The 288,358-nt window shown below is 37.9% G+C and overlaps 1 protein-coding gene and 1 pseudogene across 1 annotated transcript; one reads left to right on the forward strand and one right to left on the reverse strand.

Annotated features, from left to right (window-relative positions):
• The first annotated feature begins 31,144 nt into the window (after positions 1-31,144).
• Positions 31,145-174,618, forward strand: LOC150089677 (transcription factor LBX1-like). The gene is made up of 2 exons (XM_090390071.1): positions 31,145-31,637; positions 174,043-174,618. The coding sequence occupies exons 1-2, from the start codon at positions 31,145-31,147 to the stop codon at positions 174,402-174,404; spliced, it is 855 nt and encodes a 284-aa protein (XP_090246197.1). The 3' UTR covers positions 174,405-174,618.
• Positions 95,116-96,005, reverse strand: LOC150089678 (polyadenylate-binding protein 1 pseudogene; annotated as a pseudogene).
• Positions 174,619-288,358: the final 113,740 nt, after the last annotated feature.

Genomic DNA, 288,358 nt, shown 5'->3' on the forward strand with positions numbered 1-288,358 from the left:
TTTTACGCCGATTTCTGGCGCCTCCGTAGCCAGGTGGGAAGGAGCAGCAGTGCGTAGCACACGCTTCTTGATTAGACCGGGGTTCGAGCCCGTGACCACCAAATACGGAGGATGCGGAAAGGTCAGGGAATGATCACTGCATATTCCCGGAGCAATATGGCCTTAGTTGCTAAAGCTCCTAAAAACCAAACAACTCCGATTTCCCTTGGGTGGCTTCCAGCTCTATCCCCAGATGGCACACCAGACATTTTCAACATAACATGTGGCACTTTTAATCTCCTCCGTACCACGAGTGGTCAGGAGCGGGAGCGCAATAGCACACGCTCTTCGAGTAGACCGTGGTTCAAGTTCCTGACTGCTAAATACGATCTGCCAACTCGCACTGGACCAGCGTGGTAGATCACGGACCATTTCCCGCAACATAACTTGCTGAGGAGGCCTCCATCCTGCAGTGGATTGATAATGGTTGCAGATTTATTTTATTTATCTATGTGGAACTTGGTCACGTCTACCCTAGACTATCCAAAAGAGGGTTTACTTTATGACCCATAAATTCGTTTATTAAAAACTTCCCTCTTTATCATACAGATTTTCAATTTTCACTATAGATGGTTCCATGGGCCGCCGGTCTTTTGAAGTTGCAAATGTGATGCCACTGCTCTCTTCCAAAAAAATTCGAACATGCACCTCAACTAAAGGATAACAATAATAGTCAACATCTGTTGTCAATAATTGCAATGTATAAACCACCCTATTTCCCTCCTCTTTTCCAAAATATTGTTGGTCATTGCACTGGCTTTGGTCAAAGACTTATTCTTCTAGAATCAATCTCAGGTCGGATCATAATAAAATTACGATTGGTGGCATAACTAGTGTGAAGAGCCTAGTATGATATCATATCACTACGAACCATCTGTCTACATCGAAACATTGCTTGAACTTGTAATGGTCTTTCTGTGAATCTGGCACAGTATTATGGAGAATACTAAACCATCATCAGGTAAGACTGTGTTAACTCCATTGTACAACGCACTCAGAGCGTCAGACAGACACTTTCCCCCACCTCTGCTCTCTCAGGATCAATATCAAATAGCGTCTATGGAAAATCACTCTACAGGTGTAAGAAACTTGCCACATCAATGACTTTACCCTCAAACGTTGAGAGTGGTAACGTTTATAATCCTTGAAAAAGCGGTCCGACAAAGTTGGTACTCAGTTTTATTCTTGAATCCTGTTAATCATAGTTTATATTCTACAGTTAGATTAAGCTCAAAAGATTAATTATTCTGTTTGTACGTATGTCTGTGAATTCAGTATACTTGACTTTTAAGTATTTTTTTATGATAAGTAGTTAACGTTTCAGTTTTCCAATGAATGAACTCTTATGAATAAACTGATATTTACTTCAATTAATTCACTTTGAAGAACCTCTGAAATACGTAATAAAGTAGAATAAGTAGATCGGAATAGAAGTCAAACACGTTCCTGTTGCTGTACCGAATCTCTATTTGTGCACTGATTCTTGCAATAGTGAACATTGAACTAAAATCTTTGAATTAAGATTCTACCTCGGATGCTTTTCGAACAAAAAGGATAATTTCTTAACTTCGCTTCTAGGTGTGGAGTCTTCTTAGCAAAGTCTCCCCTCCCTTTTCCACCCAATTTATCCAAACGGAAAAAGCATTAACTGCCTTTAATCAGTCCTCATTGGAGAAGAACTCGGAATAACGCTATCGTTGTGAGGATTCTAGTTCCGCCAATAAAACCCTAGAAAGGGGACATTATCCAGGTACTCGGTGGCATCCGAAGGAGACGTTGCGTGTGGCAGTTTCACACGTTACGTGTGAGAAAAAAAATATGCGCTCTCCAACATTCGTCACACTATTTTGCGCTCCTTTCATACACCCAGGCATGAAACCATAAAAGCGGGCCTCTCTTATGAATTTATGCCTTTGTTCGTGCCTCTCCACAAAAACACAAAACTGGAGAATCTAAAAAAAGAAATCTCGCGCACAACCGAACGATTCAAGACGTTCTTGGGTATGAATGACAGTCCTTCTGCCGCCACTGAGGGGTCTTCTGTCTCAGTCCAACTCATATGGTCACCGGATGGAACGAACGACGGTGGGCGGAGGAATGCTGGAGACGTCGACGCAAATTTGTTTCTCGTTTCTGACCTCTGACACGGGGTTAATACAACGAAGAAGTGCCGACAAAGGACAGTTCCACCGAAGTGTGGCTGTGTTAATGTCCCCGTCCAACTACGAGCAAACAACTGAAAGGGTAATTCAAGGATATCGGCCTAGTTTATGTCACTTTGTTTAACGCCAGCTGGATGCCATTAATTTTCGATGATCAATTCTTGAGTTCCAGATATTCTTGGCGATGTCATTCTTTATTTTGTTTTCTGGGATTCCTCAGAGTTTTTAAATGGTAGTTTGATTATTTACACTTTCTCCGAGTCTATCTTTAAAAATTTTCCCTCGAGTTTTAGCTCATAATGCTTTTAACTAATGCTTGTTTATGCGATTAAAAATTTGATTTTTTCTTTTAATTTCTACACATTTTGATTAAGTGGCTCTTTGAATGATGAAGAATTAGCATTGCCAAAAAATATTTAATAGGGAAGACATTCATTACGAATTCATCATGGAATGTCTTCGGAGTGAAAAGTCCTATTGAAGTGTCAAGCAGAAAATAATTATTTTAACTGTAAAACATTACTTAACACCCTTTTAAGAGCGACTCTTCAAATGTCTCATTTATTTTTGAAGAGTTCTTTTCGTCAACCTAGGGTGGGGGGGTGGGGGAAGCTACTTCCTTGTGGCGGTGAAGAGGTTACTCCGCTCGTTATTTGTTCGTTAAATCTACGTTAAGCTTGAAGAATTTGTAAAGTCCTTTTCACTCAAAAAAGACCTTTAAGAAAACCCAAATTATAAAAACTGCAAAATTCCACGCCTCTGCCTGAGGAGTTGGATTTTACACTTTTTAATGCTGTGCAATATTCCAGGTTTTTCATCACAAAAAAACAATAATCACAACACTAGGCAATCGCAGGATTGTTTCAATATTATGGTTTAATTAAAATTCTAAATTATAGGATTTTAATTCAACTTTAGGATTTTAATTTTAGGATTTTAGAACGGGCTTTCGCCTCGTGTTTTGTTTTCTGGGATTCCTCAGAGTTTTTAGATGGTAGTTTGATTATTTACACTTTCTCCGAGTCTATCTTTAAAAATTAAAACGGAACTGTAAACTGCACGGGATCATTAGCAAATGTGTCTCCTTCGATATGAAAACCGCACGGATAGTCACCAGCTGGTATGATCTTCTTAGAATTCAAGATCAGGGGGATAAGCTGGAGGAGCAGCCGTTCGGGAGCGCAAAATGACCTTTTCGCATTAACTCGGCTAAACGAGAGGGGAAATCATGTAGAAATCAGCACTGTAATGTCGCTAATTCCAATTTCGCGTTATATTAATAGTTAACCAACAGAAACTGTATAAAGAACCAATCCCTTAGATTTAAATTTTTTTCTGAGAACCACCACTCGGACCACATATTTAATATTTACGAGGGTAGGCAGCAGCAGCACACGCGTTTGAGTTAACTTCTAACATAAATAGGTAAATGTTTAGTTCATATTCCCAGGCGGCCATGGTTTGAAAAAAATAGAGAGAATACAGGAACAGCGCCGTATCTAAATTAAACTGCTTAATAAGTATAATTTATGCATCCGGTCAGCGTTCGGCCTGCAGGTAGAGCATTCCACGCTTCACCAGTTCGAACTTGCACGAAGGCAAGAAATATGCGATCCAGTCATAACAATGAATAGCCGTGTAAATCAATGTACAATTTTATATTGCAGGTCTTATAAGAATTGCAGATTTTTGGTATTCTTTATCTGTATAATTTAAGACGAGATCAATATCAAGACTTTTTATTAAGTTAAGGGACGAAAAAGGTACCCTACCCTCAAGAACGGAACTTTTTCAACAGTTTGCAAACCACTAATCTAGAGTTTTCCCTAATTTTCCACTTTAAAGAATAGTTTTTGGAATGCAATGTGCCTAATAACGGTTAAGCGTAGATGGGTGATATCCCCAAGAGAGATGGTAAACAAATTGGAGGTTTGCTAAAGTTTAGAGAACAGATAACTTTAAATCGACTTCAGTTTTTGTTTTCTGCCATCAACTGTTTGCGGTAGTTTTTAATGTTTGCATTGGCAAGAGGAATGATTATTAATGTAGAAGCAAACATTTCAATTTTACATCGAGACCAAGGATGCAAAGCAGTCTGGCTTTCAGATAATGACGTTAAATCGCTTTCTTTTCTGATGCTCACAAACCTTCTTTGTTTGCGACCTCTCGTGGAGGCAATTCTATTATAATTATACAGCTCCAGTTCAAACAATAAGTGCAGGTGATTTTCGCAATAGTTAATTCCCGACAGTAAATTAAAAGTCATTCGCTGGTTGAAATTACTTTCAACTGCTTGTCCCAAACAACTTCATCATCGCGTGCGCAGCTGAAAATAATTACTACACCACACTAAACATTTTTTGCAACGCCACTTTTGTTTAACTGTAAGATGGGATCCGCTGAATATTACATTCGCTCACGCAGTAATAATGAAAAGAAAACAACTTTGCTTCGCGCTTTGAAACACAAAATTGAAACATAAAATTTGATTTCGGGTAGTTTTATATCCTACTCCACAGATTAACCGTTGCTATTGCGCAGTTAATATTCGGTAATGGTACACACGCTCTTCAAGAACGTATCGATAATGTTTAGCAGAAGGCCGAAACTAATTACAAGAAACTGTTCGAAAGGTAAAAATATTGACTTCTAGCTTCCTGTGTTTACATTTGAAAGAAATTATAATCAATTCGCTGCGCAACAAATATTTAAACTGGAATCCACTGTAAGAAAGTGTCTCCTGTCCTTTGCATCTACACTGCCGTACCATTAACATCCGGACACCCCTCCATGGATGGGGAAACAGGTCCTAGGATGCAACACGTCACAGAACCTGCATATAAATATGCACACTGGGCTTCGAATAGACAATTGAAAAAGTGGGCATGCAAGATAACACGTTCAACAGAATTGATCACCTGAACAAATGCTAGACATCGATTAACATGGTGTAAGGAGCGCGAATCCTGAACTGTAGAAAGCAATGGAAAACAGTCATATGGACCGACGATCCAGGTTCGCCCTCTACCAGTCTGTTGGCCGTTCCTGGGCGTGGCGAATGCCAGGGGAACAGTTCCTTCCTGATTGTATCCTCCCAACAATGAAGTTTGGTGGAGGCAGTGTCATGGTATGAGGTTCCTTTCATGGTTTGGCTTGGGCACATTAGTCGTTATCGACAACATCATCATCATGAATGCTGTGCAATTCCAGGACAGCCTGGACAATTATGCACTTCCAACATTATGGCAATATTTCGGGGTAGGCCCATGCCTGTATCAGCAAGACAACGCGCCATGCCATACTGCTCGGGTCGTAACAGAGTGGTTTGAGGACATGGGTGTGGAAAAGTTGGATTAGCCAGCCCAGAGTCCTGATCTGGGCTGGCCAATACAATCCAAAGATGTTCAAACCCTATCGAGCATCTTTGGAATGTATTGGATCGTCGGGTACGTGTACGTAGAGATCGCCCAAAGAACAAGGCTGAACTGGTAGCTGTGCGTTAAAGGCCGAGTGGAGGAACAGATCATCTGACATTTATAAAAAGCTGGTTGAGAGTATGCCGCGAAGATTGAAGGCCGTCATAAAAGAAAAAGGTTTCAGCACAAAATATTAAATGACACAATAAAAGCTCTTTTTTTTTTTTTTTTTTTTTTTGTCTAAAGGCAGGTGTTCGGATATTAATGGTGGGGCAGTGTACTGTATATCCTAAAATCGCTGCTTAGTAAAATGTATGCATCAGGTCCGAGTATTCGGCATGCAGGTAGAGCATTTCACAATTCACCATTTCGAACCAGCACAACGCCAAGAAATATGCAATACATTATTAATAATGAGTTGCCGTCTAAATCGGCGTGTCCATGTAATTGTCAAGGAATATAAACAGAAATTGTAAATACTTTAAAATTGTAGTAGTAGGGTTTTTTAGGAGCATCATCGACTAAGGCCATATTGCGTAACCGAGTAGTCAAGCTTGCTATGGTTCGATCCCACGTTCTGAATAAGGCACTGTCCTTGTAGTCTAAAATAAATTCCTCTGAATCAGCAACTAAGGCCATATTGCTATATGTACTGGTTGCAAATTTCCTGTGTTCTGGGGTCGATTTTCTGTTTGCTGGATGAAAAATTCAAGTTACCGGGAGGAAAAACCTTGCTACCCTCGTCTGAGAGCGATTAACTCAGCCACGTTGTCCAGTAGTTGGAGTACATTACAAGTGTTAGAACTGCTCGATCAGTTATTAATTAAGACTGAACTATTTCTTTTTGTTTTAAAGAGTTCGGGGTATACGCTCATATACCGCGAAGTTTAGCTAGCCCTCTTCCAATTTTTAAAGTTTTTTTTTTTTTTTTTCTGTGTTTATATATTGTGTCAAAAAAACTGCTCACAATTTATCCCACCTAATTAGCCTAACAAACTATATTCGCCTCCATTTAGGTAATTAACACGAGGATACGGCGATGCATAAGAATTTCATTCTTTGTGTCCCAGGAGGTTTCACACTTTATTCATTAATATTCATGCATTAGTATCATTCTTTACACTAATTATGGGCTATTTTTTTTCACCCAAATTCCACACTGTCACGGTTTTATTAAGAAACACAAGCTCGAATAATAAAGTGGCAGAGTTTTTATACCGTTGGATGTTCACGAGGTAATTTCATATTTTACTCGGTTAATCAGGCCAACAATGCACACGCGAGGGAAGAAAAAATATTTAAAAAAAATAAAATAAAAATAATAATAATAAAAAAAACTGCTACAAACCAAACAAACAGCAAATATTTGCACCTCTTATTTTTCTAAGCGAACACCACGCTTCTTTTAATGATATAAACCCTCTTGTTTTTATGCTTTAAAAAAAATCATATTTTTTATGTTTGCCTTTGAAAATGGCAGCTAAAGCAGGAAAAGAATGATGAAATAGCAAAGGAGTAAAAAGAAAAAAAGAGGAGGATGAGCCGAAGTATTGTATTCGGTAGCCACACGCAGGAAACTTCACCGAATCCATACAACTGCAGTGGGATATTATCGTGGTTCAACGAACTGCTCCCGTGCGTGAACTATAGTCGTCTTCATGATGAAAATGGATAAAGAGAATGCAAAGGGAGGCATAATGATGTTACGCCCCTCCGCCATTATTACGCTTGGTTTTTAGAGAAATGTTTAAGATGAAGGAAATAATCCTTGCAACCACGTTAATAACATTTCTTAGTAGCGCATAAAATTGTTGATGAACTTTTACTTTTTGTCGTTTCTTAGCCCATTTCTACTTGGATAAGTAGAGATCTGTTCACCCAATAAAAGACTTCTCGGTAAAAATTCTTCTTCTGTATGTACTCTAAATAGCTGAGCCTTTCCAGTAAGAGTGGTCCTCAGTTCAGGAGCAAGTCTGGGAGAAGATGGAGGTGTAGTAAGAGTTGCGGTGCGTCTTCCTACAGCATCCCAGACATACTCGTCTTCCACTTTTAGACATTATATGCCATCTACTGTATATGGGATCGACCTGCTATGACTGTGACGGACATTTAACTCCCTTCCATCCAAAATGACCACATGGGTGGGGATTATACGATGGAGCCACCAGAATATCATGTATGAGATGCAAAATTAGGGCTTCGAAACATGATCTTTGCCAAATGAATGAGTAATTTGCATCTAAATTCACACATGAGGAGTTATAAGGAAGGAAAATGCCAGACGTTTATCAACTTGTAAAAGGGTGCTTAATGATTTTGTAATTACTGAGAACAAAGTGGAGGAGAAATTGTTGAAGTTAAACATAAGAAAAGCACCTGGGGTGGATGGGATTCTATCCAGTTATATTAAAAGAGGCGGCAAAGGAAGTAAGCAAACCCTTAGCCATAATTATGAGAGCATCCTTGGACTCAGGGGAGGTCCCCACTTACTGGAGATGTGCAAATGTATCCCCAATTCACAAAGGGGGGATCGAAGGGTGACACGAGTAATTACAGACCAGTTAGTTTAACTTCTGTTCCGGGTAAAATAATGAAGTCACTGGTTAAAGATGCATTGCAGGATCATCTAGACAAGACTCTGCAGCAATAATTCAAACGCAGCATGGGTTTGTTAAGGAGAAGTCTTGTTTGACAAATTTGATTGGATACTATGATGTTATCACAAAGGAACTGGATGCAAAAAATAATTTTGATATCATATACTTGGATTTCAGGAAAGCTTTTGACACTGTTACGCATGGAAGACAAATTGGAGCAGAATGGTATTAAGTTGCTACAATGGATAAAAGGATGGTTAAGTGGGAGAAGACAGATGGTGGTAATCAATGGGTGCTGCTCTTCGTGGACTAATGTTATTAGTGGAGTCCCACAGGGTTCGGTGTTAGGTCCACTGTTGTTTTGTGTATTTATCAATGATATTGATGAAGGTATATCAGGCTTAATGTCGAAGTTTGCAGATGACACAAAGGTTGGCAGGGTTGTTAATAACAGTAATGGCAGTGTGCTACTGCAACAGTATCTAGAAATTTTGGGCAGATGGACTGAGAAGCGGTAACTGAAGTTTACATTGACAAATGCAAAGTACTGCATATGGGTAGAAGTAATCCCAGAGAAACGTACCAACTGTGTGGTACTACACTTAAGGTGTAGAAAATGAAAAAGACCTGGAAGTAATTGTGCAGTCAGATATGAAGTTTTCTGAGCAATGCAGACAGGCTGCAAGAGCAGGCCATGGGGTTCTGTCAATAATATACAGCAATTTTGTTAGCAGGGGTTCTGCCATGGGGTTCTGTCAATAATGTAGAGCAATTTTGTTAGCAGGAAAAAGGAAGTGATTATCCCTTTGTATAAGGCAATGGTGAGGCCACGCCTTGAGTACTACGTACAGGTCTGGAGGCCTCATTTTAAGAAGGATGTAGAGTTGCTTGAGCGTGTACAGAGAAGGGCAACAAGATTGATGAGGGGAATGAAGGGATCCTCTTACCAAGAGGTAAGAGGATCCTCTTACATTTTGCAAATCGCAGCGTCTGTGGAGACTAAGCAACCTGCGAAGTGATCTGATTGAGGTGTATAAAGGCTTTGAATGGGTTGAGCACGATGAATTCTAATGGGATTCTTCCACTTTCGCAGATTACGAACCTAAGGGGGGCATAAATTCAAATTGGAGAAAGACAGTTGTAGAATAGATGTGCGGAAATTTGCCTTTATCCAGCGGGAGGTTAATTGCTGGAATAAACTTCCATCTGTCGTGGAAGTTGATATTTAAATAAATTCAAGGAGGTACTGGACAAACGTTTAGAGGGAATGGTTGTGTAAATTTTTTTTTTTTTTTTTTTTGGATGCTACTACATAAGCTCATACGCTTGCTTTCTTGCATCACATGTCTCCATTACTATTTCTGCAATCTTTTAACGATCCCGGCACGCTTAATTCATTAATCTGCAGTCAAAAGTACATACTATACATAGGATCAGAGGAGTTTACAGATATCGATTACAAGGACAGCGCCGTATTTCGTAGTCACGTTAGATCGAACCACAGTCAACTTGACCATTTGGTTACGTTAGACTTTAATTTACTTCTATTTCGATATTCAACCACTGATCTCTTCGAAACAGGATTGATATAATCTGCGATATCTAATAATTGTGGGAAATCACCTCAATTAAAATTTTATGAAGAAGATATAACTCGACTGCTTCTGGTTATCCAAAGTTCAGCCCTGGAAATTTGGTTCCCTAGTTAAATGCTAAAAAGTAACCTTGGAAACTGAAAGCTATTTTCCGTAGATCGCTAGAGAAGGAATTGGCCAAGAGGAATCACGGTTCGGGTTCGAATCTTGTCAGAATGAGGCGAGGTTCATCACAAGCCATTTTGAAGCAGAACTGAGACAGCCAGTCTTAGGTTGAGGTGGGGATTTTCTCCCTTTCAAACACAAATATGCTTTAGAACGTACTAATTTACAGACAGGACACAGTGACACCTCATGTACAGAGTTCCTTTGCCGTTAATAAAAAAGCAATCTCGACGTAAACAGAACAAAGCGTCTATATTCTCCCAACACTCTCCAATTGCAATTTCTCATTTATCACGAGTCAGTTGAAAAGTTGTAGAATAGCCTTTGACAGATATCGAATTGAGAAATGAAACATGCTCCATTTTGCAAGTAAGAACGATCCCAATGAGGTTGCTGTATATAGCGGCAGATGACGGAAAGATAACACGATTAACCTGTTCTGGGGGAGGTAGACAGACAAGAACTGAATATTCAGGCTTAGCTGGCTAAACTACTGCTAATGTTATAATTTGGATGCTGAGTTATCGTTTTAATAACCCGGTTTCTATTAAATTCAGTGAATGGATTTCATTGAAACCCTTAATTCGGCGTTTATTATTTCTCAGACTCGCCCAATCATATACATAAAAAATAAATATGCGAAAAGGAAATCGCTGAAGCAGGAAAATGCTTAACGCAAATCACAAAATAATTTCAGGCTAATTTCAGGCTTTCATTAGAATCTTCTTCAAATTCATTTCCTCCTCACGGAAACCGATCTTTAGCATCCCTCTTCCGGAAACAGCAGATGTACAGCATTTGTCATAAAGGGCGTGCATTATCATAAAGATAATGGCTGCAGAGGGAGATGTCACGGAAAGTTTGGCATGTATTCCTTTTAATTGTGCGCTTGCGCGCGCACACAATTTTTAAAAGATTCGTTTTGGTGTTTTTTTTTTTTTTTTTTTTTGTTTTTTCCCGAACGCGCAACTTTACTCTTAAAATAAAATAAAACAGAAGAATAAACGAGTTTACTTATTTTAGTTTAAATTATGCGAATTACCTGGGAATTAACTTCATTTGGCCGGAAGAAGGAATTTCAAAGTTGAATCCAGAAACGTTTCCAGTTCCTAGTTTGGTAATTACAATTCTGTTGAGGAGTGGAGGGTGGGGAGTCGTACTTCAGACAGTTTTCCAATGAAATACGCTAAAATTGAGTCACGTGGTGCCTTGTTAATTAATTTATTCATATATAAGAATCGCCCCTATAATATTCTCTTTTAATTAACGCATCGTCATCAATTACAAACTAAAACTTTACGCAGTTTCCATATTTTTACACGGATGCGATAAGTTACTGATAAAGCGATGAAAAGTAAAGATGCTGAGGAGGAGCCCTGAGGGACTTGAACTTTTATTGTTACGTTTGCTCTTTCTCATAAACGTTACATACTGCAGACGTCAATGAGTTAAATAAATATAATGAATAAAATAAAAGGAATTAAGGGAAGAGAAGAACATCGTTAACTTCGAGGGATAAGCTGAAGAAGTGTTACATTTTGACAGCTTCCCGTAGCGAACTGTGAGGGAGAGTCAACAAAGCGGCCAATTACGTACGATTGCAAACTCAAATTACAAATTTTCAGTACGCTATACACAATACAATGAAACACACAGTTTCAGTGAGCAAACATTATTATTTCGATGTCAGTTATCCCACCAAATCTTCTTCAATGGTTTTTCAAAGATCGAATATTTCAACCGGACTTAAAAAGGATGACTTCGTCCAGCAGCTGTGAACCAACAGGAAGTGACACAAGAGTGAGAAGCAGTCTCGCCTTGGGCACAAATGAGCCTCTATGGCGAAATACAAATCCTTGTTAGTGCTCGCGAATTCCAGGCTAACTATTCACCGGACCTTTTCAATCTTATGTGGCACGTCTTGTATAAATCGGAGATTAATGGTGCGACAAGTGTTACAACCTCGATTATTGAACTGCCTCTTAAGGGGGCACAGCGAAGGAATCTATAGAGACGTCTTATTTCAGCGCCGCCCATCTTATGAATAGCGAAGACTGGGTCACCTACCACGTCGTACATTCAGGCCGGGTGTTAGGTGACATCGTCATAAGGTCTTTTAGAGACAGATGAACTGTTGATGAATTGTTCTCCATCTGGAGAAGGCCGTTTGTGCCAGCGAGGGTTGCATTGTGCGGGAACAAGGGGTCTTTATTATGAAGAAGCCGTCTATAGACTTTCGAGCGATTCACGGAGTTTATCTACTTTACCTGCGATTGTCGTTGTTTGTAAGCCTTGACAAGGTGTCGTCGTGGGGACCGCGGCAATCCCTTCGCACAAACCACCCGCTGACCTTTCGCCGTTTCCCGGCGGGGTCACAGCAAACGCCACGAAGCCGACACTGACTCCTAACAAACGCAGTCAATCGAGCTGGCGTTATTAGATGCTCAATGAGCCGTGGCGTGTTCATCCGACAATACAGCTGACGAAACCTGCTCCACACGATCCCTCTTCATCAATCAACCCGGCGGATCCGACCGAAAAGACTCCCTAAGGCTCTTCCGCCGCTTGCTGCATTTCGTCGGCAACCCAGCGGAGCGTCTGTGAAGTAAATGGCCGTGCAGTGTGTATTGGCTTCTCGGCTGGCACCGCTGGATGTCGCACGAGCAGGATTGATTTTTTTTTTTTTTTCTTTTTAACGCAAAATGCGGTAAGGCCCATTTTTGCTGCACGTGCAGCATGCCGTTCTTATTAGCCCCGGTAGGAGTAATAAGCTTTTGACAAACAGGTGTCTATTAGGCCTAATTCTGTGTTCTGTTGGATTCTGCTTTGACGGCAACAAAAAAAATAAATAAAATAAAATATAAATAATAATAATAAAACCTAATTAATGGTTTTATTCCAGCCTAACTAAGGCTGGAAGAGCATAAACGCACAGTTAACAAGATGAAAATGGAATTCTCCTTCCCCAAATTTGTTGGTGCCTGATTAGGATATTAACTAAATACGATGATGTCCTTGTGTTCTCAATGTTTATATCTCTGACCCTAATGGCCGTTCCGGAGTATAAACAGAAAATTTGTTTTATTTTTCGTAGCGTGTCTTCTCGGAATAGTTAATTAGTGCTATTTTTTTTAACTTATTTATTTTTTTTTATTATTATTTTTTTTATTTTATTACTTATTTATTATTTTTTGTTGTTGAAGGTATTTTAGCACGCATATTGCCTGGTTTATTCCAGCTCTTATTTAACGTATTGGAGAAAAATTCATCACGAAACTTAAAAACTGAGAATTTGCATTAAGATGGTTTTCAGATAAATATCCGAAAACCATCTTAATTCACTTGGGCTGCAGTCATATTGAAACAGATAGGTTATTTTATTTTTCATTGATGTAAAAAGTTGTGAGCGTGCTTAGAAATGACTTTTATTCCATCAAAATTTTATTTTTATTTTATTTTATTTTATTAATAGCAAGATACACAACAGGTAACCATTAACAGTGTATCTGAGATCATATCAATAAACATAATAACAATAATATGAAATCCAACAGGACGATAAACATTGATATAGATTCAAACAATAAAAGCATATGTACAAAAGAGGATTGTATTAAGTTAAGTTACCGGTAAAACAAGTAATAATTAATCCGTTAGAGAATAGAAAAATAATATAACAAATAATAATAAAATACAATAATTAGATGTGAGCTAGTCACTTTGCAGCTTAAGAGAAGAGGCAAACTTGTGGATGGAGTTCATCAGTGATTGGGAGTTGTCAAAGAAGTCAATGAGAGAGTCATTTGTTGATTTGCTGATTCTGTTCAGTGGACTGAACTTCATAAAGTCCGTGTTGGCAGAGTCAAGGCGAAACGGTGTAAGGTTCCTGACTTGTCTACAAGGAGCATTGAAGTTTATTTTACTCAGGATATCAGATGCTTCATAAATTCCAGTGATTACTTTGGCTAGGAGGGCGATGTCGGCAGTAGATGTAGGCCTGAGATAAAAGTAATCACACAGCGATTCATAATACACTGAGTGATAGAACAGAGGATTGCGGTACGTAAGGTAACGGACAAAATTTTTTTGCACTGCTGCAATTTTGTTAGTTAAAGTCTTTGTGTGAGGATTCCAGATGGGTGAACTGAATTCAAGGATTGGCAGAACAATAGTTTTATAAAGGATAACCGCATATCTGTAGTTTTTGAACTTGTATGTGTTCCGTTTGATGAATTCCAGTGTTTTGAATGCTTTGCTGGTGATTTTAAGGACATGGGCATCGAATTTAGCACTGTTGGAAAAGAGAATCCCCAAGTCGTTAACTTGGTCACACCTTTCGATGATCACAGAGTTAACAGTGTACTCCGTATTCATTAGTTGTGGAGATCTGCAAGATGAAAAAGAGATTACTTTGCACTTCGAGGGGTTAGCAGACAAGCCATTCAGAGATAGCCACACAGAGAATTTATTGAGAGCATATTGAAGCTGTTGAGCATCGGTACTCTCCTTCACTGCTGAGTAGATCTTAAGATCATCTGCATAGAGAGCAACTTGAACATTGGAGGTGTAGATGAAAGAAGGAAGATCATTTACGAAAACAATGAAGAGAAGAGGACCTAAGAAGAGTACTCCGCTTAGTGGTATAAAACAGTCTGAGTTCGCTTGATCGATGATAACTCTCAAGGAACGATGCGTAACATAGCTGAGTAGCCATGAGAGCAAAGGGTGACGGATACCATATAGCTTAAGTTTTTCCAGAAGTTGTTCGTGCGGGACTTTATCAAATGCCTTAGATATGTCTGTGTAGACTGCATCAACTTGTAGGTGGTTATCAAGAGCTTCCGAGGTGTATTGCCAGAAAGGAAGTAAATTTGTGACTACTGACTTGCCACTGCAGAAACCATGTTGATTCTGATCGATGAAAGGCCTGAAGAATTCGAAGAGATGTTTGTGTACTGCTGTGTCGAAGAGTTTAGCCAGGCTGTTTTGCAAGGTTATGGGTCTGTAATCAGATACGTCATTTTTATCACCTTTTTTGAAAATAGGAACTATATTGACCTGCTTAAAGTGCTTAGGATACTTCCCCAGCCTGAGAGACAAGTTGAAGATCCGCAGTATGAGGGGTTTTAATGTAGTGACAGTCATTTTCCAAAATAAGCCTGGAATGTCATCTGGGCCTCTGGTATAGTCATTTCTCATGCTTTTTAATGCCGAATTTAAATCTTCATCAGTGATAAAGAGATTAATGAGGATATCATCTTTAACAGGTGTTAAATCAGGAAATGAAGCAGGTCTCAATGTATCATTTGTTTGAATTCTGGAAAAATGTTTGGCAAACTCTTGAGCAATACTGAATTCGTCCGATAAGAGAATTCCATCTGCGTTATGGAGTTGTAACTTTCTACTGGTTATATTCTTATGCTTCATGAAATTCCAGAATGGTTTGATATCTCTGTGAGTAAGCAGACTATCCTGAACTGACTCTGTATACCTATTGTAAGAGTTTACAATAAAATAAAAAGAAAAAAGAAGAACCACCTAGTTTACTCAATTAAAAATCCAATTGCGTAATTGAGAGATTTTCAATTAAGTAAATTAGATGGGTCGTCTTTTTTTTTTTTTTTTTTTGTTGCAAAGTGTATACAGTAATAAATACGAGTATATTGCTTTACTGTACACGCACGAGGATGCTTACCTAGTTGACCACCCTACTTATATATCTCCTCGTGCAGAAATTCAGACCAAAAAACTATCGAAATTCTTCCAAATAATATAAATAATTTGAACTGAATTTTCCGGTTTGGTATTAATGACCAGAAGCTGCAAGTTTCAAGGATTATTTGAGGAGGTTCGCATCCAGTGCAACTTAGTCCACAGACTAAATGAAGTTTTGGATTTTAAAGGTGCAGGGCAGCTTTGTAAATTTATGAAATGTATCGCTGAACTAAAGCTATCATAGATCCTGTGGCAGAGAAACACACGGCGCAATCATACACAAGGAACGTTTAATGTAATTCAAGTCAAGGGTCACTGGCTAGGTAGCTCAAGCAAAGTTCTCTCTATCTACGGACACACTAGTTCGATCGCAAGAGGTTGCATTCTACTGAAGAACGAGGCCTGGATGTGATAGAGCTGGTTGTGGACTTTGATAAAACATCGTGTTATTGTTTAGGCTTAGCGATATCCAATGCACTCTTGCATTATGTTGCAGACGATTAATGCTGTTACTCGCTGGTCTTGAATAAACCAAGGCTAAATCTACTTACCATTCGTTGGGGTATTTATGGGTTCAGGATGGTGAAAAGTTACGGGGTTTGTACAGTGAGACACCACTGCGTCTGCCTTAATGTAAAGAAGCATGGGATGAGGTGGGCAAAGGACTAGGAGGGCATTTTTACGAAAATGGGAAAAACAAAATGTGGGATGAGTTTGAAAATATGGCAAATACGTTCTACATATTCCACATTATTTTTTATTATTTTTTTATTTTATTATAAAATAAAATTTCTCGTGCTGTTAATTACTAATCATTACAAAACGTGAAGTGAGTGTTGGGTTAAAACAATTACTGTATATATTTCGTAATTATTTTTACTAATAATATATTTTATATAGTATTAGTTAATCAGTTAGTAATTAACTGGTATTAAGATAATTATTTATTTAAACGCTTTTCATTTGTATTAATGACAAAAAGAGACAAAAAACAAGTTTAGGGTTTTTCATAAAAAATAAAGAAGAATAAGCGGACACGTATATCTAGAATGATTAAACGTTTTACGTGACCGATAAATCTTTACTTTTTATTATTTTAATTATTTTTTATTATTCGAAACTTAAAATTCAAAGCTACGGTTATGAGGCATCAGTGTATTCTGTCTGTAAATTGTGACTTCCATGGTCTGTTTGATTTCCAAGATTGAAAATCTTGAATTCTCTGGAGGAAGACCTCGCTCGGTGGTAATTATTATGAAGTACCTCTTAGAGAGGAGGATCGCAGACCGCGCTAGTGTGTGTGCACATCGCACAGCGACATGCCAAAGTTCCAGAATACTGGAAACCAAAGTTGTCATTAGGAATAAATTGATAACTGTCGGGAGAATCCTGCACTCTGATCTTCGGTTATTTCTGTATAAACTCTACCTTGTTTAGACATGAAAGTTATTATTAATAATATCGATTTCTTTCTCCCTTGACGAAACGCCCCTGGAGCAGCCATTGGCTACTAAGGTATAGATTATACGGAGGTGTGAAGTAGATTACCATGAGGTTAAATAGGCCATGAGACGTTCGCCTGAAAGGTTATATACAAAAGTATTAAAATTACTTTCGAAATTATTTAGCAGCAGGGCACGTTGCATATCAGTATATCCTGCTATTACCCATCTGGCTGTTGTGATAAAATATTCCCTCATTATAATAAAAGAAGAGCTCATTTCTTGAATCTGTAGAGTGCTCAGGAGGCTGGTATATAAGACATTTGTATTTTAATTTTTCCATAAATATAAGCATCAGAGCAGATGGTGTCAAAATTTCCTGAGTTGGAGAAGTATTCTTTTGTAGACATCTTCTACATGATTATCATCATGGTTCGTCTACCCCTACTTTCAGCTTCTCTAAGGTCTATCCAAAAGGGTCAGCTAGAATGTTTAATTTTCTGTTATTACCTAACCGTGTTTCAATGAGACCAATGTAATTTCAGTCAGTCGTCATCAAGCAAGTTTGCAGTGCGGGAAGTTTGTTAGAAAAACTTTGAACGTTCTGAAAAACATAGGTAGGATGCATAAGGAATGTCTCGCTTTTTAATTGTTAAACTTGTACTGCAATCATCATCATCAGCCATTTTTCAATCCACTGCAGGATGAAGGCCTCTCCAGCAACTTTCCAGTTCCTTCTGTTTTGTGCATTGGCCATCCATTTACTGCCCACGAACTCTTGAATTTCATCTGTCCATGAAATAGCAAGTTGGACTTTACACGTGCTTTTGATGGCACTGTGTTCTGTTGCCGAGCTTAATCTGCAGATAAAAGCTCTTCTTCCATGTAGGAAGATCTGACATGTTGTACTTGAACAATCTATTAAAATCTCGGTAGAGTGAGCCAGGAACCTCAGTATACCAGAGTTGTTGTTGTTAGAGAAGCCAGGTGGTTTACACCGCAAGAGTGCTCATAAGCAGCGCGGGTCCCATTCCAAAAGTTACTACTTGTGTCAAGCAAAGGTGGATTCGAAATACCACGGGTGCTGTAGTCCTGAAGTTTGTAAATTAAGTGCCAATATCTGAGAATATAGTTGTGGGAGATGAGCTATACTGTTTCTCCCTCTCTTAAGTTGTTGTTGATGATTATCGCTGCAGTGATTTCAATAATCGCTGACTGAGGGAGATTGTGATGATGGGATATAGAGAATCTGTGGACCTGAGAAGCAAGGAACGTTAAATGCAGAACCGTTCTCCAAGTTGTCAATTGCATCCAACTGTGGTAAGACAGGCTCTTCCTGGCTGTCATCGGCATTCCTTTCGCTTGTGGGTGTGTACACCCTCAGGATGCAATCAGAAAAATCTACTTTACCAATTTTAACAACCTCTTAATCGGTGGATGACCGAAGAAGGGGGGGGGGAGGAAGTCTATTGCCCTTGTTTATCCCATAAATCAGACGTGTCAGCTTTCAATCTTCTCTCCCAGTGAATAGGACTTTTAGATTTTATACTGTAGGATTTTGATAAAACAACCTCTACGTAGGTTGTTTTTTCCCTGCAGGGCGTAAATGAATTTATGTAAGAAAAATTTACGGAAAATAATGCATTTTAAATGTAAGAATATCCTTTTTCAGACATGCGCCACATATTTTTTTCATCCATTATCAATGTCAGGAAGAAGATATAAAATTACTCTCCCTTAATTAGCTCTGTCGGGGGTGGGATTGCTGACAGCTACCAGTGTCCTATTATTGTTTTATTTATAGAAATTGTGGGTTACACTGACTTAGACATAAAAAAACGAGGATACCCAACACGAGCGCATCAAATGGATAGCCTACTTCATTCCGCCACCTAGCGGAATCCCCTTGTATCAACACTTCCATCTATCCCGTAGTCTTTTGTGCTGCAGAAATGTTAACATCGACAGTCAAGACTGGCGTGAAACGGATTCATGCAAGAGAATATCGACTCCTACTAGGGGACACGTGGAAATTCAAGATTCCAACAGCAGAAACGTGTCTGCAGAGCATCATGCGGTTCGGTTTTCCAGGATGTGACAAGCAAGTACGCATGCGCTTCTGAACAAAATTTAGCCGAGCGAGTAAGAGTATTTATCTCGTATTTATTTAGAATATGGAAACACATTTCGCGCACATCAAAATCACGCTAAATATTTTTGAAGATAATATCTCTCTCTCGCAGAGAAAGAGGGTGTACTAGGAGTATACTTCTACCCCTCTCTCAGACGCTTTCAAACAAATGCTTATATTCAAACAAAAACTGAATAAAAAGCCGAATTAAAAGGGAAAAAAAAATTCACCTATTTATCATGTTCGAAAGTGCTTTTATGTAAATTGAATAGGTCAATTATATTCAGCTTGTTAAAGTAATGATTAATTATAATCTTATTTTTTTCGTGCATCTCTCCTTCAAGACTGAGATCGAATGTCTTTTTTTTTGTGCCATTATTTTTAATTTATATATATTTTAACTCGTTATGACGTAATCTATAATTTCTCTATTTTTTTGCGCTTCATATTTAACCTCCAGCTTATCTTGCAAGGCAGCAGGGCACGTTGCATATCAGTATATCCTGCTATTACCCATCTGGCTGTTGTGATAAAATATTCCCTCATTATAATAATTAAAATGTCATCTTTCTTAGTGAGGTGTGTGACATCTCACTGCTAATAAGTATTCTGAGTTGAAGCACAGCTCAAAGCATCCCGACTGACGTCAGCTAATAAGCTATTTAATCACAGCATTCTATAGTACCTGTGACGTAATTAGATATTCATTGAATCCTTCTATGGGAATTGCAAGATACCAGGCGTAGTTTTTAATCAAAGATAATCGGGATGAAATACGTTTATAATTAGATATAAAAGTGTTTATATTAAAAGCTTAGAGAAAAGTGAAGAAAAAAGTATTAATGACAACATAACTTCATTAACTTACGTACATACCTTTTATTTATTTATTTTATTATTATTTTTTTTTTTACTTTTAGATTCCTCTTAACATGGTAATATTAAGAAGCGGACTGCATCAAAAGAGATCGTAATCGATTTTTTGTTTTTGATCGATTTTGTTTTGGATGAGCAAAATTATTTGGCTCAGCAATATCATTTTGAAGGGAGATAAAATACGATAATATCTTTGGATATTATCCAAAGATATTATCCCTGTTTTTCCCCGGATTTATCTCCTGTTTGTCCTCTTATAATCCCAAATTATCCAAAGATATTATCCCCGTTTGCCTCCGGATTTATCCTCTATTTGTCCTCTTATTATCCCAAAGCATATTATGCAAAGATATTATCCCTGTTTGTCCTCTTATAATCCCAAATTATCCAAAGATATTATCCCTGTTTGTCCCCTGATTTATCTCCTGTTTGTCCTCTTATTATCCCAAAGGATATTATCCCTTTCTCTTCAATACTTTCCGACTGACTCACACTAGGACTGAAACGAGCGTTTTAATATATAAGTTTAAGCATACTCATTTAAAATACAAGCTTCGACTGCCCTAGAATTAACCGTAGGAAACGTTCGTGAGTATTATGCGAAGTTAATTTTTCCTTCTTGACTGCAGTAATAACGTGTCCCAGTCCTTTTTAGTAAAAATGCAGCAGATGCCATTAGAGATTCTTCCGCACCCTAAAAGAGTCTCCAGAAAGTACTCAGAGGTGTAACTTCCTCAAGCTTCCACAGCCATTAGAAGGAACATGTGTAAACGTTGGCTCATCTAAGCACTCCAACAATCGTAGCCGCTCATATGAGTATACTTCTTTTTTTTCCCCCCTTTGACATCGCTCAATGACCTCCGCTGTTAAAAGCAAAAATGAATAAGAAGGAATAAAGAATCACAAAACATTTGCGGTCTACGCAACCTGAATCGCACATGTCTGGATGAAGAATAGTGTACGTTAAGTAAGTTACCATATTTTCCGTTCAAATCTGGGGATAAACTTGTTTCAACATAAAGAATATGGAATATCTATCATTCTTAATTGCTAGGAACAGAATTAAATAACAGTGATAATTATCTAAAAAATGAAATTATGAATTTGACTGAATGAAATCAAGTTATTCATCATCACTAGTGGAATCCCTGGGACAATCCATCTGCGAGAAGCGTATTATGTACATAAAATTTACTTTTAACTTGAACATTTAGTAACAACAATTTTTTTAGGTGTTACAGGTATATTTAATAGCATATCAGTTATTTACAGTTAATGGTGATCGTAGCAAGTAGGTAAAATAAATACATTTTCCTGTAATACATCCTTATTGTTTGTATTTATATCTTACCAAACTGCTGACGATGAAGATATATGTCTGATATTACGTCATTTATTTTATTGATATAACAGTTTCCTGAATTCACAGTTGCATAAACTAATGAGGGTTTTCGGACATTATTTCTTGTATGCCTCGTGGGTACAGAACTTATCGAAATCAACGTTCAGGAAGTTGAACGAATCGATCATATTTGTAGGGAAGAATTTCTTCAAGTTGTTAATGTTGAGTTTGTGTGGCAGAAGAAGGCACGCATCACTGCATGATCTTCTCCTGACTCATGTACCACACAGCTGACGCCATCTAGGTGATTTGGGTGCCAGTGACCAGGAGACTGATGGGTACAAAGGGACTGACATTAAAGTTTGTAGAGAATGGCTAGTCTTGGTATTTTCACATAAACATCGACTTCCATAAAGATCTTGGGTGATCAAAACGCTTTTGAGAAGGCATTCTCGTCCCATGCCTATCCAAGGTCGTCATAGAAGTCGACGTTTATGATTACATCTCTGAACAAAGGCATATTTCATTTGTCTATTGGTAAATCTGATTTGACCCGTTTTTCTGGATTTTTCATTATGTCGATTGATTGGGTAGTTTCTTCTCATTTGTGTGACAAGCTCTTGGTTAATGGTTATGGCATCATAGATTTCTTTAGATTTTATAAAATATTTCAAATCATCGGCATAAGACATGCTTTCTGCGTTTGATACTAAATATGGTTCGAGAGCCAATGCAAAGGTGTAACTGATAAGAAGCATTCCTTTGGGACACCCCTGGCTAGGTCTGACGTAGCCGAGTGGTCAGGAGCGAGAGTGCAATAGCACGCCACTCTTTGAATTGGATCGAGGTTCAATTCCGTGACTGCTAAATACGATTAACGTTTGTATTGATGATTTATTGTAAACTCCACTGATCTGGTGGTCCTGCCGGAGTATAAACCTGAAACAAGTACTATATAGTTGTATCCACAAAGTATGATGACTGATTTTTAGTAATCTGGGTTTCAGAAAGGAATTGAGAACGTTGATCAGAGACATTATTTTTAAGTAATTGTTTAGGATGTGGATCAGGGAATATCATTCAGGGACTACTATCACATGCTTTTTCAAGTAAAGTTGAATATGATATCCAGCTGGGACTGAATTTTAATTCTGAATAATATCTCCAGAAAGTTAATAGATGTTGATCTTTTTCAAATTGTTGTATCAACTGGTTGTTCTGGATTCTTTGTTTAATTTATTTCATTACTAATTAAAAAGTAAATCGTAATTATATCATAACATTAATTAATAATTTGAATTAGTTGAGTATTAATTTTTATAATTTAATATTAATTAAATTATAAAAATACAATTAATTAACTAAACAGATTTTAAAAATCAAATGAAATAATTAGTAAATTCTATAGAGTTTGGAGGATTTTTTTTTTTTTTGGACAATAGGATTTAATAAATTACTTTACTTAATTAATTAGATCCTCAGTGTTCGTTTTTCTTGTACAGATACAAACCTCGACGATAAACCAGATTTTTGAACTTGCTGCTGTTTAAGCCAGAACCTGTTATTTTGTGCTACTGATCGTAGGGAGAAAATTGTGACGAATTGGATGGAATGGACTGAAGTTCTTCAGCTTGAAGATTCACACCCCCCTTCCATTAATATGGTTCGTATTTACAATTGACCTATTTTGAATTGTTTCCTTGATCTATTTTAGCGTGTGTTAATCTTTAGAAGTTGTCAATGGCGCTTTGCACGTTTAAGCACAGAAGGTTATGCTTCTGTAATAAAAAATAAAGCACCCTTTCGGCAAATTTGAGCAGTTTTCGTTGCATCTTTTCTAATAACAGCACAAATACCATTAGCTTCTTTCTTCATGCCACAAATTGTCGTTAGGATTTCTGGGTCAGCATTAATACATTTCCATAAGCGGAGTCCATAGCTAGAGCAGGTAAGCCATCAGACCATTATTTATGTACTTTTACAAGGGTAAGGTTTTGATTTTCAATGCAACACCGTGGGGCTATTTGGGAAGGTGTCTGAGATTAACAAAACGAAATGGAGTAAGAAATGAGGACTGGCTTGTTCCTGAGATAACGACTGGTCACCTGTATCCATGAAAAATAAGTAAATTAAAAATAGTTTTATTCTCTAACCTCTTTTTGTAGGTGCTTCTGATTTTTTTAGATCTTAAGTCCATCGTGTACTGATGGATTTCTGTGGAATCGTTCAGAGCATTCTTTATTTGTCTTCTAATTCTTTTGTAATTAGAAGAACGCGATAATCATTGCTTCCCCTCTCGTTGTTGTTGTATTTGAGGTTTTTGGCACGAGGGCCTCTTCGGCCATATTGTGCCTGTTCATGGTTTAGGTAACACTGATTTTCCCCTCTCGTAGACCATGGGCTAATGTGGGTAGTGTAGAGGGACGGAAGGGATTTGTTTACTCGCTAACCAAGTGATTCCCAAACTTCGTGCTGCTCAAGTAAAACACTTGGAGTTGCAAGGCGCTGTATTCGCGGTACCTAAAGGGCGGTTTTCACTAAACTTAATGGAGTTTGTCAGGATCTCGTGCCACACTTCAAGAAGGTCGCGACAGCCCAAGATGCCGGTACTCGCAGTTTGCGAAACACTGGGGTCTATTCTCTGGCACACTCGACAGTACCATGTATACAGTGTTGTCCGTTCTTTATGGAATCAAAGAAAACACAAACAGAATATTGATCTTTGTCATGACCTAACAGGAATCTCTCGACGTTCACAAAGGAAGCTATCTGACAAACCCACGAACCCAAAAAGGACTTTTCTACAATAGCCACAAGAACTCCAAGCAATCCTTGAGTTTCATGAATCCATGTGCCTCCTCTCATCCCCTAAGAGAAGATTATCCAAGTCCCAGTGTGGGACACTGCTCATTGCCTACAAGTCACCCTTGGATGAAGAAGATTAAATTGTTGACCCTGGGCCCCTTGCCCATTGTGGGACCCACTCACTTGCTGGCACCTCTTCTCTTCAAGGTGTATGACAATATCTGATTTTCCTACTTGTGCAGGAACTCATATAAATACTCCTCTGGGAGTGGGGCTGGCATTTGACTTTCAAATGCAGGATCATGCTATTAGGCAATCTGACTTTGTGGGTCACTTGACCTCACAACCTTTTCTCTTCTTCCTGAGGTAGGGTGGGCTCCCCCAGGGGGGAGCCCACCCTACCTCACCCTCTCTCTTCTGCTTACCTTCTTTCTTCTCCTCAATCTCTCACCCCTTCTCCTATTTCAAAAAAAAAAAAAAAAAAAAAAATTTTTTATTTATTTTTTTATTTTTATTTATTTTATTTATTTATTTTTTTATTTATTTTTTATTATTATTATTTTTTTATTATTTTTTTTTATTATTATTATTTTTTTTTTTTATTTATTTATTTTTTTTTTATATTATTTATTATTTTTATTTTTATTTTATTTTATTATTATTCTTTTTTATTTTATTTTATTATTTTTTTTTTTTATTTTTTTTTTTCTCGGCCCTCCCTGGGAAGCTCAGGCTAACCCCAGGGTCGGCCAGCCAGAGTTCTCTTTCCACATACCTGGTCCGGCTCCCAGTGCCAGTGACGGTAACTAGCAGTCTGTGGTGTTCCACAGACCCTAGGCTAAGCGGCCAGATGAACAACATAACCCGCACTAAGCAAACATGAACATACACTAACATATGCTATCTGGCCTTGACAGTACTGTACTGTCTTACTTCACAAGAGATTCAAATGCGGAGTTGTGCGAAAGCACCGGTGCCGCTTGTCAAAAAACACTATGTCACTATGTCCGTTCTTTATACTCCAGCAAGACCACCCGGTCAGAGGAGCTTACAATAAATCTAACATATTCGTTAATCATATTTGGCAGTTACACGGCTTGACCCACGGCCCATTTAAAGAGCGTGTGCTGGTGCGCCTCGCTCCTAACCACTCGGTTTGTCACTGCCCCTGTAGATTTTTGATTTTAAGACTAGTATTTACATTTCGTGCGAGTATTAAAATCAAAAATCTACAGGGGCAGTGACAAACCGAGTGGTCAGGAGCGAGGCGCACTGAAGGGTTTCACCGCATTAAATGAAGGTGCGACCTAGGAGGGCAGTCGAAATTTAGTGGGTATATCTTCTTTCATCACCAACATCATTTTTAATTATTTTTCTTACTGTATTGTGAGCAGTTTAAAAGATAGAGAGAATACAAGAACATCAACGAATTCAGCAATTATGTGAGCTAGAACAACGGCGAACTCAAAAACATGTTTTTTTTTTAATACATTTTATTGGCATATTTATTGTTTTTCGCCTAACCTCCTCCTATTTTCTATGGAACCTTAGTTTTGCCAAAACGCGGTATTACCATAATGAAAACCGTGTTTTTTTAACTGTGCTTGCAAAAATTAATATATATTTTGTATAATTTTCTTAATAGAAAGTTTATTATTATTGGAAAAAGGTGCGGTTAGAGAACTGCAGACAAAGTTTTGTTCAGCACTCAAACGGTTAGTTTGATTTAGTCAATTCACATTGATAAATAGGTATGAATACACTAGTGTTCGGTTGAACAATCACAAAAACATAAATGGGTTAAGCAAACTAAATGCTGATGGCCACGCGTATGACGGACATAAATTTTAATTGGTAAAAGGACGAATGCGGGATAGACGAGTGAAAAAAAATTTCTTTCAGCCAGAGAGTAATTTAATAATACACAAAAACCGGACAAATGGTAATCTGAAGGTGCAGAAATAATAAAGAAAGAGGGGAGGGGGTATTCTCAACTCTGTTTATTGTAGCAATGCAGACTGATGGTGATACATCAACCAATATAATAAGGAATCATAGAAACACATACTGTGATCCCTTTTTTTTTTATAATTCCATTCCCTTCCACATGATCCTGCGCCCTCGTGCGTAGCACAGTTGGTAGGATCACCGTCCTCCCCACGCCAGGTGGAAAAGACTTGAGTTGGAGTTTGAATCCTGTAGATGACGGGAGGAATTTTTATGGGTCTTTTTTTACAACGTGGCTGAGTTAGTCGGTCTCAGGTGAGGGTAGCATGGTTTTTTCTCCTTGAAACTCAGGTTTCTCGAACTAAAAACCCACCATTTACAGACAGTACACGTGGGGCAATATGGCCTTAGTCGCTGATGCTCCTAAAACCCTACAACAACATGATCCTGCCTTGCACCCTTAACTAAGGGCCCCATAATCCTCTCTATCACAGAAGACAAACTTACAAGTCTGCAGGAAATGATTTCACTCTCTGACCCACCCTTATGACTGAAGAAACGCTTGCACATCACCAGTCTGTAGGGAATTCGCTTATCCAATGGTGTTCTCATTATAACAACTAAGGATCTGATGGCCGTTTTCCACTGCTTTCTTCAATACCGTTGAATTAGGCATCAGATGTGATAGAATTCTATCAACTGTGGTGCCTGGTTCACTTTTACTTAATAAGTAATTTTGCTTCTAATCTCTTTTCAATTTTCGAAAATTACGGTTAGTATTATTGGACCGATGGTAGCTTCGAGTTTAAAAACTTCCTCACGTTTCTGTTCCTAGTATTCCCGCTTGGTGATCTTGACTAGCATCTCGAATTCCTCAAGCACGTGAAAATCTGCCTTTTTATGTTCATTGTGAATACTGTACTACACGTCATAAGGGCCTGTACTTTCCCCGTAGTGATTTTGAAATCAGTATATGCCCCAGTAGGACCGTTTCAAGCACTGCAACAATAAACTTTACAAAATGGGGTTGTACACGACTTCTTGAAATTTAATATTTAAAACTGAAAATTACTTCCGCTTCTCTTACTATTTTGCAGTTTTTATTACTCTTTGTACAATCGTATTTTTGGCATAAATGCTGCGGTCTGTGCATTCGTACCACATTTCTTCCAAACAAGACAGTTGGACAAAACATTGTAAACTCCTTGATTTGCAATCTGGCCATTGCCTTAGGAGAAAAGGAAGGGGAGAGACGCTGGGCAACATTAAGAACAATGACTGCCAGCACAGGCATAAACATGTCAATAATAAATAATAGTTGAAGGACAAAATGCCGATCTTAAAGGATTTGAGGAGAGGCCATAATTTAAAAGAATAAATGGGGAAGTGTTAACTTAGCAACTGTCCAGATGGCATTGCCATGAGCTGCTGAGCAGCAAAAAGGAAATGTAAAATGGTTGCTTTCAAGGTGTTAACCCCACCAATGTGGTTAAAGAAGAAAGAAGGGAAGGAAAGCAAGGAGACAAATGGATTCCTGTCTGAAATACACGAATATGAGCTGATGATCGAAGTATCATACAGTTTGATTTTCGTCGTTAGTTTGCTGATGGCTTAAAATTAATTTGTTTCAGTTTCTGACAAAATATTTGTGAAGAATTTCCATCTTGTATAAATTCTGGGTTTCCATCTGGGTTCGATTCTCGTCAACGAGTGAAAGAATTACCATTCAACAGCTGTGTAAAGTTTATATAGATAATTTTTTGAAATCTGTAAAAATCGAATAATTAATTTGCCCTTTTAATGTATACCCTCCATCCGTTTTGAGGTGAAACCATTATTGGCTTAATTGATATAAATAAATTAATAAATCTTTCGTGTTGCTGAACTTGAGATACTTCAGATCCGCTGTAAAAATTGAGAGAATAAATTAATCTTTTTGAATAAGACTGCAATATTTATGTCTTTAGATGTTTTCTATAACTCGTCGTATAGGATTCGCTATATTCGATTCTGATTTCTTATACCAATAATGGCATCTCTTTCTTGAAATCAGACGTCTTGAACCTGCCAAACTCTGATCTTATTGTATAATCAATAAGAAGAAATCCGTATCTCTCGACTAGAACATACGCACCACATTCGGACAAAAGTTTCTGCTCCAGTTGTGCACAAGTTTGAAGTGCCAAATGAGGCTTAAGGGGAAACACTTTGGGGTGCTGGGAACAAGGTCCGCACTGTAGGTAAAAACAGTTACAAAGCCAATTTTTCTGAATAGCGGTGCACATGGGAGAACGCTGTTACTCGGGAGCAGCCCACCATGACGCCCCTTTGGCTTCCCACAGCTGGAAAAACCAAATCACCACAACGTTGCTATTGACAGTAAGTTTTTACCACAAGTAATCGATCAAGATCAGTCCACTGAGGGCACGATTTCGACCTGGGCTAAAACTTACGAATATTTTGAGCGAAGGAGAACATCTTGACGTTTCCTGTTTGAGTTTGACAAAGCCCCAATGGAGGTAGAAAAGAAAAGGGGGTGAGAGAAAGGTCCTCTGAAGAGTTTGTTGAACTTTTGAGTTCCTGAACGTGTTGATGCTGACTTTCTTAATCGTGCCACGTTTCATGAAGAACGCTTCTAATATTTTATCGCTTGTTTCTGCGAGAAATCTCTGTCCCTGACGGTTATGATGAAAACTGTTTTTAACGTTCTTGAGTCAGTTACAAGTTATCAGGAGTCTATAACATTCCAACCCTCCTAACTTCATTCACCGACATCTCTCTCACACTTTGAACAGCTGCATAACACACAGAAGACAGGCTCCTGCATGCGCTGTTGGGATAGCGTGCATTTATAAATCAATATCTGACGTAAACGAAACATTAAAAAGCTTACATTCCAATTATCAATGGACATTTTCTTTGATTCGAATTAAAAGAAGAAAGAACATTCAAAATTAAAACTCACTTCTCAAAGATTTCCACACCAAATGTTATTCAGAGTATTATTATTCTTTGAATGTTAAATACTCTTTTCAATACCATCATTCCTTGAAAACGGAATGCTGTGTTGCCAATTCAATTAATTAATTACGTTACGTTTAGCAGATCAAAAATATATATATATATAGATCGACATTTCCTGCGTGTAAATAATAAACAAAAGTAGATTATTTTCATGTTGCTAAGTAAGGTAGGAACAATAATACTCATCACAGCGACTTTAATTTTAATACTTTTCTAAAAAATGTGTAAGACTATATGGGAAAGTGTGTCTGGCAACAATGGAAGAATAATTGGTAACAATGGAAATAATAATTGCAACAATGGAAGAATAAAGGAAATAAATACCTCTGCAACAACGCGCATTGTTTCACAGGAACTGTGAAACAATGCGCGTTGTTGCAGAGGTATTGTTATAAATAATAGTCTGCCACCAACAATGGTCAGAGATTATGGCAGCAAACGATATCTGACGCAACATTTTATGTACCATTGTCAAAGTATAGAAAGGATAATTTCTTCCTCCAGTATCATAAAAAAAATTGGGTATTTTCTTGTGTTGCGAGATAGATTACTAGAAAAATAATAAATTACAATTTCACAGAGATGAAGACCAAATACAGAACTTATCTCACATTTCATTCTTTAATAATTCGCGTCCTTCTGATCGAAACGGAGAAATAAATGCGCACGCTGAAATACACGGAACGCTACATAAATTTCGGCTTAAAGTGTGTTCTATTTGTAATATAAATCTACCATAATGTTTGACCTCTTTTATCGAGAGCGTCATTAGCGAGTCATAGGAAACTAGGCACTCTGTCAAGAAAACCAGTCCCGGCTACGTTATTTGGAAGCAGACAGGTCTGGAGAAGGGGTTTCCTCCCTGTCTCCAGCTAATTAGAAACTCCTCAGAATTCTGCTTCCACCGATAACATTTGCCATACACAATTACTTCTTCCCCAACCAACTGCGCAATGATTGGTTGCTAATCTCTGCAATTGTTGCTTGCAGAACTGAAGTCTAATCCAATAGCCGCTCGCTTCGGCCACGGGGATGTCCGTCTCCTCCGTTGCGGGAGGAGGAGTGACGTCTGTGTGTGAGCGTGCCTTGGGGTGAAGAAGGGGGGAATATTACGCTACGAACAGCCGAGCGAATAAAGGTCAGGTGATTATCCAGATCACCGGCATGATCGGTTCGCGGGTCTCGTTGTACCCCAGACCTACCTCCACTTCCGCTGTGCGCGCACTCTCAGTCCGTGCCCTCACCTTCTGTCCATCAGCTGCTTACGACCAACGCCATAAACGAAGACTTCAACCGAACTCCGCCTACGATCGTCAGCTCGTCCGTTTTCGCTGCCACTCTTGGAGGCCGGCGACGAGATTGGTGGACGCAGCTGTCTGCTAACTCGCCAGACTCGAGGTGATGAGACAGTGTTTAAGAGGTGTGCCGACGCTACGTGCAGCACGAGCGAGTATCGAAGTCACTGTCAGAGTTTCGACGTGAGCCATCTGCGGGATCGCTGCGGAACCTTTTGAGGGACACGTGGGATTATTTTTTATTGTCTCACCAGTGTCAGTCGGGGTTTTAATGTAAAAAAATAATAACACCTCGTGGGAGACTCCGTCTGTAGCCGCAGACGGGGAAACAGAGACTCGGTGCACTTTCTCGCTACAATCGGATTCTCTGTGAACTACGCCGGTGCTGCTGTGACCTCTCTCTCTTGTATTTACGGCAGGGTTTTTAGCGTCAACAGACAGCTAGAATGGAACCCTCGCCGAAAGTCGACGCCTAGAGAGAGTTTGTCCCCCAAACTACTGTCCCCGTAGTTATCTTTAAGCCGTGAGCGCCCCCCCCCCCCTCCCAAGGAGCGACACAACAGACTGCGTTCACCCGAATTAAAGTCCGTGCAATGTCGGCGACTCCTGACTCTGAATCGCAGTGCACAGACAAAGCGTTGTCACCTCCGCCGCCGTCTCTGACACCGGACAAGGACATCGATGTGACGAGCATCGCCTCGGCGGAAGCTGCCGACGAGCATTCTGAAGACGAATATTTCAATCCGATCAAAAAACTGTGCATGATGGAACTGCGGCCGGCCCCCAACCCCAGCAAACCCCTCAGTTCCTTTTTCATTAAGGACATTCTCAATCACAAACCCAGCACGCGCCGGACGCCGACCAGCGTCGCCGACAGAGGGATTGTTCGACCCTGGGACCTCGACAGCTCGGCGGCGGCGCGTCGGCGACCGAGGTCGGCAGACGACGATTCCCGTTCCGAGAGATCGGAAAGCGACTCTCCGGAGAGTCCAGCAGTAGCGAACGCCGCTACTTCGCCACTCGACGCGCTGTTCGAAATGACCAGCAAAGCCTTCGAAGGTTTGGAAGCGAATGAAAAGACTTCAGGTAAGCACGATTCGCTAGCTTCCCTAACGTAAATAGAAATAGTTTTGTAATCTCTTCTTGGTTGAGTGCGAGCACCATTTTTCACCAAAAAGCTAAATGTCATTCAACAGGACCAAAACAGGCGTTAGTTAAGCCTAAACTGTGAGGGTAAGTCGAAGATACAACCCACGTATTCTTTATATAAATTGGGTCGTCATTTTAATTTATACGCAAACTTTTAACAAGGTCCTCCCCTTCACCAAGGTCCCTTTGTTCCATTGACAAAGGGACCTCGTTAATTTATTGAATACTTACAGAAAACAAGCACTGTGGAGGCGGGGGGGGGAGTATAGCCTTCCCCATCCAAAACACAATGAGACGAAATATTAAAATTATCTCTTTGACGAAAACCTTGTCTTAGGAGAGAGAAGACAGGAGGGGGTTTCTCTAAAAATGCATCCAGACGATTAAGTATTTTAAAAGATGTCTATGTAAAAGAGAAATCAGGATTTTGCTTTGCTGCTTCAAACTTAGATCAAGCTTTGATCTTGAAAAATATCAAAACGTTAGGCCTAACGTGCGTGTGGAATTTTGATCAGTAATCTTTAGGGAACATCGAGAAGTACTTTCTCCGTTCCAATATGCTAACTGCCTGAAATCCATTTCGATATTTCTTTGTTTTGTGTATTTCGTATATTAAGAACGTAATTCCATGCAGCACACGTGGCCAGAATCCAACTTTGGTTGATTCTAGAAACATCCTAGATCGCCAAGAAAGTTAATCAGCTGTCCTGAAGACAAAGGAAGGAAAAATCTGAAGATGGAAGTAACGGTGATTCTCTCAATTTATCTTCAACATGTTCATTGTATTACAAACGAGGGGAAACAACCCGCCGTTACATGTCTTTTATTATTTTCTTCATAACAGTGCCTATCAAGAACATCGAGCCTCTTGAAAAACAGAAATAAGGTATAGTTTGTACATTTAGACGAATCTTTCATTTTAGTTATTTATACGAACAGTCTTGGATTATTAATAGAACATTTATTTATTTAAATAATCTTTCGGATGGTTTGTTTGTGGGATATTTGGTTTCGATTGTGAGATCACTAGTTTCTTTTCTTGTCTGTATCGGTTTTTGGCCAGCGCACTATATTTGAACATCATTCACTGGATCACATTTTTTCAATATTACTTCAATTTGAATATATACTCTACGCAGACACGCGTCACGACAGAAAATTGCTAGAAATGGCAGAAATGTTACAAATTTTCCAATTATCTCTACAGTATAAGCCAATCACATTCAATCCAGGATCTCGATATCCTAAAGGAGAGCCTGGAATCATTCCTCAGGTTTCAAGTTAAAGCTGAATAAATGCGAATTCTTCTTCCAAGAAATGTGCCCTATGTCACTGCAGAAATCGGTGGGATCAAAGATAAATTATTTAAGTAGAGATGAAGCCTTCCTTTTTGGCACAGACTTTGATATTCGTTGAGATAAAGGTGGAACTTCCACAATTTTAGCTATAATGTAATGTTGTTTAAAGGACAGATCTGGAAATAGCAAAGGTGGGGTTATTCGTCTTTGGTTACTCCAATCAAAGGCCAATATTCGCAATCGAAGATGCATTTCTGGCACGAGGGTGGGGATGAAATACATTAGTACATTTCTTTCAGGATCTTCTTATTATAGCGACTGTCCACACATAACTGGTTAAGATTTATTTTGAAGTGATTGACCAAGTGTATTATATTTTTATGAAACATACGGTCTACAGATTGCTTGGATCGGATTGGTGAGCAATTCTTTCTTTCCATCATACAATGGACGATTTTTCATTCATTGTACCATTGTATTCATCGGAAGAACATAAATTATTGTTTATAAAAAGAAATTAACGCTTGAACTATATTTAGCAGCGCTGTGATTTTCATGTCATAACTGTTCAATGTGTCCTCCATGTTTATCAATAACTGGTCACAGTCGAAGTGAAAAATTACGAAAAACATGCTGCAAACATAGAAAAAATTTCATCTTCAGCCCTGGAACGGTTTGGGATTCTCTTGACACTCTCTGTCTTTGAGATCTTTTATTTTTGAGTTTTATCTTTTACCCCAAAGATAAAACTCACATGGGTTTAAATCAAGTGACGATGGACGCCAACCCTAGTCCTTTACCATACTCCTCAGCTTATTGGTTAGAAACTACCCTGTTGTCAAAACTTTCATCCAGGAACTGCAAAGCAACTGTGAAGGCTCTTCACTGTAGCCAACCAAATCTCCACACCTTTCTCTAGAGAGTAATAATGTTGTTGGTATGAAAAATTTAGAGCTGGCTAAACTGCAAAGAATAGAAATGGTATTTTGAATTACAATATTACTCTGCAAATTAATAATAACATAGAAGGAGAATGGGGCTCTGGCACTGGTTTTTATACAAAAACATTTATATTATGTTTGCATTTCTGTATGTATGTACTTTTACTTGCTGAGGAAGGGGTTCGTCACCCTGAAAGCTTCTTGTATTAATCATAACTTATCAAATTTATCTTAGTTACCGCCTCCACTGGCCCTGCTGTATTATTCTTCACTTAATAACATAGAAGTCGTTAATTCTTATTCTGTACAATCCCAAGAGGTGCCCTGGCGGTCGCTAACCGAACGCTGTTATATCGGCTGCCACGATATAAAGAGGTTGGAAACTTTACGCTTCTGGGTACATTTAAATCTGTTAGACTCTGAAAGAGGGATTACAGTATATTTAAAAGTTTATCTTCTCATTAGGCTTAATGACTCCATTTGTGCAATAGTAAAGATGCTGTGGATTATAAGGGATAAAATCCCCCACATCACCACCATTTGAACCATTAGCACAGTCTTAAAATTCTAAACCTCCACTCTATGTAGACGTCCAGGAGTATAAACAGAAAAATTATTTTTTTAAAAGACACTTTAGCTGATTAGGCTTAAGTACTGTAGTGTATTACTTATAACAACTATGTATGAGGTGTATAACAACTATGTATGAGGTGTAATATTATATATTACACCTCATACATTTTTGGTAGATGCGCCCTTAGCTATTGTTTATTTTCTTGAAAAATGTACAAAAATAATTTATTTTACTCTAAAGAAAGATATGGCAAGACAAGTTCCATCCTTAGCCACCTACCTAGAACCTTTTAATATTATAAATAGTGAGTTGTCGCGGCTACATTTTGAAATTTCTCCCAGGACGAAGGTCCAAATATTTCTACGACTCATCATTTTGGTATACTTTCTTCACTGAGGGCCTTATTCTCTTAGGCCAAAAATTTTAGTTTGTTTTGATCTAGATGAAGATCCAAGAGACAAGTGATGAGAGAGAGCGAGACCAAAAGAATCGTAGCATTTTTTTTTTTTTTTGGAACAAGGCCCTCAACGTTTGAGATCGAACCAAGGTGGAACAAAAGTCTCTATTTGAGGGTGCACAAAGCCTAATCAATCCCTTTTTTAAAACGTGTCACGTGATAGACATTTCGACATCTTTCGGTGAAATTACTGAAGTTGGTTTAGAAATAATCGAAATGACGTTTAAAATATAATGCGCAGTGAGACGACAACAGGCAGGGAAAGGGGTGAGGGGGAACGGATGGTCTCAAGTAAGCTTTGTTTGGCATAGTTGATACATGCCACACAGTAACAATGTAACACAGAAAGTGGGTTGTGTGGAGTTTCGTTTGCGACAGTTGGGTATTTAGGAATGACTGCCAACGGAGCTGCTCCCTTTTGGTAACCGAGGAAAGCAACCCACGGACCATTTAACCTAACCACACGTCTTCCAGAGATGTTTTCGATTTCAGTAGCATTCACCAGGCATGTTTGTATGATACATTATAGCATTATCACATGATAGATTGCACGTGATTTTGTTTATTTTTAGCCTTAAATATTTGAACTCAAGTTCACCCCAAAAAGGAGCTGCTAATTATAAGAGAGATTCTGAAATCGTAAGCAATACTCTTATCTCGAGCGTATATTCCGCTTCTCGAGTCATTTATGAACTAGAAGAAGAGAAAGAAATATTCGTCCGGCCTCTCTAGTGGTTTTGCTTTGGGTTACTCCTCAGTTTTACTGTTTTTGTTGTTCCTGTTGTCAGCGCTGATACAATCTCCTCTTCTAATAGTTTGCAATCTTTATACTTCATCATTCTTTATTAATTTCTGTCTTATTCAAATCAATACAGCAATTCCTTTCAGTATGGGTGTTCCCAGCGCAGTACTATCAATACATATACATTGAACAACGTAGAACTTAATTGTTGTGCAAGCTCCAGATGAGAGCATTGTAAAGACGTCATTAGATAATGCCCTCTTCATAATTAGCAGTTTTTTCTTGGATGAGGTTTAGTTCAAATCTTTAACGTCTTTCTAAAATAAGAAGTATCTTAAGGCATTGACACCTTTACTTTTATTATAGCTCTTGATTGTTTATTTGCTCATAGTGGAGAGGGTTACGGTTTGGTTTGCTCTTATTTTGGTTGCGCCGTATTGAATAAAAGTTCAGACAACTAAGATCCTGAGCGTAATGTGTCTATAAATCTCGTGAACTCTATGGTCGCTTTGTCCGTTATGCACAGTGAAGAAAATGAGTCTGAGAGAGAGCTATCTAGAAGTAGTCCTCTCACAAGACTCGGTCTTTGTTTGAAGAAAACCTCAAAAAAGTTTTCTTTTTTTCTAGCAAGACTGGATTTAAATCATGTAACGCAGTTCTTCCACATCCTTTTCCATAGGATGTGGAAGAACTGCGATCGTAGCCACTTGCTACTAGGATATTTAGGACTAAGAACAGACAAACAGACAAGTGGATGAATGCTAATGGAATTGGCAATTGTGTGGACCGATATAAATCCTCAAAAGAAAGCCTTGGGATGTTGAATTTAAATAGAACTCATCTGGCTATCGACTGCTGAAAGAAAGTACTTGAGCTGATAATAGCAAATACCACGTTTACAATAATATTCGCAGATGATTCCAACAGCTGGGGTGCAATAGTGTAGATAAGTATTGCGGGCCCTCAAAGTGGCTAAACCCAAGTTTTCGTGTCACTGAGAGTTCCAACTGTCATATAAAAAGATATCTGTGTAATATTTGTCTAATTTATTTATTTATTTTTTGTAAATTCGTCAAAAACAATATCCAGCTGTTGGACTTAGGTAGTGCTGGATTTAGGCATAAGCCAAATAAGCCTGGCCTCGCTATCCGTGGTTGGGAGGAGGTGGGGGAACGGGAGGAATTGCCATTACATGCTTTGGCTTTAGGTCTCATCACGCTTAAACGGCCCTGGCATTGGGCTATCAAAAAGACAAAGTCAAAACAATATAAATAAGTGAAATCTATACAGTTAGAAATATTAACAATACATCTTCCAAAAAGACAAATCAAATTTGTCTTTTTGGCATAATCAGTTTCGATTTGTCTGAAAGCAGCGTGTCTTGGGGAAATCCTTAGGGCATCTTTTATTAACACTATTATACAATTTTAAAGAGAAATACTTTATAAACCTTCTTTAAATTCTTAAGTATAATACCGTGACTTCATTTATTTACCTCAAATACGATTACTACAGTTATTTCATTATATTTCTCAATAGAACTGAACTAAACTTCATAGAATATAAACAAAAAAATAGAACAGAAAACGAAATTACCAAGTTACAGAAAACCAACAAACTAAACAGTGTTGGGCTTAAAATATGCGCAAAAGTTCATGAATATAATCACACCTACATAATTATTTGCTGGAAAGAGTTTTGGAATCAAATATACAATTTACTGAAAGCATGCGTGTAATAGGATAGAGTGATAGTAAAATATTGATATGCCTGAAACAGACGGAGGTGTTTGAACCTGAAAACTTATGCATAAGAAGTTCTGTAAAACACTGGTTCGTTTTTGACTTGTGATGGTATTTCACAACTACACACCTAGTGAGGTGTAAGATCTCTTGATGTAATCTTTTTTTAAGAAAAGAACAAGAAAATGTTGATAACCCACTCTACCGAATCTCATTTGATGTAGATAATTGTTTAAGAATAGAGGTAGATGCAGACCATCGGGGTTTTTATTTATTTTCCAAGAGATGATATTTTTCCAAGTAGTCTGCCAATTACTGGAAAAGAAATATCCAGTTATCCAAAAATCTGTAAACAGATATTGGACAACTATTTCAATAAGCTGAAGTGTCCGAATTTTTCTAAATACTCGCATTTCGCAAACATTATTTTAAATATTGATTGAAAAATATAATAAATAAATAATTTTTATAGGGTTGAAACGATTTCTAAATACATAGGGGGGGGGGGGAAATGTGTTGACCGAGTTTAATTTAAATGACCGTAGGCCACTGTTCTGCATGGTAACCTAAGGATTTCTGTGACTTGCATCTTGTTTATATGGATTTGCTTCGCTGTACGGGAGAACGTTGCCTCTCTGAATCTTAAATTACTAGAGTGTGTCTCTGGACGAAAACACTGAAAAGTTTAAAATTTTCACAAGGCATCTTTATCGACGAAACCTACCAAACTTGAGCTCCTCTAACTGCAATCCAATATAGCCTAGTAAACTACATAACTTCACCAAAATGCAGTTCTGTTATCTCTGACATCACAGATTCGTTAATGTGTAATTCGGCATTCTTCTAGCATATAAAATAATGCCTTCCAGCTTTTCTCAAGTTAACACTGCTCAGTGATAGAGTTGGAGACAGATTCTAACTTTATGGTGGAATAAATCCGAATAAGATTCCTCGACTAGCACATCATGTTGGATATTTTGATTAGTATAAGGTTTTTTTTAAGAATAAATGTGATTAAACAAGTGATATTAGCCGTATTAGAAACAAAATACTCTGCACAAGCTTTCTACAGGAGGATTCATATACACAAGTTCATTTTATATTTCGCTGGTTCTACATAGTCCCAATCACATAAACTATTCTCACAATTGATTTAAGAAACTTCTGTCTGGCCAGTTTCCAACGTAACTGGTTTTGAATGAAAAGAACTTGGAAATTATTGGATTTGTCGATTAAGTAAACAGAATTGGTAGAATTACATTTCTCAAGAAAAACTAGCCTGGTTACCGGTTTGATAGAAAATAGTATCTTAAGAGTAAATAGATGTCAGGGTGCGACTCGTTTTATAACGTCTTGGCTATTAAAGACATCGTTCGTGTGTGTTCTTCACTAGTAGCAGATATTATCAGAGCATGTTTGATAGAATTGCAAGTATTGTTCCTCCAATACTAACCTATATTGGTTGGATAGGAACTGATATTTAATTTTCGCCTTTGAATTGTACGTGAAGGTACAGTCATAGTACATAAAGCTCGATATACCAAGCTTTGTGTACCATCTGGGTAGTAGATCAGGTTGGAGTTGTAGCCCCACAAATGCCCAAGATACTTATAATCTCTTTGTAGTGAAGTCCCAGATTTGCTGACTTATCAGAATAGGATATTTGAAATTGCAGTATTTATTTTTTTACTGAAATATCTTTCTTGGAAAAATGATTATAGTTATTATCGAGTTTCTGAAAACAAACTATCCGAATTGTGCTTTTGGTCCGACCAATAGCAGTGCAGGACATGTGGCCTACATGATGGTAGCCTTCTCTGGCTGACTCCTTTAGGCCTAATCTTTTATCGTGTGTTTGAAGTAAAAATCGACTGTAATTATTTGTTTCAGATGCTAAACTATTCATAACAAGAATTTTTAAAATGAAAGAAGCCCTTATTTTCCAAAGTTGGAGGTGAATACCTCCTTCAAGGGGAAAATCCTGGCCTGTAAATTCGACTATTCATCACATTAAGTACTCTCAGAAGTTCAGAGAGTGCCGAGCTACTTTTAGATTTTCAGGCCCTTAACCATTATAAAAAATAAACATATTAGATACACGAAAACAAAATTCGACACAAAAAAGTGAAATATAATTTTAAATGTTTTCATAGTTTATATACAAATGTGTTATGTTTTTGTTTAGAAAAATCTATCTAAAAAATAATCTATGCTCCATTTGAGCTTGAGATCCACGCGGAAACCCTCATATCTCTCCCCTACTCTGAAAGGCTTGGAATCTATTTCGTTTTATGGGAAATATTTGCCGGTGGACAGATGCGAATTATGACTCTTTTACTTTTGCAATATGATGTATAGATGTGTACATGAATGTTTCAATAAGTTTTTATCAGCTGGTGTTGTGAAAGTCGACAAATAAAAACCATTGTTACTGAATTAAACTTGAAGAATTCTATAAGAACTCACGGTATAGGTTTCAGCCAAAATTATTACTACCAACTTGACCTTCTAGCAGAGCCTGGATCTCCTCTTACATACAGCTCTAATGATTTAATGATTTCTTTCTGCTGATTTATCAACTGCCAGCTCACACAACCATTTGCCTTTGATTAAACTCCTAGGAGTTTGTTTGCGTCCATATTTTCCTCCGCACTAAAATATTTCTCAGATCAATGTTCCGTAGCAATCCCACCCAACCTCTTGTTAAACAACTCTGAAGATTCTGCCTGCATCACTCATTCTATACTTCAACATGAGGCACCTTTTCGGTATTTTGTATTTCTTCCTTTCTTCGTCAACTGTAATTTGCGATCGCTTGTCCTCTCATTACCTAATGCCTAAAAAAGAGCTATTCACATCACACAGTCTCAGTTGCATCTCTCAGGGATGAATGTGATTGATGGTTGATCTTTGTTCGGCAGTACAATTATCTAGTCAACCACCTCAGGACCCTCCCACCAATATTAGGTGCATGCAAAATCGGGTAGATCAGACCGGCTAGAAGTCCTAGGTACTGTATATTAGTGGTTCAGAGTAGTTGCACCAGCTTTTTGTAAAAAGGAACAGTCACCTTTCCACTCTTGTTGACAATTCTCTTATACAGTATTAGCTGGACAATTTAAGGAGAGGATGCCTCTTTGACACTAACCACTTCTTGATTTTTATGCACACTGCACAATTTTAATTCCAAATGATAATCATTGGAATTGCAACTTTCTAATTATTTTATTTCTCCAAAATAGGCTTGAGTGGTTTCAATCCAGTGACGAAATTGACGTACCTGGTTAACCACTAATGAGCCAGAGGGAGGTAGTATGACTTTTAAAAAGCAGGAGGTGTTCGAATATCTAGTGGAGGAAAGAATTTGAAGTTTCACCTCTGTACCAATCTACCAACGTCTGTATAAAAATACCTTTTTATCCGGACAGATATTTTTATGGTAACGAAAACTAATGATGTGGATATTTCTAAAGATATTTTCGTTTAACTTTGAGAAGTGTGCAGATGCGTTCTCAGCAGAATTTAATTCTCTAGTATTACCATTTTAAACATTGTTCAGATGCCAGCATTCAAAATATATTAACACATTTTGAATACTGTCTTTGTGATTCTGTTTACTGTCCTATGCTAAGGCAATTTCAATAACACAAACAGAAAGGACTCTGCCCACATATTTTGCATACTGTTTATCAAATCCCACTGTCTCAAATTCTACTCTTGCGTCATGAAATTAAACTTACACCGTCCCAAACAGAAAGTGCTTATAGTGATTTACAAGAAAGGGTTCTTGTAAACTAGTTTTATAATTTATATACAGCTGTTTCGACACACTTGTAACCTAGTCACAGAACGAATAGCCTTCTCCTTTGCTTATTGGAAGTCTGAACTGGCTTAAAGAGACTAAGCTTACATAGACTCTGGAGAGTATGAGGAGTTGTTTCGTTTATGCAGACTAGTTTACCCCATCTTATTATAGACAACCTTATTTCGCATTTGGCAACAGTATCAATAAAATTTCAACAAGATAACTGACCATAAAGCATCATTATATTTTGTCTATAAATTACGGAATTTTATTTGTCTGTTTAGCCGGATTAAAAACACAGGGAAGAAAGAACATATGAAGTCTCACTCCCAAGATCGATTATTTTGGCCGCGGTGAAACCAATAAAAGTTACTTTCGTCAAGATGGGAATCAAACTCAAGCCATTCCCACACAGTGTGGAAAGAAAGAGGTTTACTGTTTTGGAATGTAGACAGTTATTCTCTCAGTTGGTAGTACCCTGTGGCAATATAGTTGTTTTGCCACTTGTCACTGTTTGAAAAACATCTAGGTTCGAATCTCGTGAGAGACTGAAGGAATTCTTAAAGCCTTATCAACCGGGGCTGCAGTTACTCAATCTCAGGCGAAGGGAAAAGGGGTCTCCTCGTGAGTTATTCTAGGTTTTTCAGCCCTCAAAAGTAATTTACAATACTGTAACCTGCATTATTTATGTTACCAATCAAATTAATATATTTATTTATTTCCAGATCGGCCCGTGACTTGCACAGATATAATACACTGGCGCAATGAGGTTTAAGAAGTTGATGCACCATAAAAATACCACCACCGATTTGTCTCAGTTGATATAAGATCTGTTACTGAGGCTAATCTATGTTAATGATGCACAATTGCATGTTTCTTGGGATTAGGGAAACTCTCTGTATTGCAACTACTACACTTTTATGAAGGATTTCATTGGCCTATTTCGAATAACATCTGTCGAAAGTTCTGATGAAATATGTCACAGCTGGAGAGATTCAAAATAGGTACTTTAAAAGCAGAAAATGAAGTATCGCTATAAATCTAAGTCTAAACACGTTGCCGGTGACCTGTTCTTCCATATTAAATTGCAGTTATGAAAGTGGTTGATACTGTACATCCACATGAGCCTTCTGGTGCTGAAGCTGTATAAAACAAACATACAGTGCTGTACATCCGTCTAGAGTTTCCTCTTTTTATGATAGCCTCCTAATTAATTCGAATAAGGAAAAATGCCAAGTTTTAGTTGCGATAGTGTTTTTTATTTAAACAAGATTACAAGTAGGCTTCAATTTACGTTTTGTTTCCAGAACAGTGCTTTAAATATCAAAACAATGCTTCTAAACAATTTTCGATATTTATTTCTTCTTTCGAACTGGAATAAACTTTAAATGAACAATCTTCATCTATTCCTTATTTATTTACATCCCATATTGTCGATGTCACTCCCACTTCCTGGTAAAAATTGACGTTACTAGTGACATGCAACACTTTGCAATGATACTTTTAAAATTTATCTTATATATTTAATATCTGGCATTGTAATTTTCAGCTATTCGTGGCCAAGTTAAAGAATGTAAGCTAGTTTTTTTATAGGGTAATCACAGCAACGCAATGCAACAGAATTATATAGTCAAATACACGCGAAACCCTTTTCTGCTATTAATTAGAGCAATGCTGGAATCTCATTCACGATTCACATCACGTTTCAAATCTCTTTCTCTCTCTCATGCACACGCGCACACAGACTTGCCACATATCTCTTACAAAAATCCACAGGCTTTTTAATCCCTACTTCCCCCTTCATTAATGTGACTTCTCTTTATTTTCGTTTCCCATTTCATTATTTGAATTCAATCACAGACTCTCCTCCGCCATTTGAGTGCAGTCCGCATAAGAGTAGTTAATTTATCGGTCTCTGTAAGCACGCAACCTTTGAGTCAATAAATTTCGCTTTTGCTGACAGGACAGAGTTTGTCAGTTAATGGGATATTTGTTAATCTGTCCTATTCCAAACAGTTCGTAACACATTTATGTGTGTCTTCGGTACCAGTCTTCCAACTCCGTTGAAACCGTACACCTCTCCTTACTAATCGCTATCGGATGCGTGTTGAAACTAGGAAAGAAATTAAAAACCCAACTGGCATCGCCTACATTTATAAAGTAGTTTTGAGTATTCGGCGAACTGGTAGGTTAAATTTGGTACTCGCAGCAAATCACAGTTGCAAAAATAACTGTCATAACCTGCTAGAATTTAGACTCGAGGCTTTCAGCAAGCTAGACGAGCTATTCCTTGGAAGCCTGAGCCAAGGAACATTAATTACGAGAATTTTTTCAGTGTCACATTACTGAGGCAAGGACTGAGATGATTAGTGGTTCCCATCCACTCAGATAGCATCATTTGGACACTTTATACTTGGCGTGCACTCCATTAAAGAAAGGTTCATCTAGCTGACAAGGAGAAGACTTTCGCCGAGACCTATTATTTATATATCCTTTGATACGCTTATTAGGTGTTTACAAGTGACTGTCTGCCAACTTGTACCACTAGCTGTTCTAATTTTTACCCTTTTTTTTTTTTATTTTTATTTATCATACCTTTCGTTTTGTGTCTTTTCTTTTTTTTCTTTTTTGTGTACGTTATTTTATTTAAGGCTTAATTCCCATCATCAACAACTAATAATATTTTGATTATAATGGTTTTTTTTTTGACTTCGATATATCGAATATACGAATGTCAGAAATTATTTCTTTGTTTTTTACCCGAGCGGTATAATGAAACTGCTTTATTACAGACAGATACTTCTGTCTACGTTTATTTGTTTATTTATTTGATGTGCTAATTTCCAAAGCAACTAAGGCTGTGAGGCATTAGTATATTGTTTTCAGTATATTGCGTGTATTCTGTGATTCATTTGCCTACTTGCTGGATGAAAAACCCGAGTTTCCGGTGGGGGGGACCATGTAACCGTTGTCTGAGTGTACATAAGTACACGTTATTTGCACGTGTATACCGTGGTTCAAGCTCGCGTGACTGTTAAATATCGTGTTCTTTCTTGTATTCTCTATCTTGAGTATAAGCAGAAAATTCATCAACTCAGCAATGTTCTGAAAATCAAGCCCATAAAAATTTGCTCGATTTATCGACTGACTTCGAACCGAAGCCTCTTCCACGCGGTGTAGGGAGGTTGGTCATTGTGTCCACTGGCTGGCTGCCAACGAAATGTTCTCAAGGGATTGACATACAAATCAGCACATGTCGATGGCAGTTACAGAAACATGGATCATATTGGGATTCTGAGAACAGAATTTTATGCATTATTTACTTCTTGAGCTGCTACAAATACATTTAGTCATGTGGATGCAAGGTCGGATTATCCATTGTGCCCAAGAAGCTTCAAAAGGGCCTGCGAAAAAGTTTCAAGCCCAAAATATTCCCGATGACTTAATATGAAACTAGTAATACATCTATAAATGTTGAAGACCTATGATTATATAATTAGACCTAGACATTTTTAGCAATTCAAATATTTATAAAAGAACTATCTTGTGAGAGTGCACCGGCCCTACAAAGATATCTGGGCTCCGTATAAATAAGTGGAGCCACATAGCCTACCACTTTATTATTATACAGATTTCATTTACACTGTAAATGAAGTAATTCAGTTTAAAAGTTGTTACCTTGGGTTGTTTCTCCACGCTCGATTAAACAATTTGCTAGTGATCTGTTGCCCACATTAGAAGGCTTCTTTAGACTTTCTTGACCCAGCCACTCACAGTTTTATTGGTATCGTTAAAATCGTACCTCGCTTCGACCCCGTTTGCACATTACAAGACCGTAATTGAACACAGTTTATACTTACGTGGGGTAAAACCACGAATTTCAACTCAGCCCTTTCAGTCCTCCCCTTTATCCTAATTCTTTGTATCTAAAGATGCCGGTGTACCACAATTTTGCTTATTGGAGATTTAAAGTGGTACATTAGTACCACTTTAAATCTCGCATGTTTAGTTTCTAGAGCAGAGTTTCCGGCATCCCTCCCCCATACTTCTCCTTCAACACATGCACGGTAATAAGTACTACAGGTTTTGATACCTTTTGTGTTCGGGGGTTTCATATAAAAAAAATAAATAAATAAAATAAAAAATTAGACCACACTAATCATCATTCCGAAACTAGCAACCACTCTTGTTTTCCCTTTGTCTAATGGATCGCTACCATTTGACCTTCCGTATAAAATATTTCAGATTCATATAAACTTTGAACAGGCTAACAGGAAAGGAAAATTGGCTGACCATTTTGATTTGATTTAAAAAATATATATTTTGATTCTGTTCAAAAAATAAGTTCATTAAACATTCCAACTATTTCGCATTTTTGGTTCTCTGTCTGCAGCACATTTATGGGAGTAGTGGTTAACCTTCTAACGTTACACTACTGTCAAATTCATCCCAGTTACGTCCCATTCTACGTACTTAATACACGACCACGAAGGTCGTTTGCTTCAGTCTAAACATTTCCTTTATCTGATTTGAATTAACGTTAAATATCTATCAGAATAATAAACGATACGTATTCAGTCATCGAGCAAACATTGTCTATCGTATCAGATAACCGCGAGTAACAAATTGGAATGAAGATGTCACCTTTGTCAGCCAAAGTAGCAGATTAGTACTTGCTGTGTATTGTGTGTAGTGTACATGACCGTCTGCAACTTATTTCTTCATCCTATTGATAACGTTATCTGAAATAATTTATAGCGTTCGTATTCGATATGGAGTGTCGACATTTCTTGAAGAGCAATCTAATTTTACACAGATGTTAATCACGTGTTTTTGTAGGAAGGTTAAAGTAACAGATAATCTTAATATACGAATCTTTTCATCGACGGATTTATTTGTTTGAGATAGAGAGAAAGGGTCGTCAATAAAGTTTTCAAACAGGCCTAAATACCATTGAAATTTTAATAATTACAGACTAAAATGCACTCTGTGACTCGTAGTCATGAATTTAACTCTAAAGGACTTTCAGATGATAACCAGAGCTTCTCTAACTATTGTGCTATTTATAGTACAGGAGTCATAGGTTGATTGGGGCACCTAACTCCAATTATGATGCTGTCTCTTTCCATTTTTATTTACTTATATCCCATATTTCTTCTTCAACCCCTACCCCTCCACCTTTAATTATTAGAACACGATCCCTCTATGCTCTCAAGTTTTCACTGTTGATAACCCATTACTTGGGTCATTTAAGTACAATAACAGTAGCTGGTTGGTTAATAATTCTTGATTGGAAGTAACTAAAATGTATTTTGTTACCGGTGTGTTGTAGTAAAAGACAGAGAGAGAAACCTTGAAACTGCTATTTATCAAAACACACCGGAAATAATACTGACAGAAACACAGGTGAAAATAACTGCTTAGATACAATTATCTTTGCTCATACATAATATCCAGTAATTACGTTTTCTGTTTATGAAGGAAAAGTATAATCAACAGATGTCACTCGGCATTCGTTTGAACCACTTCTGCGATTTAGAAACATCATTAAATATTCACAAAAAAGGATTACAAGATAGAAGTTGGAAATAAAAAGAAGGGGGAGAAAAAGTAAATTGGAACCAGAAGCCAGAGAACTTCGTGAGTTCAGTTGGGATAAAAAATTAAAAAGCACCATATAATAAAAGACGACAGTAAAGAACGAGACCTCCAAATACGTCTGTCACTTTTTTTTTGCGTATTCTACAACTCAGCAACATTCATTTCATGCATGGCGGCTTATCTTTATATTTTCCGAAACCAACTGGCAGACAAGACGAGCCTTAACCTTACGAAGCTGATGTCAAGGCCGCTAATTCCCCGCCAATATACCGTATTTCCACCTGGACCAAAAAGCACACGACCTACAAAAGACGAACGTGAAATTATCTCCACAACTGTATTAACCAGGAATTACTGCCTAAGGTTCATGGAACGTTAAGATGGCGCCCTAAAGGCATGGAACACCGATTTCGAGGAAATATAAGCATTTTGAGCAATATGATTAGCGATGTCTTGTTACAGCAAGGCTTACTGTTTGAAAACGGACAAACAAAATATTTCCCAAGTACATCTATTGAGTTTATAACGGATCAGACCAGTAAGAAGACTTTTGCTTGTATTGACCGTTGCGTGTATTGACTTTTACATAACCGTTCAGTGTTCCATGATTCTATCTGATAACGTGACACGCAAATAGAAAACAGAATTTTCTTTATTTAATATATACTCCCATCATTGTAATTTTATATTTAGTTTCTAGTCTTTTTGGCAAAGAATCAATATGAAAACGCCTTCGGAACATTATTGGAAAAACAGTTAATAAAGTGTTATTCAGAAAATGATTTCAAACCGTGAATTTAAATCAGCTGCCTATTAACAATAATATTGTAATTTTTGAATCGTTGTAATTATAGTAACCATCATGAAAAAAAAATGCACGTTTAAATAATTAGAATTTTCACGAAATCCCGGATCGCGTGTATAAACAGATAGCCGGATTCATAAAACTCGACAGCGATTCCACACCGCTTTTTTATGGAAGGAACTACATGTGATCGTACAAAATGACTGGCACCTTCCGTGTCTAATGTTAATATAATTAAACAATCATTATTTTGATTAATAGATCTTGGATCAAAGACACGCTAACTAAATATAAAACCAGTTATGTGTTGTATATATATTTGGAGCTCTAAACAGGCTAGGTTTCCAGAACTACTTCTAACATGCAGTGCATGACATTTATTTGCATGAAATCATAAGGGTTTATTTTTATTATGGAATGAGTCATGAATTTTCCAAGATTCAAACGAACGTTTTTAAATATTCAGCATACCTCAAAGGGTAAGTCGAGGCTGCATGTCAGTGGATAGATTTAATCAGCCGTAGTAATCTAGCAAATCATTTTATGGGCTTTCGGAAAGAGGAAGTAGCTTGTCTGATCTTTGAGGTGCTAATAAGTCTTCAGGGGTTTTAATAGTGGCTACTGTAATTCCTCATTTAACGCGTTTTCGTTATTACGCTGTTTTTCTAATGGGAACCATCTTAACTGAAAACAGATTAGGTTGTTGATTATTTAGTGTTTAAATAATGGAGCACGACAGCTTAAAACAGAAACGCACAGTAGTATGGTGTTCAGCGCGGTCGCGTTAAACCCTACAACTTATTTTATGATTTGTATTATTAGTAATAATTTACTATTTATAATTTTTATTAATTGGTTTATTTAAGTATATAAATACCTATGTATATAAATAAAGAAATCTTTATTTCCCGAGATATATATATATATACAAATAAAAAGTTCCCTTTGTGGTCGGAAGTATGGCCAGGGGAATTGGCATTACAGATGTATTCACCAGCAAGAAGGAAACTAACATTGAGATATCCAGCATCCTTCACGTCAGAGGTTAATAGGGTTAGTATATAGTTAGTACAGAGTGAGGTTAAGAAAATTAGAAATAATAATGATAGACTGACGGCAACTGCAATTAAGAACTTAGTCAATGAATCATTGAGATTTAGTATCATTCAAATTAAATACTGTGGACATAAAATACTCTATACTTTTTTAAAATTTTTATTTTAAGCGGCTTTTCAATATACTCTTAAATAGAGAATACTACATTAATGGACTTAACAAGTTTGCAGGGAACATTTAAAATTTGACTGAATGTCTATTAGAGTATAAGAACAGCGCTGTGTTCTAAGATTTTCCGGAGATTCTGCTTATTGGTAACGAATTTATAAAGGTCCACATCAAGTGACTACAGCTTTCAGCATTTGCTCGGGGAAAAATCTATCAGCCTGTTTGTAGCTAGGGAAGGGAGTGGCCCAAGGGTACAAAGGAGTCTCCAGTGTGCCCTTTCCCACAGATCAGGTGCTGAAATACATCCGATGAGAATATTTAGTCAGTCTTCTCTCAAATATTGAGCTATGGCGCCAGGGCTTTGGTGCTACTGATAGGTGGTACACCACGTTTATGAGCTTCCCATTTGAGCAGTAGTGTATTCTGAAAGCCCATGTTTCTGCTTTATACAGGACTGTCGACTAGGCAGCTGTTGTGATCCACTTCCTTGTAATGTTAATATCCCTGACATTGATGTGGTGCTGCTTAACTTGCAGTACCTCCTCTATGTCCATTATAAGTTCATCCATTATCAGGTGAAGAGCATCTAAAGTTCGCTTATGCTGAGATTTTCAAGATCAGCATAAGCGAACATATTACGAATCGGAATGTCATTGTGCAGCAATGGAATCATGGATGGTGCTTGCTTAAGGGAAACGTTCATTTGGGTTGATTTTGTTGGGTGGAAACATAGCCCAAATTGGCATAAATATGTTGAAACATCATTTAGCTTGTCCGGCTGATAAGATTTATATATGATAAGATATACGATATCAGAAGAGCTCATACGCGTAATTAGCTTGATGTCATCTGCATAGCAAATTGTATGTTGTCTCCCATGTAATGTTGTCTCCCATGTATCATGAGAACAAGCAGAGCAGTAAATAATAGGCCCGACAATACTCCGCCTTGTGGAACACTTGTGCTTACACCGGCAGAAAGATAATAAATAAGTAATTTAAGTATTTAGGTGCTGTGCAGAAACTTATTCTTTTATTTTAATTTATTCTGGGAATAAGAATATCATAACTATATTTCTCTGCCTTTTCAACAAAATGGCCGGCCTGAACTGAAATAATGGAACTTAAAAAAATTGTTTAGCAGTGCTAGTTTCTACACTGTTTAAATGATATTTTAAGTTGATGTACCTATTTTTGACAAACAAATTATTTAATCTGTTAAAAACTTTTTTTTTTTTACTTTTAGAACTTGAAATGATTTGAAAAATATTGCTACAAATCGGAAAAAAAAAAAAAAAAAAAAAAGCCGTATGTAAAATACCTAAGAATAGGTATTTTACATACGGGTTCAAGAATAGGGTTCAAGCAACCTAAGTTTTGTCACTTTCAGTGAGAACTAGAAAAATATATTCTTTTAAGAATTCGTCACGTTTCATCTTTGGTTTCTAAGTCAAACACCTGCTCAGGACTGCGTTAGAACTGGTTATTTCAATGCAACAAATAACTGTGTTGCTTCAGATGAGGTCATGCTTTTTTCTATCCATGAAACAATGCAAATCAGTGAATGTGTATATACCGGGTATTTCTGTCATAAATACCTGTTTATCTTTTTAGAAACGTATCCGAAAAGGTGGCAATGAATGCCTTTTTTTATTTCCCCTATTTAATATCTTATTTGTACAAAATCGTGCGCACACCTAACATTACACAGAGATTAGTATTGTTCGATTGCTTGAATTTGCACACGCAATGGGAGCGCTGAAGATCGATTTTTTGGGGGGAAGGGGAGGATGGAGGCAAACTATAAGTAGTTGAATTTAAGAGCTACTTCAGTTTATATTTCGGTTAATGGCTTGAATAAAGAATGAAGCGATTTTTTATTTTATTTTTCCTCCCTCGGCCACAAATAATGTGAGGAAGTCAGGTATGGTGGAAACCAAGAACTCCAATAGAGAACCACTTGTCAACTACAAACCTGTTATTATGTTCGGCTTCTGTGCTGCTTAATGATCTCCTTCCTAAGATATGTGTACCAAATCGGAAACGGGGTGATTGAGATAATGGGGTTATTATTCGTACGCATATTCTACCGGCAGGGTTTGATGGTATTTTGTCACGCCGGTGTGTAAGGTTTGTCACCAAAAGAAAGGCAGTCACTTACGAAGCTCGTGCACTGTAAAAAAAAACAATAAAGGAAATAAAAAACCTCTATTATCCCTTCTAAAGCTTCGTATGGTAATTCGGTCGGTTGTTGTATGTTTAGTAATTCTATTATAATTGCCGCAAAGGAAACGACTGTGTTCAGGTATTTTGATTTTTTTTCTCTCCTCCTCCCAGCGGGGCAGAAATTGTCCATTAAGATCACAAGGCACGTTTGTTATTTCCTTCGGCAAAAATAGTTGAATTAGGGCTGTCACCTATTGTCTGGAGGACTAAGATTATTATTACGTTACCTTCATAAAAAAAGGTTTATTGAATAGATATTTATACTCGTAGTATCGCGAAGGTCATTATGACAAGGCTTTATCACCTGATCGATTGATTAGAAAAGTGTAGATCGATTGAGAAGTTACTTGTTTAGACTGAAAAAGTTGATTGAAAATGAAGTCACTAACACACATTGAGAGAGAGTTTGTTTAAATCGATATAATCTTTTTTTTCCCCCTTCTACTTTTTGTTTAATGATAACCTCAACACGAATATTTATTGGAACGTGGGCTAATTTAGTAAGTATATTGGATGAAGACTGGGAAGGTCGAGGATATTTGTTCACAGTGAATTTCTGTACGTTTTCATTTTCTGGAAATACATGTGAATGAAGATTTCTCCAAAGAACAAAAGTATGAGGAAGAGAAAAGGTAGTTCTGTGAGTTTTTGGAGATGGACGGTGAATGGATAGATGTTGACTATTTAATTACACGTGTTCAGACCGGTTTGGAAGAAAGAGATGGAATTACAAATGGCAGTTCAACAAAACAGAAATATCTGTCTGTGTTGTAAAGAGTGGAGAGAATTTGAAAGAGATGAGTTATTAATTTAGCTGACTTCCTTCCTTTGGATAGAGTCTAGTAGATGGAGAGAGAGAGAGTTTTGAATGCATCACCTCGGATGTGGAACAGTATTCCATGTAAGGTGGATTTGTGATTTATAGATTTTTAACTGTTTAGAAGAAAAGGAATGCCGCGAGAGAAAGAGAAATTCTGATAATTTCCAAATGTTTTCGATGTAAGAAGCAATATTTATGATATTTCAAGATAAGTCAGACGTCGGGATTATCCCCAGTTCGGAGTGATTTGTCGAATTCGGAGAATGACATAGGTAACAAACACCAAAGAACAACAAGGCAGAGTGAGTAATTAATTCAAAGAGATTTAAAACCAAAAATAAAAAGCTGTGAGATAAAAAAAAAAAATTAAGGAGTTTCATAGTACTACAGAAAAGTTTGTAGAGGATTTCAAGACTGGGTTACATTACAACAGATCTAAATGAGCTTTTAATTATCAACAGTTTACGTACTGTCTGAAGTCTCAATGAAAGCGACTTGGTGGAAGTTGAGCTAAGGTTTTAATTTCAAATTGTTCCAGCAGATAGTTGCCAAAGACAATGAATTAAGAATTACTTTCTTGAACAGCATGTTTATTGATAATCTAATCTACCTTCTTAATATTTTTAAGTCCTAATCTATTTTCCATCTTTTTAATAACATTTATTAAAGGTTTATTCTTAATTTATCACGCTATATCCAGTTGTGATGAAACCGGATAATAGAATATATTAATGCCATTCCTCAAAAGAAATTGAATCCCAAATGGCACTCAGATTTTTGCGTAATCCTCGACACATCTATAAATCAGTCTAAAATCAAAAAATAAGATTATTCGATTAATCCATTTTGATTGATGAGGGCAGAGGGCGTCAAATTTCAGTAACTCTGTGCTCTGTTATCTACGGTTCATTACTGCCTCAAAGGCATGAACAGCCAAGCAAGACATTGAGGTAATCTGGGCTCTAGCAGCTCTGTACATCAACATCTCTACTATTTTGTAACTATGGCCATCCCATTCTGATTTCATGGGATTATCCTGGCCATTTCCTTCAAATGAATTCCTGTGACGGTATAATTTTAGTTCTGGAAATAGGCGGTCTAAAATCGCACAGAGAATGGTTCCTTGTTAAGCAATAACACTGAATTCATCTCTGGAGACAGTATGATTAACAATGAAATAATATCTTGAGAACCAATTACTGTATCCTGCATAGAGAACATTAATGGGAGATATAAAAAACGAGGGTAAGGGGATCAAAAAAATCAGATAAACAATAAGCGTACTTTGATAATTTTCTTAGTAATTATGTTACGCTTTAAGTTAAAATTCAAAGCAATGATTGAGAAGCCTTTCCTTACCAATCAAAGGGTATTACCCTCTTTCAACGCCGTACTTATCTGTAAAATAATAACAAGCTATTTCTTTAGAGGTAGTCAAAGATTTACGATTAACTGGAAAGGGGCGAGTGGTTTTAGTAAACAGAACCATAAAAATAGAGAGAGAAAGACGGCATGTTGACAAACTTCTTATACACACTGTCGATGCATTGCTGTGTGACGGGGAAACCATCTGGGACCTAGGATTTCTCAGGAAGGCTGTTGCACTCCTCGGTGCACCAACCGACAGAAACACCCGAGCCTATCAACGGCACAGACAAGTAATTTTTTGTGTCCAAGGAGGAGGAAGAGAACATCTGGAAAGGAGTTGTTTGTCGACGTGCAAAGAGTAATGGGTGAAAAATTCGACAAAAGTATTTGTTGCGAATGTTTGTTCAAGATGGTCGAGCAGACACGCACATACATACACACGCTCAGATATGCGCACGTGAAGAAGAAATATGACAGAAATTAGTAATACTTCGTGCGCATCTATACACTCGTACGCGTGCCAAACCATTAAAAAAACAGCGAAAAAAGAACCGAAGAATGCCCGAGAAAAATATGTGGTATTGTGTTTGGGCGGATTAAATATGCGAGGGTGTGTTTAAAGGGATAACACGAAATGAAACAATTGAAAAATGCGCACGTGCGACGACACTGGCGAGTATTCGGGAGGGAAGTATCTTGCAGAACTGAAACCAGGCTGGAGGAGATGGGAGTAGATCTCATAGAAAGAAGTTACACCTGTTGACAATGAAAATACATATTCGTACAGAGGTTAATAAAGAGCTGGAGAATTATATATAAAATTACCCTTTTACTCTTATTAGTTGGTAGGTTTGCCAAGTAAATATACATTCGGGCCTCGTATTATGTCTGCTCATGCACGAAAACAGATGCCATTCAGCTAGGTCTGTAGAAAATTAAGTAACGCTCAGAAACTTTTGTTATTTTTGATCCGGATATGAATTTTTAATTTTAAAAGAATTAAATTTAAAATTATACAAGAAATTGCACTGGCAGTAGGTTTTGCTTAATAAAATCGATATTAAAAAGTTGCTTTTCTTTGAACCTCACCTATCCATTAGTGGATTCATCTCTTTTCACTTATTTGGCGAGTTCAAATCCTCTTGGAGACTGGAGGAATTCTTAGAGGTCTACTCAACAGGGACTGCAGCTAGTCGATCTCAGGCAGAGATTTTCCACGTGAGATATTCCAGGTTTTTCATCCAACAATACAGACAATATACAACAAATCATATGGACTAGTGCACCATAACCAAAGTGGTCAATATGTCAACCCCCCCCCCCCAAATAAAAAAAAAATCTATCCATTTGGAGTTACAGCAAATTGTATTCATTGTGGGTTTCTCAAGTTATGACCGCCAATCGGTGATGGTATAGAACAGAACTTCCTTTTACCACGGTCACGAACAAATAAAATAGAAAGGGGCTTAAAAGCACAGCGAGATCTCTCAACCACAAAAGAGAAATTAATTGAATATGTGTGGATTTTCTTGTAAATGCAATAATAAAGACTATTTTAAGAGCCACCCAAAATAGCGTGAAGTGAGTGGAGTCAAGTTAAACGGACATATTCATACATTTCCAGCTACTGCAGGAAAAGGATATAAGGCTTTGCGGCCAGTTAAACAGTCTTGTTCTACAAGGGAGGGGTTCATTATTTCCGCGTCACTTCAAGGTCGGTCTTGTCATCTTATATTCCTCTATGCCCTCCCGTCCGTACCATGATTATGATTGATCGGCTAAAATTTACTATTAGCCATTTCTCCTTGTTATAACCAACGCTTGGATTTCAAATCAAAATGTTACCTCTGTGATATGTCGCGTGCGAATTTCTTTGGCGGCTAAAAGTTTGCTATTTTGGGTTAGCAAGAGAGTTTTTATAAAGCAGAAACCTCTGGGAGGGATTTCAATATTTATTACTTGATGTATTTAAATCGTATTGAGATCCGGGTTTAAACTGTAATCAACTGCACCCCCAAGTGCAGTCCAGTACTTATTACTGTGTTCTGTTCAATCATAGCGTAAAACATTGAGTAGAAGCAAAATGGGTTGCTATTTGTTTGTGTTGTGTCGAATCTTAAAATCTCATCGAATCTTAAATGCAGCTGGAAGATAAACCATCGACTACTGATTTGTAATATTTCAGATCGAAGACACTGCACTTTGTCAAATCCAAATTGAGAATTTTCGCGAAAGACAAGTTAAAATTCGTGCAGAAATAGTTATATGAAAAAAAAGGAAAGAAAAAAGAAACAATGTGACACTGGGTAGACGCGCTATCGTTTCTTTAGTGGTATCCGATCCGCCCACCTCGACTCCCATTTACCTTTTCGAACTTCACGAGATCGTTAATCCCACTTATGGGCATTTGACGTGTGTAATGTTTCGTCTCTGTCAAGGTGGAACGTATTCATCATTTCCTTGATTGATGGAAGTGGTGTGGTGTCGGTGGCCATCAACAGCGTGGTTTAAGCGTCGACCTAGATTGTGTCCGTACGTCGAGAAAAGTGAGAACTGCTCACATTGGGAAGTTCATCAAGAATATGGTCAGAGCTTGTTAATAATTTAACAAAGCGTATGAAATAGCAACTAGTTCTCCCCAACCCGTGATAGTACAGTAGGTATGCACTAATCTCGAATTACACTACGTAGACAAAGGAGAGGATACGAATTTTATTTCTTAAGAAAGAATTTTATTTCTCATCAAATACTAATTACAATTAACATATTAATTAAATCGTCAGATAAGTACTTACAATTTTAAAGCCACACACTTGTGATGGCTTTTTTCATCTCTAAGAAATGTACGTATTTATTACTCCAAGGTTCCAAATGTCACAACTGTCAACATGACATCTCATATTCTTTTTAACCCTAAAACAGCGGTTTCCAACTTTTTTTGAATCGCGAACGCCTAAGCCTACATTCTCTGAAATCTTGAAAAAGTACTGAATTTTTATTATAAAATATTTCCAGTTTTTATAAGCGACATTGCGTAATAAAAATTATTATTAAGTATTATTTATACTTTGTAAAGCAGTTATTAATTAGTCCAAACTAGATTTCGAACAGGCTAAGAGTAGAAAACTTGCTTCTTGTCCAAATGGTAGCAGAACATTCAGATCTTTCTAAAGCTATTGGCCGCAATTTTTGCCCATCTCTGTACCGGCCTCTGTCAAAACCAGATGGTTCTGTTGCCACATCAGCCAAAGGTAAAGCTGACCTGCTAGCAACCTATTTTCCTTCCAACTCATGTACTGATGATCTTGGTAAATCACCTAAAACCGTTCCCAGTACACTCCATTCAATGAATTCTGTAGTTTTCCGTCAAAAGGATTTTGATGAATCTGATTCTATGAAAGCTCCAGGTCCTGATGGTATTTCTCCACTTGTTCTCAAAACCTGTACCAGTGAACCTACTGTTATTGTGTCGCTTTGCTTCACTTTCTTATTCCAAAGGTGTTTTTCCTTCTGCTTGGAAATTTGCTCATATCCAGACAGTTCCTAAAAAGAGTGACAGATCCCTTCCATTCAATTATCGTTCCATTGCGATTACATCTACTCTTTCCAAAGTAAGGGAGAAATCAATTAACTTCCAACTCAAACTGTCTGGAAATCTTTCATCTGCTCAACGATCGCCAGTATGGATTCCGTCAGTGTTGTTCCACTGGTGATATTCTGGATTATATACATTTATGGGCAAATTCAATGGAACAGTTTTTGGTGAAACTCAAGCCATTGCTTTGGACATTTCAAAGGCTTTTCCAAACAAGCTTCCATTCTATGGTTTGCCAGGTGTTCTTTGTAATTGGGTATCCAGTTTTCTCTCTGACCACTCACTGCAGGTGATGGTAGACGGCTCTCTGTCTTCTAACTAATGCGAGTGTTCTCCAAGGTTCAGTTCTTTCTCCCACTCTTTTCCTCTTGTATATTAATGGCCTTCTTCCTTTGATCGGAAGTCCTATCCATAGTTTTGCTGGTGATAGCAAATTACTTTCCACCTTCCAGTTTGAGAAACCCTGCCCTGCTCAAACAGCTTCAACTTCACGAGTATCCACTGCCAAATCCTTAAATGCTGCTCTCCAGGCAATTCTCCTGTGGGGCAAAGAAAACTTAACTTCAATCTTTCTAAAACTCAGGCCTGTCTTATATCTCGCAAAAAGGATTCTTCTGCTCCTATGCTTATCTTCGATGATACTCCGATTTCTATACAATTACCTTAACTTCTTAATCCCTCTTGGTATAAGCATCATTACAAATATTGCTTCCTCTGCATCTAAAAAACTGAGTTTTCTTTTTCGCCCTCGGCGTTACTTTTCTTCCAAACAGCTGTTCACTCTTTACAAATCACAAATCCGCCCTACCGTGGAATATTGTTCCCACATCTGGGGTGGTGCCCCAAAACCTCTCTCAGGCTTCTTGATTCCATTCAGAAGAGGGCAGTTAGGTTAATTAATGATTCATCTCTAACAGAGTCTCTCCACTCGCTTTCTCATAGACGTACTGTTTCTGCTGCATGCCTCTTCTACAGATACTTCCATGGACACTGTTCTTCTGAATTGGCTTCTATAATTTCCGCTCTCTCTTTTCTTCCCGCTCTTTCTTTCCGAACACTGCCGCCACCAGCCAACATCCATTTACTGTCCAACTTCAAACCCACAGAACCAACTTTTCATCTTCCTCGTTTATTCATTCAACTGCCGTTTTCTGGAACAACCTTCCTTCATACGTATTTCCTGAAAATTACAGTCTACAGAAGTTCAATTCTAATGTCAACAAGTATCTTCTTTCACCTTTTCAACCTTCAACCCATACACGGTACTAAGTACTATAGGTTCTAAAAAAAAGTACCTATACATAACAATGATTCTTGAGAATGAAAAAAAAAAATAGTATGAAAAACGTATTTATTTAAAAAAGGTTATTTAAGCATGGGTAAATACAATTCCATCATTTCTACTACCGAGGTAGTATGAATGCATCGTTTATTCATATCTCATATTGTGAATCAACCTTCACAACGAGTGGCCGAGTTATTGCATTGCTTTGAAGAAGTAACTTCACCAGTGGAGACGACTAATGTCATTTATTGTAGGCGGATACCACCACCCAGATGGCACCGTTTCGAAGCTTGTTGGCTTACTCACCAGTGGTGGGTACTCACCAACAGGTGCCCTGTTGTTGCAGTAGTGACAACCCGGTTATGAAGTATAACTCTACAATATGAGAGATGCCAGATGGTGTGCATGGTTTAATCTAAAAGAATTTCATGACTAAATGTCCAAGAGTATGAGAAAGGTTGTTTATGAATGGGTAAATGCACTTCCATCATTTCTACCACCCAGGTAGTCTGCTCGCATCATTTGATTATATCTCGCATTACCCATGCATAAACAACCTTTTTCATACTCTTAGACAAGAGATAATTTTAGATATTTATTTAACATGATATACTGTAAGATAGTAAAGTAATTATAAGGAATTGTGGGAGATGTGGTTTATTTCTTTGGCAATTCTTTACTTTTTTATTTAATTTTGTTGTTTATTATTAGTTATATTTTGTAGTTTACAATAATATATCTATGTAAATGTAATCAGACGCCATTACAGAATTTTCAGTACGAACCCCCTGGAACACTTTCGCGAACCACTGGTTGGGAATCACTGCAGAAGAACTCTAGTAAGTCATTAATGACTTACCACCAATATTATCGTTTCTGGACAATCGAACACAAAGTTCTAAATTTCCAACATGGTATCTCTTAATACGGTGGATATTTTTAGTATTGGATTGCCTATATTCGTCAAGGCATATCAGTTAACAGCAAATTTTTGTGACTCCGTCAATACCTTTTATACAATGCTTTACTTACAACAACCTAGTTAAAAAGAGGCGATTGCTTTTGTCTGGACTGCATCAATTGTCAATGAGGCTTTCATGTAGTCATCGCGTCCGAACGCAATACATAGAAATACAGAGCTTATGGTCAAACCGTGTCACTCTCACAGTTGGATGACGACCCAGATTGACCTCTTAGAGGGCTCAATTCAATACTTCTTAATACCTACATTAATGACATTATCCAACTCACCTATCTTTCTTAACAGAATCCTTTCAGGAGTGCGTAATGAGTTGAATCTTTAGTGTCGGGGGGAATTTTTAAACCAGGGAGACTGTTGCGTTAGGGGTGTCTACTGTTAATTTTAAAAACGGGTGTACATAAGGAATGCGATTGGAAGTTTGGAAATGCACTTAGGAGGCTTCTTGAAGTTCCTGCACGTTGGACCAAGTGCTTGTCCAGTATACACTCTTGTTTGTGGCACTTTCATCACAGTGATTTGATAATATTGATTTCAGTCTATATAAAATCGTCTTGTGGCGCTATTCGCAAGAATCTTGAGTACGGATTTTGCTAGTAGCTAGATCAGTTGCCGACCCCTGATCTATCCGTTTGCAACAAAATCATATTAAAATTGATTGGTTCTTTACAAGTTTTCTTGAAATAAATATGAATAAATGCTTTCATCTAGGAAGAAACAACTTCTATTACACAATAGCCGGTTCGCCACTTTTTTCTCGTTTGAAGAGTTCTGGATTCAAAGAATTTTTAGATCTATGCTGTAATGCAAACGATACGATGTACTAGATTATTTCAATAGGGGAGATAGGTCATTTAGATGGAATTTTTAGAAGTCTGGAATGGGCTTACCTATTCAAAAGACAGCTAGAATTATATCAAGTCACTTTAAAATGGCAATATCTGCTGGAGGACATTGGCACGTCTAGTCCTCTGCGAATTATAGTGGTTTCGCCACTTGTCACTAGTTTGGCGTCGTTTTCAGCTCGCACAACGTGGAAATCTGCCCTTGAACACACTACTGTACAGACATAATGCTCAACAAGTCGCTGATGCTTCTAAAAACCAACAACATCGAAACGGCTAGATTTTATGAGATTCAAAATGAGGCTCAGCGTGGAGAGCTTCTCTAAGGAAATATCCGCAAATATCTTCCTCGATAAATTCAGCTAATGCTGATCAAAAGAAATAGAACTATAATTCGTTTGAAACGCTATTGGATGTAATTTGTTAATGCAAATTTTTTTATAGTTTATAACTATTGCTTTTACATCGGTTTTTAATGATCCTCTCGTAATATTCAGGAGCGCTAAAAATAAGATAAAATCTGTCTGTCTTGCCTCCAAGCAACTAAGGCCACGAATCATCAGCATATCGTATTGTTTTTTGTATTATTGTGTGTATTCTATGGCCAGTTTGCTGTTTTGCAAGTTGAAAACCAAATATGAGACCATCGTCTCATGTACCTACGGTCTACAGTAAACAGATGCAAAACAGTGAGGCTATTATCATGGAATGCAAGTTCAACAGGGAACTCCAGAGAAAGATATCGCTTACAGACAAAAAATGATACCACAGTAGGCAGCATGTTAACAGCAAACTTCATTCATTTTCATATGACCCTTAGACGAAAATGCCGTGGTATTGTGCTGTAGAGGGAAGGGATATACAATCTCTTAACACTTTTTACCGTTTGCCTGTTAGGATGGAAATTACTAAACTTATTCTGAACAGCCATTAATTAATGAGATGTGTAAATTTTGTTAGTGGGACACGTTGATAATTGTTTCAGTGGTTGGATGAAATAAAAATGACCATTTTTGTATTTTATTTGCTTTCTTTAGATTATATATATATATATATTATTATTATTAGGAAACACGTTCTCATTTAAACGGAAAAAAATATTTTACTGGTGGGTTGAAAGCCAAACTTTTCAGGAATCTATAAACACTTTTGTTTCTATAATAAAATGTATTACAGTATACTATACACCATTATCCAATGAAAAGGAAACCTAGTTTAAAACACATGTTCGAAATGATTTGGATGCAAGGTAATGTTCCAAAAATAAACAGGTTATTCTAGGGGAAAATTCATTTCGTTTCTTTGATCTTCTTCATTCCATCCTGAAGAGCACGGAAATTCCTCCCATCGTGTTATTAAATAATCTACACCTATATTCTTACCATGATTTTTTCTTGATACAGAACTTCGTATTGAACTGACAGCCTAATAGTTTTTTGGCAATTAGAAAGTTTAACTTGCTAATATGCATTGACCTCTCAAGCTGGTATTCATCGATAGCTGCTGAATTTGTTACTGTTCATTTAGATCGTTCTTCTTTTCAGTTCTTTAAAGTTTCGCTGTTTTGGTCGTCGGATGTGAGAATTCCAGATTTCCGTATCCGACCCTCAATATTTAAGATTCGTGGTAATGGCTGCAATTAGCAGATGATAACTTTCCATCCGGTGTTATAAATTACCATCTCCACGATTTAACTAAGGCAATGATAACTACTCCAAGTTAATTCGCGAATTGATATTTTGAGCGATTGGATCGGATTGCTGAGATTTTCTCAGCAGTCCGATCCAAATTAACTAGCATCACGATTTGCTAATACAGTTTACAAGCGGAACTTACCTGTATCCATGAAATGTGTTTTTAGAAGACAATATTATCTTTTGTTCCGAAATGAGAAACTTTCCTTCTCTAATTCGTGCTTTTTATGGAGCTATTTAAAGCGATTTCGCTTTGTTAATATGCCATTCAGAGAAATGCTGAATTCCTCAAGTGTTCATGATGTTGTTACTAGCGACCAACTACAGCTCCATTGTCGAATTCGGAATTGTTTTCGGGCAGCCAAAGACCATTCCGAAATTAGTTTTACGTGCAAACTTTAATAAATTTGCGAATTCATTAGCTTCGATGAGTGGCTAGAAGTGGCTGTTGGAAAGCCAGAATGTCTACGCTTTGTACCTTTTACTACTGCCTGCTGTAGTTAATTCTGTTTTGTTCCCCCAATTCTTCATCACATTTGGTACTTTATTGTTGGAAGGCTGGATCATTCAACATCATAATCGAAACGTTTAACTTCTGTACGTGGTGCTGTGGTATCTTAACTGGTGCGTTTATCTACATTCTGCTGAAGTTTGTTTACTTAAGTGACAATATTACATCTCTAATTTAAAAGAAAGTGTTTTTTTTTTCTCAGAATTTAATTTCTTCCTAACGTAAATACTGAAAGGCAATGCCTAATACTGGTGCCAAGTTTCCTATTTCTGTTAATTACCGTACTAATGTTCTTTTTAAATGCTCGACTCCATCAAAGCATTTAAAATGTTAATTGTTAAGAGATTGTAATTATTATAAACACAAAGGGATACTTATTTTTATAATTATTATTATGTAGGCAGAACGCCAATGACACAATAATTGTTCAATTTTATAAACTGAAGAAATGAGAGAAGATTTTGAATAACTTTGACCTAATTCCTAAACTTATTACAAAGATGACGTTTCAGGATCCTTGTGGGTCCCGTCATCAGGCCATACAGGACTGTTAACGACTCCTCACTCTGGCTTGTCTGAGTAAGGCAGCTCTCTCTCAGAGTAAGGAGCTGTTAATAGTCCTATGTCTGATGATGGGGTACGGCAAGGATCCCGAAATATCACCTTTGTAATAAGTTCAGAAATTAGGTCAAAGCACTTAAAAAAATAAATTTGCGTTATCCACGTGGTAAAAGAGTGGTTAATTTTCGAAATGAACATAATCAAGAAATGAAACTATTATATTAAAAAACGCAAGGAAAATTCAAACAAACTCGATTTATTTACAAAATTCAAGCTTTTATTACAGTTTGAAAAGAAAACATGGTTTTGAAAAACATTAGCTGTAGATTATCCGCTTAATTCTGAAAATTATTTATTTTTTGGGGGGTTTGCTCCCATACATTAAATCTCTAACCTTTTAAAGTGCCTACCCGCTGCTAGATCACATACACAGTTACTGGTTTGTTAGCTAAGCATGCTGTTGGTGATTTATGTCCTCTCCCTTTCCCTGTGAAGTGGTATGCTTTTACCACCAGCGTCCTTCCCTCCATGATGTCAAAACTAACAGCTACCTCATTCTAATGTCGCTTGCCTTTTTAGACCGTAACTTACAGAAAACAGTTGGGTTTTGGAAAGAGCTTCGATTACGTTAGAATACTAGGCTGTTTAAGTCAAACGGAAATTTTTAAAAATTTTCGAAATTATTTGGCTCTTCATGTCCATGGCTGACGGCGTTACTTTCAGCATTCTAAAAGGTTATCTTACAAAGTGTCTGTTTGGGTTTTTGCGTTCGCAACAAGAATCAATGAAAACTTTTGGGACTGGACAAACCGGATACAGAATTTTTGAACGGCGTTTGTGTCAAAATGATTTATCGAATTCAGTTTAAAATGTCAAAGGTCAAAAAGAATTTAGGGTGAAGTTTAATGCTTTTGTCTTACAAGTAACCTTGGGATCTTTAAAAGTACGTTCTCCCCACTACTAAAACATACAAATCACAAATATTTAGGCGAGTGTAATTTAAAAGAAAAGAATATTTGAAAATAGATTATCATCATTTAAAATGTTTATTAAGTTATTAACATTTAGAAAATTTAGATGAACAGCCCCTTCCCCTAGGGGCTAAGAGGGTTTAAATTCTATTAACTACTTCACTGATAATTCAGAGTTTTCATGGGTTCTCAGTTTATGGAAATCATTCCGAGTTAAATTAGTTGGTTTAACTAATTTAACTCAGGATGGATTTAATTACATACGCAGTTATTGGTTTGTTAAACTAATTTTGTTAGAACCAAGTGGGTTGGTTCCTTTGGTTCAAAGGAATGTCCTAGCTGTACACTCCAACGCAGTTAAACAAACCGACTTATAGAACCAGTAATTAAACGCAGTACAGCTTGAGTTGCTTTTGTGCTAATCAAAACAGATCAAGCCAGTTTTCGTCCGGCTCAAAACACTTATCGTCATATAAAGAGAGATCACCAACCTAAGCAGAAAACCGATGAAATTAAACTAGTAATCAAGCAATTGACGACCGATCTTAAGGTGGGAAAAAGAGTGCAAACAATTATTTTTCTCTTACAATTGGGCAGCATAATTACGTTGCCTACTGGAACTAACCCATGACTACCTTGGCAGGCTACAAACACGGAGGATGCAGCTGCTGTTTGAAGATCCTCCTCTATTAACATTACCCTTGCATGCAGTGCATGCGTCAGCGATCAGCACCAATTCTCTTTGCACGTATGCATGCATGCATGTACCAATTCATCAAAGTGAGAGCTCGTGGCACTGGAGATGACATTTGGAGTTCAGTAATCAGTTATGGCTTGAATATAATTGGTTTTGTATCATCGAATGAGCTGGTTGCATGTTTCGACTTTCATTTGCATGTGTCGTTTGGTAGCGCCGCTTATAACGACGGCCTGGATCGTATTTTGGTGTCTGCCGGTCACAGCTTGTTCGTTGTCATTCGCTGGTGTGTGATTCTCAATTTCATGGAATGCAGTTTTCGTAACTGATGGTCAAGATGGATTGACTCGTGCGCGTATCAGCTGCCCTAACAAGAATGACTTGGTGGGCGGGGGAGTTATTCTAAATCATAGCACCTGACGAGTTGTCTCTTTGAAAATGCCGACTGGAACAAAGAAGTCTTTTGATTTACAAGTTAGAAAATTAAGAAAAAAAAAGTTGTTTTTAAGTAAGCTTTTTTTCGCGTTTTGGAAACTAAACAACGAAGCAAAAAAAAAGCTTAATGATGTTATTAATATTTCCTTTTATAATTATTTATTGAAGGTAGTCCCCCTTTTTAAGGAAAAAAAATCATAATTGTGAAAGACAAAAAGAAATAGCGAAGAAAGTACCGCGTGTTCTTTACGCTTACAACAACAACAAAAAAAAAAGACTCAAATTAACTCAAAACATAACACGAGCAAATTGAGACATTTCTCGGCGCATGCTTGTTTTCACCATGGTCAGTTGTAGTAGAGGCGGATTTATAATCCGTGACTACACTAACATGAAACCAAGCATGCAAGGACAAACGGCCCACTTGCTGTTATGTCTGAATCATAGAGGGCTTTGTACCTTCCTTTTTGTCTTCTTCTTCTTCTGTAATTAGGTTTCTCTGAAAGGAACAGAGAATTTTTTTTCTTTAGTTATGTAAATGTCTTGAAATACGGTTTTCTTAAAGTCTGCTTTAAATATTTTCGCAAGTAACTGTAAATCAGCGAAAGTTTCAGATCCTAAATGATGACCAATTTTGACTATAGCTTTTTGTTTATTACCGTGAAAATTAACTGGCTCAAATATGACGATAATATATACGTTGGTAATTTAGAAGTTCCCGGAACAAAACCCTCCAAAGAAAATTGTTTTAGCGATTTCCCTGCAGAAGCTCTATTAACTTAAATGTTCTGCTCGCTTCGGATACTACAAAGTGATTATTTATTCATCGGACCATTTCAATTGTCACGGAACTGAAATGGTCCGGTGAATAAAATCCCTTCTGTATAAAGAGTAGCACACAAATAAGGCGATTGTAAAAACTACCATTGTGTGTACCTGACCTCAACGTAATCGTAATTGTTAATCTTCACCCCGTGAGCCTCTTTTCAGAGGAGTATACAAGCTACCGTAAACAACGAACAGAATGATAATGATATTCTCAAGCTGAAATTACAACAAAAATAATTGCACGTAATATTACTTTGTCCTATTGTTGAACCCAAAAAATAATAAGTTGAATTATACAAACCGTATAGATGTTATATCCTAACGTTAAGCAAAAAATAAAGTTTTACGCCACTTAGCCAACATAAATAAATAAAAACGCAACGTCCAAGCCGAAAAGAACACCACATCTCAATCTCTGTGTGTGGCAAACAATATATAGAAGCGAAGCAGAGGATATATCCCAAAGAAATATTCAAGGCTATCCTAAGGTCACTTCACCACAGGTTGCTGATGTTTTGCTATCAATGCGAGACGTAATAAAAGTTGTGCAACACAATGAAATTCTTTATGTAAGGGAATCCAATAAGCCTTAGCCCAAAGAGGAATCTGCTTGAACTGGCGCTAACAGCAGCTGACTTCAGATGAAAACAGAGTCATGCACTTTTTATAGAACTTCAACTCGCAAACCACCACGCCAAGAAAAATGCACAGCCCATTATTAACAGCTGCGCAGGTTTATCCTCCTACAAAAAAAATTTACGATGAAGTTGTGAACTCATGGTCTTAGCAAAGAATACAGAGCATAAACGGAAAATGATTATTTCAACATTATTCGACTACTCCTTCTAAATAAAAAGATGATATGGTGGGAATGTCTATTTGTTACTCATCTTAGCAAAATTATTGTATGTATGAAGAAGGGGTATAGCCTATTGTACCCTGAAGTAAGTGCTTTTATTTCGATAAGCCATTTCAAACAAGATGGCCACTGGGCGAAAGCCTGATATATGTATTTGTAGTCAAATTTATGGTATGTGGGAGGATGAGGAAGGTTAGGTTATAGTGATAGGGCTTATTTATTTCTGTATTTCATATATATTTAATTTTACATTTTCGTCTAGATGGTAGGATTAAATGAAGAGAAAAAAAAATGGGAGGCATCCATGGTATAAAGATACTCAAAATGTTAACGAAATTTTAATGCCACTGACTACCCAGCTCTTTCCTGTTTTTCTCTATGAATGAGACAGGTGTGGAGCTTCAAAAATAAATTCTGGTCTTTTACCCATCTTCATGTAACAGTCGCATTGCTGGAAAGCTTTCTCAGAAGTTTTGGAAAAATCGCAACTTTTTTTTTCGAATTATCGAGCGTTACATTGTTTAACACTGGAAATTGGCCATAATGCTTCTTAACTTTGACACTGCTGTCTCACGGAAATAATCAATAAGACCGAGTACGGTTTATTCGGAACAGGAGAATTAACCTTACATATATCCCGATTGTGTACAGGGTGCTTTACCACAAGTTGCAATTTATAAATACATTCAGTGCTAAATTGGAAAATCCTTGGTCAATTTTATAAGTTCGATCTTTCACTGCGTACATACTTCAATGTACATCCACACACAGTCTTTCACGACTGTACAGTGGTTTCGCTATTTTGCCACTCGTTTGGAGAGGTCTGGGTTCAGAATCACGGCTCTAGTTAGCCGATCTAAGAAGGAGGAAGTAGAACCTCCCTGTGAGTTATTTAGGTTTTACATCCCTCACAACCTGCAGATCGATCCGTGAACCTTTGTACAGACGTAATACACCCAGCACAGCATAATTTTAATGCTAATATATAAATAATAATAATAATATACACACACATGTATCTATATTTTTAGTTGATTGTTAGGCTTAGGTGATGGTTAGGCTTAGCTTTTCAATCCGGAAATTTCAATTCTTGAGAATTGAATCTGAAAATCACACGGAAGTGCTTTTAATGAATATGTAAGTAATCGAAATTTCTCGCGTTCGTTTCGGGCTAACAAAAATTCGTGTGCAATCCCGTTCCTCGAAGGTCGGTTACAATTTCACCTTTTCCCCAGCCAGAACCACCATTCACGTGTATATTTATCTCTCACTTAATGCGGGGTAAAATAATCCGACTTTAGACCGACCAGTTTCAAAGCGCTTCCGCTCCTCGTGCCCAGCAGCGACACGAAGAAGACAGGTGCGTCTATGTATTACAGATGGAGTGCTTTGTGCTTGCGGGAGCAGTTGGCGGCGACACCCAGACAGTTAGCTTATCACTTTATCGGATGTAATTAGCAAAGTGCAAGAAAAGTTAGAGGGAAACGCTCACGAAAGCGGTCTGAGAAGAAACAAAAGCTTATTAGAGGGGCGTGGAGGGGGCTGCGGCGAACAACACGGGGGGGAATCCTGAGGTCCTTCCAACTCGAGTTTCACTGAGTTCTGCATCTTTCACCCACAACTGGGACAGGTGATGGTCTTAAGCGATCAACGGTTGGGATAATAGAAAAATGATGCCAACAAAAATAGACTACCACAGTTGAGTACTGTGTTGTGGGGCTATTTTAGACCATGGCACTCGCAACTAATGTACTCAAATCTCCTCCCTCCCCCAGCTTGCCGATTATCAGATTCATGAATCCATGTTAAAGCTAATATATTTGTAAAAGAGAAAATAAGAATATTAAAAATACTGTAATTAATTCGCATGAGCATTCTCACCTGAACATATTTCTCTATAAATTCCTTAATAATAATAATAATAATAAAAAAAATTGAGGACGCACAGACTTAACTCAAAATCTTTATAAAAATATGATGCTGATATGCTCATGTATGTAATGGTTGTAATTTATCCGCAGTTCATTATTGAACTTCATTCGATGTTCCTCCATTGTTTAAACTTCATTTGAAGTTCCTTCATTATTGCAATGTTTTTGTCTTCTCATTGTTGTCACATTTGTTGCAACTGTTGGGATTCATTTTTGTAATTTTTGTTCCAGAAGTTAAATTGCATGGTATACACGTGATTTAATACGCGATGTGAGCTTTATACACTTCATGCTTTAGAAGTAATTTATTTTGATTTAATTCTAGAAAGTTTAATTATTTTTCACTTTAAGCCAGACGAGAACGAGCCATTGGAGACTACACGTGACATACGCACGAAATGTTGTAAACATACTGTTGTCACTGGGATTATTTAGCTGTTGCTTAATAGAAAAGCGAATGGCATTTTCATTTGGAGAAACATTTGCAGTAAATTAATGTTATAATGTTATTCTTGAACGAACTGCACATGTCCTAATAGATTTGCATTGAAGTTTGTTTTGAAGAATTTTAGTAGCAAGTCCCTGAATTATTAAAAAAAAAAAAGGAGGGGGGGGCACAGCTGCATCCGGCTGTCAGCTCTTGCACGTAACTTGACGGTAGAAAGCTCTCGTGCACACACGCGACATGACGGGTTTTGGCGCTGTCTTGTTACTAGCCGTAGTTAGGCTTGAAAAATGGGGTTTAGACGTAGCTTTCTTTCTTCTTTTTTTTTTTTTTTCTTTATTGGAAAAGTAGTAGTTTTGTCCTTTGAGACAGTTTAATATAACAAGAAAAATTACCCACCCTTTAAATGCGTAGTCGAAGTATAATAAAGTAGACAAACGTGATTTGACAGTCCAAATTAGATCATGCAGCAGTAACAGATATTCGGTAAACAAAATTACCTTCATTTGAAAAATGGCTTGGGTGTCAGAGGTGGACAATGAATGGGTTAAGCTTATGGGACGCGTCGTGGGAAGAAGGAAGAGGTGCTACACTTAGTAGTAATTAACTACCCTCTAGCTCTGACAGACAACGGAGCGAAGGGGGGGGGGAGGGGTTCACTGGTCTTAATAAATCCAAGATGACAACGCATTTTAAGTTAGTTCCGTAGTTTTCACTAATTGGAGGCTGCGATTTATGAAATAAGCTAAAAGTAACCTCGCTTTTCCAGGAAGGTAACAATCACAAGACAGAGGACTCTATCATTGACAATAGGGTACTTGGCTGCCATCCCATTTGGTGAAATTTCTTTAGGTATAATTTATTCTTATTATTTATTCATATTGGAAGCTTCAACAATAATGTTCCTGTTGATGCAGTGCACTTGAACTCAGCTGAAAAATCATTTGACATATTTACCGTGAATAATCTAGGCCACAAACTCATCGATTTGGGGCTGAATAAGCAGGTCATGTCCTTCCAAAGGAGTTTGGAATGCCTACTTTGAATAGATGGCATCATCCACTGGCTTCCTGTAGAGTTCCAGGACACCTTCTCGCCCTTCCGCAATTCATCAGTGATATTAACAATGACCTATATATTATCTGTAATATCATGAAAATCAAGTTTGAACCAGATGACACTGAAATCCTTCAAATATGCGAAAAATGTTGCGGACATATGTTGTATATTTGTTAGCGAGAGTACAGTATTTAACTACTGTTATTAGCGCAGAGGGACGCGGGGAGGCGACTTTCTAAAAATCACAGATTGGTTTAAACTATCTTGAACTCAATCTCCAAAAGTAATGTTCTGCACTCTGGAAACAACCAGCAAACGTACTACCAGAAATTCATGACCGACCCTGAAATCTTTCTAGTCTGTTTAAGGGATTATTATCCGCTAATTTCTTGCCACTTCTAGCTGTTCTAATTAAGCGCCAAAAAAGCAAAAACGCCAATTTTTGAAAACTACAATTTTCAAATTGTAGTTCTGTAACAGAACTACAATTTGAAAATCCAGATTTTGGCCAAGCACTTCATCCTCCCGCACATGGCATAATGCTCCATATCATACCATGCCCAGAAATACGAGTTTCTTCGGTCTGTCCTGAAGGGGCTCAGTGTTCATCAACCCATGTTTAGTCTCTATAGCTAAGTTCCGGTCAACCCTTCTCCATCTCTTCCATCATGCAGTATGATTAATGACTTTTGAGGTTATGATGAACATCGTGGCGAGATCCAATCTTCCTTACATTTCGAGGGTACAGCTCTAAAACAGTGTTCACAGGCCGGCCGCTAGTTAGTACAACGGACCGAACCTATTGGTAACTCTCTAGGAGGCTTCCGGATCAGCTAGTGTATAATCTTGCTACCTCTACGCTGCCAGATAGTGACTGGAGGGAGTCCGAATAGTGAGGTGCGGGGGGGGGCATTGTCGGAGCCACGTTATGTCAAGGATCTTGGGTATATTCTTACCATGTGTACACCATATCCAACAATTTCATTACTTCATACAGCATGTCCCACCCACTTTTTCTTACTATTGACTACACCATGAATTGTCAAACTAATAGAGCAAGCTTATCTACGAAAAGATCTAAACCTCCCAAACACTTCCTAATTCATTTCACAAATATACGTGGTCTCAATTCTAATCTCAACGATGTCCATTTCCACTTGCAGTCTGCCAAACCCCATGTACTTTTTCTGACAGAATCGCAGTTATCGGTTGATTCAACTACTGCTCATCTCAGATGCCCAAATTATTCGCTGTACGATTCCTTTCGCCTCAAAGGTGGTATTCATCTTTTGTCTCTACCGTTCTCCCAACTCCACTAATCACTTGGAGCTCTTTGACTTCATCTCTTTGCAACTTGACTCTCTCCAGTCCAACTTTCCCAACAGTGAGGTAATTTTCCTTGGTGATTTTAATGTTCACAACTCCAGCTGGCTTCCGCTTTCTAGTCACACCGACCCAACTGGTCGAGATGCTGAGGGTTTTGCAATTACTAATGACCGTGCACAGATTGTTCATTTACCTACAAGAATACCGGACAATCCTAATCATACAGCCAACACGCTTGGTCTTTTTCTCGCAAACAACCCTTGCCGACCGGGCTAGCCGAGTGGGTAAAGTACCTGCCCGGCAACCCAAAGGTCGCGGGTTCGATTCTCGCCTCGGGCTTGGATCAAAGTACTGCAAAAACCTTGGGAGGTGCAATATGGCCACAGAAGCCGATGCGCCAACAACTACCAAATCAAAAAAAAAAAAAAAAAAACAACCCGTCTAAGTACGCGGTCGAAGTGAGAGTTCCTTTAGGCACTTCAGATCACAACTTGGTGATTGTCTCTTCTCCAATGGAGCCTTTATCTCATGGCTATTCCCATCCTCGTGTTGTTTGGCATTACAAGAATGCAAAATGGGATGACCTGCGAGACTTCTTTTCTTCTTTTCCTTGGTCGGATTACTGTTTCAAAACTTCTGATGTCAACGTTTACTCAGATCGCGTCAGTGAAATTATTCTTGCAGGAATGGAATCCTTTATCCCACACTCCTCTTTAAAATCTCGTCCTTTATCTAAACCTTGGTTTTCCAATAAATGTGCTAAGGCTGTTCAGTTCAAGAGAAGAATGTTGCATATCGTTATTGGCTTGTTTCTAATTCTTCAGCTTCATTTTCTGCCTACACCAAAGCTCGCAACAATTGTAAAGCAGTTATTAATCAATCCAAACTAGAGTTTGAACAGGCTAAGAGTAGAAAACTTACTTCTTGCCCTAATGGTAGCCGAGCATTCTGGTCTCTTGCCAAAGCTATTGGCCGCAACTTTCGCCCATCTCTGCTCCCACCTCTCTCCAAACCAGATGGTTCTGTTGTCACTTCAGCCAAGGATAAAGCTGACATGCTAGCATCCCATTTTTCTTCCAACTCATGTATTAATGATCTTGGTAAAACACCTCCCACCATGCTCCATTCAATGCCTCCTGTTGTCTTCCGTCAAAAGGTTGTCAGAAGGATTTTGACGAATCTTGATGGTAAGAAAGCTCCAGGTCCCGATGGTATTTCTCCACTTGTTCTCAAAACTTGTGCTCCTGAACTTACTCCTATTCTTTGCCGCCTTTTTCACTTTCTTATTCCAAGTGTTTTTCCTTCTGCTCATATCCAGCCAGTTCCTAAGAAGGGTGACAAATCCCTCCCATCCAATTATCGTCCCATTGCAATTACTTCTACTCTTTCTAAAGTAATGGAGAAATCAATTAACCGCCAACTCTTAAACTACCTAGAAACCTTCCGTTCTGATCAACGATCGCCAGTATGAATTCCGTCAGTGTCGATCCACTGGAGATATTCTGGCTTATGTTACCCATTTATGGACTAATTCAATGGAAAGGTTCGGCGAAACAACTTGTTGCTCTTTATATCTCAAAGGCTTTCGATCGTGTTTGGCATAAAGGTCTTCTAAATAAACTTTCATCATATGGTTTGCCAACTGTTTTTTGTAATTGGTTATCTAGTTTTCTCTCTGATCGCTCACTGAGGGTGATGGTAGATGGCTCTCTGTCTTCTAACTTCTCCACTAATGCCGGTGTCCCCCAAGGTTCAGTTCTTTCCCCCTACTCTTTTCTACTTATAGTAATGACCTTCTTCCATTGACTGGAAATCCTATCCATAGTTTTGCCGATGATAGCACATTGCATTCCACTTTCCATTTCGAGAAACCTTGCCCTGCTCAATCAGCTTCTCGAAAATCTGCTACCAATTCCTTAAATGCCAATCTTCAGGTAATTCTCCAGTGGGGCAGAGACAACTTAGTTGATTTCAATCCTTCTAAAACTCAGTCTTGTCTTATATCTCGCAAAAAAGGATTCTTCTGCTCCTATGCTTATCACACCATCCAATAACCATTTACTATCCAACTTCAAACTCATAGAGCCAACTTTTCATCTTCCTGGTTTATTCATTCAACTGCCGTTTTCTGGAACAACCTTCCTTCATACGTATTTCCTGAAAATTAGAGTCTACAGAAGTTCAAGTCCAATGTCAACAAGTATCTTCTTTCAACTTTTCAACCTTCAACTCATGCACGGTACTAAGTACTATAGGTTCTAATACCTCTCGCGTTTGGGGTTTACATAAAAAAAAAAAAAAAACAGACGACAACGTACACTAAAAGACCTAAGATCCTCCACATACCATTCAGGAATCGGAACTAGTTCTGTGGCATCCGATTCATAAAGACTGGTCCATCCTGACGGCAAAGCTGATGGAAAACAGACGCCTACTAGGCGGCACCCGCTTCCTCTAATTCGTCAGTGAATTCGTAGAATTGACCTAGACCCGAAGACCTCCTCTGAGACAAAAAATATTGACATTCTCTTCCGCATCACGTGGGTAGCTCAGTCAAACATCAGCAGTTAACGAGTTAGATTTTAATTACTTCAGTCAGTGCGCCCCATTTACTAACGTGACGTATATCCTAGTTTAATTAAATGAAATGAAATGTGTAGAGTACACATTAAGCCCGATCCGGTCCGTCCACAGGTGCAATGTGTTGTTCAGTGCTGGTTATGTGCATCTCGTGTGAGAGAAGCTCTCTATTATCGGAAGTAAAGTCTCATAGAAAAAAAAAAGAAAAGAAACGTATATTGCGTAGCGAAAGAAAAGAAAAATCATTTTCCGGGTAACTTCTGTTACTTGGAAGTGAAGTCACTCAAGTAAAAGAACAACAGTACTTGAAACTGTCAAATTACTAAGATGGCAGAACATAGTAGCTAACAAAGATCGCAATCCTAAATAAAAATTTAATAAATGAAAATGCCAAGCTTTTTCTTTAAGTATTCTTGCGAGCTTGTTGTAAATGCTGGTTTTATAAAGGCGCTATGTGGTTAGATACGGATGTTGCTGACGTGGTGGTGCAGCTAAGAGGCGTTTTACATCGTATACAGAATATGAAATAGAAAAGAATGCATGATATTGTATTAAACAAAATGGTTACGGAACTGGCAGACTGCGTACTTATGCAGTTTTCTACATTTAAGATATTTACAGAAAACCAAAATGAATTTATATATAGACATACATTTCACAGGCATTCGAGTCAACAAGAAAGAGTTATTTTAAATTATGCAGCTATTCGATTCACGCAGACTTTCTCGAAACTCATGAAGAATTCGCTGTTTTTGATCTTTTCATCAGAAAGTACTACGCTAGTCTTCAGTTGTATTTTTAAGAGAGGGAGAAAAATCAAAAATGGGAGATGCAGTCACAATTCTGCGTTGTGTATTGCTACTGTGACTCATTTTAAAAATTACTAAAACAAACGCTGTTACCTTCATCTATTTCTTGTCCATGATTTCGGTTATTTCCGCTAAAGCAACCCAAACATGCTCAACCGGATTCAAGTTCGATTTGGCTGGCCACTCTATCCGAAGAATATCCTAACTTTGAAGGAATTCATGGACCATATGTGGAAGAATATTATCGTGCATAAAAATGAATTCAGTGCCAGTAGCACCATTGAATAGCTTCGCAAGGATTCAAGGATCTCGTTACTTTGTAAGATTTCCCTCCTCAAAGATGTGCAAATCAATGAGATCGCTCATCATGATTCTCCTCTCAGATCATCAGACTACATCCACTACGGTAACCCTTTTCCCAGATGGAAACAGTCGAGGGTCAATTTATGCTCATCAGTAAATGGAACAGTGGTTCGTTGGTCTTACGGTTTACATTGAAACTACTGTTCCTGGAATTACTGAGAGCTCGAGAAGAGCGGCTCTGGCTGTCATCCACCTATAGTGTCTTGCTGTTAGGGCTAGACAGCAGTCGTCCTGGGATGACATTACTCTTAGTAGACTTTGGAATTGCCTTCGAGCATCTCTTCTGATGTTGTGGCAACTATGAAATTGCTATTCCGAAAAGTTTCAAGACTACAGCCACCTCAGCTAGCGATTGCCGTGCCATCATCCTGCCGACAGCCATCAGCCGCTTCGAATCTTCTAGATGCATTCTACAGAAAGAAGAAAGCTAATCATGTGCTTTCTCCACAGTGTTAAATTAGAAATCAATGATGCCACTGGAGAGCACACTTTTCTAGCTCGCTCCCTGATTTGCCTGTTTCGCACCTTGAAATTGTATTCAAACGTCATATTCAACTTGTATTCAATAAAATAATTTAACAAGATTAATCACATTAAATTAAAGGGACATAAAATATGTATTCGTAGTTTCTGTAAAATAACTTTTTAATTGCTTTTTTTTAATGCACAGAAATGTCAACCTAGTTTGAGATTTTTGAGATACGTAAATTTTGAGAGATCATATCACAGTCAATAAAAAATAAAAATAAACAAGAAAATAGCAATCTGTATAAAATAACTTATTGTACATAAACCTGTAAAAGTGTATCCTAAATCGTTACAAAAACAATATACAGGAGATTATTTTACAGTGCAGTTAAAAATATAATTATCTACCATTACAAAATACACCGTGCAAAATTTGTGTGCTGAATCCAATGGTTTATCATTGATTTTCTCTGGTGTGGCGGCAATTGAAGGTTTTAGCGACATTTTTGTATGCATGGGTTACATAAGTGCGTACCAACACTGTGATATAAAAGAGTCTGTGATATTCGATTTTTCTTTTATCACAACTTGTATTGGTCTCTCAAACGAAGGCGAAAGTTATCGGAAGACTCGTTCTGCTGTTTGTGGACTTTACGTAGCTCCAGTAGATGAAGCATAACATCGATGGTGACACCAAGGTTTACAGTACACAGAAACGCATTTTAGAATGTCTATGGATGATCAAGTAAAGTTGTAAGGGCCTCATTTCTGTTATGGTAGTTGCGAGTCAATTAAAGGGTTTCGTGGTATTCTAAAAATGTACGCCTTTTTCTAAACTCGAGAGAGAGAGAGCCCAAAAACGGACATTAGCTGTTACTTTTGTGTGATAGGCATATTCAAAGTTCAAAAAAGACTGTGGATCGAAAAGCTGTTGTATCCCATTATATATTCCTGTATTGCTCTGGTGTCTCACAATGAAGACCAGCCAATTCCCAATCTACCTTCTAGAGAAAATTCTTCAAAATTGAATGATGAATCTGGTGGGTAGAATAATCGGGATGCGCGAGACTCGGGCTTAACCAAATCCACCACAACGTTCCTGGCATCTCGTTTAAAAATAGCAGAACCTACTCGATCCCAGCTCCAACGCTTCTACATACAGAAAAAGAGCCGACCGGGCAAAGTGTCTGCCTGGCAACCCAAAGGTCGCGAGTTCGAATCCCGCCTCGGGCTTGGATCAAAGTACTGCAAAAACCTTGGGAGGTGCATTATGGCCACAGAAGCCGATGCGCCAACAACTACCAAAAAAAAAACAGAAAAAGACATGCCCATTATGTAGGTTTTTGCATTGTTGGAGAATCCCTGTGCTATTTTTCTAATTTGATATATCTTTATAAAGAAATTGATATTGGTCAGAATCCAGAAGGGTGACGTCATTTCAATGCAGTTCAAGTAAACTTGTGAAAGCTGTGTTGCTTCACAATTAGAATATACAGTTATCGATTCCAGTTGCAGCAAGCTCCCTCGCTTTCTCTACCTCTGGAACATCAGAGCAGTAGATCACCATTACAGGAGAAGATAATGGTCTAGCAGAATTGAGTTGCAGCCGCGCCTACACAACTTGGTAAACAATCCCAAGACGGTTTCTTAGTTCGAAGAAACAAAATTTTTCTTTCATCACTCCGTATCAAGTTAGGATTGATCAAACAATTTGTTCAAGTATTGGATCCTCAATGTATCATCAAGCGTATACGATCCGTTTCCAAAATTGTGTGATATAAAAGTCAAACGTGATATATTTATTAGTCAACCAGAAAAGAAGATGTTGGCTTCGTTTCGTCTTGCAGTGAATAACTTTCTTGTAATCATAACGAATAGACTGAAAATTGAGAAAAAAATTGATCTTTCGAGAAGTTCACACGTTTACAACTACATTCGAATATACATTTTTTTTTTTTTTTTTTTTTGATTAACCAGAGGAAGAGGAGGACTCATACTTTTTAATTTGTGAATTTTTAAAATTCTTTCTGGCTTATAGCGAGGAAGAATAATGCTTCCCCCTCCCCCTGCGGAAATGAATCACTGTTAATAAATCTGATAAAGTATTAATTTCATAGTTACTTTTCTTTAATTTCTGGACAAACAATTGAGATATGCAAAACCTAAGCTCATAATCAAAATCACACTTAATAATTTGATTTAATTGAATCACAAAGCCTTTTTTATTAAAATATTAATCAATCTAAAAATATTGAACACAGTATAAAAATATACTAGGTCCACGTTGTTTACAAATCCAATCTAAAAATTCAACGTTCATTGAATGAGTTAAATCCGTATAATGCTTCACATATGAATCGAGGATAACTTTAAGCTAATTAATACGTTATTAATTCTCGACGAGTCGCTAATCTTGTTCGTGAATGGTAACGTACAACCCCATGACCTTTTATCGAATTTTCCCATATGGCAAGTCACGTTAAGAACTTGAGGCGAAGTCTGCATTCTACACAATCAATTCTAATGCTTTGCTTGGGCGTAAACGAAACTAGGAGTTTGAATTCAATGATTGGAATTCAAAAAGATTTAAATTCGCTTACTGAGTTCTCTGTTCGGTAGCTCTTATACTGCTAAGAGGAGAGAGCACTTGAATATCCTGATCGACACCCCAAACCACTCGTTTACTCTGTATCTTCTAACCTATAAATAAACTGTGATCTGAACTTCACTCTTCTTTTTCTCTCTCAAGGACCTAATTGAAATCGAGAAATAGCCTGCAGTACGATCGCTCGGTGTCTGGAATTCAAACTCAAGCATCTTCTCTCGTACAAGAACAGTTGTCACAGGAAGCAAATATACGTTTTAAATTACAGGGGAAGATTGGAATGGTTAGGGTTAAGGCTGCCGGCATACCGTAAAGCTGTCTTCTGACTGCACGCATCTCTTTCGCCCCCTCTTCCCCTTGTGATGATTGATGTTATGAAATGACACACAGCGCGTGTAATTTAAAAAGATCCCCCACCTTACGCTGACCTCGGAGGCCATGTTGGGCGAAGATAATATATCCCATTCGCCTAAACACGAATAACCCTAATAGTTAGTGTCCGACTCAATTGATGCCCAAATACTGACTCTCTCTACCAAGTTTTCGTTCGCTTTATAATCATAGTTTGCAAACACGGAATGTCACTCACTTCTGTCTGAAGTCTAATTGGCTATGAGTATACACCACCCGTTTCTTAAACAAGGGAACGCCCATTATGCTAATTTTCAAATGGTGACAGAGGAAGTGGCAAACTGTCTTCCTCTCCAATGATTGGTGAGAGTAAATTTTCCAATGCGATTTGATCGGTGTGTAGGACTTCTGCAACAGGACACAGATCAACCAGAATGGATTTAAGATAACATCTTAATTTCGTTAACAGGTAAAATGTATTTATTTTCTTATTTGCTTATTTTCTTCGGGTATTTGACGTTTTAGAGCTATGTTTTCTCATTTAATGCTTAAGGTTTTGGAATTAATCATTTGCTTCTCTTTCTAAGATGATTAATCACTTGAATTGTTAAGCAAACTCTACCGTTCTGTTGGCTGCTAGTTGTGCTTAAGATTAGTTATATAATTAGCGATACTTATAAAATGGTTGAAAAATTTTCCGAGTTTACCGTGGCATCTCTGCCTTTAAATGACTTACCTTATTAATTATCAATCGATGTAGGCTGTTGTGTTGGTTAAAGGAATACAACGGTCTACTCATGGTATTGATGTAAGCAGTAAGAATACCTTATAATACTCTCTGAAGCATCGGTACAGTCCTCGCAATCTTCTTTTTCGTTTTTTTCCAATTGTCTCATAGCCAAATTACTTTTTCGTAAATGTTGGCTTTTGCATTTCTTTGAAACTGCTCTCTCAGCTATCAAAGTGGTTATGATCAGTGTCCTCCACACTGCGGAGGGCACCGATCATAGCCACTTTTCCATCTGTGTGGAAAAGACCAGAGTTCGAAATCGAAAAGACTCCTAAAAATCCGTCAGTCTTCAGCGGAGTTGATTGGTTCTTCCTTCCCGAAATTCGGATTTTTCATCAAAGAAAAAAACAATCAAACCGACCATAAATTATGTGCAATTCGAAGATACAATATACCGACGCCTCATTTCTTTAGCTGCCTTGGCGTGATATCTAAAACCATCCTTACCTCAATGTGATTTTAATATAGTTTCTTAACCCCCCCCCCCTCAACTTCCATGACGATTCTACTATATTTCTCTTTTGACAAACGGGGAACCATTCTTCAAACGATAATTAAGACAAAATGATGGTTAGAAGACAGTGGGATAGCAGCTATCCGAGCATCTCTCGTACACCCATGAAGGAAGAACAGAACCTAGCTTCAGGAATCAATGCGCGCTTTTGTCTTCCCTACGCTGCTCCTCTCCCCTCAAACTGTTAAGAGGGGATTTTCGGAAATCTTGAGGAAAAGTGTTCTGATATATTAGGTGAAGGCATAAAAAAAAATTCTATCCAGTTACCGGATGATGATAAAGGAGTTTTGTCACATTTGAGGCATATTAATATTATTTGTACAGTTTTGCCTTTAATAATTTACCTGAAATATCATCAAACAATCAAAATACACGCTTGTAATGGTTGAAGTATTACGTCTTCATGGCGCTGAAATGCAAAAAAGAATGCAAACCGAAACCGGTTATAATCATGGCAGCCGCAGTTCGGAAATATAAGATAAATTTGCTGTTTATTCTTTATTAGATAAAAATTACAAGAATATCGCCCTCGAGGTAGTTCTGGTCTGAATATGGTCAAGGAAAGGAGACATTTTGGGTCTTTTCACGCCGTGGCTGAGTTAGTCGGTCTCGAGCGAGTGTTATTTGGCTCCTTACCTCCCTGAAACTCTTGAAACACACAACTCACTGATAAAATACAGAACACCTCATAATCTTAGTTTCGTTGGTGCATAACCGCACCCATTTTTGAGATATTATATAACTCTAGTACGCGGTTTGACTTTGTACTTAAATGCTGATCACCCGTATATGTATTATTTAGTGATAAGTGTGCGTGTTTGTAATAACTTTTGTTTAGAGTTCGGTCTAGGCCAAAGTACAGTATAAGTGGAAAGATCCGGGGTGTCTCCATGCGGTGGGGAGGGAGAGTATTTTGATCAGACATTATCCGTTCTTTAAACGGATTACAGTCAGTCAAATTATAAATACCTCCTCTTTAGAAGTCCCATTTATATTCCCCATACAAACACAAAATTTACAATGGGGTGAAGATCCAAAATGTCCTTTAATGGAGTTCAGTTTTATTTCTAATTATCGTTTTTGAAACAAGGTCAAAATAGTCTTCATTATTCTTCATGTTAAAAAAAAAAACGTGAAAAGTAATCTATATTAGTTCATGAATGAATAAAACACGTGAAGATAATTTTATTTCGATAGAGCGACCAAAAAAATGGGTTTTATTATCTCTGACGCATTATGTTGTATTTTCAAACATAGCACCAGAAATCCGAGAATTAAATTTCTAATATCTCTCTCTCTCTTTCTCTCGATAGCAAACTACGGTTAAATGTTGATAGTAAGCCTGTTGTTATTTCTAAATTACTCATTCCACTTTTATCGGAGATTTTAAACTTTGGAGCTTTTTATAAAACAATTTTTAGGTCAGTTTGTAATGGCCATACACCAACGGATTCAATTACCTGATAACAGTAATGTTTCTATATGCGCTGACTGAATTGAGGCTCGCTTTTAGAACTATCCACAGATACTTATCCTTGTCAAGAAATGCCTCTCGAGAAGTGATGTTTCATATGTAAACAACGACGCATACACAAACCTGTCTCGTCCATCTTCCCGCTCTTCACTTTGGCTGTTTCTACGAACGGGGGGAAACACAAGATTTCGGCAGTGCAGTTTCCGCTGGAAATTTGTTGGGCGGGGACTTGTCAATCAGCGGAGTGCCCAAGGAGCAAGAAGAACGGAGGAACAGAGCGTAACACTGACGTTGGTTGCGCCGTAAAGAATACGAAAAGAAAGGAGATCTGGCTGTGTCTGGAAACACAGAACGGACGATTAACTGCTTTCTCCTTCTCAACTGTCAACGTTAACGATGAAATGGGGTCGCTGGGGGAAGGGAGGGTTTCGATCTTTATCTCCACAATCGGATAGTCAGTCAACGAAAAGATGCGGTGAAATTGTCCAGTTTTTGAAATATTACTTAAGGAAACGGATAAATAAACATATCTCTCACTCTCTCTGTGTTTTTTTTAAATTTTTTTTTTGTGGTCTCCCTATATCATAACTTGATACCCAATGAATCGTTAAAAACAGTTCGTATTTGGATTACTACCATATAAAGATAATGATATAAATATCATTTAATGTTCGGTTAACACAGATCTTTTTAGATTTGTGCATTGCCTTTATGGTTTCCGTGGTGTATCTTTCTTTTATATGGACATTGATGTTAAGGTGTTCGCAACAGAGGTGCCAAGGTTTTTTTACAGAAGAATGAAAGAAGATCAGATCGAAACAACCAAGGTGGAGCTTTCCAATGCAACCGCATGGGACTTCATCGCACGGTGATGAACTTATGAACGAAATATGGGCTCATCATGGCCTAGTGATCGAACGATAATCCATGGACTGCTATGAGGAATTGATTGAGACCAGAAAATAATTTGCTCGATGCGGGACCCAAACTTTGAATGCACCGTTGGGCCAAGTACATTTTAGTTCTTCGAAGATTACGTTAAAAAATCGCTAAGATCTTTCGTAGTTAAAATATGACTTTTTTTGAATAGCTCTTATAACAATCAAATATTTCTACACTTGTTTTGTTTTCAGAAGTGCATTTTGGAGGGGAAAAACTCACGAAGAGCCCAATTGTTGTTTATTATCATGAGTAAAAACATGAATTTATCTTCGGTATCAACATAAAAAAAAACATACCTTTAAAAATTCCAGTAAAAACTTAAATGGCTATAAATATTTCCTAGCTTTCAATAATATATACTCAGTAGAAATTGCCTAATCTAACCAATATATATTGCAGATGTCCAAAAAATTTGTTTTCATTCACGATAAAAAAAGAAGAATAATAATCTAGGAAAAAGATATCCTAGGCATTTAAAAGGTAGTAGTGGGAATTGTTCTTCCACCCTAGTAGACTACTGCTACTGAGCCAACAATCGTTAAAGGAACTTGCCTATACCATCTCCACCTAAAGTGTTCACATTATTATTTTAACCCTTCACTGTGGGATTGTGCTTCTGAGATGGGAATAATGATCCAGAAATTTTTCTATTTATGGGCGATTGTAACAAAAAGATCCAATAACGGGGATGGATCAAATGACCCGGATATCTTTACAGGAACTCAAATGTTAGGTGGAAATAAAAACAAGAATGTTTACTTCTAGTCCGGTACAGAACGCATTCTGCAGACGGATGTTTATTAAAGACTGCACTCTACAACGGGGACGGTGTTCATTAATTTCAGCTTCAAATATCCACCCACAGCAGGTTCATCATTTTCCCTTGGAGCGTCGCTAATCTTGGTGATGCGAATCGCTCCCATTACTTTGACTATTCCTGTGGGTTGTTCATATCAGTAGCGGTACGCAGCCTTGTAAACATCCGCCGGTTTATTAACAAATAGAGGGGTATTATTTCGAAGTATCCCACGTAAAAAAGATCGTTCTGCTCTTCGATTGGTTATCTGTAGAAACCGGACCCATCATTTGCTTTGGAAAGGATGCTAAATGTCACGCTATAACCAGGCCGGTAGCTATGATAGGAAAACTCAACTAGTCATGCCGCGTTGACGTCTGTTTATGTGAAGGGAACCAGAGCGAAGACAGCAACGCTCAGGGTGCTTGACATTCAGTCTATTTTTTGCTCCTTTTCGCTCACTTCAGCTCATTCATTCACTCATTCAACCCTTGTCATATTATCAAGTTGTATTTTGTTATAAAGAACCTGTGGATATATTTTATTCTAAGGAATCGAGTTACTTCTCTTCTTGTCAAGATTTTCAAGGAAATTGCAGTTGAATCTGAAAATTCTTTTCTCGTTCTGTTTTTCATCTCCAGGTAGTAAAAATAATACATTTTATTCAAATTTAATTGTGGTTACCCCTAAGGAGGAGAAATGGCAAATTCGAAATAAGTATTACATTTAGCATCTGCATTTAAAGTTTGTAACATATTTCGATTATTCGGACTTACCAGTATTGATTACAGTGAAGGTTCCTTGATATGATATTGCTATCGTCTCTTGATAAAATTTCGTTGGAAGGATGTGCAGATACATCATAAACAATACATATGTCCTAATGTTTTCATTCAACTTTTTCCTCTCAAATTATTTTACTTTTTTTTACAAAGTGATAGTGAAAGAACCGAAGAACTGTGTTATTAAATTCTTGTTCAGGGGAAAATCTCCATTCTGAATACATAAAATAGAAATATAAAAAGGCAGTCTGAATTAGTGAGATTTCACTGGATTTAATGATAAAGCGCAATCCGTGCTAAAACTCATAGCATCAAACATTGTCCAATAATCTAACAAAACTAATTCTACTTGGAAAATTACGTATCGTTATCGAAGTAAAGGGAACCCTTATAATGAAGCCTCCTCTGCTGACACCGATGCATCCTCAGTTCTTTTTGTTCAATGTTCTTATTTGACATCACACGATTTATACTAATCCATCGATATACGCACTGGAAATACTCCTTCCATCACCTTAATTGTTGGTGTTCAAACTTTCAACATAATTGTTGGAGATTTAAATGCGAGCACCTCAACTGAGAACATTGATTTGATCTAGCCTTTTCTCCAATACACCGCCTGCAAACTCAAGTGCATTAAAACTGAGATTGCTCTGGTTTCCGAGCATTGGTTTATTACGAGTAATTTTAACTTATTTGCAATACTCGAATGGTGCAGCATCAGACAGTGAAATATCCCCTGATGGCATATTACCGGTAATTACCCATATTGATGGTTTTCAATCTTTTGCCACTAGCGCCACACTTGGAGTTAAAAACGCTATGACTGATGCGTATCGGCATTCAACTAGCGATGCGTATTCCCTCGGGATACACTGGCTTTATTGAAAAATTATCTATAAATGTTTAATAATTATGGTAAATTTATTTGTGCTACTCATGTATTCGAGTTCGTTCGTCAGTAGACAGGGGAAAAATATAGTGGGTTACATTATTCTTCAAAAAACGTAAGGGGTAGGTACATCATCCTGAGATGGCTCAATAGGATGGCTGAGAATCCTTATCTCACGAGCTGAGCTAAGCTAACCTCAACATCAAGTTCTGGAGGCAGAGAATAATCACAAAGAATTTGCTGACGCTTGCTGAACTTCTCACCAGGGGTCTAGATGCGTAAAAAGGTCGACAGTACAATTTCTAGCCGAGAGCCCAATGAGAGACTCACTACTGGCCCGTGCCTAGCTCTCTGCTCCTCACTCAACATGCTAGATAGCTTCGGAGATGCTCCCTAGCAAAAATATTTAACATCCTGATGATTAACTCCGAAAGGCTTTATAAAAATATCATACATAGAAGACAACTTTATTAGGACTTTTTTTTTTTTTTTTTTTTTTTAATCCTCAACCAGTTTATGAAAAATTCCGCCAAAGTTATGATCTCTTGGACTGGCTTATCTGTGTCTCTATGCGCTCAACTACAGCAGGACTATGTTCTGCTTAATAAAGGCAATCTTTCAAGATATTATAAACTTTAAGCACACTTTTTTTAAGCGTAAATCATTCCATATTGACAAAGGTTATTAGTGCAATGCAGATCGCCTTGAAAATAATGCCTTATATTTTATCCGGTTGAACCCCCAAGCACATATTACTCCCAAGATGTTTCACATTTAAATAAAAACTCATTCGTTTGAGATTTGAAGATACACTGAGTAATATAAACAGTTATAAATAAAAGCTTGTAAATAGAACTCGTTAAATATTCAGCAAGTGAAACCCACATCTATTCGGCGTAACCCTAGGTGTATGTGGTAACTAGCTTACAGTTAATACCCGCCTAGATAATATTTGTCCAGGTGTGAATTCTAATGGATTTATGAACAGATTTAATATTGGTAATAAAATTTAAAAAAAAGGTTGAAAGCATTATTCTAGAGAGTGATTGTCACTGAGCTCATGTTAGGAATCAGTGACCTAAATTCCAATAAGTATCTAGGGGATAGCCAGCCACATCTCATTCATTACCAAGCTAGGCTAGCTGAAAAAAAAAAAACCTGCAAAAATAATAAAATAATCTTGCTGTGTTAATTTAGAAATATTAAACAACTCGAAATTTTTTAAAAATATTTTCATTGGTTAACTATTTAAAATTAATGTGAATTTCTTTTATAATTAATTTAGTATTTGTGAAACTATAATTTTATTTTGTATAATTTAAACACGAATAAAATCTAGTTTATTATTATCCATTAATTTCAATGCATCCTATAATGGTGCATTTATATTACCGGATAATAATATCAAATGGTGAAGATAATTTATTGTTCTAGTTCATCTGCTACTGAGGTCACAATGTGGCAGTTCTTATAGTACTCCAGTTCACACGCTTCATCGTGCATTATATCTACATTTCTTCTAATTCTGCAAGGGCATGAGATGCAAGAGTAATTGGTAATGCCTTTTTCCCTTGGAAGCAATGACCCCTAGAAGGGGAGGTCTGATCCTAATGTCAAATACTCGATGATGTTACGAATTGGAACTTTAAAGAATCATTACTTTTTTGAAGGGAGGAGGGTGAGAACTGCTCTTCAAGTGACAGTTCACTGAGCAGACTCTGTCACGCTGATTGAAATTTCTAGTTTTGTTTTCACATTAATAAAAACTACAAGCAGCTCTTGACATTTAAGGTTGGTCAAAGATCTACTGCCAGGTGGTCTGTAACTTACGCCTTTCTGGTTAAAAGACACATGGGGTACGGGGTAGGGATATCTGTTAGTGTCTTCAACCACGCCTTTAAAGTGCATCGTTCTTCCTTCCAACATCTTCTGTTTTCTTTTCCTCCTTTCCCGCGCTCATCTTTCCAGCAGTCAATAAACCACTATCGTTCCCTCACTTCTCCTTCGATCAACTCCCATGGGCTCGTGCTCACTAGAAAAGAGAAAGGGCAGTTACGGACGACCGCCCTCTTAAACCACCGACAGGTCAATAAGTTAGAGTTGACAGCGTGGTTAGTCTGGTCAGCTCTGGACAGCGTTAGACCACAACCCCTCCCCTTTCTCATACGGTCACTAGCGATAAGACTCCCTGCGGCTAACCAGCAACTCTGCTTTCGATTTTTCAATAACACGCTGTGTGCACCTTCTGTCGCCAGCTCTTGCTTATCTCGTGCCGTTTATTCGAAGAAGAAATCATTCGCCAAATCTCTGAAAAATAACAGCGGTTATTTTCTCCTCGTTTTAGATTAATTTAACTTCGGTTACATGTAAGGTGTGAGGGTCGTAATATCTAAATTGGCGCTTAATATTGTTATGTATTTGTGGTAGGCGATATCCCCAGGTCTTTTAAGGCCTTCTGTAGATTCCACTGGGTTCTCATAATTCTCTTCCAGTTCCCATTCTTTATCTGCGTTTTTTCTGTAGATTTTCTCCTTGACCCAAATAAATGAATCTCGCAGGAATTTCTCATATGTACAGTATAATTATCATTATTTGTTCTTCGACGAAAACTTACCAATTGTCTTCGAACAGTAATTTATTTATTTTGTTTTATGGAATAAGATAGATTGTATATTCTCATAAAGAAAGAGACTTGACACAACGAGCTTGGGCGATAGTTAGATCAATATCATATATGTATATATTTCAGTCCAATTACCAAAGAGAAGATGACCTGAATTAAGTAGTTTGGAGGATCTCCATCTGTGCACAAACCCACTGAACATAAAAGTAATTAAGATAGTTTATGACAATTTCCAAGATTTCTCAGACTTTAGAAAAGCGGTTCTTGACCCACTTTTGTTCAGTTAAGAACTAAATTCCTGTACATTGAGGTGATGTTTAAGGAACCTTGCCGGTACCCATCATCAGACCTTATATTGACTCTTGTCAGCTCCCATAAAGGAGAAAAAGTTTATCCCACGAAGGAGAAAAAAAAAGTTAAATAATAATAAACACTAGCATTGTAGAATCAGAAAGCACACGTAGACTGTAAGCATTTATTACAACTCAGAACCTCCAGCGTGAATATTTAATACTTAATTTTATTATGGCACTTATTCTGAGAAATTTAAGCTGATCATTATTATTCCAGTGTGGGTTGGGGATAGGTCATAAAAGTGCATCCAATTTTAGACCCATCAGTCTAAAATTACATGAATACAACATTAAATGAAGGAAATCATTCAATTTAAAAAATATATTTATTCTTAAAATTTAAGTATTATTTACGAACCATTAAGTATTATTTATTTACGAAGACTGAAAAAGTATTCACAGATGTAGCTGAAGACTGTGGAAGTATTTTCAGTTTTTAAATAAGTGTTGTGAAATCACTGACTGAACAGACGCCTTTGATATTTATCAGCTTTGATCCCTTAGGAAACTTAAATGAATATAGGATAACAAGGTAGCATTAGCCTTGTTGAATGTTTTTAATTAATTTTAACTTTTAAATTAATTTGCTTTATTTTTATTTTTTAACTAGCTTCTTCATATATTTTTTTCACAATTTGTGGAGTACCCCAAGGATCAGTTTTGGACTCCACTCATCTTTTTTATGCATTTATATTAACAATATTACTTCGGCTTAATATAGTCCTTATCAATCAGAACAAATTGAAGTAATTTAAATGGTTGTTACACATATATTTATTTTGACCAAAACCTCGATTATATAATTCTCATACGGGAAATCGTATAGCCCAGTTAACTAAAACATAATTAAAATTGTCATATATTACTAATGCCATTCAGTTTAATAAAATTATTAGCAATTATTACTGTTCTTTATTTAAAAAGAAACTTATTTGATCACCTATAAATGATAGGTGATTACTTCAAACTCCTCATAGCTTTTTAATTTATTATAGTTGCATTCTAATCTATCTTTTGTAATTGATTTGTTTGTCGAAGTTGGAATTATGTATTTTTGCATGGTTAAGAAGAGGGAAAAAAAACCCGGAAGGCAGTATTCAGTCACTGAATCTCATAGTTCCCTGCGATGCGCTTCCTGTTTGATATATATTTTTTAATTCTTTAATGTCGTATTATACGTGTTCTCTGATACCACTGTACCCGGTCACCACCAACAGCAGCACACTTTATGTCCTTGTCAGGGGCAAGAGGACGTGACGACTTATTCACGAGACCACATGAGCAAAGAAATGTGTGGTAATGAAGATGTCGCTGGGAAGGATTGAATTTTTTGCAGTTTCAGAAGTTCTTTGTCGCTATTTAGTGAACCATGATGAGGTCTTCTGTTGTCTTCGCTCTTTTTCTCAACGACTTTTCTTTCCCCTCGGATATGTGTATTTTTCCTGACATTCCTGATAGTTGTCTCACGCGCTTAGTGAACCTTGACGACAAAACACTGTTCTAGTTCGGTTCTAAACGGAAATTGTCATTCTTGTTTACTTTTACACACTTCAGAAAAGCCAACTCGGTTATAATCAACGAGTCCCTATAATAGATTTGATTGCTAAAAATCACTGTTATTAAGACACTACAGGGGGATTGTTATTGTTATTAGGTTTTTATGGTGCTTCAGCATCTTAGGCCATACTGCGGCAGCTGTAGGGAGACGAACATCCTATACTTTACTACCGAAGGCATAAACAACGGTAAGAAAAGAATCCGATGACTAAACTATATATTATTATTAGGTTTTATTTATATTTTTGAATGTGTAATAGTACAAATGTTTCAGCAAATTCTTTCTCCCAAGCTGCGTTTCAGTGCTGACCTAATTCTCCGTTATTCACTGTAATGTCGCAATGAATGGGACTTGAAATAATTTAAAGTATGGCACAGCAACATATGCGAAGTCTGGCGAATGGTGTACAGCAGAAGTGGACAAACTTTTATTTCAACATTACAGTACTTATAATGTAGGAGTGCCAGAGCCCACAGGAACATAATCTTAGATCAAACTTTATGACTAAGAGGGGGAGGCTTATTGAACGTACCAATTCATATGAGTCTTTCTGTTGTCAAAGTTGGAGTAATATTAAGTATAATAATTCGCATACATGTATTATGCTTTTTGAGGAGGTTGGAATAATACTTTGCCGTCACAGTACAGCCCTTTTGACGGTAATCTGTTAGTATTACACCAAGCTGATCCCAGAAAACTAACAGCATTACCTTGCCAACACTTGATTGCACCTTTTTTGAAGGGGGGGGGGATGTTGGTTGTCTAACGGCCTCAGGGATTCGCCTCATCTCCGTGTTTTGTACTCTGTGAAGAGCAGAGGTTTCAAAAAGTGTAACGTGTATGTATGTTGTGCCTCTGACCATTTGGCTCCCGTTGCCCATTCTTAGAGATGTGGAGGCAGGTCAGGCATTAGAGAATCGGAATGGTACTCTGGTAGGTCCTGCCGCCTAGTTCCAGAAGATTTCAGCAGGAAGGATCTTACTCCCGTACGGGGGGGGGAGTTGCGATTCTGCATGTTTCTTCTGTTTTGTCATTTTAGTTTCGGGATCATAGTAATGGATCCAAGTTGCATCCATGGTGACTAGCCCTGAAAAAAGCTCTTCATGTGAACACTGTTCCCTTTCCTTCTTCTGGTAAGGGCTCAGAAGTCTGGGAACCTATCCAGTAGATACTACTCATATACAACTGTTGAGGGATGACGTTCTCCACAGACTCTACACTAATTTGGAGCTCTGCAGCTTGTTCTTTGACCCTAATAAGGCGGTCTCCCAGGATTAATGCCCCAATTTTTGCAACACTCTTCTGTTACAGTAGTTGCTGGGCGTCCTGGGAGTTCTTCATCATGCACTGGGGTTCTTCCACATTGGTATAAACAATTCAAATGTGCAACAACACCGTAATCTGGGCAGTCTTCTCCATAAAGGGCGACTATTTCTTCGTAGACTGTTGTTGGTGTTTTCTCTTGCAGAAAGAGGAACCGAACCACTGATCTGTATTCCACTTTATCCATTGTGACAAAGAAAACTTCAGCGTTGAAAAGAAGAAAAATTGAACTGTCACGTCAAAACTAATACTTGTGTGGTTACTCTAGAAAGTTCAAGGTATCAAACAAAATATTTTTCGTCTTTCTATCACAACTACTGTACTTCTAGGAAATTAGAAATCTTTTTTGAACTCCCCCCCCTCGTAGATATAAAAATGATTTTCTAAAAAATGATTTAACTTATATATGATTAACTTTTTCATGGACTAGAACAAAACTAAATTCTTGGTTAGGCTTATAAATTTCACAGACTATAAATATTATTAATATAAGCCTAAATCACTATCTGGCAATCGCATGAAATCATATACACGATACTGCCAACTTTGTAGCACATTTACCTAAAATTTTGTACAGACAGCTTGAATTTTTAACAGAGAAACAGTGACAAAAAGTTACCTTGGACAAAATGGTTTACAAAAATGAAGTTGGAGGTTTTAAAACCCACACGTTTAGGATAACTGCTTTTAATGAAAAAAAAAATAAATAACAAAAAAGGGGTGATTTCCTGTCCTCTGTTAAACTCGAGGCATGAATTTTCCTCGTGTTTTTGCAGGCCTAATTTTACATTAACTTCATCGTTCAGTTAAAACAAAACAGAAAAAGGCAAGGTAAAATAGTTTCGGAAAATAAGTCCCAAAAAACTCGAAGTGCTGACTCTCAAAGCTGTCCGAACATGTTCTTAAATTGCAGCTTAAGAAGTATGTAGTGGACAGAAAGTGAAGGTTTCAGTAAGTAATTTGGGGTTTCCATTGTCTTTTTTATCTTTTTGTTTATTCGTTTTAACTGCGTGGTGTACCAGACGTTGGATATCACTGGTATTACAGTCATGGTTTTAGTTGAATACGCAACACGAACATCTAGTACAGTTATCTTCGCGGACAATCCACTTCAGTCGGTAGAAGGCGGCTAGACTCCCTCCTGTAAGGTCAGAAGAGAATCCCATCTTTATTTTTGTGTCAGCGTGAACGCGCGTGCGTGGGTGGGAATGACCAATTTGTTCTCATTTTAATCAAAGCTACAAAAAGCACGTAACCCACTTAATCAGGTCTTATCTATGTTCAAGATACAGTTTCCTCTAGTACACTGTGTCGCAGGCTCCTAAAATAGTGTCCGCGCTTAGAAAGCTGGAATGAACTAGAGGAACACGAGTCAAAAAATAAATGAACCAATAAAATAACAAATTTTAATTATACCACTAAATACCGAAAGAAAATTCTTCCTGGAAATTGTTCACGTTTCAACAAATATTTGGAAAAAAAAAAAATTAATAATAAAAAGTGCAAAACATATTCCCTTAAAAATAAACATACGATAAGTATTCCCTAGAAATACAAATATAACAAAGCTTCCTTTTAAGTTCTTAAGAAATTCTCGCTCCTTATTATCAATGTATATACGTACTTCGGTGGTCCCTAGACATAAGTCCAAATCCTAGTATCACTTTATAGTGTTATTTGAAATACACAGATCGTCACCAGGGAGCAGTCAACGCCTGGGAAACTGCTACCTGGTACCCGCCCCTAATAACACTGAATCGGTCCCTGGTACATTCATCTGTCTGTGCTATCCGCACCTCTCCTTATTAACAAGTCAGGTATCCGTTCATGAGACAATTTGGAGGTTATGTGGGCTGAGAGACCTAAAACAAGATGGGTGTTAGGTGTCCACAGAATCGCCGCCCTCCCCACACCAGTCGGAAAAGACCCGAGTTGGAATTCCGTTAATGACGCGAGGAATTTAAGGGCCTTTTTCACAACGTGGCTGAATTTGTTGGTCTCAAGCGAGGATAGCCTGGTTTTTTCTACCGGAAACTTCGATTTTTTTTTGTTCAGCAAACAGAAAATTGACCTACGTACATATTATATATGCTGCAATACTGATTGCTCGTAAAACCCTACAACCCTTTCAATATATATATATATATATTAATGATACTCTTGAACACGAAAGTCATTAGAACCTATAGTACTTAGTAAGGATCGAAGGCTGAGAAGACAAAAGATAACTGTTGACGTTAGTCTTGAATTTCTGTAGGTTGTAATTTTCGGGGAAGGCATGTGGAAGAAACATTGCTGCAAAGAACAAAATTAGAAGGGATAAACGAGGAAGGGGAAAAGTTGGTTCTGTATGTTTGGCGTTCGACAGTGAATAGATGCCAGATTGGTGGTGGCACATGTTTGGACTGGTTTGGAAGAGAGGGAATTATAGATACCAGTTCAAAATAACAAGCCCATGGAAGTATCTATAGAAAAGGCATACAGCAGAAATTGAATGTTTATGGCACAGAGGGAAGAGACTTTGCAAAAGATGTGTCATCGATTAACCCGACCGCCCCCTTTTGAATGAGGTCTAGAAGCTTGAGAGAAGTATTCTATGGCAGGTCGGATTGCAGATTTGTACAGAGCGAACAGATGTTTAGAAGGAAAGTAACATTGAGAGCGAAAAAGGGGAAAAAAAATTTTTTTTTTTTTTTGCAGGGGAAGTGAGATTAAGGCGCAGTGAAATTAAGAGTCAGGGTGATCCTTGATAGAAATACAAATTGTATGCGGTATCGTCTAGGATTCTGCGTGCTACCGAAGACTCGCTTGAAACTCAACTCTGTGAAATGAGACAGGACTGAGTTTTAGGAAGATTGGAGTTATAACTATGTGGTGGAATTGACGATGGATATTTGAGAAGTTGAAGCTGGACAGGGTTACTCAAAGTGGAAGGTAGAATGTAGTGTAGTGTAACTATCATGAGAGCCAACTTTTCCGCAAGAGTGGAGAAGTTTGTAGCTGGCTCTCTATCTTCAATCCCTTTCCCCTCTGACCGCACACTCTTCGTGAGCAGTTAGGGAGAAAATTGAATACCCAAATGTCGAAAACAGTTGGCAATCCATAAGATATAAGCCTGTTTAGAAAAAGGCTTAGAAACGCGATAAAAAGCCTTAAAATTGTTAAAAGAAATTGCAGGAATATATTCAGTTCTTTGACATAACGGGGCTTCGAAAATACCACCTGCATACACATTACTCGAACTTCCTTCGGTCACCACTTGGTAGCTGATCAGGATGCCTCAATAGAAAGTTACCATTGGGTTAATTCCGGTAGACTATCTAGCGGCCAGCCCATAAAAATGGTTTAGTAGCTGTAACATAGAAATGTAAGTTCTCACCACTATGCTCATCATAACCTCAAAAGACATCACTCATATTGCATGGTTGAAGAGATGAGTTTCCGGAGCTTTTCTCTGGAGACCAAATATGGCTTTTCATCACTTAAAACCTTTAATCAGCAAAGTGTTGGTGTATATATGTGGTGGATCTGAATATATATATTCAGAGTTGCTAATGTGCCACTATCGTGAAGGTGCAAGCAGAGGATTTGGTTGTCGCAGAATGATCGCACCGAAATTCTGTCAGCTTGACTAATAAAGTTGGACTTAAATATCACTTATATCAGTGTTTTGGACTCCCAGATAGCATGCTCTGACTCTCATACCTGAAGCAATGTCCATGACAAGCCTCAATGACTAATGTGTTTCAAAGATAATTCATTTTACAAAGCGTCTATGTTTTTTGCAAGTTGGTTTAAATAATGGTGAGTTCTTACCACATATGGTAAGAACCCACCACATATATGTGGTTGCTATGGTTTACCACATAGTGGTAAACAATAGCAACCATTTTATTTTTGTTCCTTGTATATTTATACATTACATAGATGTAATGAATTAATTTCACCGCCTTTTTCATTTTTATTTTATTTTTTATATTAATTTTTTGTTTTTACTGTATTTCCGGAAAATTACGACCTACAGAAACTCAAACTCAGAACTAGCAATTCAATAATTCAAATTCCATATTAATTATCTCAAATGATTCAATGAGAAATTAAAAAGCATTTTAATAGGTTATTCTCTAGCAGGATATAAATTATTTATGTGGTGCAATTCCTATTAAAAAGCCCACTATCTGCGAAGACACGCTTATGGTATGCATGTCGGGAATGAAAAAAAAAAAAAAAAAAAAAATCTGGACGTGGAGATCTTATTCCAGAAAAAAGAAACCAAACATACTTCTCCTCGTGGCTTGTTTGAAAAGTGTTTTATTTTTTTCCCTTTAGGGTGTAGAGTTACAGAGCAGGCAAAATAAAAAAAAAAAAAAAAAAATTGCCCTTGAAGGGCTCCCAGCTACCGAAAAGAGAAGTTTTCATGTACGCTACTCAATAATTTTTTGTTCGTTTTCAAGGCATGCAGACTTAGCGGATATGGACGAAACTACCATGGTGTCAAACAAAAATTTTTAATCTATCTCACAGTCTCAACGAATGATGTTTGTATTAAGGGAAATTGGTACAAAAAGTTCATTGCGTCACAACCCTTTCTTCATCCAGATTTTTCACATACAAGTTGCCTTGAAAACGAACGGATGAATTGTCACCCTGATAACAATTCATCCGTTCCAGTTTCAGCTGTTCAAATCTTCACTTCAATTCTGCCTGTCGCTCTAACTTCTGAGCTTTTCCCACATACAGCATTTTTCCATTAAGTTCTTTCCCATTCAACTCATCAGCTGCCTTTTCTGCACTTTCTGGTTCCTCAAAACTCAAAGCCTTTCGACTTTGCAATCTTATTTGTCATAACCTTTGCACTTGTAATTTTTACATATTTTTCGAACATTTGAGTTTTTCGTCATCTAGATCATCACCAAAAATACATAAACTTCCCTTCCATTGAGCAACATTCCGTTAACTTTAGCAATTGCATTATTTACTGCGTCTTCTGTTTCAAACTGTACAAACCCGTAGCCCTTTGAATTGCTTTTATCTGTTGCTATCGTACATGCCAATATGTTTCCAAATGGAGAGAAAGTATCATACATGGCTTTATTATCAATGCTTTTATGTAATTTTTTTTTCTTATAAAAACGTTTCCAATCTCAGATTTTCTAAGAGATGGATCCCTCTGTGACCACATAATTCGAATGGATCGTCCCTTGATGAGATCAAAATTCATGGTATCTAATGCTCGTTCTGCATCCGTTAGCTGCTGAAAATTAAGATATGCATTACCAAGAGAAAGCCTTGTAATCAAGTCCCTACAAACGCGTATTGAAAGAGCAGGACCAACAGTCGAAAACTTTTTGAACATTGCTTCGGTGACATCTGGATGTAGATCGCCAACATACAAGATGCAATAGGATACTTTGGGCCATTTGGATTCATCTTGTCATGGATTAGAGCGAGCAAACAGATATAACATTAAGCCTAAATTCGAGATTGGTAACTCCACAAATAAAGAAGTAGTCAAACCTTTCGAAAGGCTTTGTCTTTGAGAGGGTGGTTTCTTTAGTTAAATTTATATTTTTCGAAACTTGTGCAATTTATTTGGTACTTTATCTTTTATACCTTTATTAACGTCAAATACAACTTTTAAATAAGACTAAAATATTTTCACTTCCCATGTGAAAAACCTTACATAGGTCTCTATGAAAGAGAAATACTCGGGCATCTTCACTGAAGAAGATTCCCGAGTATTGGAAACGTTTCTTACAAGCTGTTTAGGACTGTTAAGTGCAATTAGAGCGAGAAAACTGTCTGGGCTTCAAATCTCAACTAAAAACGCTCGGTAGATAAAAGGAGTACGAATACTATAGCACGTGTTGATGGGTGGGTTTTAAATCGTACTTAATTTTGCTAATCGTGAAACGGGAAATTCTACTTGAAATTTTTAGCACTTTGGATATCCTAGTTTAAGCCAGAAATATATTCTCTGTCCTACATAAATAACTCAAAGCATATTCACAATTGAAAGGGGGGTTGCCAGAATAGATCAGCACGCTAAGGCGATTCGCACAATACTTTTTTATGCGCGGATCTTGGAGGACACTTGATGGGCATTGCAGAGACTTACTAACCAGTTCGATACAAGAAGCGATTATCTGGAGAAGTGCCTCCCCGAAACCTCCCCCACCGCTCTCCCTCCCTCCCTAACGTAAATCAGTTTCTCGTTAAAGCAAGTGAGGCGGAGTCGTAAATAACAGTTTTCGTATCATTGATAACTCTTTTTCCCTCTTCCTCATGCATCTCACCTGTGCCCGACCACTCTTATTATAATTAAACGTTCACACACACACCTAAAAGCCGCATTCTCGCCAATTTCAAACCGGAACCGGGCCGTTTAGGAGAGCGATCTCCCATCATCTTGCCACAGGATTTATCGGGAAATTAAATTAGTGCCCATAAATAACTGAGAGTCATCTGTTTAATTGAACATGTTCTGCCGACGTATTTGGACCCTAAAGTTTCGCCCACAACCGAACACGGACGGTAATAAAATTAAAGGGATTACACGAGGGTAGTGTTCGTGGGAAGCACCTCTCCTTTTACCAGCCTAATTACACACAACATAAATAATCTACTGGGAGAATATCACTGTTATGTTTGGGATGGAAAATTATTCAGCCAGATATTAATTCTTGCATAACATCTGTTATTTCCAGCCACTCGCGTATAGAAATAGAGGGAGGGAGTTCTGACTGTAACCAAGGCAACAAAGAGCATTGCTGAAAACCGTGTCTAGTATCGAGTACTTCGCAAGGTCTCCTTGAGACGAAAGAGTAATGTTTTTTTATTTTTTTAAATTTCTTTTTTCGTTCTGCAGCAGTATAGAAGCGGTAGCTGTCATTGATATTTATAATTTAAATATTTTAGGTGTGCTTGTTTTTTTATAGAAATAATTAAAGAATAAGTTTCTTAGAGGACGGTAAAAGAAGCTCAAGAAGAGTTCTTTTTTTCTCTTTAAGTTTTTAATGCGGCAGTTTGTTATTTGACTTATAGCATGCATTCAATACAGGACATGGACACGTGAGATCAGGTGATAAGTGTGCTGTTTATTATAGGGGAAATACGTTTGTCACTATTATTTGAGATTATTAAAAAGATTTATCTCGTATTTATCATTTAAAGATTAATTTCACGTTTTAAATTTCATGCATACATGCTACAGATCTTAGATTTATACCATCTTTTAAAGCTTTCTTTTGTATGGCATAAAAGAATGTTTGGAATATTTCAAAAACCTTGAGGGCTTTATAAAGCACCGTGATGTACCTTGGATGAAATGTGCGCTAATTGTTTTGATACCCACTGTGAATAATGATGGGACAAGCACAAAATTCTTTTTAAAATGGAATTCAAGACTGGGCGCCACTGAATCGCTGGACTATTTAAATATTATAACATATTAATTTACCAACCGTGTTAATACAATTTCTCCGAATTTATCTTCAACCAAAAAAAAAACCATCTCCACTCCTATAATGACTCTTGAATGATTCAAGTCTCTGATGGAAAATCTCTTAATGATTTTCACGTTGTATAAGAACTTTGCTTATTACGAAAATTCAGTGGGTTATACTCATTATGAGAGATGTTTTTGAAGGTCAGAAGAAATTTCAGTTTCAGATGATGCAACTAATTATGAGATCTTCCACCAGTGTTCTTTATAAATCACTGAGCGTAGGACTGGGCTGTTTTCTGGTAAGTACCAAGGAAGCTAAAGTAATAAGATGCTATAATCTCTATGGATTGGGTGTATATCACGGCCAGTTTTTCTGCATGATGGAAAACCACACATTTATACCACAGATTAACTTGTCAGCGACACATATAATGGAATTTGAACTTCCAGTTCGGATCTCGCCAATGGTATAAGGAAATTAGAAGTTTTCTCATGCGAGATTGAGTTAGCCGGCTCAGGCAAGGGAAGGAACTTTTCTACCATTTCCCCAGATTTTCTATAACCCTGGAGACAGCAAATCGGTTTTCTAGAATACGCGCAATTTATAGAAAGGAACTCCAACGTCTAATAGCTTGAACCGCTGTATCGCTAATTCGAAACAACAACAGCCTGTTCTTTAAGAAGTTGTTTGGTCGAAGATAAGGGCTTCCACTGTTAAAAGAAATTAATAACCTTTGCCATGTACAGCTGCAATTTCCTGAACTACTTAACCCCGCTCTTCCGGTAAAATGTTAACGTTTCCACTTCAAGTTAATTTGTTTGCTAGTAGCTTCTAACACACACACACACTAGAGAGTTGTATGAATGCAATTTATCAGTGAACAGTATTCTGCTGTGATCACGATCATGGGTCATACATTCTTCATTTATATTTCAGATTGGATTACAGGCTGCTATAAAGCAGTTTAGAGAATTGAACAATTTCACATCTCTGAAAATTCGAGCATTCTCTCCTTTTTTGCTGCGCTTCTTTCTTTTTTTTTAAACTTTTTATTTATATTTTTTCTTGACAGAAATAAAAATGGTGGAAATAGTATCTTTTTTGTTTGGGTTCATAAAGAAGTAGATGGCCGTTCACTTAAACTAGTGAAAATAAGGAAATTGTGAGGTTATGAATTATTGAGTTAAATTATTAGTTATGAATTATGGGATTATGGATACAGCACTTTCATACACGTTTGAGTTTTCATCCCCCCTTTGGCTGAAAATGTTGTAATACGGTTTTAGGAGCCTCGACCATATTGCTCCCTGTATATATGTCTGTAAATTGCGTGTGTTCTGTGGTCGATTTTCTGATTGCTGGACGAAAACCAGAGATTCCGGGAGAAAAAACCTCGTTACCCTCGCCTGAGACCAACTAACTCAGCCATGTTGTGAAAAAGGCCCATTAATATTCCTCACATCATCGACGGACTCGAAATGAGATCATGACCCACAATTCTGATTGAAAGAAACTCATGAATCAAAGATAAGAAATTTTACTCTCGTGGGATGCTGGCTAACGGTAATGGATTTAGTATTTTGAATAAAAATAGGTGTTCCTTTTAAATACACGTATTTAAACAGCCGAAACAAACACTGAACTTTTTTTAACAGGACGTTACAGAGAGAAAACCAAAGCAATGCGAAAAAAGTGGTTATGAAATAGTCTTAAAGAATTTAAATCCGTTTGTCTGTCTTACGTAACAACTTACTCTTGATAACAATAGGTGATTTATAAGGTGTACAATATAGGCTGTTATGTTCATTAAAACCTGCGAAACGTGATTCAGTACAATGTAAATAGATTTTTTTTTTGTAAATACTGTATGAGCTTTTTTTTTAAAACTGTTGTTGCTTTTCAATCTACTGTAATTAGGGGGGATCAGTTAGGATTCCCACAGGAATCGGGTCATCTGAGGCCGGCTGAAAATTTCTCTAACTTGGGTAGATGGTTGTTTAGTGGGGGTGGAGAGTTAACGGCTCGGTTGTGTTTCTTCAACTCTTGCCACACTGATTTCTTAATGACATGGTATCTCTTCAACTTGTTATATGCTTGCAGGAAATTTATGAATCAACAGTAAATGTCGAGTAATACGCTTTCCACACGGCGTTATGGTAATCTTTCTTTATGGTAATATTGTTATCATTGAGGAAAACAAGTATTTGAGAAATCTCCACCCTATTACAGCCACTTTTTGGTTTGGATTATCAGGCGTTGAGACCTCAGTAGTTGTCTCTGAATCAAATTTCATAATTAAATTCTAACTTTACTGCATATTCCGTAGCCCATGAAAGATCACTGACCCAATTTTCATGCAAGAGGTAAGCTTATAAAGATCGTGGAAGTTACACCTACTCAAGAAAGGTCATTTACCGGTTTAACAATGATACCGACAAAAGTCAGTTAAATAAAGTACTGGGTAAACGCATTTGCACTAAAAACAAGGACATCACCCAGAAAACATAAGACCACACACCCACGTTGTCTGAGAGATTGAGAGAGACCGACAGACAAAGAAGTATCTTTGTGTGCTGTGTATATTCTTACTGTTTCTTAAATTCTTTGTCGGTTCACTTTGTATTTCTTCTTCAAGAATTTTTTTTTTTAGGTGTTCATCTGTTTTCTCTTCTGTTGTTTCCTTTTTAATATCAAAGACGGCCATTCCTACAAAATTTATTTCCACTAATGTGTTTCTTAATGAAGGAGGATTTCCGTCAATCGAATTGGACCCGAATGTCATTGGCCTAAGTTGAATGATAACTTCGCCTTCTGGACTCAGAATCATGGATTGATAGCATCATTCCTATGCCTACTTTTTTATTACATCGTGTGTAGTCTTAGTATTATAAATAAACAAAAGGCTTTTGGACAAAATATGGCTAAATGGACAAAAGGATATTCCAACTAGTTGTCAGACCAAGTTGAACATTACATACATTATGTACCTGCCTATAATATTGCGTATTTAAAAATATAGAATTTTTTTTATTATTTAAACAGCAATATATCAATTCCAAAATCTTATACCCTGATTCCATTTCACTAAACTTTTGTTAGTAAAAGTAAATTAATCAAGGTGTTCATTATTCAGGTACCAGTTGAATATTTTACCCTTTTGATACGAAAATAAGTTAGGATTAAATGGAGAAACTTGTTAAGATAATTGCTGATATTTCAGATGCGTACAATATGTTTGTTTTTATTAAATATTAAGTTAGCTGATATTAATCTATAATTAGGAAGATCAGCATAAGAATCCTTTTTAAATATAGGCTTAACTATTGAAGTCAGAAAACGGAAATCATCCCTGTCATAACTAGTTCCATCCACACAGAAAAAAACTTCCTCATTCTCCTTGAATTTCGCTACAGAAATATCGTTCATCCTTTTTTAGTTTTGGAAGTGGGAGGAGGATATATTTATTAGAGGCTAATATATTTATTACTGCGCAGTATTTATAAATGAATTCCATTTCAACCCTAAACTGAAATTGGGTTGAATTTTTACTCCACTGCTGTATATCGAGTAGTTGATTATCCACATTTTCTACAACATTTTCATACTTAAAGTAATGTGTATTTTGAAATTGTGAGTCTGTGGTTGATTGCAGTTAAATAAACACTCTGAAAAAGCGCAATTAGCCCACTACTTTATGAAATGGGACCGTTTTAGTCTCGTTTAAATATATCTGAGCTTTCCGTGTAAAGCTTTATTTGGCAGACATGATTTTTCTAGTGACACACTGAATCCGTTCCAACAACTCCCCTTTTCACAAGAGCTGCGATCTACCGGTTGAAAGCCGCGCTCTGAAGTAATTAATATTATGTCGCTCTTTCGGCAATCAACTTTGATGAAGGGATGGCTAATTATACTTGCATTCACGCGCCGTTCCATGTATGGAGTAGCGCTTGAATTTTGGAACTGCTCGCACCATCTCGAAACCTGAATGTTTTCAAGGCATTGTGTGGGCGACTCTTTCAGCATCGCTTATGTAACATTCCTTATTAAGCCCAACATACCAATAGAAGATTCTGTGTTCTTCTCACTGCAACGGTTCTAGGCTTTTCCGAGTCACAAACTCTCCTTCGTGGGTTTTACGTTTAAGCTCGTTTTCAATATCCGATTTCCTTTCGTTTCTTTCCTCACGAACTTTTATTTTTTTTATTTGGGTGTTTTGGTATTGGCCTCTGTTCCATTTTGTTTCTCTCAAAAACCAAAGAACCACATTGCAATAACTAGCTGTTAGGGAAAGAGACTTAGGCAGGGTAATTTACATCGCAGATTAACACAAATGGAATGAAAAAAAAAAAAAAACGCCTTCCTAAACAGACGTTTTCATTAGCGTATAGTGAAGATGTCTCGGGTTTCCTTGATGTTCTGACAGTTGGCTCCGATTAATCAGGATCCAGACCACTTGACCTCAAATTACGAGAAAGGCGCAAATATATTTCCAGTTTCAGAATGCCGCTTTCGGCCCAAATTTCTACTTCGGCAAGGTTAATTTCTTCTTCCACCCTCACCATTTTTCTCTCACCCCCTCAAGACGCTCTGGGTGATCTTCATCGACCCTCTCTTTCATTCTCCCGTCTTTTAAACACTGTCTTCATTAACCTTACGCTGTTAACTTCCACCCCACGTAGTGAGCTGTCAGAGGCCGCCTTTATCGTCTGCTCCGTGGGCCAAAACTACCTACCCACCCCTGCGAGTACAGATCTTTGCTGGCAGCTGGTGTAATGAAGTCTTTCTCTTCCACTACACCTGTTGCCCTGTTCCGATACGGCGGGGGTTAGGGTTAAGGGGGCCGTTGCCGAAATACTCCGCTGATAGTCGGGGTACCTCTTTTCTGTGAGGATGTATTAAGTTGAAACGCGCAGAGTCCAAAGCCTTAAGGAGAAGAGGAGAATGTGACCAGACGGGTGGGGATCGAGAGGAAGTAAGGAAGAGGGGGGGGGGAAGGAATGAGTGAGCACGTGCATCAAGGTATCAACTTTTCAAACATCTACCTCTCCCAGATTTAATTCCGTACCCAGACCGGTCCGCTAGTGTCTTGCAATAGCTCGTGCTCTTGGCTGGTGGGCAACACTGCACCTACCAGCCTGCCGGAGACCTGCAATAATTCGCACCTCTTCCTTTTAATTATACACCGGCATCCAGTACCTGGTCACGCTTTCGCCTCGTGTTACGGACCCGAGCTTCCCTCCTGCGGCGGTACCTTTGAAGCGCCATTTTCGGCTAGTCGGATATCATTACTGATCCCTGAATTCATGCCCCGGGCCATCTCTCCATCTCAGTAGTAACGATAGCGTCTATTGTTCGGGCCTAAGTTGGGTTGTCATTTCTGGCAAGTGATGCCGTTGTCACTAGGGGGAGCTTTAGTAAATTGCACTTTCTTTAGTTAACTCCGGCATGGAATGCAGCGACGGAAAGGGCCCTGCGAAGCTGCCATCTGTTAAGACGCCTTTGTTTCTTTATTTCGGGAAGCTGGGTGAGGGGGGTTGGGTTGAATAGGTGTCCGATTTATCATGTCAGTGCTGCTGTCTTCTTGCCTGTTTGTGGTATATTCTCACCCTAATTACGTAGGATTTTTTACAGACCCCTAGTGTGTGTGCCGAATTAAGAAAAAAACAAGTCATTCTCACTACGTGCAGTATATAAGGGGGCTAATAACAATGCGACCACCCTTCGGCAATAATAATGGAAATAACGTACCGGATTTGTGAATTAATTATACAAAATAGCTGTCATTATTATCTTTTATTTATTTGAAAATACGAGAAAATTAGTTTTTTTTTTCTTTCTTTTTTCTCCCATTCAAAATTATTTAAAAATTTCGTTCATTTACCAACCTGTCTGCGTTGAGTTAATCTTCTGTCCATCACTGAAATTGTACTTCAGCTATATTTCTATTAGGAATGATCAGGGGAAGAAACGAACATCAGCCACTTTTTGTTAAAGTCTGAAAATGTTTGTGTCCAATTTTAAATTCCGTATACTTGTATTTATAAGGCTAAGTGGTCAAGCAGAACAATGCAGAAGCACACGAGCTTGGGTGGACTGTTATTCAAATCTGCATGATTGCTGAATGCGGTTAACGATTGCATTCATTGTCCAAATGATTTTTAATTTTAAGCTCTTCTGTCCTAGTGGTCGTGTCGGTGTTTATACAGAACACTCTTCCATTTACTTATCTTAGTAGAAGCAGTGTCGTCGTGATGGTGTGCAGGTATGGATTTAAGCACCAATGGGGGTTCAAGCTGCGTTCCGCCATAAATATGTACAGAGGTGGACAAAATAGTGGAAACACCAAATATGAAAGTAGTTGTTTTTGTAATGGCTGTATGATGTATTTATGAACACGCAGTGATGGTTCTTTTTGTTTCTTGCATGCAGAAGAGTGGGGGAAAGACGATAAAAGGCGATGTTTATTTAGAGGTGATATAAGAAGGTACATGAAGAAATGACCAACTTGTGTGAATTCCAAAGAGGCCAGATTGTTGGTGCACGTTTAACAGGGACATTGATGACAAACTGCTGATTTGTTTAATGTATTCAGAGCAACTGTATTGAAAGTGACGTTCGCATTCACCAAGTATGGAAAAACAAAATCTGATAGGATGAATTATGGCCGAAAATCAAAGCTGGCTGAAAAGACTGAAGAAACTGAAAAGGATTGTAGCCCAAAAATATAAAAATATTGTCTCAAGAAAAAAAAAATAATAATAAAATAAAATAAAATAAATAAAACTGACAACTTAATGCGAGTCTCAGAAATCCGATTTCTAGAAAAAGTTTGGCGAGAACTTCATAAAGCTGAAATTTATGGCAGAGCCGCTTTGCCAATACACTCGTTACATATGTTAATGATAGAAATTGGATGTAGTGATGGAAGGAGCACAAAAACTGGACATCTAATGATTGAACACATTTATATTTTCAGAGGAATCATCGTTCACACTTTTTCCAACATCAGGGGAATTTACGTTTGGTGAATGTTAAAGGAAGGGCATCATCCTGACTCTGCCACAACATAGTCAGGATGATGGTGGAGGAGAATCAACAGTGATTTGTGCAGCAATATCTTGGTATTCTTTAGGTCCTTTTATCATCCTGAAAGAGTGATTTACGGCCATTGATCATCTTATATTCTGAGTGACCAGGTTCATCTCAAGGTGCAAACATTGTTTACCACAAACGGTTCCATGTTTCACGATGACAATGCTCCAGTACACAGATATGTCCACTATTGGTTTGAAGAGCATGAAGCCGAGGCTAAGCATCTCCAATGGCCTGCACAATCACCAGACTTTAACGTTATTGAGTCACTGTGAGCATATTTGGAGAGAAGAGTGAGAAGCAGATATCCTCCACCTTCATCGCTCAAGAAGCTTGTAACGTTCTTTCATGAAGAATGGTCCACTATTCTCCTTAAGTCAGTTAAAGATTTTTTTGAATCTATTCCGCGTAGAATACAAGCTGTTTTAAAGGCAAAGGATGGCCGAACAACATATTAGTGTATAGTCATAACTATTATCATAGGCGTTTCCATTATTTTGTCCACCTTCTTTTATCCATTCTGGGCTTCTAGTCAGCGGACATCTTATGAGAGTGGTTGGTCAACCTCAATTTCTGACTATCAAGTCTATTTGATAGACAATGAATAACACTGACTGAATGCGCTCCTTCTGGTTTTACCTTGACCAGGCCATTTAAGTCTTTGATCATGAAAAAAAGCGCCATTCAATGCCGAACTAACCACCCCTCTAAGAGGCGCAAATTGACCATGGCTTCCATGGAGTGAAATCCATCCAGAACTTAGATTTGTCAGGGCAGGATATGATAACGATCCTCCTAAATGGTCTTTTTTTTATTTTTCAATATTCGTTGATTGATTTTGCCTTTTTGACACAAAGACGCTTCGTTCAAAAATCGCCGGGATACCGTGACTGATCGATTATGTCAAATAATCGATCAGTCACGTTCAGCTGCTTTAATCGAAAAAGTAGACTGGGCAATTGTCAAGTAAACATTACAAAAATATTTTAAAGCAGAAATCTAGTAAATTTTTCTGAATTGCAAAAATAAATACGACTTAAACAAGCAAAACTTAAACGGAGATGGAAATTAAACCCAAAGACTGATCACAGCGATAGAATGTTGATTCTTGGGAGCATCTCCGTCCACCCCGGAAATATTATTCAATCATTGACATAATTTATGAGACGACATTGAAAAAAAAATCCGATTTGGAAGGTTTACAAATCTCGTTAACCTGGTGAGGGATAATTCGATTTGCCACGGGGTTAAACAAGATAGTCTACTACAACTGCGACCATCAACCAACATTAGCAATCATTAATTTTCTCTTCTCTGGACGTAACACGCTAGTATCTTTAGTGTGCTTGTGACTAGGGCAGTGGAACCGCTGACACGCGTGTCACAGGTGACACTTCAAGTGACACATGATGCAATGTGTGGAAGAAATTATTGTACGTATAAAATTGTTCAGTTTTTACATTTTTAAGAATATTAACGTTGTAGTTTATTTTGTATAAGATAAATTTTGCAGTTGCACAAAAGTATCTTGCTCCTTTTATATACTAATTTCAAAGAAGGAGTTGTGAAACCTTTTAAAATGGACCAAAATGGAAGGAAATGAATCTTTTATCTATTTAGTCAGAAGATGCGACTTGCGACGCACACGTTTTGAAACGGAGCTCGAGAGCTTTGATTTCTGCAATGTTAGCCTGTGTGCATTTAAACTGATTGGAGCTTGATGATGAACTGTTGACCCATGGTGCTCTCCACTGGAAAAAAAAAAAATTGGGCCTTCTTGACGACGATTTTTTTCAACTGCTCGGCTGTAAATGAGTTATACGTTACATCCCTGTTACTGAAGCCTAAATCATTAAGAGTAATAATGAGTGCAAGTAATTAGTATCAATCTTTGGTGTTTTTGGGTTTTAGGCGCATCAGCGACTTACACCATATTGCGCCGTTGTGTACTATGTCAGTACAAGACGAGTGTTCATCAGTCGATTGCATTTTGTGCAAGCTGAAAAGCCTAAATAACTCAAGGGGAACCCTTTAGCCATTGTCTGATATGGGCTAACTACATCATCGATTGAAGAGGCCTTTAAAAAATCCTCCAGTCGTTGATAGGATTCGAACCCTGACTTTTCTAAATGAGTGAAAAGTGGCGAAACATCTCATCGAGTGATCCTTATGCTACTTCAAGATGATTATATCATACCGGAGTAATGGTTTGGAATTGACGACCTTTCGATTCGATTTTTTTGTCAGGTTTTGCACCCACTTAAGAAACCAAATTCACTTCTGACCAGGAATTAGTGTATACGAAGAATGCGGAGATGGGTAACTGGTCCATTTTAAGTTTAATTTTTTTATCTACTTTCGGAAACAACAAATTGCTAAACCAGAAAAGAAAGTTTCTTAATTCGTAAGAAGCGCTTTCTTCTCGATTAAGGTTCTGATCAAAATAACTATGATTAGGCTTAACCAGAGAGCCAAGAGAGAGAGCAAAAATGGCACCGGCTTCTTGCAGCTGAAGTTTTTCCTTTCCTATTCAAGTATGGTCTTTCTATGGGTCGTTTTCATGCACGTGCTCCTTATATGCCTTCGCGTCTGAAGACTTTGTGTTTCGTTGTTTATTATGTGACAGTTTTTTCTTCTTCTTCTTCTTCTTCTTCTAGCGCGTCACTAACTATTTTCCAGAGTAATTTGATGTTAATATTGTGCAGCACCCGGCAATCGCGTGCAGAAGCAATCTTCCTTAGGTACTTAGCAGCCAATGGCCAAGAGTAATGGCCCAGATAGTAGCCCACAGTACGCCAGCGAGTCTGGTGGAGTGCCATGAAATGCAGAGGGAGCAACTCTTCAGACAGAATGAATGGATGTTACCACAAACGTGACACAATCAGCGACCATTAGAAGCCTCGATAGGCAGCATCAAATGGTGCATTCTGCGGGGTCGTCTTTGTTCCCCAGAGCACCTGAGTCATCGAGCGGTGACGTTTACCTCATACCTAACATTCCTGGGCAAATTGAGTTTCCGCCGTCTCCATGAAGCTCGGGCCCTTCATCGCTTTTGCGGGCAGCTTCCAGCGGGCTTTTCTACTGCGTATTCGCACCTCGACATAAATTTATATTTTATCCGCAACACTTCCGCTCTGTTGAACTCTCGTACGCCGTTGTGTTTAACTAACTCTCCCGCGCGCCTCCTTGCGTCGTTAGCGCGAATAAATCACCGCATTTCTGCTCGCGCGCACACGTTCGCAGACGGCAAGATTTGTTGTTTCAAACAATGCCACTGAGTCACGTGACGTGCATGCCTTTCTCGCCTTTTTGCACCTCTTTCGCTCACTGACAGCTCTGCTCCGACAAACAGCGGCACGTCCACGATACTCGCTGTTTTGTGATTTGTAACGAGAGTTTCTGCGTCGCCGCATGCATTTATCTCACGTGGTTGACCAGTTCTTTTTTCCTCGCTATTAAGATTGATTGTTGGCTTGGCTTGACGGTTCCAGGATAAATTAGCATGCAGAGCACAAGTTTTTGAATATTTGCCCGTTTGCCAGTCTCCCTTTTCAATAAGAGGACTCTTCTGTTGCTACCTAATATGACGGGTAGACAAAATATGACCGCCGCTTCGCTTTCTTTCTCTCTCTCTCTCGGACGTCTGCGTTTCCTGGAACCATTTTGAACCTGGCATCGCTCTCCACATTCGCATTTGTCCATTATATGTGCTCGTTTTCCATCATTCACAAAATACAGATGTGGTACCAAAGTAAAGACATATTTATAGTTGATATTCAGCAGACTAGGGAAAGGGGGGGGGGGTCTTACACGTGAATGAGACTTTTATCATTTCTGAGTACTAAGTTTATCCTGAAGTAAGTGAGAAAAAGTTTGAGAGTTCGGTTTATCACGAAAAAAATCACGAAGTAAGTGAGAAAAAGTTTGAGAATTCGGTTTATCACGAAAAAAATAAAATGTTTTTAGAGCCAAAGAGTTTCTTCTTCTTCTTCTTCTTTTTAAGTCTATATACGCGTGATTGATATTATTTCGACTTCCTCTTCATTGCCAAAATTTGTTATTGAACCAAAGAATAATTATGTCTCGGTTTTGTGAACCTAAGGAAGTGGGGGGCGCCTTGTTTAAAATATCGTGGAAAGTAAGTTCGTGGTAGTAAATTGGCCCTTAGCCAACTATGCGTAATCGCATGCCATATGCAATACATGTTTAAGATTTTGAAATAGTTATTTTCTAGATAATGTAGTACGCTTACAGATGAGTGAATTAGAGGTGTATCTACCAGACACACGACCATTCAGGGGTATTCGAATATTTTGAAAATATTAAGAGAAATGTTTGAAAATTTGTTTCCATTTTTGACACTTTTAATGAGTGTAATGAAAGAGACAAAAGAGTCAGTTATTAAAAAAAAGAAAACCCGCAGTATCTATTCATTTTACAAAGTATATTAGGCAGTTAATTACAAAAGTTTTGCAGTTTTTAAATTAAATCCACAGAACAGTTGCCAGTTATGATTTGACTGATTGTCAGTTAATTTCACTGAGCTATCTTGAAAAGCAAAATGGTGTCTGAACAATTTTACAGTTAGCAAACATTAAATTCAAAAAAAAAAAGCTTTTGATTTCATTATTTTTGATGATCTTTTTGACCTCAAACTTTTTTTTTCTTTTTCAGTGATTAACTGGAGATAAAAGTAAATAACTGATTATTAATTAATTAAACTGATTAGTTTGTTAATTAACTATTAATGAACAAACTAATAGTATATAAAAGTAATTGTTTTCACTTCACTGCCCATATCGCTATGTAATATTGCCTCAACTTTTTACAGTACTTTATTTCTTCCTCCTGGATTTTAATATCAATTGAAATATAACAAATATTTCACTATTCAGTAGATTAATATGATGAGCAAATAGTAATGATTTACTATTTAATAAACCGATAACAAAAAGCCACCTCTTTCATATCCACTGCTTAAACCGAGAATATTTCGTTTCTGTGCATCCGCCATATTGAATGCTTCAACCACAATACACGGTATCTGGATAGCCTGATGTATGAAAAAGGTAATAAATGATTTCTGGATTTCTATTAGTCTGATTTAATGAAGTATTGATTTATATGCAATGATTTTAATCACATTGTGCAGTGGATGATTCTAACGAAGTTTCAGACGGCTCGACCAATCTTTCTAAAAGAGCCAAATATAAAATTGCATAGAAATAAGTCCATTGGAAGTCGAGTTGTTATATGACGACAGGTGGACACAGTGAAGGCAATGGGCTCTTTACACATGCAGTGAATACAAAAATAGATAAAAGACAGCGGATTTTATTTTTAACATTCAGTTATGACCACTAATTAAAAATGGCAGCAAAAGATTTATTTATTACGGAGTCACCAATTAAAATTCATAATTGATCTGCGCGTACAACAAACTGATATCAATAGGATAAATTATGGGCAAAAATATGTCACCTTGTACGATAACAGACACTAACCTAATGCTCGACTTGGCGCATTATGATCCAAGCTGCTAATGCGCCATTAAAAATCAAATCAAATACCTGATGCAGTTTGACTAATGGGATCTGTGCAGAAACACTCAACTCAGTAAAACAACGCTAAACCATCCTTCTCCTTTAACAGCATTAGGTTAATATTACCATACTTTTAGTTTCCTTTATTCTGACAGCGTGACAGAAAGGAAGTGAAGATGCCTGTTTTTACATAAGAAAACTTTGCCCACGTTCATTTTTGAGGAACAGTCTCCATCTGTTCCTTAAAAGGGTTATATAGAAAGCGCAATTCCAAAGATTACTGATATTGGTGAGCATACTAACTGAATCTTACGAGTAAAGAGAACATATCTTATTTCAACAAAGAAATTTTTGTTCCATCGGAGTACAAGTTTCATTCTGCCGTCTTAGATCTAAAAAGCCACTCTTAGTTTTCGCAGGGTTTCAGCGAAAACTAAGTCAACCATTTTTCTTATTTGAATGAGATGGTGTAACGTGTCGTTTTCTATTTTGAGAAGATATCTTCTGCTGGTGAATCTGTGAACTCTTCAGCATCAACTGTTGCTATTCTATCGTCATTTTTATTCTTTTCAAATTTGCTGCCGGAGGAAGCAATCGATAGTGTCTTCGTCAATTACAGAATGGATGCCAAAATATTTAATGCAGTATTTAATTTTAGTTGAAATACCTTGATTTCGGCAAGGAAGAAAAGAAGGAGCAATCAATACTATCTTTTTCGTTTTCACCATAAACGAGGGTACGAAGAATAACAAAACTGAAGCTTGTGTTTCCTTAATAATCTGAAAATACCGATAGTTATAACGCACACCGACTTAAGAATAACTTTTAACTCTAAGCTCACGTAAAGCCCAAATAGAAGATTAACAAATCAGCTTCGCAAACTTAGATGGACCACCAAACAACAACTCATTGATTCATGTGAACGATCCAGTACTCGTTATAAAACTTCATTTGTTCACCCATATACTCGTGGAGGCCCGAAATTTGGGCCTCCAAGGACACAATTAAAGAAGATCTATGCTATCGAGAAGTCCTGCTGTAAGTGATCATGGAACAATAAATACAGAGATCTGTTTTAGTGTAACTAAGAATTAAAAGGAGGTGCGTGTACACTTGAGTACACTAATGTCTAGGAGCACAGTAAATAAATTTGAAATCAAATGTAGACATTGTGAGGATATCAGAGACGTGGCGGCACTCAGATAAGGAATGCAAAGTTTGAATATGGGGAGCACAATGTGTACAGAAAGAGCAAAATAATGTCACATTAGGGCCACTCGAAATATCCTTTCATCTACCCAAGTGTATATGTTCGTGAATTGATTTGCCTGTACAGCAAGGACAGACAAGACATGGGGGGAAGGGTTATGCTCTTAGTTAAGAAGCATATATTAAATCTAAGGCAGTGCATCCAGTCTACATGGATGGCCAGTACAATTTTGAGTCAGTTTGGTGCAATATAAGCAGCGGAAAACGAAATGAGTGTAGATGTGTATTTGGCCTAATTAGTAACTATGATGAGTGTAACAAAGAAGTGCACTTAGAAATGAAGTGGGCCAGTAAATCAAAATGTCTTATAATAGGGGATTTTAGCTTTGCAGATAATGACTGAAACTTATGGTTTGATCATTCACACACATACAAGCAAGACTTGTGGATTCATCGGATGACTGTTTTCTTCAGCAGCATGATAGGGAGGTAACAAGAGGAAGCCATATTCGTGATCTAATTTCTCAGCACTAAATCTTCATTGCCTTAAGAATCTGCAGTTAAAGGACCCACTGATGTGGGATTTACTTAAAGGTAAAACAGTCAAGGGTAAAGGAGAAAGACTTGTTCTTATCGTTAGAGTGAATATAATGGTTGCAAACAGTTTTTAAACTCTACACAGTGGGACCAACTGATGATGGTACCAAAAACAACAAATTGTAAATAGAATAGCATAACCTCGACTATGAAAAACTGTGTAGCGTTAAGAAATATATAAATACGCTGATGACAGAAACCCATAAGTAGATAGAATTTTATACCCCCGCCAATCCTTATCCTACAGTCGAAGGAACGTCTATATGAAGGCTTAAAAGGTGATGAATATCACCATCTTTAAGAACTGCATAAAATTAAACTTACTTAGAGGTTAGATTCTAAATAACAATATTATAAAAATTAAACTGCTTCTGTTTTTCAGTATAAGAAGTCCATAGAGTTATGTGATATAGCCTTAGTAATTGTTGATCAATCTGGTACCTATTTAAAAATGTTGACATATCATATACGGCGTATATAATATGTCACCATTTTCACGTATGATACACGCCTCAATATGGCCTAAGTTGCTAAGTCGCATAAAACTCAATAACAACAATCTAGCCATTATGGCCGTACAGGAATTACTTATGTGACAAACCCAAGTTGTATAAAGTATGATGGAAACAACGAAAGGCATGGAACAGCAATTACCTTTTAAAAGCTTTGGCTTGAGTTCATTACATAAGAAACACTACATAAATAAATAAATGTTAATGTGGCCAAATTATTTTATCTTAATCCCGAATTTTGTAAAAAAAAAAAAAAAAAAAAAACCTCCAGTCACTGGCAGGATTCGAACTCAAGACCTCTCCAAAAATTAAAATGTTCTTGGAAACTACTGCTATGAAGCTCCTGCTACACTATAAAATATATCCGATTAATTATAATCTAAATAATAAAGGGATCCAATGGCAGATAGTGACACAGCTGGTTTTAATGATCACGTTTGTAGAATAGCATTAGTAGAGTTGGTACATTTTCAGGAGGGTGTCAACTATTACCACTCTACACGACACGGATCCATTAGGATTTTTTTACGTTTGCGATGTTGTATTAGCACACGAAGTACTTCGTCTTCTCATTAGCGATTATAAGTTTTAACTTTCAACAATTTTAATTCTTAAAATATTATGCATCAAGAAATATTAAATTTGTCTTAAAGGTTATCTGGAGTAGGGTTTTAGGAGCACGTTGTGAAAAAGGCCCATAAAAATTCCTCGTGTCATCGACGGGACCCGAACTCAAGTCTTTTCGAGCCAGTGTGGGGAAGACAGCGATTCTGCCAACTGTGCTACACACGAGGGCTCGTCTTAAACGATGAGGTGGGAAGTAACCGAATTGCTTTTGCTAAAAATATGATTTTAAAAGGAATCGATTGCTGAGAACAGGCTGATTATTTCGTTTCCGTGATTTTTTTTTTTTTTTGTTTTGTTTTTTGAACTGAGTGGAATCAGGAACCGTGTCCCTCGTCTTGCAACCCTCTCTCCCTCTTTTTACTGAATCCCCATATCTGAAATTATTTGCATCATAGGATTTATTTTGTCTAGTTCTTAAAACGCATTGAAGGAATTCACTTTGTGCTTGATGGAACGTAAAGAAATGTTCGCAAAATACATTCTGTTTACGCTTTAAGATAGCCATGAGGAGTTTCTCTATATGGTTATCCCAGTGGTTTACATAAATCGCAGACACAGTGCTCAATCTTCATTTTAAGAAGATTTTAGAAAGCTATTATAAGATGAAAGCTCACAATAAGCCATTTTTATGCCAAATACGCCAAGTTCCTCCGAGTGACAAACGTATGGAGAAATGCAATAAAGTGTATAAACATGCCGTCAACAGACTGTAGGAAGTCTAATTCCTCTTTATCTCTCCTCACCTTTGTTCATTTCTTGCCAAAAGCTACATATTATTGGAAAGATTTGTGGAGGTTCACTAGCAGCGCGACATGCTGAGGTATGTTTAGTCACTGTAATCTCCGCATCTGCTTCCTTCATGGAAGAACACATTTGGATCGGTGATGCTTGGAGTTGAACCTTGAAAATTGAGAAATTTATCTCTCATCTCGTGTGACATACGTTTTGTGCAGGCATCTTTTTGCAATCTTTCAGAGTTTGAATAAACCCCTTTTGTCTAAAAGTAAATAATGGGCACATTGAGAACACTTTTAAATGAGTTACACGTCAGCGGACACTGATTAAGTCTGTTAATAGAGATGGATAATGGCTCTAAAGGGGTTCTTGACTCCTTTTTATATGAAGATGTAAAGTCACACTGATTTAAAGATGTCTAAGAAATTAGCGGCTTTTACTCGTTTTCAAAATGATTTTAAGCCTTTAATAAAGAAGAAGAGTGGAGTGGAATGTACTGCAAATGTGTAGTTTGAGATTACCTAGAAGTGGTAACAGATGATGTATGATCGTGTGCATGCGATGGACATGCATGTACTTGAGAAGGTGGGACGTCATTGAAGTTCGTTAAGAGTCAGTATATTGTGTCTATAATAATATGTATTTTTCGGTCGGTTTGCTGGAAGAAAAACCCAAGTTTCCAGGAGATAAAACAACACAACCCTCGCCAAAGACTTACTAACTGGACGCCTAGTGAAAAAAAAAGCTGAGTTTCATCTCGATGGGATTCGAATCTAGGACTCTTTTCGGAATAATTAAGGTATGCGTTAAGCGCCAAAGCAACCAAGGCTATGATGTGTCAGCTGTAATTACGTATATTCTTCGGTCGGTTTGTTGTTTACGTTACGAAAAACCTTAGTTTCAGGGAAGAAACCATGCAACCCTCTCCTGAGAACAAGGGTTCACAGCGTGACTGATTTAGATCAAATTGTAAACCCTCGAGCCCATAAAATTTCCTCACTCCATTGGCGGAGTTCGAACTCACTCATATTCCACTCGGCGTGGTGGGACAGTGATGATAATCGATGGATGGTGAAAAAAACCGATCAAAATGCGCATATCTGATGACAGCCAGTATCAGTTAAGAATGGCACGGATTTGGTGAAAGAGTACACAAATAGCGACTGAATAAGTCTTTATAAAATTTATGTGGATTTCCTGCTAAATATGCATAATAGTTGATTGTGATGGCAGACCCTTGAGTCACAATACTTTAATCTTAATAGCCTTGGAGGATTCTTTTGGCATAAAAATCAACCAATAACTTTTTTTTTTCGATTTTTAGGGTGGCGGAAAACAGCTTGAATGTCTGTTATCTGTTGATATATTATGAAATGGGTATGAGGTTATGGGTAATTAAAAATTCCTTTCGAAGCCTTTATCTGAAGGCTTCGAAAGGAAGGCTTTATTTGATAAAGATAAAGGTATTTAAAAAGAGTCAATAAAACGGTTAATAGAGTTTAACGGATTGATTAAGATTCAACTCGTATCCAAGGAGTATGATCTGCACACAATATGTTCATATCATTAACTGCTTTGTGGGCGACTATATTCATAGAAACACTGGACAACAACATTCTTGATATCAAGCAAATAGTTTCCAAAAAAAGAAAAATCTGTTTTTGTCAATTTTGTTTAGCATAAACAAAGCTCCCCATTTTTATGGCAATTTAATCATAGTATTGATATGCTATCCAAGCATCCCCCAAATTTCATTATGCTGAATAGAATCACAACATTGGGAAAAACGTATTGAAATTACCATATAGGCCTAGTTTCATAATCACATTAGGACACGTCTATTAGTTAATAGATTTCCAGGCACGCTTTGAAATTAATAACGAATAAAAATTTAACGCGTAGTTATTTGGGAACCAAGACAAGTTAATGTAGAAAACATTATAATCTTAAAAAATAACTTGAAACTTTCTCGACTGTGGAACAAAATAACCGAATTATGAACCAATAGCAAATATCACAGTGACAAAATGTAAATTCACATTGCATTGAGCCAAGGGGAATTTAAAATTATATTAGATGGACGTAAATAGCAATTTGTCACGAATATTATTTTCACAGCACAGGACTAAAACCCAGGACAAACTGTGGCGTAGGTGTTTTGAAAAGATAGCTTCCCGACAGTAGACTCGCCGTTATATAACTTTGCTATTTTGAGCTTGAAAATGAGTGGGAACAAATGAACACTTCGACGTATGATATTTGGCACTGTAAACGATCGTGCTTTTCATTTTGTTATTTGCCTTTTTGTTGATATTAAATCAGAAGTGTGTGCACATTATTGTGTGTCCGTACATGAAATGCAAAGCTGCTTATCTTCGACATCATCACGATGACAAGGTGCCACTTTGTTTGATTTGATTTGATTTGGTAGTTGTTGGCGCATCGGCTTCTGTGGCCATATTGCACCTCCCAAGGTTTTTGCAGTACTTTGATCCAAGCCCGAGGCGGGAATCGAACCCGCGACCTTTGGGTTGCCGGGCAGGTACTTTACCCACTCGGCTAGCCCGGTCGGCGTGCCACTTTGTACTGGTATACCAAAACTATTTCTTTCATTATGTGATGGGGACGAAGATTTTTATCCATAAATAAATAAATTATAAAAGACATTCATAAAGGAGAACATTTTTGAGTAGGATTGTTTACGGTTATGGTTTGTTGGAATGCGTATATTCTGTGGTGGATTTGTATGTTTTGTGAGATAAAAACCCAACTGAATATGCCACATCAGATAATCATATCATCTTAAAAGTACAATCCCATACTGATCTTGGCTTAGCGTGAGATGAGAACCTACTTTTAACACCACCACTCAAATAATATTAAGAGAAAAACCTCAGCGCTCTGGAATATCCGCCGGGAACTCGTGGACATCGAAATAGAAATGCGATCTTTCAATATATTAAGAGATGCCTCCTCCTTATCTCTCTCTTTACGCATCGGAGATCATTCGATCCTCCGTACCGGAGAGCTGCATGGAGTGCAAAGGAATACCGAATCTCTGAATAAGAAAAGAATACTGAATCTTAAGATGGATGAACGGAATGTATGGTTTTTCCCTAACCATCCCAAGATTTACATTTCTTGCAAATCTAGATAAACAATCCTGGAGTTATACAGTAACGATAAAAGGACATCATAAAGCTCTCCAAACTAATCACTGGATGGATACTCCCTTCAAAGACAGAAATCATTAAGACGCGAAATAAAATACCAAAAACTCCATTAATTGCCATTTACCACTCATTCACATCCCAGAAAAACCTCGCTACCATTAGAAGAATGTTTAGAATGTTTCCATCAAACAACATTAGCAATAGTTAATGAAATGAAAATGGACTTCTTATGTACGTTAAGTGGTAAGAATTAAAAAAGTCCAATAAAACGTACAAATATGTTCATAAAATCCTTAAGAATAATAATCGTGAATTACTAAAAGAACATCAGAAAGAGTACTGTGACCAGTCAGAATTCAATGGCTCATATGACCCTGTATAATATTGAATCTGTTTACGTATATTAACCACTTAGCGTTTCCAATAAAAATTCTGTACAGTTGCATTTATTAGGTTTGACCCTCAGCTATTCTCACTTTCTTAATATCAAGGGTTAATTATAAAATTATGTTATGTATAACATGTAATATATCATCTGCATATAGGCCTAATTGTACGTTATGCAATAATTCTGAACCGGTTTGTATATACTGTATATAAATAGAAACTTTATATAATATTTTACACTAATATTTAGCACCTGCCCTTCCTTATGTGCATCACATGAATCTATTATAAAATTCATTTAGGTGTGTATATAGCTATGGATGAACCATCCAATTTTCCCTACTTTCGGTACAGGAGTATGTACCAATTATTAAACTGAACAAATAAATAAAGAACAGAAAACTCTTCCAATCCCGACGGAATTGAATTCTGTCTAGCTTTTTCCAGATGGTAGTTGGCTAAACAGCAGTCACAGCCACTATGTTGGTTCGCGAAAGTTGCCATGAGAAGGTTTTTCGAAGGGTTGAACAACATGAATCGTTAATTGTATGTGTGCGTGTAGTCTGTAACAGCATGTATCTTTGGTACGTTTGCAGAAGAAAACGAGTTTCCGGGATATAAAATCGTACAACCCTCTCCCGAGATCGACTAACCCGCACTGTGAAAAAGAGCCGATAAAGTTCTCTGGAAAAGTTCCTCCCATCAAGACAGGATTCGAACCCAGGCTTCTGCCACACGAAAAGCGATCATAACCACTTATTGCTGTCCAATCTGCCACAGCAATGACATGACTAGCGATTTCTTTTTCTTTTGTTTTAAAGAAAACCTCTCATAGGTGTGCAAGAATGCCTGATGACGGTGCAAGACCTGAACACTGTTAAAGATTAAGTGAACTAGTTAATATTGTTCCCCAAAGATATTGCTGCTATCTAGCAGGACAAGCGATGTGCTTTTGCGTCCAGTACTGTAATGGCATGGTTCTAGGAACAGTTGGAACACTTCGCCCTCCTTTCTTGGTAAGGTAACCCTCGGATCTCAGCCCAGTCAAACATTTATGGAATGAAGTTGAAGGCACAGTCTGCTCATTCATTTCACCGAAATGGGAGTATCCTCTATGCACCTCGCTAGCCATAAACGCGGTTTTCAAGAAGCTCCCAAATATAGGCCATTGCACTGGAACAGACGTTTTATTAGCAAATGGCTTTGAACGATGATGGTCTGGCAAATTGTATCGATAAATGGTTCTATGGTGCCTCTGGAAACGAGAACGCTTAGAAAAGCTAATTGAAATATAATAGCTTTTTAAATTAACTTTGTTGTTCATAGATTTCAAAACAAATGAAACCGAACTTGAAAAATGGTAGCGAAGTTTAAAATAAAATTATTCTAAAATTTGAAGAAGTAGTCTTATAAAAGTGGCTGGAATGGGTTGGTTACAATATAAATAAATCGTTAAGAGCTAAGTTTTGCAGCCGAGCTTGATTTGTTGGTGGTTCGTTTTGGAAAACGGTTCTTTCTTCTTCCCAGATATAAGCACTTCCAAACAAAAATATAAATGCAATAACATGTCACAAAAACAGAGAGAGTTTGTAATACTCCGCAAGCTGTACATTTAGAAATTTTGATGTCAGTTCGTTGTTCTGTAGTTCGACTACTTCCCAAAGATTTCTTTCGGGCATGGACTCTACATCCTTTAAAGTTATTCAATCAGAACAAAACTCAGAATGCACAACTATTTAATGGAGTCAGTCAGCTCACTCAGACGAAGAAAAGATATTTTCTTCGTTTGGGAACTCCAGACAAAGAAAATATATCTTTTCTAATTTCCTGTTTAAGTTCTAAATTCAAAGGCTCATTTTGTAAACGCGGTTTTCAAGAAGCTCCCAAATTAGCAGAGATTTAAATCGAAGCTTTGTAGAAGCTATTTAATATCAAAACTTCGGCCAATGAAATTATTCCGACTGTATTCTTCGGAAGAATATTTACACTTCAATGGAAATGAGGTGGTGCTTCATCTTGTTGGAATGTGGTCCTCTTAAGGACGTTAAGCATAATCTTGTCCCAGTTACTGTAACAATTTTGAGTATCCCAAAAACTTTAATAATTATGGGTTTGTTTTGCAAGAGAAAAAGGTACGTCGTCATCTGAAACCTATTAGCTCGGCTACATAAGCGTTTCTCCCACTGAGACAGGATTCGAACCCAGGCATTTTTTTTTTTTTTTTTTTTTTGTCACACAGTGTTGAAGGACAACCTATACTACTCGCGAGGGTATAGTAAGAGTTGTGGGGGATTTTTAAATATGATGTGATGAAATTTCTAGATATGATAGAAGTATATTCCAAATCCTTTACAACCAGGCTTTAGCAGAGTTTCCCTCCCATCGTATGCAACCACTCAGATCTCTTTCAGTCACAGATGGCAGAGTTGAGGCAGTGAGATGGAGCACCATCTAAACAGGAAGCCTCCTAAAGAGCTATCAGTGATCTCTTCCCATTGTGCTATTTCAAACCTTACCCGAAAAACGGTTTTAAGCTGCATCCTCGAAATTAAAGACTACTGGATGGAACCAAGATGTCCATTTTAACCTCAAAAAGTAATTAGCCTACTTAGACTACACAACATTACTTTGCTGGTAGCGTAGTGGAGTTTTTTAGAATATTCCTAGGGCAAAAAAGGCTATAGGGCGCTCTCGCAGTAGCACAGCATTTGTGATCGTTATCCTTCACACTACCTGAAAAACGCTTGGGCACGAATTCCTTCAAGATGGGTGGAACTTTTATGGACCCTTTTCACCTTGCGGCTGAATTAGTTAGTCTGTTGTGAGGATTGCGCAGTTTACTTCCCTTCTGTGTCTGGAAAGGGCCTGAATTCACAAGCACTTTACAGACAGTATACTAGGCTTCGTAGCTTTGGATGAGTTGACGTAAAAAAATAATAACCACGTGAGAGAATGACTGGGTAAGTGCTTCAATGCCTTCATGCTCACTTGGCTAGCATCTGTATATTCCAAACACAGACTCGAATTAGTTGTTATAGAGGTTTAAGTGCATTAGCGACTTATACCATATCTCGCCTTACATATTTTGTCTGTAAATTGCGTATGTTCTTTGTTTGATTTACTGTTAGCTGGTCAAAAACCTGAGTTTCTGAGAGAGAAAACTATGCGGTCCTTGCCTGAAACAGTCTAACTCAGCCACGTTGTGAAAAGGACAATAAAATTTCTTTTTGGATGCCTTCACTGGCCAAGTCATCAATCAAGTCAGCAACAAACTTTTGATGACTTAGTTGACCAATTCCCTACCTCGTGTCAGTTTAGAACAGCAGAGGTACTGCGAGGTAACCAGTTTCATCCTCAAATACATGAGTACTGAAATGAGTGTCCCTCAGATGTGCAAATGACACAGCATCCGAAATATTTGTATAGCCAGCCTGTCTGCGCGGTAGCACAGTGGTATCGTCACCGTTCTCCCCACACCGGATAGAAAAGGACCGGGTTCGAATCCCGTCGATGACGCCAGGGAACTTTAATGGACTTTTTTCACCCGTGGCTGAGTTAGTCTGTCTCAGGAGGCGATAGCAAGGTTTTTTAACCCAGAAACTGGGGTTTTTCGTCCAGCCAAATCGACCGAAAGCACAAGCAATTTACAGACACAATACATATAGGTATATGTAAGAAATTAACGGGTGACCCTAATATAACAGTTTTTTTTTTTGTTTGTAAAGCCAGCCTGATTCATGATGATTGGTATTTCAAGTAGGAGAACCCACTTCATAACAGTTAAAACATCCCCAAAGCATCACTGATCTACCACCAGTTTTTACGGCACGTTAGAGTTTGGTGAAATTTCTCATTAACCCTCTTGCGAACTTGATGCCAGCATCATTAGAGTATAGGCAAATCAGGCAACACAGATCACATCAGAGCTTTCTACTCATAATCCAGTTTTATGCCTTTTTAGCCAATATTAATAGGACTTTTTATTACCTTAATTCAGGCATCCATGCTGTGCCATTCTCTTAGCAGTTTCTCTCAGAAATCGGCTGGCGAGGTCCTTCCTTCCTTCCTTGAAATCGTTTTTCGTTTACTGGACGCGATATTAATGTCGAATCATGATCACTTGGCAAAGACTTCCGATCAAAATTCTGTCACTGACTTCAACTCACACCATTCCTTAAACACTCTTATTACTCTTCTTTCTGAAACGTCAGAAAATTCAACTACTTCTTTAAGAGGATGTGCTTTAGATCTGCCAAATGTAACTACTTTCTGCAGCTTACTAATGACTTTTGTGGTGGAATTCCTCAGTCACAACTAGAATATCTGTAAATAAAGAAAACAGATTAATCTTATACTTCTAATTTCAATTCTGTAAGCAGACAAGCATAGAAGACACACATATTCAATTTGTTATATGCCCTAAATACAATAAGCGACTAATTTTTTTGACTGGTATCTGTATATCGACTCTACCTTCTACCTGAATATTGATCTCATTGCACTGTTCACTGTGAATACAGTTAAAGTGATGTATGGGATTGGGGCTAAAGAAAAAAAATGCACGTAATTTCTAGGAAAAAACTGCTACATTATTAAACATGATCTGAAAAGGGAGAAAGAGTCGGAAATAGAAATGAATACCAGAACAGAAAATTAGTGACCTCCTTTTATATTCAGTCCCGAGCCTTTTCTGAGGTTTTTCCTAATCAGAAATAGTGGCTTTCGTTTAATCCCTCACATCATTGGCAGACTAGTTCTATTGTGTTTTGGGCAATGAATGATAACTGAAACTTTTCCTGATCATAAATTTTTCCCCTGAATTTATGATCCCCACAATTAATTCAGGCCATCATTGCAATTACAGCGTAGTGAATCGACTCGTTTAGCCACATACAGGAAAGCGAGAAGTGGAATACAAGGTGAAGCTTTCTTACAAAGTCTCTTCACATTCAGTCATGGACATTCAGTTCTGCTGCACGTCTTTTTCTATAGACACTTCTGCGGACACTGTTCTTCTGAATTGGCATCTCTAATTACCCCACTCTCTTCCAAACCAGTCCGAAAGCGTGGCGCAACCAGTTAACATCCATTTTCTGTCGAAACTCAGAACCAATTTATTTTCTTCTTCATTTATCCTTTCAACTTCTATTTTCTGGAAAAACCTCCCTTCACATGTGTTTACTCAAAACTAAAATCTTCAGAAATTCAAAGGCTAATGTCAACAAGTATTTCCAGTCTTCTCAACCTTCAAACCATGCACCATAATAAGTACTATAGGTTCTAATACCTTTCGTATTTGGGAATTTTCATTAAAAAATGACTTCCACTTCCTACAAGCAGCTATTCTCTTGTCCATGTCCGCCATTAGCATCTTAAAACTTGACTCAAATGTATGGATTTTCATGAAACCCTGCAATTGAAACCTTGAAATCCTGCAATTATTCATATTTTTCGTGCATATCGAAGGGTCTATCCTGTACATATATTGCATTATATCTGAAGCACCGTGGGCTAATGGGAAGAATGAATAGCTATTATGTAAGACACGCAGAATAGAAATATTCTCGGTTTAAGCAGTGCGTATATGGAGAAACTCATTTTTTGAATCTTAGAAACTTATCAAGTTACTAAATATATAACCCATGATGTAATTACTATTTTTTATTACATTACTCATAGAAGATCCATGAAATGCGCGTTGCAATTCACTTCAAGGCAAAACAACTGCAAGGCAGCATGTTGTCTTAAATGTCGTGTGACACATTTGCTTAACCTGTGGGCCAATAATATGCCATCCTTCACTTTTGCTTCTATAAACAGATTGTATATGCTTGATCGCGTCACCTTGAGGATCCAATGCTCTATAAATTTTTGAGTAGTCTCAACCTGATGTAGAATGGTGGAAGCAAGTTTTTCTTGAACTAAAGGATTTCCCTACATTGTGTGCCAATGGTCTGCAATCTGGCAAACCATTCTCTTCTCCTGTAGTGGTTTTCTTTTGCCCTACTCTCCTACAGAAAACATGGGATTTAGTGAAATCACCTTGAAAAACCAGAAGGAACCCCAGCTTATACTAATCATAACTACCCTTCTCTAACGCATGATTTACACTTTCATGGTCTTCTTTAATATGAACAGGGTGCAGGAGTCAATGGCCGTATATTCGCATCGTGAATCAAGACAAGTGTTTCAAAAAAAGCTAAGAGTTTTCTAGTAAAATAGCGTTAGTTGATGTAAACTAACCACCTTTTGTAAAGAAATAACCGAAATTAAACGAGTTTTTGAAGAAACAGCTTGATTCTCCAACGGTGTAAAAAAGGAGAATAAGTTACATGTCTTTTTCTGTATGTGGAAGTTGAGTAGCTGGGATCCAGCAGATTCTAATATTTTAAATGAGATGTCAGGTTAGCTGCATTGGATTTGTTTAGATCCGTATCCCACACTAAGTCATCTAATTAATACTGATTAAAGTAAATGTGAAGATTCACTTGAAAATGCTTCTGAGGTGTAATCGCAGTTATCCTGTTCACCAGATTCATAATCTGGCTCTAAAGACTCTCTCTAGTGGAAGGTAGACTGCGAATTGGGCAGATCTTCATTGTGTCACTTCAGCAATAGAGGAAAGAAAGAAAAAAAAAAGACATAATACAGGCTTTTCATGTATCACAAAGAATCGGTGTGCTGTTTTGCCTTGCCTGAATTCTAAAGTAAGGCGGTAGAACCCTTCAAACTCAGAGCTTTTCCGTCCGATCGACGATTGCCAATGTGGATTTTAATCCATATGTACTTTCTTGACATAATACACTTCTTTGAAGAAGTTTCATGGAAAACTTTGGAAAAACAAGTTATTGATGCAGAAATTTCCGAATTATTTGTTCGCGTTTACTGTACAAGTCTTATAAAGCAAATTCCTGTCCTGTGATCAGTTCGCTGCTTTTTTGCAACCGGGTGGCCTGTTTCCTTTTTGGTCTCTCACTCAGTCTTATGGTAGATGACGCTCAGTCTTTGAACTTCTTCATTGACTGATGATCCTACACAAAGTTTTATAGATGATAGTACAGTACACTTTAATATTTGATTTGTTTTACATGTTTGACTCTGCAGAAACCACTACAGGTTCATTAAATGATCTGTAGGTCATTCTCCAATGTGGCGCGGAGAACTTAGTTGGATTCCATCCTTCAAAAATCCACTCTTGAATTATTTAACACAGAAAATGAATCTATGCTTATTTTTAGCAAACCACAAATTGCTGCATCCCAAAAATTAGGCCGTCTGAGCAAAATTGAACTCTGTCAATATTGTATATTGTTCTCGTATGAAAGCGCGTAAAACTACAGTATGTTTGGGCAATGAATGAGAACCCGCAGCAGTACTGTACTTTATATAGAATATATACTAACAATAAGTCTTTAAAAAAGCAATTGAGAAGAAAGCAATAAGATTAACCAAGGAGCCATCTCTCGTAACTGGGTCCACTTTTTCTCATAGATACTTCCATTGGCACTGTTCTCCTGAACTCGCATGTTTCTAATTCCTCCGCTTTCTTCTAAAATGTGCATCAGACTGACAACGAACATCATCAATTCAGTTCAAATTCAAACTCATCGAACTAGCTTCTTTGCTTTTTAAATTTATATTTTCTCTTCTACTTGTAACAATAATCCTCTCGTGTGCTCCCTAAAAATTACAATCTAACGAAATTCGAGCTCAATGTCAATATTTATTTTGCTTTCTCAATCTTCGGTCCATACATAGTACTAAAGTATTTTAAGGTTAGATAAACTCTGCTTTTTGCGGTTGCATACAAAAATTAAACTGCGACTTCCATGAGTTAAGGTAATTTTCTTAAAGATTGGATATCCCGATTTATCTTAATAAAGGAAAAAAAATATATTCACAATGACCTGTGCAGGAAATATTTTTATAAGAATTAGCAGACCGGTATTAATCAAAGACGCAGAGCAGAATTGTTAGTGAACAAGTTATTTGCTAACCTCGGACTGGGAATATCCTATACATGTGGTACTTGCAGCTAGCGCAAGGGGTGAGATTGTATCCTTCGCATTGTGGAAAAAGCCTGGATTCGAGTCCAGTTTATACAGGAGACAGATACTCTTATTAGGCTTTTTTTCGCATCTTAGCAGAATTGGAGGGACTCTGACGAGGGCTACATAGTTTTTCCATCTGAAACTCGGGTTTTTCATCCCTCAAAAGGAAAGAACATTTGACCAGTTGAATACACGCAATTTGCATTTGCAGAACCAGTATATTGACGCTTCATTGCCATTGTTGTCTCTTAAGTGGTTGCGATGATTGTCAAAGACAAAATTATGTTAAAAATTGCCTCTTGATATAACAGCTAGACGAAGGGGAGGCGTTGCAAAAGCGGCGATGAAGGGCTTGGGGGGAGGGAAGAGGAAATTCGTGTAACGAAACAAAAAGTTGAAAGTCACTGTCCTTGAGTGACTAATTCACAGGACAGAATGTGGATACTAGTGGTGAAATTAATGATCAGAAAATTCAATTTTCTAACAGTCAACATTTTGATCATCAATTTTCTGACCATAAAGCAAAATAAAAGGAGGGAAAAAAAGAATAGAAGATAGTTCCCTCCTCCCCTCCCTCTCTGATTCCATGTACGTGAAATATGCGAGTTTCAAAATAATAATTACGAATGTATTCATTAGTGGGCAGATAATTACTCCTACTTCAAAGAGGCCAAATTTTAATTATTAACGGACTCTTCTGAGCTCGACCATCTCGAGAATAAATAGACATTTAATAGTTTTTATTTATGGGGAGGGATCCCATTAAGAGTTGGGGGAAACCCCGGTGCCATTGTAAAACTACATTATATACTATCCCCATTAAGAGCTGGTTGTTTTAAGTGCCTTGACGCATCAACTACACAAGTCTTAGTATGCCAGTTCATATCGTCCATCTCGCGTATATTTGTTCAGGTGGTGTGTTTGTGTGCTCACTGGCTGATTGTACAAGTTGTAAATCAACTGTTTCTAGATCATAAAGGCTTTAATTAATTTCTTTATATTTAGAGTATGCAGTTGTTTTGAAAAAAATAACAGATGAGTACCAGAAGCTGTAATGCTGCTATATATCACAACTTTCTACATCGTGACCAGTATGATGACTGGGAATATAATCGAGTAAAATAAAAGGGCTGCCAGTTTTACCTTCTTTTAACCAAAGAATGAAATGACTTTTCTCTCAATTATTGCCAAAATCTTTTGATATGATGTCAAGCAAAAAAAGGTTGAAAAATAAATAAACATTCCCGAATGTTGAATACAGATGGGCAAATTAATTATCAGTTTGTAGAAGTTCAGATGGCCTCTTGAATTCTACGCGATTCAGAAAAGAAAAATCTTTCTCCCTCACATTGCTTTGGCTAGAAAAGTGAATATTGGGAGTAGCCTGTGCACAGTTTACCTGCCACCTTTTCTTCCGCAGTAATGACATTAGGTAAATGAATGCGGGATAATTAACAACAACCCTTTGCGAGAAATTAAACGGATATCCGTAAGATGGCAGCACAATCTGCATATCATTCTGAGCGTTTTTCATTAAAGACATTTGGAATAATAATACGGGATTTCCAAAATAGATTAAACCAGATGAGTCAGAGAGAGAGATGAGATCTAGGAAATGATGAGCAGAGGAGCCTGGAATGAGAGAACAGAAACGGCAGCAAGACAGATGGATGTCATAGCCTAAGCCAAATGACAGGGGACCCAATGTAAATACTTTTTCAGGTTAACTCTCGTTCAAAACTGGCAGGGGCACAGTAAAGATTATGTTTTCCGTTTCTTGTTCCTCGGTACGCCGACAGAAATAAATCAGGAATTATCGCGTGCAGAAAGGTGACGCTAAACAGGTCTCCGGTACCATTCTGATTGTAGTTCCCTGACTGCACGAAATTCTACCCATTTCGTGTTTTTCTTTCTATTCCCTTATTTTTAGTTTTAAACGCAACACACGCAAATAATAAAATGTAGGTTTGGCTCCGTACAGGGAAACCTTCGTCCTCGCGTTCGTGACAGTGTCACGCCTATTGCATTACAGCATCACTTTTAGAGCTTTCGACCGGTGTCTCCGCCCGCCGTGGCTTATGACGCCCGCTTCTTAAACTTAATTGATTACTAGGGTGCAGCTGAAGCCATTATAGTCGACTCGTTGCTCCTGCACGTGCTCCTAACTAGTCCCGCTATTCTCTCTCGCTCTCTTGTGGAATACTCACTAGTCAAAACAGTCTTCTATTGAATAAGTTACAAGTCCTGAGACTTAGTCTGTGTGGGCAGTTACAGTGTTACAAGTTTTTGGCTCCACCCCTTAATATCCTACTGATTAGCCCAAAACAATATTCTCTTCATTTGCATCGCATATTCACATTCTTTGTCTCAATTTCCTTTGTCGACAAACATTGTAATTAAGTCCGGACATGGAAATTGTATTCAAATAATGTCTGTAAGCTCTTCTGCATTCTTGCACTCTTAAAATGGCTATTAATTGGTGGCCAAAGTTTATGCGACTCTACACCACGGATTTTCAATTTTGTCTCCACGTGCAACTCGTGATAAACCTCGAACTGACTATGCGTGACACTTTTGTGGGCACTTTTAAATTTTATTGAAAATGACTCCGTGAATTTCTTAGACAGATTACATGCGAAGTTGTGTGGGTGAATTGCTTGCGTCCAGTATTTTCAAGCTTCGTGTATTCAACACTTAAAACAACCTCCGAAAAAAAGTGGTTTGTGGTCTCATTGTTAGGAAATTCGCCCTTGCAAGATCTCATGCCAAATTACTTCTTGATAAATGACACTTTGTTTATTACAGTTCAGTATAATTTATCAACAGTGCTGTTTTCAACACGTTCAGCCAAGGCTATTCTAACTACTAGGTAGGGAGCACCCTTAGTCTCAAACAGTGACTGGGTCTGAGAGTTGGAACGAAGCCATCTGTTCATAATAATTGCTGCTTCCAGCACGAAGATTGCATTGGGTACTGCGTCCAAACAAGTCTGGCTTGAATAGGAAAATTATTCGCTTGATTATATAGTCAATGTTTATTTATTTATTTTTATTTATTTTTTTTTTTTTTTCAAACCCTGGGAATACATTCCTTTGACATCAACATACATTTAGCCATTCTAAGAGATCCTTACGTTCTATAACAGCCAGATGGAAATTAAAGTCTGCATATTTGCAGAAGTAGTCATTTGTTGATCCAAATGATCCAGTTAGAAAACGAAATAGTCGGCATTAAAACAGAATTTTTTAATTACTAAAATTAATTTCCCCGTGACCGAGTTAGTTGGTAATTATACGTCTGTTTCCCACCTGAGAAATTCAGATTTCTCATCCAGCAAAACAGATCGTAGGATACACACAGTTTACAGACACAGTAGGGTTATACCTCATAGCTCTAGTCACTTTTTGCATAAAACCAAACAAATACATTATGGTGGTAAGTACCCACAGATCAACACAGAATCAAGTTGATTCAGATTCAGGCAGAGGTAGCGGGAGTTTTGATACAGGAGAAGTATATTTTTTAGAATAATTGCGATTTATTCACAAAATATCCGACCGGGCTTTTACTTGTTGGTGGGACAATATTTTTTAAGAATTTTTTTAAATTGTTAAAATTTAAATTTGACAATTTTTTTAAACAGACTGGCGTCTGTTTAAAAAAAAAAAAAAAAAGTCTCTGCTCGGAAACGACACATAGATCAGGGGAGTTAATAATATATAAATAATATAAGAACATCACCTAATTTAGCGAGCACGCTGAATAGAACTGCAGTCAACTCACACCAATGTACTGTTGTATCCCCAGCGCTTGACTGCCTTGTTACTAGGAGACTGAGAAGTTCAAAATGAACATTACAGCACAAGTTAGTCGCAAAATAAAAACCCTAGTTAAGGAACAAAAATACTGTATCCGAAATTGAGTCTGTTAACATTGTGTCGGCAACTGAAACCATCTCTGGTGGAAACATATGGAACATTTTCTGCAGAGTACAGCATCATGGGCAACCAGCATAACCTTCCATTGAGAGGAACCGAGAACAATCATCTACGAGCGCCGAACGTGCTCATATAATTCGATTGGATGAGAATGCCTGTAAAATAGGAGTCAACCAAGGCAACTCAACTCAAGCTGTCAAAAAAGGAGGGAAACAGGGGTTGCACTCGTTGGACGCTCCTCTTGCTTTCTCGTGACGAGGTATTCCATAGATTATAACGTACCGAGTCCTTCTAACAGTTAAGAAGGGCAATTTTACCAGTTTCTTCGATTCAAAGGAGAGAAGAAGCCTCCTTGAGCAATATAACAGTATATTCTTCCATAAAGATGTTTTGTTGAATCACAATGAAGAGTGGGGGGGGGGGAATGCGTCCTTTTGAATGTAGCTAATGCCTAGAAGGGTTTTGCCTGAACATATTAATAGCTATTATAATATATACAGTTTTGCTCTGGCTTTGTCGGTTAATAAACCAGTTCCAGTCATTTATATCTTTCTTGGGCATTTTATCTTAAATGTGGCATTTTCGTTTTGTCCTAAATTTAAAGCCTTTTGTAAAAATGTATGGATTGACTTATTCAATAGGACAAAATATTTTATCAGATTTGCTTTGGCAATGGAATTTTTATATACTGTAAATATATAAATGAAACACACTTTCCGACTAATTTCTACAATCAGGTCACGTTTCAGAGTTAACCTTGTGAGTCATCCTCCTAATGGACGGGGATTTTTTTTTTTTTTTTTTTTTTTATTTAGCAGGATTAAATGCCAATAAAGGGGCAATAAAATCTGCGGTAATTTAATTTTAAAATTTATTTTATTATAACCTTATCTGATGAATTGAAATTACCACTATATTGTTCAATCAACGTGTTGCACAGGTTATCCTGACAAACAAAGACAAAGTACACACTCTAACGATCATACGTTTCGGGGACGTTTACTCCTCTTCTTCAGTGATTGTAATCCCGCGGCTGGACCGTTACAAAAATACCAAAGTAGAAAACCAACTGCGAAACTTATGGTTATTAGGCTATTAGTAATAAACAAATTATAAACCCTGTATTTTCACAACACTTTGCCAAGGATTAAAATGGAAAACTTATGCAAATTAAGGCAACGTTTATTTGTTGGAAGTAGATATTAACGTAAAGAAAATTTCAGTAACGTTTTAGCTTTACGAGTAAGATCTTTATGTGTAACAAGAGCGATTGAAAATTCAGGATTTTCCAAATGAAAAACAACAACTGGCATCTGCGAGTGGAGCAACCTTTCCCAGGTATTATTAAACACAGACACCACTTCCAAAAGAATAGAGCCAACGCCGATGTTTGTCGCCACAGCTGATCGCACGAGGTTTAGCTTACTCATCATCGGTGGCTCTTTACACAGAACTGTATGGTGTAGGAGGAAGCACCGTGATGTTGGTGGAAGGGTCCTTCACAACCAACTCTAAGGGATCCTTTCAATCACAGTAATTTCAGCTGCCCTCGTACACAGAGTGAATGTCATTAAGAAGTTGGCGGTGCATGGCCCAATAACAGGTTTTGCCTACGAATCACCCCCCCCCCCTTCGCCAACACGAGGTAGAACGCGGTCATGATGGTCGTGATTACATAGCGGAATGCTGGGTGGTTACAAAGTTAGGGCTGCACTTTGATTCAATTTGTCTCAGCAACACTGTGGTTTTGTGCGTCGGCTGACAGAACTGACACGTCTCTTTTCTTTGCTGCGTCTCGGTGTGGTGTTGGGAGAGGACAAAATTAGGAGGATGCGCGGCTGCATGTGTGCACGTATGGACTACTGTACACGGTTTTTGAAATACTGCTCCACACAACACCGCCGCAGATCAATGGAATGTTTACTTTGGCTTCGTGGATTAAACTCGTCTCGAATATTCCATCTATTTTCTTAAATCTGTTTACTTTAGAGTCTACATAAACTCACCTAGGATAGATTCCAGCAGTCTTGCCAGACTTTCCGGATACACTAATTCCACTGTCGTTAAAATACTTAATAGTTATTTGAAAATACTTGAGGGGGAGTCATCTGTTGGTTGGTATTGCGCTACTCCATTGTTTCATTCGGGCCGAGTGCTTAAATTGTCTTTGAAAACGTTGAACAAAAAGAACGCAAGCGATTTATTAAGCAAATTCGTCTTTTGTTTATTAATATTGTGCATTACAAAAAAGAAAAAGTTTGTTTATTTATTTTAATTGTTATTTGTTTCATTTGAGTTTAGTGGATTTAGCTCCCGCGGATCCTAAACAATAAATATTTTTGGGGCCCATTTGGTGTTAAAGAACTGGTACCCGCACGCAATGTTGTTTGTTACTAACTATATTTCGCTTGCATAACGACTGTTTTTTTGACGAATCGATAGGCTTTAAAGTACAATTTTTTTGCAGAAAATATGTTTGTTATTAATTGAATGCCATTGTCTTTGATATAATAATTTCGAGGGTCGCCAAATTCTGCAGCCCTAAATTTAAGTATAAGCGAATGAAGAGGCTGCCAATCTCTTTTATACTTAAATCTTCTCTTTTGCACTTTCTTATCTTATTTATATGGCAAGAATCCCAGTACTTTTAAAGGTGTGTGTGTGTGTGTATGTGTGTTCAATGCGATCACAGTCTTTAAGCATACAGGCATCTGCCTCAGTCCTCTCTAATTTCCCCTCCTGGTGGTATGCAAACCTGTGCTGCAGCATCCTACATTCATTATCACAGGTCCACCTCAAAATGTATTTTCGTGGCATTCACAATACCATTCAAGTGGATACATGAGCTTCTACAGGATTTAGGCCTGGTGAATGTGCCGACAAGTTATCCTCCATTTTCAATTTTCTATTACTAAAATAATGTGATTAGGACATGTGCACAGCTGGTGACTGAAGAGTGGAAAAGTCCATGATGGACGGTCCCACATTGCCAATAGAACATATTGCTTCTGCAATATGTTCTCATGGGTAATGTTGGCAACGGAGTGCATGCTAGGAGGGCGATCCAATTGTAGCGCAGGAAAGCAACACAGGGCTAATGAGATCATCATCCTTAATTAATAATAAAGGATTCTCTCATTATTTTTTTTGCTTGAGCCTTTGGTTGTACCCCAATGGAGATATTTTGGCATCCAGAGCACAGGACTTGCATAACAACCTATACATGTGGAGGATTTAGTCTCCTGAGGACAGTGCGTGAATAGCTGTGATCCATCTCCTCGTGGTGTGGACGGGTGCTGGGAAGCAGCCTTCATGCTAATCGTTACTCCTTGGAAGCAATGTGGCCATAAACAACACACACCATACTCATTTCGGGCAATTTTGATTAAGCTATCTTGGTCCATATGGTTTAGTCCAAATTTACATGCCACCTTCTTGACAGGACATGGATCATATTTCGCCAAGTTACATGAATTAGGTATTGTGGACCATTCTTGCGTCTGTGGGAAAGACGAAACTTGGGGACATATATTATAAGCTTGTTATGAGTAGTCCGATCTTAGGGAGGAAGTAATAGCAAGGTTGCCAAATCTACATGCATTGAATGCTGTGTGTGAAAAAACTTATGGCAGGAACTTCTGGAGGGGGATTTCAAATACTTCAAGAGTTTGCCGTCCAGGTATTTCAGAGACGGTTAATCTTGTTACAAATAGAGGAACAAGGAAATTAAGTATTGCATCGTGTAATGAGGTTTTGTGGCTGACCATTACAATGTATTTCAATATTTGAAGAGGGTAGGCGCAGGATTTGCAGTACCGTTCTAATTATAGGTGGTGGGAGTTTACCTTGTGTGGGCAATGACGTCCAAATCGTTTCAGACTTAAAAAGACATTTTGGAGGGGTCTTGTGCTGATGGACTTTGGACATTATTGCCTACATTGAATGGATGTATCTCATTGCACCTGTAATACTGTATTCGTGGTATTTTAAATATACAGCGGGGTTTCCCGAATCTGTGTAGATTATTCCCGAAGAAGTGTAGTCCTGCTTCATTTAGAAATAGACAAAATAACCTTCCCCCCCTTTTTATTATGGTAGTGGGGAAGGGGTGATCTTTGTATGAATCGCCGTGAAATTGTCTGATCATCCGACAATTCGTCGGCCTTCAAATAATCACAGCCGAACACCAAATTATTGTTGGCCCACCTTTATGGGTCCTTCAGATGGATCCATTTCAGAATGCCTAACTGAACATCAAATATTGTAATGTATTTTAATAGTTAAATTGGTTTTTCCTTGCATTGACACGCCGTTGAAAAAGTCGGCTTCTAAATGAAAGCTCTAAAACACTCTTTGTTAATATTGCAGAATAAATTAACACCTGCTATATAAAAAAGTGCCAATTTTGACACCGCTCTCTACTTCGGGAGTGTTGCTTAATCATAGGGGACAAGAGTGTACTTTAACAGAAGATAGATAGCTTCCTGAGTTCGAACAACGTTTCTCCATCCCGAGTAGTCTATTGCATAAGCACCATCTGGCGATTCAACCTTAATTTAGATTCTCTACATGTTCATTTAACTAGCCTTCTTGAATAATTGCTTCTTTTTTTTTTTTTTTTTTTTTCTTTTTCCTATTTGTCCCATTGGCGGTGTTGCGCGGGGAAAAACATAACAGGAAAAAAAAATTAAAAGAAAGGCGCAATAAAACTCCTATAAGTATTCTTCGGCAGCATATCAAGTTTTATCTATTTTATATACGCACCGGCCAAAATATCAGAAACTTTTGTTACAGTATTCATTGTGCACTATGTGAAAAATAGATTATATGAAAATAATGAATCGATTTCGCCCTGTACAAATTTAAATTATTTTAATAGCTTTAGAGCTTGTCGCTCACATCCATATGATGTATTTGTTTGTCGAATTGCATATTGTGCGGCTTAAAAGCTCGAGCATAAGTCACAGACGAAACCCCTACTCTCTCTTTGCGATGACTAACTTGTAGAGTCGGATGAAGAGGGCTTTGACGTTGCTCCAGTAGTCTACGGAAATCGAACAAAAACCTTGCCGAACGAGTGGCAAAAAGCGATTTTTTTTAAATTTTATTTATTGTACTAGGTGATCCCAGCCCATCCTTCCATCCCCGCTACTATTTACAATACTGTACAGATAATTACAGACTTACAGCCACTAATAACTGCTCCAGTATAAGGCATTGAAGCCTTGGAGCTCATGTAATATGAATTTGAAGTCCCTGCCGTGAAAAGTAACTAGTGAGAAATTGCAGTCAGTTCATACAATCTCAAATGTGATATCCAGTGGAGGAAAAAGTATTTTTAATTAATGAAATATAATCCAGAAAGCTGAATTCCACACCGTTAAAATATTCTCATCAGTAAACTACAGTCAGAAGATGAACACAGATCTGTTGCAAGACCGTCATAATCGTTAAAATATGCTTAGTTAGACGTTGACGTTGCCATTGGCTTCGTCAAGTACACAGACTTGAAAGTCCAATCAGTGATGAAATGTACACCCTGAAGCATCTATCCTTGTTGAGTACTCGGACTTGAAAGACTACTCAGTGAAGCACCTGTCCTCCTCGAATACTGAGTTGAAAGACCACTTATTGACGAAATGTGGCTAACTAGGGATGGACGCCTATTCGTACTAGCCTTCTTGAGCCATTAGCGATTGTCTACCAGCAAAGCCAACGCTCGTGCCCTCACTACAAGGAGCCGTATCGCACAGCTGTTGTCCGTGACACAAAGAACCGTTTTACAATAATCTAAAAATCGGCAAGTGAAGCAGCTCACCTGAGGATATAGTGTTGTAGGAATTGGTCACTCCTTGGAATTTTAATTTCAATATGATGTAGCTGGAGGAGCAACTCATTCAGCAAGGATCATTCAAGAGAATATTGTAGAAGCTGCTCACTCCGTGGTAGAAATTATCAATATGATGTTGCATGGATAACGTTTTTAGGAAGAAAATCGCCTCCTACTAAAGAAGTTCGATGCTCTGTCAATTAATTTCTCTCGTAGATCCTGGTACTCATGATACATGAGTATACAGAAGATTTACCCAGATTTCTTTTTCTCCACAAGCACACCATGATCCTACTACTATACCTAATTCAATTAATTTTCCAAAGAAGGACTCGTGTCCTATAATCAGGAACGTTGAAACCAACTTGGCATATCCTTCCCGAACTGTTTAATGCTCGGAAGAAAGTTTTTCGTTATTAAACCCTTGGTGCTAATTGTTCCATCTGTCTGGGCAGCAGTCAACAAGAAGCGTCCACAATCGTTTCCTGTCCTCATTATAACCACTATCACAACGAATCTCAATTGATATCCGCTCGTATGGCTGTTTACACTGCAAATAGAAGCACATTGAATTAAATAATAAGACCACAGAAGGCAAGCAAACGAAGTTCCAAGCTTCACACTCTGTACAGATGGCAGTTGCAAAATATGATAATAAACCCCGGAAGGGTTATCGCCTTCTGGGTTTACTACCATATTTGTGTAACCAACCAGGCAGTGACGTAACCGTTAATCCCTCAAATCTGCCATAGCCCAGATAATAAGGAACCAGGTGATTGGTATGGTATGGTTACTAATGGGCAAATGGACCCGTTCGATAGTCGCACAGGGGTGGAGACCACAGAATTTGCAATTACGCTTCTGCTACGTTGTCCTAGCTTAAACACTTTTCAGGAGAGATTTATGAGATATTAATGAAAGAGGAATTCTTTAGTGTTTATTAAATATACACATAAATAACAGAGATAACCTATGTGATTTAAAGTAACCGAACACAGTCATTGCAATCTGCAAATATCTACAAATTTATTATAAATAATTTAATTTAGACCATAGTGTTATAATCTATAGTTTAGTTTTAATCGAAGAATATTATAACACTATGATCTAGTTATAATTTAGATCATAGTATTATAATCTTCTTCGGTCAATTATAAATTGACCGAAGAAGTAAAATTAGCATTTATTATGATCACAGCTGCGCGAAAGCGGATACTAGTCAATTAAAATTATGAAAGATATAACTACAAGGTCTTCTCTTCTGACCATTTTCTTCATTTGTATATATTAAAAAAAAAAAAGAAATTCAGTTAAAAGAAAAGCAAACATTCTTCGATTAACTCTGTTACATTAAGACATTCTTAATATAATTCTTAGAGCAATTCAACAAAGACAAGAGTCGCAGTTAATTGGTCTTTTTTTCTTTTCAGTAGCTTATTAATGATTTCATTTTAGCTAATGGTCGAAATTAATAATTATATTAAGCGAGTTATAAATAAGGCTACCAATATTCATATTCTGCTAGGTAATTAAGTTGGAACAATAGTTTATTGTTTCTATTTAGATCAATTTGAAGTGTACAACTTCACCCTGTAATGGTAAATGTGCCAGAGGAAATCAGATAGTGATTAGTTCAATTTATCAAGCAATTTTACAGCTTTGCAGTCAAAATGTGATAATCAGTGCAGTCTGTTTAATGAAAGAATTGGTTCTAGTTTTCAGATATTTTAAGCAAGCGCGGTAAAAGAAATGACATTTTAAAGGGGTTTACTCATCCACAATTTAAATGCTTCTAGTAGGAGCTGACCTAGATAGAACGATAAAGCAAATATTGCTTTTATTAGATACCCACCGGAGTGAGTATATGGCCCTATATTTTGTAGTGATTGTATCTACCTCCCTTAGAAAGTAGTTCTAAGAGCGATATTCCAAGGGATCTAACCCAATGTGAGGTACAATGCTTTTGGATACTGTGAATGGTTTTTTCTACATTTCGATTGGCTATTGGAGGATTTAGTATTCCACCTTTTTAAAGCTTGCAACTCAAAGGCGAAGGACCGTATAAAGGAAGCGTAAAGATCAACCAGAGAGACCCATTTCAAAATGTTCTGGGTGACCAGTTTTAGGGTTCCATATACCAATGATCACTCACTTAAACTCTTTATAAGGTAACTAAGATTTTTCGGCTAGGAGTTGGTTTGAATTCAATCTGGGAATCTTTTCCATTCAGTCCTGGTTACATGGAAACCAGGATATAACATTATTTATTATGTGAAATTTACTTTGTAGACACTGTTAGACTCCATGTCGCAACTTGCGTATGGAGTTTATATTTTAGTCAGAATGCTTTATATATGGACAGAATAAAATGGAAATAAAGTAGAGAGAAGGAGAAGAAAAGAAAAAAAAAAAAGAGGCGCTCAATGTGACTCTCCTGGCTTCCCGCTCCTTTCTAACGTTATAGAAGAGGTCTTGTGAGAGAGTGAATTTCAGCTGCCTGCTGTATTTCTCCCTGCCATAGACAAGAATTTTCCCCCAGTTCCTCTGGAAATTACTGATTTTAAAAACATATCCAAAGTACAATTCAAGAAAGGAGAATGATATACCTGAAAAAGGTAATTTACTTCTCTTTGACTCAACTTGAGTCAAAGAACAAAAATCTTTACCAAGATCACGTAACATTTTTAGTATCCATCAAACTTTTATTGTAAAAATAGTTCCCATCCATGTAGAATTATTTTGATCTCTTGCCTTCTATCCTTTCTCCAAAAGATCTCATTTCTCTTTGTAACTGGATATTGCTCTTTCACCTGCTTTCGCTTACATCTTCTTCTGTAGGTAAGGAGTTTTCTTTTCGGTTGCCTTGCTTGAACACAGTTTTTCCAAGTCTATATCAAGATTATTTGGAGAAATTTATAACGTATTTTGGAAAAAAAAATACGTCGACGCCATTCAGTTGTATTGTGATACTCTTCAATCAGATCCAGCAATTCACCAGATCGCTGCGTGGAGCCTGGATATCAAATCTCACTGTTAATAACTGAACAAGCATAAATACATTTTTTTCTTTTGGTTACCATTCAAGGAATTATTTCTAGAGAATTATTTCCAAATTGGAGTATAATTTCTCTTGAGATGGTGAATGGCTTGACCGCTATGTTATTTATCTATCTCAAGGCCCAGTATTTGAATCAAGAAAAAAAAACTTTCGTGGTGCGTTCCAGGGAAGACAGCCATATACGGGATACGTACAGGAAAATGGGAGTTACACATTTTATAATATACCGTCTGGTTGGTACGTCTTATTGTTTTTAGTTCTTCTCTGTCTACCTTTAATACTGAATGAATTTAGTCTTAACCTGGTTAAGATAAAAACTTGTTTTTGTAAAAACTTGTTCTTCTGATGCTTGTTTCTTCTGATGTTCCTTTAACCATGTAAGACGCATAAGATAGTTTTCCAAGTTTCGTTTGACTGTTTCAGAGGTGGTCGTTTCACTAATAATGATTGGGATAATTATTGAGTCAGAAATTTAATGGTTGCATAATCATTACAGAGGACTTAACCCCAAAATGGAAAATTGCCACGTTCATTGTGAATACATCCAAGACATCACCTTCACTGTTGATCGATTGAAGCCAAGTGTGGATCGAATCGCCATTAAAGTCGGGAATCACAAAAATCATCGTTCATCCGCAAGTTCATAACGAATTTATCGGAAGAAAATGGATTTTCCTAAAAAAAAAGTACCAAAAACGAAGATGTATTTGGTAAATTCGTCTCACACAGCATGAAAAAATAATCGATTTCAGGTCACTAATTGAGTTGACGCCCGAGTATCTTATTACGGTGCTTAAATCTTAATATTTATAAACAGCGTGAATGGCTTCTTGGAGCTACATACCAATAACGCGGTTTGAGGACTAATAGGTTGCCCATAAATCGTAAACCGACGTGGGATGGTCGCCGTCTGGTCTACTATCCCTAACGGCAGTACAGAGTAGTGACACTTTGTTAGTAAAAACCGCACAGACACGTGGTTTTAACACGTCCTCAAACGCAACCTCGTTAGCAAAATGAAGACCTCCTCTCCTTGGACGCCCCCAGTAAACCATTAAAGTTTTATTATCCGAATGACCTTCGTTACGTCATTTAACGGTGTAAGATATTGCCTTTTCTCTACTTCGAAGAGGGCTGTTTAGGGATGATTGTAACGTTGCTTGCCATTTGGGAAGGATAATAAATTTGTTCACCTCATTTCTTCAACATACTCTTCGGCTTCTCTACAGTATGCTGTCGATATTTTGTACCTGGGAGTCCGAAAGGAGAGGGGGGGCTCGATCTGTCAGGTGTTTAATGTAAAGTTTATTGCGCGATCTACAAGACGCTTTCATTTAAAAAAGAAGACCTCGGTGATTCAACTTTTTGTTGAAATTCCATGCTATAGACAACGCCTGAATTCAATAAAATAAAAAAGAAATTGGACGAAGAAGGGCAAGAGAAGTGGGGGGATGAATATGAGGGTTTATGGCAACAAGGTATACAGACATGTTAGGAATATGTTAGCTCCAAAGCAACTCAGCATATTGCGTCTGTAATTTCACATATTCTTCGAGAGATTTGTTGCTATCTAGATGAAAAACAAATTTCAGGACGATAAAGTGAGCAACTGTTGCGCGAGACCAACTAACTCAGCCACTTTGAGAAATAGCTGATAAAAATTCCTGGCGTCATTGGCGGGATTCAAGTTCAGGCATTTTCCACCCTATGTGGGAGGAGGGTAATTATAACCACATTACTACACGCCAGAGCCACTAGACGTAGAAGAGACACGGGATGGAGATGAGGGATTGTGGCAACAATGTAAAATTACATTGGTAATTAAACTTGGGGGGGGGGTAATAACTTTTGTAAATCAACCGCAGTTCTACACTTTCCTTGATAAATATAGCAGTTATTTGAGTTGTATAAAATTTGCGCCCAGCCAGCCAAGGCGACAGTATATTCTATCTTTAAATTTCGCGTGTTCTATGAAGGATTTTGTTTATTTTATTTATTATTATGTTTTTTTTATTGAATGAAAACAGTTTTCACAAGTTTCACGAAACGGAAAACGTAAAACTCATAAATGTTCACCTTGTGCCGACAGGAGGTACACTGCTCGACAAAATAAACAGAACACGTGGAATACTTGGTGTACTCTGACAGCTTGCGATGAAGCGGGACAAAATTTGTTATAGTGGTGTACCAAAATGTAACGATGAAATGAGGAGACAGCAAGAAACTTCGGAGAGGGACATATACTATATAATAATTACCAAAAAGGTCACAGTACACAAGTTGATACAAGATGCTCGAAGATATGGTCACATGACATCATATCATGTGACCATATCAGTACAGCGTTTGATCCCCTGCAACGGCTAAGCAGGCCTGACAAGAGTGAAACATGCTCGCTATAAGGATGTCTATAAGATTCTGTGTCAACAAATCTCATTATTTCACCATCACAGATCTTAGCTCACAAAGTGACAAAGGAGTTGGCTGTCGACATGCAATACGATGCCCACGGGAGTCTCCCACACAAGTTCGATCGGATTTAAGAGTGTGATCGTGCTGGCCACGGCAGTCGTTGGATATCTTCAGTTTCAAGATATTCCTCCACCACTTGAGTTCTATGTGCAGTGGCGTTGTCGTACATGAAGAGCGAATCTGGGCCAACGGCACCCCAACCGCGCCCCTATCAAAAACAAGGGGTGCGATCGTTGATCATTATTCCGCCCCACACGAGAACACCACCTCTCCAGTAAGTGTCCCTTTCTCTGATGTTCGAGGGATGGTACGGCATTCCTCGTTGTCTACAGATAAAATAACGTCTGGAATCTGTTTGTAGACTAAAACGGGACTCAGAGAACAGCACTGTACCCCATTTGTCAGGGCTCCCATAGTCCTCGTCGTTCACGTCATCACTTTCGACAAGATTTGCTGCTGTTTAGGGAGAATGAATACAAACCACTGGCTTCCTTGCGTAGAGTCCACTTGAATTGAGCTTTCTTAGCACAGTCTAGTTGGAAATGTTTCCACTTGTGGCCGCAGCAACCTCAAGAGACAATTTATGGCAGGATATCGTAAGGTTCCGTATTGCTGTTAAAGCAGTCTATTCTGATTGACGTCGTCCTCGGACATCTCTTCTTGTAATGTTTCCTGTCTCCTGAAACTGCTTCCATAATGCCGAGACGACACCTTGACATTAAGCTAACGTGCCACCTCTGCCTGCGACTGCCCGGCTTCAAGTCATCCAACTGCCCACATCTCAAAGGATCATCTAAGTGACGATGACTTGCCATCCTGAGTACGGGCGATGTGGCTATCCCACGGAGCAAGCCAAAAAACAAAACAGGATTGAAGTGATGTGGCCCTGACCTGTGTTTTTATAGGCATGAAGAATTTGCATAATGTGCGCTCTGTAAGGTGGTAGATCGATTTCTATTGGATACTCGGAATTTGCATGCCAGGATGCCTATTATATCAAATATTCGCCTTCAGCAACACTGTTCGCAATAAAGTATTCGTGAAAAATATTTTGTTCTGTTAATTTTTCCAAGCAGTGTATTTCTGAATATCAGTCGGCGATGGGAATCAAATATAGGCTGTTTCCTTACCGGGCAACACATGTCCGCTGTGCAACTCGCTAGAGTAATAGAGATGCCAGTAGGTCCTGATGAAATGTGTGCTAGATTTTACGAGGGAGTTTATGGCAGAATAATCGGAATATTGCAAGTCCAAGTTCCAGTGACCCAATATTTAGTGAAATATACAGAGATTTTCTCAAGCGTTGGACTGAATCCAACTCCAGTCTACCAGCTAATAAACGAGCGCCTGCATCATTCCACTCATGCCATAGTTATTCGTAATTTTAAATTTTCAATGGTCATTTTGAATTCTGCAGTTCGAAATAATAATCAACAAAACCCTTCAATGAAAACCAGTGTTCCTTCATTTTAAGCTATGATTCCTTTATTTTTAAACTATTAGCAGCCAATTATCTTCGTCCGGTTATTTATTAAATATTCGATCGCCAATAATTTTGAAAATCATAGCTGTTTTGCAACAAATAATTACAGAAATTAATTCAATTCTGACTCTTCTTGAACACGCGATCAAATTGACCATGAGAAAAGCAACGAGCAAGCACGTAAATCGACACCGACAACCTTTGGCGATTGACCTTGAGCCTTATGGCCATTGCAAAATAAACCCTTACGTGAAATTGAAGACACTTGAATTCAAAAAGTTTAATCACTGGCAATCGTAGAGATGCGTGTTATAAAAGCACTCTGTTAATTAAAAAAAAAAAATAAAAACCACATCCTGTCAAAATGGCAGTTTCAATCATACGTGGCCTTAAACTTAAAATTTTTTGGTAAATTTAAGCTGGAAAATTTTTTGAAGAGCACATACAAATTTCAACCTTTTAAATCAAGCAGCAATTGTTTAATATTAAAGCGTTTAACAATAAAAGTTTGATTTAAAAAATATCATATCATTCTCCTTGTTAGATTTAAACTCTATATGCAATTTTCTTTTGAATAAAAACACTTTTTGTAGAATACCCTTTTTACTTTTCATCACATGCGTCTCCTGATACCAACAAAATGAATACATCCTACAAAACCGTGGATAAACGTGCTTGTGTTTTGAATCCCTACTTGAATAGTCTATAATTTGGACCACCTCTTCCTTATATCAGTCCAAAGCAGCGAGATTTTACTGTATATATACAATTATTGAGGATGTAATTTTCTTCACAGCCACTAGATTTTAATATTGATTCAATCGATTCCTCTGTACCAAAGCGTAATTAAGAATCCAAAATACAACAAACCTAGTTCTATTTCTGTACCAAGAACAAACATTTCCAGAGATAATCAAGTGCCGATTCATCTAAGATTAAACTCCTAGTAAGAGTTCCAAGAACGTGTAAATAGAGTACAATTCTTTCCTTCGAACAATGAGCTTTCCAATAATCCACAGAGCGAGGTTGGTTATTGGAACGCTGTGAACAGTGCACCGTTTCAGTAGCCAGCGATACACTCATATCCAACCTCCTGCAGTCTGTTGACAGAATATCCTCCGTCAGTACAACAGGACTGACGAATTGGTGGAGAACGAAAGGGCGCGAGCAATAAATCAATCCCCTGATAGCCTACTGCATGTAGATCTCATTAGAGTAGTATTTATACTAGAAGGAAAAGTTCATCCGCACGTGCAGAGGAAACGGGCTCTTGTGTTGTCATCAAAGAGCCAGGCAGGACGGTGTATAGCGTTACGCTCGTGTCATCGGATAACCAACACATGCTAAGAACACAGTGATGGGAGTGTTTGATAAGATGCAAATATTTACTCCAGCGTCGTCAAGAAGCTGTGTTAAATCGTCAATGACTGCCTGTTATAAAAAGATATAATGACAACCTCCCGCTTCATTCCCAGCAGATGCCAAAACGCCGTTTATAGCGAGCACTCTGATATGACCCCCAGACTGACATTTATTGCCCTGTACATGGATGCCTTTATCTAGCTGATCAAAGACAGGCTTTCACTCGTTGATATGTAACACAGGAGGCCCGAGAAGATTTATTCACTTTTTATGACACACACTCTCACTGTTTCATGGCATTCTGCGAGATTTTCGCAATTTGTTCAGCCAATTCCGTGGAGTATATCACAAATATTTACAAATATTCTGAAAAATGCGCGCTTTTAATTCATTCTCGTGTTCTCTTTGCTCTATTACTTCTCTGTTTTTAAAAGTTAGGAACATTATTAAACACTCTTCATAAATAATTATATGTAATGATTCCAGCTGTAGGGAGGGAGAGAGGGGTTAATCCCTCTCACTAGGAAGGTTGGTTGGAAGTTCACTGTCCATCAACTACTTTGATCACAACGCACCGAAATCGTATTAACTATGTACTATGCCTTTACAGATGTGCATCTATTTAAGAGCCGATTTGCGTGTGACGTTGGATGAAAAACTCGGTATAAATCGTCGGGACTACCCTACTCCCTTCCCCTTAGATTGGCTAACTACAACCCGACTGAAGAAACCTTTAAGAATTCCTCCAGTCTTCGACAGAATTCAAACCCAGATTTCTCCAAGGAATCAGAGGTCTGGGTTCAAATACTCCCTTTTGCCCCAATCCCATTTTTTTACAGCTCTCTGTCGCATCCAATAATTCTTATTCGGATAACGATGCAGTTGAGTGCTCCTACGGTTTAGGAAGAGCATCACAGAAGGGGATGGAACTATTCCAGATTTTACCAATCCTACCACCATCCTACACTTACCAATTAATAACATTCTGGGCATCCCCTATCAGAGAACCCATCTAAGCTATCTCAAACCACCTGTAAATATAGTGATCAATATAGACTATGCATTAGAAATCACTGCCATCGTATATGATCAGACTAAGTAAGAGTTAAGATCACAGATGTTATTTCGAGAAGCACGGTCTAATTATTTTTTCCTTCTATTAAACCATTATTTTCTATCTGTATTTCCATCCTACCAGAAAACTAGAGGACATTACCGCTCCGAAATTGAATTTCTGATAAAGAATACAGAACTGGATCTTCCAGGAATTTCAACGCCATCTTAGAACAGGCATCCTGTGCTATTTCTCCAGAGAATAGAAAGACAGAACTGCTGTGAACCCTAAATGTTTCCTTTTTTTAACCCTTATCTGAGTCGCTCAATTCGCAGTAGCGTTTTTTGTATTTTCTTAGAAGATTTCGCATTTGGGTAACTCAACTGATCCATGCGTCCCACATGCGATCTGACAATGTTAATACAAAGCGTGCTGCGTAGCTAATCAAAATAATCTCATCCCTATACAACGGATAATTCGTGCCGATTTAACATTTTCGTTAGAGTTGAAGCAAACTGGTTAGACTTTCCAGGAACAAATCCGCAACTCCCGATGAATAACAATTGGTAAATTATACTCCTGTCGATAAGAAAATGAATTCGTTCATTGTGATCTGGAGAATTTAAACAGATTTCCATGAAGCCAGTTCCTCATCAGTTTCATTTCTGCATTTTTGGCGCTATTTTCCTCAAACATCTGAGCCTTTGTCGTGTACATTCTACCCTTGACCTCTTTCGAGTTCCATTATAGCAGTAGATAGATACATATACGGAATTCAAAAAAAAAAAGTAAAAAAAAAAAAAAAAAAAAAAATGTAAATATATATAAACGAAATAAAAGCTAATTCAATTGACCTTCCTTGTTTGTTTTGACACAGTTTGGGATCCACCAGTGGCAGCATATAGTGTTTAATAAACAGAAATTTGTGGGGGAAAAATGCATTTTTCTTTTATGTTATAAATGGCAATGTATCATGGGAAATATTTACACAAGGTAGTAAAGCAATATTTAGTCGATTGTGATAAGAGTCAAATGCTTTGTTATAGTAATATAATTGGTTTATAATATAGCCAGAAATTAAACGATGAATTCCAGCTTTTTTTATTTTTTATTATATCATCATGGAGGGGTGGTAGGTGTGTCTTAAGCGTCAAAGCAACTAAGGCTATGAGGGCGTATATATATTGTATCTATAATTGATGTCGTCTTTGGTTGGTTTGGAGTATAAATTCAAATTGAGGAAGGATGGTTGCAGGATAGATATGGGCAATTTGTCTTCAGCCAGCGGGAGGTTGAACGTTGGAACAAACTTCCACCTGTTGTTGTAGAAGTGGGTAGATTAAATAAATTTAAGAAAGAACTAGGATGGACGGGTGAGGTGGGTGGTTTCTTTTTCTCTTTTTGGCTGATTTCTTGCATCATTTGCCACTACTAAAGTTACTTGCGTCACTGATGGATTCGAACTCAAGCTTTTTCCACCACGTCATGAAACAGTTAGTCAGTAACTGCATGTGGCTGCATGCCAATAGATTGCATTTACATTACAATGAACGTGCCGAAATTTTATACACAATTACGTTCTATATATTTTTTTAGTGTTTCGTTTCCTTATAACGGGCTGCGAATTATAAATATCCTCCGAATGTTCAACATCTTAGGCTTAATATCAAACATTAGTACTGAAATCGGAATACGTAACAGTTTGAACACCGCCATTTTGTCGCTGGATTATTGGTATTTTCTGCCCACTAATCCACGTTACTCACATTATTATACATTTCTTGCAATTGGGACGACGCAATCGAGTGCATTGTAATTCCGCTGTGTCTAATCTCGGTTGTTACAGTGGAGACAGGACGACTCTGTAACTCTCCACCACCGACTGCATTCCTTACACAATCTTTACGGTCCTCCATTACGTCTAATGACGGCTACAAGTGCTGCACGCGTGATTTGTAAAGTTTCCATCAGAGCACAGACGTGCCCTTAGTCAGAAAGACATTAAAACTCGCAGGTTCGTATGCCGCAAACGCCGTGTCTTGTGCTATCCCGTAATGGCCACAGTTAAAGCTTATCTCCGAGAGGCTTATAAGAACATCAACGCTGGCAGACTCCCTTTATCGTAAGACATTCATAGCTACCTCCTCCCCCCTTCTTTTGACTGGTGTCAAAGGTCACAAAAGCGCAGCTCAGAAAGAAAAAAAAACACACCGTATCCCTTAGCTTAAATGGATAAGGATTTTAAAAAAATAAAAGACAAGGGGGGGGGGATGAGGAAGACGGCTTTTGGCCACTTTCGTATCAATTTTTTTTCCTTCTTCGTGGGTCTCGTAATTTACAAGTTTTCATTAAGAAGTGCTCGTGGCTCGACACTGTCCTTCCGTGTCCAACAAGGCCATGTGTGCTCTCGTTGAGTACCGAGGCGGGGGTGTAGGCGGAGCAGGGCAGCGGTGTCGCTGTCGTGGTTGGTTACTTGGAAAACGACAGGCAGAAAATCGTTAAACGGGAATAGTGACAGCGGAGGACAGACGGCACCTTGAATGGACCCTACGGAGCAGTGCTACCATTACGGTACATGCCGCGCCGTATACAACGCTTTGGGGGGGGGGGGGAATTGGGAAATCAAGGAATCACGAAGAGGCAGACAATAAGCGAGCCTATCTTTATTTTTTTGAACGCCAAATTTGCAGAGTGCACCACATTCCCGCAGGTACTGTATTAGCAAAAGAATCGTCAGACTAAGTAGCCGATGATGATATTGCGCCACCTGACGACTCATTCATGAATAATGAATTAATAATTGGAGTCACGTCTTCTGATTCATTAATTCAATTATGAGGCGATTGAATTTGTGAATAATGTGATTAACAAGGACTGTCCTGGTGATACATTTCGGGAAAGATTCTTTATATCATCGTGTACCAGGGTTCCAGCCCGTGATTGCTAAATACGGCGCTGTTTCTTGTATTCTGTCTATCGTGAACTCCTCTGGCCGTTTGATCGTCCAGGAGTATAAACAGAATTTATTATTTATTTATTTTTCAAGCACAATGTACAAGCTCTTAGTGAGTTAATGAACGCGAATATTGAAACATTCTTGTACAAGAGATCCCTTATTCCTGGCGGCCCAGATTCTTTTAAAACAGGACCCGTAAACGTAATGTGAAATATTAAGTCCACGTTTCTTTATAAAGTCAAAACACCGAGTGATCGTTGCCCTCCAGTTCAAAATGAAAGGAGAATCGAACGGTGAAGCGAGCCTACCCTGGAAAATTATCATCTAATTTTCCTATTTTATCTTTATCGACCCCACTTATCCAATAGATTATTATTTATAATTTAATCCGGATGATAACTATATCTTTGATTTCATATTTTTAACAAATTACTCACGTGCAAATACTGTAGAATAAGTTCAATAATTTTTAGCTCGCTCTCGTCGCAGAATCTGTCTTTCTAATTGTTTACTTTTTTTTAAAATATTGATTATTTTATGCAATTTTATTGCCTTAAAGTCTAATCTAAAAGCGGTTGTCCTCGCAGTTCCTTATACTCTATTGCTGTGGATACTTTTATGCTGGTGCACAAAGCACAGACAATTCAGTTTGAGCCTTTTCAAAACTGAAACTGATTCCAAATAAATGAGGCACACGGGTTTAAACTATTTTAATAAAAATACTGTAAATAATTTTTTTTGTTTATACTTCAGGATGATTACATGGAATCAAAGGAATTCACAAGACAGAGTACAAGAATCATCTTGTTTTGTAGTCAAGCGAGTTTTGAACCACGATCAAATCAAATGCGTATACAAATGTACTTCGCGTTTGACCATTCCGGAATTAATTAAAACCATGATATTCAGTTGCTACTTATTTGCAATTCTAAAAGCACAGATGAGAGAGAGATAAAGCAGAATGTTATGTTTAAGAATCCCTCAAAGCCTTCGAAATCCTGGCGGGCTCCGAAGGAATGAAGATAACCCTGCCAGACGGTTGTAAATTTAAATTGCGAGGTTAAACAGAGAGCGAATAATTGTCACGCGCTGATCTCTTGGCACATGCAGCTACTGTATATGATCTAGAACAGTGGCACGAAACTGTGGCCCGTGAATCCCAAGAGAGTTTCCGGGGGGGGGGGTCCAACAAGGTGGACTTTTTGTTCATTATATGCGCCACGAACAAGTTACATAGCAATAAAAGATAAATACTCTCCTGTCACACTTGTTCTAAGAGGTAAGTTGTTGATACTTATGTATCGAGTTGGTGAGTACAGACAGACAGAAATTTTTAATTTTATTTTTTTATTGTGCGTAATTTGAAACATGGAATGGCAAATTTTGAAGGCGTGTTCGAAATGCTTTTGTTTTTTTTTCATTTTAATATAAATAATCTGAGTAGACTGAAACCATAATAAATAACAGCTCAATCGAGAATCCAACAAATAATTCAGGCTATATTAAAATACATATTAATTCAAATGAATTCTGACTAAGCTGGCTCGGTTGATACAAGTGGTTTGTGGAGAATATTCTCCAAGAGATTATTTTTCAGAATTATTCATTGTTAGGAAAATCTACTCTTAGAAATCTATTCTATAAAAAGAAGTCAGATTCATTTACGCTCTTGAATTTCCGAAATTGCACGAATAAAAAATCAAAACAAAAAGCAAAGCACCGCCTTTTCAACTATGACATCTCATTTTATCTTTGTTGGCATATCCTACCTACCAAGGCTGAGAATGAACTGGGAAAGACTTTAGATGTAAGAATTATTAACCGAGGAATTTCATAAAAACGAATATGAAAGAGGTACTCTCTTTGATCTTTATATGCAACACTGTGAACATGAGAAGACAGAAAGAAAAATATTCAGGAAATAAAAATAAACCATTAATTACAGGTTAAGAAAGGTTTGGGTTAAAGTCCTTTTGAAATCAATTGCTGAAGATTTATCGTGGGTGGTGCTACATTATAAGACAAACTAGTCTTGTTAGAGATCCGAAGGTATTTCATAAGATATATTCGTGCAAAGTCTGATAGGAATTTAGAAAAAAAAAAAAAAAGATTGCATTTATGCACTGAATAGTCTATGGAAATAAAGGACAGCCGTGGTAGGATAGCGAGTACTCCAACTTCCGGTCATTTCGAAAGGTCCGAATTGAAATCCGGCAGACGGCTCGAGCAAACATTCTTTTCAAGCGAAACCTCATTTTATTTATCGTGGAGATGCAGAGAGTTTTTTCATCTCTCAAAATTACAAACTGGCCTTAGAATACACAATTTATGGACGTTGAAGCCTCTCAATTTGAGTTGCTCGAGCCTTAATTCAGTCGCTTTTCCCAAGTTCTTTTACCTGACGGTAACAAGGACCGTCTCAACGTTATTCGGTCTACGTGTCTACTGAAAATGTCGAGCCACCATCGATTGTTTTGCGATCTGCTCCATCTGACATCCACAAAGCTTGTTTATAGAAAACAGGCCTGTATACTCTCATCGCCAGACGGTCGGCTGTTAATGCAACACAATATATTTCTCCTGCGTAGTTTTTAATCACTTCTCTCAGACAGCTAATTATTATAAATATAAAACGACGAAAAATGGTTACATATCACACAGTTATTTCTCTCTGTTAGATGAGCAGCTTAAACTCACGCAAGCTATAAATGCCATCCCCCCCCCCTCTCCCAACTTCTCGTTTTTTAAAAACCCTTCGTAAGTGGGCGTTCAGCTAATCTACCCCGCAAATTCATCGTGAATTATCGCCATCATATATTAAAAGCCAGTTTCCTGAACGCCCTGCGATGTCTTTGCAAACAAATAACTTGAGACATATTATAAACTTTGGTTCTTTACGGATGAATTCCCGCCGCACTCTGTCATGCTAACTAACAATGTATCCTCTGGCTGGGGGTAATCTATGTTCCTGTAATTCGCCCTCACAACACCTTGCTTAGTAATCCAATTAAATATATCAATCCTCGGAGATGCCCAATGACAAGACACTATTGTTTGGTAAACAGGAAAGCATCGTAAGTCAGTTAGTATGTGCGGTGAAGAAGACGTGAGCTTCCTTGTGCGGTCGATGTAATTACCCTCCGTGGGTCGTTAACGTCCGATTAAATGCGCCTCACAATCGAAACAACAATTAGAGTCGCGCACTAGAAGCAAAGAGAGAGAAAGAAGGGAGAAAATGGGAAGCAGATAAATTCCAAACGTATTTATTAGATTATTTGTTGTAAGAATGGTCCCAACATTGACTCGAGATCAGTGACATCCTCTTGAAATTTATCAAAGACGCAGACAGAGGAGGAAGTCCACTCTCTGGATAATCTGTTTGTGCGGGTAGCTTTTCTGACGTTGATTGGTAGCACGCTGGTTCCATGTGTCCACCACTTACACGCTAATCCATTGGATTAGATCGCGAACAGTTCCTGAGGAGCATGTAAATAGTTTAATGGAAATTAAATTACGGATACACCGAAACCATCGCTTTATCTTTCCTCCTTCTTTCTGTTCCTCCTCTTTCAACGGCTGCCACCGTTAACATACGATACAGTACAAGTCGACGAGGTGCCATTATGGCGAAACTGCGCTTCATTATCAGACGACTGAATAGATTTATTTCGCGGAAGCGGCCAAACTATCGTTGTCACTAAAATCGTGCCAAACGATCCGTTGCTGTCATTTATCATTTACAAGGGAAAAATAGAAAACTTTTCGTCTGCCAATTGAATTAAGGAATATGGAAATTTTGTACGAAGGGACTTATCACTTTGTTTCTCAATTGCGGTTGCAATGCGAACAATGAAAGATAGATGAACTGATATAACGATTATCGGATAAAAGTATCACTTAACTGAGTCCAGAATAAAACCGCATGCAATTTGTTGTTCGATTTTTATGAAGAATAAAAAGGAGAAAAAATAAAAAAATTGTAATGGACTTTGATAGAGGGAATGAAGTATTCCGGTAGCAGTCTTTTCAGGTTTGATGGATACTTCGAGCAGGCATGTTTTGAGGATAAAATGGAAGAAACAAGTCTTATTGCTTTTCTAATAGTAGAAGTGAAAGTATAGAGGGAGGGAAAACCCAATCCATAAATCTTTGCTGTACAATGGTCATTATACAGTGTGTAGCTCTTTGGAAGTCAAGTTTTACCGCTTTTCCTGCTTCGACCTCGTCATGGAGATGAAAATCTTTTTTTTTTAAATACTGCGCGCAAATCAAGTACTTTTAAAATTAACTGGAACTTGGGAAAACCATACATACTGTTTTTTCTCAATTCATGTGAATTTTGCAACTGTTTTCAAAGCGATTTTTCAGATTTTTTTTTTATTGAAAAGATATTTACTTTGTTTTCCAAGCAATATGCTAAGCAGGAAAGAAAGGTTACAAAACGTATTGCCGTAGTGAAATTAATTTTCATCAGAAAACTAAATTACAGCTGATTTAAGCTCATTAGTCAATTTTTTTCCACGTGTCTCTCCTAAATTGCGTGTAATGTTTTTTAATGCTTATAGAGACTTAATGCGTTAATTACTGCAGTAATTATCATTATTGGGGTAAAGTCTATTGTGAATTTTCTACGATGTAATTAAAAGAGATTTGCACCTCATGATTTGTGTCATCATTCATTAAACTCTTGAAGTGATTTTCACTTAGAGGTGTTTGTTACTGGCGACGATATATGGAAAAATAAAAATGCTGCAAAGGGACGAACGATATCGAAAAAAAGCAATCTTTTATTATTATTTAAATTGGTAATGATGTTCATTCTTCTTGAGATATTTCTAGAAGGGCAATGTTCATCCTTCTAGAAATAGCTCTTAGAAGTCTCTGAATGTGTGGAACTACTAAATTAGTAAAATCTGTCAATCCATCACTCACTAGGCCATAAATTTCAGATCAACATTGAAAAGTTCCCAAATTATGGATCAAGACCACTAACTGGGCAAAGTGTTAACAGCTAAATTTGATTTTTCACAACTGACGTAATTCATTATGTTTGACTATTTTGCTATACTGGACTATTAACGACCATAGACAAAATGTCTGAAAGGGGTCCCTCGACAGACGAGGGCCTGAGATATAATCTTCAATAATTATGGAAGCATTAATTAAAGACGAATTTTTATTTAAAAATCGTATGATTGCAATTCAGACACTAGACAAAAATTAGTCATCTGTATAATTTTCAATTAGCAATATGAAACCCTCCTTTACCACGAATTACTTCATGAAATCTCATTGATATGGATTCAACTAGACCCGTTAAATAGGTTATATTAGTATAAGGTCATTCTGAAAGCTGAATTTTTTGCTGAATTTATCCAGGTTTTGTAGATGCTTTACAAGACGAAATCATGTGTATTTGAGTGTCTCTCAAATATTCATAAAATGAAAAACCTAAGTATCCAGAATACTTGTATAATCAGCCTGATTCATCGTGGTTGGCATTTCAGGTAGAGGATGCACTTCATAATAATTAAAATATCACCAAAGCATCACTGACTTAGCACTAGCTTATATGACACTTTGTCCATAGTTTGGATAAAATCCCTCTTTACTTCTTCTGTGTGCTCAATCTGGCATCATTGGAGTATAGGCAAAATTTGTATCCGTCAGACCACGCACCAGCTTTCCAACAATTAACAATCTAGTTTTCACACATTATCCGGGCTTTTATATGTGCAGCTATTAGCATTGGTGTTTTTTGGGAAACTCAACTCGCATCTCCATATTATGCAATTGTCGTCGAGGTGTTCTCCCAGAAATCGGTTGGATGGTCCTTGGCTAACTGTTTCCAGCAACTGCTGTCTAGTTTGAAATAGTTTTTCGTTACTAGACGCGATATTAGTCTCGGACCACTTGAGTGCAGACTTTTTACCATAATTCTGCTGCTGATTTCTGATTGATTTACGTTCCTTAAACACTCTTATTACTGTTATTCCTAAAATACCAGCAGATTCGGCTATTCTTTAATGGGATGTTCTTTGCCAAGTGTTATCACTTCTTTTTGCCACTTATTAACATATTTAACGCGTTCCACCTTTCACAGTGGAAAACCTTGCTTCTGTGGTCGCAGCTGGTGTACCGTAAAGAGAGGAAAAATGGAATTGGAGTATAAGATACTCCGATTCCATTACTGTAAGCAAACAATCGTAGAAGATACACGTAAATACGTGTATCTTCTACGATGGCACAGATACTTTGTATCCGTCTTAAATGCTACAAATGACTAGCTTTTTTCGGTGAATATATGTAACGTGGTCTAAAGCAATCGCTTACACTCGCCTAATTTTAAATGAAAAATGTAATAAAACGCAGCATAAGCTGGATCGAGAGCTGGCCTGCATTAGGCAAAATTACGAGTTTTAAACAGTTATCTTATTTGTCTAAACCTGAAAAATAAGATAATTGTTTAAAACCCCTAAACCTGAATTCGACCCCGAGAAATAATAAAAATATTTTTGTAGCCCTAATAAAGTCCTACTAGTTTCTTGTATGGTCGACGAGATTTGAAATTTAAACTCAGCTTCTGCCGTTCAGTATTGTCCTTGTGGTTAACACAATCGCCGTCCTCCCCACACCGCGGGGGAAGAGACCAGAGTTCAAATCCCGTTAAGGACATGAATTTTTATGGGCCCTTTTTTACAACGTGGCTGAGTTGGTCTCTCTCAAGCAAGGTAAGCATGGTTTTTCCTCCCGGATCTTTCGTACAGCAAACAGACCACATTATATACTTCACAATATGGCCTAAGTTGCTGATGCGCCTAAAACCCAACAACCGACCAACCATTCAATATTATCTGGTGAAAGTTGTTACACTGTGTCAGTAAGTAATTAAATCAGTATGATCTAAGCATTAATGAAATCTACGAATGCGCTATCTTCATGTTTCAACTGTTACATTTCTTAATGTAAGAAGACCCTTTCTGTTTTTGGCTTTTTAGAATTTTCGAGGTGACTAAGACTATGATGTGTCAGTATTTCATATCTGCAAATTAAGGCACATTTCTATGTTCAATTTTCTCATTTCGAGGGTTAAAAACCCTAATTTCCTGGAGAAAAATATGATATGATCCCTTCCGAAACCAGACTAACTACCATGGTGTGATAACAACCCTAAGAGTTCCTCCCATCTGGAAGGAAAGCGTTTATCAACTTCGACCGAAGACACCATCCACGCAGTTTCTCAAAAGACCACATTCGACATAAAGCTTAATTATATTCATAAAATACAGTAAATAATAAAAAAAGGCAATTCATTTTTAAAAAATTTAATTTTTACTTAAAAATTTATTGTTTTTATTTACTCGTAACGTGGGTAAATATCCCATGTTCGATCCATTTTTGAAGTATTGTGCAATTCCTTATTTTGTCTCGAGTCATATCGAACTGTAAGCTGGACTCTTGTACCCTTTCTTCGACATTCGATTGATTTTCTTCCTTATTTTTCTTGGATACTGCTGCAATCCATTTCACTTATTGATTTTCGAGCGGCTTTATTTTTTTTAACCAGATAATCTACTTCTTTGTGAAACTTTATGGGGACTAATTTTTCAAAGTCCCCATAACGTTCCACTATCCTGAACGGCCAAAATTCCTAAGAAGATGAATGAGCACAAACGAGTTAAAACCATCTCTTGTAAATCTTCTAATAGAGATTTTTTTTACAAGTTTTCTGGCCGTGACATTTTCCTTCACAACTGCCCCTTCGATTTTTCGTTATTTCGTTCCAGCGAGACCATAACAAAAATTTCAGTTTTTTTTTTTTTTTTTTTTTAATACGGGCGCTTTTTATACAATATAATTTATTTTGCGGTATAAAGTAAACAACCTATCCTCTGTGAATACTTTCTAATCATCATCAGGATCTTTAAATTCAGAAAATTTAATTACGAATAGTTAAAATATCGAGTTTTTTTAAAGTTGTTTTTCCTATGGCATCTTTGTTTACGATGCGTTATGCTTTAAAGTGACAAACTTTCGGTGTTGGACAACCGTTCATTTGCGATCTTGTTATGTCTTGTAATAACTGTAACGAAAACTATTGCTTACTCATAAAAAAACTGGCCACAGTCCTGACAGCCTAATAATAACTGAATACACCCAAATCTAATCCAAGAATGTACAATCATCATCGCAAAGAAGGTTGCTCAGTTGAGAGGCACTCTTGGAAAGAAGTTTTCAAACTGTTCTGCGGTACTCTGGGATCCATCAAAAGGGATTTCGAGACTCCGAAAATTTGTTATTGACTTTTTTTGATTAATTGTACAAGTATATATTGCTGGTTTCTTTAATATATTGGAATTACGCGAAAATATTCCGTTTGCTAAAGGATTCGGTGGAGGAAAATGTTGAAAACATGCTGCATTGCTTTTCAGCTATTCCTCGAAATACTAAAATAAAATGATGTATATTTATCTGGACAAACTTTTTTGAGATAACTTCGAGAAGATCAACTCAGCGGTTATAGAATTTAGTTTTAAATTGAGCAGTTTTGAGTTTCAGCGTGGCAGTATTTATATTTACCATTGAGTTAAATGTTACAGAGTAGTAATTTTCAACTGAGGTTACAAGGTGGGCAACTTTGAGGTGCCGGCTTCATACAGAATCTTCAGACACTATAATCAAACTAATGGAACTTGCTCTAAATTAGATACGTTAAGAATACAGTGTTTTTCACTCCTACGTGTCTCGAGTGACAAAAATTTGAAAATTTCGGGGACTTTGTATTGGAAAAGTAGCTTTAACAGTGGATTAAGATAAAATATTCGCTCTTTCCAAATCGTGTGTACTATAATCCCCCTGCTATACTAATATAGTATTCTATAATAAATAATACCACTCCACTGTACTCTAACCTCAATTTTTAGGAGGATTAAACGAAGGCTTTTAAAAATATATATTTAAATAGATATTCCCAAAATAAATATACTTCAGTGTAACATAAGAATCATATAATTTATGTTTTAACGTTTAGCTCCTTTCTATATTTTTAACTTGCAAAAGAGAGAGAGTGAAAGAGTTTATGAAATCGTGCTTTATACAAATTAGCTTCCTCCAAATCAACTTTTCAATGTTAAATGGCCACCACGGTAGGATATACACCTGTCATCAAAAGGCTTCTGATTATGCGCACAACGAAGAGGGGGAAGAAAAAAGTCCTTCCAGTTTTGTTAAAAGTCAATGCCAATTTCGCTTAAAATAGGTCAACATAAACCGGCCAAGATGTTTCACTCAAAACAATGCTGTGATTTGTTCACGCATGGTGGGATGAACGTTTTTGACAGGATCGTGATAAAGGAAGGGGATAATTTCTGATTACCAATATCTACTGGCAACACGGCTAAGGTTAAAAGACCAAGGAAACTTCTTTGAAGATGGCTGGAGGAACGCTAAAGAGAAAAATGACAGAAGCAACTAAACTGATCGAATTCAGAAAGGGGAAAAAAAAAAAAAACCGCAGCCACATTAAATGAAAGTCTCCAAGATGAAACCGGTCCTTATAAAACAGAACGATCCACAAGTGATCTCGTATTCCGCTTAAGTGGAAAAGTAAACTACAGTACTTATTGAATGGTTTCAAGGTATTCATGGTATTCCATATTGTCTCGCTTCACGGATTGAGAAGAATAATCTAATTTATTTAACTGTCTGTTCTTCATTCTCTCTCCTGTCTGTAATAACACCCTCTTTACATTGCTTACAATGTAAACAGTGCAAATACTGGACTTCTTTGTTCACATCTTTTACGTCTCCACTACCCAAAAATTAAAATAAAGAATTAAGACTGACATATAAATGCCAAGCACTGTGATGGGCATTTATAGTAATGAATTAACTATTTATGGTGCTTTCGCACATTACATTTTTCATGACAGATTACGTCACTAACGCAAAAACTGCTCTTAATCGTGGACAGTTTCAAACCAGTGACGATTTAAGCCATTGTAGTCTTAAATTGCTGATTCATTCATGGTCTTTGTCTAACGACTGCCAAATCGATTGATCAGTTCATTGTAACCTCTTCCCTTAAATTATCTTTAAAGGAATTCTTTATATATTTATTTTACCCTTAGAGCAGAGGTTAGTTTGGGTTGTTTTGAATGTGCCAAGACTACAAAGACCATGTAGAAAAGTTCTTCCCGATAGGTAATGATTTCGCTTCGGTTTAGATTCGATTGCGAGTCAGTTGGTTTCAGGTGAAAGTCGTGAGGTCTACCAGTTTTGTGACCAATGCAAAACAGACAAGTCGACCTTTAGAAGTCCATTTACAGACATAGTACATCGATCCATCAAGAGCTCAAGCTGCCTTTGTGCCCAAGAACCCGGCCTGGCTTTAGCCGCCTGTTTCGGTTCATAAATTGCAAAAAATAAACATAAAAAGTGTGATGACCCTAAGTGAGAAGGTAAGGCTTGCAAACACTGGACAAATATAAATAGATAAAGACACTGACAAGCGAATTGAAGTGTCCTACAAAAGGTAGCGAAGTACTAATTAGATGTCACTCACACTAAGCCTATTTTATTGTTATGTTTCAAAGCAACACTTAGAACACGGCATTTTTCAAAGAAGGAACGGGGAAAACTACTTTCTCCCTACCCAACCTAGATGTGACACCGTTGACTGGGTTTAGTGTCGCAACAACGAACACGTTTGAAGTTCTCCTTAACAGGCTCACCATGAAGTTCCCGATGATGGAATGATCGTCAATCAGAAAGCAATAATCCCCGAACAAGGGAAGTAAAAAAAAAACTAGAAGCCGCACAAAAAAAACGAATTTAATTTCGTCACCATTATCAACTGAAATCAGACCTACGAATTCGATAGACACACTGCCAATTTATATGATACTCTTCGTGACAAATTACCCATCAAAGTAGACACTGACGACCAAACAAACCACTGAAGGTATTATCCTTTGTCATACAAATAACTACCCTTCTTTAAAAACTAACTTTGGGACACATGCGGGACCATTAACTCTTGTCTGTCGTGTATCGCTTGGAACTTGTCGTCAGGGCTCAGTTACTTTCTCAAGCCAATCTAGGTTCCCACCCATGTCTATCCAGGGTGGGGCATCATGGCCCCGGGCCATGTGCGCTTGTTCGTATGTGGTGTCTGTGTTTGACAGAGAGAGAGAGAGAGAGAGAGATGCTAGCGAATTTCGCGTTTTTTTCCACCTTTGTCAAAATGACTGATTAATACTTAAAGATGTGTAGAATGAAAGTCTATTCATTCATAAAATGTACATTGAATTGTGCATTTTATATCGGAACTAGAACAGTATTGTTCCACAGTTAAGTTTATTCTCATGTTTATTTTGTTTTCATGAGTAGTTATATTCGCTAAATCATAGACGCAGTAGACTGAGCAAAACTTCTGGGATAAGAGGGATTGTGACGAATTTCTGCGCTTTTTTTTTTTTTTTTTTTTGCATTAATCAAATCACAAGTACATATAATTAATTTATGGTTATATCTTGGCCTATAGGCCTACAATTATACGCAGTTCTCACTAATAAGATCATAACATGAACAGGTTAGGTTAAAGCCGATTTAAACGTGTGGTTATGTTAACTTTACGTCACATAACCATGTGTTAATTATAATGATGTGCGTCTGTAAATAACGTGCATGTTTGTTATTAATAAATTTATGTTCGTGAGACTGTAAACAAGTTATGTTTTAAGTTCCTTACTTTGCTAATAGTTAAAAATATAACAACCAGGAAAAAAAAAGCGCTAAAAAGTTTCACAATCCCTAAAAATAAAGATGTTTGGATGTTTACTAATTTCTGTAGCTTTTGTTAGTTCTGTGGCCTTCGTTCGTTCGATATCATTTTGAAAATTTATTCGATGTAAAATTAGACTCCTTAAAAATGCTTTTAAATAAATCTTTGTTTCCATCGAGGTAAATCTGCTCTTTTCTCCTTTTCGAAGGAGCACGGGAAATGGCTGATAAGGTTCTCGCGTTAACTTCGAAGCAGCTCCGATAGCGATGACATGGTGGTTCGCTGCAATTCGAGCAATCGCAGCGGGCGGTCCTTCTGACAGCCAGGGTTACGGGCGAGAAAAATACGATTCGGAGGGCAATTAGTTCCAGTAAGTAGTGTTCTTAGCAGTTGGCAGTGAAGGAATGGTTAGAAATGGGTGGGGCGCTCGGGAGTCGGACAGTTCGCGAGAGATCTACAGTTTTCAGCATCCCCAGTGACTTATTGCCTTGTCGAAACGAGAAGTGCTGTCCTCGCTCGTGCAGCGTTCAGTCCCTTGTCACAAGCGGTTGTGGCCAATCTCGCAAGGAGAGAGAGAAAGAGAGAGAAGGCCAGTAACGTTTGCGGTGAAAATACCCTCACCAGTCTACCCAAGTGTGTGTGTGTGTGTGTGTGTGTGTGCGCGCCTCTTGGTGGCCCCGCAGTCGTTCTGGAAATGGGTGGTGGTCCACGTGACGAATGAGAGTGCTCGTAATTCCGTCATCGGTCCATGGAATGGGACCTCGTGCGTTATCTTGTGCCCCTCCTCCTCCCTGCTAACTGCGTGGATTATGTTGCATCGCAGAAGAGAATAACAGTCCCAGTTGCCTCATCTTACGAGGTGATTGAGAATATATCAAAATGCCTGAAAGCAGTCAACATCTGTTATGGTGCTCAGGATGTGTCGTGGTGCACATTCCTAAGAGTAAAACCAGACGTTTCCGAATCTTCCCTCGCTTAATTCAGGACAGAAACGCGGATTGATGTTTCTCATCATTCCACGGACTGAAGAGTGACAGTATTATGATATTTAGCAGATCCAGTTGGCAAACGATGGGAATATTTTTTTTAGTCCCGAAACACCTAAAGAACCACGAATTAGTTCTTTAGGTGGCCATAAATTGAATTTCATTAACCACCTCAGCAGTTATTCCGAATTTTCTTGGTTTTGAAAATTTATGGGAATAAATATTATCTCGAGTTAACTAGGAGCTAACATTTCACAGACGAAAAATATTATTAATTGTATTAATTAATCCATCAAGATAATCCTTGCCATGTTTTCTCTTTTCTGTAATATAAGGGGGAAGTAAATGCAACCTCTCATTTTTCTTTCCTGTTAGTTCGGCTCTGCACGTAGCAGTCAGCTAACATTCCGAAATGTCTCAGAAACAGGCATCATGGATTATTCTTTTATCACTTTACTTTTTTTAAGTCTAATTTGGATTAATTAAACAAACACTCACTTCTTAATTCCTTCTTGTGTAATTGAGAAACTTACAATTTATTCAGACAGTTTTACTGACCACATTTTAATTTAAGACCACGAATCTGAGACAGCTTGAGGTGGCAGGCAAATAAGCACTACTTGGTAGCGTCATATTCAACGGCAGTAAGAGTTGCAGCTTAACACAGGAGACTCCGATGGAGCCCGTATTCCAAATGGAAACTCAGGCGAGTGGCAACATGCCGAGGCTATATGATTTATAAACGAGAATTACATATGGATTTCCCAATTCGATAGCATTTCATTAAGATTCATTTGAATTTTTGAATCGAATATGGTTTGTTAAGAATATTTCGTAGGATTGCTTCCATCAGCAAAGCCCGAAATGGCCACAACAGATATTAAAGTTTGGTTTTCTCAGTCTAAACATTACCCGTAAAATCGCTGCTCCTCGTAGTGGGGTACTTTCAGCGACTCTGTCTACAGCGGTTCTCCCTCCCTTGAGTAGGCAAGTTATACGAGGTTATACTAATAGCGTCAAACCGTTCACGAAGAGAGTAAAGGACGACCTTAACGAGATCAACACTTTCTTATGCAAAAGCTGACTGAGCTATAAAACTTTTCAAAATTTATGGTTTCAAATTTTCAAAGTTCTTCAAACTAGGTGTCAACCCTTCTAAGTAAGCTTAAATTATTTCGCTCTCAAATTCAACCCATCCGACTTGCAAATATTAATTGAAAACATCCTGATTCCTAATGGAAACGAACACTGGAATCTGATAGCATTCGACCCAAAATTTATCTTTTAGAAATTACATTGACACTTCAGATCAAAGTCGATTGGTCCAGCAAACAATGAACTGGCACATGCGGAATCCATAACTGATATCTTTATATATCTCGGTTATCATATGTCTTATTTATATCCGCATTTCTACATTTATTACCGTCCTTTCCACACCGAATGGGAAAGACCTCACTTCGAGTCCCAATCAATGATGAGAAGAAGGCTTTTTTTCACAACGTGACTAAGTTACTCGGGCTCAGGCGAGGGTAGCGTGGTTTTTTCCAGTAAGGAAACTCGGCTGTTTCGTCCAGCAAACAGGAATTTAACCACAGAACACACAATTTACCCCTCTAGAAGTACGCTTCAAACAAATCTAGATTTGGTACCCTGGCAACTGATACTAACAAAATGAACATTTCTACCCTCTAAAAACTCATCAGCAAAAATATAGAAATCCCTAACATAGCTGAGATTGTCTTTCACCACCCAACTTGCAGCAGACCCCCGTCGATATAGCCAAACTACAATACAGCCACCCAGGAACAGAATAAAATATTTTGACTGGATGTTCCCTTCCAATACCATAGGCATATTCCTCACCCTGGACATTGACTGTGACCGATTTCATAAAGACAAGAACTACCGGACTGAGATTGTGCATCGCGTGCACACCATCCTGCCCAACAACTACCAGATCGAGATTGGTAAAAGAAAGGTCCAGACCAATTAATCATACATCTCAGGAATGCTGCATTCCTAATGATAGCTGTTGATCTCTAGCGGTTGCTTCTCGAAAGGAAAAAGAGTCCCTTGTCCAAGTGGTCCCAGATCCCGTTACAGAAGCAGACAGAATTTTCGGTTTCTATTAAGAATGAAACCCAACAACCTTTCCTTCCTGAACAATATATTTCCAGCATGAGCCACACCTTAAACTCTTGGATGTGGCTAGTAAGAAAGAACCAACTGTGTTTTTCCCTTGATCCGAGGAAAAGTATCCGTAACGGATTGATCCTTACCCAACCAAATACTAACTAGACTACAGAAATGTTAGCTACGGGCTACTGAGGGTTACCAATCTGCAATTTTTCAACAATAAGAAATACAGAAGAGATCAGCTCAACCCTCCCTTGTAGGGGATGGATTGTATGATGCTTGTTGACAGTGATGACTGTGTACGAACACGTTCCTACTAGATGTAACCTCATATCTTCTATTTAATCAATTTGATTGATCAAAGGGTATGATATTGTTCTTGTCCTTTATTTCTTTTTCTTCAATATTAATCTTCACTTACTGATAATCGTTATCCGTAGCAGTTATTGTGCTAATGTAATGTAAATTCCTGGTTATCTTTCTGTGATGGGGACTATTGAACTAACGGGTGTATATATATATAAAAAAAAAAAAAAGAGAGAGAGTATTCATTTATATCTTGATGGGAATATTTAAAATATTGAACGTTACTGTAAATTAAATTTACAGTAATTCAAACTCCCACTGTTTTATGTGAATGTAGTTGACTCTTAATGGATTTACTGAAAGCCCATGCAGGAAAAAAGGTTCACGTCATTTCCGTGAATCAGGAGAATAATAATTTATATTTTAGGTACAAAGATGCTTACACCGTTATAGCAGACCTTACCGGTTTAGACTCTATACGTGTACTTGCCGATTCCAATTTAAGTTGGGATTTGGTTAAGTGTGAGTTGCAAGCACAAAGGAGAATAATTTTTTGATAGTTTAACATCCGGCTATATTTCTTCCACTAGGACCATTTTCCTTCACTTTCTTCTATCCTCGTTCCACATTTCTTAACTTCTGCAGATCATTTTCCCCTCCTCCTTCTAGCCCTGTCTCTTCCACTTTTATATCTGCCGATTGCTCATTAGTTCCTACTCTTTCCTTTCCTTCTGAATACATACCTACCCATCGCTATCAACACTCACTTCATCTCTTTTAATGATATTCCTTATTTCCATTTTGCCTCCGTACATCTTCCAATCTACAAAGTTCCGCAAGTTATTCTTCCCGCCCACTCATTCAGCATTCTTATTTCTGCCTTTCCCAACAGCTACTTTTACACCAGACAGTTCTGATCCTATCTTTTCAAATCGCCTTCACACAAATCCCACTGCTTCCTTAATACGTGAACTTCCCTCTACCTTATCTTTCTTCCATATCTGTTTGACAGTAACTACAGGGTGTGGGGTTTCTACTGAATAAAGAACCCACGATATCATTGCGCTCTTAATTCTTAGAAATATTTAGAAAACCCAGTAAGCATACTTCCAACTACGTGAAATAAATTCAACTCATAAGAGATACTAAAATTTCCAACTGCAAATATCCAAATTCTTAAAAAGGATTGAAGGATTTCGTCCCATAAAACCTTTCGCCAATAAAAACGGAAAACAATTAGAGTGGCTTTCCCTTTTTCCGTACAAAATGTGTTTTCCATGAGTGTGTTGAGGGGGGGGGGGATTCTATAGAACTGTAACACGTAGTTCGATTCATTTTATCATCATCCATAGAAACCCGACATCATTAGCATAACCGATTTCGTTTTTCGTGCGGCTCATTGAAGAGCACGAGAGTTTACTGGCAGACAGATTACTTTAGTTCTATTCAACTATCTGTTAGCGCATAAAAAATGCATTCTGCCAACCCTTTCTCCTCTACTGTTCCTCTCACAGGAAGCACACCACACTCGCTTTATTATTTTCATTCCAAAAATCCATTATCTGTTCAGCTTGATGGGAAGGCATCGAAAAGGCACGGCACGGTGTGAGAACGCGATGCTTTACGATAGTACCGTACTAAATACTTTGACTGCACCTTTACGAAGTGTCCACAGTGAAACACAAAGGGCAAATTGTGTTTCCTCTCGACGCGAGACATCCGTGCTTATTCCTTTCTTCCAGTGATGTCGCTCGTGACTTTACGACAAAGACTTGTGCGCTCTGTGGGCACTCAGACGTCATTCGTGTGTCGTTGTTTGTCCTCTGCCTACGAGAGTGATTTGCGGACAGAGACGGGAATGCAGTTCACACTGAAGAGGTGTAGCTACGGCTGTCGTGATACATCACAGTAAATCGAGTGCGACTGCAATTTGTAGCTTCCTTTTGTAGGCAGTTTGTGAAGAACTCGCACCACACGAAAACTTAAGTGATTTCTTTACAGGAGTTATCTTGGAAGCGAAAACTAAACCTTGTCGCTTTGATAGGAACCAACCCCTTTTACTTGCCTCACCCAGACACTGATGCGTGAAGATGGATGTGAGATTCCAAGCAGTTCACCACACGTAGTTCAGCCATTAATATAGAGAATTGTCGGCAACACCCAAACTACGAAGCCATTAACATCATTGGAAGTAGTTCTCTCTCAATTTCGCCATATTGACATCAAAGGCACTCTCTGTCTTTCTAAGCTACTGATAAATATAACAAACTTTACGTTTAGAAATATTCCAGATTTTGCGTTTTGTTTCTATAAACGTACAAATCTTCTATATTCTGAAAGAATGATCATCGATAGTCCAACCCAATATCTCATAATGTGCGTCATCAAAATTGCCAAGATTAAACAGAGACCACTATCACTTTAATGGTTTCTTCTAAGCTTTGCTATTCGAATTTGGTTTCTTCTATATAACTGATACAGTGCCACGTCTGTTTATAACTGATTGTCACTAGTAGTGCACTATGTTCTTTAATGTCTAAAAACTATGAAAATATAACAGCTGATTATAAAGAACATTAATAACGTTTAGATATTTTCGGAGGGGAGGGAGCCCAATCAAGAAAGACTCAGATCGTTAGATAAAGAAGATATGCTAATTATTACAATCGATTAATATGACGTAAAAGAAGGCAACTTGACAGCTATGAATTTATTAATTTGGTCTGCGTTAATATAAAACACGAAAAATACGTGTAGAGTTTGAGGGTAAGGGATAGGAGATTTTAATCAAGCTTCATTTTGAGTAAGTAACATTACCATTGGAAAAGATTAATGCATTAAGGTTTTTGCTGTTGGGGTTGAGGCACCTCAGAGAATTAAACCCTGTTGTGCCGTATATATCTGCAAATTGAGTGTGTTCAGTTATCAATTTTTTGCTTGCTCAACGAAAAACCCGAGTTTCCGGGAGAGAAAAACAACGCTACCCTCGCCTGAGACAGACTAACTCAGCCACGTTGTGAAAATGGCCCATAAGAATTCCTGGTGTTTTCCATCCGGTATAGGGAGGTCGGTGATTATACCAACCATTCTATCCACGAGCAATTCATTACAGATTTGCCAACATATACATAATGTGCTGCAATCACCAAATAAGATGCTGCAATGAAATCCCTTTTGCTGATTTTCCGATTAGAACTGAAGAGAAGAAAGATTTTTATTATTTTATAAAGAGGAAATTTATGGAGTTTAAAAATCTAATAGCGAACGATCGTGTCCGTTTCTGACACACCTGTTTGATTTTATTCTTGGTGCTAACAAGCGAATACTTCAACTCATTTGTTCTTTAATGACTGAATAATCATTTTAGACATTCTGAATAAATATACAAGCCATCAAATACCATCAATCATAAAGTTGCGAACAAATCTTGCCTTGGCTGGAAGCAGTTTTAAAAGCAACATCTGATTACAGTTTTATTGCCACTTAAATATTTTTTAAAGTCCGTCCATCATTGCTTGTAGCTTTTCCTCCCCATCATGAATTGTAATGGTGTTTCCTTGGCCCGTTTTCATTGTGAACCCAACAAGTACTTTCCATCCGTTGCAGCGTGGTCAGGGTTCTGATAGCGAGTCCACGTGCTCAGTTTTATACAACAATGGAAAATATATTTTCCATGGTAATTGGTACAATCTTTAACTCTCCTGGACAATGTCTCTTGGTAGGCGAACAGAAAATTTATCTTATTTATTATATTTAGTTGTCACATACGAAGATTCGGCGACTGTGGGGATTATGGAAAGCGCGAGCAAATATAATAACTGCTTTACTTGGCAATTATAACCACGATTCTCGCTACCAACTATAATAAACAAACACCCAACTTGGCTTCCAAACTGCTTAGCATTTATAGCTTTTTTACAAGATATAAATTTAATAGCCATTGCTGAAACACGTTAGCTGGAGCCATTCCAGTTATCCCACTACACATTTACTTGTAATTTGTGCTCTCTAATTCACCACACTATTTGTTGGCAAACAGCAGAGCCTTCGTTTTATGGTACTCTAAAGCTTGTGCATTCAGACATGAATTTGAAGAACTGAGGAAACATCAAAAGGTGCAAATCGCACAAACTCACGACAGGATACAGTTCACCATAAAGCACTCATTTTAGGGGAAGCGAACACCTCCCTCTCGAACACTGTAGTGTCAGGCATCCCTACATGGCAACACCTACCCTTATGTTGCAAGTTAAAGCGCACGGAAAGGACCAAATAATTGCCGGTTACCTACAATAAACACTATGGTGAGTTCTTGCTGGCAACAGCGTTCAAAGGTGAGGACGGTGGGGGGGACACCGCCGAAGATAAAAGGTGTCTACAGGAAGCCCCCCTCCCATACATTTCTAGGCGCGCGCATACAATGAGTGTGAAGCTTTTAAACACAGACGGTTCGACCATCCAGAGAAATAAACAAAACTGCAAGAGGACGCGCGCGCACGCACACACTCCCCCACCCACCCACAGACGGAACGCGACTAAATCCGGCTGGTTTAGAGAATAAACTAAGCGTGAGCATGGATGTGCCCAAACCATGGATCTCACGAACCACTTTTATGGTAACTTCTTCCTTCTTTATTGCAGAAGAGTTCCACCCAAGAGTCAATTTAACTATTATACCGACATTCATTCACGTGGTTTTTGTTCAGCGTGTGTGTGTGTCATTCTGTTCCCTGACACTATCACGGTTCAGTAATCTCATCACTCTTTCTTTCTCTGATACGGAGATGAGTGGGTTGGTAAAAAAAAAATTTCGGTGCAACCATTATCGCAGTATATAAGAGGCAATTCAAAGTCCCCGTATCTAATTTCAGAAAAGGTTACTGGAGAGGCGCTGACACTTTTCTTGGACAATGTTAAATCAACGACCAAAATAACCCAAATAGCTTTTATCTACAGAAGCGAATTTGTGCGTTATTCGCCCCCTAAGTTATAGTTGTCCTCAAAATGAGAATTACTGCTAAAAAGCACAGGTTAATTACTAGTTTGAGATTATGCGTAAATCAATACACAGATAAACCACCACGAGCTGTTATCCAACCCAACTTGCCGAGGGACATTTTAGAGTGACATTTTTTATTCTAGAAATTCTTTTCATTCACAAATCCCCGGAGTTTAATGTAATCACCTAAGTTAATTAACTAAATACAATACTTATAAATAAAATATTTTTATGATAATGTTATTTACATAAAAATTAAATTTTATATAAATGTTTCTGTACACTTCATGATGTTAAACTTAGTATTATAAATCGTACATAGATTATTGCGCAACGGCACAATTACCAACATAACCAACGCATATTGCGAATTAAATATACTACATGCCAATATCCTTCCCAACCAAAACATGGATTTTAATTTACAGAATGTATTTGAAAAACTGCCTTGGCAAGTCAATAGAAAACTGGTCAAAGTTCTTTACAAAAAATGCTCGAAACATACCATGCAAGTACGCGAGCAACATCTTTAAAGACTGCGACTGGGTTCTACATGCAAAAGTGAGAATAAACAAGAAGGAAAATCTGTTTCTGCAGTAGTCTGCAGCTCTTCCTTAAAAATCTCCAACTTGAGTTGAGTTTAGTTCATGTTCCAGTTGAAATTCCAGCGAAATACTACTTCGATTAGGTAACCAAAACCACCAGGATATGATCGAAGTTCTAAAACATTTTTTTGCAAAGTGTCCGGTGTGTCGATCACATATGGACGAGCGGTATGGCTTCAATTAACTTACCTCGCGCTGAATTGCCACCATTAATTCACTACGGCTGTTTGAGAATTGTCTGCCTCCTGCGATGAATCTTAGACCGCTGACAGCCCGCTTCGTCTGTTTTGGAGAGTAGTGGAATATGTTTCTGTATGATTTATGACCTTCCACAGGTCACGCAACTGATTATTTGCATTCAAACTCATCACACGATGAAGTGACCCCATGGTTTGTCTTGCTGACGAGTATATGGCGTGGATTGGAAATATTTTCCGAAGCCCTACTCCAAAGGATTTCTGCGCGATGTCAAAGCTTTTACGATACCAAAATGCAAAGAAAGATAAAGGAATTTTGTTACTTTCAATGAATTTGTGACTTTCAATTCCTACTGACGTTTTTATACCAAGCATTTTGTATCAAGAAGTTACGGAAGTCTTGGTTAATCAGGCCAATAAAAGGCAGAACATTTTCATTAATGATTAATAGTGGCGTGTCTTTTTATATCTTTAAGATTTATTATTCATTCGAAGCTACTAAAGTCTAAAAAATGGGTGACAAATTCGGCAAAGATATCATTTCCCTGAAGAAAAAAAAATGAAGGTTGAAAATCATTTATTTTTTTTCTTCTCATTTAAGTTTTCTCTTCTAAGAAGAGAAAAAAAGAAGTTGGTATTAGCTATTCCTTAAAAATAAATACTCGTACACAGAAGTAAAAATGAACAGAATTATTCGCATATCGCAAGTCACAACATGAAAACAATTGAAGGGATATACATTCCATAGCAAAAGTATTCATACGCCATCACTTTTGAAAAAAAAAAAAAAAAAAAAAACAAGTTTTAATGAACACATTAAAAAGGTTTAGGTCCATCTTTGGCCAATCGTGACAAACCGCAAAAATTAGTGTTCATTTCTCCTTCAGTGCAACTGCCAGCTCAACTGTAGAAGAGTGACATATTGGTTGCATGCTGGTACAGTGTTCCAGTTAGTCCCAAATACATATTCTACTTGGTTCTGGACAGGCGAATTGCTGGACTTCGTTTTCCTGAAACCTGGTTGTACGGGATGGAGCATTAACATGTTGAACTAGGGAGGGCCCACTTCCATAAAAGTCTCCGAGATCTAAACATAACACGAAACTAATGCGAAAAATTAACGACTTCATCATTTCGTTCCATTTTGAATATTGAGACATTTTGGTACTCGGGTAGCAGAATCGCACCTCGCCAAGTATAAACCTGACTGTAGTTAATTTGCCGCGTGAGTTTCGTGGTATATTTAGCGTTCCTTTTTCTACAATAGTCTTGGCATCTTAATGTGGGTACCAAGGAATTGACCAAGATGTCAGCTTACGACTGAAACATCATCTGCATGCGAATTATCTTCGCTTCAAACAATTTAGCAATGAACTAACTTGTACATTAGTCTAAAATTTTCGTAGTTAGAGTCTTTAGTTCTAAAAACTAGTACTTAAAATCAGCATTTAGACAAATTCTAAACTATCGAATGAAAGTGACGTATGTTAGATTTGCACTGTTAATTTTCTAGGAGTTCATAACCAAAGCTTCCTTGCACTATATGGCTATACTAATAACAACTTATTACTATAGTTGCATACAGTTTTGAAGCAGCCTAATCACAAAACAATCGTTAAATTGGGAAATACACTAACTCTCTAATTTTTGGACAGTTTTAATGGAAACATCCCTCACTGACGAAATCTTTTAACTTGGAAATTCATTATTCGTATTGAGATCAGCACACGCATCCCAAAATGTCCTCTAGGACAGTATAGTAATTTCACTAAGTGTTAGAGAGAGAGCTGTGTTATAATCCCATCAGAGAGAGGAAAGATTCATAATGACTTCCTCAATAGCAGCTATAGTTAGCCATCTCTACTTGAGATGGCTAACTACTGCCTAGATAAAGGGGAATAGTTCTTTTCCCTGCGAATTATTCACGTTTTTCATCCAAACAACCTGAAAATCGGACCATGAACAATACACAGTACAATACGGCCTCATATATCAATGCATATGCGACATACAAACAACAAAAACCACTCCAATTTATTCCAAGGATGCTCAGAGGAGTTAATAGGGATCTAAGTCCGCCATTCCGGTGGTAGCATGGCACAGTGTTCTCTTCAAACGGGCAAACATTTATTCCACTCCTGCTGAAACATGTATAATCCGTAAAATTCCACCAGCGCAAGAATTGCAGCGGTGTCTAAAATATCACTATAAGTCAATCCCTTTATTATACAGTCTACAAAAATCAGCCGCCCAACACCGAAAAGGATCGCCACAACATATTTCTACCAACGCATCTCACAATTGAGACGATGCAGTCAGTTTGTGTCTGGCTGTCACCAAACCAAACCAAGATTCTTGCATGAGAATGCATTTCTACTCGTCCATTGTCCAATATCTCTAGGACAGCATCATTACAACCGTTAGTTTTTGTGATCAAGGGTTTATGCGCAGCAGTTTTCATGAAACCATTCTGCTGCAATAAGCTTTGTATGATAATCACAACCACAATCCACTACGCTGTTGGACCACCGGAGTGATTTTTGGGCAACTGCAATGGCGATTGTTTATCAACACGTTCGATCGTTCTGAGGTCCCCTTTTTTTTTCAAAATATGCGGCTTCCTCGTCTCCTTTCTACTCCCCCTTCAGTATCAATTAAATCAGTTATTCTATGATATTACCAATCGTTATTTTAATACTCGTACTATCCTATGGTGTCCCAATGCTTTTGATTATATAGTGCATAACGTAGGTTGTTATGATATATTCGTCAACTGGAATAGATGAACTATTTGTTTCGCTTTCATTCGATGTAAATCATATTTAAGTTTATGTAAAAACAAACATCCGACGAAGAAATGCGACTATTCAGAGTGAGGAGAGAGCTATTGAGCATCAAGAGAGCAATGGGATCAAGCGTCAAGAGAGCCTTCAAGCACCCAAATGTACTGGACCGCTATTACTTGTACCTCCCCACTCGGCAGGTTAAAAATACAGCATTACAACTAATATAGTATAAGGTTTAATATTTGTTTTTTTATTAAAACTAGTTTGTGTTCCCAAAATTGCGATTTATATAGTTTTTCTTATTACTAGTATATCGATGATGACTGAAAGAAACCAGATGGAAAGAAATAAACAATTTTATTATCTATTGTCGAATATCTCGGAAAAAGACACAAGGACAAGGCGTGCGTCTTCCACGCCAACTGAGCTCTAAGGGAAAATCCGACAGTAATAAAGGTCCTAATGACAGGAAGCGTAAGAATTTATCAGGCGTTGTGACAACGTAAATTATAATCACTACAGACGACAATTTGCGACCCATAATCGCTGTTTTAATGTTGGCCTTGAGCGAGTTTTATTCGCAAATGACAACTCTGCCGCACTTAGGACATTCATCAGAGAGTTAATTCATGTGTAATTGGCAGAATGCATAGAAACACCTTATTTTGTTTTATTCTTTAAACATTGCCTAACGATTTTTTGTCCGGTAGTTTCCTTCCTAAACTTCATTGACTGTGACGATTCAAACCAGAGCTTTAACGGACGAATGGCAATTGATGGTCGATGCACTCCAACCGCAACCCATGTCTCATTCAGTTTCTGGAATAAACCTTTTCATATTAGTTGTTTGCTGTTCCGTATCAATTTATAAATTATTTATGATATTCGTTATCCTGTCCCTCTTCTTCACTTTCTCAAATATCATAAATTTGACAAAGGGAAGAAGAGGAGAGTTCGGGAACAGAGGTCGCTTCCCCTCCCCCCTCCTGTGAGTAGCACAGTGGTTATTATCACTGTCCTCACACACCGGTGGAAAATGCCCGAATTCGAATCCTGTCAATGATGGGGGAACTTTTATGGGCTCTTTTTATAACGTGGCTGAATTATTCAGTCTCAGGAGAGAGTGCATGTTTTTTCCATCCCAGGGAAATTGGACTTTGTCTGGCAAACAGCAATTACAAAATACACGCAACTGCAGACGATATATTGATGCCTCATAGCCTTAATTACATTAGCGCTTAACACACACTTAGCACATGGTTAATTTTTGATGTTTTATCATTTGTGAAACTATGTCAACTTAAATCATTCTAAACATAAGCTTTCTTGTTAAGAATTCTTGTTTTGTTGTTCTTATTTTCCACTTATTTTGCGCGAATACAACGCATTTCGAAAGTTCCAGAGCTGGCTGCATAATAAAGAAAACAAGCCTTACGAACTACTGAGTTTATCTTCATAGAAGTCTCTTTGATATACACAGTCAGCGTTACTAAAGCAATTGTGTTATTCGTGATCAGTTCTGTCATGGCCATTTCAATTGCTCGAATTTGCGAATAGCGTTGACTTTTCGCTACCCCCTTTGGGCTAATCGAATCCTTTGGTCATAATGCATTAGTTCATATGGTTTATCGCATATGTCTGTTGTTGCATGAATCCCTAAATCTTGATGTGGGATACAAAAGTGGAGTCGATTACTAATTTAACTACACACACCTATGAATGGCAATTGAACAAGATAAGTTTTACAATAACAAAATTAAATATATTCCGTCTGAAACCCTCGGAATATCTCCCAGAGGCACACATTCTCCTTCTGCTTTAAATTAGCCAACTACACAACATCGACTGACGAGACCTTTAAACATTTCTTCAGTATCCAACGGGATTCGAAACAACACACCGCCAAAGGCGTGACAAGTGACAAAAACTCCGGACTGTCATGGAGGATAGGGAATCTCGTAAGTCTCCACAGAAGAGTTTGTTTGGTCCATGATCACTGCTGATTTTGACATGGGGGACTTATGACCTAGCACCATAATTTTTGCTGTATTTACCAAACCGTTTGTTCTCAAAACTAGCATTTACCTTTTATTTAATTACTATGGAATTAATAATAGATTATTTACTTAATACTGAATTCCTCATATTTTTCCTTGTTTTCAGAATCTTCGAGGGATCATCTAAATCTCTTCAACAACAGACAACAGCCGAAGAAAAAGCGGAAATCAAGAACGGCTTTCACAAATCATCAAATATTTGAATTGGAGAAAAGGTTCTTGTATCAAAAGTATCTTTCTCCGGCAGATCGAGACGAGATTGCGCAGTCACTAGGTTTGACAAACGCCCAAGTGATCACGTGGTTCCAGAACCGACGAGCCAAGCTGAAAAGAGATATGGAGGAGTTGAAGAAGGATGTTGATGCCACTAAAATACACACCATTCAAAAAAATCTACTGGATAATATCCAGGACTTGAGTCTCATGAAGAAAGGCAGAGATGGAAAAATTATGTGTTCTAACCCATAGACAGGGTTGCGATTTTTCCTAATAATCTATGGTCATCAGAGGTGTATATAAGAAACGAACTGTTTGCTACAACAAAAGAATTATATATATTGCGTTCACCTACCACTCATGTCCAGACATTTCAGACAAAATAAGACACTCGCTCTAACCAGATAGTAAAACAGGCCTTATACGGCAAACACAAAGTTATGTTGAGAATGGGCTGTTGTTAATTCTCACCTAAATTATTAGATATAAACATTTTATAGAGAAGATCGAAGTATCTCTAAATTATTCAAGAGGAGAAAGAAATTAGTTTGATATGTATAAAACTAAAAAGGTGAGGCTTTTAGAAAGACATGCCATCTAAATAGGTTAACGTTATAATAAGATTAATGCATAATGAAATTCAGAGCTTCTTTTAATTTTTTTTATTAAAACCCATGACCGATTGCAGCACCTGCTATTTCAGTTATGTATTAAAAATTTAAATTCAACAATCATTTAATGCTAAAAATAGTGAATCTGTAATGCAATATATGGCCCAAAGGCCAAAATAATCGATTATATGCGTGATGTATACATTGGCTATATACCCATTGTAATATGCTTGCTGAATGACATCTTGACTTTTGTTTTACGCGTTAACTTACAATCTGATTGTCTCATTTGAACAGTGCCATTGACGTAATAAATTGTCCAGAAGTAATTTCGCATATCAAACATTAATACCACCAAAATTATGATTATTTCCTGCAAGGCATATTTCTAAAGATTTTGTGGATGGTTAAGGAAATATTTTGACAAAACTCAAGGTCTAATTGCAATTCTCAGCTACTTCTGCTGAAGGTATTCTTATTTCCATAAACGATGTTATAGTCTTATTTGAAACAAATGAATCTATAAAATGTTAAACACATTCTTCGAATTTCATGCACGCTTCTATTAAATTATGTTTTTACGATTACAATTTGATTGAATCGATTTCGTTCTAAATCCTAATTTATAGCGGTAGTCACCTGTACCTAAAGCCTTCTAATTTACTCTCAGCGTACCTTTTGCAGTCATGTACCTGTACGGTATCCTCCTGAATTTCTTTCTGATTCTTTCAATGTATCTTATAGTATATGGCAAAAGGTATTTAGCACTTAAAAATTACCTGAACAGCCTAAAAGAAACAATCTATGTATAAATTGAAGAACAAGTTTTAATACGTTTTCTGTCTAAATTATATTTAAAATTACTTTAATACAATACTTAAATTTCTAAGATTTAGAATGACATTTCAGTTCATCTTCCAAATCTAGAAATATATGCTAAAAAAGGTGTTTTATTCTCTTCACGTGAAGTTATAACGAGTGAGTGGACAAGTCCTAAGACTCAACTGAACATTGTTATTTAGAATACGAACATCTGGGTATGTGACGTATCACCTACTCACTCTGGTAATTTTCTGGTAGTTTCCTGTGTGTCACCACATTTGTGTAAATAGCACTTTTGCTCATGTTGTCGGACACATTTCGGTGCCTTTTGTGACGTCATCATCTGTGTGCCTTTGTGACGTAATGGAAGTGTGTAGTCTTAGCTATTGACCACACCGTTTTATGGCGACAAGAGCGATAATGCACTGTATGTATGTATATATAAGAGAGCGTGAGAACAGCGAGAGGTTTTCTGCACCTGAAAAATGTTGCAACACTTGTATACGTAAAAGAAAATCTCTGTGCGCTTCGACATGTATTTGTGTCTGTGAAGCTATTGTAGCACTACATCTATAAGGGCACTTTCAAACCTTCTAGAAAAGAGCTACTACTTTGTGGTTTGCTCACGAAATGATATAAATCTGAAAGCGAAGCTCTGTCAACATCGGATCCAGCTTTCGAATTGCTGGATGTAAATTTAGATTTTCCAATTATGCTCAATCAAGATTGAGCTTTCATCTGCCTTCACTTCAAACTGTAATCTCTGTTTTTTGATGTTCCTGAACTTCATTCTAATATATATAAAAAAATGGTGTATAAATTCACTCTACAGTAAATATTTTTTATATAATCGTATTTCCTTTCTTTGGTTATTCTGAAACTTGCATTTAATTAATACACAGAGATTTATTTTGAGTTTTAGAATTGAACAGGATTTTTAATAGCGAAAATCTCTTCGAAATTATTCATCAAAAGTTTTTAATTTCTACCATTGAAAATAAATAGTTGATTAAATGCAATTTTTGGAGTAGGTAAGGGGAATGTTAATAGATAGTGGTGTACAGCTTTTCTTAAAAAAAGATTCAAGAGTTGGCTTCGCTTTCTGGACATGTATTATACGCGTAAATTCTGAAACTGGGAAAGCACTAACCGAAGTTCAAATCCTAAAAAAATTGTTTCTTAAACTTGAGTCATCTTTGGGATGAAAGTCAGAACAAAAGAGAAAAATAAATATAGTGAAATGATGGAGCTTCTCTTCCAGATATATTTCATGATTCACTCTCAAACTCCGGATGAAATTAGTACCGAAAAAAAAATGCTAATAAAGATTTTCTTCCCAGTATTGTGTCAAGATTTATTTCATGCATTCGTTTACCACAGTCAACTGATATTGTTTTTCACAGTTCCATTTTTTTTTACACTTTTTAATAAAACCTGTTTTTATCTTCATTTATTACGCTGTTTTGTCAATATTAAAACAAAGAATTCGGCTAAAATTTGGCAACTTTATTATTTAGTCAATTGGAATACTTTAAAAAAAAAAAAGTTCTGTCTAGAATCCATTGATGAAATACCGTATTAAGGGGATAAGATTTCTTAAAATGTTTTTCGTTGATAATATGACCATGAATTTATATAAACCTTTTAATAGAATCCACTTTATTTATAAAGTAAATCCAATATAAACAAAATAACAGAAGTTAGAATAATAATGAATATCTCAGAATTATTCGAAGGTTATTTTTGAAAGAGGAGATGAACAGAATTTCCCGTATATTACAAATTAGCACAGAACGAGTGATAGCGATTTAAAAATAGGTCAGAAATAAAAGTAAGATTGATGCACATAGTCAAAAATTCAATAACACATAATAAATCAAGTGTAGCATGTGGAATATATGTACAATGAGTGGCCCTGTTTTTAGATACACCTGTCCTATGGCGAATAAGTTCCCTTTTATCTCTCGGAAAAGCCTTGATTCGTCGTGGCATAACCAGAATGAGATGTCGAAAACCGTGCCATAAGGATGTTGGTTCACGTTGACTATTGTTTTCCACAGTTCTCTACTCCTAAGAACTCGTTCCACCTCATCCCGTAGGTGCTCAATTGAACTGAGATCTGGTGAGAGGAACGTCCATCGCAGTACCTGAATTCACTATCATGTTCCTTGAACCAATTCTGTACAATTTTGGCCTTGTAGCATGGTTGGCTGGTTGGGTTTTACTGGAGTATTAACAACTAAGGCCATATAAAACAAAACAGTTAAGCTTTCAGTGGTTACTAATTCAAGATATATATAAAAATACAGGTATAAAATATAAAACGATAAAGGGATAAATTTTAAATGCAAATAAAAAATATTTAGTGATTTTAAATAGCAAAAAAACAGCAGAGACATGCTGATTGTCGGATAGAATCAGACTGAAGTGTATAAGGCTCAGCCAGATGACAAAAAAAACGTAAAATATAAAACACGTTCATGTCTAAGAAGTGAGCACTCGGTTAAAATATGACGAATGGTTAAAAAGGTGTCACAATTCTCACACACAAGTCATCTGCTCTCAGCAGGAATGCATGCGTAAGCTAACTAATGTCCTATGCGGAGCTAGCTAGAACTTCCTCTTTACGGTTCTTGTGCAGACTATAACCCCAGTGTTGGATTACAAACTTTATCTGATACAGCTTGTTCATAACCTGCCCATGCCAAGATTGTTGCCATTGGGAGACTGACGTAGAGTGCATTAGCTGCCTGTAGCCTGTATAGGGGACTAACATGCTACTGTTGTTGTTGTGGGGTTGCGGTGACCTGGCTGCGACGTCAGCCAGTTTTTTAACCTTGATCCTAATGTGGCTTGGGATCTCTTTAACATGACGCATTGTTCGAATACTTCAATCGCAGATGGATACCTGTCTGGAAACAATATCTAGATAACTTGTGGCATCCAAATATTGATCTACTGGTATCAATGGGACCAATCTGCACCATGACAATACTTCCCACACCGTTACCACCAGTGTTCATTGTTGACACCTGGCAGGATGGGTCCATGGACTCATGCTGTTTTCGCCATATTCCTTTTCCAATCTTCTACTGTCCAGTGTTAGCGTTCCTGAAACCACTGTAACCGTACTTTCTTGTTTTTTGCTAACAGGAGTTATACCCCGTTCGGTCATCAGCTATGATACCCCATCAATGACAAGGTATGGCAAGTTGTGCGTTTTGAAATATCTCTCTGGTCACCACTGTTGGACTAGGTGTAGCCTTCCTGTTGTAGCCTTCCTGTTGTAGCCTCGCACAAGTCCTGAAGCTGCTGTTGGCATCTCGCTTCAACAAGCTGTCTCCGACCACAAGATCCCAGTTAGCCGAATGGTATTTAGTTATTGGACCAATCTCGATACAGTCGAGATTCAGTCGTACCTGAAACGCCCAGCAGAGTTGCAGTTTTCGAGATATTCATATTGGCGCTGACTACCATGCTATTTAAAGTCACTGAAATCTTTAATCTTGTCCATTCTAGCACTCAGTTGCACACGTACAGCATTCCTATGTATCTGCTCACCTGCTTTAAATCGCATGGAACAAACACGTGATATACTATCACTGAAGAAGCGGGGGAATGTAAACAATAGGTGTACTTGATAAAATGGCCATTCAGTGTATAATCGGTGTACAATGTGCACCACCCACGATCTGGATGTCAGGAACGAGAACGGATAAATTACCTACAGAATGTAAAGAGTTAATAACATATTAAAATTGGAATAAAATGACATAATTATAGAAATAGTGAATGACAGAAAGAAACTGCTTAAAACAGATTATGGGATGAAAGCAATAAATAAATTAAGAGAGAGAGAACTTCGAATTAGAAATTGCAAACGACACAGCTGTAATGGCACAAGCGGAATGAATGATGCAAAAATATATACGAAGAAATAAATAGCCACCTTCAAATAAAGATACTTTTATGATTTATTTCAAAGAAGAAAGGCCATCATACTAATGCAGTATGCCATGTTTCAGGTAGGTTCTGTTCTTCGTGTATATTACACTAAGCCTAAAACGTGCCTTATGCGACTAGCGTAATTAGAGCCAAAAACACAATGTCTTTGAATAGGTTCCTTCAGTTTCCACAATGCCACCTTGCCATGGATAGTTAAAACACTGACAGCAGTAGCAATATTCACAGTAAATCGCCTCCAAATCGAAACTGTATAGCGTTTTTAACCCGGGAGATATTTCTACCTGGTTAAAAGCAGAATTTTTACCAACAAGACAAAACCGTATTCCAGTAGTCAAGGTACAAATACAGAACCAATCATGTGTGTATTCAAATCCACGTGATACAATACCACAAAATAATATCTTTGTTTGTTTTGTAAGTTGCTCGGCCCCATGAAGCCTCCCAGATTATTCACATGAAAATTTATTTTATATTAAGTAAATAAAATTTTAGTTTCGCTCGTTCTTTTAGCTTAGTATTGAGTTCTGTTAAACTTGCAAACTGCATATTCCACTCTTCAGTTTATTGCCAATTTTTGCACCAGAATTAGGCCTTACACACGAACGAACTTGGTCGCGCAGAAGTTTTTTTTTTTTTTTTTTTATTGCAAAGCAATAAAAGGGTAAACCGCGTTGAAGCTATCATAGCATTCACTGAGTGGGCGCCTGCACACGAGGGCACTGCTAAAGCGAAAACGCGAGGGTTAGATTTCTACCGCACTCATCTTTGGACAGCACGAGATAAAAATTTTCGTATAAGCATAAAAATTCATGAGTAGGTCTGAACCACTACTTCAAACCAGTGAGGCTTTCACACAAACGATTTCATTACAGTTTTGTTGCCCCTACAGTTCCGCGCGGTTCAGGGCTTTCGTGTGCAACCATCCTCAGATTATAAAATGAAATCTCAGGCTCTAGAAAGGCTGAAAAACCCGAAATAATCTGGGGGAGGGGGACTAGGAACCCTACTCTCTCTCTCTCTCCCCCCTGAGATAGACTACAATCTCGATTGAAGAGGCCTCTAGGAATTCGAACCCAGACTTCCCCAAACGAATGACGAAATCACTGTACCATTATGAAAGACAGCCCATGCGTCGATCAAATGCACCCTTAAATTCAACAAATATACCTAGGACGCAGTTCTCCAGTCTCATGAGTATGTTGCACCATCTGCAGTATCACACTCTCATATTATATATTTTATTTATTGTATTTCCAGGGCAATGAGCCCATATATTACGAAAGACTTCTCTCAGGGAACTGACCTTCGTCAAGGGGTAGTCCCCTTCCTTTACTGAAGGAAGTAGCCTTCCACCCTTGCGTTTTATCATGTGTTTTCAGCTTTGACAACACGCAAATCGGCCCACAAACATTCTGTATTCTACAAACACCATTAGATACGAGCGACAAGTTTCTATGTTGTTAAATGATAATTTGAATTTTAAATAATTTTAATATTAGTTTATTTCTCGATCTGAATTGTTTTAAGAAAGCTCTTATACTTCAAATTAACGGAATGATGAACACACTGAAAGCGTTAATGGAGTTTCGGAGGCTATCATGTGGACAAACTGTTTGTGCGTGTCACTACAAGAATTAAACATACCCAAATCAACGTTTTGTAATGCATCGAAGAAACGAAAGTCCAGAGGTAACACTGAGGTCCAGATGTAGCAACAAGAAATGACCAGATCTGTGTAAAATACTTCCTGACAGGGGCCATCGCGCGCTTCGAGACGGCTGGTTATTTCATTCCTTGAGAATTTCAGTTTTGAGCGGCTAGCAGCCAAAGACAATAGGTTACTTGCTATGAATTTCACAGATGAGCTGCAGCCCCGTAAATCTTTGATGACAAAACAAATGCACACCAAAAGTGTATTGTGGATAATTGGAACTCGGTCCCGTGGAGAGATGAGTAATCTCGATCAGCCTGAAGAGTGTGCTTGGGTACAAAGGATGCCCAGAGAACACTTACCAGTTTGGTATGTTGGGAGGAGGAGGAGTGGTCGTGGTTTGGAGACTTTTCTCGTCGTATGTTCTGCGTCCTCTAGTCATAGTGCATGGAGTCATGACTGCTACGAATTTTGGACAGTTCTGTGCGCCCTATTGTGTAAATGTTACTGAAGCGGTCCTTACAACAGGACACGGCTTCATATTAAAAAGCGGAATTGTGAAAAGTGACTTGAAAATAACAGCAAGGGATCATTGCCGTGGCCAGGATAAAGCTTGACCTCAACCAACTGAAAAATTTTGGGACGAACTAAAATGCAGAATTAGGATACGACAAAGACAAACCTTCTGGTCCAAAAACTTTCTACTAATTTCTGTCAAAAATTAGAAAGTTTTCGCACTGCATGGAAACGGTCAATAAGGCCAAAAGTAAGCCAACATGCTATTCATTTCTTTAAATAAATAGATGTTTAGTTCATAACTATAAACATACCATGACTTTTGGTATGAGAGTCTATATATTTATTAAAATAAACAAGAGACAGAACTATTATCATACGCGAAAAAGCTTTTATTTTCTATTCACTACACCAAAGCAGTCCAACTACATAATAACAATCATAAATTAACGCAAACAATAGCTCAGAACAATTAGATATATCTACGTTCTATTTTTGAACAAATTTTTGAACTAATCAGCCCCAATAAAGATGTCGTTTCTGAATTCATCGTATTCCGCCATCTTTTATGATAAATTCTCTCATCACTTGGTGACATACGAGAACTCAATGAGGAATTCGCAAAAGCAGACGTTTAATTTATATATATTGGACCAAAATTTGGTAGAAATTGTCCTAACTTACCAATAAATCTAATTTGAAACTATCACGTGGAAAGTGCAATTTCTTAAAACTAACTTTTTTCTTATGGTAACGCCAAACACGAAAGGCACTGGAATCTATTGTACTCTAGCAATATGTGTGACCTGAAGGTTGAGAAGGCTGATGATACTGAAATTTCTGAAGACGGCAATTTTCAGGACATACATAAGGAAGGAAGGAAGGAATGCTGTTCCAAAGAACAGAATAAAGGAAAGAGTGAGAAAGAAAAAAAAAATTACTTCGGTGAGTTTGTTAATAGATATTAACTAATTCACGCGATCGGACTGGGATGGAATTATATATGCTAATTCAGAAGTGCCCATGGAAATATCTACAGATAAGGCATAAACTGGACATCTATGTGATAGAAAGAGGAGAGAGTTTTTTCCAAAGGTTTTTGAGTGCCTTATTTTGGATCAAAGCTAGGAGTTTATAAAAGAGGTTTTTGGGCACCACCCCAGATGTTGTTGTAATAGAGTTTTAGGAGCATCAGCGACTAAGGCCATATTGCTCCGTATATAATAGCTGCAAACTGCATGTGTTCTGAGTTCGGTTTTCTGTCTGCTGTACGAAAAACCAGAGTTTTCTGGAGAAAAAAAAACCATGCCACCCTCGCCTGAGGCCGCCTAACTCAGCTACGTTGTAAAAAAGGCCCACAAAAATGCCTCCATCATCGATGAGACTCGGACTGAGATCTCTTCCACCCGGTGTGGAGAGGACAGCGATTCTGCCAACTGTGTGCTATCCACGAGAACCACCCCAGCTGCGAGAACAGTATTCGTGGTAATGGGTTTAAGATTTATACAGAGTCGGTAGCTGTTTAGAAAAAAAGCAAGCCGAGAGGGAAGAGAAAACTTGCTTTGCGATGCAGAGAAGACAATATTTGTTATATGTTTATGCCAAGATAGATTAGAAGTCTGGTAAAGATATGTAATCTTGTTTAGAAATCTGAGTTGTTGTTGAAGGAGAGCATGGGAATAGCAAGCTTTTTTTCTCTCCGAGAAACATGACTGAGGTCTTAAGGACTGAAGTTAACGATTTTGTTTGTTCTCCTCACTACATACGTGAACTTCAGTATTTGAGATAATGGTGGGAGATATATCGAGAAGTTGGAGCAAAGCAGGATTTATCGAACTGAAAAATGAAATTAGTATGCTATCGTTAGCTAAACTATGAATAAGATTTCCAGTTCAATGAAAGACTGGCTAATAATATACAGGAAAAAGAGTAACTTAGTTGGGAAGTTAGAAGACATAAAACCATCTACAGAGAAAACTGGCTATTAAAAAAATAATAATAAAATAAACAGACGATGTCCATCGAATTTATCCCAAAATCATAAGCTAAAATATTACTTCAAACTTCCACGCGAACACACACAAACACGTGGAATAATCTACTTTCATATCTCCAACGTTATTTGTTGTTGTTTCTGTTTGGTATTTGTAACAAGGCAGCGACAGTTATGAGACATCAATGCATCGCGCTGGTAAACCGATAGCATTCTACAGTCAGTTGTTAATTAATGGACTTTTTACACAGTGACAGACTAACTCTACCACTACATAAAAATATAATGGGCCTTTTTCGCACGGTGTGGAAGGACAGTAATCATAATCACCGCTTAGCTGCAAAAGCCAAAACCACGGGAGGAACGGAATGTGTTCGGTATGGTAGGAGATTTACCACGACCAGCGATGAAAGAATTAGAGGAAAGAAGATCCTTATTAATCGGCTTAATCTTATGATTAAGAAAGTAAGAACTATGACGACGTATGATTGTGGCAAAAGATCAGAAGGCACGACTACCGTTTGGACAAGGATCATGTTCGTTCTCGTTCTCTCTCTATGTGCATCTTATATTTCTCAAAATTGAGTTTAGATTTATTAATGACTTGTTTACGCCTGTTGTGAGTTTTAGTGTAGGAAATGAAGCTGGGGATTTGGAAAGAAGACAATTCAGACATGCTTCATTCTTAGCTTGAACAGCCGAAACACATTTACTCTAGGATTTAGCCAAAGGACGAAAATTTAGGGAAGGAGGAATAAATCCGTTCTCTGCTAGAATGGGTGCCGAGAAGGGCAACGAGATTGGTGAAGGGAACAAAAGGGCGCTCTTACCAAGAGGGGCTTCAGTGTAGAGTCTAGACACCCGCGAGGAGATCTGACTGAGGTGTTCAAGGCCTTGAATGGATTGAGTACGCTCTATGTTGATCAGTTCTGCTTGCCCAGACGGCAAGACTTTGAAGGGATGTTATACACGTGATGGGGGGGGGTAAATTCAAACTGAGGAAAGATGGTTGCAGGACAGATTTGGGAAGCTTGTCTTTAGCCAGCGGGAGGTTGATTGTCGAAACAAATTTCCATCTGTTGTTGTAGAAGTGGGTAGCTTGAATAAATTCAAGGGAGAACTAGACAAATTCTTCGAGAGCATGGACGGGTGAGGCGATTAGGTGGTTTTTTTTTTGTTTTTTTTTTTGCTGGTGCTCTATAAGCTTGCTTTCTTGCATCATTTTCTACTACTAATACTAAAGCATTTCATCCCAACAAACAAGATCAATTTTGCTTACAGGATCGGAGTAAATATTAGAATGAGAAGATTAAAACAATAATCCAAACATGGAAAATAAAAATCATTCAGATCATCTCATTTCATTTCTCATTCTTGTAATGCCAAACGACACTAAAGTGAGAAAGCCATGTTGCAGGGGCTCACAATTGGAGAAGTAATCATCAACAAATTGTTATCCGAGATAGGAAGAGTTCGATTGACGTTAACAGTATACTTTGAAGGGGTGTCAGTCAGGAAAAGATCAAGAGTGTCAGGTGTGTGGCTAGGATTGTTCGGTATTCTAGAAAGTTACTAAACAAACTGTGTGTATGGATATTGGTACAGTAATAGAAAACCTCTGCATCCCTCCAACTGGATCCGTTCAACTAGAACATTGTAGTCAGTTAGTCCGACAAGGAACATCAGAGTGAACGAAGGTACGAGTACCGCTATAGAGAGGAAGGAATCATAGATTAAGATGTAGTGATTTCGATAGAAATGTGAAGAGAAAAAAAATAAACAATCCTTTTAGTAGGAACTAAAAGGATTGATGACTGTCTGGAGTGTTGTCAGGATTGATTCCGGGACCGATTTCAAGAGGGTGAACAATATGAAGACAAAAGTTAGTTCCATCAACTTCACCAAGAGAAGTTACTGAAGTGAAATGCAAATGTTTAGTTATGTACCAAATGCCGCATAACTGACGCATTTTATTTTCTGTTTAAGTCTTATAAATTGTCCCTTGGCAACCCTAAACAATCAGGACAAAATGAAATTACAAGGTAACATACATTTAAACTTAATTTTAAAATTTACATATAAACCAATTAAAATGCATAGTGCATCGATCTTATAAGCTTTCATTTTATTTTGTCATGAAAGAAGGTGTAAAATTACCTTCCCTCAGGCGTCACTACAGCTTAGATATTTAGGCCTTGTGTAAATTTCAGAACGAGATTGACTGGGTGCGGAGCACCAGTTAAACTACACTTTATAATGTCTTCACTCACTCAGGGTCGCATATATTTGTGCACATTCATCTTGATCAGTCTTGTATTTTTTTGTTTCGTCAATAGCTCCTCCGGATCTGTTTTTAATTCATCGAAAATGGCAGTCGTGTTAATTGGAATAACCTTTGCCAGGAATGGAGTGTTAGAAACACTGGTTACCAGTTGTGTTGTCTGATTTCTGAGAAACTGAGATTGCCATTCGACTCACAGGTTCTGGACTGAATAACATCGAAGCTAATCGATAATGAATACAGCCAAGTTAATTTTACCAGTAAGTCTGTGTTTAGCATGTCAACTGGTTCTCAAGTCCTTACCTATAGGAACGTTTAACTGGCAAAATAGCTCTTTTGTGCGCGCGCAGGAATAGTATCAATTTAGTGGCAATGGATTACGGCTTTGGAGTTGAAATCGGTTGGACTGTTTATGGTATGAGCTTATCGCCGCAATACGTGTATTCTAGGCAGGTCTGCAAGTACGTACGTTTGGGAAGAAATCTCTGAGTTTTTCCAAAGGGGAAGCACATCTTCACCTAAGATAGATCAACTACTTCTTAGTCTCGGAGGAGAAGGAGAATCTTGAGAAAGATCTTTAGGAGAATCTTATTCATGGTCTTTTCTTTGCCAGAAACATTTTCTGGAGCAGTTGCAGAGTACCTCAAGGTATGAGGCTCAACAGACGTGATATTCCTGACACCATTTCAAACTGTCTTGTGATTGATTTGCTTCCTGGTTTAAATCTGTTGCAGATGGGATTGCTCTGTTGCAGCGTGTTAGACTTTTTTTTTTTTTTTTTTTAAATCAGTTTGCATCAGCACTCTGGTCTTGTAAACACAATAAATTGGCCGATGCATTTTGAGATACACGGTAGTAAATATCTAACGATGTTCCATATATCTTATCTTCTTTTCTTTAATTCTGAAAATGATTGCTATAAAAACTTAGTCACTGGAAAAACAAAATCATCGCTGTTTATATATATGACGAAACTTATACAAGTTTGATACTTCAAATACTGAAATTAAAAATTTTATTTAATTCTTACTAATAAATTTATCCAGACACGTTTTTTTTTTTTTTTTTTTTCTGAGATGGTGCTTATTATTATTATTATTATTATTAGTTACATGGTTCAAGGAAGCCTGAGGCTTATGCTGCACCATACCCTAAGATAGAGAGAGAGAGAGAGAGAGTCAAAAATCGAAGGGAATCACTAAGAAGAGAAGAATGATGATATCTAGCTCAGAACCTTGGGTGTGCCAAGCCCATACTTACCAGATGTGAGCCGCTATATACAGTTTCTCGGCAAATTCTCGAAACTAAAAGACCATCGAATCTTATTTGTTTGGTTAATATTTCTAAATAAAAAAAATTATAAAATCAATACAATTTATCTAGTTTTTTTTTTTAATATCATGATATATTTTTTTTGAAATTTATTCCCTCATTTTGTTTCCGTGGTTCAAGAGCTTTCGTGATATAACTTTGTCAACCAGATGGCAATCAATAAAAAGCGCTTATGTTTCCACCGTATTATTTCACTGATAACAGATGAAAAGAAGATCGCTCACAGAATCTTTTAAAATTACTTTGTTATGATAAGATATTATTCATGGAAATTTATCAAAAACTTTTTTTGAAGAAACTTGTTTGCATCGCTACGTTTGAATATCCTCACCAAAGCCTAATTTTAATTACATGTGATTTCATAATTTGTGAGGAATATGAGATCAATCTTTCTCTGCATGACTATCGAGGCAACCCAATGCCATCTGTAAACTGTCAACCGATCTTGAAAAATCTTCAATAAAGTCCTTCTCGCCGATTGACTGGATTAGAACCGAAGCCTTCGTGCACTTGTGGTAAGTGACAAACTGAATCAGCCATAGAGGGAGCTAAATTAAGAAACCATTTAAATGAATCATACATGCATAAGGCGTTCCATAATTTACGTTTGTCCAGAACAATTTGCTTCAGTTTACTTCATTGGCATATCGCGTTTACAGCTTAAAAAAGTGATGTGCTGATGACGATGCATGCGTGTTAAACTCCAAACCTGAGGCGTGAGTACATTGTATCCTTAAATTTCGTATATCTGTGGTCAATTTGCTGAACGAAAAAGCCGAGTTACTGGGAGTAAAAACCACGCAAACCTCGCTTGAGACCGTCTCACTCAGCCACGGTGCCGATGACCTTAATGATCAATGATTTTAAGCCCTGATTTGCACACAGTTCAGGAAAGCGGTGGTAGTAGTAGTATTAAAAAAATTAGGCATAAATGTTACTGCCATTATTCCTTGCATATCCTTTACGGAAACTGCGAAGATTTGTGATGAAACAGACTTTTGGTCTAACTCAAAACTTTTATTATAATTACCAAGGTTCTTTAAAAAAAAAAAAAAAGAAAGAATACCAACGCTACTGACGCAGTTGAACTTTTCCTTAAAATCACATATGAAAAGAGCAGCTCCTATGAAAAGAGTTACTTCCCGCTTAATGGTGTTCTGGAGATTAAAATGCATGCAGTTGACCAAAGGTCTTATTTCGTTTAAGCTCCATTTACTCGCCTCCATAATTGTAAACCCACCACTTAACTCACCAATAGAATTACCCAGAAGATGTAAAGCATAATGGAAATTTAAGCAAACGCTTCCTTCTTCACGTGGAGGGGTGCCTTGTCCAATAAGTGATAGTCGGGAGCGTCAGTATTGCATCAAACCATCCATCCCTAATAACCTGTAATAAACTCTGATTTATGTTCGCTGTAATTACAGAAGTCTCTCGCTATTCCAGCGCGTCCATAACGGACTACCGCGTTCATTCAGTGTAATCGGGAACAAATTACACCACGCCCGACCTACACCTGCTGTTTTCTCATACAAGTCAGCAACTTTGGGCGGTCTGGAAGTCCAGCCATGCCTTTCCTTCTTTTCCACAAACCTTGACTTCTCGTGTGTTTGGGGGTGGTATTGGCGGAATTAAATTCCCCACATGGTTTATAGCGCATTTCAACAACGAAATCCTAATTTTAATTTTTTTTTCTTTAATATTTCTATTTTGATAACGTCCAGTTATATGCAAAGGATATAATGATGACATCCCTTTGAATCCATTCTTAAGAGACAAGAAATAAGAAAATATACGAACAATGATTGCATTCATTATGAAGGATGGGGTATACAATAGAGTTCTTCAACAACCTCTACATTGCAATTTTCTCTCCTATTTTTATCTCTTCTGTTTTCGGAGTTTTGGTTTCCTCCTCTGTTTCTAGACTTTAATAGTTGTGTGTATATTTAAATAAATAATATTTATTGTACAATCAACTAAACATAAAAATATACAATGTATACATAACATATCCACTACAGCATGTAGCTAAGGGACTTAACGTGGTAATTCACATTGCAGAAAAGTGGAAGGAGACTTAAAAAAACAGACAAGAATTTAAAACAACGTAATTTTTCTTTAAATTATACGGTAAACATTGCCCACACAGGTAGCCATGCATTTCCATTTAATACGCGTGGAAATAGATACAGATCATTTGCATATTTTATCTACGATCTATGTACTCTCATACAATGGAAATAAACTCGATGATCCTAAAGCAATGATCAATCGTCGCTGATCAAAGGCGTTTATAACATAAGTCAACATGACAATTAATCAAACTGAGTTGTAAAAGAAATGAGTTAATTGTTATATTAACATTGAACTTCAGTGTTATATAAATAACACTGAGGTTCATAAAGAATATAATGATCATGAAGGCGAAATGTCGCATCACACTGTCAGAATTCAGTTCAATTAAACTTACAAGGTCGCGTCTAGCGGTTACAGACTTTCTCAAAGCCAATTGTAAACATTTCTTAACCTCAAGCTCCCAGATGGTCAACATCTAGCTAAAAATGTTGGAACCATTAAGAGAGTAAAAACTTATGGAAAAATGATGGCTAAATTTATTCCTTGATTTATCAGAAAGCTGGAACTGATTTCTCTTCGATTTCAGAGTGTTCTTAACGCTGATATCAGTATGTGCCACTGCCTCATGTCTTAGATGTTATGGATAGAGATGACATTGACGAACATATTCGTCGTAGTCGTGAGGTGCTTCCAATTAATCGGTTAAGGCAATCTCTGAATCTGCTTGGTTTGCCATTTCAGTAGCATGTTATTGTGGAAACAGACGATGTTCATACACTATCTGAGTATCCAATATTCCATTAAAAAAAATTATTTGAGATAGCAGGACCTATATTTCAACGGCATTCATGACTGTGAAGAAAAATACAGATTGGAGATATTTGAATGCAGGTTGAATATCATTGACACGAAGATGATGTTGCTCTGCTCTTCAGCGAAGTCTGCTGAACTTGTTTAGTACCATCTAATTATAATTATGGCCATCAAATCTTATCTATTGATCAAACAAAGTCCTTGGATTCATACTTGACTCCAAGGTCTTTGTTCATCTAGATCAGGAGTGACCTACTTAATTTGTGATGTGATTCGACACAGTCCAAATAACACCCCTTCTTGCCTCACTTGAGATTCTACAGGATATCCGGAAATATGCTCGAAATCCTCAATAATTTGGTATCTAGGAGAATGCTTCACTTCAAAGGCGATGGCATTACAGTTTCTAAAAGCGTCGAAGTAGGGATCCCACAATGTGGTTCTCTCTCAGCCTTGTTATTTGCAGCAATATTCGTTCCACTGATGGATCAAATTCAAGCTTTTCTATCGTATGCTGATGATATTGTTTGCTATTTGCCATGCAAACGCCATGTTGGTGATTCACAAGAAAGACAAACCGCCTCTAAATCTGTAAACAGCTACCTAAATACATTCTGTAAGTATGCTAAATTTTTTGGCCTGTCAGTCAATCCATCTCATCTTTACGCCAAGTCGATTGACTTCTGCTGATACTGCATCTTCTCTACTTCCGGAATTGGCAGGAAATGTTCTGACTCCCACAGACAGTGTCAAATTCCGAGGAGTGTCAAATTCCTTGATGCCAACCTCGCCTATAAAAAACAAATCCAAGCTCAGTATTCCAAAGCCCTGAGAGCGTTCTGGGAAATGAAAATTGATCTGTTCAAAACGCACAATAAGCAAATAATCAAGAAATACCTTGCAACTTACTTCTCTGGTGTACTCTCCTATGCTGTGGAAGTTTGGTCGGCGGCACCACCCACCAGCCTCGGGAAACTGTGGGCCCTCGAATTCTGGGTACTGAAGTGGGCCAACTTATGGTCGCACCAGATCTACACAACATCTAAATCTACTTTCTGCTGCAACCTGCAATATACGCCCACAGTCCACAGAGCCCATGTGCTAAAAATAAAAGTCATTCCTTCATCTGTGCTCAGCTAAGCAGGATCACATCAACATCTGGAACACGGTTGATTGGCGTTTGCCAGGCAGACATCTCCGTAGTACCCCCTCCTTGTGCTCAAGGCTCCAGCGGTTACAGAATTTCAAGAGACACTTCCCTAATGTGACTCTGGACACTCTCAACATCCACCTGTGGACTATAGACAAGGCATATCGCGATGGCATCTTGTTCTATCTTGCTGTTTGTAAAGGACATTTATGTAAGTGCCGATCTTAGTTAGCCGATCTTAGTTCATGTTCTGCTCAACTTGTAGTAATTTTTCGCTGTAATTACTACTTCATTTTTACATTTTGATTATCATCTTTGCTTTGATCTATTAATTATTATTTATTATTATTAATATTATTTTTTTATAAAACAAAATCACTTGTATAAACAACAAATTGTAAGATTCCTCTGGCTTTCTGTGTAAGGAATGACTATTGTATAAAATTTATGTTAATAAAGAATCTTATTATTATTATCTACTTTATTCCTTCAAAATGTGCCGCGATCTACCATCGCAAAAATTTCATTGCACAAATCGAGGGATGACTGTATATTTAAAATTCGTCGTGATCGACCGAAATTAAATCCGCGTTCGACTGGTAGATCGCGATCGACTCGTTGGCCACCCCTGATCTAGATAAATGGAATATCCTCTCCAAAGTGAGGGTTGTTTCTTTATGTAATAAATTATTAATACCGATTTTTCAAGAAAAGATATAAGCCAAAGATTTTGGGCAAGTAATTAGGTGTCCTTGCCTTTAACCTCTATGCGCCATTTATATTCAAAGAATGGGTGCTACATATAAATAGCGATTAAAGTGATCACTCGTATTCTTCTAACGCCATCGATGCCATCCTATTTGTCCTGCACTTTGTCTCAAGAAGAAGAAGAAGAATAAGACTTCTCAGGTCTTAATATGTATGTGTACTCATATTTCCGCTTCTATCTCTGAACCTGATTCAGGCGTTTCATATTCCATTGTCTCGTTTGTTTTCTCAGAGTGTCGTTTTGAATACTATTCGAGAAACAAAAATCGTATCGACACCATATTTTCAGCGACTGTTGGTTTCTGTGTTGATTTTAGGTCCAATTCCCATTTCATAATAACCCCTTCCTTTCTTCCCCTTTCCACCCCTACAGAAACATGTCAATAAATTTGGAACAGCAACTTTCGTTCTATTTAGAACTTCAGGACTTATTTAGAATAATCTTCTCCAAATATAATGCAAACAGGTTAACTGAAATCCCGTGCGCACCGCACCCCCAAAGAACTGATAAACAAATCTCACTCACAGTTATCCAGCAAATGAACATTACGTGGTAAGGCTCTCATAAACACTTCTTGAAGTACTTATAAAAGTTTTAATCTTAGGTCCGCTATTTGATAATAGAAACGTGCCTGAAAATTCTAACTGAAGGCTCGTTCGTTATTTCATTTATTAACTTGTATTTGTTAGACTGATTAATATTTGCAGTTGTAACAGCAAATATCAATTGCTAAGTGTTACAAACTTTTGTATGTTCTGTTTGAGCAAAATCCCTGGCCGCCAGAGCAGAGTGGTAAAATGATTGGGTACAGTAGTGCACGCGTTTGAGTTTATCCTGGTTGAAGTCTCCGCTTAACTATTAAATACACTGATGTTCTTGTATTCTCTCTCTCTATCTTGCGAACTGCTCTGATCCTATGTGGTCGTCCCGAATATAAACAGAAAATTTATGAATATTTCTTACTGCTCCCATTTTTTAATATGAAACGTGCTATCACGGTGGAATTCGAAATTCCTGTCAGTGTTTTGGGGCCGGTTCGATAACCCTATTTTATTTTTCTGATGAAATATAGTTGAAGTCTGATGATGTATTTTTGAATGTAAAGGTTATGATAAAAGCAACAAGTCTATCTTGAATGTTTTAAATGATAACCAATAGATTTGCGAAGGCTTGTGCAGTTGTGTTAGTGTAGTATATAATGCTTTACAGGGTAAAATTACCATCTGGTCCGGAATCTTTGGTTAGTATTTAAATTTCCTACGATTATGAAATTCCAAAAATAAAATTGTAATTTAAATGATGTTATATAAGAGTGAGTAAAAGGGGGAGGGAATTGATCAGCTATTCTTGCTATTAAATTTGTTCACCATTGTCTTTTACCAATATTCATTATGAGGCCAAATTATATCGTCTCCAAATTACTTGAAATGTTTTCCCCTCCTCAAAACAAGGTTCTTCATCCATGCAAAAAGGCAAACCGATCATTTAATACATACAAACAAGATGTAATCCGTGGAAGGATAATGGTTCGCCACTTGTCACTCTTTTGGACAGGATTGGTTCAATTCCGTCGAGGGTTTGAGGAATTCTTAAGGGTATCTTCAGGGATGCCGTTAACCAATTTAAGGCGTAAAAAATAACCCCCTACGTGACTTTTTGCTAGTTATGATGGCACAACATATGCATGGTTCTCCCATGATATAAATACCGATATATGTACAGACAGTACCTTATCAAGGTCATATCGAGTAATCGATGGGTTAAAAAAAAAACAGTATATTCCGAAACAAGCAGAGAGACAAGATATATTAGGGTCTCATGGTCTTGGCGCTTATCCTAAACAACCAAATCCTGTTTTTTTTTTTTAAATTCCAAATGCAAATTCATCATACGTATATACCCATAAATTCTTTCTGACTTACATAAATGATTCCCAAACTTCCCTGGAGAGTCTGTTGTCCCACTTATATAAATAAACACTGGCTGTTACTGAAGAAAAGAACACACACACACACACACACACACACACACACACACACACACACACACACACAAATCTTCAAATTGTCTTCAATTTATAAATGACAGATTTTTAAACAACATACTAAAGTTCAATGAATATAAGCGTCAGTGTGAGTAGGGTTACCTCCACAGTAATATATTTTACTTCTATTCAGGACACTTAAAATTAAACTTCTGTTTTATTCAACATACTGTCATCACTTCATTTCTTTCTCCATTGAAAACTTTTACCATTAATATAAATGATAATCTTTATTTATACACGCTTCAGTCATCAACGGAGAATATCGATTAACCATTATTGAGAAATCTTCCGATGAAAGAGAACGTCTGAATTTCATTATTTATGTTGCCCACAAAAAGTTCAGAGTTCAATTAAAGTTGTCTGACAACTATCTGGCAACTCTGAGCCATACGCGCGCACGGGTTGTTTCGCAAAGTACAATGACAAGTTTTCCATTTAGATGTAAAGTTACCAAACCGGGCGATGATCAGCTCGATTTTCTCGATTCGCGTGCTTCACTTGTCGCCATGGTTTGTGTGTGTATGTGAGAGTGAGTGAGAGAGAAAAGAGAATTTCTTCACATGTAGTGTTGCTATTTGTATAAATTTCGGGATTTTAATAAAAATTCTTCGTTCATTTTTCCTTGTTTTTTTCATTCGTTTGTTTTAAATTTTGCGCCAAGGAAACTGAAGTCATGAGGCATCGGCACCGATGTGTGCGCGCGTGTTCGATTTCAATATTTGCCGGATGAAAAAAACTTGAATTTCGGGGGCTTAAACCCACGCAACTCTCGTCAACCGACTCTGCCAAGTTGTGAAAAATGCTAAAAAAAATTTCTGCATATAAACCTGACCAGAACTCAGGCCCTTTTCATCAGGTGTGGAAAGACAGCAATTGTAAAGTGTGCTAGCCAAAATGGCATATTTTGAAGCTTTTTTGGGAATATATTGCTTGAAAAGTCGTTATTATTTTGCTTTTAGGCGTCCATATGAATTAAGTCGCTGATGCGACTTAAACCATATGGACCCACTGTGTGTTATGTCTATCAAGTGTATTCATCAGGTGATTGCACGACAAACTACAATCTTAAAACAAAAACCCAAAATAATGCTTGCATGGCAAAAATGCTTCTTCGAATTCTGTGTGAAATCAGCTAACTGCAACCTCGATTGAAGAAGCTTTTAGAAATTCCTCCAGTATAATACGACGGAACTCGAAGCTAGACTTTTCTAAAAAGGGCGAGAAATGGCGAAATCACTATAATGTCACAGAGGACTGCTTGAAAGGAATGTCTTCTAAATTTGCTCATCAACTGTGATATTTTCCTATTTTGCGTAACTCAATTACAATTTAGTAAAATGTCCACCCATTTTCCCTAAAATTCTTCTGTAGGAGCTAAGAAGCTCCTACAGTCCAGGATCCTAACACATATGAAATCACAACCATCACCACCGAACTATCTGCTCCAGAGAGCTAACCCAAGGGGTTATTCTCTGCCACATCTTTAGAACCCTTCCTCGCAAACCATGCTAACTTTACCACGTACGCTGATGATTTAAATGCCACAAAATGCCCCCAGTCTCTCCAATCTACTACAGTGACCTCCAACAACAGTTACAAGAATTTTAAAATTACCTCCATGCGATTGGGCTCTTCCTAAACAAAGAAAAAACCGCCCAACTCACTATCACCAATGACGTGAACATCATAATAGCGAACTCTACAGTTAAACAAAATCACCCAGCATGAGGATTTAGGCGTCATCTGGGACAAAAGCCTTACGTTCTTGCCTCATTTTAATGCTACTCGACGGGGGGGGGATACGCCATATTCAGCTATATGGGCACAGTGAAACAGATTTCCAACTTTCGCAATCCGCATCTTATCATGAAATATATTCTTCGTTGCATAATCCCAATTCCTTTATATGCCTCAACTATATGGTCCTCTGCACCCCATCTTACCAAACCAGGTTCCTATCCCTGGAATACTGGATTTTAAAATGGCTAAATAAGATTGCACGCCTACCACCTACAATCTCAAAATCTGTCCTGCTCTCTAATCTAAATTCACAATCTCCTGAAACCTCGTGATCTTCTCCCAGCTTCTATCCGGGAAATTAAGCTTTACCGATATCTGGGATATCATTGCTAGACTGTCAGGTCATAATGGAAGCCATACCAACGCACTCCCAGACAGATCTATGCTGCGTAGCATGACCTCTCTGGATAACAAGTTTCCATTTAACTTCATCGAGTTGTTTAATAGACTATCCATAGACTTTCAGAAGTTGTTCAAGGACAAAACCTACAGGTCTTCCACTCTTGAAGACATGTATGCCATCATCATGCTCTAGGTGAGATGAGATTTTTTCAGTGATGCTACAGGTTTCTCGCATTGTTGTATTTATGTATGTTACCAGTAACTGTTAAGGCCATGTATTGTATTTACCCTTTTGAGTACTCTGTACAATGACTGTAAATAGTATGTTATTATTTATTCCATATTATTAATGTAACCCGTGTCCTCTAGCTGCAAAGGGACATTCATTTGGAAATAAACTGATAATAATTTGTCGTTTACTCTCCTCTTTTGGCAGTCATTTCTGTTATCAAGACATAGTATGAGCGAAACCTCGCTCATACTATGTCTAAAATGGAAAATCGTTTTAGTTTCCATGCATAAGGAACATATATTTCTATTGTAAGCACCCGTTGAAGATGTTTTTTACAGTACTCATTAATGAAAGTACTACTTGTTTCTGTCATTAATGGAAGAACTGATATTGACCAAGAAATTTCATCATAGCACTTAAAATCATATTTTTAGTGAATGAAAACTACTTAAGAGGAGAGGGGTTTTTTTTAAATTGGATTGGTAAGAAGGTAAATTTAAGGAGCACTGCCTAACGATGTGCCTAATCCATGCTTCTAATTAACAGAATTGAAATAGATGATCCAGAGAAAAATAACTCTTGTGACAAAGTTAATTGATTTTTCCTTTGAGTTCTAGATAGCAAATCCGGATGGTTTGCTGCAAAACCTTATATTCAGAAGCATTAAATCAGTTGCCATTGGTAGACCAATACAGAGCCCAGAGAGACAGGCACTCGACTTGATAAATTAGTCTACCTGAGGAACATCCATTTATGACTACTGTTTCCTACCCTTTAGTCAGTCCTTGATCAACAAAGGATACTATCAGGAATCTTAATTTCTTTCAGTTTATTAACAATCTTTCATGGGTAACCGTATCAAAAAGCTTTACTGAAGTCAAGGTAAATAATGTTAAAGTTTCTTCTTGTATCCAACTGTTTTATGACTTTGTATGAATAACTGACTAGGATGGTCAGGCAAGGCTTCTCCTTCACAAGTCTACGCTGTAATCTAGATACCATTCTTATCGAGATGGTCCTATACCGTGTCCTTAACCACAGATTCCATGTTCTTACTCACAACTGAAGTCAAATCCATTGGTCTATATTTGCCCATCACGTCTGCGGCACCTTCTTTGGGATCAGAAAGATTTTAAAACAAATCTCTTCTCAATACTAAATTAGAAAAGACAGATGGTCACATATGCCCAATATCTTGGATATTATCTGCTTGTGATTATTTACTTTCAGGGAGAAAGTTTCTGCAGTTCCTCTCAGGGAGGCAGTTTCCAGATGTACCGTCCCGGAGTCTAGTGAGGATTTCATTAACATACGGGATAATTTATTCACATGCAGTCTTTGTTAGACTAACAGGATGCATACAGTCCTCTGCATCCTGTTAGTCTAACATACAGTCTTAATTTGCGGCCTTCTGGCTCCTTGTCACTGTTAATTCGTTGTTCGAATGGACTTGCAACTGCAAAGATGGTTACGAAATACCTATTGAACTTGTCTGCCACTTGTGCTGGATTTTCTATAGACTTTCCACGTTAATCAAATAAAGACGTTCTGGTCATTAATCATCCCCTCATACCTTTAAGTTAGGAACAAAGGACTTCTTTAAAGGACACGAGAAAGAAGTGTGGCCCTATTCACTATCTGATCCGAGGTCCTACCTGAATCACTCTTCTTTTTGTATTCACATACGAAAAGAACTGTCTCCAATTTAGCTCTCTTTGCTAGTGATTTCCCGTACTCAACCTCTCGATTTAACAGAGCGCAAGAAATACCTCATTGCACTATAGTACCCTTAAAATGAAACAATCACTTTTCCTTTAACCACAGAAATCGCTTTGGATACTATCCATTTTATGACATTGTGGTCTCGGCCTGCTACTGATTCACGACTTAGATCAGCGGGTCAAGTAAAATCGATTTAATTCTCACCAAATACTGGTAACGGCGATGTCGAGGATATTAGCGTCACTTGTACTTTTTCCGACCTGTTGAAATTAATAATAACCATTCAAACTGATCAAAAGTGTTTCTCATAGCGTATTGCCAGTCCACGATTTCCAATCTGGAAGAGGCAGGATGATGAAGTAACCCATATTGAGGTAATCACACAAGGCTGCCAATTTAACTTGTCTAAAGAGATTTTTGCCATATTCCTCATATTAGTTTTTTTCTATAACATGTCCCAACCATTATCATTTCTTTACCGCACGTTAGTTCTAATCACAATCCTCCTTCACACGGGGTAAAAGGTCGGGATTCGAATCCCGTCAATGATGTGAGGAATTTAATGGACTTTTTTTTTTCATCCCCAGGGGAGAGTTAGTTGGTCTCAGACTTGAATAGAAAGGGATTTTTTTTCATCCAACATTAGGGTTTTACAGCAAGACAGGCAAATCGATTATGGACATATTACAAGCGGGCAGATGAGTTGGCTCTCGCGTGGCCCTAATATGACATTTATTATTTTTTCCGCAAGCCATCTTACACCATACAGATTCAACGTCCATCTCAGCTCGATATTATTCTGGGTACAGCATTATCACTTTCAGAGAGCTTTTCATAAGAAGAATGATCCCCACTCTTCCTCGATCCTTTTTCTTCCGTGAATACGCTATTTGCCAAAATGAAATCCCTCGCCGGGGGGGGGGGGTCCCTATCTCTGGATAGCACAAGAACATTGTCCCTTCTCGCGGTATTTTTCCAGCATGACCAGATACAGTATTTCTTGACGAAGTGATCAGTCTTTTTTTATTTGTTACGTCATTAAAAAATTGATAGGTGGTTAGTTACATCAATTTTTGCACTTGGCAGACACTCTGGTTCTAGTCTATCCATCTATATTACAGAATGTTTCGTCACACACACACCTTCCATCAAAGAACAGCTCTACAATAGACTTATCAAGTCTACTCCCACATTATACCCAGTGATTCAATGAACTGTTCACTGGAATTCATTGAACAGTGATCACTGTTTCGTAATTAAAATCACTTCGAAAACTCGATGCAAAGCTAAAAGACACCCTAGCTAAAAACAGATGTGAACTGGGAGACGCAAGACCCGGGCAACACTAGATAGCACAGTTATCAAACAAAAATCAGTACTGGTAGCAGTGGTATACGTCACAGAAAATATTCTTCAAGCAGCTGAAAGGAGAATATTGACATCGTCTTCTAAGCGTGTGACTATATCCAAAGCCACAGTGGAACACTGATTGCCAAAGAGTTAAGAGAAAAGAAAGAGCATGGAATCTCAAAAATCTTCAACAATTAATGAAATTCACGAAAGTCAGAGGCCAGAAAAAAAAAATAATAATAATAAAATAAAAATATAGAAAATGAGCAAACTTGGAACTTGGATAAAATTCTCATTCATTATAATCATCTCCATACACCAGCAACAATTGTCTAGAACAAGATCAGAGAGAGATGACCAACAATTTCAGACAAATCGCTTCTGAATACTAAATTTTAAAGGTTATATGATCACAAATATCCAAGATATTGGCCAATGTGCGTTGAGTGACGAAAATTCTGCGGATTGTGCATATTCGACTGCTCTCAAAACTCGGAAAGAAAAACCATCTTAAAACTTTTCCCAATAGTGAGCTATTAGAACTAAAGAAAACTCTGCTAATACTAAATAGTGCAGTTGACCTTAATAAAATACACTACAAAATGCTAAAAACTCTAGATGAAAAAAAAATCTCAAGCAGCTTTGTCAGATTTATTCATAAAGGCATCTAGAAGATACTTTACCAGAAAATGATACCATACAATAATACTAGTTTTCCTGAAATAGGAAATACACCTATCAAATCCATAGAATTATCATCCTATAGTAGCTCTGGAAGTCTTAGAAGAAAAAAAACAAAAAAACACCAGCCCACGTTAAACATGCAAATTCACTGATTATATCCAACCCATAAGGGTTGGAACTAGGGTATACTTCGAAACTTCTATCAGCTTGCCCTTAGAATACATCTATATACGGAACTTTCTCAAGAATTGGACTTTTCAAATTCGAATAAACAATACATTTTCGAAAATATACAATAAAAGTGAAGGGGCCCTCAAAATCTGTGCCACATTTATTGTAATTCACATAAATACAATAAAGGAACAAATAGCAAACTATATTACCTCTCTTTATATAGATGATTTCCGCATCTTTTACCAAGAACAATGAGGATAACAGAATAACCAGGGTGGGGCCACAATGTCATTAAATGGGCAGAAACAAACGGATAAGAATTTCTACTCAGAGAGTGCATACACTCTTGCAGAAAAAGAATTTTCGGTCCGATCCTGAACTCAGGCTCAAAGTTCAGATTATTCAATTTGAAAATAGTATTTGATTTTTAGGAATTACCTTTGACGAGAAATTAACTTTTGTGGAGCACATTAGTCACATAAGAGCTAAACAAATGAATACCCTAAGAGTGGTATCCGCGATAGTTTGGGGTGCAGATAGAACAATTCTGCTCCGCATGATGCTCACTGCACATGCTAAATCCGGACTACAAAATAATTATTTATACGAGTGGGATACATCACTGGCAAGAGCAACGGAAAATTCTAACCAACAACAAATTACATAAAAAATTAAGAATATCCTCCACCCATGGAAATCCAGGGTGAAACAGACCTGTTGAGGTAATATCATGGCTAAGAATAGGACACTGACTCTGGCCACTCTCATCTCCTCGAAGAAAGTAATCTTCCCCAATTTCTGTTTGTCACCAGTTGAACTTTTGTAGGACAAGTGCTGTGTAGGTTTAATGTTCTGTTGCAGTTCATTAAAACTATGCAGCTTTAAAGAGTTAATATCCTAACACCATTTTCTCGTCCTCAAATCCACATTAGAGATGGGGGGGGGGCGAGAAATGTAACAGACATGTCCGATTCCTTAAGAAAATAAAATTTTTATAATCAAGTGTGAAAACAAAACATCGTCATAGCAAATAAAGCAAGTAACTCCTTGGCTCTTGGAAACTAATCCAAAGGTAATCCCAATAAAAATATAAGAATAACTGTCAAAAATAATCTTCTAGGGGCATTTCAGCAGCAGTAGCTCCTGCGCAAAGAATCTCTCACTCAACCAACCCCGCACATCACGCATCTCCCCCTTCCAGCTTATTAACCCCAATATCCTCGAAATTGGACATTCCTTGAAACGGATATTGGTATGGCCAACTGTCCTTCGACTAATAGTTGAAGTTTTTTTTTTTTTTTTTTAAAAACTTTCCTTCTATAGATTTTTTTGTTTAAGCTTAAAGTCAGTGAAGGTGGAGTACGAGCAAAACATCAAGTCCTAGTGTATTAAATAATACGTAGTTCCTTAGATGTGCGTGTTTATCAATGTAAGGGATCCAAATGTTAAAAAGGTTTAGCTACAAGATAGAGAGAAATATTAAGAAGAAAGATCATTACAATTTGTTGCATATGATTTTCAACTGAGGTTGGTATAGATTTCTGCAATCTCAGACTGCCCAATGATTTGGAAGTTGGAGTCTAATTAGAATTAAAGGAATCAGCACGCTAAAAAACAGCAGTCATTAATTGTTAGTAAAAAGTTGAAGCGTCTGTTAATCTTTAGGAGAAAAATTTAATTTCCTTTAAATTTTTAAAGTTTTTAAAAATTTCAATAAATTTAAGCCGGCAAAAGAGAAGTGCCTTCTGAACAGACAAAGTTTTTCACTTCTGAAATTTCTTCTAGTCATTATTTCATTCATAGACGGACTTTGCTTTTATCTCTTCTAATTTGTTGTTAGAAATTCTAAGATGGGCAGAAAGAGACATCGTCTAGGCAGACTTTTTTTTTTTTTTTTTTTTTTTGACCTTTCAACGTTCGGTAGTGGTTCTATAGTCGGTATTTGTTTACAAGAATTTCCCATGTTTCAAGAAGCTGTTTTTATGAAAAAGAAGTGAAAGGATTATAGAAAACCAAACAGAACATTACTAGCGATTATTCAACCATATCTCTTACAGAAGATCACGGTAGCAGATTAGGGAAAAAAGAATCAGTCTGTCTAGGCTGTCGATAGTCAACCGGTTTCAAATGAGCACAGACAGGCATTTTGGTTGGCCATAGTATGTAGTACCCAAATTGTTCATCGTCTTGATAACTATTTTAGTTATTTTAAATTTTAGTCAGAATAATAAAAAATGAAAATAAAACTAAGATGATTTTTTTAATAAAAAAAATACTAACTAAAGGGGAATGAAACCTTACAAAAGGAATGAGTGCAATGTAAGAGGGTCTCATATGGTGTGCGTGCAAGTGCCAATTTTCCAAGGTGCATTTGCTCCAGAAGCGCCAAGATCCAGGAGGGGAGCCAGAATAATGCAATTATCGGTGCAGGGCCTTTGCGAGGACCTCTAACAATATGTGCGCCAGGGTTCCAGCTAACCGAAATCCAGCACTGATCGTGCAGCTCCATAGATTTTTGATTATTTATAATCACTGAAAATACATTCGCTCTTTTTCCATGATATCACATATCTGTTAATATAATAAATGTTGTTTATGCGTGTGCATCCTCAAAGAATATTTGAGCACTTCCAAGAAAATTTTCTTAGAATACACACTGATTTATACCACTTCCTACTAGTAAATTAAATATTTATTAATTTGGCAACAAGCTACCCATCCCTGAATTAGATCTTTGGACTAAAACCCAAAGAGATTTCTCTAAGGAGCAACCATCGACTTGGAAAGTTTATACAAAGTACACTTGATATATGCCAGAATACTTTATATATCTCTTTACTTACCTTGAACCCTTATAGCTCTGAAACTTTACATAACTAATAAATATCCTGCTTTGATCGTAAATAATCGCTTGATTTGACAGCTCGTGCATGATAGCCTTGAAGCGATGGAGCTTTTGTACTACAGACGGTTGTCCATTCGCTAGCCAACAAAAATGGTAGCACAAGTTGTCAAGAAGTTGAAAAGTCTTCCTTGGTTTTGAATCAAACGTTTCATTGAATAAAATATGGCCATTTGGGAATTAGTATTCAAATTAAAATTTGTATATTCATAGCTAACAGTGATGTCGTTATCGCTAAAGACTTGCACCGAATGAGCAGTTGTTTCTGGGCACCATAAAACTTTTGTCTGCCTTCAGTTCTGGTGGTACAGAATAGGAAAAAAGGCGTTCCGTTCCAGTCAGGTTAATTATAAATTTAATATTTTAGCAATAGATTTTAATTACCTTCTAATTTATTTAAAAGGCAATATATTTTACCTTCTTATTTATTGATCGATAATGAGATTTGAATGTACTTCAGTGGTTCCCATTATAATCGTATCTTAGTCATAGTAGGGATGATTACTTCGAATAACTGGTGAAAACCCCAATAGGTTTTCACTAAATGAGATCACCGCAGCTTGATTTTTTCCTTCTCTCCCCTCCCTCCCACCATTCAGATTCTATACATAGACAAAATTGCTTTTTGTGCAAGTCCACGCAAGGAACAACTGCATGCAAAGTTCTGTTTTTGATTTACCTTAGTACACTAGAAGGAGAAAAACAAAAGGGCACAACTCTAATGATTTCTTTTGTATTTGTCTCCAGAATGGAGAGGTTATTAAATTAAAGGTTTATTTTATGACAATACAAAATCAAAATAGTGTTACCAACTAAAAAGCATTGCTTTCGATATCTTGTCTTTTCTTAGTTTTTGTTCTATTCAATGATTATCACAGACAACTGTACTCAAATATTATTGAGAATAGTTTATCAAAAATAAGAATTAAGCAACTTTATTCGTATATTACTTACTAAATTAACGCTGAAAAGATTATTTCCTAATCAGGGATATCTGTGGTAATTATTATGATTGTCATATTGCATTTATACAAGTGGATCTTTCATTTTTCTGTCTAATACAGCATATTATCAACAAAGGGAGCTTAGAGGATATTTTTTCCAGAAATTATTTGCCTAACTGCTTGATTTTGCTCATTCAGTGGAGTTTTGTCCACACGACATGATAAAAATTTACAGGAAGCGTCAGAGTTCGCTCTTAGTTTGGTTAACTCAGAAACTGGACAAGTGTAAATGTCATAGCCAGGCAATTCAGTTGTTCAAATATAGCCATCCGGTCATTAATAATATTTCCAGCTTCTAAGCTTGTGTAAGATGCTTCTTTTTTTTTTTTCTTTTTCTACTATCTTTTGCCTATTTGTGAAAATAAATAAGTTACAGTTTAAGTGGACAACATATATTCAACTAGGGCTAAATTTGTATTTATATATTTTGAATTTTGATAATGGCTGAAATTAGGACAAAAAAATTAATGCCTTCCACTAATCAACAAGTTTACTTTATGTATGATATTTTACTTGAAATAAAAAGCTCAGACATCCTCAAACAGAATTTGTTCTCGAAGGTTGTATTTCTCACGAAAATTAGACTGTTTAATTGTGAAAAAAAAAAAAAAAATAATAAATAATAAGATACTGTACTCCTACAGTAGGATTTTCAAGCTGATCCTCCGTGGAACCCCTTGGATCAGCAAGTTGTTTCTCAAGAGCCGCGAGTTCTATTTATTTTAACTTCAATAATGCTGGCTCATTTTTTTTTTCTCCATGCGTATTTTGGTCATGGCTAGTGCAACCGCACAAAGTATTCCACGCAGCCGCTGTAGCTTCTTGAACCATTTGTAGCGTAGTTACGTTAGAAGAAGTGCTGTTGTAATGAGGAACCTGGTCCTAGAGGACCCCTGTCTGTTGCATTTTTAAGTTCGTCACAAACTTAGTGTCCCCTAGGGAGTTTCTTCCACTTATGTCTCTCCATCAAGTTAGCAGTAAAAATATCTTGCTCTTCTCCCCCCATCCCATTTCTGCTGGTATCTACAAACTGCTAGCACCTAGTTCTCAGTGTCTTTTCTCCCATCTATCTTCAGTGATAATGGCAGTCCCTACCTCCTTGTGGCAGGGACAGGAAGTTGGCCAGCTGGTCGCAGGCCAAGACACGATTAACTAGAGAACATAGCGTAGCGGCGACGATTCTTATCAACTTTCGTTCTTACCGCTTACTGGTGCGTCTCGCGAGATCACAAGACATCTGACGTCATGCATCACAGACACGCAGGCCCCTGTGGTGTGGCCTTACTGGACGAAATTGGACGAGCCACTCCCATATGCGCGTAATTACGGATAAGGTCAGCAGTCAAGAATTGCAATGATTTCCGTGACAGTTCATTTTACTGACAAGTATTAAAAGGCATTATGGGTAAAATGTAATGGCACCAGTTGAACTAATTACTCTCGGGGCGTTGCACAAATCTTCCATCTCTCTATATCTGAAGAACAGTACAAATTTGTTATTCACAATTATCCTGTCATAAGAGTTCCGCTCCAAGTTTTATTTTATTTTACTATATTTTTTAAAAATATTAATCTATCGCTTCTCCTTCCCGTCCTTGTCACCAAATCTGGATGACATATTTCAGTCTGTTTCGATTTAAGAATAGACATTTTCTCATGAAAAGGATATTTCTTTTCGTAGTCAAGATCCTTCTAGGTGACCAAGATGGATTTAAGAGTTCATTTCTTGACTCAGAGTCATTTGTCAGCTAAAAGTATCGCTCGCACCAACTCAAATATTTTTGGTATGTCACTTTGTTCAGAAACGAAAAGAAAATTGAGGATCTTAATGATTTTGCTACCAAACTCATTAAGAACCTCAGCCAGCGATTAAAAGATTTTTATTTATGCACAAATAAAATACTCGGTAGTAAAATAAGATCAACAATCTACTGAGTGAATAAATTTTTTTCCCGTTTTTTATGCTACTTCTTTACAGTCAAAGGCAGGGTATCCAAATCAGCCGCCCTCAGAAGCCACCCTTTTACTAGTTTTGTGTGGCTTTCATTCCCTATATAGTCTTCACAATTGGCACAGAAGCTAGCCAAGAGTTCAGCGGATGGTTTAACAACGATGTTGACCATCTGTTCGTGGACAAAAAATCGTGCGCGCTCAAATTTCGTTCCAGTTGTTTCCTATCTAGCAGACACTGTAAACACGAGTAGATACTAACGAATGATCTTCATAATGATACTAATAAAAGTAATACCTCATTAACAATCTCTGACATCTTTATATATGGATCATTCATGATTAAGTTTTATACAGAAACAAGAAATGATTTCAGTATTGGCAGCATCAGGTAATCTTTCACACCCTGGATAATCTTCAATAGATTTCTGACCATGTTTAAATTCATTTTGATAATTTATTTAAACTCTCGCTTTGAGATTTTCCTTTTTGTTACTTGGGCAAAACGAAAATGCAATTTTTCGTTAAATGTTGAGTTGAACAACTGCTTTTTGCATAGGCATGATCTCCTCCCCCATAATTTTTCCTGAAGGAAATTGTTAACTGCATATTGCGAAACATGATTTTGTTTCTTCAGGAGAAATTATTTCTTTATTTTTTTCTATCTACTGTATTTAGTTTCCTGGAATATATAGTTTTAACATACAACACCGTACGTGTTCCCAAGCGATACTACGTGGTATGATTCTTGTCACCGGGTGCAGTACCACCACTTTCCTTATTGAAGTGCTTGAATTGGTGAAGCCTATTTAGTTTCAAGAGCAAAGCTCCGACAATTTCGTCTCTTCCATCATGCAGCACGAGTAACGTCTTTTGAAGTTATGATGAGCATTGCCACGAGAATCAGATATTTCTTACATTTCGAGAGTACAGCTTTAAAACCATTTGAAACGTAGTTACGTTAGACGTGTTGTTGTAATGAGGAACCTGGTCCTAGAGTACCCCTGTCGGTTGCATTTTTAAGTTCGTCACAAACGTAGTGTTCCCTAGGGAGTTTCTTCCACTTATTTTAAACAATAAGGCAAACTTATCTGCGACAAGATCTATACCACTCAAAAATTTCTTTATTCATTTCACTTTGTGACATGAATGAAGAAATCCATCAACGCTCTTCTTGTTTCCTCAACAACCCTTCAAACTATGCAACAAAATATTAGTGATCCTCTAGGTACATAATGATCGTCTCTTCTGAAACGTGGGCCTCTGTCCCAAGAATCCTACATCATCGAGTACTGTAATTATTAATCAACAAAAACTCAATTTTGGAGAGGTAGAAAACTGCGATGTTGTCCAAGTGGTAGTGTGGAAGATTCCTAAATGTAGTAAAAAAAAAAAATTGCGGAGGATTCCTGAATGTGGCAAAAGGTTGTAGATGACTCAAGAACATTCTGAAAAAAATTGGAATATTGTTTCAATATTATAGAAGAATATTACCAGAGCAAAGTTAAGATCATAACATTGATTTCTAAACGCAATTGATTAATAACTGTACCTGAAATCTGAGCAGAGTTCAATAGGAACAGAGAAACTTCCGTGTCTACATCCACTGTAACGCTTCGTCTTAAACAAGTAGGACTTCATGGTGGGGTAGCGGTCCGAAAACTATTATTAAAACTGGAAAATTGAAAGAAACGGCTGACGGGGACTAAGAGCCTTCAACATTGGACAATTCAAGAGTGGAAAAACGTACTGTGAAAGGAGGGATACAAATTTGAAATTTTTGGACCCAAGTGTGGAGTTTGTGAGATGATTAACTGAAGAAAATATGGTGCCACATTGTTTAGTGCTTGACGTCAAGCATGATGGTAGTTCCTTCATGATCTAGGGTTTACCTCTATTTTTCTAGAGTGGGTGACGTCGTCAGAATTGAACGAATTTTAAGAAAAGGCTGCAAAAACATTCTTGAACGAAAGAATATTACTATAATACCACCCTCATACCAATTAATAATATAGTTTAAGTTATTCCTCTAAACTGCTATACATCAGGTAACGTTTCAGGGAGCATCGGCAAGAGGAGTCTGTCAGCAGCACGGTCTGATGATGGGTATCGGTAAGATACTAGAAACGTTACCTTAATGTATTGTAGTTTAGGCGAATAGCTTAAACCATATTTTTAATTTCACGTGGTATAAGAGTAGTATTAAATATAGTAATAATCTTAATGGAAAACAACACGTAACGTCCTTCCCTAACTATATTCTTGAACGTAATGCAATATCCTGTGGACTGGGACTTTGTGGAAGAAATTTTATATTACCACAAGACAATGACACGAAACACGGCTCTAAGCTGTGTAGGGACTTTCTAGCACCTAAACGATAGGAGGGATATTGCAAATTATGGTGTAGCCACCCAAATCATCTGACTTAAAACCAATAGAGCTTTTATGGGATCATCGGGACCGTCAAGTCTGCCCATCTTCACGAAATTTATGGGGAACCTTACAGATCGCTTGGGATAATGTTAGTCAAGGCATTATTATAAAATTAATCACCAGAATTCCACGTCTGTGGAAGGTAGTGATAAAATCTCGTAGAAGATATTTTGATGAATAATCAAAATAGTTGTTACAATTAATCATTCCAATGTTTTTTGCTGTAAATTTTTCAGTGTCTAATGAAAAAAATAAAATAAATAAAAAAGTCAACTGCTCCCATGCTCGCCTTCGACAGCACTCAGATTTCTAAACAAGATCAAATATCTGATTAGAGATTTCTCTAACTTATAATCTCTCTCTCTCTCTCTCTCTCTCTCTCTCTCTCTCTCTCTCTGAACGAAAACATAACAAATATTGTTTCCTCTGCATCAAAAAAAGATTGGTTTCTCTTTCGCTCTCTGCATTAAATTTTCTTCTAAATAACTATAAATTGCACTGTGCAAATGTTAAATCCGCACTCACAAGGAATATCATTTTAACATCTGGAGTAGTGCCCCAAACCCCTCTCTCTCTCAAGTTTCTGAACTCACTTCAAAACAAAAGAGGGCAGTCATTAATTATTCACTTCTTAAAGTCACTTCACTCTCTGGCATACAAGGGGAAGTTCTGTCATCATGGTTTTTTGCCGCAGCACTAGAGCCCTTCCTTGCGAAGCACCCAAACTTCATTTCATACGCTGATGATCTTAAGATTCTGGTCACATCCGATGATCCAGCAAAAGCTGAGGCAGTCACCTATGAAAATCGGATAGTACTGTTCGAGTTCCAGGATTATCTAGGACGTCTGGGACTTAAACTGAATCCTCAAAAAGCAGCTCAGATAACTTTCACAAAAAGGAGGAGTATTAATGAAATTATGCTCACAATAAATGGGATCGCCATTAAAAAGTTCACTCCCACACGGATTTGGGGTTGAAGTGGGATGATGGGCTTACTTTCAATGATCACTTCAAGATGGCCAGGCTAAAAACGCTTGCGCGGCGTACTGGGCAATCTGGCAGGAGTTGGTCGGTCTTAGGCCTCGAGAGTTCCTCTTAGAATATGTCCGAAGAAATTTAACACCCGTACCGCTCTACGCTTCGGTACTCCGGTCAGGAGCTTCTTCTACTCAACTGAAAAGATTTCTGGGGGTTGAATATTGACTCCTGAGATGGGCTACCCTTTCACCATCTCTAGGAGTGTGCTCTATACAAACCTGGGCACGAAACCCTATGAAACCATAGTCAAAAAGAGGAACTACACACCTTAGCACAACTTCTATGTGGCCAAATGGACTCGCCTGATATCTGGGATGTTTCTGCAAATCCTCGGACCTCACAACGAATCCGGTGCGGTTCAACACCTTGTCTGCAAAATGTGCAATACCTTAGGTCAGTGTTCCCGGCAAATGCGTTCGGAATGTATAATTCCCTGGGAATTGATGCCTCATCTTTCTGCAGCTCGAAGTGCTATAGACAGGACATGGTGAAAGAACTCTATAAACACAAACAATAAGCACTATGTGAAAAGAATTCCCTGCAAAGGCTTTCCTGGATTCACCATTGTGTTTTTTTTTTTTTTTTTTTTTTGCTATCTTTATTTATATTATTGTTTATTATTTTATGTATTTGCAATCTGTTTTGATCTCTTGAAATTCCAATGAATGTAAACAATTGGAATAATGTACACCTTTCTAGCCGAACCAGGCTGTTCCAGGGGTGCCCACTGATGTGGAAATAAAACGATATTAATAATAATAATCCATTTCTGTTGAATGTTTTTCCTATAGTTATTTCCATGGGAATTGCTCTCCTTAATCAGCGTCTCTAATTCTCCTACTCTCTTCCAAACCAGTCCGAACACGTGTCGCAAGTAGTAAGTATCAATTCACTGCTAACTCCCAATTCACAGAGCAAGCTTTTTATCTTCCTTCTACTTCTGTTCTTTGCAAGAACTTTCCTCCATGTTTCTCCAAAGGCCCTCGTGGGTAGCACAGTTGGTATAATCACCGCCCTCCGCAAAGCAAGTGGAAAAGACCCGAGTTCGAACTCCCATCAATAATGTGAGGAATTTTGATGGGCATTTTTCACAATGTGGCTGAGTTAGTCGATCTCAGACGAGGGTAGCATGGTTTGTTTGTTTTTTCTCCCGGAAACTCGAGTTTTTCGTCCAGCAAATAATAAATCGACCACAGAACACACACAGTTTCCAGATACAACATATAAGGAGCAATATGGCCTAAGTTCCTAATGAACTTAAAACTTTGCAACCAACCAACCATTTCTCTAAATTTACAAGTTATAGAAATTCAAGTTCAATGTCAACAAGTATTTTCTCATAGTAACTTACGTGAATATTATTAAGTATTTTCTCTTTTCCACACGAACCTTTTCTTTAACCCACGCAAGGTAATAAGTACTATACGTTCCAATGGCGTTCGTATTTGCTGTTGTAATATTAAAAACATATGCTTGCGAATATACACTGAGTGATCACTGAATTATGACCACCCCTATGAAAATTGAATGCGACCCGTTGACCACGTGAGGTACGAGAGTGTTGAGTTAGTCGACCCACGTAGCATAGATAAGGTATCAGTAGTTCAGTAGGCAGTAAAATTCGAGCGTGGTAGGTAAAAGGAAGGATTTATCTGACTTCGATAAAAGACAGATTGTGGGTGCTCGACGAACTGGTGCCTCGATTTCTCAAACGGCGGAACTGGTGGGGTGTTCGAGAGCCGCCGTAGTTAAAGTGTACCAGGACTGGCCTCAAAATGGCCAAACTGTAAAGGTCAGCGAAAGGTTGATGTTAGAGGTGAGCGCCGGGTCCGAAGACTCGTACAGGCGAACAGGCGCAGCACTGTTGAAGAGTTGACTACCCAATACAACATGGGCCAACCCAGAACAATATCTGGCATGACCATGCGGCGTCGCACGCATGGGCTGTACCAGCAGACGACCCCTGCGGCATCCTCTCCCAACCAAGATTCATCGGCGTAAAAGACTCGCCTGGTGCAAAGAGCATGCAAGTTAGACGTTAGAAGAAAGTGTGCTGGTGGGATGAGTCACGTTATTTACTCCACACCGTGAAATGGTCGGGTACGGATTTGGCATCAACAACACGAGGCTCTTCATCTACCATGCATGGTATCAAAAGTGCAGGTCGGTGGAGGCGGTTGTATGGTGTGGGGCATATTTCACTGGCAGGAACTTGTACCCCTGGTGCATGTGGAACAAGTGTATCAGTGGTCTCCGCTATCGTCAACTGCTTGCTGACTGTGTACACCCGCTATGTTACACTTTTTCCCGAATGGCGATGGTGTCTTCCAAGACGACAATGCGCCAAGCCATCGGGCACTTCTGGTGCAGGAATGGTTTGAGGAACACAGTTCTGACTTCCAGCATATCGATTTGCCTCCGAACCCCCCCCCCCGCTATCAATCCCATAGAGCACTTGTGGGACACTATGCAAAGGCATATCAGACGTCTGGATACACCAATCACCTCCATTGCTAACCGCATTACACACAGCTTGGTTTGCCATAAATCTCGAACGCTTCCGACATCTTGTTGAATCAATGCCACGCCGGCTAGCTGCTGTACTGAGGGCCAAAGGAGGACCTACGAAGTATTACGTAGGTGGTCATAATTCAGTGATCACTCAGCGTATATGGGAATAATCTCAGATTATTCTCATATATATTCGCAAGCATTTCGAAAACCACACTGGTACATTGCAAAGATTGTAGATAAGTGTTTTTATTGATAAACATCCCCTAATCTAATAAAAGGTCGGGGGCGGTCCTAGCAACCTGAATTTACTAACAATGATAATAATAATTATTATTATTTAAGAACTTCTTCGAAATTAATCACCTCTTAATTCTCCTTTTAAGTTTCCATGCGGTGATTTTTTTAATTAAAAAAATAGATCACAACATTTAAAAACCACTAAAATGCTATCTCCTTTAATTCACGTCACCATTAGCGATTAAGTTTGACAAACTCAATAAAGTACATTTTGTGGAAGAAGAATTTTTATTTATTTTTAATTCTGTAGTCTACTTCTAATTTAAAGCCTTGAATGGGTTGAGCACGCTGAATTCTGATGGGATCCTACCACTTGTTCAGATTACGAACCTAAGGGGGCATAAATTCAAATTAAAAAAAGACAGATGTAGATTAGATGTGCGGAAATTTGCCTTTAGCCAGCGGGTGGTTAATTGCTGGAACAAAAACTTCCATCTGTCGTTGTGGAAGTTGATAGGTTAAAAATTTAAGGAGGAACTGGACAGGCATTTGGAGGGAATGGTGTAATTTTTAGAAAAAAAAAAATAATAATAATAATAAATAAATAAATAAAAAATAACCACATGGAACTTTAAATACAAGCAGAAAGAACAAAGAGGTGAATTATCAGAAAGTTCGTTCCTAAATAATTATTATAAACTAGATAACTGAAATAAGTCTTTGAACTGCAAACACTACATTTTAGCTTGAACTGAATGTTGGTGAAAATGTCATATTTCTCTTAATAAATCGAACCAGTTGTTCCATCGCCTCCATTACCTCGCCCATCATAATATCGAGTTGACCATCTTCAATAAACCAACCAATGGAGCCAGCCATTAAACTGGATTCACTTTAACGTGTCAAGACAGCAGTTTTGTTAAGCGGGATGAAGTGCTAACATTGTTTGCGCTATCTCGCCGGGTTCGATTAGTCGAAATAACCGACTGCTTAAGCCGGATAATTTTACTCTTACACACCCATCTCCGACTTGGGTCGAATGTCCACTGCCTAAACTAATGACAAACGAACGTCGCCGTGCAGTTACGGAGAACGTGAGAGGGGAGTCAATTTACAATCGTGTTACAACCGGTGTCGGCAGCCGAAAGCCTATCTCTCGCGCATTCCTTTCTAATCTATCACACACGGACGCCGCACAAATTGCGAGTCTAGCTACTAACTCGAAATATGAAGGGAAGAGGAGCGAGGTGGGGGGGGATGGTTGTGGTACCGAGAATGGGTGACCTTTTACGATCATACTCTCACACCCCCATCGTCTCGGTACATTTGCAGCGGTCCTTTGTGCGAAGCGGCAAGGCGAGTCCGCCGATGCTGCGTCTTATAATTTTTACTTCGCCGCATCTGAGGCGACGTTTGCGAATTAAGAATTCGCGAGCGTCGACTGTAACAGGGTGACCCTCGGACGATCGTTTGTCGTTCAGCAAAGTGTTATTAAGACTCGTTCGTACCACTTTAATGCGGATTTCTTCAGCAAAGGCGGTGCTCGGGTAATATTCAGGGGAGTTAATGAATCGGAAGCCAGTGTATGATTTTTTTTTTCTTTCTTTCTTTCCACAAGCGGCATGAACGCGACAGTCGACATCATACCTTGCTATTAAGGCGGTTTGAAGAAATGTCCGCGCATCTTTATATAATATATATTTTTAGTTCAGTGAATTTCCTGTGTTTTATCTTCTATCGTTTTGCGTCTTAATCAGTATATGTACATTTTTTAAACTATTGTTTTAGAAACTCACACATAGTAATTGAAAAAAAAAAAAAAATTTAAAGCTGTGCCCTAACTTAAATAATCAAGTCCAGTGAAGTTCAAGTCATTTTCAAATGTTGTCTAAATATAGAGCACTGTTGATTACACTATTACAAGAACGATAAATGTTATTGGACTTTACAATCTATCAAAGACAGAAAATATTTCAAGGTCTCCTCCTCCTTCTTCTAAAGAACCGTATTAAATGTTGTAAAGCGCCTAAGTAGGCTGCCTAACTCCTAAGCCAAAAAGTGGGCGTCCGTCACAGGATCTGATTCAAAGGACTGATGAGATGAAATAATAACAAGCCCGATTAAATTCGTTGAAATTATCTAGTGCTTGCCATACATCTCGTGGAACTAGTATTGCCTGGAGCAGGGTACACGAAGCCTTAAAAAGGTTAGACTCCACCTGTTTGATCTCATAATCAGACAAATGTATCAATAGGAAACCAAAAGACTACGAAAGCTCTCGTGATTTCGCCTAGTGAATGATTGACAAGGTTACGCGGGATCCATAACTATTATTTAACCTTCTATCGCCAGATGATGACGCGCACTTCCACCTTGAAGATCCGTAATAGGCCTCTAGAGAAAAACCCAGCGTGCAAGTTGAGGAACAATTCCACATTAAGGTGTGAATCTACAGCACACACCATTAAGCCTTTCCCTTTGAAACCATTAACAATCGAAGGCATTTTGATACGTGAACAATAATGGTCCAAGGTATCATAGCTTATCGGGGATCAAAATTATCCCAGAGGTTACAGGGACGCATAGAAGATGGTGCTACGCCGCCATATTGACAATAATAATATCAAGTAACTTCTAAGAGAAACCATTACGTATGATCAAATTATCATTTTTCACATCCATGGCTTGGAAGATCGCGTGACTTAATTCCAGCAGGCTTTTGGGGAATCTCAAACATCACGTTTACAGAGATTTCCCTTCACCTCTTTCAGATTTTAAGGACGGAAGACAGTCACACATTCCATTTTGAAGGCAGCTGTGAAAAACAGTTCCGTCTCGACTACTTATTACAAAATAATGGACACATGGCGATTTGAACGTCAATGAAGATTGGTGAAAAACTTACTTTTGTTTTATTTTTATAAAAATTAGTCACTTTGCGCGTTCCCCGGGTACAATCTATAGTTTTAGAGTTCTTAATCTTTAAAAGTGATAAAGGACTCTAACCACCCTGTAAATCGTAGATTAACCTTTCAGTAATGTCATTTGTTTAACAGTGGTTCAACGTCAAGGGCAACACGTGGTGAAGGCAAACGTTTCCTTCTGCTGTAAGCTTTAGGACCATTTCGAACTGACCACGTTTTATAATAATCATTAAAATGTATTATTTCCAAAGGGAGGGGGAAATTAAAAAAAAAAAAAAAGCGTATTACCAATTTACAAGTTAAGTATTTACAGGAGTACCCTTACACAAACTAGCGTCATCATTAAAAAAAATAAATGAAAACGGCCACAAAATGTTTGACAGTGTGCCTATCTATGCAAACAATAGCCATTAACATTGGACCCTAGTGAGTAAGGTACCTTTTATACAGAAAATAACCCCCTTTCAATAATAAATTAGGGAATAATAACCTTAATTCTTTTTTTCTAAGGGTCTATGAAAGTTGTTGGCAATCACAAGCACGTAAATTTAACATAAATGTTCAGAATTACTTTGAAATCATTGTACTTGGTTGAGTGACAACGAGAATGTCACAGTTGTGTCCATCCCCTCCAGCGATCCCCTAGGTAGAAGGAACCAAAAAGGGAAAGATGCCCATCGGAAAACTTCGCATGGGACTCTGAGATTTTACATCACGCATCCGGTGATTGCAAACACGATTACTGATTTTGTGCTCTGGGTGTATGTGCGCATGCGAACCATTGTGTTTCGCTGTTCGATAAAGGGTGTGGCAACACATTCCGTACAATACTACTCGGAGCAAATCTCAGGTATTGGAAATTCACCTACGACGTTGAGCCACTACAATAAGCGCTCCATATTTCCGAGAACGACAGATCGTAAGTAATTTGACTCAATGGGATACTCCATGAATGAATCTCTGAACACCTGCCAAACTGGAAATACATAAGGAAATCAACTAACAAAATTATTTCTTCAAAAACTCAAAGCTTTCTGGTGAATTAGGAATGACCAAGATTGCTAAAGGTTTCAAATTTCAATGGAGTTCACACACCACTTTTATGACGTAATTCTGCAACGGAAGATTTTAGGGGAATTCGTACCATCTTCGCTTTTAACCACCTAGTAGAGCGAAATACGATACCTAAAAACTTAGTATCGTATTTCGATATAAGCAAAAATCAGTTAGACGCATTAGCACGTGAAATGTCCAAAATTACCATCTCTGTTCTAGTAATATAGGAGATCGTCAGTGTTTGGAGAGTTAAAACTTTGTTCAAAGTATTTAGGGTGCTTTAAGTACTCTGTGTCGTGTAGCTAAATAGCAAGGTCACTGTGAACGAGGTTAATGTTCCAAAAGGAGCCCCACCTTCAAACCAATTAAACGAACTATTAATCCTTATATTATAAAGGCCATTTAGTTTTATTGCCAACAACAACACAAAAAAATCTACTTTCTCCTTTGCCATGTTATAACACAGGAGAGGGAGAGAAAGCATTATAAGAGTTAGATATTCTATTCGGATGAAGATGACAGATGGCGTGCGTGACTATTAATCTCCCTTAAACCACAGGGTGTGTATATTTTCAGTCGGAAATGTGACTCCAGCCTTGCCCCCTCAGGGTAGCAAAGCATTTGAATCCTACCGATGGTAGGGCAAGTTGGGAGCCGGGCCACTTGAACTAATATCCTTTGAGGTTACGAGACACGGGGATGGTACTACAGCACGTGATTAATGAATCCGTAGGCAGTTTATTAAGAATTATTTGCAAGCATGTGGGGTTCTTTTTTTTTCTCTTCCTTTTCTTTTTAAAGTAGCAGTACGCAAGCAAGGTGGATTCGTGCAACGTCTAGAGTTAAAGTTATTTTGAAAGTTAGGCACGTCATATTAGGAGTAGCCCTGTACCTCTGGGTCCCATCTATCTCGTAAAAGAGATCACGCTAACCTCAGAACCCGGCTAAGGAAAATAATTATTAGTTATTACAAGAGAATTGTGAAGCATCTTCACAGCATTACTTAAGAAGAAAAAGTCGAAATAGACAAAGATCAGGTTTGAGCAATGCCCAACTTAATTCGCAAACAGGATGTATAAATCGCTCTTCCAAATACAGAAAATATTTCCAATTTTATTTGAGTCCTGGCTTGTAGTCCCAGTGTAGATTTATCTTTATTTTTTGTGTTTGAGAGGTTTTACGGTTCTATTTCTCTTCTTGATTTGAGAAGTGTTGGGTGATCAATTCCCCCTCTTCCCATATCCAGTCATTAGGCCTTTAAGGTGTTTATTTATTTACAATACTAGATATGCCCTAGTGGGAGTACTCTGGTTAAAAAAGTGACAATCCTTCCATACAGGGAAGAAAAGGCCTCAGTTCAAATCCTGTCAATGATGGGAGGAATTTACGGACTTTTTTCCCCAGAAGTGGCTGAGTTAGTCGCCCTCACTGAGGGATGCGTAGGTTTTGGTCCGGAAAACTTGAGTTTTTCATCCAGCAAGCCGACTGAAAAATATACGGTTAGCTCAGCCTCAGTTGCTTTGGCGTTTAAAAATATTAAAACAAGTATGAATGTCTAAAGCTGTATACTATATTTCGAATAAAATTGTACAGTATATGCGAAGCAACCTGTAAAGTGTTATGTAAATACAATGTACGAGTGGATTAAAGATATTCAGGTTTGCGTTTTCAATATCAATTAACCTACTCAGATACATCGCATTTTAGGGCATATTGTCTCAAGTTGCGTAGTGAGTTAACATGCTTACAAGTTAGTGCAAATGCATCAGATCTGCTCGCAGCTAATCACTAAATAGTTATAAGATTGGAATCATTATGCATATCTCATATTGTGAATACGTTCACAACGAGTTGCCATGATATTGCATTACCTCGAATTCTCAGCAGATGCCACCACCCAGATGGCACCGTTTCGGAGCTGATTGGCTTCTCTTCCAATGATAGCAATCTTATAACTATTTAATAGTTCGCTGCGAGTAGATCTGATGCATTTGTACTAACTTCTAAACCTACTCAGATATATAAATATACGTATTTATACAAATTAAATAACAAAAAAAAAAAAAAAAAAAAATGGAAACTTTGTAAAACGCCAGGGTTGTTCCGTGAAAACAGGAGCAGACTCTTAATCGAAATGTTACGATAATATGTGAATTGTTTATCCTTAAACAGAGTTCGTGAGCCATCAAAATATACTGTAAAGCAGGGGCTTCAAAGCCATATTTGGTTAGGGGCCAAATTTTTAGTTTCATGAATTTTCATTTCATGCATAGGATGATTTTAAAGTCCTTTTCCACTTTTAAAAATGAATAACTGGAAAGCTATAGGTAGTATCGAAAAATAGGTTTTTTTATAAGTTGTAAACTAACAAATACGGGACTTTATTTAATTATTTTTTTTGAACAATAAAAAAAAAAATTAGAAATTTGACAGTCAGGAGGTCCACAAAGTGACTGATTGATTTAGAAAAATAACACAACGGTAAATTTTTCCCCATTGACTATAAGATCCCCCCGTGTCCACCACTGTTTTAATAAGCAATCAAGATGGGAATTTCGTTTCTGATATTCCATAAACAAAAGCCTGCTGGAGTTTGGTAAGGCGATCTTGCGAGCAAGGGATGTGGAAAATGGAAACAGATAATTCGCCCTTCCCTTTTATGAAGGTTCATCGTGGGAGCTATTTGACATATTTTAGTTTTTATATTATATACTGTATAATGTTAATATATTACCGGTGTTATTATATTATATATATTTTTGTGCAATAGGCTGTTGTGCACCATATTGCAAATATATTATACTGCCACGTAAACCACGTCCATTAATCTCTGGGATAATTTTTGGCCACAGTAGGCAGATGTCATGTGCCGTTTATTCGTGTCTCGAAATGCCCTATGTTGTTAATAATGATTTAAAAGAAAACGGGGACCAATAATGAGGCGTGTCATAAATCCACACTACACCAGCCTTTAATGGATGGAGTAATTCCTCAATATGCACTTGAGAGATTGAAATTTGTTCCTGTCGTACATCTAACAAAGGTGAAAGTCCACTTCATTCGTCAAAATGTTAAATAACCATTCTAAATCCTGCTTAACCTTGCTAGTCCATCCAATGGGCAAAATCATGGCGGTTTTGATATGCTTCTGGTTCCAATCGATGCAGATATTTAAATATTTGAGGGCTACAATAACACCACCCCCACTCTTGTAACAGAATATTTGAAGAAATCCCAATGTTGTAAGAAAGGTCGTACAAATAATTGCTTGTACAAGTTTCAAAATTAAAAACAGTTGATGGCGCTGTGTAAAACATCGTATTCTTTTAACAAAAAATTATTTCTGAAACGCTTAACTTTGTTTCCCAAAAGATCTGAAACCTCTGTAATTTTAGGAAATTAAATTTGAATATTTTTTGTTCCTTTTATTGTATATATAATACGCTCTTCGCTCAGTCATCAAACCTCCTTCAAGACATTGCAAACAATAAAGCTAATATAATCGTACAAATCTTTTATGATATGCCCATCCCCCAAGTATACCCTAATATCGCTTTTCGAAATCATTACTGAACTCGCGCGATACTTTGCAACCTTTTAATTAGTTAGGTGAGGTGAACCGTATCTAGGACACGTCCTAATGATATTAAGGTAAACTTCTCTCAGGATATTAAATACTTTACAATTAGTTTACACGTATTTAGTCTCTCTCTCTCTCTCTCTCTCTCTCTACAACCTAATGACTCGCATAGTAAGGGTGTTTACGAGAAATACCAAGAAGAATCCACGCACGTGCCAGGGATACTACCCTCCCTAGTCCCTTATTCTAAGCTATCAATGAGTGCTCGTCTTAATTAAGCAGTCTAGCAGACTAATGGATCTCGTGCACCACGTAAACGCCAGTACAACCATTAGAGCTTAGGTCATTTGCTAGATAGTATCATCTTATTCGACCCACTTGATCCCACGGCTAAACTTAGGTCGAACGTTAATTCCGCCTGAAAGGGCAAAAAGGTGAACTGCGTGTTCACGATTTCGGCAATTATTGGCCAAATAAAGATGAAAGTACTATTGATGTATGACCTAGTACTGCTTTAAGAGCACCTCCCCTCTTTCAGCCTCACAAGTATTTTCCACCCAACAATCCCTGCTTACTCCAATGTCCAAAGCCCTGTCCGCTTTTTTCTTTAATTCGTTGAATAATAGTTGTATTAATTACTCGCTATGTCTACTGTACAGCAGTTATATTTCGAAAGCGTCATAATTGTACTTTTGGGTTTCATCTCATTCGGGTGCCAAAACGGAGTTGTTCGAGGGTTTTTAAAAAAGTAAAGTTCAGAGGACATTTAGGATAAACTGCATTAACTGCTGTGGTTTTAACAAGCATTTAGACTTCCACAATTAAAAGGGACTATTTTCAAAATCCGAGAAGAAATACTGTGGGCTGTCCCACCTGATCACATATTCTTATCCAAAAAGCACGTGGCGTAGTATTTTCCTTCTTTAATGATGACACACACACACCCATTCTAAATGAACATGTCCGAACACCTAAATGTGAGAAGAATGAGACGGATAATGGTATCGACCAACTATACTATTTATGAATTTGTCCTTCGATTATCTGGTTTTTTTTTTTTTTTTTTTAAACCAACTGTCAGAGATCTTTTCTTAGTCAGACTGCTGGGACATGCACAATTCAAAGTTGATGAATTTCTGTGTTTAGCTCCTTTATCAAGCAAAATCCTGGAATGTCTTAATTTGTTGAAGTTTCAAGTAGGACAGCCAGAGGTTAGGGTATAAGGCCAATGTTGAGATTATTGCAAACTAACACCACTCCACGAAGCTTTTATTCGCCCTTTTAGTCAAAAGACAAAAACGCTATGGTCTGGGGAGTGAACCCACGTGAGATTCACAGACGAATGCTAACTCAGTTTGGGGAAACTGTTAAGCAAAGAAATGGGAACGAGCGGATGGAAAGTTCAAAAGTGAGAGAATTGTGGTCGACGGAGACCGTTCGGAACCTTCAATAACTTTTGAACTGCTTTTGGTCCGCAAAATTTTTGCACACACATTCATAGAACCAACTTCTCATCCTCAAACTCGAATGGATTATGTGGGCTACTGCAAGCGAGGCAATTTAATAACAAATCAGAGAAGCATGTTCCATAAAACAATTTATTTTCATTTTTTTTTTTTTTATATAGCCTCTCAAACAGGGCTGGACCAAAGTATTTCATGTCCGCGGACATGAAAGCTTTTTCGGCATCCCTTTACTAAAGATATATATATAAAATCCGGCACTACTCATAAAAAAATTAATTGGTTTTTCGTTAAATTCTAATGAATGCGCATAGTTATTTTTCACACGTTAAAATAGCATCAAAGATTAAAACACTCAATGTAATCCATCCAGGCTAAATTTACTTAGATTTCATAAAGATTTACAACGACGACTAATGACAACATAACTTCCAGCGAATTCATCCAAACTCTTCTCCCTTCATATCCCCACAGATATTTCTTCTTTAATGAAAGATCCTCATGTTACATGATCTTCGGAAGCAGTAACACGATATTCAACTCTCTCTCCTCCCAGATAGATAGATAGATACAGATATTCCTTAGATGACGCCTTAAATTCCAGAGGGAGAATCTGAGAACTCTAAGTCTCTGAAGCACGAAGGAATTGAGTATTCTTCCAAGGTGGGCTATCAACAGTTGCGTGTTTTCCCACAATTCCCACTCTCATCTGTCATTATTAATGACTTTTCTTAACAGCGCATCTCTCATGACTACTATCAGGATATTCCCTTTACTCGTGATTACAGAGCTCCTAGGAAGTGTTCGTCCTTTTGGAGATACACAGGATGGCCGAGTGACGCATAGATGAGAATTGTAATGAACTCAAAGGGTTCTCTAGAATTCCTAAAAACTTTTGTTTTTGACAAATTACGAAACTAATATTTTGTCTTTAGTTTTGACAACATAATGAATATTCTCCCCTCCGCAGGAAGTCGAAAGAATCTTTTTTAGAATGTTTCTTAAGAGGTAGCGTTTGTCCAAGTGTCATTATATAGCTAGAGGGCAGACGTAACCCAGAACATGAATATGCATCAAGCACGTTGAAATAAACTGATAAGAAAAGTTTGTAAAAAAAGTTATTGCTTCCTAACTCAGCCCCAACTCAATTAGTCGATAGAAATAAATGATAATCATAGATGTATTATCATTTATTTTAAAAACTTAATTTACGTGGCAGTAGAGTGGACTATGCTACCATCAGAAGTTCCTCTGGTGGAACATCGAAGTTATTTGAATACTCAAAGAGGTTCCCAAAATATGAGGAGAGCCCCACTGAGGGGCGCAGTGTTTTTATGATGATTTTTAACGAAATTTAGATAAACGATTGCACTAATCCAGGTACGAAAGGCATTTTATTTCAATCTTTGAGATTATATGAATAGAAGTATATAATAATTTAATTTATTAAAGTATGTACACTCATCAGCTCCCAATCTTCACTCCTCCATATCTGGAAGAACAAAAAGTTTTAATATCTATGGAAGGAGTACAGAAAATTTTATGGTAAAATATCAAATGATTCAACATTGATTAAAAGTCAGTAAATGTATTTAACAATCAAATGGGTAATATTTATAAATTAAAATTAAATAATAAAATTGTTTAAAAATGAATACAGAGTTTATCTAAAACTCCACTTTCTCCATCATACTCTTATAGACACAATTCACTCTTTTAGGGTGTTTGATGAATATTCTCTATGAATATCCTTCCTTTAGCACTGCAATTCCATCTTTTCTGCCACTAACCACCTACCAACTGATACCACACGGGTTTCTTTTCTTTCTTATAACTGTGTTTTATATTCATCTTTTCATACTGCACTCCCAAACAACTTTCTCACATTTCGTTTTTATAGTGCAGAGTCATTCATCCACAGATGAACTCCCTTAACTCCCTATTAGCAAAAAAGACAGTCATAAAATAGGTCTAACACCCACCTGGACTGAGTTCTGGAAAAAAGGAGGATCATGTAACAATATTCAACTCGCATAAAGTCGATTTTAATAAAAAGACAAGTTATTGTACGCAGTGTTAACGTTACATTTCAGAACGTTAGCAAATAGCAATGATCCATTTTTATGACGAAAAAAAAAAATTCAAATTACTTTAATGTGTGGATGGAGAACACCCCATTTCTGAGCATCCACCATATTGCCCGTTCACTTCTCCAATCAGGCTGGGAGCTAAACATAATATCCAGTGCTTCAGCTTCAATATATTGATAGCTTATGGGATATGAATGAGGAAAAAAAAAAAAAAAAAGAATAATTGTATTTATACTGGTCTGGTTTTCATGAAATTAAAAAAAAGACTCGACATCGTAAAATATTTCTAAATATTTAGAAATAATTTTAAAAAAGGCAAAAACAATTTTATGAACACTAGGAGTCTAGTTATAACATGCGGACGGACGCTTTACTATATGCTAACGAGCCTAAAAATGCTGGACCACTGCGGTAACGTATAAACAACTGTTGCATGCATACACACTTGAAAACATCGATCTGTGAAGCACGCAGCTCAAAACGTTTTTGAATTTTCCACAAGTATCATCTTTTTAGAGCGATTACAGTTATCGTAAACTGCTTTAAAAAAAAAATGACCTCTTGTACATTGGAATAAAGTATATAATTTATTTAATACATTTTTAAAATTAAAAATATAAAATTCATTATTTTAAATAATTTATTTGAATGTTTCAAAATTCCTTTTCCAGGTGGACCCTTCCCAGTGCCAATTAATACTTAGTACCGTACATAGGTTGAAGGGCTGAAAAGGCAAAAGAAGATACTTATTGACATTACACTTGAACTTCTGCACATTACAATTTTCAGGAAATACTGTATGAAAAGTATTAAGTCTGAATTACTCAGAATTAATCTACGCTGTTATAGCAAAAGTCAAGGATAAGTGTCTTGTGGCTTTTGGTAAAATAGTGTATATCGGGGGCCAGATATACTCTGCACCATCTGAAAGACAGAGAGGTTAAACAATTATGAGAAAACCAAGGTTTCAGCGATTTGGACTTAAACGACTACAGTGGTCATATCAACAAGACTATATATTGACAGAATTTTTGATTACTCATCCCTCAGGTCAATCCAATCGTAGGCCTCCCTAGCCGAGTGGTCAGGAGCGGGAGTGCAGTAGCACACGCTCTTTGAGTAGACCGGGGTTCAAGCCCCTGACTGCTAAATACGGTCGATCTGCCAACCCGCACTGGACCAGCGTGGCAGATTATGGTCCATTATCCCTCAGCATGAATTGTTAATTAAGGAGGCTTCTATCCTGCAGTGGGTTGATAATGGCTGCAGTTTACCTTTTTACCATCTCCTCAGGCTAGTGCTTCGTTCAGAGAAGACGGGGTTTTACACTTGGCTTTCAATTGTTTCTCCAAAGCAATTCGAAGATATTCAGTCAGATTAGCATCGGGCCTTGATTGCCCACGGCTGGTTTTCCTCACACTACTGCAAGAGCTATGCAACAATAGTCATTGCCCATACAATCCCTTAGTGCATATAAGGGAAAATTGCTTAGGAATCCAATCGTTGGCTAGAGTTGACTCTAGCCAACGATTGGTTAGAGACAACTACTGTATAAGATGACATCTTGAACAGTCTTATGCTCCACGATGTTTTAAGATATTCTTTGTGGACCAGAGGACATGCCGACAAATTTAATTCTGATTATTGGACAAATACTAAATACTACTGAAATTTTTCAGGTTGTGATTTCCAGTTCTACTTAGAATTTGATGAATTTTCATATTTAAGTAGAATTTTGTTCTGGATTTTCGAAATATCCAAGAAAAACAAAAATTGCAAAGAGGAAGGTGAGGTTATCAAAATAATTGCGATGACTTTATTATAATATTTAATTAATAAAATATATTTTGAAACAATCTAACCAGAAAAGAAATCTAATCTGAAAGTTGATTTTTCTTTGGTTAGTGAACTGTGATGGCTATCGTTGAATGTTGAACATTTCCTGCAGGAAACTTCAAATTTAATTATTGTTTTATGTTTATTTTGCTTTCGATGCTTATTCTAAATCTGAATTGTCAGTTATAGTCTACTTCAAATGAAAAACAGGGGAAAAAATCTCCTTTGAGTTTTGTGGTATTTCTAATCCACTATTTAAGTAGCAATCCAAATTTGTTACAGCTCATTAAATACGAGAATAAACAACGTCGTAATCAAAGTTCTTGAAGCCCATTGGACCACTGGATCAGTTGAACATCACGACAACAATTACGGAATCTAGTTACAACGAAGTGTTCGTCAACCTAATGAATGCCGAAATGAGACTCACGACTTCATTGACTGACACAAGGACCACCATCACATCTTTTTTTTAAGGAAAGAAAAGACGGAGAAAAATTCCAGAAACGGACTCGACCTCAGATCCGGGTTATGAACGTGTGTCTGCCGTCTAACTAGACCTACCTACCTGCCGATCGAGAAACTGCGAGCTAACCTGGTCTCCGCAATGAAGCTGTTCTCGAGAACCTCCCCTGGCGAGGATCTGTTCATTTTTCACTTCCACTGAGTAGGCGAGTTCGATAGTTGAACTTTTCGTTCTAATCCATATTAAATACCTTAAAAGCCGATTTCCTTGCTTGTTAAATGACAGACTAGCAGATCAGAGGGTAGGGGATAAGGAGACACAGACAGATTGATAGAGTGGAACATTTCTCGAGCTGAAGAAACATCTTGATTAGTCGATACAGTCGTAATCAAGCCATCAAGAGCCGTAAACTACTCCATGATAAACGATCCGTAGGCTGCTCCAGCTTCCAATTTTATCGCCGAGATCAATGACGAAAGCGAATATTATTTACCTCTAATTGCCCCCTTTACCTAGGAAGGAATCGTAAAATAAATGACCTTCAAATCAAAAATAACCTTAGGCCCCCGTAAGAAACATGCACGCCTAAAAACGCCTGTCTAATTGGCTTCCTTTTCACACCTCACGTGTCCTCGCGCCTCATGTGGTACCAATAAAATAGTGGTTGTTAAACAGTCAGTAATTTGGGAAGGGTATAAAGGAAGAGGGTATTTGGGTGGAGGGAGTTTAAGGGGACAGTTAAAAAAAAGATATAGCTCGTTTATTAGCCCTCTTTCCCCTACTGTAACACGACACCAAGTTCCCCCCCGTATCTGTAGTCTTATAAATATTCGACCAACTCATTAATATAGTGTGCCGATGATGACCAGCCTCTCGGTGGATCCCTGCAACCACCAGCACGATTAATGATTTCGATTCCTGATGTAGGCATGAATTAACCCGACTTAATGTCTGCTCTTACTGATCGCTGGCCTCTATTCCATCGGCAGCCGGCAGTTTGAAAAACGAGTCCCCCACTTAACAACAACACACAAAAAAAGGTGTGTGATAGGGACTTTCGTTAAGCGTTTCTATGTACGGCTACGTAATCCGGAGTTGCCCCAGGGAGTTCATACAGAGGTCAATGCCGGTAGTAATTGCATAATGCTCTTGGGTGAATCATGGCAATTTCGCAATGCAAGCAAATGAAATATCAGTAAATGGTTGACACTTGGCAGCTGATGACATGCGCATCACCTTCGCTGACTACTGTCCCAGCACTCTAATTAGTCAGATGGTTGTTTACTGAGTGCCTTGTCGATCTCTCAACGGTTGGTGAGATGCGTTGTGCTGCCGATGTGCTTATACAGCTGTTCAGTTTGCTTCCTTGATTCTTAAATCCTGCTGTTGCCAGCAGTTAAGATTTTGATGGCTGCACGCAGTGTTTTATCTTCTACTTTGCTTGGAAACGATGATGAGCATCAAGCAAATATTCGATGTACTACAACCTGGTGTCCGAACAATTTATTCCTGTGAAATTACATCCAAACAAGGCATTGAATGAACCGTAGCTCCACCTGGTGCAAAGCCTTGAAAGCAATCATGTTAGCTTCATCTCTTGATGTCTAGCATGCATGATTCATATTGCATCCTTACCGTTGTTTTCATAAACTTCAACATCAACGTGATATATACACTGATGAACAAAAGTTAAGTTCGAGTCTTCACACTTTCGTTTTGTAAATCGTACGAAATTGTGTGCTTGTAGATTGTATTACTGACGCAAACTCAAATGAGCAATTGCGAGCAGGTGCATGAGAACACGTCGTTGTGATGTGCCAATATGCGGCGTTTTTCAAATAAGTGGTTTGACCACTGGTCACTAAATTCAACTGGGCATGGACACAAACACGTTTGAATTCATCACTGTGGTGAAGAGCGGTCGGTTGGCAGGAAGGAAGCAGACCAATCGCATGCGGAGGCAGCAAAAGTCGATCCTGAAAGCACATTGAAAATGTGATGTACCGGTTATGGAGATATTTCCAAGAGGCAGAAATCTGGAACAGCTGTACAAGCTGGACTGAGATGGCTTAATCGGTTTGCCACTCGTTTGGAGAAGTTCGCGTTCGATTCCCGTTCTATCATCGAAGGAACTTTTAAAATCACCTTCGATCGAGTTTGCTGATCTCAGTCGAAGGGAGTAGGGTTCCTCCATAAATGATTACGAGTTTTTTCTTTCAGCCCGCATCTGTGAACGCACTTCTACAGACAAAAAAAAAAAAAAAAAAAAAAAAAAAACTGATATAACCGAAGAGTTCAGCGCGATTAAAATAATAATAATTTGAATTCGTACAAGATCGACTAAGGGTCACAACATCAGCTTCACCTAAATTCGATCCTACGTACTTGAAAACATAGGGAGATGACAGGGCGCCAACTCTTCCGAGTTTACTGACGCCTTTCGACAAATATCTCCCGCCAAATTGTTTTTAGCATTGGCATTAGTAGAGGCATATGATGCAAGAAAGCAAGCTTATGCAGCATCAGCCAAAAAAAAAAATAATAATAATACGCTCCCATTTCACCCCTCCGTTCGTTCCAAGTACCTGTCCAGCTCAGCCTTAAATTTATTTAGGCTATCAACTTCCACAACAAAGGATGGAAGTCTGTTCCACGAACCAACCACCCGCTGGCTAAAGGCAAGCTTCCGCACATCAATCCTACATCTGTCTTTCCTCAATTTGAATTTATGCCCTCTCAAATGATTATTCTGAGCAAGAGGAAGAATCCCATCCACATTGAGCATGCTCAAACCATTCAAGGCTTTATACACCTCAATCAGATCACCTCGCAGGTGCCTAGTCTCCAGACACTGTAATTTGCAAAACTTAAGCCTTTCTTCGTAAGAGCAACCCTTTGTTCCATTCACTAATCTTTTCGCCCCTCTCTGTGCTCGTTCCAGCAGCTCTACATCCTTCTTGAAATGAGGCCTCCAGACTCAAGGTGTGGCGTGACCATTGCCTTATACAAGGGAATAATCACCTCCTTATCCCTGCTAGAAAAATTCCTATATATCATTGACAAGACACTATGAGCTACTCTTGCAGACCGTCTACACCGCTCAGAAAACTTCATATCTGCTTCCACAATTACCCCCAGGTCCTTTTCGTTCTCTACCACTGTCAGTGTAGTACCAGAGTTGATACGTCACTCTCGGGTTGCTGCTTCCCATATATAGTACTTTACATTTGTTAATGTTAAACTTTATTTGCCACCTCTCAGCCCATCTGCTCAACTTTTCTAGATCTTGTTGCAACAGCGTACTGTCATTAGTGTCCTTAACAACCCTGCCAACCTTCGTGTCGTCTGAAAACTTGGACATTAAGCTTGATATACCATCATCAATATCATTTATAAATACAGAAAACAATGGACCCAATACTGAACCCTGAGGGACTCCACTAATAACATTAGTCTACAAAGAGTGGTAGTCAATGGACACTGCTTTATCTTCTGCCACTCAACCATCCCTTTATCCATAGCAACAATTTGTCTTCAATGCCACACTGCTCCAATTTGTGCAGCAGTCTTCCATGTGCAACAGTATCAAAAGCCTTTCTAAGATCCAAATATATGATATCAAAGTTATTCCCTGCATCCAGTTCCTTTGTGACCACATCATAATATCCAATCAAATTTGTCAAGCAAGAAGTGGTGTGGGAACATATTGTTTGGATCAAAGAGCATAATATTGCAATGGGATGAGTTTTGATGTATCTACATGGAGAGAAAGCTACTCAAAACTAATCCATAAACATCAGGAGAATGACAGCTGCGGAGGAGGTGGCATAATATAAAATGTGTGTATTGATCTACAATCTTAGAAGACACTAATTTGTCGAAGGTGTACGCTCCTCAGAAGTACTCAACTACTGAGAGAGAGATTTCTTGAATTGAGTATAACCGCTAAGACTTGAATCCATTGATTAAATAAGAGATGCTCTTGAAGTACTCTACCATCTCCTTTGAACCTAAACATGAGTTAAACTTCTCTCCTTTAATAATATTAGGGTTTCTTTCCTAAAAATTCTTATTAACAACATAAGAGCAGATTAGGGGCGTTACCTGGCTGTCGGGGATAATCATACCCCGGATTAGGGGTCTGATTACCTCCAGTCTCCACATTTGAACAGTTACTTTCAGTTAAGAAAGATTTAATTTGTGTATTTCTCAACCTTCAGCACACCCGGTACGAAGTGCTGCCATTCGTGTTTGTGGTTTTCATTAAAAAAATTCAGAATTACATGTTTTAGTCCATACACCGTCAGTGCTGTAGTAGTAAAATTAGCAAAGGTATATTCTGTGAATTTTACGTATGCAGACAATATACTGTGTTTATTAATCGGATTCCAGAGGATATACGGCGTATACCCTCCACTACACCCCTGTACACGGTACTATTGTCTCTTATTATAATGTTCTTCCACACTAAATTTCATTGTTTTATCAATTATTTTGCAAACAACTGCACTTTTATGATCTATAACTTCATTTTTAACCACCGGTACTTATTGTATGCATGTATCTTGGTTACGGTGGCACCCGAAGGCTCAGCTCATAATTCACTATGTCTTTGTGATGGAACATCTCTCCATAGCCAATATGCAGCACTACTGCATATCAGCTATGGAGAAATAACTGCAGGAATTCTGCGTGTCTTCTTTTGTACGATTAGCCGCTTAACAATCATCCAGCAGCAGTCACCATGAAAAGGCGACTTGTACTCAGTAAATTCTTTTCTAGGCCGCCTATACTCAGCCCTTGAGAATAAAAGGAAAAGGATATGGTCAAAGTGTAGAAAGAGGACAGTTGAGTACAGGGAGAAGAAAGTGGAAAGCTTCCACAAGAAGGCAAAAGGAGATGGTCAGAGTGTGGGAGTAAATTGATAAAAGTGGGAAGGAAAAGAATGAAGAAGGTTCATGTTATCCGCTAGATGGACAACAGCCATGTAATCCACTACGTCAATTTTAGTTCAGCATGCCTCATTTTCACCTGTCTACTGTGTTATTTTACCCATTTCATTGAGGATGCTTAAGCTATTTAATTTTTTTTTTCAATCACGTGAAAGTTCCGCAGTGAATTTGTAATTGATTTAATGGAAACAATTTATTTTAACTAAAAATATAAATAATTCGTATTTCCAACTTTTATTAACATAGATCCAAACTTTTCAGGTGTATTCCCTTCAATCACACGCTTGCCATTATTTTTGTAGCTGAAAACCATAAAATAATAGAAAACGTGCATCCTGATAACTACATCAATTATCCCAGTTTCAAACAAAACAAGTTGATACGCGATAGATTACAATATGGATTGAAATCATTTTCCTCTATGTCGGGGGTTTCGAAAAAGGAAAACTGCGGTCGTGTACTCACATTCTGACAACTAGCCGGATAACGATCAAAGTTATCGATAGACTGAATAGTAAACATCCTCCCAATTAGCCAGTTAATGATTCCGGTAAGGGAACACCTTATAACGAAGGAACTTGTACTCAACGTTAGCAGAAAAAACAAACAATATAGCCCGGAGGTAAAATAAAAATGCATGGAATACGTGACCGGAGCCGAGTGGTCAAGAAAAAGGGTACAAAAGTACACGCGCCTCGACTAACAGTGGTTGAAGCCGAGTGACTTCTAAATACGGTAGAATATTCTTATATTCACTGTGTTGTGAAGTCCTCTGATCTTGTGGTAATTCCCTAGTACAAACCGAAAATTTATTTTAAAATTTATATTAAGTCGACGACACTCTTCAAGGCCCAAATATGTTTATAGAGTATCCATCTCATCGCAACGAGTCCAAATTCGTACTTCACTGACTCGCTGCCACTTGCCAAGTGCGGGCAATGGAAAAGCACTCGAGAGCGTGCCACGGTGCGAGTCAAGTGCAAGAGGAACTTGATGCTATAAAAATGCCACTTGTTATTACTAACTGAACAGGTTCGGTGGGTTCTTGAAGCTAACTGCTCACTATTCGTGTCATCAACTTAAACAAGTACTAAGCGGAGTCAGAATTACGTAAGAAATAATCGCAATAAATTCAACTTTCTCATTGCGTCTCATTTTCGTTTTGTTATTCCAGCCACGGTTTCCTGTTATTCCCAAGCAGCGAAAAGTACAACGACACTTTTGCCAAAGTGAATAACTGCTGACAAAAGAGATTCGGTTTTTTTTTTTTTTTTTTTTTTCCTTCCAAACTTTCCATAAAAAAAAAAGAAAGACATTAAACGTTGTTCAACAATCATTTATCTCTTTCTAATCGGTTAAGGCAGGAAACTGCGAATTATTACTTAATAAATTTTTATTCTAAATGAATTAAGAGACTCTCGCTTGACTGGTTTGGATAAGCGGATTTTAAAATCCCCTTTACCCTAATGTGGCATCGCGTTTCAGTTAATTCTGTGGTCGACCCGGAGTATAAACAGAGAATTTAATTATTTATTACACCAGCACGAATGTCATAAACGTTCAATACTGTACAATGCAAAGAATATATCATTTGAAAGATGGCAGCGTGGGTGCATCATGGTTGGCTTTAATTTGCCTCCGTGCGTGTTAAACCCAAAACAATTAAGACTAAGAGGCGACTAACTTTAGCTACGTTATGAAAAGTGTCCATAAAAATTCATCTCATCATTGACTGAATTCGAACTCGGGTCTTTTCCATCCGGTGTGGAGTGAACGGTGATTATATCATTTGTACTACCGCGAAACCTTTAATTTCCCTCTTATAGATTGGAAATCACGGAGTACGGTACACATAAATAGTAACAATCTATTTAATCTTTTGAATTAACTAGATTACTGCCATTTATTTCAACGTGTTAGAGAAAACACAATGGATTAAATATCATTAACCCATTGCTCACCTACAGTATTCTTAGTTCAACTTCAAAAATAAGAGACAGTTCACGAACCGAAAGCTGGAAGTAATCATAATATCATAAAATCCATAGTATCAAATGATATTTCGGTGGCCAAAGGGAAAATTTAGGTGTATAAGCCCCAACGCAACTAAGACTTAAAGCATTAAGATATTGTGTGGGTAGGTCAGCTCGCTGGATGAAAAACAAGGGTTCCGGGATAAAAAGCTAAGGTTAGGGCTTTAATTATAAGGAACGGGGCCTACGATGGACCGGGGTAATTTTTTCAGCTTTATTACCCAGAATTATTAGTATACAGGGTGTTTCAGTTAAACGTTTCAGAACTTCTAAGAGGGGTAGGGTACATCCTGACAACTCGAAATCATATAGCAATGTGGGGTCGGAAATGCTTTCCTGAAGCGGTGTTGTACACAGAAGCACCATAAAGAAAAGAGACCGTAAGTGAGAAATCGTTTTAATAATACATGAAAAGAAGCAAAAGGTACATGGATTAAAGTAAGTGTTCGAAGTTTCTTCCACGGGCTACAATGCACGCCTCACATCTCCGACGCATGGACATCCGAACATTCTGGAATACTCCAGGCGAATTTCGAATTTCTTGAACAAGAACACCAAGTTAGTAGGATGGATGATTACACGAACGCAGAGTTAGCCGATATGCATTTGGCGTACGGGGCTGCAAATTGTAGTGGGCCAGCCGCACAGCGTTTGTACGCGGAACGATATCCGACGAGGCGTATTCCCAGTCATAATTTCTTTGCAAGACTGCACCAGAGGTTAGCTGAGAGAGGTTCATTTGAAAGAGCTGACAGGGACAGGGTAAGAACAGCACGGACTCCAGCCGTCGAACAGAATGTGCTGCAGCATGTACAGGGGAATCCAAGAACGAGTACACGAAGTCTAGCAAACGCAGTCGGGGTTTCCCATTGCAGCGTCTGGAGGATTCTCCGAGAACAAGACATGCATCCGTTTCACGTGCAGCGTGTCCAGACACAGCAACCGGAGGATTATGCACCTCGTATTGCTTTCGCACAGTGGTACCTTGGAAAATGTGCTACAAATCCCCTTTTTCTTGCTGAAGTGTTGTTTTCCGATGAGGCATCCTTCACAAGGGAAGGAATTTTCAACACGCATAACGACCATATCTGGGCGGTCGAGAACCCCCATGCAATACGACGTCGTGCAGCACAGATTCGATTTTCGGTCAATGTATGGGCCGGTATTATGGGAGATCACCTCATCGGACCTTACCTGTTACCGTGTCGTCTAACCGGACCTATCTACTTGATCTTTCTGCAGCAAGTATTGCCACAACTTTTGAGAGATGAACAGATTTTTGCATCGACGCAACAGACAATGTGGTTCAACACGATGGAGCCCCTGCCCATTATAGCGGAGATGTTCGTAACTACCTGGATGTCACATTTGGTCAACAGTGGATCGGACGTGGTGGTCCCGTGCGTTGGCCTGCTCGGTCACCCGACCTATCATGTCTTGATTTTTATTTCTGGGGTCATATGAAATCGCTAGTTTATGACACCCCTGTTGACAATGCTGAGGAGCTGGTTGCAAGAATCGCAGTAGCTGCCGAAGAAATTCGAAATTCGCCTGGAGTATTCCAGAATGTTCGGATGTCCATGCGTCGGAGATGTGAGGCGTGCATTGTAGCCCGTGGAAGAAACTTCGAACACTTACTTTAATCCATGTACCTTTTGCTTCTTTTCATGTATTATTAAAACGATTTCTCACTTACGGTCTCTTTTCTTTATGGTGCTTCTGTGTACAAGACCGCTTCAGGAAAGCATTTCCGACCCCACATTGCTATATGATTTCGAGTTGTCAGGATGTACCCTACCCCTCTTAGAAGTTCTGAAACATTTAACTGAAACACCCTGTATATTATTGGTACTAGTAGATTATAGAAAGCGTTTAAGAGATTTATCCTGAAGGTCACAATCACATTCGTTCAAGTTGAGAAAGTACCGCAAAAGAAATACCAGAAGTATGAAAAGAAAGCTGTAAACACACACACACACACACACACACACACACACACACACACACACACAACAATTTAAAATATAAGTAATAGAACATTACGACGCATGCAATTTCACTTGAAATGTAAAGACTTGCAATGCATTAAACTTCAGCAATGTTATCAAAATTTCCCCTCAAGACAATATTGAAATTAAATTCTGCTCCAAATCACCCTATACAGTTTTTAATCTTGTGATAAAAAACAAGTAAAGTGCAGCCATTATCAACCCACTGCAGGATGGAAGCCTCCTCAACAATTCATGTTGAGGGAAATGGACCATAATCTGCCACGCTGGTCCAGTGCGGGTTGGCAGATCGACCGTATTCAGCAGTCAGGGGCTTGAACCCCGGGATACTCAAAGAGCGTGTGCTACTGCACTCCCGCTCCTGCCCACTCGGCTACGGAGGCCGTCATGTGATACCCATGAAAAAAGCTTGTACAGTCAAACACCACACCGTCGCCATTGAGAACAGAGATATTCAATGGGGAGGGGGGGGGGATCGATATCAAGAATTTTTTTTAGAGGAAATTCAAATAGATAAATTTATGCTACAAATTATTTATATTGACCTTGATTGTCGGAAAAAAGATTCGTGGGAGCAGAAAGGATCTTCTGGGAGGTTACAAGAGCAGAAGGGAGGTTGAACGATGAAAAGCGTTTTAGAACCACTGCTCTATAAGATTAAAACCGAAAGGGATATTGGCCAATCCACAGAAGTTACTCTAGCAGTCTTTAGGCATTGGTTCTCTAAGTTAGACTTTCCAAACCGCGAAATATTCGCACATTCTATGGACTTTTTGCTAACGTATGACTCCTATTCTCATAGCTCACGATCGGCATAACTCAAAACAGAGCACAGCTGAATGTAATATGACATAAAATAGTTAATTCTGGACAGAGCCAACTCGGTATTCAATTTTTTTTTTTTTTTTTTTTTTCCTACCTGCGTTTTGGATTTCCAGGGTTAGATTGCTGACATTCAGAGTGCCAGCCTTCTGGCGAGGATGGAATATCAGTTTTATCTATACCGTAGTAAAAGAAGAGTACAGTTGTAGCCCGCCTCCTCGTGGAGTGGACAAGCATTGGGAAGCAGCCTTCCTAATGATCGCTGCTTCCCGGTAGCAAGGTGGAAAAACTAAGCAACGAGATACACAAACAGCAAAATTAAAATGGCCATAAATGAGTATTTTAAGTTATATAAATGCGGAGGCAATCACTGTGCATCACAGCGGATTTGAACAACCTTCATTATCTGTTCTACGTAAGACAACATGTGTACGGCACTAGCCCATCTAGGCCCGCTGCAGCACTGATTTTCAAGAACCAGTCTTTCCATCGTATTTTAAAAAATACGATGGAAAGACGGGTTTTCTTCCGATCTTTGATTTCTTACTCGATAGTACGTATACTTAAGCCAAAACGTTTTGCAAAATTGAAAGATATGGAAGATCTGATGCCTGCTTGCCATAAGCAGCTACTGGCAGACCCAAAACTGAACAACTGTCATGCAGTCAGTCACTTCTCCCATTAATGTTGCTTAATATTAGCATCATATTCTTGTAATATTTCAATTTCAGTCAACGTTGAACATATATCAGGAGAAAGAAAAGGTGGTGGTGGTGGGTAGAAGGAAATATATACGAAATAATGATAATATGAAGACTGGGTGAGAACACAGTATGTCGTGAAAGGTAAATTAGGAACCCACTATTCTAAACGAACTCTCCGTCGCATCCTCTCATCCAGATAGTAATGAATTTTTAAATTGCCGCTAACGAAGACCCAGGCATCTTGACTACTATTGGTGGCGATTCCTGTCAACATTTTCAAGCCGTTGTGCCATTTCAATTGTCTGTTCTGTTCCATTATGTTCTTTTTAAGTTAATTAGTGAGCCATGACTTCGTCTGTCATCTCTTGTAAGATATCGACTCAGTCCGGATGCCTCTTCTTAATGCTGAAGGTTAAGAGATGTGGATTTTCTTGCTTAAAAACTCCTTCCTTGACTCATTTAGTAAATAAGTTTCAGTCAAAATGAGCCCGATTCAAGTTGAAGTGCATTTGTAATCCCTACGGCATATTTAGTTAGGCAATATATGAGCCATCTCGTGAAGAAATTCTCACATATGCTGTTACCCACACCACATACTATTTCATATTCATCTTGGACAGAGGCCAGAGCTTCCTAAATAGGGGTAACAATATATTAGTAATGGCCACATGGTGAAAGGAAGCCTATGGCTTATGCTGCACCAGTCAAAAAATAAAAATTAATAATAATAATAATAAAATAAAATAATAAAAATAAATAAAATAAGAATAAAAGCAAATTAATAATAATAAAAATTAATAAGAAAAGGAAATGGACAACCTATACATTTCCCTCCTCCCTTAGGTAATTATCCAGCTGACCTTTCAATTTCCCCAGATTGTCAGCCTCTACCACCCATGTAGGTAACTTATAACTCGCTAGCTAAAATAAAACTTCCCGCAATCCAGTCTAAACATCTTCCTCCGTAACTTGAAATTATGGCCCCTTATTCTAGAATCATTTATAACCATTAAAATTTCGTCCTTATTCATTTTGCTTATGCCTCTAAGCCTTAAACACCTCAATCAAATCTCCTCTAAGGTGTCTAGTTTCCAAGGCTCTGCAACCCACATTTTCGAAGTCTTTCTTCACAAGGACATCCTTTTGCTGATATCACCAGGCGAGTTAACCATCTTTGGACCCTTTCAAGAAGCACAATGCCTTTCTTTAAATGCGGTCTCCATACTTGAACACAATATTCCAAGTGTGGTCTAACAATAGCCTTATATAATAGGATTATGACGTCCTTACCTCTACTAGCGATTGTTCGATAAATCATCGATAGGACACCATGAGCCCTCCTTGCAACCAGTCTACAATGCTTGTAGAACTTCATATCTGACCGTATCGTAATACCAAAGTCCCTTTGCTTCACTACCGGCTTTAGTTCAACTCAGCCAAGTGTATAAGTTATTTTGGGGTTGCTGTTCCCCAGGTGCAATACCTTACACTTTGCGAAGAAGAAGAAGAAGAAGATAGCTGCCATTTTTATGACAATTCCTAAAGTCCATCTAGGTCATTCTGAAGAAGCTCTGCTTGGCGGCGATCATTAACTACTCTACCAATCTTTACATCATCTGCAAATTCAGAAATCACGCCCTCTATCCCTTCAATGTCATTTATAAAAATCAAAAACAGTGGTCCTAATACTAATCCTTGGGGAACCCCACTTCTGATATCAACCCAATCTGAGGAATAACCATTTATCACAACCCTCTGCCTCCTACAACACTTCTATCCATCTAACGATTTTCCCTGTGTTTCCAACCTGTTCCAGCTTATAAAGTAACTGCTCATGTGGGACTGAGTCAAATGCTTTGCTGAAATCCAAATAAACAACATCGAAATTATTCCCCGAGTCCAGCTTTTGAGTGACCTTGTCGAAATAGGGTCACCCTGTAGAAATCATGTTTAACTAACCAGATTAGTTAAACATGATTTTCCCTTTACAAAACCATGATGAGTATCCTTCAGAATTCCATTTCTATAGAAGTGATCCTGAATTACACCCTTGATCATTGCCTCCATTTTCCTATTACTGAAGTTAGACTATCCGGCCGGTAATTTCCTACTTCATATTTATAAATATTATCGCGCCTAGTTGGGTTCGGCTCATCTTCAGTTACCTTAACCTGTTTTTTTATTATTTCTTCTTTTTTTTAGTCGCTTTTGCATATGCGTAAAGTGCCTATTGCCCTCACCACATACGTCTGTCTGATCAACGGAGGAGACATTTGGTATTTCCGAATGGAGAGAATTGCTGCCAAAAAATTCCTTTATCAAGCTCAGCGGCTTTTTCTTCTCTAGACTTCGACTATGTTATGCAGAACATAGTCGAGAAGTCTAGAGAAGACTTCTATATCGTAGTACACCAGATAATCCCAGAAAGGCTGCCTTTTGGACCTTCATACCATGTTTGTTGGTTACCTTTTCATCTACCCAAGTTACAGATCTAAAGAAAGCTTTACGTCTGCAACTGCTTTCAACAAGTTTATAATATTTGGCAATCCCATTGGGAAGGTAGAAATAATGGATCTTCGTGTTCCAGTTCGTGCCTAATTTTAGATTTTTCACTACCATCTGGAAACCTGCTTTCATCCAGAGTTGTATGCAGCGTTTATCAGCGCAATGCACATAAGCGACGTCCATCCCACACTGTAAATTCAGATTAGAACCTGGGACTTTTTTCCCCATGTTGAAATCCTGTCAGTGGGAGAGAAATTTAAGATTTTTTCCACAACGTGCTTAGTTAGTCGTTCTCATTCTAGGGTTACACGTTTTTTTTTTTTTTTTTGTCCTGGAACCGAAGAAGTTTTTTCGTCCAGCATTCAGGCCAATCGATCACAAAACACATGCAATTTATAGACACAATATTGTTTGAGTTGCCGATGCGACTAAAACCCAACAATCTTTATCATCGCCGGGCATGGATCTTTTAATAAAGAATAGTTTGATTTAAAGGCAGTTTAATTTTGTTTTGGTGCTTCAAATACAGTACTACATCTTGTTCTTGTGAATACGATGAATAATGAGCACACCTTTTATTTGAGTATAAAAACTATTCGCACTTTGCAGTACCTTGACGGCTGACAGTCGTTCAAGCAACAATGAATCCAAAATTTGAAATGCTATCTGAATTTCCACAAGTGTCCTTAAATTAAGAGTGAAAGTCGTAGGTCGTGTTCACGCACTTCCTACTTCTTCATCTGGATCTACCTGGACAACGTCACTAACGATGTTGAGTGACGCTCAAAATCAAGTTAGTGACGTTGAGCAGATTCCTGGCCCCTCAAGCAGAATGTCTCTCTTTCGTTCTACTTCTTTAATTCTTGTAATAGGATTCCCCCCACCCACTCACTCATCATCTTGCTGACATCTGATTGTATAGAATTGCAACGCGGGATATATCTTCTTTATCTTTTTCTCCTCATCTCTTATTCATTCGAAATTCCAATCTTTTCGCTTTCTTTGTTGAACTCTGGCTATCTGGAGGTGGATCCTGGCTCTCGTTTTCCTGTTCACAAGGACTGGAACGATCAAGCACATGTTCTTCACACAGACGAAGACACCAGGAAGGACTTTCCTATTTGAAAATTGAGCAGTATAACAACACAATAAAACTACTCTATGAAATCTCGATTATTCATAAGGCTGGCTTAGTTATGTTCTAGCTTTACCTCAGAGTAAACAGGCAGACTTTTGGTACCTCTAGAACGTTCCTAATATGTTCCTGTTCTTCAGAATATATCCGCATCTAAGAACCACTCTCAGTGGGCAGATTTTCGTGAAATTTTATTTTTGGCTCTTTTAGAAAAGATGTGTATACGTTAAAAATGAACAAACAGAAATCAATCAAATATTATTTTTCATACATTTTATATAGGTTTACATATCGTAGCGCTGATGGAGTGGATATTGTTCGTTGCTGTGCGCTTATTGGAAGGATGAATGAGCAATACGGTGAATGCGCAGGAAGAAAATTTCTCGGTTAAGCACTGTGCACATGAAAATCATTGCTTTTTGAAGAGCCCGTTTTTTGTTATCAGTTTACTAAATGTATAAATAATGAATTAAGCTCTATGTTTCTTAGAAAGCTAGTAATCACGTGCAAACTACTGCCATTGATTACCAACTTGCAGAATTTCTTTGTTGTTGGAAAAGCGAATTAAAAAACCTACAGCACTCAGAACTGGAAGCAAATCCTTCTACTAAGTAGTTCACAACACGAGTACATTACTCGGACATCTTCTGGTCGCTATAGCAACTAAAACAGGGGAGGAATTTGAACCGGAAATGATCCCAGACTCCTCTACTTATTTCTAGTGTCCTTTTTTGCTTCATGTAACTTTTGTTTCTAAAAGAAAAATTCTCTGACTTTTGACACACCGTTCTAAAGATCTTTAAAACTAATTTTATTTCAGTGATGCCATGCAACGCCAAGAGCCGTTGATCAGGTACAAAACGTTGATGGTGTTTTGTTATGGTTGCCTCTTTGGTGTTTATGGAATAATTTTTTATGTAAGTTGATTGATTCACACCATTATATTTATTTTAATCTGTTTGACTCAGGTCACTGATTTGTTCCTCAAATTAATTCTGTTGCTCAACTTTCCCACACCATTATATTCGTGAATAATACATCGCTTGTAAATCCGAAATATTAACCGGAATAGCTTCCAGCAATCTTTGTTCTGTCTTATTTAAGTATCGGTGGCTCCATAGCGATGTTGATGGTTGTATCCAACAAACAACCGTGACATCCATTACTCTTCTTTGACAACGGGAATTAGGCTTACAGTGCACCGAAGCTCCGAGCTTCCAATAACAAAGGAAAAGACAGCAGACACACTTTTATTCAGAATTCCTCGTGTGCGTGTGTCTGTGCGGAATTACAGATGTTGAGACGCAACTGTTATTAAAAACACCACTTAAACAAGGCAATTAGTAACACGAGATTCCATTTCCCACGTTGAACTTGTGAAGTTTCAGGTGTGCTGTTATCCATCTGTCTTCCGTTTCATTCTGTTGTCTGCAATACTTCCAGATCATCTCTGGCCATTATTCCTCAAGTCGTTGATTGAAATCAAAACGGTTAGGCGGTCGTCCGCCCGGAACACCTTGGGGCTAACATCGGGGTAATTTGTCTCTCAGGAGACGTAAGAAAATTTGGTTTATCAGCACTATTAGATTACCATTGTGTACCAGGAAACCTGCCGCAACCCTAGTTGGATGGGATGGTCATGTTGGAACAATCAGTATACGCGCGGTTCTTGAGGTCAAACAGATGTTCGGAGAACCTTTTTTTTTTTCCTTTTCTTTTCCAGACAAAAGGAAATGAAAGATTATTAGAAACGTTCATTTGTCTCTCCCTGAGGGTGTGGAAATGTCTTTGTCGGACTTGCCTACTTTTATTTTTGTCTTTTTCGAATTTCGATTGATTAATTTGACTCAATCATTGGATTAGCAGAGTAAGAACGAAGTTCTGCAATACAAGATTTTACTCGCTAGCAGAAACTCTAAAACCCAGAGTCAAAATTGCAAGATATTAACAAACAAATTTAGGGGGGAGGAGAAGATGAACCGACTGTTATAGATAAATTAAAATAATGAAAAATATATTTTCTAATAAAGTTGAAAAATAATTAATTAGAATTGTTATACCAATTTTAAAAATACGATTTTTGCATATTTTTATTATTATTTTTTTTTTCCCTCTGATTTCAGAGGACAAATGCCCTCATACCCCTTATCGGGAGACGCCTATCAGTGGGGATGCACAGTCTGTCGTTGGACAATATCCGAATCATTAATCACCGAAATTGAATTTTAAATCCAATGTCTGTTGCTTTGATCGCGTATTTATTGTACTTTTTCAGGTGCAATTTAATTGGTGATATAAATGAGAAATTCGACCGAAGTGATCATATAACAGTAGGGTGGAATACGGACCACCCCACGCATGCCGCTTGCTGTAATGGACAGAAACATAAGGCGATGCCACCCTGTTGGGAGGAATAGAAAGAAAGAAAGAAGGGCGGAGTTGCAGATATTCCCTGTAAATCATTGAATATGTCTCAGTGGTTCGCATACCGCTCTGCTATGCATTTCTACACAAGTGCGACACGAAGGTGGACTCCAGTTTTGCTGGTTGATTGATCGATTGTCCAGCAATTTCACTTTCAATTTTAAATGAAACTGAACACACGCTACCTTGGAGGCGGGGATGCTTAAAATTAACTAAGGTGCATAACTTATTAAAATTTCGTTGAACAAAAATGTAGGCAGAAATAAGACAACCTGCTTCATCCAACCTTTAAAACAAAACAATTTTGAGGGAATCATCTCCTCTGGCCGGTGAGGTCGTAGTCTGTGTGCCTTAGCATTCGAACACCTTAGGGATTTCAGGCAGTTTTAAATGTGGTAGTTCTCCCTGCAGCGCCCGTATTTATTCATAGTTGGAAAGAAACCCTGCATCTCCACATTAGACTGATTAATTGAAATCCGAGTAAAAAGTCATTAGAAATTCCTGTGTAGACAACAGAATTTGAACCCATATTTTTCCAAACTGCTAATGAGAGTTACATCAGCAAAGTGGATATCCTCGTTTTTGTCTTAAGCAGCAAATTTTATTTCATGAGTAAAAAATTGATTATCTTAGATTTTATTTAATTGTTCAGTATCTACTAATTTCTTACGGATTCTTCCTGGTAAACTCCTTCACTGCATTTCAACATATGAGGGACATTTGAAAAGTTCGTAGCCAGAGTATGAAGGATTTATTATTTCAGAAGTCTCGTAACATGTTGCTCATGAACATGGTCCCCTTTGGAACCAATACATTTTTGCCACCGATGCTCCAATGCATTCATTGCAGCTTCGAAGAAAGTTTTCTCTTTGACCTTCCTCCAGGAATACAATCACTGCAGTAATGACGTCTCTGTCAGTGAAGAAATGGATCCTAGGTTTTTTTTTTTTTTTTTAATTAAGAAATAGGTGAATGTCCGATGATACTAGATCTGATGAATATGGGGAGGATGGTACAGATTTCAAAGCCACCCTTATGCTGTTAAACCATAGCAATGATAGAGTTGTGAGTAGAAGCGTTGTCCTGATAGAGCAACTCCTCGGCGTTCGTCTTTGATGTTTTCAAGCAAATGCCTCACAAGATGCATGTAATTGTCTGGCCTTTCTGAAGGTTATTTGTTATTTGGTTTTCAGGAGCATTAGCAACTAAGGCCATATTGCTCCGGGGATATGCGGTGGTCATTCCCTGACCTCTCCGTACCCTCCGTATTTGGTGGTCACGGGCTCGAACCCCGGTCTAATCAAGAAGCGTATGCTATGCACTGCTGCTCCTGCCCACGGAGGCGCCCGCTTTGCTGAAGGTAATCGACTAGCAACACTCAATCGGCATCCAAAAAATCCAATACCGTCACGTTGCCAGCAGAAGAAGGGAATACTGCTGTGTTTCCACTGTTTGGACTTGTCTCTTGCTGAAAGAGGTGGACCCATGTCTCATCCATCGTTTTTAAGCAGGTCCAGCAAATATTTGTAAGGTACAAACCGTTCAAATATATACTGGATCTGCTAAAAAAATTATACAAATATTCACCTGACTCGATAACTCGCGTATTTTTGATGTACAATCAAAAAGTTTGGAACCCATCGTGCTGACAACTTCTTCATAGTGAAAGCCACTTATGTGGTACACTCATTCAGATGAGATTTCAAGATGCTGGCAATGTAGCGAACTGTCACTCGTCTATCACTGATCACCAGGATCTTACACACTGCAAACAACTTCACAAATGAGCGATATAAAAATCATGTGGCTCATTTCTACGAATTACTAATGCTCGGGAGTTATTTGCACTGATATTGAATGACTAAATGATGCAAGAAGCCAGCCTTTTGCTGAATCTGCCCCTTCCCCTCCCCCCAAATAGTAGGTACCTGTTTCTGTCAGCTTCGTTGGCTAAAGGCATACTTCTTGAGATCCGGTCCCTTGGTACAGACATTTAGTTAATATTTATGCTGTAGCTCATTTACAAGACCATGTACCTTCCAGGTACTTTTACGTCTTTCCCGTCAAACACTTAATTTCCCCCTCCCCACCTAATCTATGGAAGATTGTAGAGATACGAATCATTTCTATTCTTTTTGTTATTAAAATCTATTCTCTTAAGATGTATCATATGTAAAAATAAGTCTACAGTATGATTTGTATAATACTGTAGACTTATAAATTTTGACTTATGAAATTAGCTGACTTTCATTGTCCGAGAGCAGTTTTAATTGAACACACAGTGAACGATTTACCACCTTCTCAGTGCTAAAAAACCCTTGGAGAAAGATTTCGGAAATTAGATAATCAAGTATTGTAAGCTTACGATATGGTAAGACTGCTACTGTATTTCGACGTTCGATTTTTCTCTTTACATCTGAAGAAAGAAGCACCGAGATTACATCTAAAGAGGTTCCTAAAGTTTAAAATTCTGCATATAGTTAATTTAATAAATAAAATAAATCTGTAGCCATTGTCAATCCACTGCAGGACGGATGCTTCCTCAACAAGTCATGTTGAGGGAATGAACAGTAATCTGCCACGCTGGTCCAGTGCGTGTTGGCAGATACAGTATTTAGCAGTCAGAGGCTTGACCCCAGTCTACTCAAACAGCGTGTGCTATTGCACTCCCTGACCACTCGGCTACGCCAACCGTCATATAGATTCATGTGACTACTGAATACGGTGCTGTTTCTTGTATTCTATCTATCTTGTGAACTCCTCTGACCGTTTGGTCGTCCCGGAGTATAAACAGAAAATTTATTTATTTATTTATTTATTTCAAATCCCCGCTCCCTCTGATCGTTATTGATTTCACAATAAGTTTACGCAGCTGTTGGTATACAACACAAGGCCATTTAAGAATACAGAATTAAAACCGTATCGCTGCCGAGCGTGGCGGCCTGCAAAAGAACACACACATAGATATATTGGGTTTTAGGAGCATCAGCGACTAAGGCCAGATTGCTCCGTGTATGTGTCTGTAAATTGTGTGTTCTGTGGTCGATTTTCTGTTTTCTGAACGAAAACTAGTTTCCAGGAAACGACCTTGCTATATTCGCCTGAGACCGAATAACTCAGCCACGTTGTGAAAAAGACCTATAAAAATTCCTCACGTCATCGACGGGACTCGAACTCCGGTCTTTTCCACCTGGTGCGGGGAAGACGACGATTCTACCAACTGTGCTTCTCACGGGGCGAGAGATATGCTACCCTTTATAGTTGAATCTGTCTGTCTTTGCCTCTTTTGAGAACAAAGTTTTTTGGCAGGCTTACAAGTCTTCAGCTCAAGATATATTCCAAAAGGTTCTAATATATATATATTTCATTTAATTAACGGCCTTGTATTCAACTTTGGCAGAGAGCCATGGAAAAATAATTTTGTACTTTGGAGTTATCCTAATACTACTTCTAAATTTTTAACGCTGACCATTTGTTCTTGCTGGTTCCCAAGTCATTCTGCTGGCACCACTCTGAAATCTTATCAAGAGCCTCTTACATTGCAATTCTTATAAGCTAAAGTACTTCAAACCATCATTATAATTAAAGTTTTAGGCTGATGATTTCAGATGCTTTGAGTACGAGATCCAAAGCAGAACCCTATGGGACTTCCCTTCTGGAAACAACCGAGACATTGAGTCCCTTATCCTACTTCCTATTTATTATGCTACAGCAAATCTCTTGTATTTCTGCCTGTTCGACTAATCCGAAATGTATGATTTTCTATTCCAAGTTTCTACACTGAACTGAGTCGGAAAGCATTGGAGTCCAATGTCCCCCACAACAGTTACCATCTAAAGAAGCAGCCCAATCAGAGTTTCCATTACTCTAACTCCCTTAGAGTAATGGAAACTTTGGGGTTTCACAGAAACAGAACTGGACCACCCCACACCATGCTGTTAAAACTAAAATTACTTTAAAAAGGCAGCCTTCAGTGGGTTTCAACATTTAGCCAATCCAACCAACGATTGAGAATCGTTGCACGGTTTACAAAATTACTGTTAGTATTATTTATGTAGGACAGCTTATGACTCCTACACCTTTTCAGCAGGTTTAGAGAAAATAATTATACCCTCAAAGAGCTCTTTTTTTTTTTTTTTTTGGTTCGTTTTTAAAAAAAAAACCCACAGTATGGCTTCCAATTTCCACTTCCGACATATCGCAATCATTTTTGCACAGTCGTCGGCCAATACAAAATATTGCCCGAAATAGTTTAAGAGAGGGGGGGGGGGGGACAGCTCTCAAACGAAAGTAACAGAACGAGAAAGTTGAAAGGATCACAAGGTCGCTTTGTGATTGGAGGGATCAGCGGCAGCCATCGCGTCTCAGGTGTCAAAATTGTTGTTTTGTTGTCAGCCTTTCATCTTTCATCCCAACATTAGCCCGCACCGCTCTCTAATAAAACACTCCAGCCCTTAACGTTGCCGTCACATTCAGCCGAAGGGTAGGAGACGGCTGCTCACGTGCTCCGGATTAAGAAAACGGGTAAATAGAGGTTTTATAGGATCAACGAAGAATAAGAGGTGGGGGAAAGGGAAGAGCGATTTCGTTGCAAACAGAACCCAACCCATAACTTAATATATTGCGCGACGAAGCAAAAGTTTTTTTAATTCACGTGCTTGTGTTCTCAACTCGAACCGAATCACTTTTTTTCGAGGGGTGGGAGGTAGGTAGGGAGGGAGGGGAATGAAGTGCCTACTCGGTGTCATTACCGGTGTAGATGCGCGCGCACACATCTTAGTAGCGTACATCGGGGAACTAGCCTTCTCGCGTTTCTGCCTCAAGGGGTGGTATGAAAGCACGCGGCTAACGTATGGCGGCTCCTTTGAACTTCTATATATGTCACGGAGACACATTCCCTCTTTGTACAGGTCGCCTCTAATGCGCTACTCTCGTTACAAGACGCATTTCGACACGTTAAAAAAGACGACATTGTATGCAGTCGACTCTCTGTCGTCACTGGGTCATCACGATCTCACAGCGTTCCAAGGAAACTGGTGAGACGGTAGACTTAGGGAGTATTACGGGGAAATAAAGAGGGAGAGAATTTCTAAGGCGCGCATCATTAGGAGTTCGTGCAGCATGGAAACCCTCCTCGAAACTTTGAAGTCTCTCATTAGGAAATTGTTAGGATGTTTTTTCTTTGACCGAGTTCGGATCCAGGCCTCATTTTTTAGCGCGCCATTAGTCGTTTTGAAGGCAAGATTTCGTCCCGATGAATATCTTCCATCATCAACAAGGGATGCTTTCGGAGTCATCAGTGAAGGCCTTGTTGCGAGAAGATAGAGAAGGATATTTAAACCAGGAGCAGAAAGAACTTTTTCTCCGGTTTCCTTGGCGCCTGTATCCACACCAAAGACCACCGTGTTCGAAAAAACAGTAACACGGATTAAGTTGTTGCACGAGTGGTGAATAATTTGAAATGGTTAACGTGAGGGGGGAAAAAAAATCATATTTCGGAAATTTTTAACTTTTAATCATCATGAAAAATGGAGAATAGTCAAATAACTTGCACGTGTTTTGCCAAACAATAATCCTACTGTGTAAAATGGTAGCCACGCAATCGTAACCAATACAGGATATGAATACCGTTCATTCGAACCGTATCGAAATTTAACTATAAAATTAATAACCTTCTGTAGATCACAAAAAAACCCCTCGCACGCATCACTGCTCTTGTTAAAAAGCGACTCTACCTTAGAGTGCATTTTAATTTATAATTAATCTTTATTATTGGTCTTTTTTCGTATACTGATCTCTCATGCGAACAGCGTGATGGAAACATATTTACATAATTGAAAGTAACACACAAGGTCTGGCCTCGGGAATAAAACAAAAATGTTTGTTAAGTAGTTGACTTTCAAGCCATTATTAGTCAATTTTAAAAATACGAACTCGTTTATTTTTAATAAACAGTGATGGCTGCTGCTTCTGTTCTTATTAAAAATAATTTTACAGGAATCTCCGCTTTCAAATCTTAATGTGAAAATCCGCAGGCAATCGCTCGTTAATTTTAAAATTAAACGAAAATTTTTATATTTCATGTTTCTCCCCCTCCCCTCCCTCCCGATTAAAGATGATGCTTCCAAGTTATCGGGAAGAATGAAAAGTTTGTTTTTTTCCCCCTCAGATGTTTCCCTCGCTTAAAATAATTACAAAAACCTATTGTTTTGATGTTACCCTCACGGCGAAAAGGGCAAGGGGTTTTGCATCAAGCAGAAAAGGACACGCAGTGTCTCATCAGATTGCTATACGTACAAATTAGAGGGTCAAGGATCTTAGAAATGCAAAGAAAATTAACTCGCAGCTCGCTCACTTGTCACGATATTGGCATCATATATCAAGAGAGAGAAAAAAAAGGAACTTTGCAATTAACAGCAGCTGAATAGTACGGCTTGACACACAGCAATATTAAAATAAACACTAGTTAAACGCTCTTGTGGATTGGTTGGTTGTTGTTGGGTTTTAGGCTAACAGCAACTTTGGCCATATTACGTCCTATATAATGTGTCTGTGAGTTGAGTGCATTCTGTGGAAGGAACCATGGTACTCTCACCTCAGGCCAAGTAACTCAGCCACGTTGCAAAAAACACCCATTAAGATTCTTGCATCATTAAGGGGATTCGAACTCAAATCTTCTCTTCCCGATGTGGGAAATGGCGGCGATTTCTACCAACTGTGCTACCTACGAGGGCCCTTTCGGGTAACACAGCGCATATAAGCACCTTCCGCAAGGAGGGGGAGGGGTTGAGGAACCACAGTTCAAATCCTATCAATGACAGCAATTTTATGGTACCCTCCCCACCACAAAAAAAAAAAACCGCGTTTCTTCCAGCATATGGGCAAATCGACGTAGAATACACGCAATTTACTGATGGAATACATACTTCATAGATTTAGTTTCTTTGGAGCTTAACATAAAATTACAAGCGTAAGTTTTTCAACTGAGTTGTGTGACGTATAATATGACGAAGTATAGACTACAGCAAAATAACTTAGGGGTGTATAGGCGAGTAGCGACAGTTTTAGGGTTACTGCCGGCGAGATGCCGTTTGATTCCTAAATTACTCATCTGTAATTTAGGAATTTCGGTCGTTGACAATTGAAAAATTGAGTAGCAGTGAACGGGTGTCCCGAGAGAACTCCACCTTGAAGGGCATTGTCGTGGAGAGTTGTAGTCAAGAGTTTTCCACCGTTAAATGCAGAGGAATATCTCTCTCTCTCTCTCTCTCTCTCTCTCTCTCTCTCTCTCTGTGTGTAGAAGAACGGGATTTTTGAAAATTACTAAGTGGAAAATACATTATACAATGTATATAGTAATACAGTATGCACAATAGAATTCAGTTCTATTAGGAAAAGAATGCAAAATGTTCATGACTTTTTTTTTTTTAATCCCGTATTATGAGGGGAGGAAGGGAAAAAAAGCAGACTGTTGCAAAAGACTTCGCACACACACACAATAGGGTAGATGAAGAAAACATCATATGAACAAACCACTAACCACACACTGTAATCAGTTCCAGAGAGTCCGGTGAAACACTTTCCTGTCCAAAGCAAGATCAAATCATTTTTGTTTATTAATGGCACAGTCCTTTTACAGAAAGACCTATTGGATATTCTTTCAACGCGAAATTAAAAACTAGTTTTCTGATCTTCATCAACTCCCTTTTAACGTTATTTAACAAAAATTCTCAGCATCCTAGTTGGATGTGACAGGTTTCTCTGTACCTTCCTGATAACAGCACTACGTCTTGAGGTTTGAATTTTTCCAGTTTTATTCTGATGTACTATTAGCTACTTGCAGAACTTCTTAATCATCATTACCAATAATTACTAGTTGCTTGTTCCAAGGTTTTTTGACGTTAAAAACGTTTTTACTGTCATGCGAAAGCGTTATGGAAGTGACGTCATCTTCAGCTTCCACCAGAAGCGAATTATTGTAACTTGTATTGTTGAAATCATACTTGTATGATGGCAACAATAATGGACCAACTTTGATGAAATTTTGCACGGGGATTCATCTTAGCTCCATACTAGAGGAAAAAAACTTTCAAACCTCTGAAAATTGCAGCAGTTTTTCCAGAATAGTGGAAAATATGAACATTTGAAAAAGGAAATTCTCTCGCGTAATAAATGGGACAATATGGACGTATAACATATCGTTGGGAAGCTAGGCAATTTGGAAACAGAAATATTAAGGTTAAGTTACAAAGAAAAACTTTCGGAAACCGAGAAATTCGAAATCCGATCTGGTTTCAAGTGACCTGGTGTTTTCAGATTAATTGTAAAGAAAAAAATTACATTCAAACTGTGAGGCTGGAAAAAAGTTGTGCACATTTATGAAAACATTCTTTAAAAATTGGACATGTCATCAGATCTTTCGATATATACTACACGTAATGGAACAACTATAGAGGGTGTATTTAGTCGAACTCTTCAGTGTAAAAATTATATATCCTACTTTAGTGATCACAGACCAATACTTTCAGTAACCGATATGTAATTATTATTAATAAAATAAAAAACAGTTATATTATTACCCATGAATTTTATTAATATCTGAAAATTAAAACTTTTTAACGCCTGCTGATGACTCTCAAATGGAAAACACGTTAAATAAGCTAGCATCAGGACAGATTATGTACCTGCTACAGAATTTTTTTTTTTTTTTTTTTTTTTTTAGCACAGATTTGTTTTAGACATCACTGATTTAACGAGATATAAAACATCATTAATTTTTTTATGAACACGAACCCGGTATAAAGTACAGGGTCAGTTAAGGCATCTCTTGAAACTCTATTCTTCTAGACACGTCATACAAGAAGCTGTGATTAAGTTCGGGATGGCGTGGGGACCGAAAGTATGTCGTACAATTATCTCTGTAAAAAGAATTTCTCTACAGGTGTATCGATGCAACACATACACCCGCCTCCCTGGGGCAGTTACGGAAACTGGGGGTTGGTGTCTCTTCACAGGTCCCAAGATTAAGTGGCCAGAAGAACAAAGCAACCCACACTAATATCTCACAAAACACACACCCACCTTTGCCTTATACAGAGTATCGTATTCTACACAGAGAAACAACGCGGAGTTGGCGGGAACCCCAGTGCTGCCAGACAAAAACTAAGTCACACCCGCAGAGAAATGTCTGTTTGTTGCATGGCTTTTTCCTCGAAAGTTTCCGGGAGAAAAAACCATGCGACCCTCGCTGACTAATTCAGCCACATTGTCAAGAAAGCCCATAATTCTTCACGTAATTCACGGGATTCTTCTACAGCAGGTATTTTCAGGAATTAGCTGCAAACTGACAGAAGGATATACACAATTACAAACAATATGCCTACGCCCCATAGCCTGAGTTGCTTTGGCGCTTCACACGCTCTCACTCGAGTAAGCACGCACGAGTAAGAAAACGCGTCTGCCGACGTCCAAAGGAATGCGTACCGCATGGGTTTTCATGGAAGCTGCTGCTCAAAACCTCGACGTCACACCAAAGAAAGCCAGACGCTTGGATCGAAGAACAGTGGAAACCGGTCTTATGATGCGACTAGTCGCGTTTCACGCTCTTCAGATAAAATGGCCAAGCGTGGGTATGGAGAATGTCTGGGAGCCTCCGTGGCAGTATACTGGTTTCTTTACTTGTAACTCGATTAAAGAGGTCTGACAGAGTCCACACAGGCCGGAGGAATTTTTAAAGGTCTCTTCAGCAGAGGCTGTAGTTAACCGATCTGAAATGGAGCAAATAAGATCCCCTAACTCTTGCGCACTTTCTTCAGTCATAACGTGGAAATGTCATACTAGAACCACCCAAGAATTACTTCATATACCCGCGTGTATTATGTCCATAAATTGTTCTCTGATCTGGAAGAAAACCCCAAGTTTCTCGGGAAAAACTTTTTTTTTTTTCAGGGAAGACTGACTAACTCAGCTACGGAGTGAAAACAGCAGACATAATACACAACAGCGCAATATGGTCCAAGTCACCGATAGGTTTCGCCTAGAAACCTACAGCTAACCAATGTCTGGGGTATGTCGTATATTACAGTGTATTTATTGCCCATAATGAAATTCAGTGGAGACGAGTGCATCGGGCTGATATATATTTCGGAATCACAGTTGACGTTGTGTCATGACAAAACGACTTTCATAGCAGTGCCTTGTTGGAATGATCAAATCAAGTTGCCTAGTGATGCTATTCGAAACAGTCTCTGATGCGGCCTTGTACGTTGCCGATCCGTTTTTAGTCAATCTCAATGTTCGGTTCGGTCAGTGACTTTGGAGATGTCTTGTTTCTTAAAATTTTGGTGATCTTCTCTTCCTCAGCTAAGCTCCAACAACGAAATCAGTCTGAACTATGTATGGCCTGAGGCCAGGCATGATTTGGCTTCATTGATTCTTGTGCGGTTCCATTCCACATCACACACGAGTATATAATTGAATGAATGGATGGTTAGATTTTAAGAGTTTTGGCTGACCACTTATGCAATCTCTCGTGGATAAGACAGTAGTTTCGATTATCACCGTTCCACATCGTATGGGCAAAACCCGAGTTCGGGTCCCATCTAGACGCGAGGAACGTTTATGTGCTTTACCCCTTTCCTCCCACACGTCAGTCGCATTTCTCATCTAGAAAACCAAATCCACCATACAGTTTTAATATACGTACAAAGACTACATTGGCATCTCATGGTCTCAGTTAACTTGACGAAAGAGCAAACATCAATTATCGTATTTCTCGAATGAAAAAGGAATATCTATTTCATATTTAGCCTATCGACTTCAAACTGGATGCTTTTGATATTCTAAATGTTGTATTCTAAAAGTAACATATACAATACGAAACTGTATTATAAAATACCTGCAGTGACCATCTTAATTCTGACATATTGTCCAGTCGTGAAACTTCACGAACTGTAAATATTTCAAAGTAAATAACTTATACGAAATTTAAACTTCATTGATTTCTCGAAGAAATATAGAACAGGACTCTAGAAAGAAAATCATTTTCCCCTTTGTTTAAAAGGGAAGATTTAAAAGTGGGAAGTTGGAGTTTAAAAATGACGTTTTTGTACTCAGATGAAGTGTGCGAAGCCAACTTATCTCACCATGATTTCACCAGAGAATGGGTGAAAACGATGCTTGGTGCGCCCAAGACTTTTCCGACTGTTGATTTTGCCAGTCGCACATGTGATTAGTTTAAAACTAAGCACATTTTAATGTTCACTTGAACGTTCACACCTTGGTGCACGTGGAGAGAGATAGGTGACAGGTGGAACGGGGTATCCTACGCTGAAAAGAAGAAGAAAGCAAGGTGTGTTTCCCTCGTGCACTGTACAGACACACAGACAAAGGGTGGTTTATTTTTAAATGTAAAAATTTTTGAGTGGGAGCCTTTTGCTCATAAGAGTATCGTAAACAGTTCTGGGCGTTTCCTAGGAAACCTCTGACAGGTATCCTCCCTGTTGTTGTGTATTTGATAATTAATGATCGTCGGTTTAGGGTTTTGGCCTGACGGGAGCCACTTAGCGGAGTAACAAGGTAATTGCACCGACCATCCTTTGTAGAAATAATTAGGTGGATTATTAATTCTATGATCGTTATTATAGAAGCATTTCTTGGCTTTCCATTAAGAAAATGATCAAGTTAGCGGGCTTCAAAAGTCCCTTTCAGAAAAATTGCTCATTAGACTCTTAAATGCAAGAAATATTTACGAAACTTATTGGACTGTAAAAATTGCTTAAACAGTTAAATCTATGTTAAGCCCAGGCAATGGGTGAAATTTTAGCACACGAGATGGCGCAATTGCACATTCTCTCTAAATTCGACCTAATATTTAGGGCTTAGAAGAGTACAGGGAGGAACTCGAGCTTTACTAAGTGCAAAGTTTGAAGGTTAAATGGCTTTAGTCAATTTTCTGCCATTTACTCCCAGCACTGTGTTAATCCTCCCAGTTCTCAGGCACTGTCACACATTCTCAAGCAGATCTATCCAAATGTCCACATATGAACGATTACAAAATCGTTTCTTTACAATTTTCCCCCCAATTACAGTACAGGCCTCCGAATTTAATTTTTAGAAGTTTTGGTTTCAAATCAGCGATTTTTAATGAATTCAAAAGCAGTTTTTACATATATATAAAGAAATCATATAAGTCATTTTGTCAGGAAACTTCACAAATTGGAGCCTCTCATTGTAATAAAACGTAATCGGTCATCATACCGATGGTCCAGCTTCCCTGATACCTTGTCTCCTTATCTTGATGAAGCCGTCTCCTCCTCGTCGTTAACAGTTCGGAGATTTTCAGGGAAACTTGTTTTCCTGAAAATCTCATTTCAGAAAATGACCTCCTTTCCTAGACTCATCGAAATGTGAAACTATAAAAGTGAGATTTCCAACTCTTCTTTTAAACCTAAGTTTTAATTTATTGAGCATGATTTTTGGTCTTTGAAAGCAGTCCATGATTTCACAAATTTTGGATTTTTTTAAACGCAATCCACGCTTCTGCTTCGATGGTATTCACTGTTCTTTTGAACTGTTAAACCGAAGCCAATTTCTTTTCTGAGGATCCACAAAAATCCCTTGTTTAATTCTTGCGTCTGGAAGAACAGGAAATCAGAAGAGTATCTGTGGTAAATTTCCTCTGAAAATTTTATCAACTGCTTCATTAATTCCGGTTTTATGTAAAGTGGATTGTAATACAATTTGTTTCGGGTCAACCAAACCTTCACGTTCAACCTTCAATAGTTTTAGCGGTTGACATCAATTTAACTCTGCGCCATCGTTGCTTCTGTATCCGACGTTCACTTCTTGATCTGCTGTCACGTTCCTACAAAATGGGACAATACTGTTTGTGTCATATCCTCCATCACTACTTCATGTTTATAGTAAAACAGCCAAGAATGATCGAGAATATTATCGCGCCGCAATTGTTCTGTAGAAGTTGATGATTATTGGTTTTGAACATTTAAAACAAAGTGAACTGTGAGCAGATTGCAATGACATTGATTCACTTTGCAAATGTAAAAATGACGTTTTCTGAAAGACCGGTACTTAGCGAAAACTGGATGTCGTTTTTGGAATCGAAAAGAGGAATTGCTGCACAATAGGCAAGTTTTTAAGTTAATAAAGCCATTTAAAAAAATAAAAACCTGTATGTTAGCACCAATAGCACCTGTGTGAAGTAGGTTATTTTAAACTATTTGAGTCTCGGAGACAAATGCAGTAAATCTAAAGGAAAGGGTGGGTGTCCACTTCGCAACTACACTGCTGCTCAACAAAATTAACACATGTTTTTCATGAATATTTTATTGTAAACAGTGTCGCCGAAAGCGAATATTTCATACAATAGGCATCCTGACATGCAAATTCTGAGTATCCAATACAAATTTATCCCTATCATCTTTCAGAACCGCACATTTTGCAAATTATTCATTCCTATAAGACGCAGGTTGCGACACGTCACTTCATTCCCGTTTTAGTGCTTGCTCAATGGGACAGCAAGTCATCGTTGTTCAATGATTTTTTTGATACGGTGGGCAGTTGGACAGCTTGAAGTCGTGCAGCAAAAAGCGGAGGTTGCACGTTGGCTTAATGTGACACGCATCGTCATCTCGGCACTATGGAAGAAATTTCCATAGTGCCGAGCCATTATAAGTTTTTTTTTTAGGAGCATTAGCAACTAAGACCATATTGCTCCGGGATATGCGGTGGTCATTCCCTGACCTTTCCGCATCCTCCGTATTTGTTGGTGACGGGCACCATCATAAGAATATCTAGCCAAGGTCGCCCTAGGGCTACGTCAACCAGAGCCGACCGCTATCTGGCCCTAACAGCAAGATGGAAACCCTACGATATTCTGTCATCGACTATCTCTTGAGACTGCTTCTGCCAGAGGTGAAAGCACTTCCAACCGGATTGTGTTAAGGAGGCTCAATTCAAGTGGACTTTACGCAAGAAAGCCAGTGGTTTGTATCCCATTAACCCCAAACCACCGCAGAGTTGGTCGAAACTAGTGCCATGTACACGTGACTTGGAGCAGTGACAAATGGGGTACAGTTCTGTTCTGATGAGTCTCGTTTTAGCCTACAGATGATTCTAGACGTTAATTCATCTGGAGACAATGAGGAATGCGATACCATCTCCCCAGCATCAGAGAAAGGGACATTTGGGGGGAGGCGGTGTTCGCGTGTGGGGCGGAATGATGATCAACGGCCGCACGCCTCCATGTTTTTGATAGAAGTACTGTAACTGAACAAATCCTCGAACCTTGTGTGCGACTTTTTAGGGGTGCAGTTGGCTCAGATTTTCTTTTCATAAACGACAACACCACTGCACATAGAGCTCAAATGGTGGAGGAATATCTTAAAACTAAAGATAACCAACGATGGCCGCGGCCAGTAATCAGACTTAAATCAGATCGAACAAGTGTGGGACGCCCTTGGGCGTCGCATTGCACGCCGACAGCCAATTCCTTGGTCACATGATGAGCTAAGGGACGCGTTGGTGGAAGAATGGTATTTGCTATGGAATCTTATAGACACCCTTATATCAAGCATGGTTCACCGTTGTCGGGCCTGTTTAGCAATAGATCATACAGTACTGCTATCATGTGACTATATTTTCGAGCATCTTTTATCGACTTCTGTAATGTGATCCTTTAATTCTTATACAAAACCTCTCTAAATGTCCCTTATACCTGTCCGAAGTTTCTCGTTGTCTCTTCAATTCATCGTTATTTTATGGTACACCACCATACTATATATGTTTTCTCACTTCATCGCAAGCTGCACGAATTATAGCACGTGTTCTCTTAATTTTGTCGAGCAGTGGCATATTCCTATCGTTGGACGAAGAATTGGCTCGTTCTACTAAGTCATTCGGAGTCTCTGTGCTCGGCTTTGTTCCTAGTTCAAGTGATATGGGGGTCGCTATACTGTACTGATTCGGCTCATAGCGCCCGGTTAACTTGACTGCTTCAGCCGCGTAATTCTACGTTAGATTGCAAAGAAGATTCCAGAATTCTGAGACAATGGTTTGTGGTCTACAGATTGCGATTCTTTCTACAAATTAGGTGTAATCTGGTGTGTCTCCTCGTATTGTGTGCTCCAGCATCTGTTTCCCGCGTGTGACTCCGTGGTCTTCTACTATGGTGTCTCTGTATGAATTTTTTGCTTCATGAAAGATATGCTCGGATTGGTTTTCAAGAAGGAGCTGCCCAAACCATTCCTGTGCTTTGGAGAATCTGTTATTTGACACATGATTTGGACTTGAGACCCGAATGTGACTGTGTATAAATCTGTAAACATAAATATACGGTGGGGAAATTTCCAAGTACAAATTTCCAAGTATAATTGACTTGGAAATTTCCAAGTCAATTATGCGACATTCGTATAGTAATCCTTCGTAATGTTTCGCTTAAGAAGGTTACGCTGACGTGAGGATTCTCATCTCGATGAGTATCGTAATCGGTATATTTCTAAGGGCAGCATATAATTATAGACTGCATCTTCAACAAACATCACTGCGGAAGAAAGCGAAAACATTTTCTTCCAGTGGCGATACACACAAAGCCGACTGACGCCTCCACCTTGCTTTTTTTTTTACAGTTACTACTGCGGTCAAAACTGCTCATCCCCGCCATGTCGTTAGTTCGATCCCCGTTACAGATCGAAGTCGATAATGCTTGCCCTATGCACAGATTGTAGATAATTTTCCCCACCGAGATAATCTAAATTGAGTGATGTATTAAAACGTCTGTTTTTCATCCCGCAATCACTAAACCGACTACTGCACTAAAGAATACGTCGATTTATAGACACAGCACATAACCAGGATTACAATAGACTTGATTATGCCGGTTAAGGCAAGTTAACGGACAAATTAACCGGAGAAATAATCTGTCCATTATACAATGGACAGATTAACCGAAGTTTATTTCTACAGCCCACACAGACACATACAATCCATTACGAGGGTTGTTTATTTATAGTCTGCAATGTATAAAAGACCTTTGAATTTCTCAGAAACCTTATTCTTGCCTTCGCTTTCTGTTCACTCACTCTAGTCATGTCAGGAATCGTTCTACTACTATGCGGTTAATATTAACGTCTTTCTGCAAGTTTTATTTATTTATTATTTTTTTTAATTTGCATCCGCGTGAGTTCCGCCATGTTAAAACGGAAAAGAGCAGATTAAGAGAGGTATGTGGCTAAGAATGCCACGAAAAGAATTCTTTGCTCGTGTTAACACTAGAAGGAAAGCGATGAACCACATTAGCTAACTAGATTTTAATTGCCTAACTACTGATGGTCTGTTCAAGTTGCTAACAAACTAGATTTAAAAAAAAAAAAAAAAAAGCAACTACTACTATTATGCACGAACCGAGAGTGTATCGTTTCTGCGCATCCGTCATATTTGCCCATTCCTTCTTCCAATCAGCGCATGTCAACAAAAATAATATTCAGCGCTTCAACTACAAAATATAGTATACGGATAGGCTTGTGTCATGTATGGAAAATGAAATAATAATTGCCGGATTTCTATTGGTCCGATTTTAATGAAAATGGGGAACGATCGATAAATCATTCGATCGTTCCCCATTTTCATAAAGATGGACAGACGGATATGGTTACGACAATAGGCGCTTTCCACATATGTCAACACTTCTAATAAGGCTGGTTGGTTGTTGTAAGGTTTTAAGTCCATCAGCAACTTAGGCCATATGCGCCGTATATAATGTCTGTAAATTGCATGTGTTCTGTGGTAGACTTGTTTGCTGGACGAAAAACCATACTACCCTCGCCTGAGACTTACTAACTTAGCCACGTTGTGAAAGGGGCCCATAAATTTTTTTTCGCGTCATTGGCAGGATTCGAACTTAGCGCCTACTAAGGCAACTGGATTAATAGAATCTACCAAACTGCATTAAAGAAGCAGGCAAACGTTTAGCCTTAATTATGAGAACATCCTTGGATTCAGGGAAGGTCCTTACAGATTGAAATCAATATCATTCTATTCCCATGAGAAGATATCAAAGGGCGAAGTGCGTAATTACAGACCTGTAAGTTTGCCTTCTGTATTAGGAAAAATAATGGAGTCAATGGTTAAATAAGTATTACAGAACCATCTTGAGAGGAGCGCAATACTGTGATCACATACTTGGATTTCAATAAAGATTTTGACTGTTGCACTTGCGACTGCTGTACAAATTGAAACAGTGTGGCATTAAGGGCAAGTTACTGATATGGATAAAGGGATGGCTGAGTGGGAGAAGACAAAGTGATCATCGATGGGTGCTGCTGTTCTTGAACTATAGTTATTAGTGGAGTCTCTCAGGGTCCGGTATCGGATCCCTTACCATTAACGATACTGATGAAAGAATCATGGCGTGCTACTGCAACAAGATCTAGAACAATTGCACAGAAGGACTGAGAAGTGGCAAATGAGGTTTAACGTTTATAAATGCGAGATACTGCATATGGGCAGTGGCTACATTCCAAGAATAACATACCAGTAACGATCCATGATGGCCTTATCGCAGAGATGGGGGATAAAGTTCTCATAACTTGAATGGAGGACCCAGCGTTGTGTGCCTAATGTTGTCTAGCCATAATCTACCACAAAACATTACGTCCTTGAAAGGACATCAGAAACAAGATAAGTGCTCTGAAGATGAACGGCATAGTGGCAACAAAGGTTGGTTCATGGAAGTTAAAGCGAACTTACACAATACTGAAATGACATACGAAGCTGTCAGTGCTGATTCATGCAGTAGCTAGTAAATTACCAGCACAGCTAGCTAAAATCTTCGAAGAAGGTTATATAAGCAAGTTATTATTTAGATAAGTAATTTTTTTGTTTATACGCCGCACGACCACATAAGGTCAGAGAAGTCTACAAAATAGACAGCTACAAGAACACATTACCGTATTTAGTTTTCACGCGAACTTGAACCATGATAACTCAAACCGATTGTACTTCTGTACCGTCACAATTTCCCCATTGGCTACAAAACGTAATTGGGAAAATTTTTCTCAAACATTTTGAATAATTGACTGTCTTGTTTCGTTTTATAAGACAGACATATCTTCTGAAAGATTGATGGTACGGATATAAATAGATTGAAAATGCAATCTTTTCTTCCCTAGTCCAGGGAAGAAAAGGCCATGACTGACTTCAGAAAGATTAGGCACTAATGCCACTACTTACTTTAAATTGAAAGTTATGTGCTGGTCTACTATTCTCATAACCATAGGGCGCTCAAAGACTGCCCTTATAGTCATTACACCGATGGTCCATCTTTCCTGATGCCTTCTTTCAATTTCCTGATATGTTAATAGAAACGTTCCCTTTGTTTGTCGCTATCAATTCTGAGATTTTCAGGAATGCAGTCAAAATGTTCATGTAAAAAATGAAGTTTCTAACCTTAGGATTAAACCTTAGGATTAGACTTTCAGTAATATGAGTGGACCTCCATATTACTGGACGGTTGGGTTGCAGGCTTTCTGTTCGAGGAATAGTTCCGTAATTATTATGTGCCTAGTGTAGAAAAATATTGCTTCAGAAAAAAAAAAAAAAAAAAAAAAATAGTATCGAAGGAGTTGATTCTGGACAACACCACACGGCATTCAGTCTATCTGGACAATTTGAATCACAAAGTAAAAAAGGTGCTGTCCTCCCCTTCCCTCTCACAGTATTCTTCAAATCTTTAGCAATGAACCAGGCAATAATTAAGTCATTGAGAGTACACACTTGGGCAAATGTTCCCCTATCATCAGAGAAAGGAGCCCAACTCTAAAATAATTTTGGATGGAGAGGAGGGATGAACCTGAACACTTTCTTTGCAATCAAGAACATCGACGATGTCTGAAATGAGATCAAAGACTTAAGCTTCCATAGTACACGACGTTGCTTAAACTCAGACGATGAGTAATTCCAAAGGCACCCAGAGGTACACTCGAAGAGGTCCCTGAGAGCCTTTGAAATTAAGTATTTAGAAGAAGTAACATATCTGGTGAATTGCTGGTATCTCAATTCAGAAGAATTTACCAACGAAGACCTTCAATAATTGGAAGAGCAGAAATTGCTGATGATTTGTAAACTGCGGAAGAAATTCCATCTGTCAGAACATTGACGAAATATTGTTGAAGAAGGCTTTCCAACATTTTAGAAACAGCCATGGCACTTTTGCGAAAGCATAATCCTAATCTTGAGTGCGGTTTCGCAGTCATTCCAGGTATATTCAAACTGTCCAAATGGTGATTTAAAAGATAGATCGAAGAATTTTTATTCTAAGTTCTTAAAAAAGGTGTTCGGCATTTTAATTCACCACAATTCAATTTAAAATTCTAAACGCTCCATAACTTGATTTTAGTTTGGTTAAAGAAAGCCGTTATCCTGTAAGAAGAAATTCTGAAAACAGCGCTGTGGACAGAAATCGTGCACTCTCAGTACGTGCTTGAAATCAAAGACATAGGTGTCGCCATCTAGTGATACAGCTATAAAATAGGAATATTATATTTGTTTATAAATGCACTTTAAATACAGTATTGACAATCGGAGATCGCTTAAAGGTTAATCGCAACAAGGATTACCACAGAAATGCGCCCAACGAGTCTAGAAAGGAGTAATAAAATACAATAACAGAAGGCATTTCATAACTCGTCTGTACGCAATCATTTTGTACAGAATATTTCAAAACTCAAGTGAACTCAATGATTCTTTCTACAAGCATTCAGCTTTAAGTGTGAATTTGAAAGAATTCGATCGCAGAATGCTTTCTTTCAACTCCACCAATTGCAGATTTTTAGGAATCTCATAACTTAATAACAAATAAAAGTTTAGACTTCTCAATTATCAAAAAACTAACTTGTGTTGTAGGAGAGAGAAAAAAAAAAAAAAAAAAGCAGGAGTACAGTCCTAGGAAAAACTACGAACAGTCCCTTTTCTTGGCATCTACTCGCGTGTTCCAAATAGCTTAGCAGCGAAGTCGTGTACGCAGAACATGTTTACCCACATGACTATCAGGTGACCCCACTTAGTGAGCTATCCCATTTCCTCAAATAACTCATCAGCTGGTTCTTAATTTACAACTCACGAAAGTTGGTACCTATCAGAGGTCAAGGCCTCTTTCTCTCTGCCCCGCGCGACAAATTTCTCGCATTTTACCTTCGGGGATATATTTCTGTTCGATTTGTGACGGCTGCAACCAGAATTCCATGGGCGTAATTGGTGGGATGCGACTATTGTTGTTTTTATAAGAATAGCAAAAAATTCTAATTAGCTTTTACAATTCGGTCTATATATTTGACTCCTTGCGTGGTATACACCAAGTGAGGAAGATACGATATTAGTTTTAATGATGTGGTTGTAAGAATATTATTATTTTTTTTTTCAGAGACCCCGAAGCAATAATCCAGAAGTGATTGTTATTAATCGATGCTCTTATTAGGTGGATATATCTGTTATTTACTAAAATTTAAATAATGAATAAATAAGTAAAATAACGTTGATTACCCACGAATTTATCTTTTTCTCTATTGACAGCATACTTTATTAATAGAATTTATCTATTAATTTTTTTAAGGCTCAGTATCAATAAAAATAATGAGCCATGTTTGTTACCAACGTTCTTCGTGAACTGTACAAATCCTCAAAACTAAATGAGCTGGATTGCTAGTATCGCCATCTAGTGACGCCTCCATGAACTATCAGGACCACTTAGAGTTTGAAAAGCGTTTCTTCTAAGTTTGATCGATACGCTACTGGTTTAATTCATTTCATCCTGTGGTGCAGATGCTCCAGGACCCTGAGCTGATGGGGGGGGGGGGAGTTGATCCATAATAATAACCGACATCGCTTAATCTGGTAATAAATTATTTTCGAAAAGCAAAGTGTAGTCGAAAGAATTTTAGAATGTGTATAAGTAAAGGTTTTAGGGTTAGTACTATGAAGATTAGAAGCTTTATTTTAATATTGTGCATATGAAAAGCAGAATTTTTATTCAGATTGATTCTCAGATTGGATACTCAGATTGATTTTTGACGTTAAAAGCGTTTTTACTGGAGTTATTCCAAAAATTTTGTAACGAAAAACCGTCATGCGAAAAGCGTTACGGAAGTGACGTCATCTTCAACTTCCGCCAGATGCGAATTATTGTAATTCGTATTACTGGAATCATAACGTGTATGATGGCAACAACTTTTCTACTGGACCAAATTTAATGAAATTTTGCACGTAGCTTCATCTTAACTCAATTATATCTACAGCAGAGGGAAAGCTCATTATTAAGAGTGATTGAGATGAATAAAACGTATATATATATATGAATTTATATATATAAATATATTACGAGAAATCTTTGGCAAAGGATGCTAAGAAAAACAGCAAGGATTTCTTTACTTATATAAAAATAATGGAGTCACTGGTTAAAGATGCATTGCAAGATCATCCAGACAAGACTGAAGCAATAATTCAGACATAGCATGGGGTTTTTTTTTTTTTTTTTTTAAGGGGAAAGTATTGTCTGACAAATTTTATTGGATTCTATGATGTGGTCACAAAGGAAATGGATGCAAAATATAATTTTGATATCATATACTTGGATAAGCTTTTGATACTATTGCACAAGGAAAACTACTGTACAAATTGGAGCAGAATAGTATTAAGGGTAAGTTGCTACAATGAATAAAAGGATGGTTGTGTGGAAGAAGACAGAGTGGTAATCAATGGACGCTGCTCTTCGTTGACTAGTGTTATTAGTGGAGTTCCACAGTGTTCGATGCTGAGTCCACTGTTGTTTTGTATATTTATCAATGATATTGATATCAGGTTTAGTGTCGAAATAAGTTTGCAAATGATACAAAGGTTGGCAGAGTGGGTAATGATAGTAATGGCAGTGTGCTACTGCAACAGGATCTAGAATATTTGGACAGATGGGCTGAGAAGTGGCAACTGAAGTTTAACCTTGACAAATGCAAAGTACTCATATGGGTAGAAGTAACCCCAGAGGAATGTACTAACTGTGTGGCACTACACTTAGTGTGGTAGAAAATGAAAAAGACCTAGGGTTATTGTGCAGTCAGTTATGAAGTTTTCTGAGCAATGCAGACATGGTGCAAGAGCAGGTCATGGGGTTTTGTCAATGATATACAGCAATTTTACTAGTAGGGAAAAGGAGGTGATTATTCCTTTGTATAATCACCTCCTTTTCTCTACGCCTTGAGTACTATGCACAGATCTGGAAGCCTCATTTTAGGAAGGATGTAGAGTTGCTAGAACAAGTACAGAGCAGAGTAACAAGACTGGTGAAGGGATCCTCTTACCAAGAAGGGCTTAAGTTCTGAAAACTGCAGCGGCTGCAGACTAGGCACCTGCGAGGTGATCTGATTGAGGTGTATAAGACCTTGAATGGGTTGAGCAAGCTGAAATCTGATGGGATTCTTCCGCTTGCGAAGAATAAGAACCTGAGGGGGCATAAATTCAAATTGAGGAAAGACAGTTGTAGAATAGATGTGCGGAAATTTTCATTTAGCCATCGGGTAGTTGATTGCTGGAACAAACTTCCATCTGTCGTTGTGGAAGTTGATAGGTTAAATAAATTCAAGGGGAACTGTACAAACATTTAGAGGGAATGCTTATGCGATTTTTTTTTTCCTAATGCTACATAAGCTCGCATCACATGCCTCCATTACTATTAAAGTACGCAGGATATTGGCTTGGACTGCGTTGTAATTATGGACAAGTTTTTGTTTAGTGAGTTGTGTATGTACTTGGGAAAAGTGCGGTACTTAAATTCTGTCGAAGTTACTTTCCATGAGAAAACAAAGGTAAATCATAAGGATAGGTGGACACCTATTTAAACAATCAGTAATCCTCTGGCTGAAGGCCAGTTACCACACATCAATTCTGCAATCAACTTTTGTTTAATTTTACGTTCCCTTTTATGTGGGTGTGATCTGAGCAAGGGGGCCATCGGCATGCAGTTTATTTCAGTCCTCTGTGACCTTACAGATTTCAAATATACAGACATTGATATTTCTTATTGTATACACTGCATACTTTTGCAACATTTTACGTGTGGTTTCAAAGTATGGTTTAGTTTCATATGTAGTTGTTCAATATCTGATCTAGTATAAGCTTCAAATTTTGTCCCGAAAATCAATTTTAAAACATGTGCTGCCATCTACCGACAGCTTGCATAAGTACTGAATATTTTTACTACTGTATTATGCATTTGTCAGGTTCGTAGTTGCGAATGAATATTCGTACACAAACAACAATAGCTGTAAAACTACGAATACTTCATGTCAGAAATCTAATAGAAGGAATTATTTTAACTGTACATAGACTACGTACGGTTAGAATCTCACGTAATATCGTAGGAGATTTCTACTCACAGAAAATTCTAATTCGCTTTATCAGATCAAAACGTTTTGATAAAACTGACGTCGCTGAGTACCGATAAGGTCCACCGAGACCGTATTTGAAGCATCATCCTAGCGCTACACACGTATATACCTAATGTTTGAGATCCATAATGATTTATGAATGTTATAATTGTATTATTAATGAACTGTATTGTTATTAATTCTTCATAAAAGGACGATGTGACGACACACTTAACTTTGTGTGCGTAAAAGGCGAAAAACAATAAAAAATGGTATTAATGATGACATGTTGCAGTATGCTGGACAGAGTTAATTAATCGTAGCTCGATCTTCATTACACAGCGAGTTAGTATCGTAAAATAACATCTTTAAGGGGAAAACATTGTTCCCCACTTTATATTGCTGAAAATCAATCGTGTTAACTTGCGTGTATAATGAGAATATTTAAAAGATATTTTGAAATTGGTTTTGTAGTTGCAGAAATAGAAGGGGGATGCAAACAATTTTTCACTCTTTTTTTTTTTTTTTTACTGCAGTAGATGTTGTTATAGAGACTTGGTGATTAGATGACTTGCCACTGAGACTAGATTAAATTAGGTATATGCTAATCAAAGCAACTCAGGCTATGAGGCGTCGGTATATTGTGTCCGCAATTTGGGTGTATTCTTCGGTCGGTTTGCTACTTACTGGATGAAAAATCCGAGATTCAGTGAGAGGTAAAAAAAAAAAAAAAAAAAAAGGTACCTCGCTCCAGTTTACTAACTAGGCGAAGTTGTGAAAACTGCCCATAATTTCTGGCACGATTAAGGGGATTCGAACTCTGGTCTTTTTTTTTTTTTTTTTACCTACGAAGGCTTTTGAAACAGGGCTGCGAAGGATGGAAAACAGAATCGAAAAATTAGTGCTAAATACTTCGATCTAGAAACAAATTCCATACGAGTGGACCGAGCACTGAACCTTGTGGGCATCCACCACAGATAGTCGCTCTAAGTTGCCGAGTACCAGAAATGACGGACAAAATTTGGCTTCAGCGAAACAGATTAAAAGTTAGAACGTGGCTGAATAGACTCAGATATTTAAGCATTAATTGGAGTATAACATCGCGGTTGTGGAGGCTAGTAATGAATTAATGTCAGTCACCAGCTGGATTTGTGATCTTAATGGTATTCAACACGTCACACCGAGTTGGCTCTGTTTGTAAAACCAACTCCGTGGTTCGGGGCTTTGGTGAAATCTTGTGATGAAATTGAACGACTGTTCGGGGGTCAAGTTGCTGAAATAAAGTCCATATTCACTTGTTTATATGGAATTTCCCCTAAAGCGAGACTTCTGTTGACATACGTTTTCGTTGCGCGAGTAAGTTTGGATGAAATAAAAGGGACCGTGCTCTTGAATAGGCGATGGGATCACTGACCATTTGTGACCGTCCTTGTGGGTACTACAGTGATTGCAATCACCCTTCTCACACCGGGTGTAAAAATACGTACCATACTTTTATGGCTTTTTTCACTTAGTGGTGAATTAGCTCTCAGACTAACTCAGCCATGAGGATAGCAAGGTTTTTTTCCCTCTGGGAAACTTGGATTTTTCTTTCAGCAAAACACAAACCGATCAGAGAACGCACGCAAGATGCACAGGAGACAGATTGTTCTCGATAACCATAATATGATTTTTTAAAACTTTTTTCTGAGTGCTATGTTCAGTGAGGCTGTTGTTTCAGCTGACAACTCATTTTATGTTCCCAATTCCAGAGTCCAGTGTGCGGAGGGATCCGATTCTTTTGGAAGCAGCGTATTTATCAGCTGTGTTAATCCAGCTTGTGAGAAGCTTACGACCAGTTACAGGTCTCTAGCACGACCTAGGGGATGAGTTAGGCTGCTTTGACGCTTTTATCTACATTAAGCAAGTAGGGACTAACGAGGGCAACATTTTTTTATTATATTTCTGGTTTCTAACTTGGGGTTTGGCAGGTTGTATTTTCACGTGACCTGATTCAAATGAAGTTTCTGCTATGTAATCAAGAGTGCAAGAACAAGACCCACGAGGTTATTCCTACCTTCTCCCCACTTGATGCTTCATTAATTAGTCTCAGACCAGTGCAGATAAGGTATATTTGTTGTTTTTGGTGAGGAAGTTGTGGAGGAAAGATTAACATGAAAAAAAAAAAAAAAAAAGTCACTGCTGCCCTCGCACATCATTCCTCAGCAATGAAAGAATGCATAAGATGACTGTATCCTATGCGGTGACGAGCAAGAACAATTTCCTCTTTACGGTTCCTGCGCAGACTGTTCTGCCATTGTTTGATCATAGTCTTGATCTGATATAGCTCTTTCGTGACATGATGGTCGGCACAGGGAGTGTAGTATATTTCCTATTACCTACCCGTAGTTTGTAGAGGGGACCAGAAGGCCATGATTGTCCTGGAGTTGTGCTGATATGGCAGTGACATCTTCACTACTCCTTTTTTGAGACAGGAACAGCGTTGTTAGATTTTTTTTTTTTAATCATGCAGTGTCGAGTTCTGAGGATAGAAACGCAATTCCCGAGTTGTGCCATATTTCGCTCTCATCCAACTGGTTGAGATCTCGTTATTTGATTCATCGACCTTATAACCAGCCTTAGTTTTCCCATGTTCTCTGCGATGTCTTCCTCTTGGCTGTTTCCATTGATTTCTACTACTCTTATTATAGAAATTCTGCTCATAACTATTTTCCCCAGATTGTACTCTTTCCCTTTTATCATCGTGCATGCTGTTCGGTATTTCAAATTCAACATTTTAATCCGTTATTACTATATTTTATAACCTACTACAGATTTGCAGTTTTCAATCGAGTTCACTAGACGCACTACTGCACCCTTTAATTCCTTAGCAGCTGTGATCTGATCGAAATATGGTCAGTAATATCAATCCAGTTGCGCTCTCAGAAGCAATGGAGAAAGATGACTTTGAACAAGGAAACAACTGACGTATTCGAAACTACAGGAGCGAAAAAAATGTTCATAGATTAATCCAGACTGGCGGAGGTTCTTAGTTGCACTGGTTTAAACTAATAGATCAAGTAAGAAGGCAAATAACCAGTAGCGAATTATAAATTTTTCTTATAATAAAAAAAAAAAAAAAAAAAAAAACAAAAAACAAATTCGCTAAATTATTGACAACCCACTAGAAATACTTAGTTTCATAAAATGGTTCAGCAAATACTGATTTTGAAATTCTAGAGAAATGTGGGACTTGTATTTTTTTCCTCCCTAAAGGCTTATAAGTGTCCAAAAATAGAGAAATTGGTCTAAGCCAAGCCAAAGGGTATTTCCACTGCCTACCCGGTGTTCTCTTGAATAAGGACATCCACATCTGTAATGAAGAACAAAGTTGTAATCAAACTGGTACCTGCTGAACAGCAAATTCGTATTGGTGTTCAATGGCAATATCCTTGGATTTAACTGTTAATCTCTGTTCATTATTAAACTTCGCCCATACTTGTTTCCCAGAGTAAATACTCCATGTTAAAGAATAAGAAACTCCCAAAAGTCGGTAACCTTCACGATTGTGAAATTTCTCCTTCCTTTGATTCAAAGAGGTCGAGCAGGAGAGCGATAAATAAGGGGATGATAGTTCCGTCTGTGGTCCTGACTTTGACGAACAACTATGTCCGTATACTAGAAGATAACGGAGAACTACAGATGCAACTAACACGACTTATCAAGTAAAGAGGAAAAAATGTCCATCTAACTAAGTTGCCTTGATTTATCACCAGAATAATCGCAAATGTCCACTTTTATTGCATGCTGATAATTTCCTATTCTTGTCAGTGCTTGTTTCCGCAGCGCGATATCACTGAACCACACGTGATGGGCCTATCTATTGTCTCATTTTGACCCCCCTGTCGGTTGGTGACAAACGGTTCTGATAGTCTCATGAGCAGGTGTCTCTCGTTCACGATGGAGCAGCCGTAAAGTGCATTTCACACTCTATAACATTAGATTACGATAACAGAGAAGCCACGGGAATTCCAACACCCCAGTAAGCATTCGGAGAGGGGAGGATTGGAAATGGAAACTTTAACCATCTTAAGTTTTTGCTTACAACGTATCACTGATCAGCGATAATGTCATAAGATGTAACGGACCGAGAGAAGGTTGGAAATTGCAAGTCTTAGGATATGTGAAGGAATCCAAGGTTGGTTTTTATAACGAACTATAACGATATTAACCCGAATAAAGATTAATGCTGTGGATCGTTATTGAAAAAAAGTGAAATCAAAGTGCCATTATGTTAAAAATCAATTCCATGTGGATAAATTGTTCTGAATAAGATGTTGAGGTATGTATCAGAGACAGGACACGCGAATCAAAGTTTATAGCTTTCGTATTCAGTCAAGCTATGACCAAAGGGATGTAAGGCAAACTTATCTCAGTCAAGAAGAAGGGAACGAATTTTAATTATTTAATTAGGGAAAGAAGACGATAAAATCGAAGGGTGCAGACAGTAAGGAGAATTTTAAGCTGTTCTGATGATGAAAAACAAAACTGGCAAAAGAACTTAAGATTTTATTTGGTGCAGGACCCATTACTTTTAAAAACTAAATCCACTTACACCCGTAGAAACTTCACAGCTAATCATTTCTATAATATAGTAGATTACTTTTTTTATTATCATTTTTTTTTTTCAAAATACACATTCTTCTGGAGTTCAAACACAAAGTTCATAAAGCTTTCGCGTTTCTCTTTTTGTAGAGAAGACGTTCGCTTTATCCAAACAGAATAAGAATTATTTTTCGTTTATCTTAACATTCTCACATCCGTTATTAAGGATTTTTCCTCTGCATCCACTGGTCTGATGTGTCACGTTATAATAATTCCATCAACCTTTAACCTAATGTCTCTAATCACCTTCAAAACAAAATCTTTCTTCTGGTAATATGCTTAACTATAAAGACCGCTTTTAACATGCTTTTTCTGGTTTGTACTTTCTCATTTCCTTTTTATTTATTATTAATTTTCTATAAAATGGCAGTACCGGTATAGTATACAATTATCTTCCTTCATTAAAATGCCATGAATTGAGAGGGTTGTTATAAGCAATCATTATTTCAGTGAACACCTAACAGGATTTTTAACGCGCGCTTAACTTTAATATTTTTAAAATAAAACAGAGTTTTCACAGCCAGTCTTAGTTTGTAATTATATAACCGATAGATGGCACCACCTACAAGAGACCCCCGTCCCTCACAGCAACTGGCGCGGAGGATCTGTATATCGATAAAATATTTCTTCTCCAACGACTTTTAATAATATAAAAACCACATTTTTGTTTGAACGTTGCAATAAATTTTGCCAAAAGTTTATACCAGAAATATATATTTTTTTATTTATAAACATATACGTGGGTTTGCGTACCCTCAAACGAGCCCACTTTGAACCTATAACAAATTGCAATACGAAGGCTGAAACTGGGATGAAAATATGTCGCGCGAGTTTCATATTTCAATTAATGCTTAAGTTCAGTTATTAATCACTATTCGTCTCCTCAGTTATGACGATAACCGAGGAGACTGTGTAAAGTTTCCCTAAATGAGTGAAGAATAAAAAAGGTTAGATGACATATATGGAGGGCACATTTCAACCACTTCGATAAAACAACCATTCCTTAAGCAATTGTTCATCTACGAATCAGAATGACCCAAAGGAAATAGATTCGTGTTAGTTAGGATTCTTGTTCTGACTATATTAAGTTAAAAAAGGGAGCAAAAGCAAGCTCAATAGTGGAAGAGGATGATGTAGACAGATGAAGAGGATGTCTCCAGTGATGGAAACATCACATACCCCACTTTAAATAAACCAAAGTATTATACTAGAATCGCCCGGTAATTTTCTTATGTATTTGTGTCTGTGGATTGCGTGTGTTCTCTGGTCGATTTGGCTGTTTTGTTGGACGAAATCCTCCAGTTTCTGGGGAAAAACCTTGCTATCTACGCCTGAGATCGACTAATTCAGCCACGGAGTGAAAAAAGCCCATTAAAGTTCCTCGCGTCAATGAAGGTCTTCGAACCCAGGCCTTTTCCACTCGGGGGGAAAAAGGTTCCAGTTATGGCGTTACATCATCTTCGAGCAAGAGACTCGTGGCAAGGTCGTGCATCTGTCTTTCAACCATCACAGCTGAGTGCAAGGTCTTAACGTACTCCTCCTTATCAGACTCAGAAAGTTCCGCCTCCTAGTATTTACATTTTGTGATAATTTTATGTTCAATAGTCTTAATGTGTGACGATAACAGACAATTTGTTCATCTGTCATAGGCTAATGAAGGCAAATCATTCTTCAATCGTCAGCAAAAAATATATACCTGCTCACAAACAAACTTATAAACAAATAAGTTATACAAGCTGATCTTCTGGTATCGTTTAACTTATCTGTAAAAAAAAAAAAAGAATTAACGAACAGCTAGATTAAAAAAAAAAAAAAAAAAAAAACCATGTCTGAATTTCATCATGTGTACCCGAAGTAATAAAAACACACATGAAATTGTTTTATCGATTAGACTATTAACTCAATTGCTATCGTTGTGCTTATAATATTTTTATTAAAAGCATCAATTACTTATTTTCATATTTAAAATTTAAATTCGTCAAATTCTGATCAATATCACTAGTTTCCTTATTGAGACTAAGAATGATATACGATTTATCTTTTTAGAGGTAAAACTAGAGCCCAGTATCGTGAACAAACATGCTCAAGAACGGTTCTGATAATGTATCAAGATAAATTTGCGCGTGACTAATGAAAGCAGAAAATTTGGCTAGCTAACCGTGCTAATATATTCTAATTCACGAGGGCAAATCGATGCACGTACGAAGAATGACTTAGGTGTGGACTGCAAAATTTTACAACTAAACTTCTAACAGGAGATCTGAATGAGGTGAACAAAGCAGTGTTAAAGCAAGTCACAAGTGAACAAAACAAGTCACAATTGACGGTGTGTGGAGATTGGCTCGTAGTTTGTGATTTAGCAGAGATTAGGACATCTACTATTTTTATCAAAACAGATGGGGGAGGTTACCACACTATTTTGAAAAAGTTGTAAGTTAAGAAAATAAATTTCAAAGTGTTTGTAAGTCTGCCCAGATGCAATAGTAGGGAGAACATGACAGCCTTGTCAATCAATCTGTCCCTTGAGAGTGCGCGCAAGGCTTGTGGTGGTAGACTTAAATAGATTGGGTACAAGAATATTTGTTGATGCTATTGAGGCACTGTAAGCGATTCTTGCGCCGCTTTTGTTGGGATGTATAGCAGCCTGAAAAGCAAGGTGTCGGAGATCCCAAGGCCCACTAGAGGGTCATCATGGGAAAATCATCTAGCAGGGCTTGTGGTCTTCAACGCAGCGCACGCGGAAAATCATTTTCTTTCACTCAGGAAACAGGACCGCAGAACACGAAAAAATAAAATAGCGTAAAGGGGAAAAAAAAAAGTGGAATATGATAAGGGATACTTCCTAACCATGTCTTTATCCAGTGTGGCCGAAAGTAGTCCACAAAGGATAAAATCTCCAATTAAATAACCGCAGTAAAATTATCCAAAAACAAGTTCAAATGATAATCTGTTAATCTGGAGGATATCAAATGTCACTAGTTGATGATGGCATTACTGTACAAAGGAGGATTGAGTTGCGGAAAAGCTTAATAAAGGAACAGTCAGAAATGCAACGTCTTTAGAAACCTTGGCGTGTGATCAGTACGGTAGACGAGGCAACCCGCTGTATTTACATTTATGATGGGTTTTCAATTGGATGCGTACACAATTAAATGCAGCGTTGCAGAAGGCTTGAAGGGCCCTCGAAATTATTGATAGATATGACTAGCTCCTCAACATCCAGAAAACAAGTTTGGAATTGTTGCCTTTGACGGTCTTAAGTCCTCATAAAGAGGGTATTCAAAAAGGACGCGAGAAGTCTTCAGGTAGCCCACATCGACAGGTATAAATTCTAAATTGGTAGAGTTTTGCTTTAAGCGAACCATGTCCAGTTAGTACGCAGAAGGTAAACAGTGAGGGTGAAAACCATTTTCTGGTGGATAATGGAAGTAGTGTAGTTACATTGGAAACGAATATTTTGGTGGTCTCCTTCTGTAGAAGGCCATCTATCTGCCAAATTTCGAGTAATAAATTCCAGCAACTAGTTCGTTCACTTTTGGCAAATAATGCATATTTGTGTGTGTGTGTGTGTGTGTGTGTGTGAGAGAGAGAGAGAGAGAGAGAGAGAGAGAGAGAGAGAGAGAGAGAATTGCTAGCAGTGACTTGTGATTTATTACGCTGGGATTTGAACATCGTGCGTGCGCGCGCGCAATCCAGTCCAAAGAAAATTGCATTACCCGTGAAAGGAGGGCAGAAGAATGGTTCGCCTTGGTCGGACTGAAACAAAAACAAACTCCCTCCCCCCCCCAAAAAAAATGGTGCGAATGCCATACCCTGTAGACTTGGTCAGGAGTCCCAGAACAACTGATGAAGTCAAATAGTCTTTTGCCGTACTTTAAGTCAAGTGCTGGATCAATTGAAAAGTCAACCATTTGCATTACAGATGCAAGTATACCTGAATGGGGTTTTTTCTTTGATTCGGCTTCTTTACACAAGTTGCCACTTCTTTACGGCTGCCACTTAAATTATAAGCAGTACCCATTTAGAACTTTAGTGTTTACAATGAGATTCCTACTTAGGCAGACAGTACACAAGTGGCAGTCCTAAGGTTATTTTTATCGAGATACGTCATATAGAAACAAGATGGCCACCATTCAGATTATAAGCGCCACCCATTTAGAAATAGTGTTTACAGTGTGGGCCTGACAAAATTTACAGCACGTATGGGGAGGTCTTAGAATATTCTGACGTAGATATTTTTACTTCGAGATGTATCGGTCCTTCGGAAAAAGGTCAACACACTGCCCTTTAAAACAGAGAGAAGAGAGATTTGAAATGGCTTCCATTACTCACCATGCTGAAAGAATAGGAGAGCAAGTTCCATCAGCTGTACTTAGAGCTTCTTGTTATTAGTAAACAGTTTTATCTATGGTATACGTCAAGCCTGGGAACCTGCAACCCACCTCGAGATTTTACGCTACCCACGTCATCCGCCGGACGCTTCACATGGTCGTCCAGATAATAAACTATCTGTCCACTGATGTAGAAAAGTAATGGTGGAAGATAAGATGAGCCTTCATCTGCGAACGTTGGAGGAACCGACTACTGGCGATTATAATCTGCTTTCCATTGCATTAATCAACGGGAAATCCTGTGCTCAAAGTTTAAATACAGCTTCATTATGAGAGAATTAGAAAGACGCTAAGGCACTGACAATCCTGAGGAACACAATCCCGTTAATTTCAGGGATTTATTCTTTTCGAAAAAAGTGAGATGCTTTAGCGAAGATTGTTAAAACTCAAAAATATAATCATTTAAGTTTTCGACCTATTGAATGAGTCACTCTCAAAAGTATCGAATAGCAATGGAATTATTTTTTGGCCTGTGTTTACCAATCGAGTAAAAATTCGTTAACGGTAAGTGGCGTAGCCTATTTGTAAGAGAATTACTTGGAATCACTCCTTGATGCGCTGGCAAGTAGCATAACGATTTTAATCATTGTCTTTATACGTCATATAGAAGAGGCCTGGGTTCTAATTCGTCTCGACTGAAGGAATTCTTTTGTGTGTTCAACACCATGGCCGAGTTCTGCAGTCTAAGGAGAGGGCAGAATGGTTTTTCTCCTGGAAATTTAAGCTTCTCTGGAAAACAGGCAAACTGACCATAGAATGATCATAATATGTACAATAACGCCTCACGTCTTTTTTTTTTTTTTTTTTTTTTTCATTTTTAGAAAGTGGACAAAACGGCGAAATATACGAATTAAATTTATTCCTCAGACATTTAAGTTATCAGAGGCGTATTGAATTCTTAATGTCCTAAGTGTTAGATCATATATTCGTGCTGCACATCAATCCCATATTACATGTCACTGCACTGTCACATGACTACGTTGTTGCGTTTTAGGCTCATCAGCGACTTAATATCATGTTGCGCCATATTATATCTGTAGAAGCGTATGTTCACGGGACACTGATTGGCATGTTGGCGGGCTGAAAAACGAGGAATAACTCGTAGCAGAAACTACTTCCCTCGTCTGAGAACGGTTAACCATAGAGGACTTCAGAAATTCCTGCAGTCCTAGATGGAAATTGAACTCAGACCTCTCCAAATGAGTGACAAGTCGCAAAACCAGTATACTGTCACGATGGACACATCACTATTAATGCTCCGATTGTGGCCCCAGAGAATGAAAATATTTGGCATTATTTCGTCGCTTGTCCCACTGCCCAATAAACGTTACAGTGAAGTTTCCATGACCACCGTTTGAAAAGAGATGCCAGTCATTATGGAAGAAAAAAAAAAAAAAAAAAAAACTCGAAATTTGGATCGGAAGAACGCAGACGAAACTCGAAACTGACAGATTAGTTGGAAAAAGTAGAGGGTTCATAGTGATATTCAGAGTGGTTTGCCGCAGGAGATTTATGGATTACTCATGCATTCTTCATGCTGAAGTGGATCAGGTAATTGAGGTGTATTTGTACAGATAAATTTAGTAGTACTAAATTGGATGTGAACTTTGAGATAAGATAATTGAAAAATGGTTCCGTCATCAGCCAAAAGCGTTTTTTTCTCTCTTTACTAATGTATTCTGATCCCTAAGATAGGGATGCCCGTTATTCCAATTTTATGACTTCATGATCTACAAGTTGGACATATCGTCATGACCTGTGATGGCAATTCTTCGGCGCATACGCTGTCAGGATTTCGGACGTTCTTTTTCGTTTGTTTTGTGGTAGAATGGTGCATAATGTGAAGAGCAGTGTTGACGTTATGTCATTGGCTGAACAATAAGTAGTGCCGGATGAGTGTAAAATTAAGACCATAAGACAAACGTATTGTGTTCGTCCTCCATGACAGTATAGTGGTTCATCACATATCACGGAGTTCACCACTGGTTTACCACGTGTCACCCGTTTGTAGATGTCTGGGTTCGAATCCAGTTGACGAGTGAAGGAATTTCTAAAACCTTCAACTGAGGCTGTAGTGGGGGTTGCCCGTGAGTTTTTTTCGGTCCTCACAATATCCATATCGATCCGTGAACACACACACACATATGGATAACGCCTGGAAACCGCTACAATAACAATAATTATTATAATATAATAAACTCTGAACGCAATGATTGTGTTCTGTGGTTAGTTTCTCATGTTTCCTAGAGAAAAAGCCACCAAACTCTCACTTGACACCAGTTAAGACAAAGATATGGATAAGTGTCATAAAAACTCTATTCATTCCAAAGAGAATCGAACTCAAACCTTTGCTATACGGTGTGGAAAAGCAGTGGTTGTATCTGCTGTTCTGGCTGCTCAGTCACTACTACCGTGTGGAAAAGGTTTGGGTTGGATTCTCTTTGGGAAGAAAGAACTTACGTTAGTAATCCAGCAATTCTTTTGCTCAAAAAGATGTTCCAAGCTGATAAAAACATTTTACTAAGAAGATTCCACAATTTATAAAATCAGTCAGCTTCGGCAGAGATTTATTTATCACAGCGCCTCGTCTCTCTGGGCTGCCCATTTCTTTCCACAGATACTACTGTAATAGCTATTTTCCATGAGCATTACTAACAACACATTAGTGGATCTCGCTGGAATACAGCATGATGTTCATGAGAAACAAGCGGTTTGCGAAAATAGTCCTGCATCGGACCGGACACCTGCGGGTTACTCGCAATATTGTGGTTCCAGTTTTCATAATTAATGCATTGGCTACAAGACACCGATAGCCCAGAATTAAAAGAGAGAACAGAAAGAAAGAGGAGGATGGCAGACAATTTATTTTGCTGTGGAAGATTCAAGCAATGAAAATGTCGAACGTACATTGACGAAATCCAAAATTGCATCCCAATGAAACTTCCAAAACCAATTGATAATGAAGAAAATTTAATTTTTGAAGTGGTGTGGAAAAACGATTTTTTTTTAAAAATCTTATAGTTGTGGCTCGTTTCATTCTTCCCATCGACGTCAGCAGTTTAGCCAATGATTGGATTATTCTGTAGCTGAATTTGTAATCCAAGAAAGAACAAAGCTGACCCAAAAACTATTGGCGATTGTCATCTGCATTGCAAAAGTGCATAAAATTACGTTGTCATGAATATTTTCATTATAATTTTTCTGTGTATTACACACAATAAAAAAATATTAATATCGTTGACTGAATTTTGAATTACAGATGTGTAAAAATTTCAAGACAACTTTTAAATATTTTTGATTATTTTTTATTTTGCCGATTATGTCGAGTTCGGGTCAAATACAACGGATCCGCGTAGAATTCTTTGAGAAAACGCCAGTGAAACTGTTGAAAAGCGAAGGAAGAGCCTTATGAAAAAAAGGGAACTCTTTAAGGTCACAATAACACAATAGGTGGAGATCATGGCAAAAGAAGAGCCAGCAGCGAAGAGGATAACGTCAAAATTACAGGTGAACCGAAACTTGTGTCAAAGTGAACAGCCCTTCCTGTTGGCTCAATCAACTTTCAAAGACTGAACGAAAAGAATTCTCGGATTTCCAGTTGGGAAAAATTGTGCATACCACGAACCTGACAACCACGAAATAACCAATTTCACCCATCTTGAATTAGTGTATTCTGCCAAATTCGTGGTTAAGAATTCGACCTAGTTCCGGTTCAGTGACATGACGTAATCGGACTCTTATTAGCAATTAATTAGCAAAACACGGAACAGTCTCCGAAACCAGACAAAAGGCGACCTTTCACTCCTTAAATGACCTAATATCTCCATTGAGTTTCAAGCAACCAATCGTACCTACTCAACCTGAAGAGTCCCTAGACAGCGATTACAACGGGGCGGATGATATCAAAGAATATCGGTACAAGACTCCAGACTTATTACGCGCTGTTTGACGGACGGCTCATAAAATGCTTTCCTCTAAATCAACCCACTTTCCCCCACCCCCCACCACTTGCAGGAGCTAAAGGAAGCGTGATTCTCGTACTAAGGGGACTCAAACTCCCTCGAAAGCGTCGCTCTAAAGACGGGTACATAAAACAAACATTAGTTCCGAAGGGTCTTTGAGCTTTCACAATAATTTCCACCGGAATTGTCGCGTGAATAGGTCTGTTTCCTATGTTTGCTTTACCGCCTGCCAATCAGTGAGAGTCCTCTTCTCCCACTTCCTCCAGCACGCGCTCAGACGTCCCTCCTCCACTCTCTTCTTCCCCCTTAGCGCCTCCACTCCCGGCTGGGAGGATGGCTACCGGCGTTTCTATTCCTTTACGCCGCTGCAGCGCTTTACGGGGAATTTAGTTTTCAATCAGCGCTACGATGGCCGGTGGTCTGTAATTAAGGAAACTGCCGCCAGAAGTCGTTTCGGAGCGCAGTGTCGTCTTCGATTGCAACGTGAAAAGGAAAATGTTCTTAAGGTAAAGAACGAAACGTTGAGTGTTACGGTTCTGCCTTTTTCACCGTAATTCACTCGAAAAGAAAGCTACATCGGGGGGAGGGGAGGGGAGGGAAGAGAAAAAAAAAATCTCACCGCAGTCTGTTGTTATATTTCCCGAAAGCGAAGTAATTTCCTAAATGCATTTTTTTTCCACACTTAACTAAGTTCTATTGGATCCTTTAATGATAACTTTTCTCCCAATAAATGTAATTTTTCGCTGAAAATTACAGACAATAAAAGAAATGCTACATCTTTGGACACGCGTTAATACCAGTCATTTATTGACCCCAGAGAAGTCTTTGGGTTTTATAGACTAAAATAGAAATATAGAACGATGAATTCATCACTCCGCAAATTCTAGAGAAATGTCGTATTGGGGAAAGGGATATTCTGCTTCCCCCAACCTAAAGTTCACAGTTGGGTTCTCCTTAGGTTCATAAATGCCCCATTATAGTCAAGTACAGAATTTGACCTTACTTTTATCGAATTAAAATAAAACAGAACCTTATTAAAAACAAAAAAAAAAAAAAAAAAAATCCCTGAGTTGCACTAAGGACTTTCCACTTGCTTGACAACTGGGTTAGAATCCCGTCTGGATGAGAGACACTTTATCAAATTTTTCTTATTTCTTTTCTTTTTCGAGTAATGGTCATTCATTCAATTCATTTATTTTCACGGGTGATGGTCACATGGTTTTATTTCCTAAAACTCAGGTTTCTTGTTAAGCAAAATCAGCAAACCGAACGAAAACATGATTAGCCATTATACGACGCATCCAGTGAACCCGGGTGACAGATGACATAACCCCTTAACCGTTGGGAAGAACTCATATTACTGATATTTTGTTTTTACACCAAGGCAAATACGGCTATGAGACGTCAGTGTGTTCTGTAAATTAGGTGTACTGAATGGTCGGTTTGCTGTTTTTCTAGATGGAAAACGGTATTCTTCCGGCCGTGAAAGACTTTTACAACTGTAGTGTTAATTTTCTCGTTGTACAATAAAGAATTTACAAGGGGAAGACGTTGAAACCTTGCCCGAGACACACTAATTCCTTCATGTGAACAATCCCATGAAAATTCTTCCTATATTCTTTACGGAATTTAAACTCAAGCCTTTTCCGGGTGGTGTGGAAGGATGGCAATTGTAGCCATTGTGCTATTCTTAAAGATTAGGGGGAAAGGGCAGTGAAAAGAAGATTATTTTGGCTAATATTACGCCTATATTGTCTTATTGTGTAGAAACAATATTTTGGAATCTGGTGATATTTCTTAACTCTTCATTTGAGACTACGCTTATTACTTGTAATGTTCTGGGCCGTAATTGGAGAAGTCCCCGATTGTTTATTTTAGTTGTCATCCTTTACATAACAGCAAAGAATCAAAGTTTAAGTCAAAGCGATACGACTGACCGTCTTTGAACATTCCAGAGTGATTTATGGGACGTTTGCTAATCGCAAGACTCGGTTATAAAGTTTAATGGGTGGATCAGGGAGTCGGACAAGGAATCTTTCAGACAGCATTTTTCATCAATCACAATCACCTGACCTGGCCGCTTCCGCTTAAGCCATCGCCTTATCGCACCAATTTTGAAGGTGCTGCTGTTAAAAAAAGAGAGAGAGTGACGCCAAGTTGAGGGAACTAATTCATGGTGTTATCCGCGTAAAAACAAACACTGTTGGGTTTGTAAGAAAACCTGCCGTAACTTCAGAAGTATAAATGTGGACCACCCACGCAGAGGCCAATGGGCCTTTCTCATAGAACATATTCTCGCTACCGGCAAGAGAATGTGTGAAGTAGGCATGGTTCTCCCGGAAAGGTCAACAGGTTATGGACGGTTCTTTCAGTTGCAAGGTGAGGTCAATTGATAGTTGTAAATAAGTGGAGACGTTCTTAAAGTTGTCTATCAACACACCACAACATGTTGAGACTACGGGATTAGGAAGATTAAACACGCTTCTAAAATGCTTCTACACGTGTTTGAATTTCTATTGAAGTTTTGTACCAGTTGTGTTATAGCCGAAGATGTTTTCTCAAATATAAATAAATACAGAGTTAGTTAAAACAAATATTATATATATTTTTTTGTTTCCCAAAATCAAAACAGTGTAAAGGGAATGAAAAATATTAATTATTTCGCGCAATAAAGTAAATTTTGCGATGTTTTAGTTACTAATTTACTCTAAATATCTTCGAAATAAAGCTGCTCTGATTCTTAACAATAGAAAACAACCAGATTAATAATTTACAATTTTCTACCTCGAATATTGGTTGCAAGCGACCGATAGATGGCGCCACTCAGTTACGTGACACGTTTTCACGTTGCTGATTGACACGAATCAATTGTTTTTTTTCGTTTTATTAATTTCGTTTATTTTCTTTAACTTGCAAGAAGTGGAACACAAAGTAGAACCATTGATTACTCGGGAAATGACACCTTAGCTAGTATTAAAATGCTATTTTAAGTTCAAAAATCAATGTAGGCTTAATATATTCATCGCATTTGTCTCTAACACTCGGCTCTAATTCTAACCTTTAGTTAACTTATAAAGAATAAACATTCTACAACGTTAATTCCATCATTTTTCAACCAGTTATTTCGAGTGCTATAACTTATTAGCAATTCTATACACGATCGGGCAATTAAAGTTTCGAGAGAACAATTCAAAAAATTGTATTTTTAATATTAAAAAATATATAATAATTAGCAAGTTTCAAAATGTTATCTTCAAGACTAAATGCACTTGATTCGCTTCTGCCATTATCTATAATTCTGGAAATCTACATTTTAAATGTCTTTTAATGCCTTCATCTTTGGGAAAGTTTTCGGTTTAGGGAATATCTAGAAAGCTAGTCAGGAGAATAGGGCGGGTCGTTGAACATAGTGATTTGTTTCTTTGCGAATATGCGGTTATTACGCGCAAATCGAAGTATGAGCTGGTGCGTTGTCGTGATGGAGAATCCAAGAATTATTTCTTCACAGATCGCTTCGTTTCCTTTTCAGGGAGTTATTCGATCTTTTTGAAACCACTACATAGAATGCCAGATTTGCGGTTTCTCCCTTCCGGCACGAATTCCATGAGAACAATACCACGATTTTTTGATTCGGATCGTATTGGTAGCACCAAGTTTCAGTCCCCCATGATCACTCGCATCAGAGAATTGTCTTCGATTCCTTACAAACAATCCTTGCGTGCATTCAACTATTTTTCTTTCTGTTCGTTCCTCAAAAGTCGCGATACCAGTTTAGCTTCTATCTTGCTCATGTCAATATCTTCCACCGACACTTTCGAACTGTTTCTTTGTTAATCTCAAAACCTTTTGGGCTATCATTTAGCAGATTAACTACCATTTCCACGATTGCTGTCACGTTGTTATCCGTCCCCTTCTGCTACTGAGCGCTGCGCTTTAAATTTAGTAAAATATGATAAATATTAGTATTTTAGTATTAGTAACGGCCGCATGGTGCAAGAAAGCCTATGGCTTATGCTGCACTAGCCAAAAAAAAAAAAAAAAAAAAAGGAAATTAAACCTATCATCCTATGCGCTTCCCTTACCCGAAAGTACTATCCAGATGACCTTTGAATTTCCCCAAACTGTCGGCCTCTACCACCCATGAAGGCAACTTATTCCAGTAATTTATAACTCGCTGGCTAAAATAAAACTTCCTGCAGTCCAATCTAAACATTTCTCCCCGTAACTTGAATTTATGTCCCCTAGTTCTAGCATCATTTATAATCTCGAAAATTTCGTCCTCATTCATTTTACTGGATGCCTCTCAGAGCCTTAAACACCTCAATCAAATCTCCTCTAAGGTGTCTAGTTTCCAAACTCTGCAACCCACATATTCCAAGTCTTTCTTCATAAGGACGCCCTTTTGCCGATCTCACCAGGCGAGTTACCAGTCTTTGCACCTTTTCGAAAAATTCGATATCTTTCTTTGGGTGCGGTTTCCATACTTGAACACAGTATTCCAAGTGTGGTCTAACAAAATCCTTATATAATGGGATTATCACGTCCCTATCTCTATTTGCAAAAGTTCGATAGATCATCGATAGGACACCATGGGCCTTCCTTGCAACCTGTTTACTATGCTCAGAGAATTTCATGTCTGACCGTATCGTAACACCCAAGTCCCTTTCCTCCAGTACTGGGTTTAGTTGAACTCCACCAAGTGAATAAGTTATTTTGGGATTACTGTTTCCCAGGTGTAATACCTTACACTTTGTTGGATTAAAGCATAGCTGCCATTTTTCTGACCATTCCTGAAGTCTATCTAGGTCTCTCTGAAGAAGCTCAGCTTGACAGTGATCATTAACTACTCTACCAATTTTAACATCATCTGCAAATTTAGACATCACGCCCTCTATCCCTTCATCAATTTCGTTTATGAAAATTAAAAACAACAGTGGTCCTAATACTGATCCTTGGGGAACCCCACTTCTTACATCAACCCAATCTGAGGAATAGCCATTTATCACAACCCTCTGCCTCCTGCCCTGAAGCCATCCTTCTATCCATCTAAGGATTTTCCCAGTGATTCCAACCTGTTCCAGCTTATAAAGCAACCGCTCATGTGGGACTGAGTCAAAAGATTTACTGAAATCTAAATAAACAATGTCGAAATTATTCCCTAAATCCAGCTCGTGAGTGACCCTTTCGAAATAGCGAACCAGATTTGTTAAACATGATTTTCCCTTTACAAAACCATGCTGAGTATCCTTGAGAATTTCAATTCGATCCAAATGATCCTGAATTCCACCCTTGATCATTGCCTCCATGATTTTCCCTACTACTGAAGTCAGACTGACAGGTCGATAATTTCCAACTTCACTTTTAGAGCCACCCTTATGTGTGGGAGATACATTTGCACTTTTCCAATCCAAGGGAATCTCCCCAGAGTCTAGTGATGCTCGCATAATTAGCCTCAATGGTTCAATGCACTCGCTTGCCGCCTCCCTTAAGATTATAGGGTATATTCCATCAACTCCAGGAGCCTTACTGGTCTGTAGGCTCGAAAGGTTTTTCATTAAATAATCTTGCGAAATTTCAATATCATTAATTACATATTTTTTAACTTCGCTCCCACAATTTCCCATTGCCACAAAAGGCTTTTCATTTGTAAATATCGATGCAAAATAACTGTTGAGTTCATCTGCAACGGCAGCTGGTGTATTTATTACTATCCCCTTTCCCTTACGTAAAAGGTCCGATCTTTACGTGATTAATGAAATGTGATTAATGATGCACAAAATTGGGCGAAAAAAAAAAGTATGGCTGTGTCTATGGCCACGATCAAAACAAAAGGCAAAGAATAATTAGTTACACAAATCTTATTAAAATACGTATATAATAAAAGGTAAAATCATAATGAGAACGAATATTTATATCGTTGTACACTTCCATTGAAAAAGATGTGGCCGGAAAGGTGAATCAAAATCCAAAATAAGGATTTTAATCCAATAAACATCAGATGAAACCGAACTGATATTAACAGTTCTATAATTATCGCGCGGCCGGCTTGAACAAGTGAGGTCGATACCGATTTCATCATTCGGCAATCTGGCATAATTTATACCACAAAATTTATTCCAGTTGTACAGAAGTTATCCACTCTAGGAGAATGCGGCGATATTTCTTATTGGTAATCATCTTCTGCAGGTCAATTCCAAGTCTCAGGAGCGCTTGTATTTTTGGAAGCGCTTGAGCAGGTAAGGAAACGATCACAGTTTCAGTCGATTGTGCTTCAGGATAAGTGTGGGGTTAGACCTCAGGGATGGCAGAGGGTTGTTCCATTGACATATCCCAGTGTTCAGGGTATTTATCGTGCCTGTGAACATTTTTTCAGTAGTAATAAAAAGTCTGATGTCAATTAACTTTGGGCCCATAGATACATTTAGCTGTTCAGCCATGTCAGTGGTTCCCAGTTGTGGAGGTCGGTGATGCTTACGAGTGGCCCCTTTCAGGGTTTAGTATTCACATGCGTACATCGGTTTTTGAATTGAGAACGAAACAGATAACCAAATTTCAGCAGTATAAAATTATGGGATGAACTATGGTTTGTATTTTTTGTGGTTTGAGTATCGTTGATACGGAATAGGACTGTTTCACTCTCCAATGTTTAATCGCTTACGGAGGAATTCTGAGTGAACATCAAATCTCAGCTTCAGATCAAAACAGGTGCCCAGGTCCTCATGGCTGGTAACAACTGAAATGAGCGTACCACATCTGCTAGTCGAATCACTGTTGGTCGCTATTTGAGTAAATAAATCATTATTGCAGACTTATTTGGGTTAAGATTTAACTCTAAATTCTACAAGTAAGTTGAAAGTGTGGCAAAACTCTTGGTGCTTGAAGAAGCTATTTCCATTGGATTTTCTGTAGGTGGGATTAGGGTAAGTACCTTTATATCATTGGCATATATTATATGCATTGTCACACGGACAAGTATGGCTGAGGCTAGAAAAGACTACCTTGTGGTACTCCTGCAGTGATATTCCGGGTATAGTGGTGCTTCATGTGAAGTGGACAGTTCTATTTTTCAATATTGAGATGAAGAAAGCTAGCAGATCGCCATTTATCCTGAAGATTGATTGCAGAAGGAGGAGAATGCCTGTAATGTCTAAGCTGTCAAAAGCAGCTTCAATATTGGCGTACATAATAGTTAATTCAGATTTAGTTTCGAAGGCCTGAAACGATGGATGCGTGTGCTGCCAACAGGTTTGTTATGGTCGGTCGATTTATGACTGGTAAGTGGAACTGTTTCGGTTTGTGAGGCATGAGCTGCTGGCTTAATGCTAGAAGGAGTTCCTTTTTAGGAGTTTGGGGGAAGAAAAGTTATAATAGGCCTGAAATCTTTTGGGCTTGTTGGCACTTGAACATTTTGCAGTGGGATCACGGAGTATCCATTCCGTTGAGCAGGGAATACTCTTAGGAAAGGACCGAGTTGGAGACCGAGAGCAAAGCATCTAGGATGTAGAGGCTAAGGCTCTTAATGATAAAATGAGGTTTCTTATCTATCTTGGCCTACCCTACTTGATGGGTGCAGGGGGTTTATAGCATTTATAAGTTATCTGCTGGTAAAAACGACAGAGATTAATAGGAGAAAAGCCAGAGTGCTGGCTTTTACCCTAAACAAGGTAGCCTCTGTGTATATCTTTATGCTCATGGGAAAGGAGGAAAAATCGATTGAGGGAAAAAAAAAAAAAAAAAAACAGCTTTTGATCTGGAATTCAGGATCTATCTTAAGTGATGTCAGATTTTAAACTGCCTGTGAAGGGACTGCTTTTGTCAAAAATGTACAATGAATCTTTGGTCCACCAAGCCCTGGTCCTCGGGGAAATGCGAACAGTTGTAACCCATGCAAAGAGGGTGATTGCATGTATCCACCTCGTGATGAGATCAACTTCGAGGATTGGGTCACATCCATACAGCACGTGCCATGTTATACACCGTGCTGCTTCTAAGCACTCATTGGGATCAAGGACAAGGTATTCTTGTTTTGATTGCGGCCTCCAGGGTTACCCCTATATACCGCTGTAGCATCTGTAAGTTATTTATAGCCGGCAAGTGTGTGTGTGTAAGTATATATGTGTGTTGTGATGGTTGTTGTTTGCCGGCCCTGGAGTCTTAGCAGCCGGGAGGCAGGGAGCAAGCTACCTGCGTCCCGACTCCCGTCCCTAGCCACGTGGAGGCGCTCCAGGAACTATCTAAATTACACTTATTGGGATCAAAAAAATGTCGGAGAAATTATGATCCTCTCCAGAGTATTACGGCTATTGTACTTAGGCAGAAAAAGAAGTAATCCAACAAGGTCGCGATCTGATATGAAGGTTTCTGGTGGAATATGGACTATGCAAACACCAGAACATAGGATCAGGTCTCGCGACTATTAGTGCCTCTTTTTTGGCGCATCATTGACTATGGTAATATTTGCTAGGAAAAGATTGTTCATTAGTCGTTGTAGGAGAGTGCTCAGTTATGGTAAAAGATTAAAATCGCGGCAGAGTATACGAGTATCAGAAAGGGTATAATTTACAAGTTATCCATTTCCTAATAGCATTATCGATGGTAAAAATATTTGGTGCTGGGGCGATGTAAATTGCAGTTTATCAATTTGAAAATACACTGAATTTCTTTGTCATGAATACTGCTTCATAGCATATGGACGTGGCGTGAACAAATTTAAAGTTGGAATTTTTAATGAAGATGGCTATTCTGCCGCCTCTGGAATGAGATCTTTGTGTGTAGAATGAATATCCACCGGTGGCAGCACATGATACTGGTTCTTGTTCAGGTTCTAGCCATGTTTCAGATAAGTAAATTACAGCTGCGTCGTTGGATAAAAGTTGTTAAAGTTCAAAAAGTTGTTGGATAAAAGTTGTTGATTAAGCTTATTTAGGATAAGTTTGGTAGAATACTCTTAAGGATGGCTTGGTAGGGAATTTTTTTTTTATAAGTGTTGATCTATCTGTTGATTTCGTGCACCTCGGCAGTTTTGTCCTGGTGGAAATTATACTCTGAATTGGTAGTGATTTAAAAAGGCAGGAGTATGAAGTGTCACATCAGGTTGATTAGCAGTATTGGTAGAAGAGAGTGCAAGGTTGGAGCTGAACGTGTGGTGCAGTGGTCTTCGATAGACAATTGCTCTATTTCACGGTTTGTCAGTCAAGCAAGGAGAAAGCCTATCATCCAGTTTTTTTTTTTTTTTTTTTTGTAAAGCTGGAATTATAGTGGATGGTTTTTGGCCCTTTGGTTCATCATATGGCCTCTTTGGGGCGTCGACTGGCTACACTGATGTAGATGCAACTGATCTGAAATTCTGAGTATCGCGTTTCACTCTA

This window comes from Mastigoproctus giganteus, chromosome 2, assembly GCF_048544385.1.
Source record: "Mastigoproctus giganteus isolate SK-2022 chromosome 2, ASM4854438v1, whole genome shotgun sequence".
NCBI lineage: Eukaryota > Metazoa > Arthropoda > Arachnida > Uropygi > Thelyphonidae > Mastigoproctus > Mastigoproctus giganteus.

Coding starts and splice junctions, on each gene's coding strand:
- LOC150089677 (XM_090390071.1), top strand. CDS start 31,145: ATGTCGGCGACTCCTGACTCTGAATCGCAGTGCACAGACAAAGCGTTG. Junction 31,638..174,042: donor AGCGAATGAAAAGACTTCAG/GTAAGCACGATT, acceptor CCTTGTTTTCAG/AATCTTCGAGGGATCATCTA.